The 288,358-nt window shown below is 41.7% G+C and overlaps 9 protein-coding genes, 1 non-coding gene and 1 pseudogene across 11 annotated transcripts; 6 read left to right on the top strand and 5 right to left on the bottom strand.

The window, feature by feature from the left end:
• Positions 1-27,946: 27,946 nt before the first annotated feature.
• On the top strand, positions 27,947-57,455 carry map9 (microtubule-associated protein 9). The gene is made up of 14 exons (XM_055923767.1): positions 27,947-28,225; positions 28,517-28,593; positions 39,828-39,912; positions 40,098-40,658; positions 40,863-41,092; positions 43,030-43,141; positions 44,728-44,795; positions 45,220-45,290; positions 48,549-48,711; positions 50,515-50,604; positions 50,928-51,089; positions 53,272-53,417; positions 53,773-53,908; positions 57,205-57,455. The coding sequence occupies exons 2-14, from the start codon at positions 28,519-28,521 to the stop codon at positions 57,322-57,324; spliced, it is 2,019 nt and encodes a 672-aa protein (XP_055779742.1). The 5' UTR covers positions 27,947-28,225; positions 28,517-28,518; the 3' UTR covers positions 57,325-57,455.
• Positions 57,456-71,544: 14,089 nt separating this feature from the next.
• Positions 71,545-74,335, top strand: LOC129856106 (zinc finger protein 629-like; annotated as a pseudogene).
• Positions 74,336-87,807: 13,472 nt separating this feature from the next.
• On the top strand, positions 87,808-98,832 carry LOC129855762 (NXPE family member 3-like). Its single transcript, XM_055923766.1, has 8 exons — positions 87,808-88,544; positions 94,492-94,556; positions 94,901-94,977; positions 95,063-95,178; positions 95,622-96,403; positions 96,546-96,616; positions 96,894-97,115; positions 97,235-98,832. The coding sequence occupies exons 4-8, from the start codon at positions 95,086-95,088 to the stop codon at positions 97,774-97,776; spliced, it is 1,710 nt and encodes a 569-aa protein (XP_055779741.1). The 5' UTR covers positions 87,808-88,544; positions 94,492-94,556; positions 94,901-94,977; positions 95,063-95,085; the 3' UTR covers positions 97,777-98,832.
• A 7,044-nt stretch (positions 98,833-105,876) lies between these two features.
• Positions 105,877-121,275, top strand: ufsp2 (ufm1-specific peptidase 2). The gene is made up of 12 exons (XM_055923763.1): positions 105,877-105,985; positions 111,644-111,713; positions 115,398-115,581; positions 115,893-115,956; positions 116,155-116,309; positions 116,702-116,894; positions 117,999-118,145; positions 118,226-118,390; positions 118,911-119,035; positions 119,218-119,294; positions 119,690-119,814; positions 121,090-121,275. Exons 1-12 carry the CDS (start codon positions 105,983-105,985, stop codon positions 121,174-121,176), a joined length of 1,395 nt encoding a protein of 464 aa, XP_055779738.1. The 5' UTR covers positions 105,877-105,982; the 3' UTR covers positions 121,177-121,275.
• ankrd37 (ankyrin repeat domain 37) lies at positions 121,268-126,644 on the bottom strand. The gene is made up of 4 exons (XM_055923765.1): positions 126,306-126,644; positions 125,625-125,774; positions 124,776-124,867; positions 121,268-122,879 (listed from the first exon to the last, which is right to left on the bottom strand). The coding sequence occupies exons 1-4, from the start codon at positions 126,330-126,332 to the stop codon at positions 122,636-122,638; spliced, it is 513 nt and encodes a 170-aa protein (XP_055779740.1). The 5' UTR covers positions 126,333-126,644; the 3' UTR covers positions 121,268-122,635.
• A 16,535-nt stretch (positions 126,645-143,179) lies between these two features.
• On the bottom strand, positions 143,180-148,212 carry LOC129855759 (uncharacterized). The gene is made up of 7 exons (XM_055923762.1): positions 148,096-148,212; positions 145,299-147,889; positions 144,907-145,126; positions 144,470-144,684; positions 144,069-144,213; positions 143,856-143,960; positions 143,180-143,751 (listed from the first exon to the last, which is right to left on the bottom strand). Exons 2-6 carry the CDS (start codon positions 145,431-145,433, stop codon positions 143,878-143,880), a joined length of 798 nt encoding a protein of 265 aa, XP_055779737.1. The 5' UTR covers positions 145,434-147,889; positions 148,096-148,212; the 3' UTR covers positions 143,180-143,751; positions 143,856-143,877.
• A 6,944-nt stretch (positions 148,213-155,156) lies between these two features.
• Positions 155,157-187,453, top strand: cfap97 (cilia and flagella associated protein 97). Of its 2 annotated transcripts, XM_055923760.1 has the most exons (8): positions 155,157-155,400; positions 156,290-156,643; positions 157,555-157,736; positions 159,400-159,568; positions 160,309-160,696; positions 161,113-161,414; positions 184,481-184,649; positions 186,440-187,453. In XM_055923760.1, the coding sequence occupies exons 2-8, from the start codon at positions 156,323-156,325 to the stop codon at positions 186,568-186,570; spliced, it is 1,662 nt and encodes a 553-aa protein (XP_055779735.1). In that variant the 5' UTR covers positions 155,157-155,400; positions 156,290-156,322; the 3' UTR covers positions 186,571-187,453. The 2 variants fall into 2 exon arrangements, with proteins under 2 accessions (XP_055779735.1, XP_055779736.1); XM_055923761.1 differs by lacking the exon at positions 184,481-184,649.
• trnar-ucu (transfer RNA arginine (anticodon UCU)) lies at positions 163,943-164,034 on the bottom strand. Its single transcript is given in 2 exon segments — positions 163,943-163,978; positions 163,998-164,034. It is a non-coding gene; the product is annotated as a tRNA-Arg (tRNA).
• A 1,159-nt stretch (positions 187,454-188,612) lies between the features above and the next one.
• slc25a4 (solute carrier family 25 member 4) lies at positions 188,613-191,250 on the bottom strand. The gene is made up of 4 exons (XM_055923759.1): positions 191,030-191,250; positions 189,748-190,234; positions 189,475-189,615; positions 188,613-189,242 (listed from the first exon to the last, which is right to left on the bottom strand). The coding sequence occupies exons 1-4, from the start codon at positions 191,138-191,140 to the stop codon at positions 189,085-189,087; spliced, it is 897 nt and encodes a 298-aa protein (XP_055779734.1). The 5' UTR covers positions 191,141-191,250; the 3' UTR covers positions 188,613-189,084.
• Positions 191,251-193,417: 2,167 nt separating this feature from the next.
• On the top strand, positions 193,418-274,407 carry si:ch211-197n1.2 (EF-hand calcium-binding domain-containing protein 6). The gene is made up of 18 exons (XM_055923743.1): positions 193,418-194,226; positions 195,646-195,830; positions 197,536-197,636; positions 197,934-198,011; positions 199,539-199,727; positions 204,380-204,520; positions 211,394-211,533; positions 212,707-212,849; positions 213,006-213,205; positions 217,794-217,904; positions 229,867-229,932; positions 233,930-234,040; positions 256,562-256,697; positions 260,154-260,278; positions 263,746-263,989; positions 270,787-270,959; positions 271,201-271,372; positions 271,731-274,407. The coding sequence occupies exons 1-18, from the start codon at positions 193,893-193,895 to the stop codon at positions 271,968-271,970; spliced, it is 2,889 nt and encodes a 962-aa protein (XP_055779718.1). The 5' UTR covers positions 193,418-193,892; the 3' UTR covers positions 271,971-274,407.
• Positions 274,408-284,132: 9,725 nt separating this feature from the next.
• On the bottom strand, positions 284,133-286,326 carry LOC129855755 (hairy and enhancer of split-related protein helt-like). Its single transcript, XM_055923758.1, has 4 exons — positions 286,050-286,326; positions 285,345-285,449; positions 284,994-285,090; positions 284,133-284,749 (listed from the first exon to the last, which is right to left on the bottom strand). Exons 1-4 carry the CDS (start codon positions 286,074-286,076, stop codon positions 284,265-284,267), a joined length of 714 nt encoding a protein of 237 aa, XP_055779733.1. The 5' UTR covers positions 286,077-286,326; the 3' UTR covers positions 284,133-284,264.
• Positions 286,327-288,358: the final 2,032 nt, after the last annotated feature.

The raw sequence follows: 288,358 nt of genomic DNA, 5'->3' as shown, positions 1-288,358 counted from the left end.
AAAGCAAGGAGCTGGCCGGACCCCAGCAGGTGACAGGGTGAAGATGGTCCCGAGAGAGGTTCAGACCCAAGAACCAGAGGGGATGCGGCTACCAGCCGAGTAAGAGGCCATGAGCCTGAGGGCTGTGCGGCCAAGAAGAGTGTAAGAAGGTTTCTCTGCAGTGCCATCCCACTTTGAGAACTTCAAGGGACAGGGCTACTGGGCCAATAAAATAGTTTTTTTCCACAGATAAAGAAAGCGTGGTTAGGCAGCCAGTCAGTCTCCCCTCACTCTCTGGAATCGGTAATTCCTTCTCCCATACCACAGGTAGTGAGTTCAGTATGTACCATACCCCAAGTGTTAAATGTGAATTATCCACCCTGTACAGTTGTGTTTGCCCCAACAGACAGGCAGAATAGTGTATATTAGTAGATATAAGCAAAGTTCTCCCGTTTATCACAAGTATGCACATTCACACATATTCCTTCTCTGCCTCCCAAATGCATGCAGAAGAAAATAAGAATTTGTTCTTAACTGACTTGCCTAGTTAAATAAAGGTAAAAAAAAAAAAAAAAAAAAAATGATAATGAGCCCTACACAACCCATTGTTGGGCCTGGGAGAATGGTAGAACAAATAACTCTGTCGTCTCCTTCTACTCTGGTGGGGAGAGTAGCATAGCACGTGCAGAGCACTCTGGGTGTACGGTTACAGAGGGCTACATGCTCCAATTCGCAAAAAGGCCAGCAGGGTTCAGTGGTGTCATGGTCTCCACGGTAACACAGCAGACCGCAAAGCTATTGCAACAGGAAGTAGATTCCCTAATGGCCAAGTGAGCTATTCATATGATCCCTCCCTCAAAAACGAGTGAAGAACATTACGGTCAATATTTCCTGATTCCAAAGAATGGTGGGGGTCTCAGACAGATCCTAGACCTCCGCCGTCTAAACAGATGCCTAAAAAAGCTACCCTTTCGCATGCTTACATATTACAAACAGTTAGTCCATAGTATACGTCAGGGCAATTGATGTGTGTCTACTGACCTGCAAACGCGTACTTGCACATTCCAATAGCAACGTGACACAGAACATTTTACGGTTTGTTTCAAAGACAAGGTAACATTTTCCCAAAAGCTGGTCAGCTGTCTCTCCATGGATGGCACACCTCTTTCTAGCAGTGGGGGTGCTGTTAGGTCCCATTCTGTGTCGTTGTGTGATAACAATGGACGGGGCTGGGGTGCAGTGTGCGAGGGCCGGATGGCAAGTGGCCTGTGGAGCGGTACACAGGCACATCTTCACATACATGTGCTGGAACTCAAGGCTGTTCTCTTTCAGTCAGTCAACTTCGGTTCAACATACTACGGGGAGTCGCATTCTCGTGACTTCAGTTGAAGGATTTACAATTACGCCTGACAAGGTCAATGAAATCCACACCTCGCTGGAGGTCCCACCTTCCACAGGTGATACGCGTGATGCACGGATTAATTTCCTTAAAAATATTTCGCTCTTCGCCTCTGTGTGAAGAGGAACAATTCACGCTACTAAAACAAACAATTGGAACATGAAACTTTCTTACGTTGCACCAACTAAACTGTCCCTTATTGGTAGAGCGTGCTCACCCCCTGGACGTTGTGTGCTGAAGTTTGTATGGTACTCAAGTTTCCTAATCACAGACAATTAGTTATTTTTTTAATTGCTTGGCCTGGCTAAAGCAATAAGTAAGATGGCTAACGCGACCGAAACGATAAACGCTAACAAGCCTGGTTTGGGTTCGTGACCATGTTCAAATGAATTGAAAGACATGTTGGTTGTCTTGTAAGTGTCGGTTCAGGCTGCACTCGAATCAGTACATGTGTGAGACTAGGGGACGGATTGCACTGTTCTCTTACTAGTCCACAGTGCAGGTTCTCTTGACAATCATGTAGCATTCTTTAGAGGGCTTGGTGTTTCCCGATAGTGACTTCAGCCGTACCTCGGCTGAGTCTGAGTTGCAGGACGAGGAGATGGTTTGGGTTGTTGGTATGGTCAAATGTCTCCTGGCTCCTGTGCGCTCTGTCACCGGTTACGGGAGGCTACTCGAAGAGAGAGGGTGGCCAGGTTCAGTGGATATCCCCCCCCCTGTGTCTGCCTTGGTTAAGCACAGCTTGCCTCTTCCCAGAAGTGTCTGGGTCCTACCTTGGTGTTCCGGGCCTACGTAGACTTTCAAGACCACTTGCTAACAAACACATCATAGCGTGCTAGCCAGGTTAGCTAACACGCCGAGGTGAGCTAGCTACTAGTAGCTATTCCTGCCTCCCCACAATTTAGCTTCTTGAGTAGCTCACTTATTTAGTACAGATGGCGTTAAGTCGCTTGGTTATTCTAAAACGGACAGTGCTGCAGTCAATGAGGCTAGCTAGTCTATCTTAGACTAAAGAGCCTCCTGGCTAACGCCGGCTAGCATGCATAACTTCCGGTGAATGAAGCTTACTAGCGTTCCCCCTCCACTATTCCAACCCCATTCCTATTTTAAATTCCTGTAGTTGGAGGGAGTAGAGAAAGCAAGGTTTGCGTGCTCCTCTGATGAGGAAGTAGACCCTGAGTAGCTGTGCCACTCCACAAAAATATTGTTGTGACGACAGTTCCCCTGCGTTTTGTTACGGAAAACAGGGTACTATGTCAGCCAGTGCCCATAAGGGGGCCGGGCTTCATGCAGACTATACAGTCTCACGGAAGCACAACATGTGTGTAAAGGCCATAGAACAAATTAATAAAGCCACGGTCAAGGACATCCGAGGAAAGGAAAGGCTAGGCTCAGTCTAAACTGGAGAAAGACAGCTCATTTTGGGGTTCATATAAACCACAGAGACTCTGTGTGGGATAATAGCATGGTCATGTCCAACCCTGCTTGTTCCCTCGACCTTGCTACCAACCACCAATCGCCTAAAGAGCCCATAAAATGTATCACTAGACAACCCACAGGCAGGAATCAGCAATGAATCCCAGTAATGAGCCATCTATGGCGGAGGGGTTCCCCCTTGTGGACAATGAGTGAATCGCCCAATTTATTACTCCCACCCTGGAGAGAACACCATGATACACAGGGTACCAGAAGGGCATATAACATGGACAAACTTCCAACACAACTTTACCGTATTATCCTGGAGCCATACTTACACACCCAGTCTCATTACTATGCATGAATGATATATCTGATCTGATATATATCTGATATATCTAAACAATGCGATATTCTTATACAAAATAATTGTTTAGCTTCTTTCTATTCTGTTGCTGCAAACAAAATTACAAAATGACTTCATCTTTGTGGCTACCTGATGAAACAGTAACATCCATTAGACTTACAGTAGTTAGGCAGTGAGTTGAAAATAGATTCCACGATCCGTACTTGAGCAAGTGCTCGGCTCGATGCTGTGTGGCACCTGTATGGGCGCTGAAAGCTACGCCCACCATGAGGTATAGCACCAACCCTCCAGCAAAATGGTGTAAAAAGAGTGTGTTCCATATAAGACAGTGACAGTGGAAATAACCTCATTCGCCTTTCTTTCTCTGAAACATTACAGTGCAACCGGGCTGGGTGAGGCTAAAGCGCAAATCATAGTCCACAGACACTAGGACATGATTGTCCTGCGCCACTTTATGACATAGCTACACGGATCTGAGACCACCATCTGAGGGGGATACACCTCCCCGAAATTCCTAACAAACATGTCCTTTATTTATTTGTGCTGACAGTTGGACAAATAGCTTGAGCTGTGCTGAGAATTTGAAAAGTATGAAAGCCAACAGTCCAATATTGAAGAACACTGCTGTGCGTAAGCGTACACGTTTTGGACTATGATAAAATCTTAACTGGGGTGATGTCTCACTTGAAAGATGGACCTTAAAGTAATGCTCTAGCTAGGCACAGTGTGTGAAGTCTGCTCTCTCTCTCATGCTCTCTTACCGATGCAAAAGGAGGAGGGTAAAACACCACAACCTCTATAACTCTAGCCCTATAATGGGATGTAATAATCATAGGCTGATACATCGGGTTAGGCCTCAATATTACCTTAGATTCCAAAGCAGGCATGATCGATTCATGAATAAAGCTATTAGATTCCCTATGCACATGTCCAATGCCAAAGCCAGTAACAGAGCAGTCTTGAGTGACATAACCTATGCCAGTGCATGGCTACTGGGGGATAACCCATCAATAACAACATGACTTGCCGATATGGCCGCAAGATCTACCTTTATAGTGGGTGACGATCGGCCTTTATCGAATAGCTCCAGTAAAAATAGTAATGTGACTCCGATAGGACACTTAAACGGGTCCTGACACTGAGTCCTACACCAAATAATCCCCATTTGAGAGTCTATAGCGTCCTAGTAGAAGGTGCTCTAGCACACAAATCTCTGAAAAAGGGATAGCCCACTCTGTCAGTCATTCCAGTTCAGGGGCGAGACCCTTAGCTTCAACCTGCCTGGGTCTGGGTGCCAGATTGATCACGAGGCAACAGATCTCTGTTTAACATGCGGGATATGAATCTGGGTATCCCACTTTTCTTCCCTTACCTGTTGGAATGAGTGGAAATGGGGGAAATGCATAAAGGTGAAAGGAAGGCCACCTGTGTGATAGGACGTCTACTCCTAGTCACTGAGCTCTAAATGCAGAGTTTGTCACAGAGAAGGTGAGTCTGCATGCAGTTTAAAGCAGAGATGTCCAGATAAAGGATGCCACAGGACAATAGTCATTCAGCTCTGCTGGATTGTTCTTCTTTGGAACTGGTAGGGTCTCAAATTTCAGATTCAATAACGGAACCAACCATGTGTTCTGAGAGGGAGCTGTTAAAGAGTGCAGAAGATGTCTGCAGGCTCGTCTAGATAGTCAAAATGACAGTAAAAAGTGTTGAGTTCAATGACAAACTGTTCCTCGTCCTTTATGTTTTTCCCTTGAGTTTTCTTCTTGGCTTGCCTGGTGGGGATTGCCTGCCTGAGATTCCCTGTATGGAACATGGTTTCCACTTTCTTTTTGTAATTGTCCTTAGCCTGGTCAATTTGTTGTTTTACTATACTCTGCAGGGTTTTCACTTCCTCTTGGTTGCCAGCAGAAAAGGCTGTCTGTTTCATCTGAAGTGTCTGTTTAAGCTTCACAGTAATCCAAGGCTTGTCATTTGGATAGCATTTCACCATTTTTGCCCTCACAGAAATTGATATACGCAGTCACCGCTGATACTGACTTCTCAAGGGTATGATCCATTATAAAAATGGCCCAGTTTGTACAGGAAAAACAACCTTGCAGGCTTTCTATTATATCCTCTGACTATATCCTAGACTGCCGTTTCCTTAATGTTAGCAGTAATTGGAAGTATGTTGGCAGTAATTGAATTATGCAATAGTTGCTATGTTGTCTGATCTTATGAGTACATGCGAGTTCTCCACATAAAAGTATTTTGGTGCCATAAAAAACATAACGTTATGACTATAACTACTCTTCCCTCAAAAGAGGTAAACAAGGTAAAACATATTGTGGGGAGTCACACTTTCGCGACTTCGATTGAATGATCTACAATCACGACTGACAAGGCCAGTGAAATCAGCGCCTTGCTGGAATCCCCGCCTTCCACAGGTGATAAGCTTGAGGTTTGGATCTATTCCTTCAATTTAATACCGCTCTTCAACCGCTCTTCAACCGGCTTAGGTTGCGAGATGCATCCAGGTGAGTGGCTAGTACTCAGAGCTGGAAGTGCCGCATCAACAATAGCATGTCGTCACTGTTCGCATGATCCAGGGCAACACTGCGCATGCACACCATTATTTGGAGCAGACAGCTAGCCTCCCGTGAAGTGCCATCTGAATGGGTGGGACGCCACCTTGTGGACTAGGAGAGATTGGTTCTCCTTCCATTTCCACCACTCTTGACAACTGTGTGTCTGAATGTGGAGACGGAACACTTTTCATTGAACTCACATGTGGGAGACACAACACTTTTGACACCCGTGAACACAGTGGAACTTGGGGTTGAAAAAAATGTGTTTATGTGCCAAGGTTTGCCTAAAGTCCATCCCAGTCTGGGTACAAGGGCTCCGACGATCAGTGATGTACCCTGATTTGCAGTGCCATCTGGGGGTACTGTTGTCACAACGAGCCTCACTCGGTTTAGGCGGTAAAATGTGTTCCGGTAACTGGCTGGCACCCAACATTGAACCCCACGCATTAAAATTAGAACCAGGGGAAAAAACTATGACTACCCTACCGGCTAGTCATAGGTTATGGCGACAAAGCGCCTTGTAACGTAGCTGGGAATGGGGCAGAGAGCTCTGAAAACGGACCCCTTCTGTGGTAATATAGGTAATTCGTAATCTAATATAAAGTATAAACCCACCATAGTGATGTCGGGGGAAAAAATTATGAATGAGGAGGATGTGGACGCGCATCGGACAGTCCTTGCACTTCGAAACCCACGCCTATCATGACTATAGCACCGCCCACAGGGCGAAAATTCATGAAAAGAGTGTGTCCCATCTTATATCACCCGATTAGACTACAATTACTCCATTAAAAGGAGGAAATCATTATAACAATCACACCAAATATAGGCTGGTATGAAGTAATCACTAGGGTGTAATTGACAGCGGAAGCAGCCATTCTGGTGTGGTTTACAATGACTTATAAAATGACGCACCAAGAAGGCGCATCCCGGCCTCCCGGGTGGCGCAGTGGTCTAGGGCACTGCATCGCAGTGCTAACTGCGCCACCAGAGTCTCTGGGTTCGCGCCCAGGCTCTGTCGCAGCCGGCCGCGACCGGGAGGTCCGTGGGGCGACGCACAATTGGCATAGCGTAGTCCGGGGTAGGGAGGGTTTGGCCGGTAGGGATATCCTTGTCTCATCGCGCTCCAGCGACTCCTGTGGGCGCAGTGCGCGCCAACCAAGGGGGCCGGGTACACGGTGTTTCCTCCGACACATTGGTGCGGCTGGCTTCCGGGTTGGAGGCGCGCTGTGTTAAGAAGCAGTACGGCTGGTTGGGTTGTGCTTCGGAGGACGCATGGCTTTCGACCTTCGTCTCTCCCGAGCCCGTACGGGAGTTGTAGCGATGAGACAAGGTAGTAATTACTAGCGATTGGATACCACGAAAAATTGGGGAGAAAATGGGATAAAAAAAAAAAAAATTTAAATAAAAAAAAATAAAATAAAAAGGCGCATCCCATACTAGGGTGACGTCTCATTCTCTCCTTCAGAGAGCCAGGGTAACAAGAGTAACCTAGACATTTGAATTGAAGAGGGCAGTACATAAGAGCAGACAAAGGTAATCAAGGATCTGGAAAGATTCTGTATTTAACTAGGCAAGTCAGTTAAGAACAAATTATTATTTACAATGACGGCCTACCAAAAGGCAAAACGCTTCCTGCGGGGACAGGGGCTGGGATTAAAAATAAATTAAATAAAACTATAGGACAAAACACACATCACGACAAGAGAGACAACACAATACTACATAAAGAGAGACCTAAGACAACAACATAGCATGGCAGCAACACATGACATCACAACATAACAACAACATGGTAGCAACACAACATGGCAGCAGCACAACATGGTAGCAGTACAAAACAGGGTACACACATTATTGGGCACAGATAACAGCACAAAGAGCAGGAAGGTAGAGACAACAATACATCATGCAAAGCAGCCACAATTGTCAGTAGTTTTGAAAATGGTGCTCACAAGCCAAAAAGCGTCCTCGTTTTTGGTGTACTATGTCATCCATTTCATGTGATATGTTACAAATTGTGCGATTCGTATGATATCATATGAATTTTGAAATTTGTGTGATATGTTACGAATCCAGTTCGTGCAATATGTTGCACATTTCTTGAGCTTAAGATCCCGGAGTGCATCTTTAATCAGTGCAGTTCAAAATCGGCAAACTTTTTTTTTTATAGATGAGGCTGCGGCAATGTACTCTCAAATTCAAAGAGGGAGCAATGGATCCAGGGTCTGAGTCTGAGTTCGAAATGTTAGTTTAAACATGCGTTCAAAGACTCAACCTTATATTTTGGTTTATGATGGGTAAACAGTTTTACTAAGCTCATGAGGTATTTGTATTCTTACCGTAAAGATTCAATGTGTGTATATTATTAATTCCACCACATGGGTGATCTTGGATGCTCACCAGTGTACTCAAGTTTTTTTCACCTAGAGCGAGGTGTATACTATACTTTTTCAATAGTATATCATTAATCAAAATGATAATTGAGAGTGAGATCAGACCAAAACTTGAACATACTATACTGTGAGCATATTTTAGGGTTGGAATTTCAAAATGAGCTTAAATATTACCTTTTGTACTTCCCTGGTTGACACAAAATGATCATATACAGTGGGGCAAAAAAGTATTTAGTCAGCCACCAATTGTGCAAGTTCTCCCACTTAAAAAGATGAGAGAGGCCTGTAATTTTCATCATATGTACACTTCAACTATGACAGACAAAATGAGAAAGAAAAATGGAGAAAATCACATTGTAGGATTTTTAATGAATTTATTTGCAAATTATGGTGGAAAATAAGTATTTGGTCACCTACAAACAAGCAAGATTTCTGGCTCTCACAGACCTGTAACTTCTTCTTTAAGATGCTCCTCTGTCCTCCACTCGTTACCTGTATTAATGGCACCTGTTTGAACTTGTTATCAGTATAAAAGACACCAAAGAGCTGTCAAAGGACACTAGAAACAAAATTGTAGACCTGCACCAGGCTGGGAAGACTGAATCTGCAATAGGTAAGCAGCTTGGTTTGAAGAAATCAACTGTGGGAACAATTATTAGGAAATGGAAGACATACAAGACCACTGATAATCTCCCTCGATCTGGGGCTCCACGCAAGATCTCACCCCGTGGGGTCAAAATGATCACAAGAACGGTGAGCAAAAATCCCAGAACCACACGGGGGGACCTAGTGAATGACCTGCAGAGAGCTGGGACCAAAGTAACAAAGCCTACCATCAGCAAGGGCATTGAAGATGAAACGTGGCTGGGTCTTTCAGCATGACAATCATCCCAAACACAGCGCCCGGGCAGCGAAGGAGTGGCTTCGTAAGAAGCATTTCAAGGTCCTGGAGTGGCCTAGCCAGTCTCCAGATCTCAACCCCATAGAAAATCTTTGGAGGGAGTTGAAAGTCCGTGTTGCCCAGCAACAGCCCCAAAACATCACTGCTCTAGAGGAGATCTGCATGGAGGAATGGGCCAAAATACCAGCAACAGTGTGTGAAAACCTTGTGAAGACTTACAGAAAACGTTTGACCTCTGTCATTGCCAACAAAGGGTATATAACAAAGTATTGAGATAAACTTTTGTTATTGACCAAATACTTATTTTTCACCATAATTTGCAAATAAATTCATAAAAAATCCTACAATGTGATTTGGGCTAGTGTTGGGCTAGAAACCGAAAGGTTGCTGGATCGAATCCCTGAGCTGACAAGGTAAAAATCTGTTGTTCTTCCCCTGAGCAAGGCTGTTTAACCCACTGACTAGGTATCTCCTTTTACAAATCATCTTATCACAGAAGGTGGCCTCAGGCATGGCCACCATCTTTCCTGGAAACTACATGATTTTGTACCAGACTTATTCTAACATGCGTGATTCAACTAATAAGATGCTCCCCAACAAACAACAAATGTTCCAACAACTTTAGAGAATATTCCCTTACGAGGCTCATTAATTTTCATAGGTATGTTCCAGTGATGTGCAAGGACTGTTTACAAGAGACCATTCCCTTAATGTCAAACAGAACTTACCTAAAACGTGTTATCATATTAAAGGAGAATTTTCCTATTTCTAAATGATATATACATGTATATATATTGTAACGACCCTGGGTTTATAAGCGCGGAAATCGACTCTGCCGCTCGAGCATGCTTTGGCGGCACAGTCGATAGCGCGCCGGACCTCGGGCTAGGAGGTCGAGGGTTCGAGACCTGCTCCCTGCCTGTTTCATTACAATATTTTTGATGTGAATGGTATGTTATAGAAGGGTCCAGATAAGTTTTTTATGATTTGGCTTGTTTTTAAAAACTTACCCCAGCTGGGATTTACTTCTTCATTGCTTGTTGTGCATTATAAGGGCACGCAAGGACATGAGTGAAATGTAAAAAAACCACAAAGAATCATCATTTTAGAATCTGACATGCTCTCAGTATAGTGATGTTAAGTGCCTTCAAAAAGTATACACACCCCTGGACTTTTTCCACATTTTGATGTGTTACAGCCTGAATTTAAAATGTATTAAATTGAAATTTAGTCTCACTGGCCTACAGATAATACACCATAACGTCAAAGTGGAATTAGATTTTTTTTTAGATTAATTAAAAATGGAAAGCTGACATGTCTTGAGTCAATAAGTATTCAACCCCTTTGTTATGGCAAGCTTTAAAAAGTTCAAGAGTAAACATTTGCTTAACAACTCACATAATAACTTTCATGGACCATATTGCACAATGTGTGTGGAATATAGGCCAAATCCTAATTTGAGATTTGCGTGTGCAATTAACAATGTCAATACATGGCAACCTACAAGTGCCTTCAGAAAGTATTCACACCCCTTGACTTTTTCCACATTTTGTTGTGTGACAACGTGGATATGGATTTAAATTGTCATTTTTTTGTCTATGATCTATACAAAATACTCAGTTATGTCAAAGTGGAAGAAAATTTCTAACATTTGTAAAAAATGTATATATCTTGATTACGTAAGTATTCAACCCCCTGAGTCAATAAATGTTAGAATCACCTTTGGCATCGATTACAGTGAGTCTTTCTGGGTAAGTCTTGAAGAGTTTTGCACATCTGGATTGTACATTATTCTTTTATAAATTCTTCAAGCTCTGTCAAGTTGTTTTTTGATCATTGCTAGACAGCCATTTTCAAGTCTTGCCATAGATTTTCAAGTGGATTTAAGTCAAAACTGTAATTAGGCCACTCAGGAACATTCAATATTATTATTATTATTTACCATGTAAGTTGACTGAGAACACGTTCTCATTTGCAGCAACGACCTGGGGAATAGTTACAGGGGAGAGGAGGGGGATGAATGAGCCAATTGTAAACTGGGGATTATTAGGTGACCATGATGGTTTGAGGGTCAGATTGGGAATTTAGCCAGGACACCGGGGTTAACACCCCTACTCTTACGATAAGTGCCATGGGATCTTTAATGACCTCAGAGAGTCAGGACACCCGTTTAACGTCCCATCCGAAAGACGGCACCCTACACAGGGCAGTGTCCCCAATCACTGCCCTGGGGCATTGGGATATTTTTTAGACCAGAGGAAAGAGTGCCTCCTACTGGCCCTCCAACGCCACTTCCAGCAGCATCTGGTCTCCCATCCAGGGACTGACCAGGACCAACCCTGCTTAGCTTCAGAAGCAAGCCAGCAGTGGTATGCAGGGTGGTATGCTGCTGGCTTGTGTTATCTTGGTAAGCAACTCCAGTGTATATTTGGCCTTGTGTTTAAGGTTATTGTCCTGCTGAAAGGTGAATTTGTCTCTGTTGGAAAGCAGACAGAACCAGGTTTTCCTCTAGGATTTGCCTGTGCTTATCTCTATTCCATTTATTTTTATGCTAAAAAACTCCTTAGTCCTTGTCAGTGGCAAGCACAACCATAGCATAATGCAGCCACCACCAATGCTTGAAAATATGATGAGTGGTACTCTGTGATGAGTTCTGTTCGAATTGCCCCAAACATAGCACTTTGAATTCAGGGAATAAATGTAATTTCTCTCCAATGTTTTTGCAGTTTTACTTTAGTGCCTTATTGCAGACAGGATGCATGTTTTGGAATATTTTTATTCTGTACAGCCTTCCTTCTTTTCATTTAGGTTAGTATTGTGGAGTAACTAAAATTTTGTTGATCCATCCTCAGTTTTCTCCTATCACAGCAATTCAACTGTTTTAAAGTCACCATTGGCCTCCAGGTGAAATCCCTGAGCGGTTTCCCTCTTCTCCAGCAACTGAGCTAGGAAGGACACCTGTATCTTTGTAGTGACTGGGTGTATTGATACACCATCCAAAGTGTAATTAATGACTTCACCATGCTCAAATGGATATTCAATAACTTCCCCATGCTCAAATGGATATTCAATGTCTTCCGTTCTTTGAGAGGCATTGGAAAACCTCTCTGGTCTTTGTGGTTGAGTCTGTGTTTGAAATGCACTGCTCAACTGAGGGACCTTGCAGATAATTGTATGTGTGGAGTACAGAGATGAGGTAGTCATTCAAAAATCATGTTAAACACTAATATTGCACACAGTGAGTCCATTCAACTTAGTGTGTGACTTGTCAAGCACATTTTTACTCCTGAACTTAATTCGGCAAGCCATAACAAAGGGGTTGAATACTTATTGATTCAGGCTGTAACACAACAAAATGTAGAAAAAGTCCAGGGGTGTGAACTCTTTCCAAAGGCACTTAGGGTTAGTATATAAGTAGTAGACTGTATTGCCATCTCTCTTGATATAATCTGTTTTGTGGTTTTCCTTATGTACAGTATATTATAGACATTGAGTGGCATATTATATTGACAGTTTGTTATGTCAGAACTGCGGAAAACTTTTTTTAGGCCTTTCAGAATCCTCTCATGAAGAACCCTCTACAATCGTGGCCAAAAGTTTTGAGAATGACAAAGTCTGCTGCTTCAGTTTGTATGATGGCAATTTGCATATACTCCAGAATGTTATGAAGAGTTATTAGATGAATTGCAAAAGTCACACTTTGCCATGAAAATGAACTGAATCCCCAAAAAACATTTCCACTGCATTTCAGCCCTGCCACAAAAGGACCAGCTGACATCATGTCAGTGATTCTCTCGTTAACACAGGTGTGAGTGTTGACGAGGACAAGACTGGAGATCTCTCTGTCATGCTGATTGAGTTTGAATAACAGACTGGAAGCTTCAAAAGGAGGGTGGTGCTTGGAATCATTGTTCTTCCTCTGTCAAACATGGTTACTTGCAAGGAAAGACGTGCCGGCATCATTGCTTTGCACAAAAAGGGCTTCACAGGCAAGGATATTGCTGCCAGTAAGATTGCACCTAAATCAACCATTTATCGGATCATCAAGAACTTCAAGGAGAGCGGTTCAATTGTTGTGCAGAAGGCTTCAGGGCGCCCAAGAAAGTCCAGCAAGCACCAGGACCGTCTCCTAAAGTTGATTCAGCTGCGGGATCGGGGCACCACCAGTACAGAGCTTGCTCAGGAATGGCAGCAGGCAGGTGCGATTGCATCTGCACGCACAGTGAGGCAAAGACTTTTGGAGGATGGCCTGGTGTCAAGAAGGACAGCAAAGAAGCCACTTCTCTCCAGGAAAAACATCAGGGACAGATTGATATTCTCCAAAAGGTACAGGGATTGGACTGCTGAGGACTGGGGTAAAGTCATTTTCTCTGATGAATCCCTTTTCCGATTGTTTGGGGCATCCGGAAAAAAGCTTGTCCGGAGAAGACAAGGTGAGCGCTACCATCAGTCCTGTGTCATGCCAACAGTAAAGCATCCTGAGACCATTCATGTGTGGGGTTGCTTCTCAGCCAAGGAAGTCGGTTCACTCACAATTTTGCCTAAGAACACAGCCATGAATAAGGAATGGTACCAACACATCCTCTGAGAGCAACTTCTCCCAACCATCCAGGAACAGTTTGGTGACGAACAATGCCTTTTCCAGCATGATGTCACGCCCTGACCTTAGAGATCCTTATTATTCTCTATGTTTGGTTAGGTCAGGGTGTGACTCGGGTGGGAAATTCTATGTTTTCTGTTTCTTTGTTTTTGTCCGAGTGTGGTTCCCAATCAGAGGCAGCTGTCTATCGTTGTCTCTGATTGGGGATCATACTTAGGCAGCCCTTTTTCCCACCATTAGGTTGTGGGATCTTGTTTTCTATTTAGTTACTGTTGCCTGACAGAACTGTGCGGTTTTAATTTTGTTTGAGTGTTTTTTAAAATTAGAATCATGAACACTTTCCACGCTGCGCTTTGGTCTACTCTTTCTACCACCAACGAGAGCCCTTACACATGATGGAGCACATTGCCATAAGGCAAAAGTGATAACTAAGTGGCTCAGGTAACAAAACATTGATAATTTGGGTCCATCCAGTTCAGGAAACTCATCAGACCTTAATCCCATTGAGAACTTGTGGTTAATCCTCAAGAGGCGTGTGGACAAACAAAAACCCACAAATTCTGACAAACTTCAAGCATTGATTATGCAAGATAGGGCTGCCATCAGTCAGGAAATGGCCAAGAAGTTAATTGACAGCATGCCAGGGCGGATTGCAGAGGTCTTGAAAAAGAAGGGTCAACACTGCAAATATTGACTCTTTGCATCAACTTCATGTAATTGTCAATAAAAGCCTTTGACACTTATGAAATGCTTGTAATTATAACTCAGTATTCCATAGTAACATCTGACAAAAATATCTAAAGACACTGAAGCAGCAAACTTTGTGGAAATTAATATTTGTGTCATTCTCAAAACATTTGGCCACGACTGTACAAAGGTGACAGGTTATAACCACAGATGAAGGGGGAAATCCAGATGTGTCAGATGAGGTAAAAACCTGAAGCATCCGGTGGAGGCTTCCACAGGGAAAGTCCAGTGGCAGGCAAAGGGAGAAGATGAGGCAAGATGAAACTGGGCCGACATTCTGCACATTTTCTCTTGGATGCAACATCCATCCAATCTCAGTAAAGTTTTCTGTTCCCAGAACTAAAATCAGTTGTGAATAGAGTGCAGTAAGTTATCTACACTTGACCCTTTGCTAAAGTTTCAAAAAATTGCGTTGTTCAAGTTCCTTGATGGAAATATGCAAATACATGCTAAAATATGCCAATAGGATCTCACTAACTCATGCTCATAATAGTTTGCACACCTCCTTGCTTGTTCTGCCCACTGTCTCTCAGTGGTTCCCTTTGTAAAGTTAGTTGAAAGTATATTTAGTATAACCTAGGTAGTTTATCTGGAGGTTGAGCATTTTAATCAGCTGAGCTGGCTTTCTGTAGAGTAAAGGGTAATATAAGTCTTTATTATTACTGACTCCTGTGGAGGCTGCTGAGAGGAGGACGGCTCATAATAATGGCTGGAATGGAGCGAAATATTTGATACCATTCCACTTATTCCGCTCCAGCCATTGCCATAAGCCCGTCCTCCCCAATTAAGGTGCCTCTCACCTCCTGTGACTGACTCAGCCCCCAGGTACCTAACCTATCAAATTATTTTACTTTCATTGGAGATGTCCACCAATATAACACCAGAGCCAGAGATTCTGATATTGCCTCTGTTAAATGTAAGAGTCTATCTGGTAAGAACACCTTTTTATACAGTATATCAGCGTTGTTGAGTGGAACAAACTACCATGCTGACAAGAACTTAATTTTAAAAGAATGTCTAATTATGTCTAATGATCAATTAATATAAAAAATGTATGTTTCAATGTACTCATTCAAGTGTTTTTCTTTCTTTTTTCTGTTTTCTACATTGTAGATGTCAATGATGTCCGTACTGGGAGGGGAGTCTGGTGCAGGAGAGCAGAGAGTTGTGAACAGGCGCACATCTTATTAAGGCAGGAGAAACCAACAGACGGATGCCACTGTGTCGAAAACCTCCAGCCAATATGCCAAAGTGCAAAACGTGCAAACAGTCACAATAATATGTACAAGCAAATAAACATACCTCGTGAAATAAAACACGGAATAAACGCACACAAAGACATAAGGGGGAACAGAGGAATAAATACATGTAGTGTGATTGGGGAATGAAAACCAGGTGTGCAGGGAAAAAGACAAAACAAATGGATACATGACAATGGAGCGGCGATGGCTAGAAAGCCGGTGATGTCGACTGCCGAACGCCGCACAAACAAGGAGAGGAGCCGACTTCGGTGGAAGTCGTGACAGTACCCCCCCGTTGACGCGCGGCTCCAGGGGTGCGCCGACACTGGTCTCGGGGACGACCCGGAGGGCGAGGCGCAGGGCGATCCGGCCGGCGACGGTGGAACTCCCGCAGCAGTTCAGGGACCAACACATCCGCCACCGGAACCCAGCACCTCTCCTCCAGACCGTACCCCACCCACTCCACAAGGTACTGACGGCCCCTCGCCCGACGCCTCGAATCCAGGATGGAACGGACGGAGTATGCCGGGGCCCCCTCGATGTCCAGAGGGGGCGGAGGAACCTCCCGCACCTCAGACTCCTGGAGCGGACCAGCCACCAAAAGCCCTGTCCAACACATGGAACGAGGGGTTAATCTGGTAATCGGGGGGAAGCTGTAACCTGTAAAATACCTCGTTGACTCTCCTCAGGACTTTAAACGGCCCCACAAACGATCACTGCGGTGACGGTCCGCACTGATCTTTTGGCGCAGCGCGGCCTGCTGGAGGTGACCATGGGTGGCTTCCCATGTCTCCTCCGCGCGCCTGAACCAATCGTCCACCGCAGAAGCGTCGGTCTGACTCTGATGCCACAGTGCCAGAACCTGCTGGTACCCCAATACACACTGAAAGGGGGAGAGTTTAGTGGAGGAGTGGCGGAGCGAGTTCTGCGCCATCTCTGCCCAGGGCACGAACGCCGCCCTCTCCCCCGGCCGGTCCTGGCAATAGGACCGCAGAAACCTGCCCACATCCTGGTTCACTCTTTCCACCTGCCCATTACTCTCGGGGTGGAAACCTGAGGTGAGGCTGATCGAGACCCCCAGACGTTCCATGAACGCCCTCCAGACTCTCGAAGTGAACTGGAGATCCCGATCAGACACTATATCCTCAGGCACCCCATAGTGCCGGAAGACGTGTGTAAACAGGGCCTCCGCAGTTTGTAGGGCCGTAGGGAGACCGGGCAGAGGGAGGAGACGACAGGACTTAGAGAAACGTTCCACAACAACCAGGATCGTGGTGTTTCCCTGTGAGGGAGGAAGATTCGTTAGAAAATCCACCGACAGGTGTGACCAAGGACGTTGTGGAACGGGTCAGGGATGTAGCTTACCTCTGGGCAGGTGTCTAGGAGCCTTACACTGGGCGCACACCGAGCAGGAGGAAACATAAACCCTCACGTCCCGAGCCAAGGTGGGCTACCAGTACTTCCCAGTCAGACAGCGCACCGTCCGACCGATCCCCGGATGACCAGAGGAGGGTGATGTGTGGGCTCAATAGATCAACTGGTCACGGACAGCAGACAGAACGTACTGACGCCCGACGGGACACTGGAGTGGAGCGGGCTCCGTACGCAATGCCTGCTCAATGTCCGCGTCCAGCTCCCACACGACCGGCGCTACCAGGCAAGAGGCCGGGAGAATGGGAGTCTGATCCATGGGCCGCTCCTCTGTGTCATACAGCCGGGACAGTGCATCTACCATCACATTCTGGGAACCTGGTCTGTAGGACAGGGTAAACACAAAACAGGTAAAGAACATGGTCCACCTTGCCTGACGAGGATTCAGTATCCTAGCTGCTCGGATGTACTCCAGGTTGCAGTGGTCAGTCCAGATGAGGAAAGGGTGTTTAGCCCCCTCAAGCCAATGTCTCCACGCCTTCAAAGCCTTAACCACAGCCAACAGCTCCCGGTCCCCCACATCATAGTTCCGCTCCGCCGGGCTGAGCTTCTTTGAGAAGAAAGCACAGGGGCAGAGCTTCTGTGGCGTGCCCGAGTGCTGAGAGAGCACGGCTCCTATCCCAGCCTCGGACGCGTCCACCTCCACTATGAACGCCAAAGAGGAATCCGGATGGGCCAGCACGGGAGCCGAGGTAAACAGAGCTCTTAGGTGCCCAAAAGCCCTGTCCGCCTCACCCGACCACTGCAGATATACAGGACCCCCCTTCAGCAGTGAGGTAATGGGAGCAGCCACCTGGCCAAAACCCCGGATAAATCTCCGGTAGTAATTGGCAAACCCTAAAAATCACTGCACCTCCTTTACCAGGGTGGGAGTCGGCCAATTACGCACGGCTGCAATGCGGTCACTCTCTATCTCCACCCTTTATGTGGAAATGCGATACCCTCACCGGCCTGCTGAAAGAACAGGCATTTCTCAGCCTTGACGTACAGGTCATGCTCCAACAGTTGTCCAAGTACCTTGCACACCAAGGACACATGCTCGGCGCGTGTAGCGGAGTATATCAGAATGTCATCGATATAGACCACTACACCCTGTCGATGCAGGTCCCTGAAAATCTCATCTACAAAGGATTGGAAGACTGATGGAGCATTCATCAACCCGTACGGCATTGTCGAGGTACTCATAATTCCCTGAGGTGGTACTAAACGCCGTCTTCCACTCGTCTCCCTCCCGGATACGCACCAGGCAGTACGCACTCCTGAGATCCAGTTTAGTGAAGAAGTGCATTGACTCAATTGCCGTGGCGATAAGAGGTAGCGGGTAACTGTACCTTACCGTGATTTGATTGAGACCTCGATAGTCAATGCACTGGCGCAGACCTCCATCCTTCTTCTTCACAAAAAAGAAACTCGAGGAGGCGAGTGAAGTGGAGGACCGAATGTACCCCTGACGCAGGGATTCGGAGACATATGTCTCCATAGCCACCGTCTCCGCTTGCGACAGGGGATACACGTGACTCCTGGGAAGTGCAGCGTCTACCAGGAGATTTATCGCATAATCCCCCCGTTGATGGGGTGGTAATTGAGTCGCCTTCTTTTTACAGAAGGTGAGAGCCAAATCGGCATATTCTGGGAGAATGCACACGGTGGAGACCTGGTCTGGACTTTCCACCGTGGTAGCACCAACGGAAACCCCTACACACCTCCCTGATCACTCTCGCAACTACCCCGTGAGAGCCCTCTGTTGCCAGGAAATGGTGGGGTTATGACAAGCCAACCAGGGAAGGCCTAGTACCACGGGAAACGCAGGAGAGTCAATGAGGAAGAGACTGATTCTCTCCTCGTGACCCCCCTGCGTCTCCATGGCCAGGGAGATGGTGGCTTCCCTGATTAACCCGGACCCTAATGGTCAACTATCCAGAGCGTGTACAGGGAAAGGTCTAACCACAGGAATAATGGGGATCCCTAAACTAAGGGTGAACGCTCTGTCGATAAAGTTCCCAGCTGTGCCTGAATCGACGAGCGCCTTATGCTGAGAATGCGGGGAAATCTCAGGAAAACAAACAGGTACAAACAGGTGGACAACAGAGGACTCTGGATGAGAGTGGTGCAGACTCACCTGGGGTGACGCTAGAGTGCCCTGCCTGCTGCTTCGACTCCCAGAGGGACCAACCCGGCACCGACCGGCAGTGTGCCCTCTGCGGCCACAGATGGTGCACGTGAAGGCCCCTCTTCCAGCTTCCCTACGCGCAGCCCCTCCCAGCTCCATCGGCACCGGAGCGGGGGTGCTGGAAGATGTAACCGACAGAGCCCCCTCTGGACATTCACGGATGACCAGCAGGTTATCCAACCGGATGGACAGATCCACCAGTTGGTCAAAAGTGATGGTGGCATCCTCTGCAGGCCAACTCCTGTCGGACGTCCTCGCGCAGGCTGCATCGGTAGTGGTCGATAAGGGCCCTGTCGCTACATCCTGCTCCGACGGCCAAGGTCTGGAACTCTAGTGTGAACTCATGTGCGCTCCTCGTCCCCTGCCTCAAATGGAAGAGCCGTTCCCCCACCACTCTTCCTTCGGGTGGATGGTCGAAGACGGCCCGGAAGGGCAGGTGAACTCTTCGAAGTGGTCCAACGCCCCGTCTCCTTCTCCCCATCTGGCGTTTGCCCACTCCAAAGCTTTCCCTGAGAGGCATGAGACGAGGGCGGACACTCTCTCCCTTCCCGAGGGAGCTGGGTGAACGGTAGCCAGGTATAAGTCCAGTTGTAGGAGGAACCCCTGGCACTGTGCTGTGTCCCATCATACTCCCAGGAAGGGAGAGACGCATCCCACTGGAACTGGATCTGGACGGGACGGGTAGAGGTAACCCCGGTTGCGCTGGTCAAGGTGCTGGAGAGACTTCCTGTCTCTCCCAGTGGTCCATGGTCTGGACAACGCGATCCATCATGGCACCAATTATCATAGATATATCATATATCCTAGCCATTCTGCAGTGGGCAGCTGGGGGAGGTGCTCTTATTCTCCATGGACATTACAGTGTCCGGCAATATATAGGATTTGTATGTCAATCTCTTATGGCTCAACGTGGAAGAGAGCTTGACTTCATCACTACATGTTTTTGTAAGAAGAGTTGACAGACTAAGTGTACTGAGCTGTCTATTTAATCTGCTAGCACACAGCTTGTACATCCAATCATATAGCACAAGACATGCCACCAGAGTTCTCTTCACAATCCCCATGTTCAGAACAGACTGTGGGAGGTGCACAGTACTACATAGAGCCATGACAGCATGGAACTCTATTCCACATCAGGTAATTGATGCAAGCGGGGACTGAGGTGCAGACACACGCATACACACATAGGCGCTAGCACACGCACTCTACACACACGCACATTGTAATATTGTTGTGTACTGGTATTATACATTTTGTATTGTGGATATGTAGCGGTGTGGTAATGTTATATGATGTACTGTTTTATCTTTTGTTTTATATGTAATGGTAGGGCCATGGTGTGTTTGGACCCCAGGAAGAGTGGCAACATCTAATGGTGATCCCTAATAAAAACAAATACAAATTCCCTGACTTGGAATAATCAGTAAAGTTACTTGATGAACGGTCAAGTCTTAAAATCAAGGCAGATACATGTAACAATGACAGTACGCTTGCAATATTCTGAGTATCCCAAATGGAATAATAATAACACTTCCCTGTTTATCCCAAATTATATTGATTGATTGGCAGAAAAGTGGCCACCACTTGACATTATGTAGTATTTTGTATGGATCAGTGATGTCCCACACACTTTCCCTGAAAGTACTTTTTGAAAATGATTAGAGACAATCACAAAAAGATCACAAAGAGACTATCACAACGATAACAATCTACTGTAAATTAAACCTGCAATACTAGTTTTAAGGGGACTTCGCTATTGTTGTCAATACTTCTACAATTATAATTTTTTCGTTCAATATCATGCAATTTATACTCAATCAATCAATTTTATTTTATATAGCCCTTCGTACATCAGATAATATCTCGAAGTGCTGTACAGAAACCCAGCCTAAAACCCCAAACAGCTAGAATGCAGGTGTAGAAGCACTGATTTCTCATTTATCATATAGGGCTAGGATCCAATGTTTCTATGTACAGTTCATATGTTGTGCTTTGGATACTTCGGGATTTTTTAAATGAAACTTCCCCAGAGTTGGATGAACTCGTGCATACTATTTTTACGAAGTTGCTAAATAGCGTTAGAGCAATCGCTAACTAGCAATTAACTAACTAATTAATTAATTAAGTAACCAGCACAATGACTGGAAGTCAATGGGAACAGATAGCATGCTAGCTGTTCCTGTAGACTTCTAGTCATTGGACGAATAATTCCTGTTAGCGGTGGCTCACGAAACTACCTCTAACTTCCTTTATACTGGACGCAGAGACATGCAATGGTATCCACAAGTTCATCGGACTCTGGGGTGCCAAGATGGCGGCTTGAACAGACGCTTTTTTATCGAGCTCCGCACCAAACTTCAGAAAGATTGTGAAAAAAACAAGTTTACAGTCTATTACTGTTTTTATTTGTTCAAGATATAAGAACTTTTATGTGACTGGAATAATAATTGGATAATTTATTTCGGCATGTCTATGCGAAGTCGTGACAAAAAAAGAAAGGAAGAAGCTAACCGTTCTATTGCTAATCAACAAGAGAGAAATGTGCTTATAGACAACTGCCGTAACTACGCTTGCCCTATGGATAATATTATGCATTCGAATGCTGTTGAAGATGACGAATTCCCCTCTTTACCGGTTACTCCGTGCAAACCTCCACCCTCCAAAAAAAACAACATGAACTCTGACATCGTGGCTAGCCTCTCCTTACTCATCAACTCCAGGTCTGACGCCATTGAGAAAATGGTAGGCGCGAACACCATGGTTACCGAAGGCTTGAAAAAGACTGTGGAGTTTGCATGTGGTGAAATCACGGATGTGAAAACGAGAGTGGCAAAAGTTGAAAAAAGGTGGAAAAGAATAACAATGTCTACCATAGACGTCTCACTGATCTGGAACAATACACAAGAAGATGGAACCTGAGACTCTACGGCTTGCCAGAGGTGGAGAATGAAGATGTGCGAGGAGCGGCTATCCGCATCTGCCAAGAAGTTATGCCTGCAGAGAAGAACAAAGTTGGTGATAACATCGACGTTGTGCATCGTCTCGGCAAGAAGCAACAGCAAAACGATTCAAGACCAAGGGGTATTATCATCCTCTTTACTGCCAGATTCTACAGGGATGCTGTCTGGAAAGCTGCTAGGAAGAACGCCTTCCTTCAGAGCCATGGTATGCATTTTGCCGAGCATCTCATCCCGGAGGACATAGAAAGAAGGAACAAGTTGTGGCCAACGATCAAGAAAGCACGAAATGAGGGAAAGGCTGCTTACTTCGTCGGAGGACGAGGCTTCATCAACGGTTCAGAAATCCATATTCCTAAAATATAACCAGAAGGAACATATTGATGGTTTCAGCCATGGTATTCTCATTTTCTTTGTATTGTGTAACTTTACCTAACAAGCATCAGGTGACTATTTTCTGAAATACTCAGGTACTTCAATTTATTTGTTTGTTCTTGTATGACCAGAATACCTATTTTGTTTACAAACTTACGAAGAAGACTGAAGGCTGTATTTATTTTTTATGTATACAGTAACTAAGATATTATTTTAAAGGGCATACAGGTCTGCTCTGACTTTACACGGTTATTGTTCCATTTAGTTATTAATACTTATTTCCAAGTGAAAAAGTTCTTAGGAACATGTATATGTAAAACATTTTTTATTCAAAAAAAATGTATGATCAGTTTTTATATGCTCTTAAAATATTAGGTACCCTTTATTTAAATTATTTTGTATTTTATTTATCAGAATAGTTCCTGATTACACTAAAGAGGGTTTTTAGTCTATCTTACTACAAGAACCCTTGGTTTGGTCTTGAACATAATTTTCAGTTGAGTTGAATTTCAAAAGCCGGATACGTCTAGCTCAAAGTTTATGGAATAAGATATTTTCACTTTAAATTGACTTAAATGGTGCAGATCTCGGTTCCTTATTGTTTACGTTCACTGCTCCTACGTTTTTGACTCATCCTACTACAGTTTATACTTTTACATAATCTTTGTTGTTTTGTCTTTGTCTATAGTTTCTCTTAATGCTAGGGGGTTACAAAACAATGTGAAGCGCAAGGCCTTATTTTTATTTGCTAAACAATTTTGAACAGATTTTTGATTTTTTCAAGAGTCTCACTCAATTTCGGCTGATGCCAACTTCTGGAGGTCATTGGGGCAATGATATTTGGCTTTCGCATGGATCTGAACGCTTCGCTGGTGTCACTAAAATGAAAAATACCTTTGGTAATATTCTACACTCGAAATGTGAAGCCTTTGTTCACTTTATTTGTCTTGTGGTCAGTTACAATGACATTACACTCATTACTGTAAACTTCTATGGGTTGCTTGAATCTATAGAGAAACATATACTTCATTGGTTATCTAAATTTCCCAATTCGTCATTATTGATAGGGGGGACATTAATATTACTATAGATAATTCAATTGATAGATGGCCCCCAGGTAGGCCAACCAATCAGAATTTGGGTTTAATACTGTTTATGGAAAACTTTGATCTTACTGATATATGGAGAGAGGTTTCCGGCTGACAGATCATTCACTTGGAGTAACAAAACAGGTTCCAGACAATCCAGAATAGATTTTTGGCTTATATCCAAATGCATTGATAGTGAGCGTGTTACTACAAATATTTGCACTACTCCCCTCACAGACCATAGGGCCATTTACATTGATATCAAAATATTTACCCCTGATACTAACCTTGGTAGATCATCCTACTGGAAGCTAAATAGCTCATTATTAAATAATGATATTGTAACGATGTTCGTCTGAGGAAGAAGGAGAGGACCAAGGTGCAGCATGGTACGTGTTCATGATTTTTAATAACACTGAAACAAAACATAACAAACCAAAACAGTCCTGTCTGGTACAGAGACAGAAAACAACTACCCACAAAACCAACATGGGAAATGGCAACCTAAATATGCTCCCCAATCAGAGACAACGAGAAACAGCTGTCTCTGATTGGGAACCAACTCAGGCCACCATAAACCTACAAACCCCTAGACCATACAAAATCCCCATAGATAAACAAAAACCCTAGACAAGCTAAAAACCCCTAGACAATACAAAAACTAAAACAAACCACCCTTGTCACACCTTGACCTAACCAAAAAATAAAGAAAACAAATATAACTAAAGTCAGGGCGTGACAGATATAGTTAAGTTTGAGGTTAAAGATCTGCTTTCACACTTTTGGGAAAGGGCATGTGAAGAAAAATCTTATTGCAAGAACTGGGAGCTCTTTAAATTTGAGGTGTCCAAATACCTTAGAAAAGATGGTAGTAATCTTGTTAAGACCAGAAGAGCTGAGGAGGAAAAGGTGATCATTAAGATAACTTCCCTTTCTCAGAGGTCCCCAGCCGGCCTCTCGGGGAAGGAGAAGATGGAACTAATTGAGTTACAAAATAAACTGGATAATATATATAGATTAAAAGCAGAAGGAGCCTTTATTAGATCTAGGAAAAAATGGATTGAGGAGGGAGAACAGAATTTATCCTATTTCTTTAGACTTGAGAAATTTCACTCTAAAAATAACACTATCCATAAGTTAAACATTGATGGTGTTATTACAGGTGACCAAAAATTAATCGCTAAATACTGTAGCAATCTTTACAGAAAATTGTATAGCTCTACGTACTGTCAGCAATCCACAGATATGTTTTTTGACTCACTGAATACTGTTCACTCTATCAGTGATATATAATCTAAACAGTGTGATGAACCCATCAAAGTTGAGGAGATTACATCTAAAGAACAATAAATCACCAGGTGTTGATGGAGATACATCAGATTTTTACAAATAATTTTCTGAACAAGTAGCTCTCTTCCTATTTGAAGTCTTTTTAGAGAATATTAAAAACAATGTTCTCCCTCCTACAATGAGTCAGGGGTTAATAACACTGATACCTAAGCCTAAAAAAGAAGTGCTGCTCATCGATAACTGGCATCCAATTTGTCTTCTTAATAATGACTATAAGATATTACCCTTACTACTTGCAAAAATAATTAAAGAAGTCCTGGATGCAATCATTGATGAAACACAGTTTGGCTTCATGAGTAACAGACATATTTCTAACAATGTCAGACTAGTATTAGACATACTTGACTACTCAGACATAATAACCGAGGATAGCTTCATATTATTTTTTGATTTTTATAAAGCATTTGACACAGTAGAGCATCAGTTTCTCTTCCACTCCCTTGAGAGACTTGGCTTTGGGTATTTTTTCTGTAAGGCTATTAAGAATCTCTATACAAATAGTAACAGCTCTATCAAATTGAAATATGGCACCTCACCTAGATTTGAGTTAAAGAGAGGAATTAGGCAAGGTTGTCCTATCTCTTCGTACCTGTTTTTATTAATCACCCAACTTCTTGCAAATTCTTTAAATAATAGTCCTGTACAAGGTATTTCCATAGCTGGTAAAGACATTATTATAAGCCAGCTGGCTGACAATACTACACTTTTTCTGAAAAATGCTAACCAAATTCCCATATCGATCAATGTGATACAATCCTTTTCCAAGCGTCTGGTCTATATCTCAACATTAATAAATGTGAACTCATGGTTGTCAAAGATTGTGTGACACCTTCATATTATGGTATTCCAGTAAAATAATTACTTACATATTTAGACATAACCATTAAAAAGGATCAGAAGTCTAGAGGCTTACTAAATTTTAACCCTCTTATTAAAAAATCCCCAGATGAAGCTAAATCAATGGCTACAGAGGGACTTATCTTTAAAAGGAAGAGTTCTAATAACCAAGGCTGAAGGTATCTCTAGACTAACATATGGCGCTCTATCTTTATATCTTGACAGTAAAATAAGCAAGGAGATAGACCAGATGCTTTTCAACTTTCTGTGGAGAAACCGTACCCATTACATTAGGAAAACTGTTGTAATGAACACTTGTGAGAATGGTGGGCTGAATTTTCTGGATTTTACTACCAATTGGATAAAACAATTCCTAAGAAGTTTTATTCCTCATCATGTCTTCTCTACTTTTGGTGGCCTTAACTTCATGTTTTTTTGCAATTATAATATTGACAAAGTTCCAGTGAAACTTTCTGCTTTCATCAGCAGGCTTTCTTGTCATGATCCTTAATTTATAAACATAATTTTTCTCCACATAGATATTATATATGGAATAATCGGATATATTGTATAAAAAAACGTATTTGTTTTTAGAATATTGGTTCCGAATAATATCCTATTGGTGAGCCGGTAAATGCAGAGGGTCTTTTACTCAGTTATAAGGAATTCTTATCACTTTACAAGGTCCCTTGAACACCTAAAGATTTTGCACTTGTTTTAGATGCCATTCTCTCAGGGGTTGCTTTATTATTCAGGAACGTGTCAAGACCTGACCCTCAGAGCCTACCTTCTATTGACCCTGTTGACTCATCAGTAGGAAATATTTGCTGCTCTTTTGGTCCATTCGACAACAGAGCGATACAAACCTTGTTTCAGCAGGATGTTGTATGTCATTGTCACGCCCTAACCGTAGATTGCTTTGTATGTTTCTGTTTTTAGTTTGGTCAGGGTGTGATGTGGGTGGGTATTCTATGTTGTAGGTCTAGGGTTTCTATTTCTATGTGTTTGGCCTGGTATGGTTCTCAATCAGAGGCAGCTGTCTATCGTTGTCTCTGATTGAGAGCCATACTTAGGAAGCCTGTTTTCCCACTTTTGTTTGTGGGTGGTTATTTTCTGTTTAGTGTTTTTCGTCACCTTACAGGACTGTTCTTTTGTTGTTTTGGTCAGTGTTCAGTTGTTTATTAAAATAATGAACAGTTACCACGCTGCACCTTGGTCCTCCTCTCTTTCTCCAGACGACAATCATTACAGTCATGCCTTATTGGAATGGATTTACTGATAATATCTGTTGGAAAAAAGTTTGGATGTTGCCACACACATACCTACTTGTTAACAAAATGAAGGAAGTTTCCTTTAAAATTATTCATAAATATTATCCTGCCAACCACTTTATGAAGAAGTTTAAGGAAAACATCAACTCAAATTGCTCCTTTTGTAATGACCACCCAGAAACAGTGTTGCATCTTTTTTGGCATTGTATTCTTATAAGAAAACTGTGGCAATACATTAGTAGATTTATAATTGAACACATTTATGAAGTTCTTACACTATTGTGGAAAGATGTACTGCTTGGATTCTTTACCTATGATAGGAATAAGCTGAATTTTTTTATGTAATTCATTTCTTTATTTTGGCCAAATTTCATATTCACAAATGTAAATTTACAAACAAAAAAACACATTTTAAAAACTGTATTTTAAGACAATTAAATACTCTACTAACAAAAAAAGCTGTTGGAATTATAAGTGTATGTATGTCCCTTAAGGTCCTTGTGTTATGTGATATTGTACCCCCTAGCTCAATTGTCCATTGTATATTATCCATATATACTTGTGTACCCTCATGTACTTCCTGTATTGATTTGTTGTTAATAATTTTTAATTTTTAAAATAAAAAAAATAGGATATATATTTTTTTTTAAAGTTCATCGGACTCTGGGGAAGTAAAATAGGTCAAAGGGCTTCATTAAGTGTACGTGTATTCCTTTAAATCGTTTTTTTTTTTTTATTATTAAATATTGTTGCATGAATGTGTTTTACACTTATGTATAGGGAACCTTTATTATGAAAGTCCCACCTTGAGGAAAAACGTGACACGGAAGTGATCCAGAAACAGTTCCTTAGTTACTGTGTATGACTTTGTGTTTGTGGTAACTAGTGATGACCCAACAATTGCAGAGTTCTGGTAAATACCCTGGCTAGCGTTGAACCGGCCTATGGTCCGTCACGTGACACGGGGGGGTGGGGGCAGTCTGGTTCCAAAACGAATGCTATCGTTTTTTTACCCGCTGCAAACTACGAAAACCCGGGCGCCCAGGCCAGTTTAAGAGAATCCCCTCATTCTGTGAAACATGTTGTTTTAGCAACAAACTACCTTCTTGACAAGCAAGATCAAACCAACTGAGGTATAAAGATTAAATAGCTAACGTTAGCATACAGCTAGCTAGTTGTTTTTCATGAGATAGCAGGATATTTCTTGCAGCTTTAGCTAAATCACGTTTTCCCTAGAAAGATAAAAGTGGGCTGGGTGAGCAAGCTGACGTTAGTTTATTCAAAACTAGAGATAACCAATGTAACAGTGATTTGTATGGCGAGGCTTTTTGTCTCAAATAGCTACAGTCGCTTGCAAATTAAACTAGCTAGCTAACTAAGCTATTCACATGGCTGGCATCTCAAAATAACTTTTTGATTTCCAGGAATGGCAGATAAAGACTTCAGCACAACACTGGCTTACACCAAAAGCCCGAAGGCATCGAGGAGAACAACTTTTCAGGTAGCTATAAACTGCTTGTTAAACACCTGTTTTTTACTGTCTGCTCAGCACGCATGACTAACGTAGTCGTTATATGCCTAACTCCCTATACCCACATGAAAAAATACTATCGTATACTATGATATAAGTACTATAGTATTCACTGTAGTATTTTTTCTGTATTTACTGTATACTGTAACGTTAGTATGTACTGTAGTATTTACAGTTAACTATAGTATAAATACTGTAGTAAAATAACTAGTATAGTAAATAATGTAATGTTTTTGCAGATTGTAGTATACTGTAGTATTTACTATAGGGTTTTTGTTTTATTATCTTTGACATAGAAGTGGTGGCATTCTCCTTGAGGAAACCTACTGGAGTTAAGTTTTTAAATATGAACAACTTCATAGATAAGAATACTATAACAATATGGCAGAAAAAAGAAATGTATTCTACAAGAATACGGGCTCCAGAGTGGTGCAGCAGTCTAAGGCACTGCATCTCAGTGCTAGATGCATCACTACAGACCCTGGTTCGATTCCAGGCTGTATCACAACCGACCGTGATTGGGAGTCCCATAAGGCGGCACACAATTGGCCCAGCGTCGTTAGGGTTTGGCCGGGGTAGGCCATAATTATAAAAAAACAAGCAATATCAGTTCCTAAAAACACAACCTTAAGGAACAATCCTTGGATAGCTTTTAAGATAAATTTGTCCACATGGAAAACTAAAGGCATAGAAACCCTAAATTAACAGGAAATACATGCATTTCCATGACACAATTAAAAAGTAATTATGGACTGACCAATGTCGATAGTTTCAAATACATGCAATTTAAAAGTTACATATCTTAACATTTCGATTTGAAATCTTTTGGACATCAGAACTATCTTAATAAGGGAATCTTATTTGAATCAGAAAATGATTTTTATATGATAGGGAAGATATCCAACTGACAGTCTCCTCGAAAAAAATATAATCTATTGTAACCAAGAATTGATGTTGGCACAAGAAAGTTGGAACATAACGAAATTACAGTTAACAAAAATGTATACTTAATCCAGTATAAAAGCACATTTATTATACAAAAGAGACAGTGCTTGACTTGGGATGAAAGAAGTACAGGAGCTGTCTTTTTCCATGTCGATCCATTAGAAAATGTTCACCAAAATTCACAAATTACATTATGCAATAGAAACTTCTGATTATTCACTATTAAGGATTAAGGATTTATACACATTTTCCATGACTTTTAACCAAATGTTAATGACTATTATTATAGTCTAATGAACAAGTAAGCATTATTGACACTGGAAGGCTGTTGTGCCTGATCCCATCCGATGAAGTATTTCTGTCTTAAATTATTCTGATTGGCTGGGCCTGGCTCCCTAGTGGGTGGGACTACGCCCTCCCATGTCTGTGCCCCTTCCCAGTCATGTGAAATCCATAGATTAGGGCCTAATGAATCTATTTCAATTGACTGATATACTTACATGAACTGTAACTCAGCAAAATCTTTGAAATTCTTGCGTTTATATTATTTAGGCTATCTACAGTGCCTGTGGAAAGGCGACAAAGACACCAATACTTTAGCTGTAGTTAACTTGTAGCAATTTCTTGCTGGTTATGTTTTGAATTGGCTATCTAGTTTGTCTGTTGTCTGGCATTATTTCATACCTGCTGCTGAAATGTCGCGCTCTCTCTCCTCTGGCAATGGCCCACTCACATTAGTGAACCTGTGTTATTTTGTTTGTTTTTTCGCATGAACATAATGTTGCTGTTACCGTATCTTATGTCTAAAAAGAGCTTCTGGACATCAGAACAGCGATTACTCACCTTGAACTGGACAACAAATTTTAATTTAATGAGTCGGATGAGATAGATTTACTCGAGACACCCGACAAGGCCCTCATCCCCGTCATTCGCAGGAGGAAAAGAAGGAAATATCGTGGGCGACGGTACGGGTGCTTTGTAAAGATCCGTCGCCGAGAGGGTAATCCACCTTTACCATCGGTCCTATTAGCCAACGTACAATTAATCTATTATAAAATAGACGAACTACGAGCATGTATATTCTAAGAACGGGACATTAATAACTGTAATATCTTGTGTTTCACTGAGTCGTGGCTGAATGACAACATTTTTTAACAATTTTTTTAATTTCACCTTTATTTAACCAGGTAGGCTAGTTGAGAACAAGTTTTCATTTGCAACTGCGACCTGGCCAAGATAAAGCATAGCAGTGTGAACAGACAACAACACAGAGTTACACATGGAGTAAACAATAAACAAGTCAATAACATAGTAGGGGAAAAAAAAAAAAAAGAGAATCTTTATACAATGTGTGCAAAAGGCATGAGGAGGTAGGCAATAAATAGGCCATAGGAGCAAATAATTACAATTTAGCAGATTAACACTGGGGTGATAAATCATCAGATGATCATGTGCAAATAGAGATACTGGTGTGCAAAAGAGCAGAAAAGTAAATAAATAAAAACAGTATGGGGATGAGGTAGGTAAATTGGGTGGGCTATATACCGATGGACTATGTACACCTGCAGCGATCGGTTAGCTGCTCAGATAGCAGATGTTTAAAGTTGTTGAGGGAGCTAAAAGTCTCCAACTTCTGAGATTTTTGCAGTTCGTTCCAGTCGCAGGCAGCAGAGAACTGGAAGGAAAGGCGGCCAAATGAGGTTTTGGCTTTAGGGATGATCAGTGAGATACACCTGCTGGAGCGCGTGCTACGGGTGGGTGTTGCCATCGTGACCAGTGAACTGAGATAAGGCGGCGCTTTACCTAGCATAGCCTTGTAGATGACCTGGAGCCAGTGGGTCTGAAGACGAACATGCAGCGAGGGCCAGCCGACTAGAGCATACAGGTCGCAGTGGTGGGTGGTGTAAGGTGCTTTAGTAACAAAACGGATGGCACTGTGATAAACTGCATCCAGTTTGCTGAGCAGAGTATTGGAAGCTATTTTGTAGATGACATCGCCGAAGTCGAGGATCGGTAGGATAGTCAGTTTTACTAGGGTAAGTTTGGCGGCGTGAGTGAAGGAGGCTTTGTTGCGAAATAGAAAGCCGATTCTCCATTTGATTTTGGATTGGAGATGTTTGATACGAGTCTGGTACTTATAGATGTCCACATATTCTAGGTCGACCGGCGACCGGTTGAAAAACATGCATTTGGTTTTACTAGCATTTAAGAGCAGTTGGAGGCCACGGAAGGAGTGTTGTATGGCATTGAAGCTTGTTTGGAGGTTAGATAGCACAGTGTCCAAGGAAGGGCCAGAAGTATACAGAATGGTGTCGTCTGCGTAGAGGTGGATCAGGGAATCGCCCGCAGCAAGAGCAACATCATTGATATATACAGAGAAAAGAGTCGGCCCGAGAATTGAACCCTGTGGTACCCCCATAGAGACTGCCAGAGGACCGGACAACATGCTCTCCGATTTGACACACTGAACTCTGTCTGCGAAGTAGTTGGTGAACCAGGCAAGGCCGTCATTAGAAAAATCGAGGCTACTGAGTCTGCCGATAAAAATTTGGTGATTGACAGAGTCGAAAGCCTTGGCCAGGTCGATGAAGACGGCTGCACAGTACTGTCTTTTATCGATGGCGGTTATGATATCGTTTAGTACCTTGAGCGTGGCTGAGGTGCACCCATGACCGGCTCGGAAACCGTATTGCACAGCGGAGAAGGTACGGTGGGATTCGAGATGGTCAGTGATCTGTTTGTTGACTTGGCTTTCGAAGAGCTTAGATAGGCAGGGCAGGATGGATATAGGTCTGTAACAGTTTGGGTCCAGGGTGTCTCCCCCTTTGAAGAGGGGGATGACCGCAGCAGCTTTCCAATCCTTGGGGATCTCAGATGATACGAAGGAGAGGTTGAACAGGCTGGTAATAGGGGGTGCGACAATGGCGGCGGACAGTTTTAGAAATAGAGGGTCCAGATTGTCAAGCCCAGCTGATTTGTATGGGTCCAGGTTTTGCAGCTCTTTCAGAACATCTGCTATCTGGATTTGGGTAAAGGAGAAGCTGGGGAGGCTTGGGCGAGTAGCAGCGGGGGGGTGGAGCTGTTGGCCAAGGTTGGAGTAGCCAGGAGGAAGGCATGGCCAGCCGTTGAGAAATGCTTGTTGAAGTCTTCGATTATCACGGATTTATCGGTGGTGACCGTGTTACCTAGCCTCAGTGCAGTGGGCAGCTGGGAGGAGGTGCTCTTGTTCTCCATGGACTTTACAGTGTCCCAGAACCTTTTGGAGTTAGAGCTACAGGATGCAAATTTCTGCTTGAAAAAGCTGGCCTATGCTTTCCTGACTGACTGCGTGTATTGGTTCCTGACTTCCCTGAACAGTTGCATATCGCGGGGACTGTTCGATGCTATTGCAGTTCGCCACAGGATGTTTTTGTGCTGGTCGAGGGCTGTCAGGTCTGGAGTGAACCAAGGGCTATATCTATTCTTAGTTCTGCATTTTTTGAACAGAGCATGCTTGTCTAAGATGGTGAGGAAGTTACTTTTAAAGAATGACCAGGCATCCTCAACTGACGGGATGAGGTCAATATCCTTCCAGGATACCCGGGCCAGGTCGATTAGAAAGGCCTGCTCGCAGAAGTGTTTTAGGGAGCGTTTGACAGTGATGAGGGGTGGTCATTTGACCGCGGACCCGTAGCGGATACAGGCAATGAGGCAGTGATCGCTGAGATCCTGATTGAAGACAGCAGAGGTGTATTTGGAGGGCAAGTTGGTCAGGATAATGTCTATTAGGGTGCCCATGTTTCCGAATTTAAGGTTGTACCTGGTGGGTTCCTTGATGATTTGTGTGAGATTGAGGGCATCTAGCTTAGATTGTAGGACTGCCGGGGTGTTAAGCATATCCCAGTTTAGGTCACCTAACAGAACAAACTCTGAAGCTAGATGGGGGGTGATCAATTCACAGATGGTGTCCAGGGCACAGCTGGGAGCTGAGGGGGATCGGTAGCAGGCGGCAACAGTGAGAGACTTATTTCTGGAGAGATTAATTTTTTAAATTAGAAGTTCGAACTGTTTGGGCATAGACCTGGAAAGTATGACAGAACTTTGCAGGCTATCTCTGCAGTAGATTGCAACTCCTCCCCCTTTGGCAGTTCTATCTTGACGGAAAGTGTTATAGTTGGGTATGGAAATCTCCGAATTTTTGGTGGCCTTCCTAAGCCAGGATTCAGACACGGCAAGGACATCAGGGTTGGCAGAGTGTGCTAAAGCGGTGAGTAAGACAAACTTAGGGAGGAGGCTTCTGATGTTGACATGCATGAGGCCAAGGCTTTTTCGATCACAGAAGTCAACAAATGAGGGTGCCTGGGGACATGCAGGGCCTGGGTTTACCTCCACATCACCCGAGGAACAGAGGAGTAGTAGGATGAGGGTGCGGCTAAAGGCTATCAAAACTGGTCGCCAAGAGCGTTGGGGACAAGGAATAAAAGGAGCAGATTTATGGGCGTGGTAGAATATATTCAGGGCATAATGTGCAGGCAGGGGTATGGTGGGGTGCGGGTACAGCGGAGGTAAGCCCAGGCACTGGGTGATGATAAGAGAGGTTGTATCTCTGGACATGCTGGTTATAATGGGTGAGGTCACCGCGTGTGTGGGAGGTGGGACAAAGGAGGTATCAGAGGTATTAGGAGTGGAACTACGGGCTCCATTGAAAACTGAAACAATGGTAACTAACCCGAACAACAGTATACAAGGCATATTGATATTTGAGAGAGACATATAGTAAGGCATAAAGTAATCGCAGGTCTTGATTGGGAGAGCTAGCTAAAACAACAGGTGAGACAACAGCAGCTAGTCAGCTAACACAATAACAGCAGGTAAAATGGCGATGACTAGGCAGAGAGGGTCGGATTAACTACACACAGAGCCTGAGTTCGCGGCTGGGGCTGACAGATAAACACAAATAAACAGAATGGAGTACCGTGATTAATGGACAGTCCAGCAGGCATCAGCTACGTAGCCAAGTGATCGTAGTGTCCAGGGGGGAGCAGTGGATGGAACAGGGAAGCCGTCACCACGCTAGCACGCTGCGTTTAAAGTTAGTAGCCCGGGGGTGGTCTGCTCAGACGGAGGCCGGTTGAGGGCACAGCGGATGGAGTATTCGTCGGCAGACCATACGTGGTGGTGCGGCGGGGCGCCGTGTCGACAGAGAATCCAAGCCAGATGGCGAAAGAGGTATTGTAGAATTTTGTTTGCTAACTGGTGCTAGCTTCGTGGCAGTGGCGTTAGGGGGTAGCTTCGGTACTGGGTGCCACGGAGGGTGCAAGCTAGCTGTAAGGATCAGAAGTAGTGGCTCAGGGATTACGGCAGGAATCCGGCGTTGTTGTGGAGAGACAGTCCGATGCTGGTAGATTGGCGAGTAATATCCAGGCTAAGAACAGGGCTGGTGTCTGTGCAGAAGGTAAAAGCCGCTAGCAGTGGCTAAAAATGACTAAATAGCTTGTAGCTGATTAGCTGGTTAGCTACTGGAGGTTCTTCAAAGTGTTCCAAAGTTAAAAATAATAGCGATTCCGTATCACATTGGGTGAGGCAGGTTACAGGAAGGTATAATCGAATTAAAAATCGAAAAGAGATAGATTAAAAAAAAAAATATATATATATATGTATATGTATATGTATATGTATATATATATATATATATATATATATATATATATATATATGTATATGTATATGTATATATATATATATGTATATATGTATATGTATATATATATATATATATATATATATATATATGTATATGTATATGTATATATATATATATGTATATATATATATATGTATATATATATATATGTATATATATATATATATATGTATATATATATATATATGTATATATATATATATGTATATATATATATATGTATATATATATATATATATATATATGTATATATATATATGTATATATATATATGTATATATATATATATATATATATATATATATATACGAAAAATACAAAAGTACAAGGGAGGACAAACAAAAACACACCTACACTGCTACGCCATCTTGGATCCGACATGATTAACATACAGCTGGCGGGTTTTAAGCTTTTTCGGCAGGATAGAACAGCGGCCTCTGGTAAGACAAGGGGCAGCCTATGCATATTTGTCAACAACAGTTGGTGCACTAACTCTAAGGAAGTCTCAAGGTTCTGCTCGCCTGAGGTAGAGTATCTCATGATAAGCTGTAGACCACACTATCTAACTAGAGTTTTCATCTGTATTTTTCATATCTGTCTACATACCACCATAGACCGATGCTGGCACTAAGACCGCACTCAATGAGCTGTATACGGCCATAAGCAAAGAGGAAAATGCTCATCCAGCGGTGGCGCTCCTAGTGGCTGGGGACTTTAATGCAGGGAAACTTAAATCTGTGTTACCTCATTTCTATCAGCAAGTTAAATGTGCAACCAGAGGGGGGAAAAACTCTAGACCACGTTTACTCCACACTCAGAGACGCGTACAAAGCTCTCACTCACCCCCCCTTATGGAAAATCTGACCATAATTTCATCCTCCTGATTCCAGCTTACAAGCAAAAACTAAACCAGGAAGCACTCGGTCAATAAGAAAGTGGTCAGATGAAGCAGATGCTAAGCTACAGAACTGTTTTGCTAGATTCTTCCGATGGCATTGAGGAGTACACCATATCAATCACTGGCTTCATCAATAAGTGCATCAATGACGTAGTCCCCACAGTGACACAGAAGCCATGGATTACAGGCAACATCCGCACTGAGCTAAAGGGTAGAGCTGCCGCTTTCAAGGAGTGGGACTCTAACCCGGAAGCTTATAAGAAATCCCGCTATGCCCTCCGACGAACCATCACAGGCAAAGCATCAATACATGACTAAGATCGAATCGTACTACACCGGCTCCGCCGCTCGTCGGATGTGGCAAGGCTTGCAAACTATTACAGACTACAAAGGAAAGCACAGCCACGAGCTGCCCAGTAACACAAACCTACCAGACAAGCTAGATTGCTTCTATGCTCGCTTCGAGGCAAGTAACACTGAAACATGCATATGAGAGCACCAGCTGTTCTGGTCGACTGTGTGATCACGCTCTCTGTAGCCGATGTGAGTAAGACCTTAAAACAGGTCAACATTCACAAGGCCGCAGGGCCAGACAGATTACCAAGATGTGTACTCCGAGCATGCACTGACCAACTTGCAAGTTTCTTCACTGACATTTTCAACTTGTCCCTGACTGAGTCTGTAATACCAACATGTTTCAACAGAGTACCATAGTCCCTGTGCCCAAGAACACTAAGGTAACCTGCCTAAATGACTACCGACCCGTAGCACTCACGTCTGTAGACATGAATGACTTTGAAAGGCTGGTCATGGCTCACGTCAACACCATTATACCAGAAACCCTAGACCCACTCCAATTTGCATACCGCCCCAACAGATAACCAGATGCAATCTCTATTGCACTCAACACTGCCCTTTCCCACCTGGACAAAAAGAACACCTATGTGAGAATGCTATTCATTGACTACAGCTCAACGTTCAACACCATAGTACCCTCAAAGCTCATCACTAAGCTAATGACCCTGGGACTAAACACCTCCCTCTGCCACTGGATCCTGGACTTCCTGTTGGGCCACCCCCAGGTGGGTAAGGGTAGGTAACAACACATCCGCCACGCTGATCCTCGACACGGGGGCCCCTCGGGCTCAGTCCCCTCCTGTACTCCCCGTTTTATCATGACTGCAGGCACGACTCCAACACCATCATTAAGTTTGTTGATGACACAATAGTCGTAGGCCTGATCACCGACAATGACGAGACAGCCTATAGGGAGGTCAGAGACCTGGCCGTGTGGAGCCAGCACAACAACCTCTCCCTCAAGACAAAGGAGACTGTTGTGGACTACAGGAAAAGGAGGACAGAGCACACCCACATTCTCATCAACTGGCTGTAGTGGAGCAGGTTGAGAGCTTCAAGTTCCTTGGTGTTCACATCACTGACAAACTAACATGGTCCAAGCACACCAAGACAATTGTGAAGAGGGCACGACAAAACCCATTCCCCCTCAGGAGACTGAAATGATTCTACAGCTGCACCATTGAGAGCATCCTGACGGGTTGCATCACTGCCTGGTATGGCAACTGCTCGGCCCTCGACCGCAAGGCACTACAGAGGGTAGTGCGTACGGCCCAGTACATCACTGGGGCCAAGCTTCCTGCCATGCAGGATCTCTATACCAGGCGTTATCAGAGGAAGGCCCTAAAAATTGTCAAAGACTCCAGCCACCCTAGTCATAAACTGTTCTCTCTGCTACCGCACGGCGATCGGTACCGGAGCGCCAAGTCTCGGTCCAAGATGTTTCAAAACAGCTTCTACCCCCAAGCCATAATACTCCTGAACAGCTAATCAAATGGCTACCCAGACTATTTGCATTGCCCCTTCGCCCTCTCTTTTTTTACGCTGCTGCTATTCTCTGTTATTATCTATGCATAGTCACTAACTCTACCTACGTGTACATATTACCTCAATTACCTCGACTAATCGATGCCCCTGTACATTGACTCTGTATCGGTACCCCCTGTATATAGCCTCGCTATTGTTATTTTACTACTGCTCTTTAATTATTTGTTACTTTTATTTGTTACTTTTTTTGTATTTTTCTTAACTGCATTGTTGGTAAAGATTCTTATTTTCAATGACGGCATAGGAATGGTGGGTTAACTGCCTTGTTCAGGGGCAGAACGACAGATTTTTACCTTGTCAGCTCAGGGATACAATCTTGCAACCTTACGGTTAACTAGTCCAACGAATTGTTACGCGAATGCAGTAAGAATTGGCTTCTTACTGCATTCGCAGTTGCTAGCTAGCATTAAACTTATCTTATAAAAAACAATCAGTCAATCATAATCACTAGTTATAACTACACATGGTTGATGATATTACTAGTTTATCTAGCGTGTCCTGCGTTGCATATAATCGATGCAGTGCGCATTCGCGAAAAAGGACTGTCGTTGCTCCAACGTGTACCTACCCATAAACATCAATGCCTTTCTTAAAATCAATACACAGAAGTATACATGTTTAAACCTGCGTATTTAGCTAAAAGAAATCCAGGTTAGCAGGCAATATTAACCAAATTGTGTCACTTCTCTTGCGTTCATTGCACGCAGAGTCAGAGTATATGCAACAGTTTGGGCCGTCTATCTCATTGCAAACTAATTGGCAGAATTTTACGTAATTATGACATAACATGGAAGGTTGTGCAATGTAACAGGAATATTTAGACTTATGGATGCCACCCGTTAGATAAAATACGGAAACGGTTCCGTATTTCACTGAAAGAATAAACGTTTTGTTTTCGATATGATAGTTTCTGGATTCGACCATATTAATGACCTAAGGCTCGTATTTCTGTGTGTTATTATGTTATAATTAAGTCTATGATTTGATAGAGCAGTGTGACTGAGCGATGGTAGGCAGCAGCAGGCTCGTAAGTATTCATTCTAACAGCACTTTCGTGCGTTTTGCCAGCAGCTCTTTGCAAAGCTTCAAGCATTGCGCTGTTTATGACTTCACTTTACTAGTATATATATATATATATACAAAAAGGAAAACAAAAGAGGTAGTGTGCTGTATATCTAGGCCTCTATTTTCAGCTGGTGCTAAGTAGACGCAAGTGTCAAATGCACGTTGGTTTTGCAATTTCGTCATTTTCCAGCCCCAACGCTGATGTCTAACATCAGCACTCTTGCGCTGAGGTGGGAGGGGTGGTAATATTTGAGGTGTTCTTACAAAGAAGCGCAAAAGGGACTATTTCAAGCAGCGCTAATGAGAAGTTAAGACCCACAAAAAGCAGGTCTTAACGTAGCGCAGTTGATAATGGCATGGATTTTGAGAGCGGAAGCGCAGCCTATCCAGCCATGGCACACAGTGCCCATGGAAGGAGAGATGTGCCTTTTGTGCCGGTGAATCTCGTATTTAGAAACATAACAAAACAGTTGGTTTCCACCCATTTATCTTTCATTTGATTAAAAACCAAGCATAATCTACCCTGCCTTTAATCAAGGCTGATTTAGCAGTATCGCATGGGTGCGTCTTTTTTATCCTGGCCGTTAGACAGAAGTAGCCTATGAACAAAACTGTTTTAAAACGGTCTACTGAGAGTGCTTTGAAATACACTGAGTGTACAAAACATTAAGGACACCTTCCTAATATTGACTTGCACCCCCACTTTCTTAGGATGAGCTGGAGGCAGCTGTTTCTGCTAGAGCAAGTAAAAAAAAGACTGACCAATACTCCTACTCAGATGACTTTGATGAAGATGGTAAGAAATTAGTCATACTAATGAGTGGCACATACATTGATCACTCGAAATCTGAACTTCAGTGCTCTTAAATCCCCCTATTGCACAATATCAGTTCATATTGGCCAGCTACCTTTTACATTAGGCAACACTGTTATAAGTTGACCACCAAATTACTGACGGATGTGTTTGTAATATTTTCCTAGATGTGTTGAAAGAACTTCTCAATTCAAGAAAAAAGAGAATCGATACCTTCAAGGCGGGAAAGAAGAAAGCCAAGATCAATGACTTCAACCTGTCGGATGACGAGGAGGAAAGCGAAAGGCCGACGAGAGTGTCGTTCATGAAGACGCGAAAGTCCACTTCCCCCTTACAAGATTTGGCAACACCTGACCCACTTAAAAATGAACAAACAGACGGCTTTATTGGAGGTAGCAGCGACCAGAAGGATTCGGACTCCTTACCCTCACTGCACTTTAAAAACCCTCACCAAGACTACACAGAATCCTCGGCATCACAGAACAGTCAGTTGAAATCTCCTCTTTCCCTACTCTCGCAACCAAGTCAAACAGAATCCCCATTACAATCAACTTCGGAGAACAACAGCCATTGGGATTCTCCCTTGCCCCTGCCATCTAATGGTGGTCTGTTGGAAACCCCATTGCCCTTGCCGTCTGAAAATTGTGTGAAGAGCAAAGAATCGGGGACTGGAGGAAAAGGAAAACTAGCTACTCCACTGCCACTCAACAGATGTGCATCCTTGACAGGTTTCTCCAAATCTCCTTCAATTCATAGCTTGTTCCTGTCATCAATATGCACAATGTTATGTATGATTTATTTGATATAGTCATGACACAATTTGTGTGCGACATTGATTCATTGTTATCTTATTCGTGACAGCTATCATATCTGTTTGTAGCTATAGTTTTAGGAATTATTAGGTATTATTGTCTAATCCCTTCCCCATTCAGACAGCGTTGTTGAGAATGAGCCGCCCAGACCCAAACCCAGGCAGAGGATCCTGAGGGTGAGCAGTCAAACCGAGGCGGAGCCTGTCGCCGTGGACAAGGAAACTCCTCCTAGCAGACCCCCCACTTCCTCTGTGTCCATCTCCCTTTCCTCTATTGACCAGGGTGAAATGGCCAGCACCCCCACCCCTTCATCCTCTAGCAAAACATCTGCCAGGAGTCATAGTCGACAAGTGAGTAACGTGATGTTGTCTTATTGATACTTTGACCTGGACCAGAAACGGGTAACTTGGTGCCAGGTTTGTTTGTGCCATCTTGCCAACTCCTATTGTTTTTGTCAGATGGACATTGTTGCTTGGCTTGACTATAACCATACAGTAGGAGTTGGCAAGACAGTATACCTGGGGCCAGGCTAAGACACCATAGAATTGTAAAGAGATATAGAGGTAACTGTCAAAATTAAAGAAACACTTTTATTAAATGAGGGATACAAAGTATATTGAAAGCAGGTGCTTCCACACAGGTGTGGAATTGACATCCCATCATGCTTAGGGTCATGTATGGGGCGACAGGTAGCCTAGTGTTTAGAGCGTTGGACTAGTAACCGAAAGGTTGCAAGAAAGAATCCCCGAGCTGACAAGGTAAATATCTGTCGTTCTGCCCTTGAACAAGGCAGTTAACCCACTGTTCCTAGGCCGTCATTGAAAATATGAATATGTTCTTAACTGACTTGCCTATTTGAATAAAGGTAAAATAAATAAAATGAATGTATAAAATGCTGGGCAGGCCCAGTTGTCATAATTTTTTCTACCATGGTGAGAAGGAGAGATCTCAGTGACTTTGAAAGAGGGGTGATTGTTTGGGCACGTTTGGCAGAAGCTACAGTGACAGACTGCTCAACATGTTTCATGATATGCCAAGGTCGTCTCAATCACCAGAGATCAACCCAATCGAACACTTATGCACCACCATCAACAAAACACCAAGTGATGGAATTTCTTGTGGAAGAATGGTTCCAGACACTTGTAGAATCTATGCCAAGGCGCATTGAAGCTGTTCTGGCGGCTTATGGTGGCCCAGCGACCTAATTAAGACATTTGTTTGTTTTCTTTATTTTGGCATTTACCTGTAGATTATCCAAGAGTAGGGATAATAAAGATGTAGACTATCTATACTAGTGGTCAATTTCTATGACCCTGCTGCTAGTGCCTTGGGATAGGTATAAACAATATGGATTTTGAAAGTAGCTCTACCTTTGCTGCAGATGGACAGAGTGGGATTTTCGCCATGTTGCTTATACCTGTCTGTTAGTGGAATTAAATAATTCCTCTAATGTACTCATTAATTAAATTCAATCTGTCTATTCATAAGAATTTGTAAGATAATTATTAACATAAAATAGACAGGATACAGTCTTATTAAAATTAGATAATAGGATTTATTCTCGGAGCAAGCTGCCATTTGATAATAAACACAGGTTTATATACAAGATATGACGTCATAGATTACAGAATTGAGTCTCATTGTCCTGACAAATAGAAAACAGGTTCAAAAGTTCATTCTAACCTCACAGGGCACTCACATGAAACACCATATAATCATTTATCCTGAAGGCTCACTATAATTGATTACCACTTTAGCAGACAACTCAAGATAATGGAAAACCTAAAAAGTTATCTAAACACCTCAGGGCTAAGTTGGGTGAGTTCAACCATAGTTTAACGACCCTTTCTGCTTATTTTATGACCCACAACACAAATCTCTTTTCACCAGGCATGCAGAGTTCAATTAGTTAGAGTTTTATCTAAAGCTAGAATTTGTTTTAACTATTTATTAACAAAATTCCTAACACTGTCTCAGTCCTTTCAGATTGTCAGAAGTTCTTAAGGGTCGGAGGGGCGAGGAATGGCCATTCTTTTTCAACTCCGATTTATACTATCTAACATCTGTCGCTATCGTAACACATTTGAGGAGAGGTCATAATAATCTGCGGCATATAGATCAGTTAGATAAGGCTGTAATGTTAATGTAGTAATAGTAGTCAAAAACAATGGCACCATTGATTAGCTGGCCCTTATCACAACCTTTTGGATAATGACAATACGACAAAAATTCACATTTCGGATTCACATTGGACAATAAAGTCATTTAATTTTGTATTTCAACACAGGGCCCCGTAGGAGACCACTCCATCTCATCTATACTCCGCAAATCGTCCTCTTCAACCGTAGGTCGGCAGTCAAACTCGCTGTACAAATCTACTGACGGCACCTGGAGTGGAGGTAAGAAGAGCATGGGTGACATTTTCTGCTCGCTAAACAGCACTTAAGTGTGCAAAGTAAAACAACCGATAGGCCTACATCCAGCTGCAAGTATTGTTAGCTATCTGTAATTTAAGCAGAAATAAATATTTGGGGCAGTTTCCCGGACACAGATTAAACCTAGTCCTAGACTTAAAAGCAAGTTTAGGTTGGTTTCACAGGCCCAAACCTAGTCTACTCTACTAAAAGCACGCTCAAGGGAGATTCTTTCATAAGCATGCTTTTTAGTCCAGGCATAGATTTATTCTGGGTCTGGTTGGAAACTTCCCCTTAGTGTTTACCTCAGAGCCATATATAGAGAGAGTTAGGCCAGGTTTTAGAACGGCCGCCATGCTAGCGCCCATATAACCTTGAGAATCTTCTTCTTGTAATGTTGGTGATGCAATACAAGAGCGCCTCCGACAGTTCTCTATGAAATGACCCGCTGTAAACAAGGAAAACAGCAGCGAATTTAAGATTTTTTTTATTTTTATTGATTAGCATTCAGGATACTGTGTATCCAAGTCTGTACTGTGTTGTAGTGTCAACAGTGAAAGCATATCTGCTTTCACTGGACATCTTCATAGGTTTTGAAAACTGTTAGAAATAAACAGCACAACGCAGAAGCGTTAATTATCACTTAGCAAGGGCTATGGAGGAAAAAGTGGCACTCGACACATTCAGCCACATTGGCCTAACTCTCTATTTACATGAGTGTGCAAAACATTAGGAACACTTTCCTAATATTGAGTTGCAACCCCTTTTGGTCTCAGAACAGCCTTAATTTGTCAGGGCATGGACTCTACAAGGTGTCAAAAGCATTCCATAGGGATGCTGGCCCATGTTGACTCCCAATATTTCCCACAGTTGTGTCAAGTTGGCTGGATGTCCTTTGGGTGGTGGACCATTCTTGATACACACATGATACTGTTGAGTGTGAAAAACCCAGCAACATTGCAGTTCATGACACACTAACCAGTGCACATGGCACATAGTACCATACCCCATTCAAAGGCACTTTTTTTTCTTGCCCATTCACCCTCTGAATGGCACACATACACAATCCATGTCTCAATTGTCTCAAGGCTTAAAAATCCTTCTTTAACCTGCCTCCTCCCCTTCATCTACACTGATTTGAAGTGGATTTAACAAGTGATATCAATAAGGGACCATAGCTTTCACCTGGATTCACTTGGTCAGTCTGTCAAGTTTTCTACTGTATATGACTCGTGTTTACCTGATGCACGCTGTGCATTTGTGAGCTGCAGTATTCAATTTTTTTGGTTGAAAATATGAATTTGGACTTGATTCAATAGATCCTGCATTGCGATATTCACACAGCAGTTCTTTCCCTGTAAAAACCTAACAACAGTACTACTTGGTCCAGTACTACTACCCCTCTCATAGGTAGAATCTTTCAGATAGGTAATGTGTGTGCCCAGGTAGAAGGTTATAAACAAAGACACTGCGTAAACATTGCTATAGTGGGTTTAGTTATGTAAGTTGTTTCAAGAAGGACAACATGGACAACATCCAACACATTCTAAAAACTCCATCTCTTTTTACAGATGGACATACTTCAGAAGACAGCAAGGCAAAGGATGGAAAATACTCCACATCATTTGAAGAATATCAAGTAAGTAATCTACTACATTTTTTAAATTTGCTTTGTTATTGAGATGCCATCTGATTTGACTTAGGCAATACAAAAATATCAGATTTCTTATCGTATACCTAAAGTATTAGCTTCACCGCACTTTGTAATAATTTTGGAAAATAAACCATACTCACCAGTATAAAATTACATCCAACCACAGTTGCAGGTTTCATTAAAGGCTCCATCCAGTAAAAATCATGTCATTTTTATAGACTGCATTGAGGGACATTTTAACCTAAAACTAAACTGAGCTATAACTTTCGCTTTCCTAAAACTCCTCACCACACTGTTTTAGCTAGTGGGATTTACAGAAAATTGACAGATTAGAAAACTTATTGAGAGTGCATGATTGTGATAAGGTCCAGGAGTTTTCATGTGGGTGATTCATGCTGCTTCTTCTCAGGACGATTCAGAGGATCACCCAGATCATATAAGCAGACTCAGCCATGTGACTGAGAACTCTATCGACACCAGGTAAACACCATATTTCTCTACATTTATCTAAATATTGCAGGGAAATCCTTCCTTTTCTATTTACCCATGGCCTCAAACTATATTATACTTTACAAACTATAGGATAGTAGTATGCTTCATGCAAAAAAAATCTTCCATTATTGGTAGGTTAATAACTACTATACAGTACTGCAACATGATATTCCATTCTATTTTCAAATACTATGACATTGTTTGAAACGTAACTACTGCTTTTAATCAGGGCAAGGCGACCGGAAACATGACCGAAATACAAACAGTGTAGCTATGCCCTCCACAAGGCAATCAAACAAGCTTAAGCGTCAGTATAGAGACAAAGTAGAGTCGCAATTCAACGGCTCAGACGCGAGAGGTATGTGGCAGGATCTACAGTCAATCACGGACTACAAAAAGAAAACCAGCCCCGTTGCGGACCACAATGTCTTGCTCCCAGACAAACGAAACAACTTCTTTGCTCGCTCTGAGGACAATACAGTGCCACCGACACGGCTCGCTACCAAAACCTGCGGACTCTCCTTCACCGCAGCCAACATGAGTAAAACATTTAAACCTGTTAACCCTCGCAAGACTGCCGGCCCAGACGGCATCCCTAGCCACGTCTTCAGAGCATGCGCAGACCAGCTGGCTGGTGTGTTTACGGACATATTCAATCAATCCCAGTCTATCCCAGTCTGCTGTTCCCACATGCTTCAAGAGGGCCACCATTGTTCCTGTTCCCAAGAAAGCTAAGGTAACTGAGCTAAATGACTATCAGTAGCACTCACTTCCGTCATCATGAAGTGCTTTGAGACTAGTCACATATCACCTCCACCCTACCTGACACCCTAGACCAGGGGTGTCAAACATACGGCCCGCGGGCCGGAACCGGCCCCCAAGGAGGTTCGATCAGGCCCGCAGGATAATTTGAAAGTGGAAAAAATGCATAAAAGACATGGAATTAATATTTTTAATTCGCTGCAATTCATGGATTATCCGCTAAGGGGCGCACTCTTTCCATCAGAGTAGAAGACAAGCCGCATCACTGAGACAGACTGAAAACAGCAGACGGTATCAATGCGCCATCTGCTGCTTGTTACGACGTTGTTAATACCTTGGTCTCTACCTCTCCGCTACACCCTCATTAGCCAAAATGTCGTTATCCAAACGGAGAAAAGTAGATAAGGAGTGTAGAATTATCAAAGAAAAATGGACCACGTCCTATTTATTTACAGAGATGCACGGAAAACCTTCGTGCTTGGTGTGTTTGCAACAAGTTTCGGTATTGAAGGAATATAATATTCGACGCCACTACGAGACTCATCACAGCGAAAAATATGACGGCTTGCAAGGACAACTGAGAAGAGATAAGATTAACGAATTGCTGGCGGGTCTGAGGAAACAGCAGTCAACTTTCATCCAGAGCCGAGAAGTCAGTGAAGCAGCGGTAAAAGCCAGCTACCTAATTGCTAGCGAAATAGCATTAGCATCGAAGCCGTATTCCGACGGTGACTTTGTTAAACGATGCATGATGAGGTGTTTCATGAAATGTTTTGTAAAAGGATAGTTCATTAAATTTCAATATTTTCCTAATGTTCTTGTGCTTCTTTACACCAAAACAAAGGAAAGACATGATATTTTGGTTATTTATAGCAGAGTATGGTATAATTTTAATGGTCCGGCCCACTTGACATCTCCCTAGGCCGTATGTGGCCCACGATGCGAAATGAGTTTGACACCCCTGCCCTAGACCCACTCCAATTTGCTTACCGCCCCAATAGGTCGACAGATGACGCAATCACACTGCACACTGCCCTAACCCATCTGGACAAGAGGAATACCTATGTAAGAATGCTTTTCATCAACTACAGCTCAGCATTTAACACCATAGTACCCTCCAAACTCGTCATTAAGCTCGAGACCCTGGGTCTCGACCCCGCCCTGTGCAACTGGGTCCTGGACTTTCTGACAGGCTGCCCCCAGGTGGTGAGGGTAGGAAACAACATCTCCACCCCGCTGATCCTCAACACTGGGGACCCACAAGGGTGCGTTCTCAGCCCTCTCCTGTAGTCCCTGTTCACCCATGACTGCGTGGCCATGCATGCCTCCAACTCAATCATCAAGTTTGCAGACGACACTACAGTGGTAGGCTTGATTACCAACAACGAGACGGCCTACACGGAGGAGGTGAGGGCCCTCGGAGTGCGGTGTCAGCAAAATAACCTCACACTCAATGTCAACAAAATAAAGGAGATGATCGTGGACTTCAGGAAACAGCAGAAGGAGCACCCCCCTATCCACATCGACGGGACAGTAGTGGAGAAGGTGGAAAGTTTTAAGTTTTTCGGCGTACACATCACGGACAAACTGAAATGGTCCACCCACACAGACAGCGTGGTGAAGAAGGCGCAGCAGCGCCTCTTCAACCTCAGGAGGCTGAAGAAATTTGGCTTGTCACCGAAAACACTCACAAACTTCTACAGATGCACAATCGAGAGCATCCTGTCGGGCTGTATCACCGCCTGGTACGTCAACTGCTCCACCCACAACCGCAAGGCTCTCCAGAGGGTAGTGAGGTCTGCACAACGCATCACTACGGGCAAGCTACCTGCCCTCCAAGACACCTACACCACCCGATATCACAGGAAGGCCAAAAAAATCATCAAGGACAACAACCACCCGAGCCACTGCCTGTTCACCCCGCTATCATCCAGAAGGCACAGGTGCATCAAAGCTGGGGCCGAGAGACTGAAAAACAGCTTCTATCTCAAGGCCATCAGACTGTTTAACAGCCATCACTAACATTGAGTGGCTGCTGTCAACATACTGACTCAAATCTCTAGCCACTTTAATAATTAAAAATTGGATGTAATAAATGTATCACTAGTCACTTTAAACAATGCCACTTCATATAATGTTTACATACCCTACATTACTCATCTCATATGTATATACTGTACTCTATACCATCTACTGAATCTTGCCTATGCCGTTCGGCCATCGCTCATCCATATATTTATTTATATTCGTATTCATTCCTTTACACTTGTGTGTATAGTTGTTGTGATATTGTTAGATTACTTGTTAGATATTACTGCATGGTCGGAACTAGAAGCACAAGCATTACTCTACACTCGCATTAACATCTGTTAACCATGTATATGTGACCAATAAAATTTGATTTGATAACTACAAGAAATGCATGGGGATCATTTTCATTTCTGGTTAACCTTGGTCATTCCTATTTTCTTTTTATTTCCTTAGGCCCTCAAGTTCTCTGACAAAAAGCTCCCGAAAGTCGCAGAGTGTGTGTTCGTACACAGCAGAGTCTAAATACTTGGGGTCGCTGAAAATTCTGGATCGTAAAGTGCAGCTAAAGGAAGCAGATCCCGGATCTGCAGATTCTCTCAGGGCGGCCATATACCAGGTATGGGCAGGATTTGATTGGATGACTTTGTAGATATGCATAATTGAGATAAGGGGCAGGAGTTTTCCCTGACCATGTGTCCTGAGCAGAAAACCTTTGGGCCCTATGCAGAATATATGAGAAAGATGAAATGGTATCTTTTGTGTCTCCGTTGTGATTATTAATTTACGATACAGTGCATTCGGAAACTATTCAGACCCTTGACTTTTTCCACATTTTGTTACGTTACAACCTTATTCTAAAATGGATTAAATCGTTTTCCCCCCTCATTATTCTACACACAATACCCCATAATGACAAAGCAGAAAAAAAAGTTTATACATTTTTGCAAATGTATTAAAAAAAATACAAACGGAAATATCACATTTACATAAGTATTCAGACCTTTTACTCAGTACTTTGTTGAAGCACCTTTGGCAGCGATTACAGCCTCAAGTCTTCTTGGGAATGACACTACAACCTTGGCACACCTGTATTTGGGGAGTTTCTCCCATTCTTCTCTGCAGATCCTCTCAAGCTCTGTCAGGTTGCACAGCTATTTTCAGGTCTCTCCAGAGATGTCCTTGGGAGACTTGTCCTGAAGCCACTCCTGTGTTTTCCTGTAGGAAGGTGAACCTTTGCCCCAGTCTGAGGTCCTGAGCGCTTTTGAGCAGGTTTTCATCAAGTATCTCTCAGTACTTTGCTCTGTTCGTCTTTCCCTTGATCCTGACTAGTCTCCCAGTCCCTGCCGCTGAAAAACATCCCCACAGCATGATGCTGCCACCACTATGCTTCACCGTAGGGATGGTGCCAGGTTTTTTCCAGACGTGGCGCTTGGCATTCAGACCAAAGAGTTCAATCTTGGTTTCATCAGACCAGAGAATCTTGTTTCTCATGGTCAGAGTCCTTTAGGTGCCTTTTGGCAAACTCCAAGCAAAGTGGTTTATGTCTGGCCACTCTATCATAAAGGCTTGATTGGTGGAGTGCTGCAGAGATGGTTGTCCTTCTGGAAGGTTCTCCCATCTCCACAGAGGAACTCTGAAGCTCTATCAGAGTGACCATCGGGTTCTTGGTCACCTCCCTGACAAAGGCCCTTCTCCCGTGATTGCTCAGTTTGGCCGGGCGGCCAGCTTTTAAGAAGAGTCTTGGTGGTTCCAAACTTCTTCCATTTAAGAATGATGGAGGCCACTGTGTTCTTGGGGACCTTCAATGCTGCAGACATTTTTTGGTACCCTTCCCCAGATCTGTGCCTCGACACAATCCTGTCTCAGAGCTCTACGGACAATTCCGTCGACCTCATGGCTTGGTTTTTGCTCTGACATGCATTGTCAACTGTGGGATCTTCTATAGACAGGTGTGTGCCTTTCCAAATAATGTTCAATCAATTGAATTTACCACCGGTGACTCCAAGTTGTAAAAACATCCAACTCAAGGATGATCAATGGAAACTAGATGCAGCTGAGCTCAATTTCGAGTCTCATATCAAAGGGTCTGAATACTTATGTAAATAAGGTATCTGTGTTTTATTATTTTAAATACATTTGCAAAAAAAAAAAAACCTGTGTTCGCTTTGTCTTTATGGGGTAATTGTCTATAGATTGGTGAGGAACATTCTTTATTAAATCCATTTTAGAATAAGGCTGTAACATAACATTTTTAAAAAGTAAAGTGTTTGAATACTTTCCGAATGCACTGTATCTACCTTACCTCATCACTGTGCATATATATAATTATCTAAATGTTTGTATCTACATCTAAAAACTTGTCAAATGTGACTGTCTTAGTTTGATGAGGTGTACCATAACCATTTTCTGAAAATAACAGGAATGGCTGAAAAAAAAAGGGGAGAAGTTGCAAGAGACAATGCAGACAAAGAAAGAGGAACAAACATTAAAGGAAGAGAAGAGGAGAAAGGTGAAAATGCTGGCACTACATCTTAAAAGTTTAAAGATTCTCTGTTTTAAGATTAACAATTGTGTAAATTTATTTACAGAATAATATTTCAATAATCAATTTATAGATTTTTTAAAAATTATTCAGATAGTTGAATGGACACTTGAGATAATTTATTTTAAGAATGACCTTTCCGCCCAAGGTATGCATTATAAATAACTTAAACTACAAATGCAGCCGTTTTAGGTCCTGTAGGTCTTAAGAGCACCTCATGTATTAATAGTAAACGATACAAGAAGAAAACAGCAAGTCCTCAAATAACACATGATTACCTCTGTCCACAGGATGAGCAAGCTAAGATAGATGATGCCAAGGCCTCTTATGAGGCTTGGAAAGAAAAGAAAACCGAAGTCATCAAAGCAAAAGTCAAAGAAAAGCAAGACGTGATCAAAAAGAAGCAAAGAGAAATTTATGAACAAGAAGAGAAAAAGGAATCTGCTAAAAAGGTATATACACTGAGTGTACAAAACATTAAGAACACCTGCTCTTTCCAAACATTGACTGACCAGATAAATCCAGGTGAAAGCTATTATCCCTTCTTGTATGTCACTTGTTAAATCCACTTCAATCTGTGTAGATGAAGGGAAGGAGACAGGTTAAAGAAGGATTTTTAAGCTATGAGATAATTGAGACATGGATTGTGTATGTGTGCCATGGGCAAGACAAAATATTGAAGTGCGTTTTGAACGGGGTATGCTAATAGGTGGCTGATGCACCAGTTTGTGGTCCAAGGTCCAATGCAGCCATTTTTATCTTAATATAAAATCATTTCTGGGTGACAATTAACTTCTCTGGGATATGTGGGACGGTAGTGTCCCACTTGGCCAAAAGCCAGAAGAAATGTAGCACACCAAATTCAAATATATTACTATAAAAATCAATCTTTCATGAAATCACACATGAAAGACACCAAATTTAAAGCTACACATGTTGTGAATCCAGCCAACATGTCTGATTTAAAAAAGGATTTACGGCGAAAGCACACCAAACGATTATGTTAGTTTAGTACATAGCCACAGAAAAACACAGCCATTTTCCCAGCAAAAGATAGTAGTCACAAAAAGCAGAAATAGAGATAAAATTAATCACTAACCTTTGATGATCTTCATCAGATGACACTCATAGGACATCCTGTTACACAATACATTTATGTTTTGTTCGATAATGTGCATATTTATATCCACAAATCTCGGTTTACATTGGCGCCATGTTCAGAAATGCCTCCAAAATATCCGGAGAAATTTAATTGCAGAGAGCCACGTCAAATAACAGAAATACTCATCATAAACTTTGATGAAAGATACATGTTTTACATAGAATTAAAGATACACTTGTTCTTAATGCAACCGCTGTCAGATTTCAAAAAAACTTTACGTAAAAAGCACACCATGCAATAATCTGAGACGGCGCTCAAAAATAACAAAATTTCTCCGCCATGTTGGAGTCAACAGAAATACGAAATTACATCATAAATATTCCCTTACCTTTGATCATCTTCATCAGAATGCACTCCCAGGAATCCTAGTTCCACAATAAATCGTTGTTTTGTTCGATAATGTCCATTACTTATGTCTAAGTAGCTACTTTTGCTAGCATGTTTAGTGCACATGTCCAAATGCTCGCGCAGATGCAGGCGAACTCGGACGAAAACTTCAAAAAGTTATATAACAGGTCGAATAAACTGGTCAAACTAAGTAGAGAATCAATCTTCAGGATGTTGTTATCATATATATCCAATAACGTTCCAACCGGAGCATTCCTTCATGTCTGTAGAAGTTATGGAACGCAAGGCGATATCATGAGGAAAGTGCGTGACCAGGAACTGGCATTCTGCCAGACCAATGACTGAAACACCTCCCATCCGGCCCCACATCACACTAGAGGCTTCATTCCACGTTCTACAGACTGTTGACATCTAGTGGAAGGCGTAGGAAGTCCAAACAGATCCATATCTTACAGGGAATTGAATAGGCGATGAGTTGAATATTGACCAGTCTCAGAATTCCCACTTCCTGTTTGGATTTTTTCTCAGGTTTTTGCCTGCCATATGAGTTCTGTTATACACAGACATCATTCAAACAGTTTTAGAAACTTCAGAGTGTTTTCTATCCAATAGTAATAATAATATGTATATATTAGTATCTGGGACAGAGTAGGAGGCAGTTCACTATGGGCACGCAATTCATCCAAAAGTGAAAATGCTGCCCCCTATATCAAAGAAGTTAAGTATCCAGGTCAAAAAGCTTAGCAAAGAGCAACATTCTGGGAGGGGTCTAAGTGGGGAAGTGAAAGCTGAAAACTAGGTGTTATTGGCATAGAGGTTTGGAACTCTTTCTTATTGGTCTAATAACTAATTTACCGACTGGTGATGTCAGGCCAAAACTCCATCCCACCAAAACAGGCTGAAATTTCAGGCACTCTTTTCAAACCGCTCTTACACTAAAAGGGCATTATCATAATTTTCTCAATTCCACAGTATTATTCCAACCTGGTAGTGTGGAAATTTTTATATAAAACACAGTCAAATTGCATTTTTGATGGCGCTGGGCCTTTAAGTAATGCATTATCTGCATTTATGCAAACATTATCTGCATTTATTCATATCTTTATGAATGTATGTCCCTGCAGGTTTTTGAAAAGTGGAAGCAGGGTCATGATGAACTTCTCAAAGAGAAATACAGGAAACAGAAGGAGATTGAAAATAAACAAAAACAGAAGAAAGAAGAGACGGAAGAGGAGAGAAAGAGAGATTCCATATCTGCCATTTCTAATTGGTGAGAGCATCAAATGGTGGACCTTGGTGGCCCAATTGGTTAAGGCGTGGCACTAGCAATGTCAAGGTCGTGGGTTCAATTCCTGCAGGGATCACATAAACATATTAAAATGTATGCAGACTACTGTAGACTGTCACCTTGGGTAAATGTGCCTGCTAAGTGGCATATTACTTTTCAAACATCAGTGTCAGATCTTTTTTTAAAGTAACAAGCTTTGATGAAAGCTCTTTAAAATCACAGATAGAAATGTATTGGTCAGTTACACTAGAGGACGTTACAGTATTGGCATAGATACAGGATGTGATTGAATCAAAACTATACAATTGCTTTTTTTCTTCCCCTGGAAATTGCATAGGAATGAAAGGAAGAAGGATGTTGTCCATGAAAAAGTGAAAACGGAGCGTCGGAAAGAGAAGATCAAAGAGGAGGAGGAGAGATACGAAAAAGAAGAGAAGGATAGGATGGCCTTGGAGATGTATGAAAAATGGCTGGTATGTACACTACTGTTCAAAAGTTTGGGGTTACTTAGAAATGTCTTTGTTTTTGAAAGAATAGCACATTTTTTGTCCATTAACTTCTTGAGAATACAGGGGGTGCTGTTTCGCATTAGCATAATTGCCTCTACAGATTAAACTGCCTCTTTTTCAATTATTGCTGTTACTATATGCATATAACCATATAGCATTGGATAGAAAACAAGCTATGGTTTCTAAAACCGTTCCAATTGAGTCTCTGAGTCAAACACAGGTCATTTCACAGCACTTTCCCTGAGCCAGAAGAAAATTGCAAGATGTGTATGCTCGCTTCAAAGCTCTGCCTATATATGGTCACGCGACCTATGACCCGAATCACACTTCCTTCTTCTTCCTCTGGGTGTCTGGAAGACGTCAGAGGAGAAATTTTTTGTTTATCTTGTACTGACGTGAAATAAGACCTATTTCTTTAGCGTGACCGACAACTTCCGGTTTCCTGAGATGCGCGTTTAGAGAAGCCATTGACTTTTGTTATGCTGACGTTATGGATGAAAACTATCTCCGTGTCGAAGTTTGTTTGAAACATGTGACCATATCACCGTAATGTATGTTTTTTCAATATAGTTTAATCAGATTATTAGAATTTTTTCGGGAGTTTTGCCGTGTTCCGTTCTTTGAGTTTTTTAACTTTGGACAGAGCCGTGCTAGTCGACCAGTACCCAGGCTAAATGAAGAGGGGAGGTTGCCATTGTGAATGGATTGAACGACTCATCAGGACTAAGGACACCTTGATCAACATTCTGATGAAAGACCAGCAATAGTAAGACCCAATTTACGATGTTATTTCATATATCTGTCGTGCATGTGAACTGGTCGCGCGCGTCCAGCTGGTTCTGGCTGGCCTGGTTATGCTAATTAGCGCTACATTTTGTTTTCGCTATAAAACATTTAAAAAATCTGAAATATTGTTTGGATTCACCAGATGTTGGGCTTTCAATGTCTGTACGCTGTGTATTTTTTCTGAAATGTTTTAAGACAAGTAATTAGTTATATAACGTTGGTCTCTGTAATTGTTCTAGCTGCATCAGCACTATATCAGATTGCAGCTGCAATGTAGAACTGTGATTTATACCTGAAAAATGCACATTTAAAAAAAAAAAACTATGCTATACCATAAATATGTTATCAGACTGTCATCTTAAGAATTTTTTTGTTGGTTAGTGGCTATCAATATCTTAGTTTAGCCGAATTGGTGATAGCACCTGATGGAGTAAGAAACTGTTGGAGTAAGAAAATGGTGTCATTTTGCTAACGTGTTTAGCTAATAGATTTACATATTGTGTCTTCCCTGTAAAACATTTAAAAAATCTGAAATGGTGGTTTTATTCACAAGATCTGTGTCTTTCATTGGGTGTCTTGGACTTGTGATTTAATGATATTTAGATGCTACTATTTAATTGTGACGCTATGCTAGCGATGCTAATCAGTGTGGGGGGTGTGGGGGGTGCTCCCGGATCCGGGTTAGGTACTCTGTAGAGGTTAAAATAACATCAAATTGATCAGAAATACAGTGTAGACATTGTTAATGTTGTAAATGACTATTGTAGCTGGAAACGACAGATTTATGGAATATCTACATAGGCGTACAGAGGCCCATTATCAGCAACCATCACTCCTGTGTTCCAATGGCACGTTGTGTTAGCTAATCCAAGTGTATCATTTTAAAAGGCTAATTGAAAACCCTTTTGCAAGTATGTTAGCACAGCTGAAACAGTTGTTCTGATTAAAGAAGCAATGAAACTGGCCTTCTTTAGACTAGTTGAGTATCTGGAGCATCAGCATTTGTGGGTTCGATTACAGGCTCAAAATGGCCAGAAACAAAGACCTTTCTTCTGAAACTCGTCAGTCTTTTCTTGTTCTGAGAAATGAACATTGTTCCATGCGAGAAATTGCCAAGAAACTGAAGATCTCGTACAACGCTGTGTACTACTCCCTTCACAGAACAGCGCAAACTGTCTCTAACTAGAATAGAAAGAGGATTGGGAGGCCCCGGTGCACAACTGAGCAAGAGGACAAGTACATTAAAGTGTCTAGTTTGAGAAACAGACGCCTCATAAGCCATCAACTGGCAGCTTCATTAAGGAGTACAGAGTTGCAGAGTTGCAAAGAAAAAGCCATATCTCAAACTGGCCAATAAAAAGATTAAGATGAGCAAAAGAACACAGACACTGGACAGAGGAACTCTGCCTAGAAGGCCAGCATCCCGGAGTCGCCTCTTCACTGTTGACGTTGAGACTGGTGTCAACGGGTACTGTTTAATCAATTAGCCTTTTAAAATGATACACTTGGATTAGCTAACACAACGTGCCATTGGAACACAGGAGTGATGGTTGCTGATAATGGGCCTCTGTACGCATATGTAGATATTCCATAAAAAATCTGTCATTTCCAGCTACAATAGTCATTTACAACATTAACAATGTCTACACTGTATTTCTGATCGATTTGATGTTATTTTATTGGACAAAAAAATTTGCTTTTCTTTCAAAAACAAGGACATTTCTAAGTAATCCTAAACTTTTGAACGGTAGTGTATGCACACAGACCACATTTAAGCAGCTTTATAGTCCCAGTCGGTATTCACGTAATAATAAGGAATTCCCCTCGACCACGCCCACAAATCTTTCCTATTGACCCCCTTGTAAAAGAGGCAACTTTGTCGTCAATCGTTTTGTTATACAGAAATGACAAATCAAATTTTATTGGTCACATACACATATTTAGCATGTTATTGCCGGTGTAGCAAAATGCTTGTGTTCCTAACTCCAACAGTGCAGTAGTATCTAACAATTCACACCAATAGACAAATCTAAAAGTAAAAGGATGTATGAGCAATGTTGCAGTGGCATTGACCAAAATACAGTATACAGTGCATTCGGAAAGCATTCAGAACCCCCTGACTTTTTCCACATTTTGTTACGGTACAGCCTTTTTTCTGAAATTTATATGTTTTTTTTTATATATATATTCGTTTTTTTTTTTTTAATAGTGAAGACATCAAAACTATGAAATATCACATATGGAATCATGTAGTAACCAAAAGTGTTAAACAAATCAAAATATTTTGTATATCTTCAAAGTCGCCACCCTTGATGACAGCTTGAAGTAAAAACAAATATTTTTTTACATTGACAAATTCAAGTCACTTTCTGAATTTACTGACTTCAATTCGAATTGAACCCAACCCGCCATGTTGAGAATTACATTTTCTGCCAATTTAGCTACTTACTATGTTGTCTGCAATTCTCCTACAGAGAAGGAAAGAACGCCAACAGACAAGACAGAGGAAGGAGAGACAGATACAAGCTATTCTACAAGACGATCCACCTCCCCCTTGGAGTCCACCTAGTAAAACTGTGCCTTTTGGAAAATAATCCCTGCACAGCCTATGGATTTATGTTGATACATATGGAGTTTGCATATTTAGATTGTTGTATGTTTTTATCATGACTGAAATTGTTTTATCTATGAAATTGTATAAAATTCATTAGAATGATTTTTGGAATTCTGTGTACTTTGTGGTTTTATTGGGTTTTCTGTATTGAAATGTAATCTTGCATGACACATTTCTTCATGACTTCATACATGGAGAAACTCAACACAACAGAGCCATACATACTATGTATGTACAGTACACACTTTTGTGTGATATATATATATATTGACACCCCTTCAAATGAGTGGATTTGGCTATTTCAGACACACCGTTGCTGACAGGTGTGTATGGCTCTGCATTCTCCATAGATAAACATTGGCAGTAGAATGGTCTTACTGAAGAGCTCAGTGACTTTCAACTTGGCATTATCATAAGATGCCACCTTTCCAACAAGTCAGTTTGTCAAATTTCTGCCCTGCTAAAGCTGCCCGGTCCACTGTAAGTGCTGTTAATTGTGAAGTGGAAATGTCAAGCAGCAACAACTGCTTAGCTGCAAAGTGGTAGGCCACAGAAGCTCACAGAACGGGAACCGCGAGTGCTGAAGCGCGTCTTTCCTCGGTTGCAACACTCACTATCGAGTTCCAAACTGCCCCTGGAAGCAACGTCAGCACAATGCTCTTGTGGCTTGTTACGTTCCCCAGTTTCTGTGTTCTGTTTTGTATTTTAGTGTGTGTTTCAGGAGATGGCTTCCTGAAGTACTCCCCAACCAGCTGATTGGTCAACCCCAGGCTAATTGGTGATTGGAGCTGACCCCGCCCCCTCGTCAAGAAGCAGCTGACTCTAATCACCATTGCCACCTGAAGATAAAAGCCAGTGTTCTGCCCAGGAGAGAGAGGAGAGAGATGAGATAAGGAGTAGAGATTTGGAGATTGAGAGAAAAATTAGATTGTGATATAGTGTGGGTTGAGTATCAGAAAGTGTGGTATGTACTGTTGTTGTTGGTAGCAGTTTTTCTATGTCCTGTGTTTGTGAGTGTTTGTGAAATCATTAATAATTACTCTGTTTCATTTGTTCCCAGGGGGGAAGGAGAAGGCACTTTGGGAGTGCTTAGGCAAGAGGCCCGCGGGCATACATATACCCGTAGTATATTTACTGTCTAGGCACACTAGGTAAGACCTGGGCGGACCACCCCCTGTATTTTGGTTAGGGCACCAGTTGGTGCTAAGTTAGGTAAGTTAAGTGGGTAGGCAGGTTAGATAGGAGAGGGGGAACTTTGATATTTACTTTCTTTGCTTTGGTTCCGTCCAGCCCCTTTTCCCCATATTACCGTGTAAGAAAATACATTCTAGTAAACGGTAAATTCTGCTTTTGTGTCATCCTTACTCGCACCTACAGTCCATACCTCTTGCACTTCAGAGAGTTGAGTTGTAGCAGGGAGTTGCGTTCCCTCTTCTCAGAGGCGTGCGTAACATGGCTGAATGGAAGCAAGTCCCCACAGCAATGTTCCAACATCTAGTGGAAAGCCTTCCCAGGAGAGTGGAGGCTGTTATAGCAGCAAAGGGGGGACCAACTCCATATTAATGCCCATGATTTTGTAATGAGATATTCAACAAGCAGGTGTCCACATACTTTGGTCATGTAGTGAGTGTATCTGCTTGACTCTTTGGTCCTGTTCAAATTCCTTAAAAGTGCATCCTTCATCCTCCTTTCCGCAAACAAATTATTGTCACTGATTTGGATAATCGAACACAAAAGCACCGCCACAAGACTTTCATTTGCCCAGTCATTTCTACAATTTCTAGGCCAGTAATAACTGGCCTTGTAGTAAAAATCCACCCACGTGGCGGCACTGTGACATGTTTATGGTCCTCACTGCCCACTGACTCAAGCAGCAGAAGAAGATGCGGTAGTAAAAGTGGGAGCTGTCTTGTTAATTTTGTAGTGATGGCCATTCCGGTTATTTTCAGTGAGCCGGCTTGTTCGGCTCAGCTCACAAAAAAGAGCCGGGTCCTTTGGCTCCCAAACGGCTCTTTAAAAAAATATTTTGGTATTTTTCAAGTCAAACAGTTTGCGATAGTTTGACTATGTTTGGTGTTAAAACAATTCTAATTTAAATTATTAAATGAAATCATACTCTACCTTAACCACAATGTATTTAAAAATGCATTGGTTTGTTATGAAAAAGAATGCTATTAAACATTTGCATTTAAAGTATATAAACAAAGTGCATATAAATCTAACCATTCAAAATGAATACAATCTGAACAGCATAATAGAATATTGCACCATATCAAAGAAAAATTACAATTTGCAAAACTGCAGCATCCCACAAATTGAAATAAATGTAAAAAAGAAAAACTGCAGCATCCCACTTAAAACATTAAACTGGTCCCTCTTTTATCCTTTATTGCCATGTTATAACCAGCAGCACACAGCAATGCTGACCATATTTTGCTTTTATGAGAGATTTGCATTCAGAAATGCAAGCTGCCTCACTTTCGAGGGGCTGATGCGGTTTCTTCTCTCAGTAATTATTTGTCCCGTTTTCCAGAAGACCCTCTCAGAGGGAACAGATGTGGCCACTATGCAGTCTCACTGTCATGACTTTAGTAAGCCGTGGGTAGACAGAGGCCTTGTTCTTCCACCAGCTCAGACAGAGGACCTGCAGATCTTTGGAGGAGGGGCTCCTCCAAATAGGATCGGACCTCCATTATGACATCTGCTGAGGGATTCCTTCGTGCTGCATCCCCAGTTGCTCTCTCGTCAAACAGCATCCAAACAGCAGACATTTGTGGCACTACTCCTGGTGCTTCTGCTCCATTTGATCCCTCTTCTTCCTGTTGCCCTGGTGCCTGAGCCAGCTGACTGCTGGGGCTGTCCCTCCCTGCTGCTGAGGTTATTCTTTGAAGAGCCTCATCAATCACTCTGGCATCACTGAAGGCTAACTTCTTAAACCTGAAGTCAAGTGCAGCGGTTTCTGATAGCACGTGATTATATTCCATTCTGTGGAACTTTCTGTCCTTTGATAGGGTGTCCATCAACTCTGTCACTCTGTGGTTACATTTGCTTCTCTCTGGAGTCTGGCTGTGATTCGCTGCAGACCCTTACACAGGATTATCATTTTTGAGGCTGTCACATAGCTGAAAAGAGAGAACAGTAACTTATTAGTTCAGGTTCATGTTTTGTCTACTGATACTACATTCTCATCTACTGCTCATATACATATATAATACTGGATTAAATAATGATGTAGTAATAACTGCTTACTGTACCTCTCTCTACTGATCTCCACAGTGACCTGCTCAAAGGGTTCCAGGACTCTGCACACCTCCTCCACCACCTCCTCTTGGGTCAGAGCATCAACAGGTACATTGACAATGGCCAGGGTAGAGATGATGGCATCATTTGACTCAAGAAATCGCTTCAACATATAAAATGTTGAATTCCACAGTCTTGTTTAGGCCTCAGCTCAGGCATCCCCATCTGGCGTTGTGTAGACTTTAGTTTTTCAGCATCTACTGTGCTCCTGTGGAAGTATTCCACAGCTGTTTTCACTTTGTGCACAGTGGGCTTCATCACCTTCAGAGCATCTCTTACAATCAGGTTGATTGTGTGGGCAAGACATTAATGATGGGTCCGTTTTAACATTTTCATGGCTTTGGTTATGTCAGCTGCATTGTCGCTAACACAACAGACCACTTTTCCATCTAACTTGCCATTCTCTGGCCACTCTCAACAGTTCCTAAGCCAAGTTCTCTGAGGTTTGTCTTCTTCAACGAAGTGACATGTAACCGACATGTAAGAAGTGGTTACCCTTGATGTCCAGCAGTCAGCAGTAGCTTTTTGGACTCTTTCCCGCACTGACGCCTGTGTGCTCTCGTACAGTTGTGGAACAAGTGATTTTGAAAGGGTTTTCCTGCTTGGAATTGTGTACATTGGATTTAGACTATTGCTATAATTTTTAAAACCTCTGTCCTCCATGATCGAAAATGGCTGGAAATCGGTGGCAATCATTTTAGCCAGTGCAATATCAATTTGGCCTTGTTTTGCTACAGACATAGACTTTGGCATAAACTGGTCCATAGAAGGTCCTTACAGTGAAATGCTTACTTACAGGCTCTAACCAATAGTGCAAAAAAGGTATTAGGTGAACAATAGGTAGGTAAAGAAATAAAAACAGCAGTATAAAAGACAGGCTATATACAGTAGCGAGGCTATAAAAGTAGCAAGGCTACATACAGACACCGGCTGGTCAGGCTGATTGAGGTAGTATGTACATGTAGATATGGTTAAAGTGACTATGCATATATGATGAACAGAGTAGCAGTAGCAGAAAAGAGGGGTTGGCGGGTGGGACACAATGCAGATAGCCCGGTTAGCCAATGTGCTGGAGCAGTGGTTGGTCGGCCCAAATGAGGTAGTATGTACATGAGTGTATAGTTATAGGGACTATGCATATATGATAAACAGAGAGTAGCAGCAGCGGAAAAAGAGGGGTTGCGGGACTCACAATGCAAATAGTCCGGGTAGCCATTTGATTACCTGTTCAGGAGTCTTATGGCTTGGGGGTAAAAACTGTTGAGAAGCCTTTTTGTCCTAGACTTGTCATTCTGGTACCGCTTGCCATGCGGTAGTAGAGAGAACAGTCTATGACTGGGGTGACTGGGGTCTTTGATCATTTTTAGGGCCTTCCTCTGACACCGCCTGGTGTAGAGGTCCTGGATGGCAGGCAGCTTTGCCACAGTGATGTACGCACTACCCTCTGAAGTGCCTTGCGGTCGGAGGCCGAGCAATTGCCGTACCAGGCAGTGATGCAACCCGTCAGGATGCTCTCGATGTTGCAGCTGTAGAACCTTTTGAGGATCTCAGGACCATGCCAAATCCTTTTAGTTTCCTGAGGGGGAATAGGCTTTGTCGTCGTGCCCTCTTCACGACTGTCTTGTGTGTGTGTTTGGACCATTCTAGTTTGTTGTTGATGTGGACACCAAGGAACTTGAAGCTCTCAACCTGCTCCACTACAGCCCCGTCGATGAGAATGGGGGCGTGCTCGATCCTCCTTTTCCTGTAGTCCACAATCATCTCCTTAGTCTTGGTTACGTTGAGGGATAGGTTGTTATTCTGGCACCACCCGGCCAGGTCTCTGACCTCCTCCCTATAGGCTGTCTCGTCGTTGTTGGTGATCAGGCCTACCACTGTTGTGTCGTCTGCAAACTTAATGATGGTGTTGGAGTCGTGCCTGGCCATGCAGTCGTGGGTGAACAGGAAGTACAGGAAGGGACTGAGCACACACCCCTGGGGAGCTCCAGTGTTGAGGATCAGCGTGGCAGATGTGTTGCTACCTACCCTCACCACCTGGGGGCGGCTCGTCAGGAAGTCCAGGATCCAGTTGCAGAGGGAGGTGTTTAGTCACAGGATCCTTAGCTTAGTGATGAGCTTTGAGGGTACTATGGTGTTGAACACTGCGCTGTAGTCAATGAATAGCATTTTCACATAAGTGTTCCTTTTGTACAGGTGGGAAAGGGCAGTGTGGATTGCAATAGAGATTGCATCATCAGTGGATCTGTTTGGGCGGTATGCAAATTGGAGTGGTCTAGGGTTTCTGGGATAATGGTGTTGATGTGAGCCATTACCAGCCTTTCAAAGCACGGGTCTGTAGTCATTTAGGCAGGTTGCCTTTGTGTTCTTGGGCACAGGGACTATGGTGGTCTGCTTGAAACATGTTGGTATTACAGACTCAATCAGGGACATGTTGAAAATGTCAGTGAAGACACCTGTCAGTTGGTCAGCACATGCCCGGAGCACACGTCCTGGTAATCCGTCTGGCCCCGCAGCCTTGTGTATGTTGACCTGTTTAAAGGTCTTACTCATGTCGGCTACGGAGAGCGTGATCATAGTCGTCCGGAACAGCTGATGCTCTCATGCATGCCTCAGTGTTGCTTGCCTCGAAGCGAGCATAGAAATGATTTAGCTCGTCTGGTAGGCTCGTGTCACTGGGCAGCTCGTGGCTGTGCTTCCCTTTGTAGTCTCTAATAGTTTACAAGCCCTGCCACATAAGATGAGCGTCGGAGCCGGTGTAGTATGATTCTGTTTGATGGTTCGTCGCAGGGCATAGCAGGATTTCTTGTAAGCTTCCGGGTTAGAGTCCCGCACCTTGAAAGCGGCAGCTCTACCCTTTAGCTCAGTGCGAATGTTGCATGTAATCCATCGCTTCTGGTTAGGGTATGTACGTACAGTCACTGTGGGGACGACGTCCTTGATGCACTTATTGATAAAGCCAGTGTCTGTCAGTGGTGTACGCCTCAATGCCATCGGAAGAATCCCGGAACATGTTCCTGTCTGTGATAGCAAAACAGTCCTGTAGTTTAGCATCTGCTTCATCTGACCACTTTTTTTTTTAGACCGAGTCACTGGTGAATCCTGCTTTAATTTTTGCTTCTAAGCAGGAATCAGGAGGATAGAGTTGTGGTCGGATTTACCAAATGGAGGGCGAGGGAGAGCTTTGTACACGTCTCTGTGTGTGGAGTACAGGTGATCTATAATTTTTTTCCCCTCTAGTTGCACATTTAACATGATGATGGAAATTTGGTAGAACTGATTTAAGTTTCCCTGCATTAAAGTCTCCGGCCACTAGGAGCGCCGCCTCTGGGTGAGTGGTTTCCTGTTTTCTTATTTCCTTATACAGCTGTCTGAGTGCGGTCTTAGTGCCAGCATCTGTCTGTGGTGTTAAATAAACAGCCACGAAAAGTTTAGCTGAAAACTCTAGGCAAGTAGTGTGTCCTGCAATTTATCACAATACACTCTACTTCAGGTGAGCAAAATCTAGAGACTTCCTTAGATTTCATGCACCAGCTGTTGTTTAAAAATATGCACAGACCGCTCCCCCTCATCTTGCCGGTGAAGCGTATATCCCGCTATCTGAATATCCATGTCGTCGTTCAGCCACGATTCCGTGAAACATAGGATATTACAGCTTTTGATGTCCCGTTGGTAGGATATTCGTGATCGTACCTCGTCTAGTTTATTGTCCAATGATTGCACGTTGACGAGTAGTATTGACGGTAACATCAGCTTTCCCACTCGCCTTTTCCGGGTCCTGACCAGGCATCCGGCTCTTTGTCCTCTGTACCTGCGTCGCCTCCTCTTGCAAATAACGGGGATGATGGCACTGTCGGGTGTTTGGAGAATGTCTTGTGCTTCTTGAAGAAATAATCTTAGTCTAATCCGAGGTGAGTGATCGCTGTCCTGATATCCAGAAGCTCTTTTTTGCCATAAAATACGGTTGCAGAAACATTATGTACAAAATAAGCAAAAAAACCCACATATTAGCAAAATTGGCTGGCCGCCGGTAAAACTGCTGCCATTTCTTCCGGCGCCTTTTTGTCAGACTGCGTTGCTGTGGGTCGCGGAGTAGGCCTACTTGACTGAGTGGATACATCTCCACGTGTGGAGGTGCTGGCTCCAACACTCCAACACTATCACTAGCCGGCCCGCTAGTTTCTCGAAGCTCCGCTACAGCTAGCTTCAAAGTTGGGTGCACAGTTCGCATATGCCGGTGTAGGTTGTTCGTAGAACCGGCTTTATATGAGATTTTGTTTTGGCAAATTCTACACTGTGCTCTAACATTGTCTACGTGACTAAAATGCATCCAAATGCTACTGCGCTTCCAATTCATTTTCCAGCTGTTGTTTTCACAGCTGTCCTTCCTCTCTCTCCTCCGCTGCTAAGTGTGACTGTGAGTGAGCTGGCTCAGGCCTCCCTCAACGCATCTTTGGTTCATTGGTTGACACTGCGTTTCTGATTGACAGGAACAACAGGTGAGGCTGTTAGTCTGAGCAGACAGTCAGAACGAATGTGTGCGCTTGAGCATTTAGGCCTATATTATTATTATTATTTATTTTTTCGTTCTTTGAATTAGTTAATTATATTAATTTAAATCTTTTGATTATTCATATCTTATTTTGGTTATCTTTTTATAAATAGATTTGGCTCTTCTGATATACGAGCCGGCTCCCAACGTTCACCTACAATAGCCGGCTCTTTGAGCCGACTCGTTCGTGAACGACCCATCACTATTATTTTGTGACTGCAATTCTTTCCTCGTGAACGAGACCACTGAAAGAAATGTCTAAACTACAGTTACTGCATGTATTTTTAAATTAGCATTTAAAGGCTGCTACTTTGGAGATGTTTGGTGCAGCTGAGAATGGTCGTGGAGTACCAGGACGAGAATGATCGGGTAAGGAGAAATAAAACTATGTAGAATAGGTTTGTGAATCTAGATCTACTAATAGCTAGCTATATATACACACTGACTATACTCATGTAGCTACTTAACTAGCTAGGAACATTACTAACGTTGCTGGGTTCTGTATTGTTTTTAGATTTGACTGTGTCTGATTGATTAAAACGTTGTTTGTCACAGCTTTTAGATTTGACTGTGTCTGATTGATTAAAACGTTGTTTGTCACAGCTATGCGCACGCAGGCATGTCTAAGGCTATAGATAACATCTGCCCCCCAGAATACCTGGCGATTGTCGCTTATGCAAAAAAACGCTACAACTCAACCTGTAAATTGAAGGCCCATGTCTGACTGTCACGGTGGGAAACCAAGTGCCTGTACCGTTTTTGGCAAACCTTCAAATGCAAAGGAGATTTGTCCAGATACATGAGGATTCACACAGTGGAGAAGTCATTTAGCTGTGGTGACTGCGGGGAGAGCTTCAGTCGCAAGCAGACCTTAAATTTGCATAAACTGACTCACACAGGAGAGAAATCATTTAGCTTTTGTGACTGTGGGAAAAGCTCCAGTTATAAGTGGGACCTAACGAAGCGTATACAGACTTATAAAAGAGGAAAACTATTTTGTACAGTCCAAAAATATAAACGCAAAATGTAAAGTGTTGGTGCCATGTTTCATGAGTTGAAGTAAAGGGTCACAGAAATGTTACATAAGCACAAAAAGCTTCTCTCTCAAATGTTGTTAGTGAGTATTTCTCCTTTGCCAAGATCATCCTTCCACCTGACAGGTGTGGCATATCATGAAGCTGATTAAATGTCATGATCATTACACAGGTGCACCTTGTGCTGGGGACAATAAAAGGCCACTCTAAAATGTGCAGATTTGTCACATAGATGTCTCAAGTTGGGAGCGTACAATTGGCATGCAATTGGCATGCTAACTGCAGGAATGTACACCAGAGCTGTTGCCAGATAATTGAATGTGTATTTCTGTCTGTAATAAAGCCTTTTTGTGGGTAAAACTAATTCTGATTGGCTGGGCCTTGCTCCCCAGTGGGTGGGCCAGTCACCAAAGTGGGTGGGGCAATGCCCACCCATGGCTGCGCCCCTTCTCAGTCATGTGAAATCCAGAGATTAGGGCCCAATGAAATCATTTAAATTGACTGATTTCCTTATGAACTGTAACTCAGGGAAATTGTTGCATGTTGCGGTTACATTTTTGTTCAGTATAGTTGTGGAGACTGGGAAAAAAATGTACTCTCAAGTTGTCCTTTAACAGGCATACAGTATACTGACTCACACAGGAGAGAATCCATTTAGCTGTGGTAATTGTGGTAAAATATTCATTCGGAAGTAGCTCCTAACTAAACATATACAGACTCACACAGGGGATGAATAACTGCTGCGGTAAAATATTAATTCAAAATCCTCCTACTGAGGCATGTGAATAATGTCCACGAAGGAAGACAAAATGATCAAAACAGAAGAAAAAAAGAAAATGAGGACATATCTTCTGTCCGAAGATGGTAATGAAGAGGCAGGATGGAAAGCAAAGCAACTTTTAATGTTCTATGTAAGCCTAAAAACAGTTTGATTTAAGTTAAATTATGAGGTAATGGTTAATCTGGGATTGGTACAACCATTTTTGGACTATTCAATTTATGATTATATATATACATAATATATGTATATATTAATGATATGTGTATATAGCCATTTTTATTTTATATAACTAAAAATGCTATTGTCTTACCCCATCAAATATAAGCATGTTTTACTCCATTGTGAATGCTGTAATTTAACCATACATTGTATAGTTTATCAAAACATGGCTAAAACTATAATGTTGATCTCCTGGGTGGTCAGTACTTGCATTCATAGCTCAGTATTTGAATTTGAGAGTGGTTACATTTCTTCAGCCCAGCAGCCCCATCCCATAGCTGTTTACCAACAAAAGTGGAGGGGTGGAGATTTGTTGCTCTTTCAATCTCTGATTGCCCCTTTAAATTGTAAAGTAATGATAATTACAGGTCTGCTGTTCAGTCTATTGATGTTTTCAGGTTATTAGAAACAGTTTCCTGGTAGTTTGTTTTGGAATCTCTCTCAAGGTGATGAGAGAATGTTCAGACTGATATTATTGATATTATAGTGTAACGACCCTGGGTTTATAAGCGCGGAAATCAACTCTGCCGCACGAGCATGCTTTTGCGGAACAGTCGATAGCGCGCCGGACCTCGGGCTAGAAGGTCGAGGGTTCGAGACCTGCTCCCTGCTGTTTCATTACACTGGTGTCAGAAGTGTGATCGGACCTGGCATCCACGACAGTGCGTGTGCTTGGCTGGTGAGCGCATTCCTGTAAGACGTAGAGTCGCAAGCTAGCGCGAGGACGCGCTCTTTGAAAGGAGTGTGTAGTGCAAGACCCTGGGTTTATAAACGCGGAAATCGACTGTGCCGCAAAACCATAGCGCGCCGGACCTCGGGCTAGAAGGTCGACGGTTCGAGACCTGCTCCCTGCTGTTTCATTACAATACTTTAGTCTCTATTTTATGTTCAGTTTACTGCAGCTTACAAACCATTACCAGTAGAGAATGTATGGGACAGAGACTAAATGTTCCAAACATTCTCTTTTGGTTTGTAAGCTTCGGAACGTAATGGAAAATGTGTGGGCATATTCACAGCAGTCCCAAGGCATTGCAGTGGTCAGGAGTCGCCTGTGTTACAATGTGGTCTTTCAAAATGTGTAGAATTGCAGGAAATTAACTCTAAAACATTTATTTTCTCTCCACTGTTTAGCCATATTAAAATCACAAAATTACTTTTTGAAACGCTTGTTTTAGAAATAATTGTGTTTGATCTAGTATTTGGTAGATAATTGTACCTTTTTTTTCTTCATTTACACAGTTTCCAAAAAAGGACCCTTATTCTGAAGGATAAAAATATCCCTGTCCTGTCGTCACTAGTTACCACAGCCACAAAGTCATAAGTCAAATCATGAATACTGCCTATTTCTACAATTGTTCTTCTTAAGATCAACTGAATCACACTGTTACCCTTATGCCTACCCCTAAACTTAAACGAAGACCAAAAAGCTCATGTTTGTTTTCCTGAATGTTTAGGACATAGCCTTTGTGGCTGTGGTAACCATAAATGCTTAGCAAGTTATTATTGATGCCGTCACTTTCGTGTCAAAGACACTAGAAGAAAATGACAAGAAAACACGAACGTTAGATACTTAACTTAAAATAATGTTTAAAATACCGTTTTTGAGAGTTTTTCTCAACAAGAGATTAACAGCTGCTGCTGATGAGATATTCGTTTTAGTTGAGAAAACGATAGCAGAGATTCAGGACGAAGTTTTTCGTTCGAAAGAAGAAAACCACCGTCTACAAAGGCTACTTGACATAAATCTACTCAAATGCGGATCAGGTTTGTTAACCACTACGTTTGTCTATTCAAACTTTATTATAGGAATCTCAACTTGTAAGGTAGTCTATATTTTGGGTTATGATCAGGCTTTGACGATAGGGTAAAATGGTTGAGCTTAGCTCATTAGCCATTCAATTTAAGGAGATTTTAGATAAGAATCAATCGGTACACAGTGCACTCCGTACAGTAGGCCTATTTGGACACTTATCTAATAAATCAGTTTTGATTTGAGATCAAATGATGAATACAGGTCAACAATACAGAATGGCACTTTTTATTTAAGGTTAATTTCATGCATATGTTTCACCATTTAGACATTAAAGCACCTCCCCCATTTGAAGTAATCATAAGTATTTGGACAAATTAACTAAGAGATTGAATAGAGGTTTTGTATACTTTTAAGCCAGTAGTTCTGAAAGTAGCGCCCAAGAGCCTAAAAGGGTCCCTGAACCACTGATTTGTTCTCCAACCCCAGTAGCGTGTGCATAAAGACAGTAAAAAAAACTGTGGTGTCCTTGGCCCACCCTCCAACCTCACTGGACAATACTGGGCCAACCTGATCCCACCTCCCACTTTAAACTTGCAACTTCATGGGACATCATTCCACCTGCCAATCAACATTGTCCATCATGTTCGATAGACTCAGGCTTGTTCCCGTTGTTGCAAGCATGGTCTCATCAGACTAGTATGGCAAACAATCAAGTGATTGTGATAATGTAATTTTATACAATATTTTGAGGGAGCGTGCAATTGGCATGCTGACTGCTGAAATGTCCACCAGAGCTGTTGAGACAGAATTTAATGTTAATTTCACTACAATAAGCCGCCTCCAACGTCGTTTTAGGGAATTTGGCAGTACGTCCAACCGGCCTCACAACCGCAGATCACGTGTAACTACGCCAGCCCAAGACCTCCACATCCGGCTTCTTCACCTGCGGGATCGTCTGAGACCAGCCACTCAGACAGCTGATGAAACTGAAGAATTTCTGCACAAACTGTCAGAAACCATCTCAGGGAAGCTCATCTGCGTGCTCGTCGTCCTCTCCAGGGTCTTGACCTGACTGCAGTTCGGTGTCGTAACTGACTTGTTTCAGCTGTACCGAGCAGATGGCAGACAGTGCAGACAATCCATAGATTAGGGCCTAATGAATTTCAGTTGACTGATTTCCTTATATGAACTGTAACGCAGTAAAATTGTTGAAATGTTTCATGTTGCATTTATATTTTAATGCAACAATTTCTAATATTTTACTGATTCTACAAGGTGATCCTGATAAATGATCATGCTGTTTAATCAGCTTCTTTATATGCCACACATGTCAAGTGGATTGATTATCTTTGGCGAAGGATAAATGCTCACTAACAGGGATGTTAGTGAAACACATTTGTCACATTTTAGAGAAATAAGCTTTGTGTGTATGGAACATTTCTGGGATATATTATTTCATGTTTATATTTTTGTTCAGTGTATTTTCACTGTTATCAAAATAACTAATGGTAAGTGCATGCAGCCAGGCAATCCCTGTTGCTTCATAGCGTGCGTTCACTACATGAGACAGGAATGAGTGTGCCGATCTTGTGCACTAAATGATGCCATGTTAGAATGTAAGGATTCTGTGCCTTTCTCCGCTGGGAGTGGACTACAGTTGGTTAATTATGCATGTATTATTAGGGCTCTAATGAGCAACCATTTTGGTTGCATATGCTCCTTAATATTTTGCCGTGCCACCTGAAATGTTTATTTGGGGGGACCAGTGCGCCTAGGAAAAAAATCGCCCAGATTATTATTGTTGTAATGATTAGGCTTTGCTGTACCGTTGCTTCCGAGTGCCTCAGAGAATAAACTCAGAAAATCTTTGTTAGCGTTATGGTTGCACCATTACTAGGCTACATAGAAAACGGATTGTTTCCAGCCCAAACAGTTCAAAAGATGAATGAATTTGTCCAAGTATATCATAAGACATGAACAGAATGAATCAGTGATTTGTATTTCCTGCAACTTCCTGGAGAGGCAACGCACAGGAATGCTGCTACTGTGAGTGTGCGCGGTTCGAGCGTATGTGAACTAAACTTTTTCACAAACATCAAAAGTGGTCTCCTGATATGGCATAGTTGTGGACTTTGAACATTCACTTTTGTTGTTTTTCTATGAAAAAGGTGTGATTGAGAGAATCGGAAACCTAGAAAAACAAAACTGAGAAAATGGAATTGGGCAAAAAAATAATTTATTTTATAGGGCCCTAACCATGTAGAAACCTAATATTCAAAATGTTTGCTTTTTATAATAAACATATCTTTACAGGGTAGTTAGTTTCTAGGCCACAACATGTGCTTCAGAAGTAGCTCAAGTTCATTTATGCCCAATACAGGCTATATCTCAATTTATCTAAAGAATCCTCTTTTTCTGGTGGCCCTCAATGTTATGTTGTGCTCCTAACTTTTTAAGTTGGGAGAACCAGTGCTTCCAAAGAAAACATGCCATTTATAGCCCAAATTAGATGTTTAACTTCGCTGTCCAAATACATATGGTTAGCAGTGTATATCAATAATTAAAATGACCATAAACAGATTCCTAAATCCCAGATTGTAGCTCTAACTTGTAGGCATACCCCTCATGTCAGCATTGAGGTTTTGTTTAATCCTTTCCTTCAGACCTCCAGCAGTTCACCCTCTCTGTCTGAAGTGGAGGTACCCCCTGAGCAGCAGCACTGTGAGCAGGAGAAGAGCCCCAGTCTGGGGCAGGAAGACTCAGAGCCCACACAGATAAAAGAGGAACAGGGGGAACTCGGGCCCAGTCAAGAGGAAGAGCAGAACTCACATACCATAGAGTTCATATTCACTCCTGTCCCTGTAAAAAGTGACTGTGATGAGGACCCAACTCAGCCCTCACATCTCTATCAAGCCCCAAAGGAAGGGAACCGAGAGGGTGACACTCTGCCCAATACTACAATTGAACAGATCAAAACAGAATCCGGATGGAGAAGACTACAGAGAATGCGAACCAACCAGTGATTCTCAGACCCTCTCTGGAGTAAATCCAGACTGTTCTGAGGATCAGAGTGAGAGCTCTGAAAGTGTCCGTAGTATTAAAAATGCAGCACCTCCTTTAGGTTTTAATCCAGTCAAATCAAAGAGAAAATGGATTGTAAAAATCCAACATTCCTGTATCAATACTAAGGTTAGAAAATCTATAGAGTTATCTAACGTGAAATCACCCAGTCAAAGTAATGCTGCTGTTTCTTGTTGTAAGGTGTGTGGTATATATATAAAGTATTTTCTTTATATGGGTTCATTAATGAAACATGTGCAAACTCATGTAAAAGATCAAGAACATCTTTGTGGTGCGTGTGGAATGTGTTTTCAGTCACAACAAAGTATGATAGATCACCACCAAACTCACACCGGAGCTAGGTTTTCTTGTCAGGTTTGTAGTAAATGTTTCACTACGGAATATGATATGTCTGTGCACATGAGGATCCACACAGATGAGAAACAATATCAATGCTCTGATTGTGGCAAAAGCTACACTCAGTTTGGATATCTACAAGTACACATGAGGAGCCACACAGGGGAGAAACCTCCATACCCCTGCCCTGATTGTGACAAAGGATTCCACCGGAGTGACCATCTAAAGAGACACATTAGGAGCCACACAGAAGAGAAGCTATACCAGTGCCGTGATTGTGGCAAAGGATTTAGCACTGCTAGCAATATGAAAGCCCACTTAAAGATCCACATAGGGGACAAGTCATACCATTGTCGTGAATGTGACAAACAATTAATTTCCAATGGTGAACTAAAAAGGCACATAAGGATTCACACAGGGGAGAAATCATTCCGCTGCCCTGATTGTGGAAGAGGCTTAAGTCAGAATCACCATCTGAAAAGACATATGGGAACCCACACTAGGGAGAAGGCAAAGGGTTATTCCAGAAAGCAAGATTAATGAGTTACCAAGCTTACTTTAGTCAGAGCTCAAATCAACTCAGAATTTCCCGCTCCAGAGAAGTACGTCACGAAGCAGGATAGGGGATTTAGCAAGCAAACTTTGGTAAACATTTAAATTCAACTCGGAATAACCTTTTAACCATTACTATGGCAATGCAGATTTTTGGGGGTTGTGTTGAGGACCAATTAAATCTGTTTTTATGTCTAGAAAGGAGTGTGCAATTACATCTCCTTCCTATGGATTGTTTTTGTTTGTTGTAAGGGGCAATATGGTATTGTAACATCCATTTTAGGACTTTCACATTTCTGATATATTGACTTCTTTTTTAATTGCCTCGAACTTACTTCAACTGAGCTTAGTTCAACTTTAGAACCCAAAATATAAGCCATCATAAAATAAAATAAAAAATATGTATATTGAACAAAAATATAAATGCAACATGCAACAATTTCAAAGATTTTACTGAGTTACTGTTCATAGAAGGAAATCAGTCAATTTAAATAAATAAATTGGCACTAATCTATGGATTTCACGACTGGGCAGGGGTGCAGCTATGAGTGGGCCTGGGAGGGCATAGGACACTGGGGAGCCAGGCCCAGCCAATCAGAATGAGTTTTTCAGCCACAAAAAGGCTTTTTTACAGACAAAATATCCTCAAATGATCCCACAGGTGAAGTGGTTACAAGTGGTCTGCGGTTGATAGGTCGGTTGAATCTACTGCCAAATTCTCTAAAACGATGTTGGAGGCGGCTTATGGTAGAGAAATTAACATTAAGTTCTCCGACAACAGCTCTGTTGGACATTCCTGCAGTCAGCATGGCATTGTGTTGTGTGACAAAACTGCCCATTTTAGAGTGGCCTAATATTGTCCCCAGCACAAGTTGCACCTGTGTAATGATCATGCTGTTTTTATCAGCTTCTTGATATGCCACACCTGTCAGGTGGATGGATTGATTATCTTGGCAAAGGAGAAATGCTCACTAACAGGGATGTTATTTTTTAACAAAATTTGAGAGATATAAGCTTTTTGTGCATATGAAACATTTGTGGGGTCTTTTATTTCAGCTCATGAAAAATGAGACCAATACTTTACATGTTGCATTTATATTTTTGTTCAGTATATTTGTAATCATTTTGATCTCATGGCTGGTCAGTCCTTGCATCCATAGCTCAGTCTATGAATTTGAAAGTGGAATTGCTCTAGTCCTATCCCTCAGCTGTTTACCAAAAATAATGGTCGGATGACCGCTTTGTTGTTTGTTTAAATCCCAAATTGCCACTTGGTTAAATTCAATTGTCACAATCAAAATGTTTATTTAGATTTAGTAGAATATTTAGGCCATTGATGGCTGAAATGTCATGTTTATAACTTGTAAAAATAATAAAACGTCACGCTTTTGAGCTGCACAGTTCTTGTCTATTGTCTTCAAATGTTCTTATGATTTGGGGCTGCACAGGCAGCATTTAACACATTCAGCCATGGTAATATTTCAAAATCATATTGAATCAAATAAAACCTATTTACAATAATATAACATATCAAGCAAAATTGCTTTTACCACATTCATGAGCATCACTGTCCTTGTCCTGAGTGACAGATTCACATTCACCCTAGCACAACACATTTTCGGTGGCGACATACATTTGGAACACCTGAATACACCCTGATGCCATCCAGCCGACATTTCCTAATCCCTAAAGTAAGGACAAATGGGTCATATTCATAAAGTGGGAGAGCTGATCTCGGATCAGGTTCCCCTGGTCCACGTCATTTTATCTATTTAATCTGTACAGCAAAACTGATTCTAGATCACCACTCTTATCCTAAGACACTTTATAAATATGGTCACAGGAATATTATTTCATTTGTAGCACTGAGTGGCAAGAAGTTAGAACCATCAGACTTCTCAACATGCACACACCAAGTTAGTCTGGGACTGAAGAGTCCTGTTGACATTCTTGACATACTCTTGACTTTTGCACTGTGTCATATACAGTCAGGTCCATTTTTGGCACCCTTGATATAAAAATTAGCAAAAAATACAATAACTTTTGTTATTGACCCAATACTTATTTTCCACCATAATTTGCAAATAAATTCATAAAAAATCCTACAATGTGATTTTCTGGATTTTATTTCTCATTTTGTCTGTCATAGTTGAAGTGTACCTATGATGAAAATTACAGGCCTCTCTCATCTTTTTAAGTGGGAGAACTTGCACAATTGGTGGCTGACTAAATACTTTTTTGCCCCACTGTGTATGGTTGGGTTAATTAATGTTGGATATGTTACTAAGTAAGGGAAAGGCAGACACATGGTTGCGGTCACTTGTAAGGGTGTGTCGTGTCTGTGACTATCATTAAATGTGAAGACTGTTATTTTAGCAAATCAATTCTTTGTGTAATTATTACGTGATTAAACAAATCATGTCAACTTTAATTAACTAGGAAGTCGGGGCACCACGGGAAAATGTTGAGTCTATTTGAGTCTATATGTTGAGGCTATAAACAAAATATAACTATTGTTAAATAGAGTGTGTCTGTAAAATGTGTATAAGATGTATAAACTGAAGGTAGAAGCCTAAGTGTTATTGTTTATTAATTTACTCCAATTGGGGGAAGGGTGGTAGGGTTGCAGGGAATAATAAAGGTACATTCTTAAAAAAGTATGTCTATATAGGTATGTGTATGTATATATGTGTATATGTATGCATATGTGTATGTATATGGATATATATATATTTACCCCAAAAAATATATGGGGATTGGAAATGATGCAGACAATTACATTGATGGAAGCAACAATCTTTCCGCAATACTAAGCTGATCCACCCCTTAAAAAAGAAAGAAAAAGAAAAGCGAACATTACCCAACTTTTGGCTAGCTCTCTCTTATCGGGAACGTTACATCGATTAGCAAAAGCTTGCCAAGTTCATTTACTTCTGTTGAAACGGGACAAAACAAAGTCGACAAATATTTCCATACACACAACAGCTGTTATATAGCGATATGAGGTGACTATTATATAGCACTATCTGACAGATAGCTAGAGCCGAGGCTAGAGCTGAACTGGTTGTAGTAGCTACTACTAGCTACGTTAGCTAATTAATTCACCTCAGTTGAGAGGGGATGACACATTACCTAAAGTTACATGTCAGTTACACTACTAGCTCAGCACTGGGAATAAACACAAGTTTTTTTTTTCTTCAGTTAAATCAAACAGCAAAGAGAATGAGATATACAGAGTTAGCTCAAATGTCCAAATGATTATCTTTATATTCAAGCATTAAGCATATCAAAAGTATCAAAAAACTTCACACATTCACTTAACTTGAACATAAGCTACAACAATGTAAGTAAGTATAATACAAAAGTCGAAAAAGCACTCCTCTACAAAAAAAGTTTAGATTACAATGTTCACTCACTAGTGTCCATAAAGCAAACAGCACAAAAATAAACACATCTATACACCGAGTCAATGAAATTGGACATTGGGTACATAACTGCAAGTATAATACGAAAGTCCCAAAAACATGCCTCTGTACAAAAGCTTTAACTCACAGCAAATGTTCTTTCACCCTTGTCAGCCTGTTAAGAGTCATACCATAGCTGCTTCAGAGTAAGCAGTAAGTAATTACCACTAGTAAACCAGTAGGTGGCGCAGTAACCCACTGCTCTCTGCCATCTTGTCAATGATGTCATCTTTGTCAAGTCCCATAAGAATCTCCTTCTCTGTTGCCATCAAAAGGAACCCTTCAAGGTTCTCTTGAGTGAGGGAGGTTCTTAGGTGGTTTTTCACGAATTTCAGGGTGGAAAAGGTCCTCTCACAAGCCACCTGAGTGATGGATAGGGTGAGAAGGAACTTGTAGCCCAAACCAATGATGTGATACGCATCTGTGAGCAGATTGTATTGAGACTGTAGAAGATAGCAGCATATCAGGCAGTTTTTACATGTGGAACAACTTCTGCTCACCAACTCCACACTTTCATCAGGATCCTCAAAGCCTTCCCCTGATTCATCACTGGCGGCGGCGGCCCTGCTGTTGTGCTCCTCCAATGCTGACTGTTTCAGTCTTTCCCACTGTTGTGCAAGGCTGATCAGTTCAGCCTGCAATGCCTCAAAAGTGGCATGTTCATCACATTCCAGTAAGCATTTGCTGATCTCCTTCATGGCTGGTTTTGGAAGGCCCTTTTTCTCTGTTCTCAAGAAAATGCTTCGGATTCATGCAGGAGACATCTGCACACAGCACTGCATTTGCTGCATAACGGCGGTGAATACCTTCAACAACAGTGTCCAGTACCACATTGTGAATCTTGATTTTGTAATCCATGTCAGCATTAGCAATGGGCTCGTCTTGGGCTGCAATGGGCTGCCAACTCACCTGGTTCTCTTCTTTTTTTTGTTCTCTTCCCTGGGAGAGCAGTCTGAGCTTCGGCATCACAGTCCTGCTGCTCCTCCAGAATGCCATTGGCCGACTCAACAAAGTCGTCTACACCCTCAAAGTCTTGGCACACTTTCTCAGGTTATCCTCCATTCCCGTCACCAAGAGCTGTGCTGTTACGATATCCATGCCACTTGTTTGCAAGTATTTAAAGAGAGGGGACGTCTGCTCAAAAATCCAGAGAAAAACCTCAGCTGTAAGTATGGTTTCATTCTTTAGGAGAGCATCCTTGTACCCTTGGGCCTTGCTTCGGATGGCAGGTTTTATGGTCACATCCTTTTCAATTCTTTCCATATTGATGACCACATCCGTGTAAAGTGCATGGTCAGGCTTTGCAAAGCTTCAAAATACTTTCCTCAAGGCCTCGTCTTTGGCCCACCAGCGTGTTTCACCAATTACATCAAACCGTCTGTGTCTCCTGTCCTCACTGGTTTCCTCCCATAGCTTCATGCTCTTGTAGGAATCTCGAATGAACACTGCAATGTCATTCAGTAGTGAGAAAAGGGATTCACTTGCCACAACAACCCCAGTGGTGTCAGTTAGCACAAGGTTGAGTACATGTGAGTAACACCATATGTGTATTTGGTTAGGAGACTATCCTGTGAGCAATGCAGAGAAGCCCCTGTATTGTCCCTGCATATGATCTGCTCCATCTGTTGCATTACCAACACACTGTTTGATATCTATGTCCATCTTCTCAATGGTCTGTTTCACAAGGTCTACAAAGTACTGTCCAGTCGATGACTCACAGTCAGTGACCGCAATGAGTCTCTCGTGGACAACATCAGTGACATATCACAGAACTACTGCACACTGGTCTTTGGATGTTAAATCATGTGTTGTGTCCATTTGTATTGAGAACATCCCTGCCTTTCTCACTTCAACAGCAATTGTCTGCTGAATCAACATTCTGATGACTTCAATTACTTTATTTGCTGTTGTTTTGGACATCATAGTTACCAAGGACTTCCTTTACTTCTCATCTGCTTCTTGCTCTTCTGAATGCAATCACTAACATGCTCTTGTAGGCAGACATCATATTTGCTTAGCAACAATATACACTCAAGAAACTAGATTGACGGCCATGTTTTCCAAGTTATATGCAGCTTCGTGTCTGTGTCCTCTGTGGCTAAGCCTACATTTACCAATAACTACATCAAACACACGTTCCATTCCCTGCCTCCTCTTTCTGACCTGGTCTCATTGAACTGACATTTGCTTATCACTCAGAAGGGAACGGATGTCTGCTCTGCTGGCTCTGAGGAAAAAGGCTTCTGCACTTTCTCTATGGGTCTTGCCTCTCTCATGTTCCTGTACTCTCTGATGGGCATGTTTCCAGGCCTGCATGTCTCCTTTGACAAATGCACTATCACTGGCTGAAGGTTTTGCGAATGCAAGACATACTGAGCAGAACAAGGAGTGAGTTACTTCATTGTATGTCAGCTATTTTCTGTTTGTGCCATCTTTGGAGGGGAAAACATTGGGAATGACTCTTCGAGGGGTTTGTTTTGGGTGGTCCTGAAAAAATAAGTCAAAATCCTTGGACTGAGGACGGGCAAAATAATCAAATGGATTTTCAGTGCTTTCGCTGTCCCTTTCTATTTTCCCTGTCCTGGGCTCTGAACCTCTCTCTCTGCACATCTGGTTGCTCTGCAGAATGAGATTAACATTGTAATTAACCTAAACTTAAACTTGTATTACTTGTGCAGTCATCGATTGTATGCCCCCTGATTACAGTCCTACTGATAATCTCATAAATAAAGCACATATTAATCTAAAATCATAGCCTACATGTTTAGGTTTGTGCTCTTAAGTTGTACCTGCTCTGAGTCTGACTCTGAACTGACCATCATCTCCAGTTCTGCATGAGCACCTGAAGCTCTAGTGGTACTGCTGCTTCCTTCTCCACCTTTGCAAAGAAAATATTCTATTATCATACTCACTATCATTAGTCTATCAATAGTCTACATTAATACAGCTCTGGAAAAAATTAAGAGTGGTCTCTTAATTTGGAGTGGTCTCTGAATTTTTCCCAGAGCTGTATATTATTGTAGTAACTTGTAATGCTGGTACTAATGATCTTTGTCATTGCCTGTGCTGTGTCATACAGGCTATTGTGTTACTTTCATGGATGTATTATGGTTACGGTACTGTAGCCTGTTTCGCTGTACAGTGTATGTGCACTTTCCCTAGCTTATGTGGCATGAGTCATGATTGAATGCTGGCAAGTCCATAGTCTAGGTTTACAATTTTTTTTACTAAAGGGGCGTTTTTTGTTGTTGTTGTTTACACGCCAAGAGTGTGCAAAGCTGTCAAAGGCAAAGGGTGGCTACTTTGAATATATTTTGATTTGTTTAACACTTTTCTGGTTACTACATGATTCCATGTGTTATTTGATAGTTTTGATGTCTTCACTATTATTCTACAATGTAGAAAATAGTAAAAATAAAGAAAAACCCTGGAATGAGTAGGTGTGTCCAAACCTTTGACTGGTACTGTATACAAGATGGCAGCTTCGCATCTAGTCCTTAGGAAACTGTGCAATATTTCGTTTTTGATGTGTTATTTATTTATTACATTAGCCCAGAAAACCTTTAGTGTTATTACATACAACCGGGAAGAACTATTGGATATCAGAGACACGTCAACTTACCAGCACAACCATCACTACGACCAGAAATACGACTTTCCCAAAGCAGATCCTTTGTCTGCATCTCCCAGGGCATTTGAACTGATTCCAGAGGCCAACCCAAAACAACGCCGCCGGAGCGGTCTTCTAGTGAGGCTTCAGATGCGCACACACCACCCACTGCTCCCGAATATATTACTCGCTAATGTCCAGTCCCTAGTTAACAAAGTTGACAAAATCTGGGCAAGAGTTGATTTCCAAAGAGATATCCGGGATTTTAACATACTCTGTTGCACGGACACATGGCTAGCTGGGTACATGCTCTCGGAGTCCATACAGCCAATGGGATTTTCAGTGCATCGTACAGACAGGAATAAACATCTCTCCGGTAAGAAGAAGGGCGGGTGTGTATGTTTCATGATTAACGACTCATGGTGTAATTGGAACTCTGTCCTTTTGTTCACCTGACCTAGAATTCCTCACAATCAAATGCCGACCGTATTATCTCCCAAGAGAACTCTCCTCGGTTATCGTCACCGCTATGTATATCCCCCCGCAAGCGGATACCAAGACGGCCATCAAGGAACTTAACTGCACTTTATGCAACCTGGAAACCATATATCCTGAGGCTGCATTTATTGTAGCTGAGGATTTTAACAAGCTAATTTGAGAACAAGGCTACCTAAATTCTATCAGCATTTCAATAGTTGTACACGAGCGAGTAACACGCTCGACCATTTGCTACTCTAACTTCCACGATGCATACAAAGCCCTCCCCCGTCCTCCTTTTGGCAAATCTGACCATGACTCCATCTTGTTGCTCCCATCCTATAGGCAGAAACTAAAACAGGAAGCGCCCGTGCTTAGGTCTATCCAACGCTGGTCTAACCAATCGGATTTCACGCTTCAAGATTGCTTCAATCACGTGGACTGGGATATGTTCCAGGTAGCCTCAGATAATAACATTGCCGTATACGCTGACTCAGTGAGCGGGTTTATAAGGAAGTGTATAGGAGATGTTGTACTCACTGTGACTATTAAAACCTTCCCTAACAAGAAACTGTGGATTAATGGCAGCATTCACACAAAGCTGAAAGCGCATACCACCGTATTTATCATGGCAAGGCGACTGGAAATATGACTGAATATAAACATTGTAGTTATTCCCTCTGTAAGGCAATCAAACAAGCCAAGTGTCAGTCTAAAGAAAAACTGGAGTCGCAATTCAACGGCTCAAACACGCAAGTGTCAGTCGAGAGACAAAGTGGAGTCGCAATTCAACGGCTCAAACACGAGACGTATGTGGCAGGGTGATACTGGGTACGTAGTAATCTTTACTATTATAGCTGTGTTTACTATAGTTCTGTTGCACTACTTTACAGTGCAGACAATAACCTATCATAGTTTCCACTTACTATCCTGGTTTTCCTTGGAAATGTGCTTTTCAGCTATATTACACTGCGATATTGTCCAGTGTATAGCTGGGTTTACTATAGTTATGTTACACTACTTTACAGTACAGACAGGAACTATCCTAGTTTCCCTTAGAAACTCACATAACAGCTAGATGACACTGCTGGTTCCAACAAAAAGAAACTACCATTTCCAGTATGGCATCAAGTGCAGGCTTATGCAACTGTAGGCCTAATAAAACATTAACTCACATCATCACTCTAACTCTATCATCACTATTTTGACGATTGATTAGTTACAGTTAATTTGGGATTGAAAACATCTAGGCATATAAACCAAATGTGATCATTCACATATTCTCCTGACAAACAATTGGACTATGAATACATAACGTTACCAATTAGTTTACCCTGGACAGTTGGGCAGGGTGCATAGGCTGTATGCAGCTGCTATTATTAGTAACCTACAGTTGATCAGACTGAAACATTTTCTAATTTGCATCCCATACAGCATGTCAGATCTCTTTAGGTCTAGCCTGGGCTGCTGCAACATTTATGTAAAGAGTTTTTGCTTGTGTCTGTGTGTCTAAATACGGAAGGAAAGTGGAACAAAATGCACTACGTCAACCTATCGTTTTAATCTCACTTTTAAAGGATGATGCGATGGAAGTGATCAAATCATTCTGAATTGATTTCGACATCCCAGAGAAGACAGTGGAAACGTCCATATGTTTAGCAAGTAAGCTCCTTGCAGTTGCCCTTGTTAGCTGAACTTTCCCTCTCATGGGGCCCCTAAGTAAAAGCCAACTTTTGCTGATAAGCTGCTTGTGACCCGTTTATTCTTACCTTCTCGTTGTGTTGCGCAGTTTGAATAAACTGACGTTCGTCCTTTACGTGATCGATGCAGCTTTTTCTCAGAAACTTGAATCTGATGTGAGCAATGAAAGGGGTTCTTCCAAAAAAAAATCCACTTTGTTGTTAGCATTATCTAGCCATTCTGTCTGAGAAAACTGCACTCTGGTAGGTAGCTAGCTACTTGCTACTAAAGTTAACAAGGTAAATTTGTCACGCCCCTAGCCTTAGTTATCTTTGTTTTCTTTATTATTTTAGTTAGGTCAGGGTGTGACATGGGGGATGTTTGTGTGTTTTTGTCTAGTCGAGGGTGTTTGTAGTGTCTAGACTCTAGGGGGTTTTGGTAGAGTTTATGGGGTTGTGTTCAGTGTAGGTGTCTAGGTATGTCTATGGTTGCCTGAGTGGTTCTCAATCAGAGACAGCCGACTAAGGCAGCATAGGCATTAGACAGGTTGTGGGTAATTGTCTATGTCTAAACGTTAGTAGCTTGTGTCTGCACTTTCGTTTTTGTAGCTTCACGGTCGTTTGTTGTTTTGTATAGTTTGTCAGCGTTCTTTGTTTCGTCGAGGAGGGTATGTGTTCACTTTCAGCTTCCTATGTCAACTGGAAGTGCCTTAAAATGGTGCCATAGGGTCAGGTTTGAAGGGTAATAAGGTCAGATCTTTTCAAAACTTCACTTGTGTGATTAGACAACCCTCATGAACTGTAATCAGTCATTTTTCCCAACAAATGTCAAAGAAAAGCTCTCTCACACAAACACACACACACAAAAAGGAAGGATGGACTGAAAAAGTACGGTGCTTAAAGACACACAAAGCCTGCAATGGCATTACTATTATCTCCAGGCCGTGCCGAGTTCAACGAGATGCCCCGCTTGATAGTAGCTAGCTCGGTCTGAGCGCAGCGACCGTTACAAGAAGACGGACACGAATGACCCTTTGACCTCAATATCAATTTTCTTTGCTTTTGGGAGACAGAGAGAGAACCGTTAAGGTTAGAAGCACAATTTCACCTCAGGAACACTCCTAGGGTCCTCCCGATCTGTGCAAGCCTAACCTTGACCTTGTGGCATTAACCCTTCACAGTAAAAAGAAGGTGTTTACATCAAACAGTTTACAATGACATGTCTCCCCATTGGAATGCATTGACTGCACCTCTAAATTCAACCTAAAGCCGATGTGGGTTATGAATGTCTTATGACCCTGTCTTTGATGTCAGTCCATCAAGCCACCATGAGGTCTACCTGTGTCGATTCTAAGCTTCCTGGAGCAACCGGAAGTGATTAAATTCACCCTAAAAGTGTTTTGATTTACATAGCATTCAATTGTGAAAATCACTGCATTCAACCCTATGTAGATCAGTCAATTTTTAACATATAGACTTAAAACTCAGGATTCTGTAACAGCATACTCCATTCAAGATGTGTGTTTATTTATAGCTTCCTTTGACAACCGGAAGTGCCTTAAGATGGTGTCATAGATGCAGTATCGAAGGGTTAAAAAGGTCAGAACTTTTCAAAACTTCATTTGTGTGATTAGGTAACCCTCATGAACTGTAAATCAGTCATTTCTCTAAACAGATGTCAAAGAAAAGCTCTCTCTCACACACACACACACACACAAAGCAATGATGGAGTGAAAAAGTACAGTGCTTAAAGACACACAAAGCTGACAATGGCATTACCATTGACCATTGATTATTGACTTGCGTTACAATAAGCCTATGAAAAATTAGGATAGTAAGGGAACCCCCCCCCCCCCCCCCAATTCTACAAAATAACATGGCAAGTATTGGCACCGAGCGCAGCATATACACGATGGACAAATACACTACTTCTGGCGGTGTTTCATGCAAAGTTGATGGGAAATGCCATGCAAATGAGCTGTGTATCACTCCAAAAATCCTATAGTGGGCGAGTGCGTTCTATGCTAATTTTTCATAGGCTTATTGTAACGCAAGTCAAGACCCAAGAGTAAAATTTTGAAGGTTTTGCCAAAAACGTATCACCCCCTTAAAAAAGTGCTTTCTGGACCGTTTTTCGAAATTCTTTCAATTTTTATGTCAATTACACATGTGTAAGAACTGTATGAAAATACTTTTGTCAAATTTTATTAACATAATTTTTGGGGAAATTTTATTTGTACTTAAGGAATATGTTTTGTGCATTTGGAATGGGATTTCATAGGAAGTCAAAAGTCAAAAATTTGGAAACAAATTTATCACCCCCTTTAAAAAAGTGCTTTCTTGACCGTTTTTCGAAATTCTTTCGATTTTTAGGTCAATTACACATGTATAAGAACTGTATGAAGATACTTTAGTCACATTTTATTATCATAATTTTTTTGGAAATGTTTACTTGTACTTAATAAGGAATATGTTCTGTGCATTTGCAATCTGATTTAATATGAAGTCAAAAATGTGAATAAATTAGAAAAAACTTATCAACCCCTTTAAAAAAGTGTTTTTTGGATTTCATAGTCGAAAATAACATTTTGTTTTTAAAAGGCCAAAATGAAGCATTTAAAACCGTTTTGAAAAATTACGCCTGGTAACCCAAAACATGAAACAGAATATTTTTTGACTTTTTTTTAAAAAACTCCATAAATCACTCAGGCCATTGACTCGAGAAGAAAAAACATAAAATATTTTCCAGAAAAAATATATATATTTTCTGATTTTTTTTTTCTGACTCCATCCTTGCTTTGTGTGTCTGTGTGTGTGTTTGTGTGAGCTTTTCTTTGACATCTGTTTAGAGAAATGACTGATTTGAAGGTTGCCTAATCACACACTTAAAGTTTTGGAAAGATCTGACTTTTTTAACCCTTTGAAACAGCACCTATGACCCCATTTTAAGGCACTTTCGGTTGGCACAGGAAGCTATAAGTAAATAGCTATCCTGATTGGGGTGTGCTTTTACAGAATCCTGAGTTTTAAGTCTATACGTTAAGAACTGACTGATTTACACAGGGTTGAATGCATTATATATCACAAACTGCTGGTTGGGTATGGCAAAACATTTTTAGGGTGATTTTATCACTTCCGGTTGCTCCAGGAAGCTTAGAATCAACACAGGTAGACCTCATAGTGGCTTGATGGATTGTCATTGAAGACAGGTTCATAAGACATTCATAACCCACATAGGGTTTATTTAAAGAATGCACGTTACATTTGCATATGATTCAACAGTGAAAAACATCACATCATATTGCAAACATAACACACTGTTGAATCATATTGCACACATAACACACACTGTTACGTTTGCAATATGATGTGTTGAATCATATTGCAAATGTAATGTGCATTCTTTAAATACTTTAGAAATACAAAATTGAACGTCCTGATCAGGATGGCCGGGCAGTGATAGTGGTTCCTCTCCATCGCTCCTTGCGTGAAATTTCATCATGTCGATTTTGGTGATGGTACCCCCCCCGTTGAAACATATTGCAAATGCACAAAAGTCAACTAGCAAGTCGGTGTCCATCAGTCAATTGGATATTGTCAGACACCAAACTGATACCATCTGACACCAAACTCACTTTTTCCAACTCCTTTAGAAGCCAACTATAACATATTTCAGAGCAGGCCCAAAATTCACAGCGCCTTCTATTTAAACCATAATAAAACAAATAATACGTAGTTATGTTCTAGCTGCGGGTCCAATTCTCACATTATGTTTAGCCCTATGTGAGGCGACCTCGAATCCCAAGTTTCGGCTCAATAGGTCATTCGGTGCCCGTAAAGTTTGTAAAGTTTCAGAACTCTAGGTCTGACGGTTCTTTAAAAGTTGGAACAAAAGTAACTACTACATGCACTGTCTGCCTCTAAGCCCCTCAGTGTGTCCCTCCATCATTTCTGTGTGGGTGTGTAATTGTTTTTTTTAAATCTGATGGGATGAATGACTGATTTACAGTTCAGGAGGGTTGTCTATTCACATATATGAAGTTTTGGAAAGATTTGACATTTTTAACCCTTCGAAACAGCCCATTTGACACCAAATATGGCACTTCCGGTTGGCACAGGAAGCTGAAAGTAAACACATATACACACTGGAGTATGCTGTTACAGAATCCTGAGTTTTAAGTCTATATGTTAAAAATTGACTGATTTACATAGGGCTGAATGCACTATTTCTCTCAAACTGCAGGTTGGGTATTGCAAACACTTGTAGGGTGATTTTAACCACTTCCGGTTGCTCCAGGAAGCTTAGAATTGACACAGGTAGACCTCATGGTGGCCTGATGGACTGACATCAAAGACAGGCTCATAAGACATTCATAACCCACATAGGCTTCAGGTTGAATTTAGAGGTGCAGTCAATGTATTCCAATGGAGAGAAATGTCATTGTAAACTGTTTGATGTAAACACCTTCTTTTAACTGTTAAGGGTTAATGCCACAAGGTCGAGGTTAGGCTTGCACAGATCGGGAGGACCGTAAGAACATTCCTGAGGTCAAATTGTGCTTCTAACCTTAACGGTTCTCTCTCTGTCTCCCAAAAGCAAATAAAATTGGCATTGAGGTCAAAGGGTCATTTTGCTCTGTCTTCTTGTCACTGTCGCTGCGCTCAGACCGAGTGAGCTACTGTCAAGCGGGGCATCTCGTTGAACTCGGCACGGACTGGAGATAATAGTAATGCCATTGCAGGCTTTGTTTGTCTTTAAACACCGTACTTTTTCTCTCCATCCTTCCTTTTTGTGTGTGTGTGTTTGTGTGAGAGAGCTTTTCTTTGACATCTGTTGGGAAAAATGACTGATTACAGTTCATGAGGGTTGTCTAATCACACAAGTGAAGTTTTGAAAAGATCTGACCTTATTACCCTTCAAACCTGACCCTATGGCACCATTTTAAGGTACTTCCAGTTGACATAGGAAGCTGAAAGTGAACACATACCCTCCTTGGGGTAGGCTCTTATATAATATTGAGTTTTAAGTCTTTATGTTAAGAACTGACTTATTTAAAGAGGGTTAAATGAGTGTGTGTTATTTCATAAAATCACATAAAATCACAGGATTCTCGCAGAGCTTCGAGACCCACTTTAAAAAATGTACGTCTGAACACACTGCAACTGGATCTGTGAGTAAAAAAAAAAAAAAATCCTCTTTGTGAACATCACCAAATGGTCAATGTACGATTTCTCTTAAATTACGATAGATAAACGGTTGGTTCTTTTTTTCCTGACACCGTATGCTTATGTACTTTGACGTGAAGCGGTCAAATAGCACCCTACTTTGCGTTTTTGACCTTTAATCCCAGAAAAATGGCCATAACTTATTTTCCCTCTTGTGGGAATTTGAGAATGCGGAAAAATGTCCAAAATTTGTTATTTTTATAAAACGGAAACCGAATGTCCGAGACGTTTTCTTCGATGACTTCCCGAAAGATCTCTCCCCCGCCTCCGGCCCGATGCCGTCCGCGATTTTTAGAAACGTCGCCGGACGTCAGGTAAGGGACCGTACATTTGCAATGGGACTTTCTTCACCGACCATACGGCTCCCGTCTCAGAAGTCCCTTAAGGTATGTAATTGTGATATTTACATTTATTTATTTATTGCAAAAATGTCTAAACCTGTTTTGGATTTGTCATTATGGGGTATTGTATGTAGATTGGAAAAACAATTTAAACCATTTTACAATAATGCTGTAACGTAACAACATGTGGAAAAAATTAAGGGGTCTTGAATACTTTCTGAATGCACTGTATACTCACACTATTTCTCTGCCATTTTTAGGTTAATGATTAATTCACTCAGTTGTGCATATCTTTCATGCTCAGAGTGTTGTAAACATAGGGATATGGAAAGATCCTTGTAATGGACGTGTTTATGACAGCATGAGCAGCGCCATTGGGAGCAACTGTATCTCCATTTTGTAGTACAACATTTCTTCTCAATGGCCCTGCCCATGGTAAAACTGTTTTTGTTTCAAGTGCACCCTATATCTACATGTATGGTTATTAAGGACATCTGATTGCTCTTCAAATAGACCGCTTCAAATAACAGTGGACAGGACATTAACTTCGTTAAGTATTTATTCTATACAAAGAGAAAGAGGGACCATACATAAACGGTAAGCCACAATAGCACAACTAACACAATCATTCAGAACAGGAACCACAGGAACATATTTTGCATGTTGGTACAGAGTGCATTTCATTGGTATTTTCATGCTTCCTCTTACTCCGTTCTTCAATCTCTTCCTGCTCTAAACATATAAAAGAAGTCAGGAGAGAAGTCGACCAGAGTGAATGTGGAATCAAGGATTAAGATGGTAAACATACGATTTCCAAATTTTGTCAAATGTGTCTGGTTTCTGTTTGATTTTATAATTAATAGAGTCTAATGGGATGTAGCTAGATAGTTCAGTCCTCCAGTTTGTTATTGAGGGTGGATATGAGGCTTTCCAATATGGGTCCACTTTTTTTTGCAGCAGCAGCAATTACACCTAGATTACAAAACGTTGTTATATTGATCGACAATATTTATATTTCTCAATGATAGCATATGCATTATCGCAGAATGGTATTTGTCACAGGCAGTGGTGGAACTAGAGATGTATACATGGGGTGGCCAAGGCTACTTCAGTGGGTCCATAGACCATGACAGAAAATGAGTGTGTAACCCTAACCTGGCATCTAAGGAGCATGAATGAATCCTATGATTGCTGATTAGAGGTAGAAGTGATCATTCACTTGACCCGGAGTTCTTCAATGTGGCAGATAGTGTGGTCCAAAAGGGTTACTTCACTAGAATTGTTTAACATACTATGAATAGTCAATGTCTCTACCTCGGAACTGCAGCTCAATTTCTCTCTTTCTCTCTTTCTCTCTCTCTCTCTCTCTCTCTCACTCACTCACTCACTCACACTCACACACACTGTACTCACATACTGGAGAGACTTAGGTCACTCTGTTTTCATGAATATATATTCTGGGTCTATAAGTGTTGAACATCCAAAATATTTTCAGAAAATAAGCTCAAGCACCAATGAGATAAGATAGCATGTGTGTTACATAAACTGCATAGTTTATTTACAAAAAATGTAATTGACAAAAAAACACTGCAATTTGACATACAGTTGAAGTCGGAAGTTTATGTACACCTTAACCAAATAGATTTAAACTCAGTTTTTCACAATTCCTGACATTTAATCCTAGTAAAAATTATCTGTTTTAGGTCAGTTCGGATAACCACTTTATTTTAAGAATGTGAAATGTCAGAAAAATAGTAGAGTGATTTATTTCAGCTTTTATTTCTTTCATCACATTCCCAGTGGGTCAGAAATGTACATACACTCAATTAGTATTTGGTAGCATTGCCATTAAATTGTTTAACGTTTCAGGTAGACTTCCACAAGCTTCCCACAATAGGTTGGGTGAATTTTGACCCATTCCTCCTGAGAGAGCTGGTGTAACTGAGTCATGTTTGTTGGTCTCCTTGATTGCACACACTTTTTCAGTTCTGTCCACAAATTTTCTATGGGATTGAGGTCAGGGCTTTGTGATGGCCACTCCAATACCTTTACTTTGTTGTTCTTAATCCATTTTGCCCCAACTTTGAAAGTATGCTTGGGGTCATTGTCCATTTGGAAGACCCATTTGCAACCAAGCTTTAACTTCCTGACTGATGTCTTGAGATGTTGCTTCAATATATCCACATAATTGTCCTCCCTCATGATGCCATCTATTTTGTGAAGTACACCAGTCCCTCCTGCAGCAAAGCAACCCCACAACATGATGCTGCCACCCCCGTGCTTCATGGTTGGGATGGTGTTCTTCGGCTTGCAAGCATCCCCCTTTTTCCTCCAAACATAATGATGGTCATTATGGCCAAACAGTTATATGTTTGTTTCATCAAACCAGAGGACAATTCTCCAAGAAAGTACGATCTTTGTCCCAATGTGCAGTTGCAAACCGTAGTCTGGCTTTTTTATGTCGGTTTTGGAGCAGTGGCTTCTTCCTTGCTGAGCGGCCTTTCAGGTTATGTCGATATAGGACTCGTTTTACTGTGAATATAGATACTTTTGTACCCGTTTCCTCCAGCATCTTCACAAGGTCCTTTGCTGTTGTTCTGGGATTGATTTGTACTTTTCACACCAAAGTACGTTCATCTCTAGGAGATTTGTACTTTGGTGTGAAAATTTGTACTTTTCACACCAAAGTACATTCATCTCTAGGAGACAGAACGCGTCTCCTTCCTGAGCGGTATGATGGCTGCGTGGTCCCATGGTGTTTATACTTGCGTACTATTGTTTGTACAGATGAACGATGTACCTTCAGGTGTTTGGATAATTGCTCCCAATGATGAACCAGACTTGTGGTGGTCTACAATTATTTTTCTGAGGTCTTGGCTGATTTCTTTTGACCATGATGTCAAGCAAAGAGGCATCGAGTTTGAAGGTAGGCCTTGAAATACATCCACAGGTACACCTCCAACAAATTATGATAATTAGCCTATCAGAAGCTTCCATTACATAATTTTCTGGAATTTTCCAAGCTGTTTAAAGGTACAATAAACTTAGTGTATGTAAACTTCTGACCCACTGGAATTGTGATACAGTGAATTATAAGTGAAATAATCTGTCTGTAAACAATTGTTGGAAAAATGACTTGTGTCATGCACAAAGTAAATGTCTTAAACCACTTAACAAAACTATAGTTTGTTAACAAGAAATTTGTGGAGTGGTTGAAAAATGAATTTTAATGACCCCAACCTAAGTGTATGTAAATTTCAGGCTTCAGCTGTATCAAGCAGAAATTGACATTAAAAAATAATTTGTGCCCATCAATATTACAAATTTACAGTATCATATTTATAATATATATTATAAGATATATTATGTTAACTAATAGCAAAGAAACGTTTTGGAATTGGCCTAATCAAGACCAAATTAAATCTGTGTCACATGATACCCTTTGGATTTATCATTTTAGAATGTCAGTGTACTAGTTAGTACACAGTGCAGGTTTTAATCATGACCAGAGGGACCGCCTAAGTGCCAAATTATCCTATGTAGATTTAAAACAGCATAATTCTGTGGTTCTGGTGAGAACTGGCTAAATGTTTCACAAACTCCTCCATGTTAGAGGAGCGTTCCCTCCTTGACTCAACACTGAGAATTGTGAGGTGACTTAACCTGTCATTAACCATTGTTGTCCTAAGGTGGGGTTTAATCCGTTTTAAAGCTGAGAAGCTTCTCTCGCAAGAAGCACTGCTGACTGGTTTAACAACAGAAATCTTAAAAAGTCGAAATAGCTCATGGAAGACCTCTTTTTAAGGTTCTAGAAACACAACAAAGTCAAGGAGAGTAGACCGTCTGTCCCTTCCACTTTTCTCTCTCCTATCAAGAAGCCGCTTGGTTTGATGATCCTCATGTTTGTGGTCCTCTAAATCTGGCTCAAAGGTCTGAGCAAAGGCGAACAGAGGCTCCTCATTCAAGAGTGTTGTACTCTTTGGGTTTTGCATTATCTCGCAATTCTTCTTTGAAAAACGCCTCTGCAGCTCAGCTGTAAGACTGTCAAGCACTTGATAAATAATAGCTCTTTGGAAGCTCTCACCATCACTTTGGTCACTTTTTCTGTCCTACAGTGCTCATCATCAATGAGTCATGAAATCTTTAGCTTGTTTTAGGCTGTCTTTTACAAACAAATTGAGGCGTTTCTGAGGGCTGTTCCTCATTTTTGGTATACTCAGTGTATAATTGCCAACATATTGGCAGTACAATTGAAATATGTTGAACTTTTTGCACAAAAAAAAACAAATGTTTGGAGGGAAAAAAGTTCAACATATTTAAATTATTCTGCCAAAAATTAGGAACAGCCTTTTAGAACAGCCTCAATTTGTTGGGACACTCTACAAGGTTTGAAGAGTTCCACAGGGAGGCTGGCCCATGTTGACTCCAATGCTTCCCACAGTTGTGTCAAGTTGTCTGGATGTCCTTTGGGTGGTGGACAATTCTTGATGCACATGGGACATAGTCGCGGGAAGTAGCGGTGCTGAAGTAACCCCTGATAATATATATATATATATATATTGTAGCATTCAAAAGTTTCTACACACCTACTCAATCAAGGGTTTTTCTGTATTTTTACTATTTTCTACATTGTAGAATAATAGTAAATACATCAAAACTATGAAATAACACATATGGAACCATGTAGTAACCAAAAAAAGTGTTAAACAGAAATGAAAACATATTTGAGATTCTTCAAAGTAGCCGTCCTTTGCCTTGATGACAGCTTTGCACACTCTTGGCATTCTCTCAACCAGCTTCACTTGGAATGCTTTTCCAACAGTCTTGAAAGAGTTCCAACATATGCTGAGCACTTGTTGGCTGCTTTTCCTTCACTGTGGTCCAACTCATCCCAAACCATCTCAATTGGGTTGAGGTCAGTTGATTGTGGATGCCAGGTCATCTGATGCAGCACTCCATCACTCTCCTTCTTGGTCAAATAGCCCTTACACAGCCTGGTGTATGATAGTACCACTAAGCGCAAACCAGATGAGATGGCATATCGCTGCAGAATGCTGTGGTAACCATTCTGGTTAAGTGTGCCTTGAATTCTAAATAAATCACAGACAGTCACCAGCAAAGCACACCATCACACCTCCTCCTCCATGCTTCACGGTGGGAAACACAAATGCAGAGATCATCCGTTCACCTACTCTGCGTCTCACAAAGACACGGCGGTTGGAACAAAAAATCTCAAATTTGGACTCATTAGACCAAAGGGCCGATTTCCACCAGTCTAATGTTCATTGCTCGTGTTTCTTAGCCCAAGCAAGTCTCTTATTATTGGTGTCCTTCAGTGGTGGTTTCTTTGCAGCAATTCAACCACGAAGGCCTGATTCACGCAGTCTCCTCTAAACATTTCTGTTGATGTGTCTGTGAAGCATTTATTTGGGCTGCAATTTCTGAGGTAACGGGTCTTCTTGCGACTGCACTTGAAGAAACTTTCAAAGGTCTTGAAATTTTCCGTATTGACTGACCTTCATGTCTTAAAGTAATGATGGACTATCGTTTCTCTTTGCTTATTTGAGCTGCTCTTGCCATAATATGGACTTGGTCTTTTACCAAATAGGGCTATCTTCTGTATACCACCCCTACAGTACCTTGTCACAACACAACTGATTGGCTCAAACGCATTAAAAACCTCTAGCGAACCGCTAGCGGGACACCTTTCGACAACATCCGTGGAAATTGGAGCGAGCCAAATTCAAATTACAAAATCGGAATATTAAACATTCATGACTATACAAGTGTCTTACGTCATTTAGAAGCTTAACTTCTTGTTAATCCAACTGCGTTGTCAGATTTCAAAAAGGCTTTACGGCGAAAGCACACCATGCGATTATCTGAGGACAGCGCCACACATCAAAATACTTTTTGAACCAACACAGGCTTCACAAAAGTCACAAATAGCGTTAAAATAAATCACTTACCTTTGAAGATCTTCCCCTGTTTGCAATCCCAGGGTTCCCAGCTACACAATGAATATTCGATAAAGTCCTTCTTTATATCCAAAAACGTCCGTTTAGTTGGCGCCATTGATTTCAGTAATCCACTCCTTCAACATGCATACAAAGGAATCCCAAAAGCTACAGATAAACATCATCCAAACAAGTCAAACAATGTTTCTATACAATCCTCAGGTACCCTAATATGTAAACAAATTATAATATTTCAGACAGAAAGAACGGTGTTCAATAGGAAAGGAAAATAACGAAGAGCTCGCCCTCATTCACAAGCGCCAAAAGCCTGTCTTTCCTGATGAGCACACCTTTGAAAAACTACAATTACTTGTTCATTTCTCAAGAAACAAGCCTGAAACCCTGTATAAAGACATCTAGTGGAAGCCATAGTAACTGCAATCTGGGAGCTATCTTTTATATAGCCCATAGGCTTGCATTGAAAAGGCCTGTGACCTCTAAAACAACATTTCCCGGATGGATTTTCCTCGGGTTTTCGCCTGCCATATCAGTTCTGTTCTCCTCACAGACATTATTTTAACGATTTTAGAAACTTCAGAGTGTTTTCTATCCAATGCTACCAATTATATGCATATCCTTGCTTCTGGGCCTGAGTAACAGGCAGTTTATTTTGGGCACGTCAGTCAGCTGGAAATTCAGGATACTGCCCCCTAGCCTTAAGAAGAAGGAAATAAATTCCACAAATTAACTTTTAACAAGGCACACATGTTAATTGAAATGCATTTCAGGTGACTATCTCATGAAGCTGGTTGAAAGAATGTCCGGAGTGTGCAAAGCTGTCATCAAGGAAAAGGTTGGCTACTTTGAAGAATCTCAAATATAAAATATATTTTGATTTGTTTCAATGCTTTTTTTAGTTACTATATGATTCCATGTGTGTTATTTCAACGTTTTGATATCTTCACTATTATTCCACAATGTAGAAAATAGTAAAAATAAAGAACAATCCTGGAATGAGTAGGTGTGTCCAAACTTTTGACTGGTACTCTCTCTCTCTCTGTCTGTCTGTCTCTCTGTCTGTCTGTCTGTCTGTCTGTCTGTCTGTCTGTCTGTCTGTGTGTGTGTGTGTGTGTGTGTATATATATATATATATATATATATATATATATATATGTATATATTACTACCCAACTTTAGCAGCCCAATTGTAACTGAACAGGATTTGAACCCAAAGTATCCTGTGCTCCACAAGACTGTTAGCCGCCTAAGCTGAAGTAATGCATATTTTCTAGTTCTGCTCTACTTCTGTACATATGCGAACTGGCAAACTGTTAACAGCTTTTTTTGTGTCAACATCAGGGGAATTGACAGAGGACAGCACGATGTGGAGGAGCCTGTCCAAATATGTCTGTGTCTTCTTCCTGCTGTCCCTGTCAGGCCTGTTTTTCCTGTTAAGCATCATCAACGTTCTGGAGGTAAGGGAAGCCATCTGCACTCATAACAAGTCCAACCTCCTTTATTGCCCCCGAGTGGCGCAGAAGTCTAAGGCACAGCATCTCAGTGTGTCTCAGTGCAAGAGGCGTCACTACATTCCCTGGTTCGAATCCAGGCTGTATCACATCTGGCCGTGATTGGGAGTCCCATAGGGCGATGCACAATAGGACCAGCGTCGTCCGGGTAGGCCGTCATTGTAAATAAGAACTTGTTATTAACTGACTTGCCTAGTTAAATAAAAATACAAAATTATAAAAATATTCTTCCCACATTGCTTCCATCACCATCTACCTCCTTTACCTCTCGCCGAGCCGTGCTGTTGAAGCCCAGTTTTCATTGAAATTAATGGGAGCATTGCACGCTCTGTAAAAGTTACACTTTATGCAGCATGCCTGTTAGTGACCTTTACTTTTCTCCTTAGCAGAATCTGAACTGCCAAACAGTGTCAACATTATACCAGCTCCAGAGCAGCATCCACACAGCTTTCTTTTCAGAGGCCCCTTTTCCTCTGGACCGCAACCACAGCTACTGTGGCCTCCTGGGCCAGGAGCCCTCACCCGAGGAGGCTCTGGAAGAGCGTTACCTCCTGCAGTCCATCGCCTGGCCAGAGCCTACGCACCATTCTGAGAGCGTGTCCCTGGACCACACCAGTGATCCTGCACACAGCTTTTTTGTGATCCTGCCAGCAAGGGGCAGGAGTGAGTGGTATGTGGGAGACCAGCTGGAGGCTTTTGTCCAGATGTACGATTTTCAGGGGCATCCCAAGAGCCATGGTGGAGACTTCTTGCTGGCCCGACTGCACTCCTCTGAATTGGAGGCAGGCGTTGCAGGACAGGTGCTGGACCACAGGAATGGGACCTACTCTGCCATTTTCCCATTACTATGGCAAGGGTCTGCACAGGTGGAGCTGACACTGGTCCATCCAAGTGAGGCAGTTCATGTTCTACGACGGTTACGAGAGGAACGGCCCGACCGGGTTTTCTTTAAGAGTCTCTTCCGCTCTGGAAAACTGTCCCAGACAACTTTATGTAACTTGTGTCTGCCAACAAGCCAGAAGCCGCTGTGCAATTACACAGACGCCCACACGGAGGAGCCCTGGTACTGCTACAAGCCCAAGCTTCTGAGTTGTGACACACGGATCAACCACTCAAAGGGAGGCTATGTGAAAGATCTGCTCACCAACAAAGAGAAATTGCTCTTCCAGAGGTTAGTAAGGTGTACAGTATGTGAGTGAGTGTAAAAGTGTGTTTCATTTAATCACAGACTTTGTTTCCGACGTATCGGATTTCTTGTTGCAGTGTATTTATTTAACATTAACTGCTGTGTATTTATTTAATTTTTTTCTCAGTGGTGTAAACATCAAAGTTCACATTCATCCTTCAGGGTCTGACAGTGTCCCTGTGCTGCCCGAGAAAAAAGGTAGGCGAGCAAGGAGATGCTACAGTAAAACTGTGTGTTTATCGGTTTTGTACTTCCTTGCCAGCCTACCTGCTATCCAGCTAGCTGCTATTAACTGCCACGTGGCTGTATACTTCAACCCTGGAGAGGTTCTGCGTGTGCAGGATAGTATTCCATCCCACTACTGCATCTACAGTAATGTAAGGCAGGGAAGCGCCAGCACCTTTGTTTCCATTGTGTTGAGTACCTGCAAAGTGATGATGCTAGCTGGTGCATCATGCTTGTGTTCCTCTTTCAGACAAAGCAGACGTGGAGAGAAGCAGCATGAAGATGGAACCTACCAGAATCACTCCTTCCGGGTATTACTTCCAAGGGTCATGGCAAGCGCTGACTGGTGGTGTAATACGCCAGTTTAACGACACCTCTGCCATTACTCAGTGTCTGAAGGGCAAGGTGGTGTACATGTATGGAGACTCTACTGCCAGACAGTGGTTTGAGTACCTCAACGACTTATTACCAGGTGAGTGCTGTAAGTAATGTGACATCTCTCACTCTCTGCTGCCTCAAGTGCTTTCTAACTCTATCTTCTGTCTTTCCCACTCCCAACCCTCCACTCATATCCCTCCATTGTTGTCACAGAGCTGAAGCAGTTTAACCTTCACAGTCCTAAGAATGTGGGGCCCAACATGGCGGTGGACAGCACCCACAACACCCTTCTGAGGTATCGTTGTCACGGTCCTCCAATCCGCTTCACCAATGTCATCGCCAGTGAGATGCGCTATGTAGCTAACGAACTGGATGGCCTGACAGGTGGGTCGAACACTGTGGTGTTTATTAGCATATGGTCCCATTTCAGCACCTTCCCTGTGCCGGTCTACATTCGCCGACTACGCCACATTCGGCGGGCGGTGATGCGGCTTCTGGACCGGGCTCCGGGGACCATGGTGGTGTTGCGTTCAGCCAACCTCCAGGCCCTGGACCCGGAGGTGAGCCTGTACAATAGTGACTGGTACTCATTGCAGCTAGACGGGGTGCTCAGGGCCATGTTCAGGGGTCTGGATGTCTTGCTGATAGACGCCTGGGAGATGACCCTTGCCCACCACCTCCCCCATGCCCTCCACCCTCCCCCCATCATCATCAAGAACATGATAGATATTATCCTCTCTCGTATCTGCCCATGAAGAGCTAACAGATTCTGGGCTGGATTCTGTATCGCTTAAATATCACGGAAGATCCACGTAAGAATGTTGCCTTAATTTCCGATTGATCTCACATATGCAGTGTTTATTGTCAATGCAGTCTCCGCAACCCTCGGGAACATTGCCATTAATTGTCAGTTGCGCTATAAAGCAGATCTTCAGCGCTACGGATTGAAGAGAGCGCTGAGTGAAATGATATGTCAGATTTCTCCATTAGTCAACACGTATACATATTAAAAAATGTCTAGCAATTCAAATTTTACCTACCGAACGTTCTGTTGATTTATCTTTTTCCATGTCAAGCTGAATGACCTGTTATGAATGTTACTCTCTCAAAATGTGGCTTGGAATGTAAAGAATTACCTGCACATTTGTCTGTGAAGATTTGCCTTATTCTCAACTCCGGAGCATTTAACCAAACTCAAATGTTCAAACATATAACTAAGAGGGAAATCACACAAACGAATAGGTGCGTATCCTGAAACTGAGAAACAATAGAACACAAACTTCCAGACACATAAACACAAAAGTGTACATGTGCACACACACACACACGTGTGGGCACACACACAGACACAAACCGACACAATAATAATAATAATGTAATGGGAATTTTAATGTTTGTGCTTTTCTTAAAACACATTTCGGTCTTCTATTCATGTGCTCTTCTATTAACCAATTTCTGTGTTCATGCAAGTAGCTGACTGTACAAATCCTCACTATCAGTAGCTGCAATTTGGCAGTACACTCAGACCATGTTTTGAGAACGAACAAAAGATATCTCAGTTTCAAGGTCTCAGCTTAGAGAGAAAGAAGCCTTGTGAGGTATTGGTCGGTCACATGAAAGAAACAAAACGGTAATGATTAATTAATTATGCTAAATCATGCAAATATAACTTGTCTGTATATAGCCGTATATAAGACAACTGCTGGGTTTGCCCAGGCAGAGCTCCTGATTGACATGCGTACAATGGTGCATTGAGTTGGTTGGAACCTCTCCAGTACGCTGACAATAAACAATGATTCATTTAAGATTGACTTTGAGTGTCCTTGTGTAAGAATTTCCATGACAATAATAATAATAACAACAACAATTTAATACAAATAATATTCATCATCAGTGTTTTAATCCATTTAGCACTAGTATAGAAATAATAAAGAGAGAACAGAAAAGTAAACAAACGGTTTATTTGTTTTGTTGAGTACCTCTCTCCCCTCAGACACCCCTCTGATTCACTTTGCCCTCCCTTCTTCCCTCCCCCTGACATTCAAGTATACAGTGGGGCAAAAAAGTATTTAGTCAGCCACCAATTGTGCAAGTTCTCCCACTTAAAAATATGAGAGAGGCCTGTAATTTTCATCATAGGTACACTTCAACTATGACAGGCAAAATGAGAAAAAAAATCCAGAAAATCACATTGTAGGATTTTTAATGAATTTATTTGCATCATGTGTTTAACATGATTTTTTAATAACTACCTCATCTCTGTACCCGACTCATACAATTATCTGTAAGGTCCCTCAATTGAGCAGTGAATTTCAAACACAGATTCAAACACAAAGACCAGGGAGGTTTTCCAATGCCTCACAAAGAGCACCTATTGATAGACTGGTAATAAAAAAATAGCAGACATTGAATATCCCTTTGAGCATCCTGGGTGGAAAATGCATTTGTGTCCTCTACCCGTGAGGTTTTCAACTGTTCCATATCTTTAGAATTTTTTAATAATTGCCCTGACTGTGCTCAGTGGGATAATTGCCCATGTGCTTCATGGTGTTGGATGACAAAGGGATATTGCATGTGTGTTACATCATTTTTATATCCTAGTGAAACCAGAAGTTATGTAATGGCTCAATATAGTTCCTTAAGACTTAGATACATTTAAATAAGTGGAGTTTAATTTTGGTAGATGCTATTTACACTAATCTTTAAGGTTGCCATTAATTATGAAACCTTGATTTGGAGGACATAGATTTTTTATTAAATCAATAAATTATTTTGGTGGGTTCCATTGAAACATGAATAAAGTACAATATTTCTCACATGTTGGTATTTTGAGTTTATCTCTATAATTAAATTGTTTGTTTTTAAAGCATTGTTTGTGCATTGCAAGTAAGGATTACCAGTAATTTTGGAGCCCACTGTACATATGAGATGAATAAAGCAGTATGTAACAATTATTAAAGTGACTAGTGTGCCATTATTAATGTGGCCAGTGATTCCATGTCTTTGTATATATGGCAGCAGCCTCTAAGGTGCAGGGTTGAGTAACCGGGTGGTAGCCGACTAGTGATGGCTATTTAACCGTCTGATGGCCTTAAGATAAAAGCTGTTTTTCAGTCTCTCTCTCAGCTTTGATGCAACTGTACTGACCTCGCCTTCTGGATGATAGCGAGGTGAACAGGCCATGGCTCGGGTGGTTGATGTCCTAGATTATCTTTTTGACCTTCCTGTGTCATCGGGTGCTGTAGGTGTCCAGGAGGTCAGGCAGTGTGCCCCCCGGTTATGATGGTTTGCACTTTCAGTTTTGCTCGAATGCTGCCATCTATCCACAGTTTCTAGTTTGGGTAGGTTTTAATAGTCACCGTGGGAACAATACACTTCCCTATACACTTCCTGATGAACTCAGTCACCGTGTCCGTGTTAGCGTCAATGTTATTCTCAGAGGCTACCCGGAACATATCCCAGTTCGCATGATCAACTAAAGTAAAACTGCGACAAATGTGACAAAGAAATGTACTTTGTCGTGAATTCGAGGCGTTATTTTTAAGGCATATCCAACACAACACATTACTGAGTAACACTTTATATTTTAAAGCATGGTGGTGGCTGCATCATTTTATAGGTATGTTTGACATCTGCAAAGACTAGTGAGCTAAGCACAAGGCAACAACCTGGAGGAAAACCTGGTTCAGTCTGCTTTCCAGCAGACACTGGGAGACAAATGCACCTTTCAGCAGGACAAATATACACTGGAGTTGCTTACCAACACGACATTGAATGTTCCTGTGGCCCATTTACAGTTTGGACTTAAATCGTCTTGAAAATCTATGGAAAGACTTGAAAATGGCTGTCTAGCAATGATCAACAACCAACTTGACAGAGCTTGAAGAACTTTTTAAAGAATAATGTGCAAATATTGTACAATCCAGGTGTGCAAAGCTCTTAGAGACTTACACAGAAAGAATCACAGCTGCAACCGCTGCCAAAGGTGGTTCTAACATGTATGGACTCAGTGGGTTGAATACTTATCACATCAAGATAGTGTTTTATTTTTCATAATTATTTTACAAATGTTAGAATTTTTCTTCCACTTTGACATTAGAGTAATTTTTGTGTAGATAATTGATAAACAATTACAATTAAATCCATTTTAATCCCATTTTAAGCAATAAAATGTTGAAAAATTCAACGGGTGTGATTACATTCTAATTAAGACACTTTATAATATACACTGCTCAAAAAAATAAAGGGAACACTTAAACACAATGTAACTCCAAGTGAATCACACTTCTGTGAAATCAAACTGTCCACTTAGGAAGCAACACTGATTGACAATAAATTTCACATGCTGTTGTGCAAATGGAACAGACAAAAGGTGGAAATTATAAGCAATTAGCAAGACACCCCCAAAAAAGGAGTGATTCTGCAGGTGGTGATCACAGACCACTTCTCAGTTCCTAAAAGTGACCAAAAGTGACCAAATTCAAAAGTGACCAAAACATCAGCCAGGAAGCATAGGAACTGAGAAGTGGTCTGTGATCACCACCTGCAGAATCACTCCTTTTTTGGGGGTGTCTTGCTAATTGCCTATAATTTCTACCTTTTGTCTATTCCATTTGCACAACAGCATGTGAAATTTATTGTCAATCAGTGTTGCTTCCTAAGTGGACAGTTTGATTTCACAGAAGTGTGATTGACTTGGAGTTACATTGTGTTGTTTAAGTGTTCCCTTTATTTTTTTGAGCAGTGTATATATAGCTATTGAGATTAATATAAAGTATTAATGCCTCATGAGCTTAGTTTAACTGTTTAACCCCCCATCAGAACCCAGAATATAAACCATTATCATTGCAAACAAACACTGTATAGCTTCAAAACATGGTTAAAGCTACCATTTTGATCAAATGTATGGTCAGTTCAGGCATCCATAACCCAGTTATGAGTTTGAGAGTGGTTACAGTCTCATCCCTCAGCTGTTTACCTAAAGAAAATGGTGGGGTGAGTGCTTTGATTTGAAAAAAAATCTCATATTGCCGCTGGGTTAAATTAAATTGTCAATCTAAATTCCAACTGTATAGTATTTAGTAGGACGATTAAAAGGTAACTGTACTGCCTCTTTCGGTCTTTCTTCTACCTTTACCATTTTGGAAAATGCTTAAACTGGGGGTGGTGTGTTTTGAGTGTGTCATCTCTACCAGGGCCCGGTTTCCCAAAAGCATCTTAAGGCCCAAGACTGTCCATCAGTGTACTGGTATCAGTATAGACGGGTTGATTGTTTAGAAACAAAAGCGATGTGTGTGCAACTATGGGGCAAAACAGACAGGGTTGGCTTAGACTGTTGACATGTAAATTATATTTCGAATCCAGATTTTTATTGAAAACATAAATACATTTGCACAATGAGCACTTGTTGTCTCTCAAATACAATGTTACAGTTGTTGGTTAGCTAGCTAGCAAATTTCAGCAATATTAGCATGGACATGACATCTGTCAAAACACCTAAAAACAAGACGTGGTATCAATAACAAGATACAATGAGATGAAACAAACCACCAACGATTCCCCTCATGACAGCTTCTTGTCATTGTTGCTAGCTATCTGATCATTCAGAATCACACCAATGCACGCCTGTAACGGCAGCCTTCCCTCTCTTCATGAGAAGAGGTGTAGCAGGGATCGGACCAAGACGCAGCGTAGCCAGTGCTCAACATGTTTAATTACGACAAATAAACGTAAACACTTACAAAACAAAATAACAAATGTGGCTTACCGATACAGTCCTAGCTGGTGCATAGAAAACACAAAGACAGGAAACAACCACCCACAAATCCCCAACACAAAACAAGCCACCTATATATGATTCCCAATCAGGGACAACGATTGACAGCTGCCTCTGATTGAGAACCATATTAGGCCGAACACAGAAACAGACAAACTAGACACACAACATAGAATGCCCACCCAGCTCACGTCCTGACCAACACTAAAACGAGCACAACACACAAGAACTATGGTCAGAACGTGCCAACGCCTTCTGGCCACATCGATGCAGGTGCATCATTTTCATGACGTTGTCAGCCAAGCCGTCTATCTGTAGCTGTTGTAATGATTTGATGGACAAAATTACATGTTTTTAACTTACAATAATAAAAGCTTTTGAGCGAGAGTCGAGTGGCTCGTGTCTATTCTCTTCAAATGTTCTTATGATTTTTGGCTGCACCTATTGTCAGGAAACATTTGATACATTCACGCATGGTAAACTTTCATAATCATATTTAATTAAATAAAAACAGTTGCTTCGACCACATTCATGAGCATCACTGTCCTTGTCCTGAGTGACAGATTCACATTCACTCAAGCACAACACATTTTCGGCCCCTTCTCACATATTCAGAACACTGAACACTGAACACAGAACACTGAATACACCTGGATGCCATCCAGCCGACATTTCCTAAGGCCTAAAGTAAGGACAAACGGGCCATATTCAGAAAGTAGGAGATACTATTTTGGATCAGGTCCTCCCATCCATGTAGTTATAGAAATGTTGATCCATAAACCAAAACTGATCCCATATCACCACCATTACCCTGAAACGCTTTATGAATATGGGCCCAGGACTTAATTCATTTGTGGCACTGAGAACCATCAGACTTCTCAACACGCACACACACCAAGTTAGTCTGGGACTGAATAAAGAGTCCTGTTGACATTCTTAACATACTCTTCTTGACTTTTTCATTGTATTTATCATAGACCTATTTTTGACTTTTAACTTGCACTGTACTCATGTAATGTACAGTATTTGCAAGGACCTTGCATACAGAATTGCTATGTAAGATTTTATAGCTTGTGTGGTCTATGGTTCTGTCTGTTAGTGTGATATATAATAATATACAGATGGTCATCTGTGTCAAGATGTGATCAGGAGTAGATTTTTTTGTGGGCCTTTATTTAACCAGGCAAGTCATTGAGAACACATTGTCTTTTACAAAAACACCCTGACCAAGAAGGCGCAATGAACCGTACAGTAAGCAGACTACTGACAATTTACAGACAAAGTAGCTATAGTTTAGATCCCTGTAATATGGATACAAGTGTATAGTACGATGAGCCCAGAAGAGTGTACCACCAGTACATCGAGTCACTATTAGTCGATACTTAATGCTTTCCTTGTACCTATGTTTGTCCTGTGTAACTTCATGCTTTTCTTTGGGTGGTGAAATCTGTTTTCCAACGGAGTAGGAAGTTACAACTTCAAGCGTGCACTACCACTCAATATTTTATATAAATATCCATTGTTTAAAATTGCTGTGTAGGGTGCCATGGGGTAAGACGCCCCCTAAGATCAATGTCTAATTGATGAAAAAAGAAGCTAAATTTTGAAAATAAATTGTAGGTGGATGATGGCCATGTTTAGGGTAAACAAGCTAAAAATGAAAATTGACAGATTTTTCTTTATTTAATAAAATGTTTTTTTTTTTAGGAAAGGGGCATTTTGCCCTAACTCCTATTCTGACCCTAACCTAACCCTAAACCATAAACCCTAACCCCTGTTCTGACCCTAACTGAACCCTAACCCCTATTCTAATCCTAACCCTGGCCCCTATTTGAACTCTGAAACCTAACCATAATCCTAATCATGCTGGGGGTTAGCTAGCTTTGCTAGCAGACATTAGCTTATGCTAACCATCTGGCTAGACTTTATTTCATCTCAGACTTTCTGCTTGTGAAGTTGCCAGTTAGCTAACTGGGATAGCCAGTGCCTAAATTACAGTTAATGATCAACCATAAAGGGGTGGCCCCCTCAAGGGGGTGTATCCTACCTGTGCTTGTTCTGATTGTTATAGTGTTTTCAGTTGAATTTGGAATCTATCGTTTTTTTGTTTTTTTAAAATGGCATTTTGCCCAAACTAACAAATCTGCCATGCAATGATGTGCTGCTACTTCTCCATTAACAAACAACAGCTAGATTGTCAGAGGTCACGTAAAATGATAATTTTATCAAAAACGACAGATTTCAGCACCCAAAGAAAAGCTCATAGTTACACAGGACAAACATAGGTACAAGGAAAGTGTTATTTTAAAGAATGGACATTTTTACAAGTAGGCCTACCAACTGATAGCTACTTGAGTCTTGATGTAGTCGGTGGTGGTACACTCCGTCAGCACTCATTGCTACTCAACTCCATTTGGTTGGACATTTAGTTGGAGTTAAGTTTACTAAGCTACAGACAAAGCAGACAATTAGCCTGTTTTAAAATAACTTAACACATTTAGGAAATTTACATATTTACAAAATGGATTTGGTGCAGAATGTGTGCAGGTGTGTCAGTATCTTATTGCACTGCCATCACAAACTTTTAACATTCAATGTGTGAAGTTTGCATTTGAATCAATATATCAATCCTACACACATCTAGTTCCAGTAGGCCTATTAGATTTGAGAAAATTGGCATTAGCCCATATGCATTGCATTTAGCTTTAACATTAGATATTGCAGATGCACTCCACACACATACATTTTAATGTTGTTATTTTGCTGTATTATTGACTTTGTATTGTACATATGTTATGGTAGAGTAGTGTATAATAATGTGTTGTGTTATTTATTGTTTATTGTATGTAATTCTGATTGGACCCCAGGAAGAGTAGATGCTCCCATGCCAGCAGCTAATGGGGATCCGGGAAATAAATACAAATACAAAAACACTAACCTTAAAATACGACCAATAAACACATGTTTGTTTTCATGAAATCTTATGAATTCAACAACAAGGAATCATTTTGACTTTGTGGCTGTAATAAACCACACAGCACGCAGGCGGAGTTATCTTCCTCGAAGATGTCATTGATTGGGCCAAATGATGCGCGTCACATGAAAACAAACATGTCTGACTTCCGTTTTGGAGGTTCTACATAACGAATAAATCATTACATTTTATCGTATTTTAAGCTTGTAGAATGGTAAGTGTTACATGAAAGGATTGTGCATATGTTTGCCATGTTTACATTTGCTAATGTTTTGCTTGCCACGCATCCGATCACACCAAAACATGAAAGTAGCCAGTTAGCGAGCATACGATACGTTCAGTCAGTGGTGGCTAGCTAGCTAACGCGGTAGCTACAGAGTTTAAGCTTTTTCCATAAGGAGACCGCGTATTTTCTGACAAAGTCTGGTTAAGTCCATGAGCCAGATCCCCAAATGTGGGCCAACGATGTCTCATAGTGATTTGTTGGAAAAAATGTGAACGGTGCAGCAGTGTTAGCTTTCCCATATGGATTTGACCCTATGACAAACCATGTCAGTATACAACAAGTTATTGCTCGGAAAGCTTAGATTCACAGCTAACGTTATCCATCAAACACATTTTCGGAAAGTTCAGTTCAGCATAACTTTGACCTCTAGGGTACATAAGAATTACCTGTACAAATGGCTTTAAAAAGGAAGCCCGGATGCATGTTTTACTTTGTTTAACAACTAGTTATGAAAGGTCATGAAATTACCTTTTAAATTATATATAATATAACCACATTTGAAACGAACAGCTACAACTATTCTAAAAGAAAATTGGCCATATTGTTCCATTTACATTAGAATGTTGGAAGCTTAACCATATAATTCCATGTAATGGGACAGCTGTTTTTGGATTGTAACTTTGGTAATAGAGGCACCAAATTGCACACGCAAAGCTAGAAAAATGTTTTAAAAATATGTGTAGATACAGGGTCAAAACAGAATGCATGCATTAAACCCACAGAAGCCTTTTTCCAATATGACCACCAAACAACTCAATGGGGTCTTATTGGACAATTTCACATGACCATACCTATATGAAATATAATTGTAGTATGCCCAAAAATATATAAAAATGTTTATAGTGATGTAGAATACACAACCACATGAGCCAGGTGTGCCAGATATATGAATATGTTAAATTATTCACATAATTGTGGTAAGAATGTGGCCATAAAGCTGTCTGAATTGCTGATTTCTGATCAATAATGTCAATATGTCATCTTCAAACATGTAAAATTGATATGGTACATGTGAATAGTCATGTATGTGAACTGATTAACATTATATACTATGTTATTCTATAAACTGTTTTCATAAAACAGGACTAGAAACTTTAAAATTCCATAGGATAAGTTTTCACGTGATGATGATGATGAGAGCAGCAAACCATTACATGTAGTTACTCTAAATTAAGATGTTTTCTTACTATGGGGCTATAGCAGTAATATAATTTGCTTTAACAGGCCAACACTAGATTTGACTATACTGAACAAAAATATAAACGCAACATGTAAAGTGTTGGTCCCATGTTTCATGAGCTGAAATAAAAGATCCCCGAAATGTTCCATACCCACAAAAAAATTATTTCTCTCAAATGTCATAAGTGTGAGGGTCGTGTTGAATGTGCCACCACAGATCCCAGCACTGGCATGCCAGCCAGGCGGTATGCTGTCGTAATTGTGTCCACTATCCAGTGAGAGAGCCTCTGCTTTGATAGCCCAGCCCCAGGACTCTCTCACCATAGCAGACAAAGAGCTGGTCTGTTCTTACTGACCGTGTTCACTCCACATAGGCAGCCAGTGCCCTCACAGGGCCACCACTGCCGGGGGTCGTAAGCAGACAGGATAAAAGGGATTTTTACATGCCTCTCTGACAGAACCTTCGGGAGGAATGAAGGGTTGGGGTGGAGAGATATACTCCTCCCCCCAGGGTCCACCCGGTAGCACTCAGAACTTACCGAAAGAGCATGGAGCTCATCCACCCTCTAAAACAAAGCCACCTTCATAGAGAAGTGTTTCAGGGAGGCAGACTCCAACGGTTCGAAAGGTTGCTTTGCCAAAGCTGCCAAGACCACATCCAGCTCGCCAGTGAGCGGGTCCTAGCTGGACGCAGGCGACGAACCCCCTTCATAAACCTGGAGACCAAGGGATGGCGCCCCACTGGCCTGTCTATCCACCCCACATGGCAAGCAGATGTAGCGGCCAAATACCCTCTCAATGTAGAGGCTGCCAAGCCCTCATCCAAGCAAGACTGCAGGTATTTGAGGACATACTGCACCCCACATGACTTGGGCACAACCTCAATACCAGTGCACCAAGAGCAGAACAACCGCCAGTGCAACTGGTATGCCGCGGTTGTAGCCGGCACCCTTGCACTCTGCATGGTGTTCATTACACCCTCCTGTAGTCCTAAAATGGATCATTGGTGCTGTTCAGTGGCCAAGTCCACAGACTGAGGAGATGCGGCCTCGGATGCCGCAGAGTTCCCCCCCGCCTGAGACAGCAAGTCAGGTCTCGGGGGAAGTTGCCAAGATGTCCCAGACAACAGAGACAGGAGAAGGCTGAACCAGGGTCGTCTGGGCCAGTATGTGCCACCAGAAGCAGACGATGCTCTGCCATCCTGGTCCTGTCCAGCACAGCCTGGAAAGGGGGGAATGCGTAAAGCTCCAGCCCTGTCCAATAGTGAGCCAGAGCATCCAAGCCTGGAGTCCCTGGTGGCGCCGACATGGAGTACCACAAGGGGCAGTGTGCATTGTCCAGGGAGGCAAACGGGTCCACCTGCGCCCTCCCAAACTTGTCCCACAGGTGCTGCATCACCTGGGGATGTAGGCTCCAGTCCAAAGGTGACGGACCCTTCCTCGAGAGCATATCCGCTGACACACTCAGGAGGTCAGGTACGCTAGACAGCCCTGAGCCCAAAGAAGGAGCTCCCATGCTATAAGATTGAGGCGGTGGGACCTCAGCCCACCCTGATGGTTGATGTAAGCCAACACTGTGGTGTTGTTCGTTCTCACCAGGACATGTCTTCCTTTCAGATGTGGAAGGAAAGACCGCAGGGCCAGCAGTACAGCTCAAAGCTCTACTGTATTGATGTGCCTGCCGCTCCAAGGGGGTAGCCAACAACCGCTGTCTAAACTGCCCTTGCTCACACCGACCCAGCCGATCTGGGAGGTGTCTGTGCTGACCAGCTCCCGGCGGCACATCCTCAGCATCTCCACCCAACCTGAGAGAAAGGAGTGACAGCGGCACCTCAACAATGCCCTGAGGCCCTGTGCGGTAACCTGCAGCTGGCGGTGACAGTGGCGCTTTGGGTGCAGACAGTGGGAGTTGAACCACCGTTGAAGAGGCCGGAGATGGAGCAGGGCCAGGGGAATCTGCAACGAGGCCGCTGTCAGCAAGCCCAACAGGCGTTGGCAGTGGTTGAGGCAAGATAAGATCGCCTGAACCCTTCTGGTAGGCAGGCGTGCTCTCATAAGGACTGAGTCCAGTTCCATGCCAATGAAGGCCACCCTCAGGGTGGGCGTCAGATGACTCTTCTTGTCATCTACAGTAATGCCCAGCCCACCGATGTCGGGGCACAAATCAGCCAACCGTCCAAGTAATGCAGGATCAACAATCCTCGGGACGTGAGAGGTGCCAGGACAGCGTCCATGCACTTTGTGAAAGTGCGGGTTGCCAAGGAGAGGCCGAAGGGAAGAACCAAGAACCACCGTAAGCCGTCCCTTCGAAAGTGAATCAGAGGTACTGCTAATCAGCTGGGTGAACAGGAACATGGAAGTACGCATCGCTCAGGTCCAGCTCCACAAACCACTGGTCCCTAGACACGGCCTGCAACACGCGGCTGGGGTCAGCATGTGGAACCTCAGTACCTTCAAGTACCATTGAGGTTGCGGAGGTTCAGAATCGGTCGAAACCCTCCGTCTCTTTTTGCAACCCCAAAGTAAGTGGAGTAGAACCTACCTAGTCGTTCTGATGTCTCGATCGTGCGCATGGAACCCTTGTCCAGGAGTGAGGAGATCTCCAGCCACAGGGTTTTGTCAGGGGGTTGGCCACTGTGGTGACACGAAGGCCCCTGAAAGACGGGGGCTGGCATCGGAATTGGAGTCAGTACCCCTCGAGCATTGTGGACAACACCCAGGGGGACGACACACCTTCCTTCCACTTTGCACTTTGAGACCTGGAGAAGCGCCGAGGCCAGGAAAGGGTGTGTCAGGAGTCCTGCCAGGGCCCACCTCTCTTCTTGCACCCCGAGCACCTGGGTCTCCCAGGCACGTCCCTATGGCGGTGGCGGTTGACACCATCACACCTCTCACAAAGGGAAGCCTTAAGCTCAACCAAGCCAACAAGGCCACGGAGCAGGGGTCCGACGCCCTGGGAGAGCTTATGTCATGATCCCCTTGGAGGAATAAGAACTCAGTGAGGGATAAATGACCCAGTACCTCTGCAAAAACTGGGGAAGACCAGTATGGGAAGAACAGGCTGTTGCTTCACCGCACGCTGTGTCCCTTCCCGCTGTCGTCCCTTAGCACAAGGCAATTGGATTGGGCCAGCCAGAGATGGCACCGGGAGGTAACCACCTGCACCATGGCCTTCTAGGCAGAGTTCCTCTGTCCAGTGTCTGTGTTCTTTTGCCCATCCTAATCTTTTCTTTTTATTGGCCAGTCTGAGATATGGTTCTTTCTTTGCAACTCTGCCTAGAAGGTCAGCATCCCGGAGTCGCCTCTTCACTGTTGACGTTGGAGTTTTGCGGGTACTATTTAATGAAGCTGCCAGTTGAGGACTTGTGAGGCGTCTGTTTCTCAAACTAGACACTCTACTGTACTTGTCCTCTTGCTCAGTTGTGCACCGGGGCCTCCCACTCCTCTTTCTATTCTGGTCAGAGCAAGTTTGCTCTGTTCTGTGAAGGGAGTAGTGCACAGCGTTGTACGAGATCTTTAGTTTCTTGGCAATTTCTCGCATGGAATAGCCTTCATTTCTCAGAACAAGAATCGACTGACAAGTTTCAGAAGAAAGGTCTTTGTTTCTGGCCATTTTGAGCCTGTAATCGAACCCACAACTGCTGAAGCTCCAGATACTCAACTAGTCTAAAGAAGGCCAGTTTTATTGATTCTTTAATCAGGACAACCGTTTCAGCTTTGCTAACATAATTGCAAAAGGGTTTTTCTAATGATCGCCTTTTAAAATGATAAACTTGGATTAGCTAACACAACGTGCCATTGGAAAACAGGAGTGATGGTTGCTGATAATGGGCCTCTGTACGTCTATGTAGATATTCGATAAAAAATCAGCCGTTTCCAGCTACAATAGTCATTCACCTCATGAACAATGTTTACACTGTATTTCTGATCAATTTGATGGTATTTTAATGGACAAAAAATGTGCCTTTCATTCAAAAACAAGGACATTTCTAAGTGACCCTAAACTTTTGAACGGTAGTGTACATATCCATTTTACACTTTTAAAGAGGAAATATTACAATTATTGATCATAATATGTTCATAAATCAGTGATTCCGCCAGTCTCATTTATTCTACATCACTATGAAAATGTCTGGGCATACTACAATTATATTTCATACAGATATGGTCATGTGAAATTGTCAAATAACAATAACTTAAACATAAACAATGGAGTAGGCCTAATGGCTAAATCCTGTGTGGTCATGATAACAGTAGGCAGTTATACTATCCCATTAATTGAAGTATTCATACGTCATCTCCCCCCAAAATGTTAATAGGCTATACTATTTAATGCTTACAAATGACCAATGAGCTTCTGGAAATTATACAGATTCAGCTTTAACTTTCTGACTTTATCATTATGTAGGTTGTCGGAAACATCATCTTACGGTTGAGAGGGTCTCTGGAGTTCAAGTGCCAGTTGGACAGCACAGATGGTATGTACTGTAGAGGGAATTCTGCCTGTGATTTACATTTCCTCTGTTGGTTATGCTCGTAAAGTGTGTGTGTGTGGTGTGTGAGAGCGAGAGAATCCAGAAACATTAGCCCTGAACTAATGGGTATCTCATTAAACTCAAGTGTAAAAGTCAGAAATGGTAGTTCTAACGTTCATGTTTTCCACTAGCGCATACTGTCGGCTATATAGCTGATTTATACTTTTTATTTCACCTTTATTTAACCAGGTAGGCCAGTTGAAAACAAGTTCTCATTTACAACTGCGACCTGGCCAAGATAAAGCAAAGCAGTGCAACAAAAAACAACATCACATAGTTAGACATGGGATAAACAAAAGTACAGTCAATAACAATAGAAAAATCTATATACAGTGTGTGCAAATGGAGTAAGGAGGTAAGGCAATTAATAGGCCATAGTAGCAAAGTAATTACAATTTAGCAAATTAACACTGGAGTGATAGATGTGCAGATGATGATGTGCAAGTAGAAATACTGGTGCGCAAAAAAAGTAAATAAAAACAATATGGGGATGAGGTAGGTAGTTTGATGGGCTATTTACAGATGGGCTGTGTACAGCTGCAGCGATCGTTGAGCTGCTCAGATAGCTGATGCTTAAAGTTAGTGAGGGTGGTATAAGTCTCCAGCTTCAGCGATTTTTGCAATTCGTTCCAGTCATTGGCAGCAGAGAACTGGAAGGAAAGTGGGCCGAGGGAGGTGTTGGTTTTGGGGATGACCAGTGAGATATACCTGCTGGAGCGCGTGCTAAGGGTGGGTGGTGTTATGGTGACCAGTGAGCTGAGATAAAGCGGGGCTTTACCAAGCAAAGACTTACACAGTTGAAGTCGGAAGTTTAAATACACCTTAGCCAAATACATTTCAACTCAGTTTTTCACAATTCCTGACATTTAATCCTAGTAAAAATTCCCTGTCTTAGGTCAGTTAGGATCACAACTTTATTTTAGGAATGTGAAATGTCAGAATAATAGTAGAGAATGATGTATTTCAGCTTTTATTTCATTCATCACATTCCCAGTGGGTCAGAAGTTTACATACACTCAATTAGTATTTGGTAGCACTGCCTTTAAATTGTTTTACTTGGGTCAAATGTTTCCCACAATAAGTTGGGTGAATTTTGGCCCATTCCTCCTGACAGAGCTGGTGTAACTGAGTCAGGTTTGTAGGCATCCTTGCTCTCACACACTTGTTCAGTTCTGTCCACACATTTTCCATGGGATTAAGGTCAGGGCTTTGTGGCCACTCCAATACCTTGAATTTGTTATCCTTAAGCCATTTTGCCACAACTTTTGAAGTATGCTTAGGGTCATTGTCCATTTGAAGACCCCATTTGCGACCAAGCTTTAACTTCCTGACTGATGTCTTGAGATGTTACTTCAATATATCCACCTAATTTTCCTCCCTCATGATGCCAACTATTTTGTGAAGTGCACCAGTCCCTCCTGCAGCAATGCACCCCCACAACATGATGCTGCCACCCCCGTGCTTCATGGTTGGGATGGTGTTCTTCGGCTTGCAAGCCTCCCCCTTTTTCCTCCAAACATAACGATGGTCATTATGGCCAAACAGTTATATTTTTGTTTCATCAGACCAGAGGATGTTTCTCCAAAAAAGTACGATCTTTGTCCCCATGTGCAGTTGCAAACCGTAGTCTGGCTTTTTTATGTCGGTTTTGGAGCAGTGGCTTCTTCCTTGCTGAGCGGCCTTTCAGGTTATGTCGATTTAGGACTCGTTTTTACTGTGGATATAGATACTTTTGTACCCGTTTCCTCCAGCATCTTCACAAGGTCCTTTATTGTTGTTCTAGGATTGATTTGCACTTTTTGCACCAAAGTACGTTCATCTCTAGGAGACAGAATGCGTCTCATTCCTGAGCGGTATGACGGCTGCGTGGCCCCATGGTGTTTATACTTGCGTACTATTGTTTGTACAGATGAACGTGGTACCTTCAGGCGTTTGAAAATTGCTCCTAAGGGTTGAACCAGACTTGTGGAGGTCTACAATTTTTTTCTGAGGTCTTGGCTGATTTCTTTTGATTTTCCCATGATGTCAAGCAAAGAGGCACTGAGTTTGAAGGTAGACCTTGAAATACCTCCACAGGTACACCTCCAATTGACTCAAATTATGTCAATTAGCCAATCAGAAGCTTCTAAAGCCATGACATAATTTTCTGGAATTCTCCAAGCTGTTTATAGGCACAGTGAACTTAGTGTATGTAAACTTCTGAGCCACTGAAATTGTGATACATTGAATTATAAGTCAACAATTGTTGGAAAAATTACCTGTGTCATGCACAAAGTAGATGTCATAACCGACTTGCCAAAACTATAGTTTGTTAACAAGAAATTTGTGGAGTGGTTGTAAAACGAGTTTTAATGACTCCAACCTAAGTGTATGTAAACTTCTGACATCAACTGTATATACATACATACATACATACATACATACATACATACATACATACATACATACATACATACATACATACATACATACACACCCACTACCGTTCAAAAGTTTGGGGTCACTTAGAAATGTCCTTGTTTTTGAAAGAAAAGCACACACAAAATTCCATTAAAATAACATCAAATTGATCAGAAATACAGTGTGGACATTGTTAATGTTGTAAATTACTTTTGTTGCTGGAAAAGGCTGATTTTTAATGGAATATCTACAAAGGCGTACAGAGGCCCATTATCAGCAACCATCACTCCTGTGTTCCAATGGCACGTTGTGTTAGCTAAATCCAAGTGTATCATTTTAAAAGGCTAATTGATCATTAGAAAAACCCTTTTTCAATTATGTTAGCAAAGCTGAAAACTGTTGTCCTGATTAAAGAAGCAATAAAACTGGCCTTTAGACTAGTTGAGTATCTGGAGCTTCAGCATTTGTGGGTTTGATTGCAGGCTCAAAATGGCCAGAAACAAATAACTTTCTTCTGAAACTCGTCAGTCTATTCTTGGTTTGAGAAATGAAGGCTATTCCATGTGAGAAATTGCCAAGAAACTGAAGATCTGATACAACACTGTGTACTACTCCCTTCACAGAACTGTGCAAAACTTGCTCTAACCAGAATAGAAAGAGGAGTGGGAGGCCCCTGTGCACAACTGAGCAAGCTGACAAGTACATTAGAGTGTCTAGTTTGAGAAGCAGATGCCTCACAAGTCCTCAACTGGCAGCTTCATTAAATAGTACCCGCAAAACACCAGTCTCAACGTCAACAGTGATGAGGCGACTCCGGGACGCTGTGGGAGTTCCTCTTTCCAGTGTCTGTGTTCTTTTAACCATCTTAATTTATTTTTATTGGCCATTCTGAGATATGGCTTTTTCTTTGCAGCTCTGCAAAGCTTATTTTCTATTTGGCTGGCTACTCCATGTGCTTGTGGAAAACACTGATTTGGTATCAACAAGTACGTTTGTTATTCAAATCTAAATACTACATGAAGCAGGAGGCCTCCTATAGGACACTAGCCTATAACCAGTCAGTTAGTGTTGGTATCTTTTGAAACCATTGTGTTTTAAAATATGAGTACTACTTCATGTTTTGTGAAGTATGTATGATGTCTTATCTGTATCTTTATACACATTCACCATTGATTGCAAGGAAATCTGGTATCTCTGTTAATGGTCATATTGATTGTGTCTTTACAGTACCACACGTACAAAAGGTCATCTCGAGGACTTTCGAGGCCCTCGGATCCCAGGTGAAAGCAGAATCGCTTGTTCTCAGTCTCTCTAGCAGTCCAGTTTTTCTTTGGCCTAACAAAGGAGGACATGCAACAGCTGGAGAGATATCTCCGAACAGACCATGTAAAGATCTCCAACAGTTGATCCAGTAAGTCATCATACGCCACAATTTGGACCCTCATGTTCTGGGAAAGTAGATTATAAGTCAAGTTGTTTTAGAGTCCATTATTTACCTGGTGTTGTCTTACATGGTAGTATGGTAATTAGATATTATTACTTAGTAACAGTAAGGTACCAAGTAGTTACGACTTATTTTGTGCAACTTAATGCATCAATTGCCTGCTATCTGTATGTCAGCCAACTACTGTAAGTTATTGGCCGAATTGCAGGTTTAGTGTCTCACATGATCATTGTGGAATAGAAACCAAAGTAAATGGAAAAACCCTCATCCTGTTTTAGGACAGATGACCAGGAAAGCAGTAGAAAAAAGTCTGCAAAAAAGGACTTAAAGAATCCAACAGCAGTAAGTGTGCTGCTTTTATACCTTAAAAATAGTCTACGGACATGAACTACTTCCTGTAAATCACTTCGCCACACATTTTCATGCCACTGTGCTACTTGTTTGTCATTCACAAGATCATTTTTTGGTGAGGTTTTTAGTTTTCCAGTTCCTCATATATATTTTGTTGTCTGTCTGGCTATCTTGCTTTCTTGCTTGCAGGGTATCATAAACCTGACCCTGATGACTGAGGTGACAGAGCCAGGCGTCCACTCGGCACCCACCCTCCTGAGAGGAAGTAAGAAGCACCACCTCCTGCAAATGACTCTGCCCATGGACTGCGTGGTCAGTGTCCTTTCCAGCGAGAGCATCTCTGTGTATGTCATCCTCAATCACTCTAAAGGAAACAACATCATTTGGTTACACGCAATTTCAATGAAATTAGACACAGGCTTTAGGAGAATAGAGTACATATTTTTATTATGTCAAACTATATCAAATGTCCAATACCAGAACGCTAAGGTAAACTGATAGATAAGTCAATCAATAACCACCAGAGATGTAGCTAGTTCACAAGACAATACAACCACAAACAGGGTGAAACAAAAGAAACTCAGCCTGATATGATCTCAATTCAAAATTGCTTATTCGCAAGGGACAATTTGGTTGTTTAGTTAACCCAAAAATATTTTTAAGTTTAAACCTGGAAACCAGCTCATAATGTTCAACTGAATCAGGCTCTAAATCTTTTTGTCTGTTGTACATGCAGTGTCTGTGGGACCCTAGTGGGGGCGCTGTGCAGTCAGCTGGGTGACATGGAAAAGGTGGCTCTGCGGCACATGAAAGGGACGGCCCTGCTTATTCCCCAGCCATTTCACTTCCTCCTTCCTGCCCCTGTGGGCCTGGTGACAGTGGTCTACCCAGCGGGTGTGCCCGACAGCCAGCTGGAAACGCGACGCAAGGCAAGGGAAGAATTCCAAACGGACGCCTAGCCCCTACTATGCTACTCCTAGTACTCTACACTTGTGTATATGTGAAATGCTATGATAGTTATTAAGCAATATGGTAGCAGTGGTGTAAAGTACTTAAGTAAAATACTTTAAATATTTTGGGGGGGTTATCTGTACTTTACTATTTATATTTTTGACAACTTTTACTTCACTACATTCCTAAAGAAAATAGTGCACTTTATACTCCACACATTTTCCCTGACACCCAAAAGTACTCATTACATTTTGAATGCTTGGCAAAACAGAAAATGGTCCAATTCACACACTTATCAAGAGAGCACCTCTGGTCATCCCTACTGCCTCTGATCTGGCGGACTCACTAAACACAAATGCTTCCTTTGTAAATGATGTCTGAGTGTTGGTGTGCCCTTGGCTATCCATATATTTAAAAATACAAGAAAATTGTGCCTACTGGTTTGCTTAATATAAGGAATGACTTTAATTTTGATACTTAAGTATATTTTAGCAATTACATTGACACTTAAATATATTTAAAACCAAATACTTTTAGACTTTTACTCAAGTAGCATTTCACTGGGTGACTTTTACTTGAGTCATTTTCTATTAAAGTATCTTTACTTTTACTCAAGTATGACAATTGGTTACTTTTTCCTCCACTGTATAGTAAGTAATATTGAATGTCCACTTATCTCATCTCTACAAAGAGGCAAAATGGACACCTAGCCCGTACCCCTAGACCAGGGTTCTCCAACCCCAGTCCTATTGAGCTTTTGCAGGCTTTCCCTCCAGCCCTGAAGTAACACCTGATTCAGCCTATCATCTGGCCCAGACTGAAGACCATGATTTATTGATTAAGTGTGTTATTGATGGGCTGGAAGAAAATCATGCACATCCAGTTGTTCTCCCAGAGCTGGAGAACCTACGCTACCTACAGTATAGATCTGAAAGGATATGAGGTGTTCGCAAAATGTAAAATAACTATGTGAAATATTATATATTTCTTATTTTGAAATGCTCTGAGTGACTGTCTAGTATTAGAGAAATAAAGTTGTGTACAGTACATGTATTTGATATTGCCGTTTTATGTGTGTGTAGGAGCTGCACAGTCTGTTTGAGCTGCCAGACAACCGGCCATATCTGAGAAGAGCCAACGCTCTACATTTTCCTGATGAGCCCTACAAAGATGGCTACCTCCGAAATCCTCATGTCCACCTGAATCACCCCGCCCTGGAGAACGGCAAGGTTGGTCAGCGCAAACACACACACTGTCACACACAGTGTCACACACAATGACATGCTTATCTGTTTCTCCCTTGTGCCAGCCTTACTTGGTCCAGGGGGTCTATAGCTACCACCACTATATGCAGGACCGCGTGGACGACAACGGCTGGGGTTGTGCCTACCGCTCCCTCCAGACCATCTGCTCCTGGTTCCAGCAGCAGGGCTACGTGGAGCGGGCTGTGCCCTCCCACAAGGAGATCCAACAGGTAGGACTATAGCCTTGACTCTTGCTCAACCCCAAATTGACCCTTAGCCTCGAACCCCATATGCATTCATGGAGACCTTTGAGTGTTGGATAGGTGGTGTAAGGTCTACAATGTGATTTGGGCAAACTATCCCTTATTATACAGAACTCTCTCTCTCTTTGGTAAAGCTGTGGCTCTAAACTTGTCTATTGAACATATTCCAATAATGTGAGACTGTGAATTCGAGCCAGCAGGTAGAGCCTGAGTCCATAGTAAATAAGAATTGATAGGTGATTACAATGGGAGTCTCCTTCTCCTTTCCCACAAGTTGGCCTATAACTCATTGACTGGTAGATAGGGCTATTATAAAATGCATTGTTTTTAATCACATTTTTACTACTGTCAATAGGATTCTATAATTCATAGCCATGTCAGCTAATAGTACCATTATTTTTTTGAGTGTATATGAAAAGCACTTTACAATTAAATGATTAAAATACAAGTTAATTATTGTTATTTTCTCCCCATCGCTGTCCTACAGGCCCTGGTGGAAGTTGGAGACAAGCAAGTGTCTTTTTTGGGCTCTCGCCAGTGGATCGGCTCCATCGAAGTCGCGGCTGTGCTGGATCAGTTGCTGGGGGTCACCTCCAAGATCATGTTTGTGAGGTGAGATGAGATGAGGTGTGTGCGTATATGCCTGCATGGATGCATGTGTGTGCTTGTGCGTGTATGCGTCCATGTAAATTCACCAGTCAGGGCAATGCAGAATGTTTCAGGTAGTTGTGTTCCATGTTACATACTTTTTTGCTTAGTTTGCACATCTAGTTGTGCGTTTATGTGTCCTAAAGCCAAGGGTCTGAGCTGGCCTCCAAAGGCAGAGAACTGGCCAACCATTTCCTTTCTGAGGGAACTCCTATTATGATTGGTGAGTGAAAACTGAAACTATGACAATGTAGAGACAATGATGAAAGACTAATATTATGCACAAATTCCTTGTAGTGATTGTACTGCAGATCTGTTCAAATGATAAGGTCTGGGCCCTGTCCGATGAGTACTTGCTACAGTACCACAGTCATACATAGTTTCATATAAACAGCATCTATATTTCTGTGGTCAAATAAATAGCTGAATGCTTTTGGTAAACATTTTGGTTGACTCCCCTCACACGTAAATACTTCCAGTTTTTTAGGTTGTGTGTGCATTGCACAGGCAGTCACATTGTCTAGCTTAAACAAAGTTACTACAAACATTGCTTGAAATTGAATCTGTTAATTGAATCTATGCAGATTTGTAATTTCCTTCTATTTTGCTCCACACCAGGAGGGGGTGTCCTAGCACACACTATCCTCGGTGTGGCGTGGAGCGAGACCACGGGCCAGATCCGCTACCTCATCCTGGACCCACATTACACCGGGGCCGAGGACCTGCAAGTCATCACGGACAAGGTACCGGATGGTGTCATGGAATCCTGGGGCAATATGTATAAACTGTTTCAGAATGGGAGTGCTGATCTAGGATCAGATCCCCTCTGACCATGTAATCAAATTAATTGTGATCTAAAAGGCAAAACTGATCCTGAATCAGCACTCCTATGTTGAGGCGCTTGAGACATCCAGGTCCTGGTCCCAGGGCGAGTTAATTAAAATGAAAGTTCAAGCCAAAATGAAAGTTTGTCTGATGTTTTCAGACCTCATCTTTTGTGTAGATCCAGCTGGATACTTCAATCCTGAGTGTGCCTATCTTTCTCATCAACATCTGATACACTACCACTTAAATGTACACTACATGACCAAAAGTATGTGGACATCTGCTCGTCGAACATCTCATATCAACATCATGGGCATTAATATGGAGTTGGTCCAATTCATCCCAAAGGTGTTTGATGGGGTTGAGATCAGGGCTCTGTGCAGGCCAGTTAAGTTCTTCCACACTGATCTCGACAAACCATTACTGTATGGATCTCGCTTTGTGCACAGGGGCATTGTCATGCTGAAACAGGAAAGGGCCTTCCCCAAACTGTTGCCACAAATGTGGAAGCACAGAAGTATCTAGAATGTCATTGTATGCTGTTATGCGTTATGATTGCCCTTCACTGGAACTAAGGGGCCTAGTCTGAACCATGAAAAACAGCCCGACCATTATTTCTCGTCCACCAAACTTTACAGTTGGCACTATGCATTCGGGCAGGTAGCGTTGCCTTGCTCCTAGGTGTTTCCACTTCAAAATCACAGCACTTAGGGCAGCTCTAGCAGGGCAGAAATGTGATGAACTGACTTGTTTGAAAGCTGTCATCCTGAAAGTCTGAGCTCTTCAGTAAGGCCATTCTACTGCCAATGTTTGTCTATGGAGATTGCATAGCTGTGTGCTCAATTGTATACCTGTCAGCAACGGTTGTGGCTGAAATAGCCAAATCCACTAATTTGAAGGGGGTGCCCATATACTTTTAGTGTATGTCCACAAGCAGTTGTATATGTTTGGTGATGGGACAAATGAACACCCATAGGAAAAGTTGTATTGAACAAAATGCAGGAAGTGGAAGAAAATTATGTAAATCAAACTGAGGAAATGTACTTATTTAGTCATAAACTTCAGTATCTAGAAGCGCTGTATAATTGTTGCAGTATATATTCCCAAAAACTGCAATCTATTTGCCCTTCTCTACATATGTTATGACATTTTGTGAGAGAACCCAAAATGGAGGTGTTGTCTTCTTTCCCCAGGGCTGGTGCGGATGGAAGGGCCCAGAGTTTTGGGACCAGAACGCCTACTACAACCTCTGTTTGCCTCAGAGACCAAAGACCATATGAGTGTGTGTAGGTTTCAATGTGTGTTGTGTACAGGCACCTGTCCAACAGTATTACAACAAATATCTGAAAATAAATGTTAAAACATCTGAGGTGAAGAAATTAATGACTTTTTATTTTTATTTCAGCTTTCATCTGTGACTGTAATGACAGTCTGTATTCTGTTTTTACATAAACATGCCACCATTGTGTCTCATTCATGAAGAAGTGTCTGCTTTTTATTTCATTTAGTCAAACCTATACACACTCCCCTACATAATCTCAGCATTTTGGATTTGAGATAGTACAGAATGTCACTTTTTATTTGAGGGTATTTTCATACATATCTATTTTACTGTTTAGAAATTAAAGCACTTCATGTATTTAATTCCCCCATTTGAAGGTGTCATAAGTATTTGGCCAAATTCACTTATAGTGTATTATAGTAGTCAAAAGTTTAGATTTTGGTCCCATATTCCTAACACACAATGACTACATCAAGCATGTGACTACAGACTTGTTGGATGCATTTGCAGTATATTGTGCACAATATAAATTAACGGTAGATAATGCATTGTCATTGGAGTCACTATTGTAAAAAAAAAAAAAATTAATTGACACCTTCAAAATGGGGGGGACTAGATGCTTAAATTGCAACAGTATGAAAATACGCTCAAATATAAGGTGACATTCTATACGGTCAAAAACATGATCTCGCATCCAAAATGCTGGAGTATAGAGCCAAATTAAAAGATATAGCTTCACTGTCAATAAATACATAGGGGAGTGTACCTCAAAAGATTTACACTGTAAACAAAGGACTGTGTAAAGTTGATATGTACATCTGAAACTGGTGTCCACAGAATCAGAAGGTCCCATATTGCATCTGAGCATGAAATGCACACAGTGGTTGTTACTTGTGATGGCTAGGCCCGGAGCCTATGCTGAGCACGTGCACACCTCAAGACAGTGGAAAGATTTCAATTGCATACACCTCGCATCATCGTCTCATTCTCAAAACCCATTGGATGAGAGAGCCGGAAGTCCCTCCCCTCTGACCTTCTCCAATGGGTATTGAAAAAGCGGGGAGTAAGCAATTGAGATTCTCCCAGTGTTTAGCCCTCTGAACCAAAGTCTAGGCAATAGCAGCGGGAGCTAACAAGAGTCCTAAGTTCTCAAAGCAAGGTTACTCATCACATGAGCGTAGTTTTCCGAACCATCTCCGCAACACACGTCTGCTTCTGTCACTGCAGGAGAAGGATGCATTCTGCTCCTATCCAAGTTAACCACTGACATTATACTTGCCAATCATTGGCACACAAATACATAGGAGACTCATAGACACACCCCAGTAAGTGGTTAGGAACAGAGACAGGTTTGGTGTCAGACACATTTGTGGGGACTTCGTCATGCATGTCCTGTATTGGACTTGGCTGAGAAAGCGTTGTCCTCCTTTTCGAATTCTAGAGGTGCATTGTTAAAATCACCAGTCTCGAGCCCTCTTTCTGTCTTGGGCCCCGGTGGCAATGAGTGCCCTCTTCTGTCCTGCTACCTTACTGCTCTGGGCGCCAGTCAGCGGGCATGCTACGGGCCCGGCAGGTATCAGAGGAGTGCTGCTGCTCGTCAGGAGTCGCGTCATTCGGAGTGTGTTCAGGAATCGTCCGCACTCCTCGAATCCGTACGAACATGCCAAATCTTCAGCGGTTCTGCCCTCGTTGTTACAAAGTCTGCTCAGGAAAAAACATTGGAAAGGTCACAGATTGTAAAATCAACTGGCTGCATGGAAACAGTTGCCAAAATATAATGGTTTAAACTCATTTGAACCAACTTCATCTCAGGTAATGCCATACGTGTGTAGAATTTTATTTAGAAAATTAGCATCAGTCTGAAAATAGGTATTTCGCAGCTTAATTGGTAGAGCATGGCGCTTATAACATCAGGGTTGTGGGTTCAATTCCGAGGACCACCCATACGTAAAATGTATGCACGCATGACTAAGTTGGCTTTGGATAAAAGCATCTGGTAAATATTATACACTGCTCAAAAAAATAAAGGGAACACTTAAACAACACAATGTAACTCCAAGTCAATCACACTTCTGTGAAATCAAACTGTCCACTTAGGAAGCAACACTGATTGACAATAAATTTCACATGCTGTTGTGCAAATGGAATAGACAACAGGTGGAAATTATAGGCAATTAGCAAGACACCCCCAATAAAGGAGTGGTTCTGCAGGTGGTGACCACAGACCACTTCTCAGTTCCTATGCTTCCTGGCTGATGTTTTGGTCACTTTTGAATGCTGGCGGTGCTTTCACTCTAGTGGTAGCATGAGACAGAGTCTACAACCCACACAAGTGGCTCAGGTAGTGCAGCTCATCCAGGATGGCACATCAATGCGAGCTGTGGCAAGAAGGTTTGCTGTGTCTGTCAGCGTAGTGTCCAGAGCATGGAGGCGCTACCAGGAGACAAGCCAGTACATCAGGAGATGTGGAGGAGGCCGTAGGAGGGCAACAACCCAGCAGCAGGACCGCTACCTCCGCCTTTGTGCAAGGAGGAGCACTGCCAGAGCCCTGCAAAATGACCTCCAGCAGGCCACAAATGTGCAAATGACTCCATGAGGGTGGTATGAGGGCCCGACGTCCACAGGTGGGGGTTGAGCTTACAGCCCAACACCGTGCAGGACGTTTGGCATTTGCCAGAGAACACCAAGATTGGCAAATTCGCCACTGGCGCCCTGTGCTCTTCACAGATGAAAGCAGGTTCACACTGAGCACATTTGACAGATGTGACAGTCTGAAAACGACGTGGAGAACGTTCTGCTGCCTGCAACATCCTCCAGCATGACCGGTTTGGCGGTGGGTCAGTCATCGTGTGGGGTGGCAATTCTTTGGGGGGCCGCACAGCCCTCCATGGGCTCGCCAGAGGTAGCCTGACTGCCATTAGGTACCGAGATGAGATCCTCAGACCCCTTGTGAGACCATATGCTGGTGCGGTTGGCCCTGGGTTCCCCCTAATGCAAGACAATGCTCGACCTCATGTGGCTGGAGTGTGTCAGCAGTTCCTGCAAGAGGAAGGCATTGATGCTATGGACCGCCCGTTCCCCAGACCTGAATCCAATTGAGCACATCTGGGACATCATGTCTCGCTCCATCCACCAACGCCACGTTGCACCACAGACTGTCCAGGAGTTGGCGGATGCTTTAGTCCAGGTCTGGGAGGAGATCCCTCAGGAGACCATCCGCCACCTCATCAGGAGCATGCCCAGGCGTTGTAGGGAGGTCATACAGGCACGTGGAGGCCACACACACTACTGAGCCTCATTTTGACTTGTTTTAAGGACATTACATCAAAGTTGGATCAGCCTGTAGTGTGGTTTTCCACTTTAATTTTGAGTGTGACTCCAAATCCAGACCTCCATGGGTTGATAAATTTGATTTCCATTGATAATTTTTGTGTGATTTTGTTGTCAGCACATTCAACTATGTAAAGAAAAAAGTATTTAATAAGAATATTTCATTCAGATCTAGGATGTGTTATTTTAGTGTTCCCTTTATTTTTTTTGAGCAGTGTATATTAACATCTATGCAACTGTTTAGCGTGTGTGAAAGTTGACACTCACCCAAGTTGGGCATCACTGGCAACGAGTACGCTGATGCATTCCAAACTGCCGGCCTTGGCGGCTTTGTGCATGGGCGTCTCCCCATTGTTGTCCTTCAGCAAATATGAAATAATTTGGGGTAAAGAGAAACAAGTAAATTAAGACTGGTGTTTAGGATCAGTTGAAATGAGAACCTGTAAAATGAGCTTTGCCTCTGTAATTTTCTGGATCTTGAGCAATGGATCTGGTCAATGTGTTTGCGATCCCTTATTGAAGTTACACTGCAGTTACTGTGTCCAAAATATTAGCCTACACTTTACTGCAGTGTCACGTAACATCTTGCAACTATTTTGGGATGAAGAATGATATATCAATTGAAAGCTCACATTTGATGTGTCATGTTGGCCTTTTATTTAGAGAAATATATGCAAAAGCATTGGGCAATTTTATTGTATTGTTGGCCTGTGGACCAATCCCCCTCCCACTCAGTCAGGGTCTCAACTTACTTTTGAGAGTTAGAATTGTAGAATACACAAAGTGCCATTTTGAAATGTGGTTGTGCATCAGCAGTCTAGCCAGCTATTTAAACTTGTAGTAATCATGGTTGAATTGCCAACCAGGGGCCCCCCATTTCACTCTCACTCAAATATCATATTAAAAACTACAAACATCTCTCCACCCTATGGCAAAATTAGTAGAATTGCATAAAATGATTTGCAACATGGCAAATAATTTATCTTAGAGCCACAAAAGGCTTGGGTGAATGTGTGTGTATGTTTGAGAGTATACTGACCCGCGAGCCACTGCGGCCCCCATCCCCATCAAAGTTGCCCATCCCTGCTATAGACAGACAAGTGAAAGTGAATCTACCTGCTGATTGGCATCAGCTCCCGTTTGCAGTAGCCATAGCAAACAAAAGGCTTGTCCGCTGCATGCCGCCAAGTGTGCAGGGGACTGTCCCAACACATTGCTTGAGTTGACAGCATCTCCGCCTTCGAATAAGTTACTAATACAGTCCAGCTGCATAATACAGGAAACAAAGAATAACAGATTAACGCTAGCTACTAGTATATTACATCTGCGCCTACTCTGTTATTCTGAAACGTGTGCGTAAAAAATTATTTCCTTTTCATATGGACAGTTGGTGTCACATGAACGTGAATTGCGTGATAAATTGTGTTGTAAATAAACATATAACCTAGATATGACTATGCATATAATGTCAGAGTGATTTGTGAAGCAAAAATATGGCCACCTTCTAAACATAGCCTAATTAGAGTTAGCCTTGTCTACAGATAATTCAGCAAATGACAAACCATGTCGAAAACTTGGAAATACCATTTTTATATAATTATGGCCTACCTTTCCTTACTCTAACTAAACAAAAATAACGCAGAAACACAGTAATGCAATATTAAATACATTGTATAAACCTGCAATGCCAAAGTTATAGGCTAAATAGTCTATAATGTCAATGTTATAAAACACATATACAGGGCGGGTTGGGTTAAATGCGGAAGACAACAGCCTAGGTATCCCCCTTTCCCTTACCTGTGAGTCGGAATCGAGCAGAAACATTATCAGATCTAAGTATCCCCACAAGAGGTTTTTAACTTGTGCGCACACAGCCGTTCCTTCGATGTAAATAAACCTATACAGTTGGTTGAAAGAACACAAACACCAAAGCAGGCTGCAGCCTATACTCAACTGACACGTGACATTGATAATTTGTTCATATCCTAGTCGGAACTAGGAAACTCGGAAATGTAAGACTTTTAAACTGGTTGTAGTTATACACGTGCTGTGTTCGGATAGAAAGTCGGAAATGTCCCGAGTTTTCTTGTTCCGACTAGCACTCGAACGCGACATTACCATGCGCGATGAGCATGGATGCAGCCCGGCGCATGTATCCTACCAAAGAGGATGAGGTTGTGCGAAACAACACGTACGCACAGGCGGTTGTAAGGGCGGGCTTGCTGGCTCATGTCAATCTGCTGATCTGGGCTCGAGAGCTTTCTGTTTACTCTATATTAATCGGCAAGTCATTTTCAGAAACACTTTTGGGAATTTGACCATTTTATTTTTTGGGAAAATGTAATATTGTTGAATGTTTTGAAAGCAATGTCTATATTATTTAGAAAACGCAAAGGATCAAGGAGTGTGTGTCAAATGTGGAATGAGTGTGTTCCTTTCTCCATTTCTGATGTATTTTAATTTCCCCAATTTGGCATAGGCCATTTCATTAAATTAGTTTACAAAACATATATGCCCAAGGAATTTGACAATTATTTTTCACTATTTTCCCTGAATGCATTATATCGACTGATAATTCATGTGCTTGCTTCAGTAAGAACAACTGTTTTCCCCAAGACACCTAACCGGCCTGTGCCCAAGTCACAGCTGTATAGGAAATATGTATACAGTCTTATTTCATTGTAACCATTGACAGGCAAGGTATATTTTACAGGTATTATTTTGATAACCTTTATGGTATACTGTTATGGTCCACATACTTATGTGCATTTCTCCACTTGTTCTGTGTAAACCTATACAAATGGTGCCAGATAGTCTTCTATAAAATTGTGCTGGAGGGGATTGCTGGATCCTAACCAAATGTGCTATTTTGTGTTTTTTTGCGTTGTTTGTAACATATTTTGTACATAATGTTTCTGCCACTGTCTCTTATGACCGAAAAGAGCTTCTGGATATCAGAACAGCGATTACTCACCTTGAACTGGACAAAGATTTCTTCTTAAACGAGTCTGACGCGAAGGATATACTGCTGCTCCCGGACCAGGCTCAAATCCCCGTCATTCGCATGAAGATGAGACGCCGCAGATCTGGGTGCCTTGTGAGAATTAGTCAGGGTGTGGGTAACCCGCCTCTACCATCCGTACTATTGGCCAACGTGCAATCGTTGGAGAATTAACTGGATGACCTCCATTCGAGACTATCCTACCACCGGGATATTAAACACTGTAATATCTTATGTTTCACAGAGTCGTGGCTGAACAACGACATGGATAATATACAGTTGGCTGGGTTTTCCATGCATCGGCAAGACAGAACAGCTACCTCCGGTAAGACGAGGGTGGTGATCTGTGTCTATTTGTCAATAACAGCTGGTGTGCGATCTCTAATATTAAAGATGTCTCAAGGTTTTGCCTGCATGAGGTAGAGTACCTCATGATAAGCTGTAGACCATACATTTACAGAGAGTTTTCATCTATATTTTTCGTAGCTGTATATTTACCACCATAAACCGATGCTGGCACTAAGACCGCACTCAACGAGCTGTATAAGGCCATAAGCAAACAAGAAAATGCTCATCCAGAGGCGTCGCTCCTAGTGGGACTTTAATGCAGGAAACTTAAATCCTTTTTTACTTAATTTCTACCAGCAATCTTTATTGCACTCCACACTGCCCTTTCCCACCTGGACAAAAGGACCACCTATGTGAGAATGTTGTTCATTGACTACAGTTCAACAACATAGTGCCCTCTAAGCTCGTCACTAAACTAAGGACCCTGGGACTAAACACATCCCTCTGCAACTGGATCCTGGACTTCCTGATGGGCCACCCCCAGGTGGTAAGGGTAGGCAACAACACATCTGCCACACTGATCCTCAACACAAGGCCCCTCAGGGGTGCGTGCTTAGCCTATTGGGAGGAGGTCAGAGACCTGGCAGTGTGGTGCCAGGACAACAACCTCTCCCTCAACGTGATCAAGACAAAGGAGCTGATCATGGACTACAGTCAAAGGAGGGTCGGGCACGCCCCGATTCACATCAACAGTGCTGTAGTGGAGTGGGTCGAGAGCTTCAAGTTCCTTGGTGTCCATATCACCAACAAACTATCATGGCCCAAACACACCAAGACAGTCATGAAGAGGGCACGACAACACCTATTCCCCCTCAGGAGACTGAAAAGATTTGGCATGGATTCTCAAAAAGTTATACAGTTATACAGCTGCACCATCGAGAGCATCCTGACTGGTTGCATCACCGCCTGGTATGGCAATTGCTCGGCATCCGACCGCAAGGCGCTACAGAGGGTAGTGCGTACGTCCCAGGACATCACCGGGGCCAAGCTTCCTGCCATCCAGGACCTCTTTACCGGGCGGTGTCAGAGGAAGGCCCTAAAAATTGTCAATGACTCCAGACACCCTAGTCACAGACTGTTCTCTGCTACCACACAGCAATAGGTACCAGAGCGGCAAGACTATGTTCCAAAAGGCTCCTTAACAGCTTCTACCCCAAGCCATAAGAATGCTGAACAGTTAATCAAATGGCTACCCAGACTATTTGCATTGACCCCCATCCTTTTTTTACGCTGCTGGTACCCCTTGTATATAGCCTTACTTCTGTCGATTTAGTAAATATTTTCTTGACTCTTATTTTTTTAACTGCATTGTTGGTCAAGGGCTGGTAAGTAAGCATTTCATGGTATGGTCTACACCTGTTGTATTCGGCGCATGTGACAAATACAATTTGATTTGAGCTTGTTTTGTTAACACCGCCTCCTTCGTCATCCTTTAAGTTGACGTCATGTCTCTATCAAAGACAGTACAGTTTTAATATAGGCAGAAACTGTTTATCCAACAGAAATCCCTGATCACATTTGTAGGTGATGTCATGGCGACGCTGACTAGCTAAGCTCATACGCAGAAACATTGGACTGGTCGTCTTGCGCTGGACTGCGCATATGCAGACGGCCAAATCAACGGCACTCCTTTAATATCAAGTTGTTTTTGACGAAAATGAAAACGTGTCCGTTTGATATGTTTCAAAGCCATTTGGCCTGTGTGTCCATAGCTCTGCGCTGCCACCTAGTGGCGCTTATATTCCATTTTTTTTCTGTTTTTTCCTACTGGTGCATTTTTTACATTTATTTATTTATTTTATTTAACTAGGCAAGTCAGTTAAGTAAGAACATTTTTTTTTACAATGACGGCCTACCCAGGCCAAACACTAACCCGGACAAGCCATACTGGCTGGCAACGTTCTTATTACTTGCTTGCTAGCTAGCAAACTACGCCTAACTGAGAGTCAAGTCAAAATGTGCAGCCAGAATAACAGCAAAGTAGCCGCATTTGCATTTGTTTAAGCGCCCTAGTGGTGCAGTGGTCTAAGGCACTGTATCTCAGTGCTAGAGGCTTGATTCCAGGCTGTATCACAACCGGCTGTGATTGGGAGTCCCATAGGGCGGCGCACAATTGGCCCAGCGTTGTCCGGGTTAGTGTTTGGCCGGACTCTGCCCGGAATCAAAATGAATGACTGCCCAGAATCGGCCCAATGTATTTTCCGTCTACCGGAATTCAGAGGACTTTGCCGTCTTCAAAACAGAATCCCCCCAGAAGCAGCCCGATGCTAATTTAAATAAATGTATACAAAATGACCCGATTTACTCATTTTAATTGTATTTTTTGATCACAGAAACGATGAGAAAATATGGAAAAATAAATAATGAAATGATAATTATATAAAGCAGCCCGTGTAATCATCTGCCAGAGAGTTGCTCCAATCGCCCCGAGCTCCAAGTAATACATTTGAGCCAGAACTCACTACAGAATTGGCCCGAGCTCAATCCCCGCATCCTAGCCATAAGTAATACTGCCGAAGGCGGCCCAGACTCGGGCCACATGACGTCGGCCGAGTCTGACTCTCAGCCAGAATCGGCCCAGATCAACTGTGCTAGCTGGGGTAGGCCGTCATTGTAAATAACAATGTGTTCTTAACTGACTTGCCTAGTTAAATAAAGGTTGAATTTAAAAATAAATAAAAAGCTGTTTTCTAGTGACATATATTTGGATACATTCATAACAATGAGCTAATGGCATAGAAAATGTGTTTACTCGTCAGGACACTGTTGTTCAGAGGAGCTAGCCAACAACACAGCTACAGTAACACAATCACTTCAAACTGAAGCTGGAAAGACTGCAAATTAGCTGTGTTTCGTTTTTACCTTTTTGAAACACTTTTTTTGTATATATCCATAAAAATAATGGCGGCTGATTCATGATTTAGATTGGCTGAGAAACCCTGCTTGCCTGTCTCGTCCCAACTCCCGACATGTTCATTACTATGGGACAGCAGGAGATCGGATTTCAATATTGAAACAATGTTGCAAATGTAGGAGACAGACAAGGTTTATACAAATCTCCGCTGTTGAAAACAAAATGTTAGTTTAGAAGAAATGTGAGAATGTCTGGATGCTTTTTATATTTGAGATCAAGTTTATAAATTGCCTGGATGGGCAGATGAGACGGTGGATTACGCAGTCAGATGGAACAGAGTAAATTGGCATTTTAACATCATAGATTTATTTGTGGAATAGACACCGGCTGGAATCTGGTTTTAACCAATCAGCATTCAGGATTAGACCCACCTGTTGTATAATAGTGTAATAACCTAGTTTTCTTGCATTCTGTTTTATTTGTTGTGATAGGCTCATGTTTTACCAGTATGGCGTACCCCCACTATTTATTTTGCCATTACTTTTCCCCCACCAGCTTAATTTCACTATTGGTGTTTAATTTTGCCCTATTCAGTTGTCCTCAATAGGCCTGAGCTCTGATGCCTGTTCATGGTTTCATGATTATTTTAGTGACAGAACTCAGGCCATCGTGATGGATGGGGTTAAGTCAGAATGTATTTAAGTACATAGAGGTGTACCACAGGGGTTGATTTTGGGAACTGTTCTCGTCACTATTTATACGAACACCATTGGTCAATCTGCTAAAAATGTGTAAACTTCATCCAAATGCGGATGACAATATTATGTATGCTATTGCCCTGACTGTTGATCTTGCTGTGTCAAAATTACAGTCAGATTGTATAGCTATGCAAGAATCCCTTGCTGATTTAAAATTTGTGCTTAATAGGGGCAAAACGAAATACATGTTGTTTTTAAAGTCACCATTGGCCTCATGAGACTACACATTGTAAGGTTCTGTATTTATTTTCTTAGTCAACCTCGTGTTCTGTTTCTGTGTTCTTGAACATAGCCCTGTCTTTCATTTTTGTTCATTGATTTCACCTGTGTTAGTTACTCACCTGGTCTCATCAGCTCCTTATTTAGTTCAGTTCATTCTGTTTGTGCCTTTGTGAGGTATTGTTCGTTTTGACTCTACTAAGCCTTTTCCTAGCTCGTTTGTGAGAACCAGTTATAGCCTTCAGTCCTAGTTTTGATTCACCTGCCAGTTTGACTACCTGCGTATGACCATTGCCTGCCTGTGACCACGATTCCTGCCTTCTGTGAAGGTGAAATGAACACCTGCCGCACCCTGCGCGTGAATCTACACCTTTTCCTCCCTGAGTTTTCATTACATATGTAAAATGCAGTGGCGGTTCTAGCTTGTATGGCTCCCTGGGTGCTCAGGCACGTACTTCTGAGTGGGAGACCTTCCCAGGCAGTAGCCTGCCAAGCTCACAAACTAGAATCAGGGCGCCCACTCCGACAAGGTTAATTGACCCACAGTCCGACACCGTGACATGATATCATTGACGTGACGTGCAAATGAGCGATAGAAAACCGATCGCACAAATGTCCCCATTCCCAAATAAATTGTACAGGCGCCCCCCGCAAGATGCCGCCTAGACCAAAATCCGCCACTGAATTCATGCAAGCATGATTAAGTCACTTTGGGTAAAAGTGTCTGCTAAATGGCATATTCAATTTGACAAATCAACATTGAGATGTCGCACACTTCTGAATAATATTCTGGGATCGGGTGATTATCCTGGAGGCTGGAAGGTTCGCAAAAAGTACTTTTCATCTAAAGGGTGTCAGGCTGGGGTGTCCTTCAGCCTGGAACAAGGGGGAAGAAATTAACCTCACTGCTCAAATTTTAGTGCTGGTTCAAGTTGCTGAAGCCACAACTATTTCTATTAACCGTTTTGCATATTTTTAGGCTTTGTCAAGTTGTTTACGGTAAGAGTAGAATGACTTAGCTGCTAATATTAACCAACCCCAAAGGTGCAACACAATAGGGGAAGGAAAAGTGTCAAGAGAAAGTTAGAGAACGTTAACTAGACACTCCATGCAGCTAGCTAGCATAACAGAATTAACAGAATGCACAAATAACATGGCTGACTAGATTGAACAGTAATGTTACACAGCTGCATTTCCTACGTTTTTCATCAGATGTGTTTTACCTCCAAACGAGTCGGGCAGGACTGTTTTCTCCTGCCAAGCCAATTCAATGAAGTGAAACGCAATCTGGTGCCCACTTTAGTCACTGAAAACAAATTGGGAAACAATTTGTTACATGTCTTTAGCTGACTTGCAAGTTCACCAATTCATGATTTAAAAACTGTCCGGTTCTTCACAATTGAACATTGCTGAATCTACGATTAGTTAGTTTTGCTGTTCATCCCTAAACTGCCAATAAGCAGGATGAGTTAAGTTATTCCTTATTCTTCTGGAAAATGTTATCCCAAGCGGGGACACCTGTCCGCCATTAATACAGAAATGTTTTGCATTTTTGCTGTGCTGCAAGCTGTTATGGGATAGCCTCCCCGGCGAAGGATACATGTGATTGGGATCGCAGGAAGTCCTGTCTAGAAATTCTGCCTCAAAAGGCAGCAAGCATCCTTATTATCGCCAGCTGATGTCCATAAACCATAAATACGCACTCATTTCAATAGCACAGTTTATCGCAACCAGTATTGGTCACCTCATTACTGTTCCCAAAAATATGATGTCGGTGTCCTGCTTGCAACCAACGTCTTTCAAGATGTGTTCGCCCTCTGGTTGGTATTGTCTTTGCAACAACTTAGTCCTTTTTGAAACTGAAATGTCACATCTACATAAGTATTCAGTAATCATGTAATGGTTGTTGTTGTATCGATTGGGAAATGGGGATACATTTTCATAATGGGAAATTAATTCATCAATATATATGGAGAAACAGAAGACCTGGCAAAAAAATCTGTTTGGTTTAAATTCCCATGCTGCAACTGCATGGTATTTGCAACTATAACGAGTCTGGACTGTAATCAATTAAGACATATCAATGCAGTTAAACAGGTTAATGTCAAATAATGAATTATGTTGGCTTACACTTCTGGCACTTCCAAGGCTGTTTATTACTGTCATGTCAATCAGGTCATATACTTAGGCTATTGTAACAAGGCATATGCCAGCATTGTAGGCCGACTGCCTCTGCCCAGAGGCACACTAGGCTTTCATGGCAACGGCCGTTAGAGTTCACTTTGCCACGAATGAGTCCTGGTTAGAGTCCCTGTTGCAGCTGTCACTTTCATCCGCTATATTGGTGGCAGCATTAGGATCACGTCATGCTCTCGTCTACTTATGTGATCTAGTGGTGGGAAGCATTCTGTATTTCAACATTGCGTAATTATATTGATATATCTAGTGAACTGTCACACCCTGATCTGATTCACCTGTCATGTGCTTGTCTCCACCCCCTCCAGGTGTCTCCCATTTTCCCCATTATCCCCTGTGCATTTATACCTGCGTTTTCTGTTTGTCTGTTGCCAGTTCGTCTTGTCCGCCAAGTCCTACCAGCATGTTCCTGTGTTTCCTGTGATCTAGTTTTTGTTTTTCTTGGTCTTCCCAGTTCAGACCTTTCTGCCTGGCTTGACCCTGATCCTGCCTGTCGTCCTGTACCTGCCTGACTCTGATTTGGATTACGACCCTTTGCTTGCCTTGACTTACCTTTTTGTTTGCCCCTTGTACTATAATAAACTCTGAAACTCGAACTATCCGCCTCCTATGTCTGCATCTGGGTCTTAGCCTGAGTCCTGATATGAACAATGGATGAGCAACAATGGACATGACGGATAGAAGTAGTCACTACAGGTGTGATCAAGCCTTACATCAAAGTTGCCTGAAGTTGAAGGGAAAGTGCTATGCCCTGACCAGTTACTGTCTAATTTACATAAGTTAACTTACCAGTGTTGACCCTAAACAAACACATTCTACACATTTACAAACTACCTGTTTTAAAGTGTTCTTACAACCATGGTGTTATTTTGTTACTGAAGCTTATATGTAAAATAACCTGACAATGATCCACATCATATTGGTAGACAAATGTGTGTTATGCAGGTAAACACAACTATCCTTTTGTTAGGATGCAAATCAGTAATATGAATCATTGTTGATCCATCCTGTTCTGATCTAATGGATGTAGGATTTTCTACGGCCTAGAATCGAGGCCATTCCCCCCCATTTCATTAAGAATTTAGCTAGGCCCCTCTTGGTTCTCATTGGCAAAGACTGAACTAACTTTAGGGGTTATATGTTAGACTCTCCTATACCACAAAGAACAAATCCATATTATGGCAAGAACAGCTCAAATAAGCAAAGAGAAATGGCAGTCCCTCATTACTTTAAGACATGAAGGTCAGTAAATACAGAAAATGTCAAGAACTTTGAAAGTTTCTTCAAGTGAAATCTCAAAAACCATCAAGCACTATGATGAAACTGGCTTTCATGAGGACCGCCACAGGTAAGGAAGACACAGAGTTCCCTCGGCTGCAGAGGACAAGTTCATTAGAGCTACTAAACCCAAAATTTAATCCCAAATAAATGCTTCACAGAGTTCAAGTAACAGACATCTCAACATCAACTCTTCAGAGGAGACTGCATGAATCGGGCCTTCATGGTCAAATTGCTGCAAAGAATCCACTACTACAGGACACAAATAATAAGAGACTTTGTTGTGGAAATTCTAATCCAAAGGAAGAGAGACTGCAGATTCTTCAAAACAACAACTTTTTATTATAAGATTTGCAAATCTGTAGCTTGTTAACAATCCCTTCAACAGTGCAGTGTTACGAGCCCCAACGAACAAGAGTTGGGTCTCAGCTTTTAGAACCTTTTTCTACAGGGCAGTTTATCAGGTGTGTGAGAGCATGGTGGAAACATAGCTCACAATTACAAACTGATAATGTCCGTTTTTGTTACTCCTTTCTGCTGATAGAATTGTCGCTGCTGCTCAAGCTAGCCTCTGTTATCTTCATATCTCCACATAGCTGTGCCCTTGAAAGATACGAAAAGAACAGGATGGACCAAAAACTGTGGTCACTGAACAGAGGCAGAGTGGAATTTTTTTTGTTTCAACCGCCGTGTATTTGTGAGAAGCAGAGTAGATGAACGGATGATCTCCGCATGTTTGGTTCCCATCATGAAGCATGGAGGAGGAGGTGGGATGGTGGGGGGTGCTTTGCTGGTAACATTGTCTGTGATTTATTTAGAATTCAAGGCACACTTAACCAGTATGGCTACCACAGCATTCTGCAGCGATACACCATCCCATCTGGTTTGCGCTTAGTGGGACTATCATTTGTTTTTCAACAGGACAATGACTCAAAACACACCTCCAGGCTGTGTAAGGGCTATTTGAACCAAGAAGGAGAGTGATGGAGTGCTGCATCAGATGACCTGGCTTCCATAATCACCAGACCTCAACCCAATTGAGATGGTTTTGGATGAGTTGGACCGCAGAGTGAAGAAAAAGCAGCCAACAAGTGCTCAGTATATGTGCAGACTCCTTCAAGACTGTTGGAAAAGCATTCCTCGTGAAGCTGGTTGAGAGACTACCAAGAGTGTGCAAAGCTGTCATCAAGGCAAAGGGTGGCCACTGAAGAATCTCAAATTAAAAAATATATTTTTTATTTGTTTAACACTTTTTTGGTAACTACATGATTCCATATGTGTTATTTCATAGTTTATTCTACAATGTAGAAAATAGTAAAAAAATAAAAATAAAACTTGAATGAGTAGGTCTGTCCAAAGTTTTGACTGGTACTGTATATAGGCACAGCAAGCATCTAAAGGCACAGAAGTAGAGTCTGGTGGAACAGAGCAGCTCACTATCCTAAATCAAAGGCAATAATTTTACATACAATTCTTTGTTGTCCTATAGACGGTGTAGCGTAGCCATAGAAACAATCCCCCCAACCCCCACTCTGTGCCTCCCTGTTATTGTCATGCAAATGGAATGACAGTGACGAGACACCGGTTGATATGGTTTATTCCAATACATTTTTTTCCCTATGTAGGGTCGGGGCCCTTTTGTTTAAGCATGTTATTCCTGCGTCTAACCAGGTTATTAAAACCCTGTGTGACGAATGGCGATTTCAGACATCGAGACTCAAGCTACACTACGAGGAGAACAGTAGCTTTGAGATGCAGCAAGGCATCATGCTTATCCCAAGATGATTATTGCTTACTGGACAGTCTCATTGTTACTGCCTTTGCAGTTGAGCACTCTCATTTTTCTGTTAGATGGATGAGGATTGTGATTCCTGTTGAATGAACTCTACTTATAAAATGTGTAGCCTTATTCATATTATTAAATGCCTCAGAGTTATAAAAGCCCAATTTACCCTGAGTATGAAACACTAGACTAAATTGACCCAATCACGTATATAGTGTTGAGTCATCCGCATACATAGACACACATTTTTTCACACTTTTTTGTAAGATTGAAGAGATGGCAAATAGGAGTGGAAATATCATTCCCTATCATCCTCAGTAATTTTACATTCAAGTTGTCAGACCCAGGTGGCTTCTCATTGTTGGTAGACCATAATCATTTTTTCACCTCTTCCACACTCACTTTACGGAATAAAAAATGACAATGCTTGTCTTTCATAATTTGGTCAGTTATACTTGGAAGTGTAGGTTCAACGTTTGTTGCTGGCCTTTCATGCCTAAGTTTACTAATCTTGCGAATGAAAAAATAATTAAAGTAGTTGGCAATATCAGTGAGTTTTGTGATAAATGAGCCATCTGATTCAATGATTTTTTATTTTTTTTCAATTGTATTTAACCAGGTAGGCTAGTTGAGAACAAGTTCTCATTTGCAATTGCCAGGTCGCAGAGATAAAGATAAAGATAAAGCAAAGCAGTTCAACACAGAGTTACACATGGAATAAACAAACATACAGTCAATAATACAGTAGAAAAAGTCTATATACAGCATGTGCAAATGAGGTAGGATAAGGGAGGTAAAGGCAATAAATAGGCCATGGTGGCGAAGTAATAACAGTATAGCTGTCACGATCGTTGGAATAAATGGACCAAGGCGCAGCGTGCGTAGAGTTCCACATGTTTTAATAAATGAAACTCACCAAAACAAATACAGAATCAAACGAAACGTGAAGTAATGGAGTGCTCACAGGCACTACACAAAAACAAGATCCCACAAACAACAGGTGGGAAAAGGCTGCCTAAATATGATCCCCAATCAGAGACAACGATAGACAGCTGCCTCTGATTGGGAACCATACCAGGCCAACATAGAAATACAAAAACTAGAGTACCCACCCTAGTCACACCCTGACCTAACCAAAATAGAGAATAACAAGGCTCTCTAAGGTCAGGGCGTGACAATAGCAATTAAACACTGGAATGGTAGATGTGCAGAAGATGAATGTGCAAGTAGAGATACTGGGATGCAATGGAGCAAGATAAATAAATAAATACAGTATGGGGATGAGGTAGTTGGATGGGCTATTTACAGATGGGCTATGTACAGGTGCAGTGATCTGTGAGCTGCTCTGACAACTGGTGCTTAAAGCTAGCGCGGGAGATATGAGTCTCCAGCCTCAGTGTTTTTGTAGTTTGTTCCAGTCATTGGCAGCAGAGAACTGGAAGGAAAGGCGGCCAAAGGAAGAATTGGCTTTGGAGGTGACCAGTGAGATATACCTGCTGGAGCGCGTGCTACGGGTGGGTGCTGCTATCGTGACCAGTGAGCTGAGATAAGGCGGGGCTTTACCTAGCAGGGACTTGTAGATGACCTGGAGCCAGTGGGTTTGGCGACGAGTATGAAGCGAGGGCCAGCCAATGAGAGCGTACAGGTCGCAGTGGTGGGTAGTATATGGGGCTTTGGTGACAAAACGGATGGCACTGTGATAGACTGCATCCAATTTCTTGAGTAGAGTGTTGGAGGCTATTTTGTACATGACATCGTCGAGGATCGGTAGGATGGTCAGTTTTACGAGGGTATGTTTGGCAGCATGAATGAAGGATGCTTTGTTACGAAATAGGAAGCCGATTCTAGATTTAATTTTGGATTGGAGATGCTTAATGTGAGTCTGGAAGGAGAGATTATAGTCTAACCAGACACCTAGGTTTTTGTAGTTGTCCACATATTCTAAATCAGAACCGTCCAGAGTAGTGATGCTGGACGGGCGGGCAGGTGCGGGCAGCGATTGGTTGAAGAGCATGCATTTAGTTTTACTTGCATTTAAGAGCAGTTGGAGGTCACGGTAGGAGAGTTGTATGGCATTGAAGCTTGTCTGGAGGTTAGTTAACACAGTGTCCAAAGAAGGGCCAGAGGTATACAGAATGGTGTCGTCTGCGTAGAGGTGGATCAGAGAATCACCAGCAGCAAGAGCGACATCATTGATGTATACAGAGTCGACCCGAGAATTGAACCCTGTGGCACCCACACAGAGACTGCCAGATGTTCGGACAACAGGCCCTCCGATTTGACACACTGAACTCTATCAGAGAAGTAGTTGGTGAACCAGGCAAGGCAATCATTTGAGAAACCAAGGCTGTTGAGTCTGCCGATAAGAATGTGGTGATTGACAGAGTCGAAAGCCTTATCGATGGTGGTTAGGATATCGTTTAGGACCTTGAGCGTGGCTGAGGTGCACCCATGACCAGCTCTGAAACCAGATTGCATAGCGGAGAAGGTACGGTGGGATTCGAAATGGTCGGTAATCTGTTTGTTAACTTGGCTTTTGAAGACCTTAGAAAGGCAGGGTAGGATAGATATAGGTCTGTAGCAGTTTGGGTCTAGAGTGTCTCCCCCTTTGAAGAGGGGGATGACCACGGCAGCTTTCCAATCTATGGGAATCTCAGACGATACAAAAGAGAGGTTGACCAGGCTAGTAATAGGGGTTGCAACAATTTTGGCAGATCATTTTAGAAAGAGTGTCCAGATTGTCTAGCCCGGCTGATTTGTAGGGGTCCAGATTTTGCAGCTCTTTCAGAACATCAACTATCTGGATTTGGGTGAAGGAGAAATGGGGGAGGCGAACCGCTCTGGAGCAACGAACCGCCCTTGCTGTCTCTGCCTGGCCGGTTTCCCTCTCTCCACTGGGATTCTCTGCCTCTAACCCTATTACAGGGGCTGAGTCACTGGCTTACTGCTGCTCTTTCATGCCGTCCCTAGGAGGGGTGGGTCACTCGAGTGGGTTGAGTTACTGACGTGATCTTCCTGTCTGGGTTGGCGCCCCCCCTTGGTTTGTGCTGTGGTGGAGATCTTTTTGGGCTATACTCGGCCTTGTCTCAGGATTGTAAGTTGGTGGTTGAAGATATCCCCCTAGTGGTGCGGGGGCTGTGCTTTGGCAAAGTGGGTGGGGTTATATCCTTCCTGTTTGGCCCTGTCCGGGGGTATCATCAGATGGGGCCACAGTGTCTCCTGACCCCTCCTGTCTCAGCCTCCAGTATTTATGCTGCAGTAGTTTATGTGTCGGGGGGCTAGGGTCAGTTGGTTATATCTGGAGTACTTCTCCTGTCTTATCCGGTGTCCTGTGTGAATTTAAGTATGCTCTCTCTAATTCTCTCCTTCTCTCTTTCTTTCTCTCTCTCGGAGGACCTGAGCCCTAGGACCATGCGTCAGGACTACCGGGCATGATGACTCCTTGCTGTCCCCAGTCCACCTGGCCTTGCTGCTGTTCCAGTTTCAACTGTTCTGCCTGCGGCTATGGAACCCTGACCTGTCCACCGGACGTGCTACCTGTCCCAGACCTGCTGTTTTCAACTCTCTAGAGACCGCAGGAGCGGTAGAGATACTCTTGATGATCGGCTATGAAAAGCCAACTGACATTTACTCCTGAGGTGCTGACTTGCTACACCCTCGATAACTACTGTGATTATTATTATTTGACCATGCTGGTCATTTATGAACATTTGAACATCTTGGCCATGTTCTGTTATAATCTCCACCCGGCACAGCCAGAAGAGGACTGGCCACCCCTCATAGCCTGGTTCCTCTCTAGGTTTCTTCCTAGGTTTTGGCCTTTCTAGGGAGTTTTTCCTAGCCACCGTGCTTCTACACCTGCATTGCTTGCTGTTTGGGGTTTTAGGCTGGGTTTCTGTACAGCACTTCGGGATATTAGCTGATGTACGAAGGGCTATATAAAATAAACTTGATTTGATTTGCTTGGGCGAGTTGCTGTGGGGGGTGGAGGGCTGTTGATCGGGGTAGGGGTAGCCAGGTGGAACGCATGGCCAGCCATAGAAAAATGCTTATTGATATTCTCAATTATAGTGGATTTATCGGTGGTGACAGTGTTTCCTAGCCTCAGTGCAGTGGGCAGCTGGGAGGAGGTGCTCTTGGAGCTGTCATGCCCTGATCTGTATCAGCTGTCCTTGTGCTTGTCTCCACCCCCTCCAGGTGTCGTCCATCTTCCCCACTTATCCTCTGGGTATTTATACTTGTGTTTTCTGTCTGTCTGTGCCAGTTTGTCTTGTTTGTTAAGCTTACCACTGTTTGTCCTGTCAGCTCCTGTCTTTTCCCAGCATCTCTTTTTCTCGTCCTCCTGGTTTTTGACCCTGAACCTGCCCACTCTGCCTGTCCCTGAGCCTACCTGCCATCCTGTACCTTTGCTCCACCTCTAGATTACTGAACTCTGCCTGTCCCTGAGCCTGCCTGCCGTCCTGTACGTTTGCTTCTACTCTGGATTATCGACCCCTGCCTGCCTTGACCTGTCGTTTGTCTGCCCCTGTTACAATTAACATTGTTTTTTGTCTGCATTTGCATCTTACCTTGATACCTGATAGGAGCTGAGTTTTCCTTTTTGCCTAAAATTTCATTTAAGGTGCTCCAAAGCTTTTTACTGTAATTCTTTCATATAGTTTCTTCTTTTTGTTCTGTTTAGCCACATTTTTTCTCAATTTGCAGTAGGTTTTCCAATTGGTTATGTAGCCAGACTTATTTTCCATTCCTTTTCCCTCATCCCTCTCAACCATAAAAATGTGAAATTCCTCATCAATCCACAGGGATTTAACAATTTTTTTCAGTCATTTTCAGTCATGTGTTTTAGTAACTGGAGTAAACAATTTCATAAATGTGTCAAGTGCAGAGATTGTTTGCTCTTGACTACACACCACAGACCATCAAATGTTCTTCACGTGGATGTAGATTTCGTTCCTATGCTGTTTGTAAATACCCTGGTAGCTCGACTGATAACCTGAACTAGGTTGCAGGCACCGTTAAGTTTGAAGCTTTTTGAGTGGGCAGCTTGATAAAAGCCAGTCAATATTTAGGTTCCCCAGAAAATATTCTTCTCAGTTGATATCACATACATTATCAAGCACTTCACACATTATCCAGGTACTAAATGTTAGCACTTGGTGGTCTATAACAGCTTCCCACCAGAATGGGCTATAGGTGAGGTAGATGAACCTGTAGCCATTTTCCTTCCAACAGTATTTGGCATGAGATCCTCTCTAAGCTTTACTGGAATGTTTCTCTGAATATAGACTGCAACACCGACCCCGTTAGCATTGCTGTAGATGTTATAACCATGTATTGCTGCCGCTATGTCATCAAAGGTATTATTGAAGTCAGTTTCAGAGATAGTCAGTATATGAATGTCATCGGTTATTAACGATTTCATGAACCTTGTTTCTTAGGCAACACATGTTAATGTGGGCAATTTATTTGCACTTTTCTGGGATGCTTGATTGTTTTGATTGTTTTACTGAGCGGCTTATCAGAAGTAGACATCAATCAAATGTATTTACAAAGCCCTTCTTGCATCAGCTGATGTCACAAAGTGCTGTACTGAAACCCAGCCTAAAACCCCAAACAGCAAGCAATGCAGGTGTAGGAGCACGGTGGCTAGGAAAAACTCCCTAGAAAGGCCAAAACCTAGGAAGAAACCTAGAGGAACCAGGCTATGAGGGGTGGCCAGTCCTCTTCAGGCTATGCCCGGGTGGAGACCATAACAGAACATGGCCAAGATGTTCAAATGTTCATAGATGACCAGCAGGTTCAAATAATACACTGCAAAAAGTCAGCTCTCAAAAACAAGAAAAAAAAGCAATAAAATGAGGGAAACATTACTTAAAATAAGCAAAATTATCTGCCAACAGAACAGGAAAGGTTTACTTGCCAAAATGTTTTAAACAAGTAAAATTATCTAGTCTCAAAGAACGCAGATATCTTAAACCTAGTGCGTTCAGACTAAAAACAAGTAATTTGTCTGGATACAAAGAAAATATTTAAGAATTATTTTCTCAATATGTAGGAAAATGTGCTTAAATTTAGAATCCAACGCTATTGCAATCGTCTTGAAATAAGGCAATATGCCCAGGAATTTACAGAAAAATAGCATATTGTGCTTAAAATAAGTAATCCTGACTAAGACAAATGTACTTGTACTACTTCTAGAAATGAGATTGGCTTGCTCTAATTTCTTTTCACTTCTTTATTGAGGACTCAGTATATCCAGAGGCTGATATGGGCAGAACAAAGGATGCAAAAACAACAACAAAGGCCATTGGTGGTCAAGGTGAAAATGTAAGACCAATGGGAAGATAACAAACATAACAGTGCTTTAAACCTTCTTATAATAAACAACAAACGCCCTGCCTATTTATTAAAGGTTATCGGATCGGTTCTCAGATGGGCCAATACACACAGTTCTGTTATCGGGACTGGAAATTAAAAAATTGTATTGTGCAACCCTAGTCAGTAATTAACTTTTTCCACTCGACCATAGCCTTTTTCTATGAAGAAGTCATGTCCCGGTCATGGATTGCGTCCGAGAGGACTTCTGTCTGCAGCACAGAGAGGAGTGTCACAATGCACTTTGGATATGTGAGGTGAAAGGCGTAATAACACGCCATGAGATACGTCACACTGGCATAGATGTCCTCTTTTGGGAAGATCACCACAGGCATGGTTTCAATGGCCAGTACGCAGTTGGTTTCGCAGACATTCACGACAGGGCTGAAGAGTGGTCTCGCCTGAAGAAAGGTGTTGGGCTCTTCTGCAGACTGACACAAACACAAAGAGAAAAACAAATATGACCACAAAGACAATTCACTCTTTGTATGTTATGGTTAAGTAATAAATTCTAATACATGCACACATTTCTTACCTCAAGGATGTGAAGCATAGCCTCACTTGCATGTCCTAACTTCTTCGGTGGAGCCACAGGTGATGGGAACATATCTGGTAAATCCTTCATCATGGCGATTGAGTGCTTCACCGTTAAAAACAAAAATGGTTTCATTTGATTTACTGCAGCGTTATTTAAACAAAAATTAATCCGTTCATGGAATTCTCCGTTGTCAACAGAGCCAGTAATTACCTTTGTCCAGCAGCGGTGGCTTCATGACCTTTTTGAACACTCCATAAAACTGTGCCTTGTTGTAAAAGGTCCCCCAGCGGGTCTTCAGTTCAGGTATGAAGCGGGAGTTCCCTTGATCGAGGATCCGCCGGAGTTCATCCATAACCTGACACAGACAGACAGACAGTGTAAGACTCTGTCTGTCTATCTAGCTGGAGGCATAGGAAGCATTAGCCTGGTTACTACCAGACCGAATTCTAGCGAGCTCACTGTTTTACATTTGCACGAAGTAGTTTATCCCCGTCCCTGCTTATGGCTTCTCACGCTGCTCAGTTCCCACACCGCATCTCATTTGAGATTCGGTCTAGTGTTAACCAGGCTAAAGAGGCATAGGCCTACTTAAAATTAATACATTTGCATACATGATCCAGTTCTCTGAAGCAGGGATACGCTTGAAGTATCTTGGTAGGCCTGTCCTGCTCCTTAGTAGCATCAGAGTCGATGAAGGCCCGTCTTGCTTGGAATTCAAGGTCCAGGAGCTGGGAAACATCCTTCTGGTTGGGTCTGGCCTTGGTTTTGTACATCCCCTGTAGAGTTTTATAATGTCTCGTCTGGTTCTGTAGGCTCCCAGTAGTTTCTGATGCCAGAAAACATAACAAACCCGACCAATTAACATTTAAAAATGTAGACTGAAATTAAGACCAGTGATTCTGCTGGTACTACCCCCCCCCCAACCTCTCATTCCACAGGAAACACTGACGACTAAACAGTCACTTTGTTTCTAGTCCCTCATTTAGAGTAGTAGTAGAAGTTGCATTTATACAGAAACACTATCCACTATTTCAATTTGTGTACTTACCACCCAACTGTTCAACCTCTGGGGTGCTGCATCTAGATTGTGGGGATCTCTCCAAGATCAGGGTTGAGGAGGTGGATTCATCAGTCTCATCAGTGGACATCTCCTGGCTGCTCTGAAATCTAAGGCTTCGTGGCCTCTTTCTTGAAGGAGTCGCTCCCTGCTTCTTTTTGGGGGTTGTCACATTCTGAATCCTTTTCAAAAGCTGCTTCTTCACAGATTCCTAACAAACATCGAATCCAGAAATGAAACAATACAAGCAGACACATGTTGCCCTGATTGATCTGGATGAAGCACATCCCTCCTATTTTCAGTATCAGATGTTTGCACTTTGGCTCCCAGGTTCCAACCATGCTGCGTATGGAAACGTGTTGAATACCTAAGTAGTGACTTACCCACTCAGCTCCACTGGTTGTAGATCTGTCCCGCAGCATTGGGTAGTACTCTATGAGACGCTTCGCCATTACAGTGAGTTCACGGCTGCATGGATACTGGAAGTCATCCCCTGCTGCTCTCTTATTGGAAATCATGCTTGTTACTAGAGGTCGACCGATTAATCGGAATGGCAGATTAATTAGGGACGATTTCAACTTTTCATAACAATCGGAAATTGGTATTTTTGGACACCGATTTGGCGTTTTTTTTATTATTTATTTTTTTACACTTTTATTTAACGAGGAAAGTCAGTTAAGAACACATTCTTATTTTCAATGACGGCCTAGGAACGATGGGTTAACTGCCTTGTTCAGGGGCAGAACGACAGATTTTTACCTTGTCAGCTCGGGGGATTCAATATTGCAACCTTATAGTTAACTAGTCCAACGCTCTAACCACCTGTAACGACCCTCTTTCGGTGAGTGAGTTGACCAAGGCGCAGCGGGTTGTGAATACATAATGAACTTTATTTAACAAGACGAAACTAAACACACGGAGAACACTTGAATAATTTTACAAAACAACAAAACGAACTAGACAAACCTAAACTATGAACTTACATGAAACGAGGAACACATAAACAGGAACGACCGAGACAGTACCGTGTGGTGCAACAAACACAGACACAGTGACAATCACCCACAAACAAACAGTGAGAACCTCCTACCTTAATATGACTCTCAATTAGAGGAAAACGCAAAACACCTGCCTCTAATTAAGAGCCATACCAGGCAACCCAAAACCAACATAGAAACGGAAAACATAGACTGCCCACCCAAAACTCACGCCCTGACCATCACACACATACAAAACAACAGAAAACAGGTCAGGAACGTGACACCACCTGATTACATTGCACTCCACGAGGAGACGGCCTGTTACGCGAATGCAGTAAGAAGCCAAGGTAAGTTGCTAGCTAGCATTAAACTTATCTTATACAAATTAATCAATCATAATCACTAGTTAACTACACATGGTTGATGATATTACTAGTTTATTTAGCTTGTCCTGCGTTGCATATAATCGATGCGGTGCGCATCGTTGCTCCAATGTGTACCTAACCATAAACATCAATGCCTTTCTTAAAATCAATACACAGAAGTATATATTTTTTAAACCTGCATATTTAGCTAAAAGAAATCCAGGTTAGCAGGCAATATTAACCAGGTGAAATTGTGTCACTTCTCTTGCGTTCATTGCACGCAGAGTCAGTGTATATGCAACAGTTTGGGCCACCTAATTTGCCATAATTTTACGTAATTATGACATATCATTGAAGGTTGTGCAATGTAACAGGAATATTTAGACTTATGGATGCCACCCGTTAGATAAAATACGGAACATTCCGTATTTCACTGAAAGAATAAACGTCTTGTTTTCAAGATGATAGTTTACGGATTCTACCATATTAATGACCTAAGGCTCATATTTCTGTGTGTTATTATGTTGTAACTAAGTCTATGATTTGATAGAGCAGTCTGACTGAGCAGTGGTAGGCAGCAGCACGCTTGTAAGCATTCATTCAAATAGCACTTTCCTGCGTTTTGCCAGAAGCTCTTCGCTGTTCTTCAAGCCTATCAACTCCTGAGATTAGGCTGGTGTAACCGATGTGAAATGGCTAGCTAGTTAGCGGGGTGCGCGCTAATAGCGTTTCAAACGTCACTCGCTCTGAGACTTGGAGTAGTTATTCCCCTTGCTCTGCATGGGTAATGGTGCTTCGAGGGTGGCTGTTGTCGTTGTTCCTGGTTCGAGCCCAGGTAGGAGCGAGGAGAGGGATGGAAGCTATACTGTTACACTGGCAATACTAAAGTGCCTATAAGAACATCCAATAGTCAAAGGTTAATGAAATACAAATGGTATAGAGAGAAATAGTACTATAATAACTACAACCTAAAACTTCTTACCTGGGAATATTGAAGACTCATGTTAAAAGGAACCACCAGCTTTCATATGTTCTGAGCAAGGAACTTAAACGTTAGCTTTCTTACATGGCACATATTGCACTTTTACTTTCTTCTCCAACACTTTGTTTTTGCATTATTTAAACCAAATTGAACATGTTTCATTATTTATTTGAGGCTAAATTGATTTTATTGATGTATTATATTAAGTTAAAATAAGTGTTCATTCAGTATTGTTGTAATTGTCATTATTACAAATAAATGTAAAAAATTGGCTGATTAATTGGTATCGGCTTTTTTTTGGTCCTCCAATAATTGGTATCGGCGTTGAAAAATCATAATCGGTCAACCTCTACTTGTTACTGTATTCCTGATTAATCGACAGCGAAGATCTTTGGAAAGGATAGTCTCCTTGTCCATCACGCTGTTTTTCAAAAAAGGTGCTTCTTGATTGCTCCAACTCTGTGTCTGTGTATAAGACATACTGTGGACTGACAAGCTGTATGGTTCTGGTGGCACCATGTTGGTCTCTTGGGTTTGGAGAGGGGTGGGGGGATGGAGGGGACAGGAAGGTGGAAGAAGGGGGTGGGAGTGGGGCTGAAATCACAGGTCCCAGAGGTGCCTGGTCTACACAGGTCTGATTCTTGACCCTGTACAAGACATACATTTATTCAACGGTAATTATAAATAAAAAAGAACACCACACTGTAACAACAACCTAACAGCAAACACCAAAACAACTACACCTTTAGATACATGTATTGTAATGATGGCCAGGAAATTCTACTTTGATAAGAGGAAACACTGTCTGCATGGTTAGATGAAATGTCTCCCAAATGTCAAAATCTAACATTACCTCATTTTCACCATGAGTAAATCTCCAAATGCTTCTCCTTCTGAAGAAGTGCTCTGGCCCGAGAAAGATCAAGTAAATCTTCCTTAGAGAGGCTGGGCAGCATGTCTGTGCTTAGATTAGCAGCTGAAAAACACATTTAACCACATGGTAAATAGTTAAATAATTAGCAACTTAATCATAGTTTATGGGCGCAAAGTGTCAGGTTGATATAGGTTATGAGACATTAGCATACTGTCTTCCCTTTCCAGTTAATGCAGGAATGATTTACCAAGCTAGCTAATGTTAGCTAACAAAATTAGACTACCAGTATATCATTAATGTTGACGTCAATTACTTTAATCCAAAAGATAGTGCAAGCTAATGAAACTAACGTTAACGCTAAATTGTCTCCCATATTGAAAATCTTAGGTAGTTAATCTTTGCCTGCCTAGCTAAGATGTAGACAATGACTGACACCATCGATAATTTAGCTCGCCGTCTTTGGCGCCCTTTCTATTTATTTTCTATTGTCAATAGAAAGAGCGCCAAAGACGGCAAAGCTAAATAATCGAAGGTGTCAATCATTAGGGCACATTTACACCTCATTAACACTATTTCTGGCAATTAAGCACTCTCAATCTAACCAAAGTTCAAGTTTTTTAAACTAATGGCCGTTCGTGCAATTATTAACTGCTAACAGTCAAAGATACCTAGTTAAAATTAGAATGCTAACTTGGTTTGCCAACTTTCCAATTCAAATGAACGTAAGCTAATGTTAGCTTGCTAAGGAGAAAGGTAGACGGGTATAAACAAATTAACATTACCTTTTAATACTGCGGTTGATATATGATCCATGCCTGGATATGTGTCATCCATTCCATCTTCATTCATGGTGTTGTTAGATGACTCAAATATTTGGACCGTCTTTAACTTTTTAGTTATAGGCTTCCCTTACTTAGCTAGATAATGTGATGAACGTACGTCCATTAAGCAATATCACACGAGAGGGAGTGCTGAAAATCAGCACGGCTGTGATTCGGTCGTAGGTATGAGGCCGCAGATAATAATATTCAGTATAACAGCACGACCTTGAGTGTGATATTGCTTTTATACAACAGTTCTACAAGCGCAATTTATTAGTTAACAGTAATAAGCGACAACAGATTATGATGTGTTTATTTATTTAAGAATTTATTTGGCTCGGCCAACACACATAGTTCCACAACTGGACTGGGACACATAGTTCCACAACTGGTCTGGGACTGGACTGTTGTCAAGCACCACATATACATTTTCCTACACACTAGCTTGCTACTGCTACTTTGTGTAGGTCTACACGTTACAGTCCTCTCCTGACGACCATTCATAATTTAACTAAAATGTTATTTGGGGAAATATGTTCATCTTTGCGGTGCGACGTTTGTTTTCAATTTAAGATAGATAACGATCGTTAATGTAATTAACGGTTATTAGAACGCCTGTAAATCGGAGTGATACATGTATAGTTAAAAGTCCCAGTGCTGTTGTACTCTACTCCAATCAAATTACTGGTCGTATTATAAATACTTGTGAACATCATTTTCAGTTCTTTCCGCCCTTTTCATCGAAAGCAGTGGGAATGTTTTACTTTCGTTTGCTGTTAGTAATGTGCTGCCATCCTGTTAGAAGGTAACAGATTATTTTATTACAATGGTTAAAATGGATTGTCATTGTGTTCCATGGTGTTATTCGCCCCCTAGTGGAGCTTTCTGGTACTTAAAGACTGTACGCAAACACGAAGTAGAGAATTCGTTCTGCACGCATAGAATCAGCTAAAAACAACGCTAGGTCTTTCAGTGTAGTTATTTCTTGTCACGCTTCAACCTCGGAAAATATTTATTTGTAAGTTCGATTCAAGCATTTAGGTAGTGATGATAATCTAGTTATTGATAGAGTTGCTTACATATCAATGTTGGTTGGTTGCATTTACTCACACAAATTGCAATGCCTTTCATGTATGCCGTCAGCTGTATTACTTTGCTCGTGCGTCATGCAAACGAATTGTAAAATATACAATACTGTAGTTGTTACTGTTTCTGATTGATCAAAGACTTACAAATATTTGTAAAATTGAGCTTGGAAGCCCATTGTTTAAAGAAAATGTTTACTTATACTTATTTTCCACCATAATTTGCAAATAAATTCATTAAAAATCCTACAATGTGATTTTCTGGATTTCTTTTTCTCATTTTGTCTGTCATGGTTGAAGTGTACCTATGATGAAAATTACAGGCCTCTCTCATCTTTTTAAGTGGGAGAACTTGCACAATTGGTGGCTGACTAAATACTTTTTTGCCCCACTGTATATAAGAGGGTGCAAAATCCGTCGCACACCAGAACATAACTAGCACCAATACATACAACAAACAATCACCGACAAGGACATGAGGGGAAACAGAGGGTTATATACACAACATGTAATTTATGGGATTGGAACCAGGTGTGATGGAAGACGAGACAAAACCAATGGAAAATGGATCAGTGATTGCTAGAAGGTCGGTGCCGTCGACCGCCAAGGAGAGGGACCGACTTCGGCGGAAGTCGTGACAATGATCTTTGCCAAAGTACTGAATGGTAATATGCCAGAATTTGGACTGGTCAAAAACATATTTCTTGTCGATTCTAGGCTTTATTGTTTGGAATATCAACCATTTTGTAACGGTTTTGAGGAGGAGCAGGGATTGAACCAAAATGCAGCGGAGTTTGAAGACATTATTTATTAAAGAAAACACGAACTCGACTATACACTAACAAAACAACAAACGACGTAGACGCACCTGAACATAAGAATTTACATATAACGAAGAACGCATGAAACAGGAACAGACTACATAAACCGAAAAAACAAACCGAAAACAGTCCCGTGTGGCGCAACGACATACACAGACACAGGAGACAACCACCCACAACGAACACTGAAAACACCTACCTAAATATGACTCTTAATTAGAGGAACGCCAAACACCTGCCTCTAATTAAGAGCCATACCAGGCAACCCATAAACCAACATAGAAACAGAAAACATAGAATGCCCACCCAAACTCACGTCCTGACAAACTAACACATACAACAAACTAACAGAAATAGGTCAGGAACGTGACACATTTAAAACTATACGCTTTGATAGAAACGTCATGGCTTGGCATGGTCCCACACCTTGCACAGGCCACGGAGTTAGTGGTTGTTGAAAAGCTGGTTGATTTGACCTCTTATTACACAATTAGCAACAAGAGCCAAACTTATGTACAAGTCAAATACCATCTTGGGGATGTAATAGAATTGTACAACAGTTCAAATGACTCATAGTGTGTTCCCCAGATTTGAAAGTGTACTGTCTTTGTTCTGTACTGTATTTTGTCTACATGATTGCTGTGCTGTGTGTAAGATTGACAATAAAACAGTGAATTCCATTTGGTCATTATCTGTTTTTAACATGTGAAGAGATGAAAAGGATAAGATACTTGAAATAAGAAATTCTGACTTTGACAAAGCAGTTTTGTACTTGTCAGTGTTGATCAAACAGCTTTATAATTCTGGTAATTCTAGTTTCGAGCATTAAGTTACTCAGAACCAGTAATACAATCTCAGTAACAAGTTATATTATCTTATTAAGATAATTAAGGACAAAAAAGCTTGAAACAAGCTAAATGCTCCAACATAAAAGCTGGCTGATAAGAAGAAATATCTTGTCAGACAAAAAACAAGCATATATTGCCTTGATTTAAGATATTTAATCTTACTTAGATTTACATTTTTGCAGTGTAATAATTACAGTGGTTGTAGAAGGTGCAACAGGTCAGCACCTCAGGAGTAAATGTCAGTTGGCTTTCATAGCCGATCATTCAGAGTATCTCTACTGCTCCTGCTGTCTCTAGAGAGTTGAAAACAGCAGGTCTGGGACAGGTAGCATGTCCAGTGAACAGGTCAGGGTTCCATAGCCGCAGGCAGAACAGTTGAAACTGGAGCAGCAGCATGACCAGGTGGACTGGGAACAGCAAGGAGTCATCAGGCCAGGTAGTCCTGAGGCATGGTCTTCAAAGAGAAAGAAAGAAAGAGAGAAAAATAGAGAGAGAATTAGAGAGAGCATACTTAAATTCACACAGGACACCGGATAAGACAGGAGAAATACTTCAGATATAACAGACTGTCCCTAGCCCCTCGACACATAAACTATTGCAGCATAAATACTGGAGGCTGAGACAGGAGGGGTCGGGAGAAACTGCGGCCCCGTCTGACGATACCCCCGCACAGGGTCAAACAGGCAGGATATAACCCCACCCACTTTGCCAAAGCACAGCCCCCACACCACTAGAGGGATATCTCCAACCACCAATTTACCATCCTGAGACAAGGCCGAGTATAGCGCATGAAGATCTCCCCCACGGCACAACTCAAGGGGGGGCGCCAACCAGGACAGGAAGATCATGTCAGTGACACACCCCTCCTAGGGATGGCATGGAAGAGCACCAGTAAACCAGTGACTCAGCCCCTGTAATAGGGTTTGAGGCAGATAATCCCAGTGGAGAGAGGGGACATGACAGTGATATTTATGTTTGAGCTGATAGTGGAGGGTGAGCTGCACACAGCCAACTTCCTACTAGGGCACACCACCTCAGTGCTAACAGTATAACTCTGGTTCATAGACACATGCTTACTGCATGCAATTGCTATAGGATCAATAGAGGCATTCAAGGGACTTCCAATGCTCTTGGGATTATGTACATTTTCTGCAGAACTACGACAACTCAGCGACACAAAAGTAGGAATTATCTGAGCAGGGCTTGCTTAATTGATAAGTCATTGTCTCAACGCAGCCTTGAAATGTGTGGAAAGAGTCCAGGAGCCAAGATGATTTGGATGGACTTTGTCATGCCTGTAGAGCATCTTCTGTTTCCAGAAGGTGTCAAAGTTATCTATAAAAGGTATGCCAACAGAATGGCAGTAGTCTTTAATCCAGATATGAAGTGCTAAGGGCCTCCTGAACCTGTCATATCCGCGACCCAGCGACGGCACGGGACCAGAGATAATTGGATGCTTTTCAGAGCCTTGGAATGGCAAGCCAGATAAAATGAAACAGGCCTATTTATCTAATTAATATGAATTCGGAGGGCAGAAATATTAAATAGTTCTTTAATAAATATATTTTTATTAAATATTAAAGCATTAGACCTCTCATTAAAGGCTTACATCATACAAAGCTATACTCAAATCCAAACTGTTTCTCTAGCAGATTAGTAAGAATGTCCCCCTGTGTTGCAAAGGGCCTTTTTCCCTTTATTCAGATTACAACCTCTCACTTTCGGTATTTGAAAATGAAATGATCTCCAAAATATAGCTATTTTTAAAACAAGCGGATGGGGGATTTCTGCTTAATCCTCCAAAGACAGAACAAATATTACAACAATTTACATTGTCTAATTCTCTGTCTGTTAATAATAATTCATTTTATATTGTAAAGTGGTTTCTTGCATCATACAACACAATACAATGCAATTTACAGTCGCCTATTTGGTACATCATGTTACAGACCAAGTAAAAAAGTATTAATATCAAGCCCTTCATAATGTAAAAACGTTTTTAAAAGTCTCATGCAATGTAGGCCTGCGTTGAACACCACATATTTTTTTTATTTATTTATTTTAACCTTTATTTAACTAGGCAAGTCAGTTAAGAACAAATTCTTATTTTCAATGATGGCCTAGGAACAGTGGGTTAACTGCCTGTTCAGGGGCAGAACGACAGATTTGTACCTTGTCAGCTCGGGGATTTGAACTTGCAACCTTCCGGTTACTAGTCCAACGCTCTAACCACTAGGCTACCCTGCCGCCCCTATAGGCTACTGTAGGCTATATCATAGAAACCAAAAGCTATTTCCATGTGAAAATGTTATGGGATTTGCTCCATTGGTTTTGTTGGTAGGCCTACATTATGCTCAGATAGCCACAATAGCCTATTGGCTACTGTCTAAAACTGTAAGGGTACAGCCTAAGTGTTCATTTTAAATTCTCACAATGTTCAAGTTTCTGCTCACAAGACCTAAAATTTGCTCAGTGCCCCCCAAAATTGTAGGGAGCATTGGTCACAGCTCTATCGCAATTGTCAGCTGTTGTTAGAATGCATTAGATTGACAGTAACAGTCAGTCAGATTAGGCTCCAGATAAAACACTGGTTGATGTTGTCAAGCATATTCAGTTCATATCCATATTGTTAATATTTTTTGTGTGATTTAAATTAAGACCCCATCCCCAAAAGCGTATTCCAGCAGGCTATTGGACAATACTGTACAAGCAATGTTTACCTCTAAATAACCTCACTATTCATGTTGAATAAATTAGAATGTCAATTTCAACTAAGCAAATTGCTAAATCGTTCAGTTTACATCTTGCCTAGACTATCTGAAATTAGATGTAGGCCTATCAGGGGCTATAGGCTACCTGCATTTAGCTAAGCAAACCAATGGCAAAGTTGAATTGCAATCATAAACCAAGATTTGAGTCAGGAGCCTATGCCTATAGAAATGACAAGCCAATCTAGCAAATAGGCCATTTATAACGGGTTGTATGTAGTCTTAACATCTGGCACTTATTAAGGCACAATTTCCCGAAAAATTGCATAACATTCGTTTTTTAAATTCTTCCAAGTGTTTCTTGGGTAGAGATTTCGATATCCTCTGTCTAACTTTCATCACTCTAACTCTCCTGTCAAATGTATGCCAAAAATAGACAGAGTTAAATCGACATCCATTGATAGAAATGATCTGGCCTGAATTATCTTTTCTCTTGCAACATATTCAAATTCCTTTATTACTTTAACTAACTCGCAATACTTTTTATTTTGATGGAAACCCGATCATAACGTCATTACAAGTTACTTAGAAGATATTCCTTCTTAATTTGCTCGATTAATTTATGGAAAAACAGTTTATTGGGTTTAATGTGTCAAGTACTCTCTTGTTGCGCAAAAACAATTGGGATAGTTTTCAGGCCTTAGGTGTAATTTTAGGGTCATTGGGCTAGAAATTTAGATAACCTGGCAACCCTGCCCACAGCGTCTAGTCTTCCGGAAAGCCACACTAAAAAGAAGACGTTGCTTAGTTACAGTAGCTATTCAACCCACACATATTTAGTCTAGCTTCGTTTCATGTAACGTTAGCAAACTCCTTTCAATATGCCATTTAAAGTAACGTTACATGGAGACTGCTTGGTTATAACGGCATAGACTAAAAAACAAAGCTAGCTAATTAACCAACTGATTTGTCTTGAGTCATACATTTAGCGTGCATGCCAGGTAAGGTCGTAAAAAAAAATATGGCTAGTGTGCTTTATTGTAACTAGCTAGCTAACGTTAGCTAGCTAGGTTAGGTGGCTGACGTTAGCAGAGCTTTCTTGATAGGATCAGCCGATGTGATTCGGTCTTTTGTAGGATACTGACTTGATAACGTTACAGTAAAGTTAACTGTCTGTCTTTATGCTAGCTAGCTAACTTCCATTTGAGATGTGGATGTTTTACTTGAGCTAGCTAACGTTACTAGCTTTCCCGTCAATCAAGGCTACACTGAAGCGTTATATGCAGTGTCCTGTAGTCAAATAAATTACTGAATGCAGAATTTCTTGGGTAACGTCACTTTGGGTACTGACTGTAAAAGTGTCAGTCTTTCTACTAGCTAGGTAACGTTAACTACTAGCTAGCTTAACAGTAACGTTAACTAGCTAACGTTAACGTCAGTGATATCAAGGAACTTCCACACCTTGCTAACGTACACCTATTAACTGTTTTACTAGAGTTAGCTAGCTCTTCAATTAGAAATGTGGATGTTTTACGTTGATCAATAAAACTTGCAATTAAGTGCTAGATGCATTGTCCTGTGGTCAAATAAAATAGCTAAATGCCTTTGGCATTGGGTACTGTAAAAGTGCTTTTTAGACTTCCTTCACAGTTAGCTAGCTAGCTACTGTAGCTGACATTATGTAGGTAGCTAGATTGTGTGTACGAAGCCGTTTGTCAACAAATACAATGCATATAGCCTAAACATTACTAATGCTGGTTTGATTAAATATGTCAATCATTGATGATTGGAGGGTCACCTACAGGCTACCGTTTCGAATTTAAATGAAGTATTAACCAGCTGAGAGTATCGAATATATATATTTTTAAATGTCCCCTTATCTCTCTCCAGTTCTCGACCAGAGTGCTGAAGGAGACAACTGTTATGTACAGCCCCAAAGAACTGGAGGGCGAGGTGGATCACTCGTTTTTCGACAGCGACGCTGATTGTGACAGCATCGGCAAAGAGCAAGGGAAGAGTGAAAGAAAGAGGGAAATAAGCTCTGAGGCTAGAAAGGAGCCAGACATCCAGCCGGAGGCTACACAGACAGAGCGGCGTAGTGGTACAGAGAGGTCCGGTGGTGGTACTAGGGACCCTAGTCCTGCAGGAGTAATATTTCAACCGAGGACAGAGGTGAAGGGTCATGGCTTTGAGGCCGAAGACAGGAGGAGCAGGTCTTCTAGCATATCGTCCAATAAATCAGAGGTAGGCATGCTAATGGTGACGCTATTTGGTGAATGTTCTGTAAGAAAGGCATGAACAAGGATAGTCTGATGAAAATAACCACTGTCATCTTTTACCATTTCCCTTGTGACTTTTCCCAATAACTTTAGCCAGGGTAAAGGTGAAGTCACAAGGAGAGGGCAACAAGTACTTTATTATAAAATCAGAATGCACCCTATCTGTAACTGATTTACAGTGCACATGCAGACATAACAGCATGCAGGAGTAATAACTTGTAGTAGGAAAGTTGCAGGGCTCCCGAGGGGCGCAGCGGTCTAAGGCACTGCATCTCAGTGCTACAAGCGTTACTACAGACCCTGGTTCGATTCCAGGCTGTATCATAACCAGCCGTGATTGGGAGTCCCATAGGGCTGTGCACAATTGGCCCAGCGTCATCCTGTTTAGGGTTTGGCCGAGAGAGGCCGTTATTGTAAATAAGAATTTGTTCCTAACTGACTTGCCTAGTTAAATAAAGGTTAAATAAAAACATTTTAAAAGTCTGTGGCTTCCTCATTCTACTTTACGCCACAAGGTGGCATTATGTCACTCAATGCAACTGCCCAGGCGTGGGGTACATTGGAATTGAGGCCTAATCAAAATCAATGTCAAGGAAGCATAATTATTTGAAAAAAATACATGATTTAATCCTAAAAATGTCCATTAGAATTCCAATTGTTTTTATACAATACAGTACAGATTTTAAAAGAAACAGTAGTCAAATCAAATGCAATCCTCAATCATTCATGTTCTTAGTGATAATCATTTCAATAACACATCCATCAAAAGCTTGAGAACTGCTCCATGACCAGGGAGCTGAGTAAAACAAATATGTCAAACCATGGTCCGTTGTAATATCTGTAGTAGTTGTAAACTATATTCACTTACCTGTCTAGTCGGAGGTGAAGGACGGCAGCGGTGCAGAGGAGGTATCTAGCATCCACTCCAAGAGCTCCAGCGACATCCGCACGGCGTCATCGGCAGAGGAGCAGGAAGAAGGTGCCGATGATGATGAAGATGGCTATCATCAGAGCCAAGATGAAAGCGAGGAAGATTCAGGGAGGCCACTGGGTCAAAGGTTCAAAGATTTTATGATTTATTTTCCTTATTATTTAGGAATCCCATATTTCCTTCTCAACATTTAAATCAGGCATACAATTTATTATTTTCATGTATTTATTATTTTATGTATTTATTATTTATAAGTGACTATTGAGATTATAAATGTCTTTCCCAAAAGAGGCCTGGCCAAGATGGCAGCAAACAAGCATGTAACATTATGCAGGAGGGTCAAACTCATTTCGTGGAGGGCAATGTCTGCTAGTTTTTGTGATTTCCTTTCAATTTGTGTCCATTTAAGACCTAAACAACCACGTGAGTGGAGTTCCTAACTAATCAGTGACCTTAACTCAATGAGTCCCACCGTAATGCTGTTTCATTTTGGACTTATAAGCACTTTTAAACATTTTTGTTTGAGCTAAAGACTTCTGAGTTTGACCGTTGGATGTGTTTATTTCGTCTGCATCCGTAGATACCAATACTGAATCAGAGAGGTGCGGGTGGCTGCCTTAGTTGACATCCACATCATCGGCGCCCGGGGAGCAGTTGTTGTTGGGGGTTAACTGCCTTGCTCATTAGTCTGTGATCAACGGAGGCTGAGCTAGAGCAGTGTTTGTGAGACAAGGATGGATCCTCAAGGAGCCCGGGTCGGGTCTTACAAAAACGTCTGTAGAGTCCTAATGGTTTGAGCTACAAACTATTAAAAGATATCTACTGTGAGACTCTCACGAACATGCACATGTAACATGTTTTGCTTTATGATGTTCACAAGTTACATGAGTTGTTAGGTAAGGGGTTCTTCTACATAGAAGATCATAGGAAATCCCAGGACATAGTGTCTATAATACTGTAATAAGGTCACATAGTTGCTGTCACAAACTCCATACAGTTGTCACTGACTAGTTGGATATTCATTTGCTTCTGAGACTTGTTTTTTTTATTGACATTTTCAATAAATAAAACTTGTAAATGCAACTGTTTATTTCAAATTGTTTTGTGTTCTACTTGTAGCCCTGGTTGTCCTACAATGGTAAAAGACTTCATTATGAGGCTAATTATAGGGGCTGGACATGCCGATATATGAAAGTTGGATAAATGGAATGGAAATGGAAATGGAGCCAATTTTAGATGGGGCCTCAGGACTGATGGGGTTAATTGATCAATCAAGTACAAGGGAGGAGTGAAAACCTGCAGACACTTGCCATCCGTGGAATGATTTTGACACCTGTGCATTACAGACATCAAATCAACAGTATAGTGTTCCAATATGCAGGCAAAGCATTTGCATCCTCTGTTTACCAGGTTGTGTGAAAACTATACCCTCCCGGGTGGCGCAGTGGTCTAGGGCACTGCATCGCAGTGCTAGCTGCGCCACCAGAGTCTCTGGGTTCGCGCCCAGGCTCTGTCGCAGCCGGCCGCAACCGGGAGGTCCGTGGGGCGACGCACAATTGGCATAGCGTCGTCTGGGTTAGGGAGGGTTTGGCCGGTAGGGATATCCTTGTCTCAGTATGTAAAATGTAATAAAAATGTATGCACTCTACTGTAAGTCGCTCTGGATAAGAGCGTCTGCTAAATGACTAAAATGTAAATGTAAAAAAATGTGTTCTTATCTAGACTGTGCCATGTCATTCAGTTGGATGGGTAAGCCTTTGTTTCGTGACTCTATATTTTGTTAACCCAAGGTTGATACCCGGACCTATTGGGACACAACACGGCATTCCCAAGAAGCCTGTCAGGAAGCTCCGCCACAGGAGCTTGTCCCCATCTTCCACTTCATCCGAGTCGGAGACGGATGAGAGCTACAGCAGTGGGGAGAGCTGCTCCTCCGAGCCCTCTCACTCTGTGGACATGGTAGGATTATAACTTGTTCTTGTCTAACTGGCTTAGGCTAGTCATTCTCAATCCTGCTCCTGGAGAGAGCTGCCGTACTGCCCAGCTTTGGACGCATACCCAATGGTTACTTCAAGGAAGGGACGAAAGCAGGATGCATTTTAAGAGTATTCGCACAGGGTCCAGCTATTTGTCCCAGCTCAGCAGTGAAACACCTGGGTTGAATTCACTACGAACCAAACGGGCTGAAATGGGGAGGGACCTAATAAGAAACACGTTTTTGTAGCAAAATGTTTCACTACGGTTTGCACTAATGAAGATGAGGAAGGTAAGGGGGTCTTCTGTATAGAATATCATAGAAGTCCCAGGACATAGTGTGTATAATAAGCTCACATAGTTGCTGTCACAAACTCCACACAGTTGTAACTGACTAGTTGGACATTAATTTGCCACTGAGCCTTATTTTTCTTCATAATCTGTTGATAAGTTGAATCAGGTGTGATGGCGCTAAGCTGGGACAAAAACCTGCAGTACTCAACTGGCACAGGAGTACTGAGAATCGCTGCTAACTGTATGTCAATCTGCATAACAGTCTGGAAAAGAGCTTCAAAGGCATCTGCTAAATGACTCAAATGTAAATGTAGGCACTGTTATGGTCGCAGTAAGTTGTTCAGCAGGAGTTAAGACACTCTTAAAATCCAGAATTTATCTCGTTTTAACATTTAAAACAACTCCCTGAATGCATCTTATTCTTCCTTCAGGTGCATACCGGATGCCCAGAGCCCTCTCCCAAGCCCGGTCTCCCAACCCACCAGACTTCCATGCCCTCCTCCCCCAGATGGAGGCCCCCCAGGCTTGGCTCGGCAGCGCCCAGAGAGATGCCTCACACCACCACCACCCTTGAAGAAGAGGAGGACACCGTGACTGATGTGACCCCACTGTCCACCCCCGACGTCAGCCCGGCCCAGTCCCTGGACCTGGGAGTGGGGAGGGTCGTGGTGGAGGAGGAGGGTGTGGGGCCTGGGGGTGTGGGTGTCAGGCAGCAGCAGCAGCATAGAGGGACAGAGGGGAGCGCTCCCACTGGTAACCTCAGCAGCATACCCCAGGAGGAGGAGGAAGGGGGCTCCTGGAACCCAGATGTAGAAGAAGGTGAGGTGGGGAGAAGCAGGGGCTGAGGTGTGTGTGCGGGCGGGGGGGTCAGTCCAGGAGGACAGGAGCTATCTGAAAAAGTGGCGGTTTACATATGTTTTTATAAATATTTTCATTGTGTGTAACAGTGATAACACCAAGTAAAACTGAAATGATAACTTAAAACACAAAATATAAATACCCATTAACAAACTTCTTATAGTTTAGACTAATTTCCACTTCCTGAACACATACTACTTAAATAAAAAACATAGCCTTTTCTTAGTAAACACAAAAGTAAAAATGAAATAAATACAGTAGTCTTTCCACCATATAGTCAGACACATGCTCCATTTGTAACAAATCAGACAGCTAACTAACAAAATGTTTATCTGCTGCTTCCTCCTCTGTCATCTCTCCCTCCTCTCTCTCTGAAGCCTTCCTCAGTCGCCTGGGGAGTGGCCTTGCCATTGACTGTCCCAGTGGAGGCAGGAACAGGAAGAATTACTCCTTTAGCAACGACGAGGTGCGGCAGATTGACCGGGAGAACCAGAGGCTGCTGCGCCAGCTGTCGCGCCCCTCGCCCCACTCGAGACCGGGTAGTACGGGGGGCACCAGCACCACCAGTAGCTCCCGGAGGAGGTCCAACGGAGGAGGAGGGGGTCCGCCCCCTGTCCGCCTCTACCACAGCGCCCTCAACAGGCAGCGCGAGCAGCAGCGCATCGAGAAGGAGAACCTGGTGAGTGTTCTTCTCTTTTTGTGTGTGTAACTTATCTTTTGTCATTGGGTGTTTGGCTTTATTGTTTCAAAGTTACATTGTGTTTATTGGGATTTTTGTTTATTTCAAGCTCAAGTGAGTCAAATGAAATCAAATTAGTATTCAAATGAGTACTCAAATGAGTATTTGCCCCCTTTCTGATTTTTCTATATTTTTTAAGCTAAAGGTGGCACAACCAATTTTTGAGTGTAAGGGGGCAATTACTTTTTCACACAGGGGATTTAGGTGTTGCATAACTTTGTTTATGAAAATAGGTATGTAATTGTTGTGTTATTTGTTTCCTCGGGTTCCCTTTATCTAATATTAGGATTTGGTTGAAGATCTGATAATGTTAGCATCAAACGTATACAACAGTAGAGAAAATTAGAAAGTGGGCATATACTTTTTCACAGCACTGTAGCTGCGCCATCAGGGGCATATTATTGTGTATTGTGGTTAGAAGATCGCTATGAACTTGACGCTTGGCTTCATCCTGTGATGTACGTTGCTGCAGCAAAAGCATTTTGAAAAACTAACTCTTTACTGCCCAGAACTGTTCCATGTTATGTACAGACTAAAAGTTCTACGTCCTTAAATGAGGCCTTGCTGGCTAAACCCAAAGTCCCAAACAATCCTTCAAAGGACAATATTTCTGTGAATTTTCCAGAAAACATATGTAATGGACATTTTGGTTCCATTTGCACACAAACTCCTGTCTGCGTGCACACACTTTTAGTTTGAAAACTATAATCCTCTACTTGTGAGGCAGTGGAGGCTCCTCAGAGGATGAAGGGAGGACCATCCTCCTCAGTGAATTTCATAAAAATATTAATGGTAAAACATTAAAAAAGTTATCCTTTTTAGATTAAACTATACTAAATATAATCACGTCACAAAATAATTGATTAAAACATACTATTTTCCAAAGAAGGTCTACATTAGCCTCAACAGCACTCTGTAGGGTTGCAACATGATGTAGCTGGAGAACAGCTGACATGTTGTCAACCCGATGAGAGAATTAATCTAGTACTGAAAGCATAAGCTACAGCTAGCTAGCACTGCAGTGTATAACATGTGATGAGTAATTGACTCAGAGAAAGACAATAGTTTAACAGTTTTGAACAAATACATTTCTTCCAAACTGAAGGAGAAGCAAGAGAGAAATATACAGTGCATTTGGAAAGTATTCAGACCCCTTCACCTTTTCCACATTTGGTTACGTTACAGCATTATTCTAACATTGATTAAATTATTGTTTTCCCTCAATCTACACACAATCCTACATAATGACAAAGCGAAGGCAGGTTTTTAGAAATTTTTACAAATGTATTACAAAAAATACTGAAATACATTATTTACAGTATTCAGAACCTTTGCTATGAGACTCGAAATTGAGCTCAGGTGCATCCTGTTTCCATTTATCATCCTTGAGATGTTTTGACAACTTGATTAGAGTCCACCTGAGGTAAATTCAATTGATTGAACATGATTTGGAAAGGCACACAACTGTCTATATAATGTTCCACTGTTCACAGTGCATGTCAGAGCAAAAACCAAGCCATGAGTTCGAAGGAATTGTCTGTAGAGGTCCGAGACAGGATTGTGTCGAGGCACAGATCTCGGGGAAGGGTACCAAAAAATGTCTGCAGCATTGAAGGTCCCCAAGAACACAGTGGCCTCCATCACTATCTTAATGGAAGAAGTTTTTGGAACCCCCAAGACTCTTCCTATAGCTGGCCGCCCTGCCAAACTGAGCAACCGGGGGAGAAGGGCCTTGGTCAGGGAGGTCACCAAGAACCCGAAGTCACTGTGACAGAGCTCTAGTGTTCCTCTGTGGTGAGGACTCCACCAATCAGGCCTTTATGGTAGAGTGGCCAGACGGAAGCCACTCAGAAAAAGGCACATGACAGCCTGCTTGGAGTTCGCCAAAAGGCACCTAAAGGACTCTCAAACAAGGTTCTCTGGTCTGATAAAACCAATATTGAACTCTTTGGCTGGAATGCCAAGCGTCACGTCTGGAGGAAACCTGGCACCATCCCTACGGTGAAGCATGGTGGTGGCAGCATCATGCTGTGGGGATGTTTTTCAGCGGCATGTACTGGGAGGATCTAGGCAAAGATTTCAAAGGTGCTTCAACAAAGTACTGAGTAAAGGGTCTGAATACTTTTTATTTTTAATACATTTGCAAAAAGTTTTGCCTGTTTTGTCTTGTCATTATGTGGTATTGTGTGTAGATTGATGAGGGGGAAAAAACTATTTAATCAATTTTAGAATAAGGCTGTAACAATGTTTAAAAAAGTCACTATGTTAAATTTAGCCCACAAAAATACGTGTTTTAGTAGATCGTTGAGAAATATATAGTATTTAGCCAAAGATACATATCAGAATTTTGCCTTACTCAAGTCTCTTTCGAAATGATAAACTACTTTTCACAACAAAAATTTGCTAAAAGAGTTACTAAGATAATTTTGTCTTTGTCATATTTTCCTGTATCCATTTAAAAAAAAGTGCGACTCCGGTGGGACTCGAACCCACAACCTTTGAATCACCTCACATTCACAAGCCTAGAAGTCCAATGCGCTATCCATTGCGCCACGGAGCCACCTGTTGCACGTGTGTGAAACTGAATCTTTTGAAGTGTGTGTGTGTGTGTGTGTGTGTGTGTGTGTGTGTGTGTGTGTGTGTGTGTGTGTGTGTGTGTGTGTGTGTGTGTGTGTGTGTGTGTGTGTGTGTGTGTGTGTGTGTGTGTGTGTGTGTGTGTGTGTGTGTGTAGGGAGAGAGAGCCTAATCAGGGAGAATTGCCAGGGTTGTGTATGCTGTCTGAGAGCACAGGCCGGTCAGTGAAAGCAGACACAGTACGGCCATAGAGAGACGGTAGCAGGTGGCAGTGGACACAACAGTGGTGGCAGCACAGATTGACATTATATAGAGTTCAAGGCCAACCCCAACCTCTACTCCAACAGCCCTGCACTAAGAGAGATTTGTATTAGTATTTATTATAGATCCCCATTAGCTGCTGCCATTGCAGCAGCTACTCTTCCTGGGGTCCCGCAAAATTAAGGCAGTTTATACAATGAGAATTGTTTTAAACACTGTAAATGTTTAATTTAAAGGTTTTATGGCACAGATTACTCTATTTAAAATAGGAGAGTCATGCCTATTCCTTCCTAGCGCTCATACAATTTTTGAGTTGGATCTTGTCTTAAACTGGTTTAGCACTTAATCTACTGCTCTCCATACTTTATTTGAAGTATGGAAATATTAAACACAATCATGCACTGAGACATAAAAAAGGCATTCCATTAAAATAATCATTGCTTAGGTGGTCACTGGTCACTAATGGAAAGTACAATCTAGTAAACCTCACATAAGGTGACGTGTCGATGCAGAAAGGGGCATCTTCACAATTGCACTGTTCAATAATATGGATTTGGTGTAATTGAGGGATTTAAGTATTGGGAGCAGCATAGTCTCTCTTGACTCTAGCACCGCTTTTAAAGGGATAGTTAAACTAATTTACATATTTAGATACAATGCCTTCAGATAGTATTAATAGTCCTTGACTTATTCCATATTTTGTTGTTAGTTTGAATTCAAAATGTATTAAATAGCTTTTTTTTCTCACCCATCTACACACAATACCCCGTAATGAAAAAGTGAAAACATGGTAATTTATTTTTTGCTAATTTATTGAAAATGAAATACAGAAATATCTCATTTACATAAGTATTCACACCCCTGAGTTAATACATGTTAGAATCCCCTTTGGTAGTGATTACAGCTGTGAGTCTTTCTGGGTAAGTATCTAAGACCTTTGCACACCTGGATTGTACAATATTTGCCTATTTATTCTTTTCAAAATTCTTTAAACTCAAATTGGTTGTTGATCATTGCTAGACAACCATTTTCAAGTGTTGCCATAGATTTTCAAGCAGATTTAAGTCAGAAATGTAATTCCCCAACTCAGAAACATAGTTAGGTCCATAAATATTTGGACATTGACCAAGTTATTATTTTTTTAGCTGTCTATCACAGCACATTGGAGTTGAAATTAAATAATGAATATGAGCTGAAAGTGCAGACTTTCAGCTTTAATTTGAGGGTATACACATCCAAATCGGGTGAACGGTGTAGGAATTACAGTACTTTTATATGTGGACCAAAAGTAATTGGACAATTGGCTGCTCATCTGTTCCATTGCTAGGTGTGTTGTTATTCCCTCATTAGTTCATTTACAAGTTAGCAGGTAAAAAGTCTAGAGATTTTAAGTTTGACATTTGCCTTTGGAATCTGTTGCTGTTAACCCTGAGTAAAAGGTCCAAAGAGATGTCACTGCCAGTGAAGAAAGCCATCATAAGGCTGAAAAATCTTAACAAACCCATCAGAGAGATACCAAAAACATTAGGTGTGGCAAATCAACTATTTGGTACATTCTTAAAAAGAAAGAACGCACTGGTGAGCTCAGGAACACCAAGAGGCCCGGAAGACCTTTCCCTGATGAAGAAAATACCCTTCACAACAGTTGGCCAGATCAAGAACACCCTTGGGTAGGCGTATCTGTGTCAAAGGCAACAATCAAGAGAAGACTTCACCAGAGTAAATACAGATGGTTTACCACAAGATGTAAACCTCAAAACAGCAAGACCAGACTAGAGTTTGCCAAAAAACATCTTTAAAAGCCTGTACAGTTCTGGAACAACATCCTATGGACAGATGAGACAAAGATCAACTTGTACCAGAATGATGGGAAGAGAAGAGTATGGAGAAGGGAAGTAACTGCTCATGATCCGAAGCATTCCACCTCGTGAATCAAGGTGGAGGTAGTGTTATGGTGTGGGCATGTAGACAGGAAACCCATGGAGCGGCGCACAATTGGGCTGGGCGCAATGCACGCTGACACGGTCGCCAGGTGTACGGTGTTTGCTTCGACACATTGGTGCGGCTGACTTCCGGGTTAAGCAGGCATTGTGTCAAGAAGAAGTGCAGCTTGGCTGGGTTGTGTTTCGTAGGACGCACGGCTCTCGACCTTCCCCTCTCCCGAGTCCGTACGGAAGTTGCAGCGATGGGACAAGACTGTAACTACCAATTGGATACCATGAAAAAGGGGTAAAAGTAATAAAAAATATATTTTAAAAATCTATCAAATAAAGGAAAAACGCTGCAATAACAAGCAGGAACTGAAGACCGCTGCAGTAAAGGCCTGGCAGAGCATCACAAGGGAAGACACCCAGCATCTGGGTATGTCTATGGGTTCCAGGCTTCAGGGAGTCATTGACTGCAAAGGATTTGCAGTATTAAAACATCCCAATTTAATTTATGATTATGTTAGTTTATCCAATTACTTTTGTGCCCCTAAAATTGGGGGGCTATGTATAAAAATGGTTGTAATTCGTACACGGTTCATCCAAAACCCTTAAATTAAAGATGAAAGTCTACACTTAAAGCACATTGTGATTGTTACCTTTCAAATCCATTGTGGTGGCATACAGAGCCAAAATTATGGAAGTTGTGTCACTGTCCAAATACTTATGGACCTGACTGTACACTGACTTCTTGGTAAGCAACTCCAGTGTGGATTTGACCTTCTGTTTTAGGTTATTGTCCTGCTGAAAGTTGAATTAGTCTCACAGTGTCTGGAGGAAAGCAGACTGATCCAGGTTTTCCTTTAGGATTTAGCCTGTGCTTCGCTCTATTCCGTAGATTATTTTTATGCTGAAAAACTCCCCAGTCCTCCTTACTAGCATACCCATAACATGATGCAGCCACCACTATGCTTAAAAATATGGGGAGTGGTACTCAGTAATGTGTTGTATTGGATTTGCCCCAAACATAGCACTTTGTATTCAGGACATAAAAGTGAAATCACTTTGCCACATTTTTTGCAGTATTACTTTAGTGCCTTGTTGCAAACATGTTTTGGGGTATTTTTTATTCTGTACAGGCTTCTTTCTTTTCCCTCTGTCAGTTAGGTTAGTATTTTTGGAGTAACTACAATGTTGTTGATCCATCCGCAGTTTTCTCCTGTCACAGCCATTAAACTCTTAACTGGCCTGGGTTCCTTCCTCTCGGCAACAGAGTTAGGAAGGACGCCTGTATCTTTGTAGTGACTGGGTTTATTGATACACAATCCAAAGTGTAAATAATAACTTCACCATGCTCAAAAGTATATTAAAATCAAAATTAAATTATATTTGTCACATTGAATGTAATTTATTTTGGGAAACAGACATATACAACAAAATGGACAATGTGGACCCAGAGGATATCACTTGAAAGTATTAATTAAAACACTTGTTTCCAAAGTGGTTCTCAATGGTAAAAACGAAAACGTATATAATGATTTAAAAGGCAAGACAAAATTACAAACAACCATAAATACATTCATTTATATTGACATCCTGAAAAGTGGCACTATTCACTGCACTTCTCCCTAACCTTAAAAATCAACCATATTCATTTCACACTAAAACAATCTATTCATTGCAAATCATACCGATCCTTCAAATAAATACATCTGACCAGCAGTAGGGGGCACAAGAGGCAGTGTAGTGTTTTTTTCTTACTTAGACAATGTCCAAATGAAAACCTTTGCCTGCTTTTTAAAGCTATTTTTACTTTTTCTTTGCATGATCTCCAAGGGAAGGCTATTCCATAGACAAATGACTCGCAGTACTGTTTACTCTTGGGATTTTACAAGACATAAGACTAGATCTGGTATTGTGACTGTGTTGGTTATAGAGTAGACCATATCAATGTGGTTTTTCATGTAACCTGGGGCACATTTAATAAGATGTCAAACATATGATTTAAGTTTAAGTTGGTCCACTCTGGACTCGAAAGGCAACAAGCCCACTTCCCGGAACTCCTGTACCCCCATGTGGGTCCTAGGGGGGACATTCAGCATATACCTGATAACATTATTTTGCATAACCTGCATTCTCTTTTTCAGCTTTTTGATAGCCCACTATACCAAGCAGAGCAGACATAATCAAAATGACACTGAATCAAGGTTGAGGCAAGCAGTTTCTTAACTTTAGTGTTAAAATAACTAGTGTTACGATATAAACATTTCAATTTGTTCACCATTTTAGAAAGGATTTTAGCAGCAATTAGGTCTCTAGAAAGGGATTGATCTAGGGACACACCGATAAGATACTTGTTTTAGATTCCATCTCCTTGCCTGCACAGTTTACCGTTATCTTGTCAACCCTAAGCAATCTACGTTTTGTTACAAACAAAATCGATTAAGTTTTTCCCAAATGTAATGACAATTTGTTGTCAGACCACCAATCTCTAACAAAATGCAATTCTTTACTCAGGGTCTCCTCAATGTAAACTGTAAACTGTATCCTTTCCTGATACCAGTATGGCTGAATCATCAGCATACAGTAACGTGCAAACTCTTGCTTTATCTGGCATATCATTAACGTATATAAAAAAAAATAGAGAGGCCCTAAAATTGATCCCTGCGGTACTCCACAGGATATTTCTTTGGCCTCTGACAGAACATCACCAACATTACATACTTATGTTCTGTTGGTCAGATAAGACTGAAACCAATTCACTGCTACATAATTTAGACCCGTGCATTTCAGTTTCATCAGGAGAATATCATGGTCCACAGTGTCAAAAGCTTTCTACAAGTCTAACATGACCATACCTGCATAGGTCCCCTTCTCACTTTCCTGCTTAATGTGGTCAAAAAGGTGGATAAGTATCAGTGGAATGAGCTGTTCTAAAACCAGATTGTAGTTCATAAAGAAGTTTGTGCTCAAGAAGGTATCCCTCAAGTTGATTAAACACTTATCTCTCAACAACTTTGTATAAGGTTTTGAGGTTTGACACAGGCCTGTAAGTTATTACATTTGTTTTACTGCTCTTCTTGTGGAGTGTAACCACCCGGGCTGTTTTGAGATCCTTGGGAAATGTACCACTACTAATAGAAAGGTTTACAAAATGCGTTATCATTTTAGCGGTGACACAAGCACTATCCTTTATGAATCTTGCACGGAGGTTATCCAGCCCAGTTGCGTTGTTTGTGCTCATTAAGCATAGTAGATTGGAAACTTTGTCCTCTGTTTCCATGCACAGCTCAAACAAATAATTTGTGATACCTCTGCTATGGTAGAATTTGTTAATGAAAGACTAGCCATAGTGTCCAGAGCAGGTGGGTAACTTCTTAACCAGAGATGAGGCTATAGTGGTAAAAAAAATGGTCTGGTCATGACATAAAATATCATCAATATCCAGGCCAATACTACAGGATTTTACCTTATGGGGAGGTTTTGAGCCAATATCCTTTAAAATTTTCCACAGTTTACAAGGCTGATGTAAGTTGTCATTAACGACGTCTATATAATGTTGGGATTTGGCCTTATCCATTTTTTTATCTTGCCTGGACTCTGCAGTTAATATAACCATCATAATCTTGTTCTAGAGTTGTCCTTCTGCATCTGAATCTGGACCCTTTTCTTTATGAGGTCTAAGATCTCAGAAGTGATCCATTTCCCTGACTACTGTTTGATTTGAATTTTTTTAATCGGAGCCAGAGAGTCTAGTGCAGACAGAAACAGATCTTTAAAAAGATGCCAAGCTTGATCAACATCATCACAGTTTAGTACATGAGACGTTCTCTTGATCTGATACAATAATCAAATCCAAAGTTGATTTACTGTCAGTACAACCCTGGGTTGGCTCAACAATCAGTTGTTTTAGTCCAAATAACTGATTAGTTATACAGGGCATTTACTAGTGTACTTCTCTCGGGTGATAACTAGAGGTCGACCGATTATGATTTTTCAATACTGATACCTATTATTGGAGGACCAAAAAAGCAGATTTTTATTTTATTTATTTGTAATTACAACAATACTGAATGAACACTTATTTTAACTTGATATAATACATCAATAAAATCAATTTAGCCTCAAATAAATAATGAAACATGTTCAATTTGGTTTAAATAATGCAAAAACAAAGTGTTGGAGAAGAAAGTAAAAGTGCAATATGTGCCATATAAGAAAGCTAACGTTTAAGTTAAGTCTAAATATTCCTGTTACATTGCACAACCTTCAATGTTATGTCATAATTACGTAAAATTCTGGCAAATTAGTTCGCAATGAGCCAGGCGGCCCAAACTGTTGCATATACCCTGACTCTGTGTGCAATGAAAGCAAGAGAAGTGACACAATTTCACCTGGTTAATATTGCCTGCTAACCTGGATTTCTTTTAGCTAAATATGCAGGTTTAAAAATATATACTTCTGTGTATTGATTTTAAGAAAGGCATTGATGTTTATGGTTAGGTACACGTTGGAGTAACGACAGTCCTTTTTCGCGAATGCTCACTGCATCGATTATATGCAATGCAGGACACGCTAGATAAACTAGAAATATCATCAACCATTTGTAGTTATAACTAGTGATTATGATTGATTGATTGTTTTTTATTAGATAAGTTTAATGCTAGCTAGCAACTTACCATGGCTTCTTACTGCATTCGCGTAACAGGCAGGCTCCTCGTGAGGCAGGTGGTTAGAGCGTTGGACTAGTTAACCGTAAGGTTGCAAGATTGAATCCCTGAGCTGACAAGGTAAAAATCTGTCGTTCTGCCCCTGAACAAGGCAGTTAACCCACCGTTCCTATGCCGTCATTGAAAATAAGAATGTGTTCTTAACCTGTTTGGGCTGCAGGGGGCGTATTGAGTAGCCAGATAAAATGTGCCCATTTCAAACGGCCTTGTACTCAATTCTTGCTCGTACAATATGCATATTATTATTATTATTGGATAGAAAACACTCTCTAGTTTCTAAAACCGTTTGAATTATTTCTCTGAGTGAAACAGAAGTCATTCTGCAGCACACTTCCTGACCAGGAAGTGGAATGTCTGAAACTGAGGCTCTCTTCTACTCCCTGCCTATACATGGGCATGATACGTAAGAGTCTACGTGCACTTCATACACCTTCCCCTGTGTGTCAAGAGGCGGTGAGAGAAGAAATTTCGTGTTTATCTTGGTCTGAGGTGGAATAACAGCTCTTTGTATGACGTGACCGTCCATTTTCTGTTTTCTGGAGCGCGCGAAAGGGACATGGATTTGCCTTCTGTTTAGCTGTCGTTATGGACGACTAATATCTCCGGCTATGATTTTATTTGATACATGTGACCATATCATCGTAAAGTATGTTTTTTCAATATAGTTTCATCAGATTATTGAACATTTTTTGGGAGTTTTGCCGTGTTCCGTTCTCTTCCGTTTGTTGACTTGGAGAGCTTTGTGCCACTTGGCAAGTGTGCGTGCTAAATCGAGAGGGAAAATGAACGTTCTGAATCCAAACAACGACTGTTCTTGACAAAGGACACTTTGTCCAACATTCTGACGGAAGATCACCAAAAGTAAGAAACAGTTTATGATGCTAATTCATATATCTGTCGTGCATGTGAATTAGTCGTGGGCGCCCAACTTTGGGGTACTCAGCTATACCGAAGCTGGATGGCGTAATGAAGTTATTTTTTAGAATTCTAACACTGCGATTTCATTAAGAACTAATCGATCTATCATTTCCTATACAACATGTATTTTTTACTTATGTTTATGAATAGCTATTTGGTCAGAATATGTGTGTCAGAAAACGTGTCAGAAAAATATCGTTGCTGTTTAGACGTTGTGGGAAAAAGATGCTACTTTAGCACAATGTGTAACCACTGATTTCAGCTCTAAATATGCACATTTTCGAACAAAACATAAGTGTATGTATAACCTGATGTTATAGGACTGTCATCTGATGAAGAAAATCAAGGTTAGTCAAAAATTATATATCTTTTGCTTGTTTGTTACGATCGCTAACTTTTGCTAATGGGAAATTGCTTGTGTTTTTGGCTATTGTGGTACGCTAATATAACGCTCTATTGTGTTTTCGCTGTAAAACACTTGATAAATCGGAAATATTGTCTGGAATCACAAGATGCCTGTCTTTCAATTGCTGTACACTATGTATTTTTCAGAAATGTTTTATGATGAGTAATTAGGTATTTGACGTTGGTGTCTGTAAATATTATGGCTGCTTTCGGTGCAATTTCTGATTGTAGCTGCAATGTAAACTATGATTTATACCTGAAATATGCAAATTTTTCTAACAAAATATATGCTATACAATAAATATGTTATCAGACTGTCATCTGATGAAGTTGTTTCTTGGTTAGTGGCTATTTATATCTTTATTTGGTCGAATTTGTGATAGCTACTGATGGAGTAAAAAACTGTTGGAGTAAAAAAAGTGGTGTCTTTTGCTAACGTGGTTAGCTAATAGATTTACATATTGTGTCTTCCCTGTAAAACATTTTAAAAATCGGACACGTTGGCTGGATTCACAAGATGTGTACCGTTCATATGCTGTATTGGACTTGTTAATGTGTGAAAGTTAAATATTTAAAAAAATATATCTTTTGAATTTCGCGCCCTGCACTTTGAGCTGGCTGTTGTCATAAGTGTACCGACGTCGGGCTGCAGCCATAAGAAGTTTTAACTGACTTGCCTCGTTAAATAAAGGTGTCATTTTTTATTTATTTTTTAAATCGGCGTCCAAAATTACCGATTTCCGATTGTTATGAAAACTTGAAATCGGCCCTAATTAATCGGCCATTCCGATTAATCAGTCGACCTCTAGTGATAACTGCACATTTGTATTAAAATCACCAAGCAGAATACATTCTCTATCAGCAAATACAGTGTGATCACAGCAATTCGATTCAAGTAAATCATATAAATGATTCTGCTTAGGAGGCCGATAGCACACACCAACAAGTATAGGACGACATTTAGGAAGAAGTATATCTACCTATGCAACCTCAAACCCATCCATTTTCAGATCTGAACGAGGGTTAAAAGGCACATCATTCCTAGTAAAAAACACAGTTTCGGTTTCCGTCAATTCTATGAATGCTATAACCTGGTAACTCAACCTCATCGTCCTCAATTGACCCACCGAGCCATGTCTGTCACAGCGACTACTGCAGCCTGTGTGTTAGAAGCAAGGAGTTTTAGTTCCTCTAATTTCGGCAGAAGGCTCCGTGCGTTCACGTGGATAAAAAGTCCTCTCCGATTGAAACAGTCAAACATGTCATTTTCTGTGCCCACTGCTGATACATTGACTATCTCATCTAGATTGCACTCATCATCCCTGCTTGTGTCCAGCATCCCAATGTTTGGCACCACATTTAAACAGCATACAATTGCACACAAGCGAAATGTTACTTTGAGACTTTACAGCTTCATCATATGACAAGGGGTTGATAGCGCCACACTTTATGTGAACAAACAAATTACAAATATCACAAGCCACCGCTTTTGAATTCTTCTTTACGGTCTTACCATAGTTTTGGCATAGTTGTTTAGCTTGCTTTGTGGTGTTTGGTCGTACATCGTCACAGAGTAGCAGGCTGAAGGTAACAACCAGCTTGTTGGAGTTAACACCGGTCTGTGGCGCTGCAGTGTTTCCTGTGTACCTTCCCCCAAGCGGCCCAGCTGTTCCCGTTGGGAAGGTGATATCAGGTGTCGGTAAAGTTGTTCATGGCCGAAGTTCACAATATGAAAGGGGAGATTTCCATCCACGTCTTTTGGTGTAGGTGGAACGGGAGTTTGGGATAATCTCCATGTTTGAATTGTAGAATAAATCATAAATGCCAAAGCAAAACTTCTGGCTAGAGCCATAATAGTGTTGCTGTGATAAGATATTGTGTAAAATATTTAATTTGAAGAATTTATATGCACTGTATGTTTGTTAGCTAGCTAGTCAACCAGTTTTAGAGGAATTATTCCATAATTTGAAACGACTAACTGCCAATGTGGCAACATTTCATTTAAACAATGCATGCAATCCACAGCCATTGCAATCCATGGCTAAAATCAGTTGATGAAAAGACCTAGACAAGTTGAATACAACAGGTAGACCTTGCCGTTAAATGCTTACTAGCCGTTAACCAACAATGCAGTTCAAGAAATAGAGTTAAGAAAATGTTTACTAAATAAACTAAAGTAAAAAATAAAATAAATTAGCACAATAAAATAACAATACCGAGGCTATATACAGGAGGTACCGGACCGAGTCAATGTGCAGGGGTACAGGTTAGTCGAGGTAATTTGTACATGTAGCTAGGGGTTAAGTGACTATGCATAGATAATAAACAGCGAGAAGCAGAAGTTTAAAACAGGGGGGGGTCAATGTAAATAGTCCTTGTGGCCATTTGAATAATTGTTCAGTAGTATTATGGCTTGAGGGTAGAAGCTGTTAAGGAGCCTTTTGGACCTAGACTTGGTGCTCAGGTACCGCTTGCCGTTCGGGAGCAGAGAGAACACTCTATGACTTGGGTGACTGGAGTCTTTGAAAATGTTTTGGATCCTGGACTTCCAGACGGGCTGCCCCCTGGTGGTGAGGGTAGGTAGTAAAACATCCGCCATGCTGATCCTCAACACAGTGGCCCCTCAGGGGTGCATGCTCAGTCCCCTCCTGTACTCCCTGTTCACTCATGACTGCACGGCCAGGCACGACTCCAACACCATCATTAAGCTTGCCGATGACACAACAGTGTCACCAACAACAACGAGACAACCTATAAAGAGGAGGTCAGAGACCTGGCCATGTGGGGCCAGCACAACAACTTCTCCCTCAACGTGATCAAGACAAAGGAGATGATTGTGGACTACAGGAAAAAGAGGTCAGAGCATGCCCCCATTCTCATCGATTGGGCTGGAGTGGAGCAGGTTGAGAGCTTCAGGTTCCTTGGTGTCCACATCACCAACGAACTAACATGGTCCAAGCACACCAAGACAGTCATGAAGAGGGCACGACAAAGCCTTTTCCCCCTCAGGAAACTGAAAAGATTTGGCATGGGTCCTCAGATCCTCAAAAGGTTTTACAGCTACAGCTGCACCATCGAGAGCATCCTGACTTGACCACGCAGTTGTGAGTGAACAGTGAGTACAGGAGGGGACTGAGCACGCTGATGATCAGCGTGGCAGATGTGTTGTTGCCTACCCTTACCACCTGGGAGGCGGCCCGACAGGAAGTCCAGGGTCCAGATGCAGAGGGAGGTTTTTAGTCCCAGGGTCCTTAGCTTAGTGATGAGCTTTGTGGGCACTGTGATGTTGAACGCTGAGCTGTAGTCAATGAACAGCATTCTCACATAGGTGTTCCTTTTGTCCATGCGGGAAAGGGCAGTGTGGAGTGCGATTGAAATTGTGTCATCTATGGCTCTGTTGGGGCGGTATGCGAATTGGAGTGGGTCTAGTGTTTCCGTAATGATGGTGTTGATGTGAGCCATGACCAGCCTTTCAAAGCACTTCATGGCTACCAACGTGAGTGCTACAGGGCGGGAGTAATTTTAGGCAGGTTACCTTTGCTTTCTTGGGCATAGGGACTATGATGGTCTGCTTGAAACATGTTGGGATTACAGACTTGGTCAGGGAGAGTTTGAAAATGTCAGTGAAGACACTTGCCAGTTGGTCCAGGCATGCTCTGAGTACACGTCCAGGTAATCAGTGGCCCCATGGCCTTGTGAATGTTGACCTGTTTAAAGGTCTTGCTCACATCGGCTACAGAGAGCATGATCATACAGTCTTCCAGAACAGCTGGTGCTCTCATGCATGCTTCAGTGTTGCTTGTTTGCTAGTTTGCAAGCCCTGCCACATTATATATTTTTACCCGTCTACCAATAGGTGCTGTTCTTAGCGATGCATTGGAAAACCTCCCTGGTCTTTGTGGTCGACTTAAAATTCACTGCTCAACTGAGGGACTTTACAGATAATTGCATGTGTGGGGTACAGAGATGACGTAGTCATTAAAAAACCACGTCAAACACTATTATTGCACACACAGTGAGACCATGCAACGTATTATGTGACTCCTGAACTTATTTAGGCTTGCCATAACAAAGGGTCTGAATACTTAATGACTGAAGACATTTCAGCTTAAATTCTTTTATTCATTTGTAAAAAATATTCTGGAATTTATCCCAAAATGCTCATTGTTTGCAGTGATTAGATAAAGTTTGTCATCCTATATGTCAGAAAGTCATCCTTTTATCTCCAACTCGCACTGTTATTGTGCAATGAGCAGTGCTGGCTGGGACAGGCTGTACAGTACTGTAGATGTCTTGCAGTGCTCCCTTTAGCTCTTTCTTGCTCTCTCTCTCTTAACTCATCAAGAGGGGGAGGAGAGTTTCTCTCCCTCACACTCTCCCTCCCTCTATTCTTAGTGTTGTAATTGAATATACCGTGTGATGTATATACACCTCTCACATAAACTCGCTCACTCTCTCACACACACACACACCCACACACACCCACACATACTCTGTCTCTCCATTGACAGATGGAACATTTGTCCAGCATTGGAGTTGTTCAGGGTAGTTGACTGTCCTTCTCACTCATTGTACACAATATAGTTTGAGAGAAGGTATCACTTTATGTGTAGAATCCCAAGTAGATGGTTTGTAGATGTTCAATTACCATCAACAACAATCCACTAACAATAGCAGTAACCCTGACCTTAACCTAACCCTTATTCTAACCCTAGCTTTAGCAAGCAGTTGCATATCAACAGATAGTTTGACCATCTGTAGATCATAACTTGGGACTATCCAAAGTGTGACCTGAGAGAAATATGAATACCTTGTTCTTACCTGGCTCTATGCATATTTTATGATATTGTTATACACACTGTCTGAGAGATTGTATTGGTTTACACACAACATTTTATATATATTTTCTAGCAAGGGGTTTAGATATAGTACAGGTCAGTTCTGCGTCCGATGAAATATGGGGGACCATTCTTAACCTTTCCCCTATTTCCATTCCTAGTTCTTCCTGACGGTCTCACTTACTGAGATTTCCTCTCCATAGGGTTTGTTGGTGGGAGTGTGACTGCATGTGACATTTTGAGCTGCTGGCTGAGCACTGGTTATTTTTACTCTCAATGGGCCACGTTTTTACCTCTGCTTTTCAGGGCTCACTATCCTCTCCCAGTTTCATTAAGGTCTCTGGTGGTAATGGCCTTGGAAACATTTCTGTTTCTACATGAACTGTCTACTCACAGTGTATGAGAAGTCATATTAGATAGTTGAAATGTATATAAAAATGCCATATGATCTTGCCATGATGACCCATTTTTTTTTGTTTTGGTAATGTGTTTGGCTAATACTTTAGTTTAATTTCCACTTATTTATCCAGTTTCTCATTGAAATAAAATATTTTTGCACTCATTGAAATAAAATCTATTTGCAAGAGATCTAGCTATTGAACATGATCAGAGGGGTCAAGTAGTTTTAATTAGTGTGGGACTGTGTCTAAGGAAGAGTTCATGTGAACTCATGCCATGTACTTCCAATAAGGTCAAGGTCATGGCTAAGGGCCAACCAACCGGTTAAATTAGGGAGAGGGGCCCAAAGCCTCATAAGTCAGCAAAGCGTTTCTCTTGTGTAATGTCACAAGGAATGGTAAAGGGGTTTGGGGGTTGGTTGGGGGAGGGGGTTATGACATCGTAGAACCTCATCTGCATGCTCATCTTATTGACCGGATTTAACCAAATCCATCTCTGAATGAACTACTGCGCAGCATGAGTTGAATAGTGTACTCTCTCTTTCTCTTACTCACTCACTCTCTTACTTACTCACTCACTTAGCGCGTTGAAGCGCGAGGATCAACTTCGCCGCTGTTTTGGTGCCCTGGCTCATCTCAATATCTGCAGTGCTGCTCGTGGCAACATCATTTTGCTGAGTCTGCCTTTAAAGGGGCAATCAACAGTTGCTATATCCATTTTTTGACTTATAGTGCATTTGGAAAGTATTCAGACACCTTGACTATTTCCAAATTTTCTTACGTTACAGCCTTATTTTAAAATCCTCATCAATCTACACATAATACCCCAAAATGACAAAGGTAATACAGGTTTTTAGAAATTTTTGCAAATGTATAAAAAAATAAAGAAATATCACACCTGTATTTGGGGAGTTTCTCCCAATTTTATCTGCAGATCCTCTCAAACTCTGTCAGCTATTTTCAGGTCTCTCCAGAGATGTTGGATCGGGTTCAAGTCCGGGCTCTGGCTGGGCCAAACAAGGACATTCAGAGACTTGTCCCAAAGCCACTCCTGCGCTGTCTTGGCTGTTTGCTTAGGGTCGTTGTCCTATTGGAAGATGAAGCTTCGTCCTAGTCTGAGGTCCTGAGTGCTCTGGAGCAGGTTTTCATCAAGGATCTCTCTGTACTTTGCTCCTTTCATCTTTCCCTCCATCTTGACAGTCCCGGGTGCTGAAAAACCACCACCATGCTTCACTGTAGGGATGGTGCCAGGTTTCTTCCAGACGTGATGCTTGGCATTCAGGCCAAAGAGTTTAATCTTGGTTTCATCAGACCAGAGAATCTTGTTTCTCATGGTCGGAGTGTCCTTTAGGTGCCTTTTGAAAAACTCCAAGCGGGCTGTCATGTGCCTTTTACTGAAAAGTGGCTTCTGTCTGGCCACTCTACCATAAAGGCCTGATTGGTATAGTGCTGCAGAGATGGTTGTCCTTCTGGAAGGTTCTCCCATCTGCACAGAGGAACTCTGGAGCTCTGTCAGAGTGACCATCGGGTTCTTGGTCATCTCCCTGACCACGGCCCTTCTGCCCCAATTGCTCAGTTTGGTCAGGCGGTCAGCTTTAGGAAGTGTCTTGCTCGTTCCAAACTTCTTCCATTTAAGAATGATGGTGGATACTGTGTTCTTGGGGACCTTCAATGCTGCATTGACATTTTTTGATACCTTTCCCCAGATCTGTGCATCAACAGAATCCTGTCTCGGAGCTCTATGGACAATTCCGTTTTTGCTGTGACATGCACTGTCAACTGTTGGACCTTATATAGACAGATGTGTGCCTTTTACAAATAATGTCTAATCAGTTGAATTTACCACCGTTGGATTCCAAGTTGTAGAAACATCTCAAGGATGATCAATGGAAACAGGATGCACCTGAGCTCAATTTCGAGTCTCATAGCAAAGGGTCTGAATACTTAAATAAGGTATTTCTGCTTTTAGTTTTTTTTATACATTTGCAACAGAAAATCTGAACCTGTTTTCACTTTTTCATTGTGGGGTATTGTGTGTAGATTGAGGGGAAACAATAATTTAATACATTTTAGAATAAGGCTGTAACATAACAAATTGTGGAAAAAGTCAAGGGGTCTGAATACTTACCGAAGGCACTGTATATACCCATTAATTATTGAAGAATATTACTTATATTTGCCTCATGAGCTTAGTTCAACTTTCATACCCCATCAGAACCCTAAATATGGGCCTCCCGAGTAGTGCAGTGTTCTAAGGCCACTAGAGATTGGTTCGAGTCCAGGCTCGATCACAGCCGGCCGCGACCTGGAGACCCATGGGGCGGCGCGCAATTGGCCTAGCGTCGACCGGGTTAGGGGAAGGTTTGGCCGGCAGGGATGTTCTTGTCCCATAGCACACTAGCAACTCCTGTGGCGGGCCGGGTGCAATGCATGTTGACACGGTCGCCAGGTGTACGGTGTTTCCTCCGACACATTGGTGCGGCTGGCTTCCGGGTTAAGCGGGCGTTATGTCATTATGTTATGTGTTTCGGAGGACGCACAGCTCTCGACCTTCGCCTCTCCCGAGTCCGTACGGGACTTGCAGCGATGGGACAAGACTGTAACTACCAATTGGGGAGAAAAAGGGGTACAAAAACTTTCATAAACGAACCCAAAATATAAGCTTGTTTTACTCCAGTGTTTGTAAACAAAGTAAATGTTAACAAACACTGTTTTGCATTTTTTTTTAAACATGTTTAAAACTATACGTTTTGTATCATGGATGGTCAGTCCTTGCATCCGTAACTCTGTCTTTGAATTTGAGAGTGGTTATATTTCTACAGCCAATTCATGAACATGCACCTGTGGAACGGTCGTTAAGACACGAACAGCTTACAGATGGTAGGCAATTAAGGTCACAGTTATGAAAACTTAGGACACTAAAAAGGCCTTTCTACTGACTCTGAAAAACACCAAAAGAAAGATGGCCAGGGTCCCTGCTCATCTGCGTGAACGTGCCTTAGGCATGCTGCAAGGAGGCATGAGGACTGCAGATGTGGCCAGGGCAATAAATTGCAATGTCTGTACTGTGAGACGCCTAAGACAGCGCTACAGGGAGACAGGACAGACAGATGATCATCCTCGCAGTGGCAGACCACATGTAACAGCACCTGCACAGGATCGGTACATCCGAACATCACACCTGTGGGTCAGGTACAGGATGGCAACAACAACTACCCGAGTTACACCAGTAACGGACAATCCCACCATCAGTGCTGACTGTCCACAATAGGCTGAGAGAGGCTGGGCTGAGGGCTTGTAGGCCTGTTGTAAGGCATGTCCTCACCAGACATCACCGGCAACAACGTTGCCTATGGGCACAAACCCACCATCGCTGGACCAGACAGGGCTGGCAAAAAGTGCTCTTCACTGACGAGTTGCGGTTTTGTCTCACCAGGGGTGATGGTCAGATTCGCGTTTATCGTCGAAGGAATGAGCGTTACATCAAGGCCTGTATTCTGGAGCGGGATTGATTTGGAGGCCCGTCATGGTCTGGGGCAGTGTGTCACAGCATCATTGGACTGAGCTTGTTGTCATTGCAGGCAATCTCAACGCTGTGCGTTATAGGGGAGACATCCTCCTCCCTCATGTGGTACCCTTCCTGCAGGCTCATCCTGACATGACCCTCCAGCATGACAATGCCACCAGCCATACTGCTCGTTCTGTGTGTGATTTCCTGCATGACAGGAATGTCAGTGTTCTGCCATGGCCAGCGAAGAGCCCGGATCTCAATCCCAAAGAGCATGTCTGGACCTGTTGGATCGGAGGTTGAGGGCTAGGGCCATGCCTTCCAGAAATGTCTGGGAACTTGCTGGTGCCTTGGTGGAAGAGTGGGGTAACATCTCACAGCAAGAACTGGCAAATATGGTGCAGTCCATGAGGAGGAGATGCACTGGAGTACTTAATGCAGCTGGTGGCCACACCAGATACTGACTGTTACTTTTGATTTTCACCCCCCCTTTGTTCAGGGAAACTTTATTCCATTTCTGTTAGTCACATGTCTGTGGAACTTTTTTAGTTTATATCTCAGTTGTTGAATCTTGTTATGTTCATACAAATATTTACACATGTTAAGTGTGCTGAAAATAAACACAGTTGACAGCGAGAGGACGTTTCTTTTTTTGCTGAGTTTATAATAGTAATGGCTCATGTCCAGTGGATTTGTAAGGCTTGTTCCCTTTGACACTGTTGACAGATCCATTTTGTTTAACTGAAGTGTGCTAATGATATTACGGGTGTGCAGCATGCCTGCAGCTGCCTACTCTATCAATGACACTGGGCTGGCATAATCAAAATAGACAAAGTGGTCTGTATGTCATTTTTAGTGCACAATTTCACAATGTTTACTTTTTTGAAACACTATTAGCTTATACTGTACAGTCGTGGCCAAAAGTTTTGAGAATGACACAAATATAAATTTTCACAAAGTCTGCTGCCTCAGTTTGTATGATGGCAATTTGCATATACTCCAGAATGTTATGAAGAGTGATCAGATGAATTGCAATTAATTGCAAAGTCCCTCTTTGCCATGCAAATGAACTGAATCCACAAAAAAACATTTCCACTGCATTTCAGCCCTGCCACAAAAGTACCAGCTGACATCATGTTAGTGATTCGCTCGTTAACACAGGTGTGAGTGTTGACGAGGACAAGGCTGGAGATCACTCTGTCATGCTGATTAAGTTCGAATAACAGACTGGAAGCTTCAAAAGGAGAGTGGTGCTTGGAATCATTGTTCTTCCTCTGTCAACCATGGTTACCTGCGAGGAAACACGTGCCGTCATCATTGCTTTGCACAAAAACGGCTTCACAGGCAAGGTCATTGCTGCCGGTAAGATTGCACCTAAATCAACCATTTATCGGATCAGCAAGAACTTCAAGGAGAGCGGTTCAATTGTTGTGAAGAAGGCTTCAGGGCGCCCAAGAAAGTCCAGCAAGCGCCAGGACCGTCTCCTAAAGTTGATTCAGCTGCGGGATCGGGGCACCACCAGTACAGAGCTTGCTCAGGAATGGCAGCAGGCAGGTATGAGTGCATCTGCACGCACAGTGAGGCGAAGACTTTTGGAGGATGGCCTGGTGTCAAGAAGGGTAGCAAAGAAGCCACTTCTCTCCAGGAAAAATATCAAGGACAGACTGATATTCTGCAAAAGGTACAGGGATTGGACTGCTAAGGACTGGGGTAAAGTCATTTTCTCTGATTGTTTGGGGCATCCGGAAAAAGCTTGTCCGGAGAAGACAAGGTGAGCGCTACCATCAGTCCTGTGTCATGCCAACAGTAAAGCATCCTGAGAACATTCTGGAGTGGGGTTGCTTCTCAGCCAAGGGAGTGGGCTCACTCACAATTTTGCCTTAGAACACAGCCATGAATAAAGAAGGGTACCAACACATCCTCCGAGAGCAACTTCTCCCAACCATCCAGGAACAGTTTGGTGACGAACAATGTATTTTCCAGCATGATGGAGCACCTTGCCATAAGGCAAAAGTGATAACTAAGTGCCTTGGGGAACAAAACATTGATATTTTGGATCCATGGCCAGGAAACTCCCCAGACCTTAATCCCATTGAGAACTTGTGGTCAATCCTCAAGAGGTGTATGGACAAACAAAAACCCACAAATTCTGACAAACTCCAAGCATTGATTATGCAAGAATGGGCTGCCATCGGTCAGGATGTGGCCCAGAAATTAATTGACAGCATTCCAGGGCGGATTGCAGAAGTCTTGAAAAAGAAGGGTATTGACTCGGCATCAACTTCATGTAATTGTCAATAAAAGTCTTTGACACTTATGAAATGCTTGTAAATATACTTCAGTGTTCCATAGTAACATCTGACAAAAATATCTAAAGACTCTGAAGCAGCAAACTTTGTGGAAATTAATATTTGTGTCATTCTCAAAACTTTTGGCCACGACTGTATACCATTCGGTACCAGATAGTTACCAATGGTGTTGAATTCTTTGCAGTACCTAAAGGTATCCATTGCTAGAGACACAATTATATTATGATTTTCAGGTCAAATCTGGAAAAAGTATGTAAAATAGTGTTTTATGCTCTGCCAGTGTTTGAAAATGTTGATTGGCACCTACATAATGGCTTCATAACCCTCACCGTATTAATAGAGCAGTTAATAGGCATTTCATAGTTGCATACGTCACCTTATGACAACGACCGCAAGTTTCAAATCAAATCAAATTTTATTTGTCACATACACATGGTTAGCAGATGTTAATGCTAGTGTAGCGAAATGCTTGTGTTTCTAGTTCCGACAATGCAGTAATAACCAACAAGTAATCTAACCTAACAATTCCACAACTACTACCTTATACACACAAGTGTAAAGGGATTAAGAATATGTACATAAAGATATATGAATGAGTGATGGTACAGAACGGCATAGGCAAGATGCAGTAGATGGTATAGAGTACAGTATATACATATGAGATGAGTAATGTAGGGTATGTAAACATAAAGTGGCATAGTTTAAAGTGGCTAGTGATACATGTATTACATAAAGATGGCAAGATGCAGTAGATGATATAGAGTACAGTATATACATATGCATATGAGATGAGTAATGTACGGTATGTAAACATTATATTAAGTGGCGTTGTTTAAAGTGGCTAGTGGTACATTTTTACATAATTTCCATCAATTCCCATTATTAAAGTGGCTGGAGTTGAGTCAGTATGTTGGCAGCGGCCGCTAAATGTTAGTGGTGGCTGTTTAACAGTCTGATGGCCTTGAGATAGAAGCTGTTTTTCAGTCTCTCGGTCCCTGCTTTGATGCACCTGTTAATATTAATATTGTAGTTATGTCTTGCAATTGGTGTATGCACTGCGATATGTATAGGTTATGAATGTCTTAGGATGACATTATACAGGTACCTTTCATGGAAATTGTTACCACCATTTCTCACCAGGCTTTCCTGCGGAGGCTAGAGTCAGTGAGGCCCACCCGGGGCATGAAGAGGGCAGAGCAGCTGGCAGACTACCAGCGCCAGGCCGGATACCTGGGCATTGCCACCTCGCTCTCAGCAATGGACAGATCGCCCTCCAAGATGGAGCGGTTCTCCAGCAGAACGTCACCAGGTCACCTCTGAAGAACTGATGCTCAATAGCTCTCAATAGCCCAAAGACAGTACTTATTTCTGTCATTCATTAAGCGAGACTGAATTGGCATATTTTATTTTTGTTCTTTTAAAGGATCACTTTACTCAAAACATATTTTGGTATTTTTTCCATTAGTCCACTGTTAATATACTCCCTTTTTTTTTTAGCATGTAATGTTTTCGAGATCATAAGCAATGAGCACTTCTACTGTAGCCAGGGCAAACTAATTTTCATGATTTCAAAAATAAACCATAGCATTCAGTAGTTTTTACATGATGAAGTAGAATCATGATGAGAAATAATATTAAAATGTATACAGTATTCCTAAAACATTAGTTGGAAATGATACTGTTGCTGCTTCCTGTATTTTTTATATATACTATATACTGTAGCCGAGTGTCACCGGTTTTAAATGTCCAAATTCATAATCAATATGCTGAAATAAGTTGCGATATGTTGATGACCAAAACATACATATTACTCCCTACTGTATGCACACATGTCACACTTGTGTTCAGATTACTTGTATTTTGCTAAATTAGTAACTGCTCACGCATAGGGCTGTGGTGTCACAAAATTGTCAGCCGGTGATTGTCAAGCAAATAACTGCCGGTCTCACGGTAATTGACCATTAATTAACATAAACACATGTAGCATCTTCTGGCTTAAACACATAAGCCTGCAAGTCACTGATGCAGACCTTTGGAGCATCTACATTTTATAGAGTCTAATAAATCCATGTAATATAGCCTACACCATCACAATAAATCCATTATTTATTTTAGACGGGTCTAAAGAAACATGATATGAAGAAAATGTAGTCTATTTCAGAAGAACAGAATAGCGTACTCTGAGTTGTCCTTGTGTTTGGTACTGATCTGGCTATGCCATATGTCTGTGGGCTACACTAGTTCATTTAGCAGACAAGTTTTGCTTAGAATTCCATGGAATTATTTTATAGTATTTTATGGTATTAAGAATGCAATTGAATAAAATAAAATAAATATTTTCTCCAAACGATTTGAGTGAATGCGCACATGTGGCAATTCTGTGGTGAGCGGTTAACAAAGAAACACGTACTCCTGCTTAATTTAAAGTTTTATTTATGTAACTTTAGTTGTGATACAAGCGTTGGGCTATATGTTTTGATTTTTAATACTTTCTAAGGCTACATGATGCGACTCTAATGATGATTTGAAATAAGTTGCATGAAAGGCATGAGCTCTGCTTAGTTTTTTGTGCAGGCTGTACACACTTTATCAGTCTCTCATTCACAATTTGACACGCACTTGATAATGCCTCAAATTTCCCGGCGGCATCCCCTTTGTGTGGCCGTACTGTCCTGAAAGTGGCTGCTGATATGCACACTTTTTTTTTAATGAACAAATATTAAAATATAGTTTTTGAGTGATCTATCTGTGTTTAAAATGCTCAAAATTATAACAAATGCTCACAGCTGTTTTTTTGTTTCCCTTTTTCCCACCCCACAAATGTCAAATGTGATGTACTGTTGTACTCGAATGTACATAGCCCATATATTTTTACATTGAGGGAGTTAAATTTGGGAGAAGGTAGTACATCATATGTGCAGTATAGTAATACTAGTATGTAATTAATGTAGTAGCAATAGTATGTAAATCAGTAGTACTATTGATGCATGTTGTCTTGTTGTTTCATCATATGTGTAGTATAGTAATACTAGCATATAATTAATGTAGTATGTAAATCAGTAGTAGTATTGACCCCTGTTGTCTTATTTTTTTCTTCAGGAAAGGGCCCCAGGCCTGGCAGTACGAACCACAACCACCATAGTGCCAGGGCATCATCTGCCATCGCTACCACCTCCACACCCCTACCCAGGCACGCCAGTACGGCAGCGTCCCGAGCATCATGGTCCTGAGAGCTGTGCTAAGGGAGGAGCCCCATTCCCCAACTCCCCCACCCCTTCCAAGTCCTTACCTATAAGTCAATAGTTGCCCCTAAACACTGATCCAAGGTCAGTTTGACATTCTTCCACCAGATGGTTAAGTTGAGGTTGTTAGGAGTGTCCCACACAATGAAGGATCTGTGTCAGAGATGTGTGAAGCCAGAAATTGGTCACACTTTGTCCAAACTAAATCTCCATTGTGCTCTGATCATGCACTTGTCCAGTGATTCTGTTTTAGCCCTCAATACTAATAAATAAAGGGATCTGACACTGATTGTCTGTTTCCCAGATTTAGACTAAGCCTAAAATAACTTTCAATTGAGTTTTTCCTTGGAGCATACTTTTTAGTCCAGGAGTAGTAGGCTTCATTTAGGTCCGGAAAACCAGTCTTAAATGATGTAAGAATGATATTGTGTTGCCGTTATACAACCATTCTCATAAAACTGCTTCACTATTGTTTCCCAGGACCAAGGTTAGCTGCTATAAAGTATTGTGAACTGTGCTTCTGTTGTAATGGAAGATATAGCCTGGATATAGGTAATATGGTTCAGCTATAAAAATAAAACATTCCTTTGTCAGCTTGCAGGTGGTGCTTATCAATATGCTTAGTGAATAGAGTAAGCACAAAGTATTCCATGCTGTATTTGCACTCTTGTGAAATATGTTCAAGTGGAACTTTTCTGCAATTTTTCTGTAATTGTTCTTACATTATGATGAATAATGAGAGATTTATCTTTGTGGTCTAGTAAAGCTTTTTTAGAATATTATGGGAGAATTAGTCATATATATTTTTTATTGTGATCCTGTGCAAATTTCTTGACGTTTTCCAATAAAGCTGCTTGTTGCGCGCACCACTCATGTCTGTCCGTGGTCAAATGAGCTCAAACAATGTCCACAGGACTTTTCCACTTGTGGCAGCTGTCTTTTGTAGGCCAGTTAGCTGCATACCATCCACGTGGCAACAAAGACTGCCAATGCAGACACACTTAACAGGCAGCAAATCTGGCATGTTGTGGACATGAATAATTATCACCCACAATGACATAATGTCACACACGCACACACGATGGCTACAACAGCGGCAGGGGAAATAGGCCAGTGATTGGCTGTGTCATGGTCAGAAGTCCAACACGTGAGTGACATGTTAGCTGCCAGGGATGACTGACCCAGCACTATAAGTCATCAACAGAGAAAAGAACAAGGAAAATATTAACTTGTAGTTAATTAGTACTATAAGCTTACTCAAATAAATTGGTTTATGAGGGTTGGCACAGGAAAAGTTATACATTTTTATGTTGGTAGTGGTATTGCAAACATCAAGTTTGTTGGCCTATGTCCTTTATAGTAATGTGTATGTATAGCCTAGTAAAACCTGATGTTTGAGAAAATGGGAGTAATATTACATTTGTATTGTATCTGTTATGTACATAACAAATACTATGAAGCATGGCAGCTGATGAGACACTGATATGATTCCCATCTAGGCTGGCTCCCAATAGAAGGATCTCTATAGCAGCCCAAGAAAATGGGATGGATGATATTTCTAACCCTATAATAGACCAAGTCAGAGCCTGAAACTAGTAACCCTTGCCTAAATGTTTTGATGTATTATGTTATACTGTATATTATGTTATGTTATGTTTATGTTATGTTATATTATCTTTCGGATGGGACGTTAAACGGGTGTCCTGACTCTCTGAGGTCATTAAAGATCCCATGGCACTTATCGTAAGAGTAGGGGGTTAACCCCGGTGTCCTGGCTAAATTCCCAATCTGGCCCTCAAACCATCATGGTCACCTAATAATCCCCAGTTTACAATTGGCTCATTCATCCCCCTCCTCTCCCCTGTAACTATTCCCCAGGTCGTTGCTGCAAATGAGAACGTGTTCTCAGTCAACTTACCTGGTAAAATAACGGTAAAATAAAATAAAATAAAAAATAAATATATTGTATACATTACAATATTTCAATAAAACAAATATGAATGACAAAGGAATGCACCAAAGCAGAGGGCTTAGTAGGTATTTTCATCTTTATTCTTATTAAAATAATGTTTATTGTGGGACATGAGATATGACACAACACAGGAACGTAAGGCCCTTGGAAGACAGCAGCTGCTGTGAAGAGTACATTCATTTGACTTACTATGAGAGAAAGAAATAACTGAGGAGAGTGGATGAATCTTTGTTTGCAGTAGGCATGTAATTAAATGGAAAAATCCCTTTTCTGGACCAGTTTGACAGTCAACTGGCAGGCCTGGATGTGCGTTTTTCTGTACATCTTGGGTAAGATATATACAGGTTTCAGAGTCGGTGCGTTGCTCACATGAACAAATACACTGTGGCGAGAAGGATAACTAGCAACCAACTCCTGGGCTGGCTCAATAGAATACACATCTACCCCGATAATTCACCCAAGCTGTTATCATTAATTATATGATCCAATTAAGACATGTGGTGAAGGGTTTCCTAGGGAGTTGTGAATGTTTATGTGTACTTCTTGATCTCGTCGTAGAGCACCAAGACGAAGGCGCCGCCCATGCCTCGGATCACGTTGGACCAGGCCCCCTTGAAGAAGGCTTTGCCTCCCTCGTTCTTGGCGATCTTCTTCCAGCAGTCGATTGTGCCAGTGTACATGATGTCCGCTATTGAAATCGACACATTGATCATTAAAATGCGAAATATAGGCCTACTGTAGGCAACTCAATGACAATTGCCATGCGTAATGTGCGCGTGCATAAAACCAATGGAATATTTCTATGGATCAGTTTTTTTTTACCTTTATTCAACTAGGCAAGTCAGTTAAGAACATATTCTTATTTACAATACCGGTCATTCATTGATATGATTCAACGAGTAGGCCTACAACTAGCTCACCTGATTTGCGTCCTGACTGCATCATCATACGACGTCTGACGGTGTCAAATGGGTATGAAATAATACCGGCGACTGCGGTGACGCTCTGGGCAATCATCCAGCTGACGAAGATGTGCGTGTTCTTGGGGTCGGGCAGCATACCTAGACGATGACATAGAGCAACATAATTGGGATTCTGCGCCTATTTTTTGTAAAATACAATTTCTTTAAACAACGTCCCAATTGCAAACAGCTACTTAGATTTATGATTTGACTTTAGCTCATGCTCCTCACCCTTGGCTGTGTCATAGACTCCAAAGTAAGCAGCTCTGTAGATGATGATGCCCTGGACAGACACGTTGAATCCCTGGTACAGGCCCTTGATACCGTCGGCTTTGTAGATTTTGCTGAGACAGCTGCCAAGACCGCTGAACTCTCTCTCAGCTCCGCTTTTTCCGATGTCGGCCGCGAGCCTGGTTCTGGCGAAGTCAAGTGGGTAAACGAAGCAAAGAGAGGTGGCACCGGCCGCGCCACCGGATGCCAGGTTACCGGCGAACCAACGCCAGAACTGTGTCTTCTGGTCCACTCCTCCAAGGAAGATCTTCTTGTACTTGTCCTTGAAAGCGAAGTTGAGGGCTTGGGTGGGGAAGTAACGAATCACATTGGCCAGGTTGCCTCTCCAGAAGGAGATAAAGCCTTGCTCTTTGGGAATCCTCCTGACGCAGTCCATGATCCCTTTGTACTGCATTTCCTTTGTGATTTGTTGGCTGGCATGTTGGACCTGGAGAGCAGAACAACAGAAGACAATACATTTTTCAATTTAGCCTCAATTCAGTAAGCCCCCCAAAAAAGCATGTCAATCGGATTTTATCATTGTACTTTAGGCCTACTTTGTGTTACGCAACTGAAGTTTGTCTTATAGCAAGAGCGTAACAATATTGAGTTTGTTGTTGGGACAAATTCCTAATTCACTTTAGTTCAATGATACTCACGGGTTTGTAGGAATGCATGTGTGCAATTTCTGTTATAATGAGCTATTCTCAGCGCTGTTGTATACTGGCCATTGCTTCATGTCACTTGAGCACAGTCTGTGTGTATTGGGTTGCATGCGTCTGGATAAATTTAGCTGTAGCCTAAACCAAATATCGCCGCTCTTATATTCAAACGAGTATCGACATTTTGGCCTAATTAATTATCATCCTATTAATCGAAACATAGCATTACGTGTACTTGAAATCAACATTGAAATATAAGAACGCATCAAATAAATTAACTTTATGTTATTCAAAATTCATTTTTCTTTTATGACCTGAAATTCATATGATTCGGTTTCTGTTCTGAACGAAAGGCCAAATCCTGAGTCCTATCGAATCCAATTAGAAAGCGCAATACCACCTTGGACAGCGACAAGTCATGTGCGTAAGAAACGTCTCCAAAGCGCTTTTCGCATGTCTTTCTTCATGAACACCATTCGCCAAATGAATCTAATTGTATTACAATCTTACTCAATGGATAACCAATAATATATTAACTTTATGACAGAGACTGGAAAACAATCATTCTCACTCAGTCTTACCTGGAGCAACAACTTTACTCTCTCAATTGGAGCAACAGCTGTCTTGGAGATGGCAGCAGCAATGCCACCAGCCAAAAAGTCCTTAATGAAGCTAACCACCGCGTCCGACATGTTTTCAAGTTCCTCCTCGTGGAGTAGAGGTCAGACTCTAAATGTTCCAGACAGTCCTCACCAAGACACCCTCAAAGAAACCCAACGCCCCTCCAAGTGGACGAAGCGCCCCCATCCCGCCTAATATATCTGGGCTATATATCGCGAGAATTTGGGGGTGATGGATATGCAGACGGTCGAACAGATTGGCGAGGCTAAATAAATATCCTAGGTTAAGGTTCGAATCTTAGCCATGTCTATTAAACAAAGTGTAATAGAACACTTCGGGACTTTTAAAGGGCAAATTCAGGTCATTTTCCAATTACACAGTGGTGTTAGATAATGATTCGTATTCTGCTATTTAATAACATCACAACATCACAGCTATTTATCATTATTTATGCACTATTTATTCTTCAGGCCAAAGTTTTATCGCAGTTTAGGGTGGGCACCATGTTACAGTGTGCAATTAACACATGGGTAGGCTAGCTTAGCTTTTTTATGTATCTTCATAATTCAATATAGGTCTTATTGTTCTGATAAAATGTGATTTAAGAGGTTAGGCCTGGCAATTAGGCCATCAAAATGCACACATTAACAGCGAGGGCGAGAGGGTGACATTGTTGCTGGTATGCATGCGACTTTAAATACTTTAACTTAGCTTGCCAACTTTTTAACATTGTGATGTTATTAATGATGTGGTGAGGATTTGCTTCATAGCCTGACCTGTAGCCTATGATGCGTTTTGAAAAGCCGGAAGCGCGCGCGTCTCCATTTAACAGAATGTCAATGTGACCTACAGCGCAGAAGTAGGTTATATGTGCTGATTATGGCCTTCTTTGTAATTATCATTAATTGTCAATGGAATTGTATTTTTCATATCTTTAGGCCTGTTCCTGCTAACAACGTTGGCTATTTAGGACAAGCTTTCACCCCTGGAACGAATGTATTCCTCCGTTTTGTATGCATTAGGCCAAAACCTTCAGCAAAACATGTTACAGTAGGTTCGTCGTTTTGACCATTTCTAACCTGTTGTTCCAGCTTTGAAAACAGACTCATGTTCTTGCATTTCTCACACACAGGAAAGCATGTTTGATCGTTGCTTGGATACAGCCGAATATAGTCTCTTGCAGAACATTCTGTAGCTTGTGACTTAACCAACACAATAGTAGCCTATGAAAACAAAACATAAGCCCTGTAATTAAATGTACAAAAGGACCTGGAGTTGCTGCCAAAGACCCGCGTTGCGCCCACACCATTCACTCTCCACTTGGTTGCTGAGACAGTAACAGTCGAATTCAATCAAACTCTATTTTATTGGTATTTCTGGATGTCAAAACACAATCATTCTGTTTGAACAACAATAATGCATCAATAATGTACCTAAAATACTAATGTTTTGAACCAAAGAGATGTTAACGTATACACCTATAGCCTACTTGCTGTCTATAGTCTGTACTGTGTGGGAAGAATATATCCTACTATTTTACTATAGGGTTTTCCTATACTTACAACCCTGATTACCGGGTTAATTATAAAATATCTGCACCAAGACCATTGCTTTGCCCTTTCACCTGTGACAAATACTAATGTAGGTGAATTCCAGCCGGATCCCATTGATAACTAATAAGCTAATGAGTCTGTGTGGTTATAGAAGCCCACCTTGTTTCAAATTCCAGGCACAACGTTAATAGCCTATACATGCTCCTCGTGTCAGCCTTTCCATGAGACCTATGGCTGCAGCGCGGAGATCAATAGATCCTGCACGAATAGGTCATGTGTGCGCGCAGGGGGCGTTAATTAGCCTACAAATGCGTCGCTCCGTTCTCGACGTACATAGGAGCTTGACTTGTGCCCTGTTGGAATGGGACCAAATCCTACGCGCACGTGCCAGCACATTGCAATAGGCTAATTGCACAAATTACGCAAATGGGTGGTGGGATTTTTTTATCACTATATGACTACAGTTATGCAACGAGTAATGCGAGTAATGTTCTCACATTTCCCTGGTTTTGCTGCACATTGATTTTAGCAGTTGTTTGCAGGCTGCATAGCAACTGCGATCAGTGCATTGCATTTTGACAGGCAGCAATACATATAATAGGCTGTTGAAACCCACTCAAATAACTTTAAATGGGGCGAATGCTATAGGCCTACTTTAAAGCAAGTATAATTAAGGTTGCATATAGGTTACATTTCCCACCGTTCGGAAAATGTGTCTTAAAAAAATGAAATACCCTTACATTGATGAGTTTTTGGAAATCCAACCAGTTTTCCACGTTGATTCAACTTCATCACATTGCATTTTTTTTTATTTTTTAGAAATTACATGTAAACAACGTTGATTCAACCAGCTTTTGCGCAGTGGGGTATTTCAGCTGTGAGAATATCAATTTGTCAAGTTGCACACATAAAAATACCACATAAAACCAAGAACAACACCATTGTTCTTTGAGTTGACAACTCCACCCCACCGTTTACCACCGCATCAAATAAACTTTGGTGGAGAGGGCTGGAGTGCTTTCTGTTGTCTGTAGCAACCTGTAGCAACCTATAGCATATTCTGCAAAACCAACTCGAGTTGGAGACGAGGCACAAAAAGTTAACCTTTGCCGTCGTACGCAGTGAAGGAACTTCAGCATAGAGTAGCATAAGCTATCGGAGGAAGCATTAATAACGAATAGGCTGACGAAATAATAACGAATATAATTAAATAGGATTATTTTATGCTATCATCACCATGTGACATTTGCGACCGTTTTTATCCTGGAGTATGACAGATACAATGTCTAGATTGTCCTCGGTTGCTTCTCTTCGACTACCAGCCATTCAGCACCCGTTATCAAGACTCAGAGACCCAGAAACCCTCTCTCTCAGAGGCTACTCCAGAGATTACGCTAGGAGTGACGAAGTTGTACCGCCGCTGTTGCGGGATGGGGGCTTCGACTTTGTTTTCCGAGGTCAACACACAAGAAGGACCACAGGTTATCCGTATGACAATTCTCCGCCGAAGCAGAGCCGTTTCAGCCTGGTCTCGCAGCCAATCCCCGAAGGAGTCGAAGTCTCAGTAGCCCTTGATCCGGTTAAACCACGGCTGCCCATCTTTGGTGAGTAGTCTATTGCAATGTGATCTCTAGCTAAACGAATAATACGATGAGAAATACTGCGCAACAAAGTTGAATAGTCTCTCTCTCACACACACACACACACACACACACACACACACACACACACACACACACACACACACACACACACACACACACACACACACACACACACACACACACACACACACAACGTGCGTGAATTCCTTTCAGTACCATAAACAGCACCAGAACAGTTTATCTGGTCCAAATCTCCACGTGGTGGCGCCCTTCTACAAAAAAATATGCGATGTTTGGCCAGGTGCTTCTGCTATTGGAGTTGGTAATTGTTGATTATCTTGGGAGGATTTTTTTTTTTTAAAGTGTATATGATCAGTGGTGGAAAAAGTACTCAGTTTTCATACTTGAGTAAAAGTAAAGATACCTTAATAGAAAATAACTCAAGTAAAAGTGAAAGTCACCCAGTAAAGTACAACTTGAGTAAAAGTCTAAAAGTATTTGTTTTTAAATATACTTAAGTATCAAAAGTAAATGGATTTGCTGAAATGTACTTTAGCATCAAAAGTACAAGTAAAATTATTAACCATTTCAAATTCCTTATATTAAGCAAACCAGATGCCACAATTATATATATATTTACTGATAGCCAGGGACACACCCAACACTAAGACATCATTTACAAACAAAGCATTTGTGTTTAGTGAGTCTGCCAGATCAGAAGCAGTAGGGATGACCAGAGATGTTCTCTTGATAAGTTTGGGAATTGGACCATTTTCCTGTCAAAATGTAACGAGTACTTTTGGGTGTCAGGGAAAATGTTTGGAGTAAAAAGTACATTATTTTCTTTAGGAATGTAGGGAAGTAAAAGTAAAAGTTGGCAAAAATCTAAATAGCTAAGTAAAGTACAGATACCCCAAAAAACAACTTAAGTAGTGCTTTAAAATATTTTTACTTAAGTACTTTTTACACCACTAGATATGATAGACTACTAGGTCTAGTCTCTTCGAATATGGCAAATGTAAAGTAAAACTCAATGTCTAGTGTTATTACAAATTCCATGAACTGCTGGATTGCAGGATTGGGATAAAGTTCCAATTCAATAATAGGAAAAAAAGGCAACTATTTTCAATAAACTGAAAGGAATAGTAGAATATATTCATAAATTCAAATTACTTCCTGAACTGACTTCAAAATGGTAGATTTTTTACACCTATCCCATCAGATCGACTAGCCTAAATGCAATCCACAATGACTTTGTGACTGTGTGCACTAAACTGGAGAATGCCGATACCCAGAAATAATTATAATTAATGTGTTTCAATTAGGACTGGTGAACTGCAATGCAATTAAACAGAGTTTGCACTTATCAGGAGTGGTCATGATCCTGGTATGCTGTGAATGTGGTTGTGCTTTGGATAGGTCAGCGGGTGGCACCAGAGAGCAGGGGGAGCCGAGTCACCAGCCTAACCAGTAACAGCAAAACCAGCATCACCAGTCAAACCAGTACCGTCAGCCAAACCAATACCAGCAGAACCAGTATCCTTACCAGAACTACTACCGCAGCCTCCTGCCTCGAGGCCCAGCTCAGGATCCAAGTGGACCAGGTACTGTCCATCCCTCTTTCCGCCTCTCTCCTTTCATCTGTCTTTTGGTCTCTTTTTCCCCTCTTTTCACTACATTTCACTCCATCTGACATCTCCTATTCAACTTCTCTCCATTTTTCAAGGGTGCTTATTCCTGTTCAACACTCAACGGAATGCTTGATTTAGGTCTAAGTCTGACCATTTGATCCGTATTATATATTCCAAGACCACAGACAGCTTCTTAGCTATGTGTAACGGTTCTCCTCCTCCTCTTCATCCGAAGAGGAGGAGCATGGATTGAACCAAGACGCAGCGTTGTAACTTGACATATTATTTATTTAAACAAGACACAAAACGAACTATACTTGATTAACTACAAAACAAATAAACGATGTAGACAGACCTGGACACGAACTTACATATAACGTGAAGAACGCATGAACAGGAAAACTGACTACATAAAAGAACGAACGTACAAACAAACCGAGAACAGTCCCGTGTGGCGTAACATACAAACACTGACACAGGAGACAACCACCCACAACGAACACTGTGAAACAACCTACCTAAATATGACTCTCAATTAGAGGAAACGCCAAACACCTGCCTCTAATTGAGAGCCATACCAGGCAACCCTTAAACCAACATAGAAACAGAAAACATAGAATGCCCACCCAAACTCACGTCCTGACCAACTAACACATACAACAAACTAACAGAAATAGGTCAGGAACGTGACACTATGAGCTCGACAACAGCAGGATTGTGCAGGAAGTCAGACAGTGTTGCTCTCCTTCCACATCAAAGTCAGTCTCGTTCTTAGTTTAAATAACAGACACAGATATGATGTGGAGTTGGGGTCCGGAGTAACGAAAGGGGGTTCAGTGGGGTCCTTGGACCATGCTGAGGGAAAACCCATAGGTACCCAGAGAACCTCATCCCCATTGGTCAAGAATGGTTAACACAGCATACCCAGGGAGGAGAGGCGGGAGAGGTAGAGATTAGCATTTTGAGTGTGAGTGTGTTATGGCTGAGATCTGCAGATGTCAGACAGGCATAGCTGACCAGGTTTAGCGCTGTCTGGAACCAAGTGTTTTTCTTTATTTTTACTATTTCCTACATTGTAGAATAATAGTGAAGACAAAGCACAAATGCGCCCACGCAGGCATGCAAGTGCGCACACACACACATACAGTTCAGTCGTATATAATATGCTGTATGCACAATGCAGTGTTCAGAGTACACCTACTGTGTGCACACATAGAGACACACACACCAAGGCAAACATAAAAATGCACAGACAGTCAGGGATACTGCCTGTCAAAAGGGATCCACAACAGTTATCTTAATACCCAAACCCCCTCCCTTGCTCTTCCTTAGATCAGAAGAAGTCCCTTGATAATAGAGACGATGAACGTCAGTCAAAGTCCTAACCTACCAGCAGGAAGGGCTAACCTGCCTATGACATCAGCATAGTTCCTAGTGGATGTCGCTTAGCTTCCTCTGTTTTGTTGGATGTGAGATGTTGAGTCATTATTGTTTTGACATGGTCAAAGCTGTCAAAATGAATTTTTACGAAACGTTTCATGTTCTGATGGTTGATTGGTGTATTGAATGAACTAACAAAGGGAATGAACAACTGACCAAATGAATTAACAAATTAATGCACTGAATAGACTGAGGGAGCTATAGCCACTGCATTGATATCTTTGTGTTCTACCTCCAGCTTGAGCACGAGCTAAGGCAGAACATTCAATTGTTAGGACACTTGAACTTTCAACGAATGTTCAAGAACAACCATCCGGATGGAAAAGCACTGGCCAACAGGTTAAGCTTTAACTAACACGCACGCGTACACACACACACACACACACACACACACACACACACACACACACACACACACACACACACACACACACACACACACACACACACACACACACACACACACACACACAGACACACACACACACACACACACACACACACACGTAAAACAATTATATTACCTACACAAAATCTTCCCCCTATACATTAACACCTACCGACGCACAGCTACAGGATGTCCTTTATCCTGTATGGTTTCTTGATCCCTCCCCTCTCTCTTGTCTATGCTCACAGAGATGTGTTGCTGATGATCCTCACCAAGTTTCTGGGCAGATTCATCACACTGCAGCAGTACAGCCAGTTGCTGCTCCGGTTAGTACATCAACCAAACTTAATAAATATCACATTTTAATAATATAGTGCATTCAAATGCATTTTTTGCAAAGTGCTGGGTAAAAGGGTCAGCGAGGTTGACAGTATAAAGAACAAACATAATAGAAGTCTTGACTCTATAGGGCGGCAGGTAGCCTAGCGGGTAGAGCGTTGGGGCAGTAACCGAAAGTTCGCTGGTTCGAATACCCGAGCTGACACGGTGGAAAATGTCTCGATGTGCCCTTGAGAAAGGCAGTTAACTCTAATTTTCTCCCTTACAGAAAGAAAGAATAAACTCCTACTATGGCTGACTGTTTGAAACGACACATTTCACTGTCCCTATCTGGTAGTACCAGTCAAAAGTTTGGACACACCTACTCATTCAAGTGTTTTTCTTTATTTTTACTATTTTCTACATTGTAGAACAATAGTGAAGACATCATAACTATGAAATAACACATATGGAAACATGTAGTAACCAAAGAAGTGTTAAACAAATCAAAACATATATACAATTAGCTGTTCTTGCCATAATATGGATTTGGTCTTTTACCAAATAGGGCATTTATTTTAAATTGCATTTATTTGAGCTGCAATTTCTGAAGCTGGTAACTCTAATGAACGTATCCTCTGCAGCAGAAGTAAGAAGTAGTGTTTTTTGCGACTGCACTTGAAGAAACTTTCAAAGTTCTTGAAATGTTCCGGATTGACTGACCTTCATGTCTCAAAGTAATGATGGACTGTCGTTTCTCTTTGCTTATTTGAACTGTTCTTGACATAATATGGACTTGGTCTTTTACCAAATAGGTCTATCTTCTGTATACCACCCCTACCTTGTCAAAACACAACTGATTGGCTCAAATGCATTAAGAAGGGAAGAAATTCCATATATTAACTGTTAACAAGGCACACCTGTTAATTGAAATGCATTCCAGGTGACTATCTCATGAAGCTGGTTGACAGAATGCCAAGAGTGTGCAGGGCTGTCATCAAGGCAAAGGGTGGCTACTTTGAAGAATCTCAAATATAAAATATATTTTGATTTGTTTAACACTTTTTTGGGGTTACTACATGATTCAATATGTGTTATTTCATAGTTTTGATGTCTTTACTATTATTCTATGTAGAAAATAGTAAAAATTAAAAATTAAAAAACTTGAATGAGTAGGTGTGTCCAAACTTTTGACTGGTACTGTATATATATATATATATTTGTTTTGTCTAGCACACTCCTTTTCTAAAATCTGACCATGTGTGATGATGTTTGGTTTGATTCACTGAAACAAAACATGAACTAGCCTACAATGAACTTGCCATGTGTAATAGAGTCATCTTAAAACAAAACCAATGAACCTGGGTTGTGGTCAATTCAATTTCAACTAAATTCATAACTCAAAACTCCTCATGGACAACCATGAATAATTCTTAAATTTGATCAAATCTAAAATAATCTCAATTCATCCCTGCAGTTAACTCCATCACTGGACTGAACCATACAGTAAAACATAACCTTTTTGAATCCTCCAGACTGCATTTGTCGAAGAAGGCAGCCATTAGCTTTGAGGAGCTGTGGGAGGCCATAAGAGAGTCTGGAGCAGGTGGACCAGCCGCTTGGTTTAACCCCACCCAGGACCCCAGCACAGCCCCTCCCCTTGCTCCAGCTAAAGTCACAGCCTCCCAGACCCTATCCCTATTGCGGGGACAGGCCCAGAACAGGTAAGTCTGGATTGAGGACACCCATCCCCTAAGTATTGTGAAACGATGCCGGATTCAAAACTTTGAATTTTCCAATTTAAATGATTATCCAAAATTCTTGCAACCAATATAATGTTATATATGGGGGATACAACCATCCCAGCTCTGAATTTTTTGCTGTGAAGAGACAGAATCATTCGAATATTTGTTTTGGTACTGTCCATATGTAGCTTGTTTTTGTTTGCAGGTTCAGGAATGGCTGAAGAATTGCAACATTTACCTGACGCTAACTCTGCAAATAGCAATGCTGGGGGATTTGAAAAGGCATAGTCAATTGATCAACAATATAATAATACTTTTAGAAAAAACATTTTATCTTTCATTTACAATCTGTAGAAGCTATGAGAATAGAAAGGTAAAATGTATATAGTATGTAAAAGATGGAAGTAGAAGCCTAACTGTTGTTGTCCATTAGTTTACTCCATTAGGGAAGGGGTGGTAGGGTTAGGAGAACATAATAAAGGAAAATGTATAAATACATTTTATATTCTAAAATTGATGAAATTATGTTTTTTTTCCCTCACCAATCTAAACACAATGCCCCATAATAACATAACAAAAACAGGTTTTTAGAAATAAAAAAACGGAAATACCTTATTTACATAAGTATTCAGACCCTTTGCCACGAGACTCGAAATTGAGCTCAAGTGCATCCTGTTTCCATTGATCATCCTTGAGATGTTTCCACAACTTGATTGGAGTCCACCTGAGGTAAATTCATTAGATTGGACATGATTTGGAAAGGCACACACCTGTCTATATAAGGTCCCACAGTTGACAGGGCATGTCAGAGCAGAAACCAAGCCATGAGTTCGAAGGAATTGTCCGTAGAGCTCCGAGACAGGATTGTGTCGAGGCACATTTCTGGGGAAAGGTACCAAAAAAATGTCTGCAGCATTGAAGGTCACCATGAACACAGCGGCCTCCATCATTCTTAAATGGAAGAAGTTTGGAACCACCAAGACTTCCTAGAGCTGGCCGTCCGGCCAAACTGAGCAATTGGGGACAAGGGCCGTGGTCAGGGAGGTGACCAAGAACCCGATGGTCACTATGACAGAGCTCCAGAGTTCCTCTGTGGAGGAGGGACAACCTTCCAGAAGGACCATCTCTGCAGCACTCCACCAATCAGGCAGGGACTGGTGTGACGCTGGTGTGACGCTCCCCATCCAACCTGACAGATCTTGAGATGATCTGCAAAGAAGAATGAGAGAAATTCCCCAAATACAGGTGTGCCAAGCCTGTAGCGTCGTACCCATGAAGACTTGAGGCGTAAAGGGTGCGTGCTGGTGGCAGGGAAGTCAGGCGCAGGAGAGTGAATTTGGTATAAACGGAGCAGTTTAATAAAAATTCAAAAACTCTGGAAACCAACATATAAAAAATAAAATAAGAGGGTGCAAAACCCGTCGTACACCAGAACATAACTAGCACCAATACATACAGCAAACAATCACCGACAAGGACATGAGGGGAAACAGAGGGTTAAATACACAACGTGTCATTTATGGGATTGGAACCAGGTGTGATGGAAGACAAGACAAAACCAATGGAAAATGAAAAATGGATCAGTGATGGCTAGAAGGTCGGTGACGTCGACCGTCGAACACCGCCCGAACAAGGAGAGGGACTGACTTCGGCGGAAGTCGTGACATGAGGCTGTAATCGCTGCCAAAGGTATTTCCACAAACTACTGTGTAAACAGTCTGAATACTTATGTAAATGTCATATTTCCGTTTTTTATTTTTAATACATTTGCAAACATTTTAAAAATCTTGTTACTTTGTCATTATGGGGTACTCTGTGTAGATTGATGAGGGGAAAAAACAATTTAATCAATTTTAGAATAAGGTTGTAACTTAACAAAATGTGGAAAAGGTCAAGGGTTCTAAATACTTTCCAAATGCACTCATATATATATATATATAAGAGGTAAATACCTAATACTGATACTGATATATATATATTTACAAAAAAATGATATTTTTACAAAAAAGGAAATTAATTGGAAATTATGCAGACAATTACATTGATGGAGCTACAATCTAAATGAAATGTTAAAGGTGATCTATCCGCCGATTTTTGGGTTTGTTTTATAAGTGGGGTTGTACTTCAGACTTTAAGGAAAGTGTGAGTGTGTTATGGCTGAGATCCGCAAGTGTCAGACAGGTAGAGCGGATGGTTAAGTTAGCATCTCTATTGCCTTCTGTGAGCTGAAGTACTGTCGCCCCCCAGCCTAGAAATGCCTTGGCAATGCAGTGTCTAAATTCCAACATAGTGAAATCGTGATATTGGTTGTGACAGATACTGTACCACAACCCCAAAAACTACATTACTAGACCATCAGTTCTGAAATCTCTGGGTCAAAGAAGGCTGGGGATTGACTAACCCTGGAAAGATAACTCTAGACAAAAGGCAGGCTTAGGGTGAGTTAGCTACAAAGCTTTCGGGAAACTCACCCCCTGGATAGTTACATTCAAACAATGCAAAGCCAAAACGGCCCTTTCTGTTTTAAGTTAATGCTGACGCAATTCTCTCGCTTTAGAGCAATCTCAGTTCAAACTTGGTAGGATGCTTTAAACACTGGGCACATTCATACTCCCTTTCTATCGACAGAGGAGCCCAAAACCACAGGACTCAGGGGAAAGGAGATTATTTAAGTATTTACCTCTTCTCTTTGGTGCCATTGTCGGGGTGTCAAATGGTGTGTGTGTGTATATGTGTGAGTGTGTGTGGGTGGGTGTGGGCGCATACGCAAGAGACAGTTTGTCCTCAGCAGCTCTCGACCGGGGAGGTATGTGTCTCCCCTGTCAGGGCAAACTGGCAAACCAGCTGTGGTGGACAGACAGACAAACACACAGACACACACATAAACACATTCCAGCGGAGGCTGAGAAGGCCTGAGAGCCACCAGTTCAGAAATCCCCGTGACCAATTAGGAAGACCTGGAAACTCCTAGTCAGTTGGAGCAAAGAGAAGGGGAGAGGGGGAGTGAGAGACAGGGGGTGGGTGGGAGAGGGAGAGAAAGAGGGAAGAGTGAGGGAAAGAGCAGGAGGGGATTGAAAGTGAGGGAATACAAGAGAAAGAGTGACCAAAAAAAACTAAGTACTACTTAAGTCGTTTTTGGGAATAAGTGTACTCTACTTTACTATTTATATTTTTGGCAACTTTTACTTTTACTCCAACAAATTAGAAAAAAATATATGGAATTTTGCTTCCATACATTTTCCCTGACACCCGAAAGTACCAGTTACATATCAAATGGTCAGGCAGGACAGCAATATGGTCCAATTTAAAAACCTATCAATATAACACGTTGTCATCCCTACTGACTCTGATCTGGCAGACTCACTAAGCAGAAATAAGGTGCTTGTAAATGATGTCTGAGTGTTGGAGTGTGCCCCTGGCTATCCTTACATTTAAAAAACAAGAAAAATGTGCAGTCTGGTTTGCTTAATAAAAGGAATTTGATTTACTTTCACCTTTTACTTTTACTCAAGTATGACAATTGAATACTTTTTCCACCACTGTACTTAAGTACATTTAAAACCAGATACGTTTAGACTTTTACACAAGTAGTATTTTACTGTGACTTTCACACAATTCTACTTGAGTCATCTTTACTTGAGGTATCTTTACTTATATTCAAGAATGACAATTGAGTACGTTTTCCACCACTGAAAGGAGGAGAGAGAAAGTAAGAGGGTGGAGAGAAATGGAACTCAGGAATAGAGAGGAGTTAGAGGGACAGATAAAACGGTGAGAGCAAGAGAAAAGGGTGAGGGAGAGAAAGAAAGAAAAACTCAGGAAAAGAGAGGAGTGAGAAGCACAGAAAGGACGAGAGAGAGAGAGAAAAGAAAGAGAGAGGGAGGGAGAGTCAAATGGTTGTGAACTCTTTAATCCCATTACCCCTTACTGATGTGTCTGATTGACAGGACTTTTTGCTCGCTTTCCATAAGGCGTTCACCCGCAGGCGTCCTAGTATTGTTATCTTTTGAAAACGTCTGTTAGTCAGTCACACTAGCAACCACCCTGTGGACACTAGGCTACATTTATAAAGTAAGTAAAAGTAACTAGCCTTGCACAAGCCTAGGCATTTGTGCGAGCCAGAATGGCTCATTGGAAATGGAAACTATCTGTTTATGTAGCGTGAGGCAGCTTGATGTACAAGTACACCCCCTGGACAGGACACTAGTCTATCGCAGGGCCTTACCCCCAATATATCTCCTTAACATTTACAAAGTATTAGTGTCAAATTTCCCAAAAATCGACTTTTTGGTCACCACATATGAAGTCTATGCAAGTCTAAAAATGATTGAATATTTGGATATGACTACTTAATTGCAGTGACATTTGGAAAACAAAGAAGCAGTCTTTGTTAATAGAGATCGTACTGTATATCTGCAATATGAATGCAACCAAGAATCTGCAATGTTTGGTGCCTAAATAGTCATCATGAATCCAAACACATACACAAACACACACAGTATGTATATGTATCTGAATGTCACAGAAACATTTTCACTTTCCTTAGCTGAAATCTAGACCAAAGATAGCTAGACAAGACCATCTGCTTACAGCTGACTAAAATGTAAATGATGTGGTTCTCCCCACCACAGGTTCCTGGAGGTCATAGAGTCACGTCCCACAGAGCTAGACCTACAGAGGACCAGTTTGATTGTAGCTCCAGAGCTGAAGAGATGTCTTGCACAGTTGGGCCTCAACTTAGAGGACCGGGAGTTTGAGAAGCTTTGGAAGAAGTGTGTTTTCCCCCTCAAAATCTCTCTCTATATATGTATAAGTAATTTATGAATAATACGATGTGGTACATAAGTAAAGTATGATGATTTTTGAAACGTTAAACATTATATACTGCATTTTCTGCATTTAAGTATGTGCATCAGAGTTGGAGTCAAATCAAATTGAAGTCAAATCAAATTTCCCTAAAAAAGCTGAAAAGGTGAAGTAATTTATTGAAAATGTAAAAAAATAAATATATACAGTTGAAGTTTGGAGTTTACATATACCTTAGCTAAATAGATTTAAACTCAGTTTTTCACAATTCCTGACATTTAATCCTCGTAACAATTGCCTGTCTTTGGTCAGTTACGATCACCACTTTATTTTAAGAAAGTGAAATGTCAGAATAATAGTAGAGAGAATGATTTATTTCAGCTTTCATTTCTTTCATCACATTCCCAGTGGGTCAGAAGTTTGCATACACTCAATTAGTATTTGGTAGCATTTCTTTTAAATTGTTTAACTTGGTTTAACAAAAAAATTGTTTAACAAACATTTTGGGTAGCCTTCTACAAGCTTCCCACAATAAGTTGGGTGAATTTTGGCCCATTCCTCCTGACAGAGCTGGTGTAACTGAGTCAGGTTTGTAGGCTTCCTTGCTCGCACATGCTTTTCCAGTTCTGCCCACACATCTTCTATGGGATTGAGATCAGGGCTTTGTGATGGCCACTCCAATATCTTGACTTTTTTGTCCTTAAGCCATTTTGCCATAACTTTGGAAGTATACTTGGGGTCATTGTCCATTTGGAAGACCCATTTGCGACCAAGCTTTAACTTCCCGACTGATGTCTTGAGATGTTGCTTCAATATATCCACATACTTTTCCTACCTCATGATGCCATCTATTTTGTGAAGTGCACCAGTCCCTCCTACAGCAAAGCAACCCCACAACATGATGTTGCCTCCCCCGTGCTTCACGGTTGGGATGGTGTTCTTCGGCTTGCAAGACTCCCCCTTTTTCCTCCAAACATAACGATGGTCATTATGGCCAAACAATTATATTCTTGTTTCATCAGACCAGAGGACATTTCTCAAAAATGTACAATCTTTGTCCCCATGTGCAGTTGCAAACCGTAGTCTGGCTTTTTTACGATGGTTTTGGAGCAGTGGCTTCTTCCTTACTGAGCGGCCTTTCAGATTATGTAGATATAGGACTCGTTTTACTGTGGATATAGATACTTTTGTACCCGTTTCCTCCAGCATCTTCACAAGGACCTTTGCTGTTGTTCTGCGATTGATTTGCACTTTTTGCACCAAAGTACATTAATCTCTAGGAGACAGAACGCGTCTCCTTCCTGAGCAGTATGACGGCTGTGTGGTTCCATGGTGTTTATACTTGCGTACTATTGTTTGTACAGATGAACGTGGTACCTTCAGGCGTTCGGAAATTGCTCCCAAGGATCAACCAGACTTGTCGATTTCTACAATTTTTTTCTGAGGTCTTGGCTGATTTCTTTTGATTTTCCCATGATGTCAAGCAAATAGGCACTGAGTTTGAAGGTAGGCCTGGAAATAAATCCACAGGTACACTTCCAATTGACTCAAATTATGTCAATTAGCCCATCAGAAGCTTCTAAAGTCATGACATTATTTTCTGGAATTTTCCAAGCTGTTTAAATTTACAGTCTACTTAGTGTATGTAAACTTCTGACCCACTGGAATTGTGATACTGTGAATTATAAGTGAAATAATCTGTCTGTAAACAATTTTTGGAAAAATTACTTGTTTCATGCACAAAGTAGATGTCCTAACCGACTTGCCAAAACTATAGTTTGTTAAGACATTTGTGGAGTGGTTGAAAAAGGAGTTTTAATGTCTCCAACATAAGTGTATGTAAACTTCCGACTTTAACTGTATATACAGTACCAGTAAAAAGTTTGGTCCCACCTACTTATTCTAGTTTTTTTATCGTGTACTTTTTCTACAGTGTAGAATATATATTTGAGATTCTTCAACGTAGCCACCCTTTGCCTTGATGACAGCTTTGCACACTCCTGGCATTCTCTCAACCAGCTTAATGAGGTGGAATGCATTTCAATTAACAGGTGTGCCATGTTAAAAGTTAATTTGTGGAATTTCTTTCCTTCTTAATGCGTTTGAGTCAATCAGTTGTGTTGTGACAAGGTACTGTAGGGGTGGTATACAGAAGATAGCCCTATTTGGTAAAAGACCAAGTCCATATTATGGCAAGAACAGCTCAAATAAGCAAAGAGGAACATAAGTCCATCATTACTTTAAGACATGAAGGTCAGTCAATCCGGAACATTTCAAGAACTTTGAAAGTTTCTTCAAGTGCAGTGGCAAAAACCATAAAGTGCTATTATGAAACTGGCTCACATGAGGACCGTCACAGGAAAGGAAGACCTAGAGTTACCTCTGCTGCAGAGGATAAGTTCATTAGAGTTTCCAGCTTCAGAAATTGCAGCCCAAATAAATGCTTCATGGAGTTCAAGTAACAGACACCTCAACATCAACTGTTTAGAGGAGACTGCGTGAATTAGGTCTTCATGGTCGAATTGCTGCAAAGAAACCACTATTAAAAGACACCAATAATAAGAAGAGACTTGATTGGGCCAAGAAACACCAGCAATGGACATTAGACAGGTGGAAATCTGTCCTTTATTTTGATGAGTCCAAATTTGAGATTTTTGGTTCCAACCGCTGTGTCTTTGTGAGACGCAGAGTAGGTGAATGGATGATCGCCGCATGTGTGGTTCCCACCGTGAAGCATGGAGGAGGAGGTGGGATGGTGGGGGGTGCTTTGCTGGTGACACTGTCTGTGATTTATTTACAATTCAAGGCACACTTAATCAGCATGGCTACCACAGCATTCTGCAGCAATACGCCATCCCATCTGGTTTGCACTTAGTGGGACTATCATTTGTTTTTCAACAGGACAATGACCCAACACACTTCATGCTGTATAAGAGCTATTTGACCAAGAAGGAGAGTGATAGAGCGCTGCATCAGATGACCTGGCCTCCATAATCACCCGACCTCAACCCATTTGAGAGGGTTTGGGATGAGTTGAACCGCAGAGTGAAGGAAAAGCAGCCAACAAGTGCTCAGAATATGTGCGAACTCCTTCAAGAGTGTTGGAAAAGCTTTCCAGGTGAAGATAGTTTAGATAATGCCAAGAGTGTGCAAAGCTGTCATCAAGGCAAAGGGTGGCTATCTAACGTACGTCTAATGCCTACTCCTCGGACGAGGAGGAGGAGTAAGGGTCGGACCAAAATGCAGCGTAGGTTGAATCCATAATGATTTATTATAACAAGACGAAACACGATGAACACTTGAATAAATTCAAAACAACAAAACAACGTAGACAGACCTGAACATGTGAACTTACATAAACACGAAGAACGCACGAACAGGAACAGACTACATACACGAACGAAAACGAAACAGTCCCGTGTGGTGCGACATACACAGACACGGAAGACAATCACCCACAAACAAACAGTGAGAACAGCCTACCTTAATATGGTTCTCAATCAGAGGAAACGTCAAACACCTGCCTCTAATTGAGAACCATATCAGGCAACACATTACACCCAACATAGAAGCACATAACATAGAATGCCCACCCCAACTCACGCCCTGACCAACTAAACACACACAAAAACAACAGAAAACAGGGCAGGAACGTGACAGAACCCCCCCCCCCCTCAAGGTGCGAACTCCGGACGCACCCCTAAAACTCACGGGGAGGGTCTGGGTGGGCATCTGTCCGCGGTGGCGGCTCCGGCGCAGGACGAGGACACCACTCCACCATTGTCTTTGTCCCCCTCCTTAGCGTCCCTTGAGTGGCGACCCTCGCCCCCGACCATGGTCCAGGAACCTTCACCAAGGCCCCTCCTAAATATAGACAACTCAGGATAGAGAGGTAACCCAGGACAGATAGGTAGCTCAGGACAGAGGGGTAGCTCAGGACAGAGGGGTAGCTCAGGACAGAGGGGCAGCTCAGGACAGAGGGGCAACTCAGGACTGAAAGGCAGCTCCGGACTGGAGGGCAGCTCATGACTGGAGGGCAGCTCATGACTGGAGGGCAGCTCATGACTGGAGGGCAGCCCATGACTGGAGGGCAGCTCATGACTGGAGGGCAGCTCATGACTGGAATGGCGGATCCTGGCTGGCTGGCTCTGGCGGATCCTGGCTGGCTGTTTCTGGCTGCTCATGGCTGGCTGGCGGCTCTTGCTGCTCATGGTTGGCTGGCGGCTCTTGCTGCTCATGGCTGGCTGGCGGCTCTTGCTGCTCATGGCTGGCTGGCGGCTCTGGCTGCTCATGGCTGGCTGGCGGCTCTGGCTGCTCATGGCTGGCTGGCGGCTCTGGCTGCTCATGGCTGGCTGGCGGCTCTGGCTGCTCATGGCTGGCTGGCGGCTCTGGCTGCTCATGGCTGGCTGGAGGCTCTGGCTGCTCATGGCTGGCTGGTGGAAGGCTCTGGCTGCTCCTGTCTGGCGGAAGGCTCTGGCTGCTCCTGTCTGGCGGAAGGCTCTGGCTGCTCTTGTCTGGCGGACGGCTCTAGCGGCTCCTGTCTGGCGGAAGGCTCTGGCTGCTCATGGCTGGCTGGTGGAAGGCTCTGGCTGCTCCTGTCTGGCGGAAGGCTCTGGCTGCTCCTGTCTGGCGGAAGGCTCTGGCTGCTCTTGTCTGGCGGACGGCTCTAGCGGCTCCTGTCTGGCGGAAGGCTCTGGCTGCTCCTGTCTGGCGGAAGGCTCTGGCTGCTCTTGTCTGGCGGACGGCTCTAGCGGCTCCTGTCTGGCGGACGGCTCTAGCGACTCCTGTCTGGTAGACGGCTCTGAAGGCTCATGACAGACGGGCAGTTCATGCGGCGCTTGGCAGACGGACAGTTCAGACGGTGTTGGGCAGACGGGCAGTTCAGTCGCCGTTGGGCAGACGGGCAGTTCAGGCGCCGTTGGGCAGACGGGCGGTTCAGGCGCCGCTGGGCAGACGGGCAGTTCAGGCGCCGCTGGGCAGACGGCAGACTCTGGCCGGCTGAGGCGCACTGTAGGCCTGGTGCGTGGTGCCGGAACTGGAGGTACCGGGCTAAGGACACGCACCTTCAGGCTAGTGCGGGGAGCAGCAACAGGACGCACAGGACTCTGGAGGCGCACAGGAGGCTTGGTGCGTGGTGTAGGCATTGGTGGTAATGGGCTGGAGACACGCACCATAGGGCTAGTGCGTGGAGGAGGAACAGGGCTCTGGAGACGCACAGGAAGCCTGGTGCGTGGTGTAGGCACTGGTGGTACTGGGCTGGGGCGGGGAGGTGGCGCCAGATATACCGGACCATGCAGGTGTACTGGCTCCCTTGAGCACTGAGCCTGCCCAACCTTACCTGGTTGTATGCTCCCTGTAGCCCGACCAGTGCGGGGAGGTGGAATAACCCGCACTGGGCTGTGTATGCGAACCGGGGACACCATGCGTAAGGCTGGTGCCATGTATGCCGGCCCGAGGAGACACACTGGTGGCCAGATGCGTTGGGCCGGCTTCATGACATCTGGCTCAATACTCAATCTAGCCCTGCCAGTGCGGGGAGGTGGAATAACCCGCACCGGGCTATGCACACGTACAGGAGACACCGTGCGCTTTACCGCATAACACGGCGCCTGCCCGTACTCTCGCTCTCCACGGTAAGATCGGGAAGTTGGTGCAGGTCTCCTACCTGACTTCGCCACACTACCCTTTAGGCCCCCCCCCCCCCAAGAAATTTTTGGGCTTGACTAACAGGCTTCCTACCGCGTCGTCGTGCTGCCTCCATTCGCCGGTATCCCTCCTCACACTGTGCCAGAGAATCCCAGGCGGGCTCCGGCACTCTCCTTGGGTCGATCGCCCACCTGTCGATCTCCTCCCACGTAGTGTAGCCCAGATCCTTCTCCTGCTTCCGTGCTGCCTCCTCATACCGCCGCCTCTCGGCTTTAGCTGCCTCCAGCTCTTCACGAGGGCGGCGATATTCTCCAGGTTGAGCCCATGGACCTTTACCGTCCAGTATTTCCTCCCATGTCCAGAAAGCGTGCGATCGCTGTTGCTTTCTGTTACGCCGCATGGTCCTTGGTTGGTGGGTGATTCTCCTCGGACGAGGAGGAGGAGTAAGGGTCGGACCAAAATGCAGCGTAGGTTGAATCCATAATGATTTATTATATCAAGACGAAACACGATGAACACTTGAATAAACTCAAAACAACAAAACGACGTAGACAGACCTGAACATGTGAACTTACATAAACACGAAGAACGCACGAACAGGAACAGACTACATACACGAACGAAAACGAAACAGTCCCGTGTGGTGCGACATACACAGACACGGAAGACAATCACCCACAAACAAACAGTGAGAACAGCCTACCTTAATATGGTTCTCAATCAGAGGAAACGTCAAACACCTGCCTCTAATTGAGAACCATATCAGGCAACACATTACACCCAACATAGAAACACATAACATAGAATGCCCACCCCAACTCACGCCCTGACCAACTAAAGAATTTAAAATCTAAACTATTTTTTTATTTGTTTAACACTTTTTTGGTTACTACATGATTCAATATGAGTTATTTCATAGTTTTGATGTCTTCACTATTATTCTACAATGTAGAAAATAGTAAAAATAAAGAAAAACCCTTGAATGAGTAGGTGTGTCCCAACTTTTGACTGGTACTGTATATATTCAAACGACTTCATATACTGAGTGACTTCAATTCCAATGTTCACCATATACATGTATGCATGTTCAGTATTTCCTTAATGTATTAATGTACTGTCTGTGTGCATTGTATGAGGAAAACTGTAGTGGTACACCTCATTGTATGATTTTAGAAAAATATGTTGATGAACAGATTTGACAGCGAAGGACTTGGAGCCGTGAAAGTGAGAGGTTTGCTAAGGAAACTTGGACTGAGCCAGAGAAAGACCTCAGACACCAACGATAATAATGATCATCAAGTTTCATCTTCTATCAATGGTGAAGACACCAAAGGTAAGAACAAAGGAAAGACATTCTGCATCTCTTCATATTTCATCAGAAACAGTATGAGTCAAAAGATGTGATGTTGTTCACCACATTTGGTAATGTCTCTTACTTTGTTGTTACTTAAACTTCAGTATTTACTAAAGTTTTGACTCAAGTATTACGTTTTTGCATATCCTTAAAGATGCAGTCTGGGATCTTAAGCACAACAAATTCGTAACATATTTTACTAATTGAATTCATGACATATCATATGAATTGCACACACACATTTTTTTTTTTGTAGGACGTAAATATCAGACGAAATGGATTACATTGTACACAATTGGATGACGTAGTACACAAAAAACGGGAACCCGTTGTGGCTCGTGAGCACCACTTTCAAAACTGCTGTCTGTAATTATACAAAAGTTCTGGAGCATCACTTTAAGTATTATGTTTTTAATTAAGTATTAACTATTGCATGTACAAACATCTGTCAACGTTTCAGTGGGTTGAAGCATGGCTCTTGCAACACCAGGGTTGTGCCTTTGAATCCCGTAGTGTAACACACTTAATGTAGGTGTCCCTTTCGTATGTTGCATGGATAGAAGCATCTGCTAAATGACCATGTTATCAGTACTATTATCAAACATTACATTGAGAGACAAAAACAGTTAGTGATTGCTGTGACCAAGAGTTACCTATAGAGGGCACTGTAGTATTAGTATACCAGTCAAAGGCACATCACCCTTATAAAATACTGCACAGTTCTACATCTTTAATCCATTCAAAGTCCCCTAAATTAATATGTATCATTTTAAGTGATTGATGTTGGATATTCTTCTAATCTGAGTACCTCATAACCCCTATGATATTGAAGCTGTTATTCTCCAAGGTATGACTGGGTTAATATGCAATCGACAGTTGGGAAATAAGGGGCAATTTCCCCTGAAATTAAAGGTGCAATCTGTAGGTTTTCCACATGCAAACAAGCCTTATTGTCTTTAATAATTATTCATTAATAATTTATTTAATTAATTTATTAGTTAAGTTTAGGTACATGTAAATTCTTCAAATTTCGAGGGCCATGTGTCCGTAGCTGAAATTATCATTTATGCGTGCCAGTGGGGCATTTTACAGTTTGCTCATTGATACTAAACCACTCTTTTTCCTTTACCCATCATGGCCTTATGCTTTCAGCCAGACCCAGGGCCCTGTCGAAGTCGGAGGAGGAGCGTGGGGTATCCATCGCCATGGAGAAGTGGCTGAAGGACAAGTTTAGGGAGGGCGTCCAGAGAATGAAATCCCAGTTTGACCAACTGGATCCAGACCAGACCTGCAAGGTGAGTCTGTTGACAGCTAGGGATTGGAGACAGGTGAAGATTCAATATTGTTTCACTTTTAGTCAAACTATTGGCCTGGTATTGAACTGAAGAAAGAAATAAAGAAATTCAAACTATTTAAACTAGGTCTGTGTGTTTGCCGGGACATTTGTCTAGGTGGGCCTGGAGGAGTTTCTGCAGGTGCTGAAGACCTTTGGCCTGAATCTAAAAAAGGAGCATGTGGGCTTGTTTTTGGCTCGCTGTGGCCTGGGACTCAACAAGACAGGTGTGATCCATTACCCAGAGTTCCTCCGCATGTTTCAGGACCGCAGCGAGGAAGGGGTCACACACAGGATCCTATCCAACCCTCAACACAGGTCAGAGGTCACAGCCAGACAGTTACAATCCAATGGGCAAAACTGGTTGTATCCTTGAAGTTTTTTTGTGACATTGTTGTCCAGTTGTAAACTGTTTTTTATTTATTTAACTAGGCAAGTCAGTTAAGAACAAATTCTTATTTACAATGACGGCCTACACCGGCCAAACCCGGACGACTGGGCCAGTTGTGCACCGCCCTATGGGTCTCCCAATCACAGCCGGTTGTCATACAGCCTGGATTCAAACCAGGGGGTCTGTAGTGACACCTCTAGCACTGAGATGCAGTGCCGTAGACCACTGCGCCACTCGGGAGCCCCAATACTTCACGTACAGTCGTGGCCAAAACTTTTGAGAATGACACAAATATTAATTTTCACAAAGTCTGCTGCCTCAGTTTGTATGATGGCAATTTGCATATACTCCAGAATGTTATGAGGAGTGATCAGATGAATTGCAATTAATTACAAAGTCCCTCTTTGCCATGCAAATGAACTAAATCCCAAAAATCATTTCCACTGCATTTCAGCCCTGCCACAATAGGACCAGCTGACATCATGTCAGTGATTATCTCGTTAACACAGGTGTGAGTGTTGACGAGGACAAGGCTGGAGATCACTCTGTCATGCTGATTGAGTTCGAACAACAGACTGGAAGCTTCAAAAGGAGGGTGGTGCTTGGAATCATTGTTCTTCCTCTGTCAACCATGGTTACCTACAAGGAAACACGTGCCGTCATCATTGCTTTGCACAAAAGGCTTCAAATCAACCATTTACCGGATCATCAAGAACTTCAAGGAGAGCGGTTCAATTGTTGTGAAGAAGGCTTCAGGGCGCCCATGAAAGTCCAGCAAGCGCCAGGACTGTCTCCTAAAGTTGATTCAGCTGCGGGATCGGGGCACCACCAGTACAGAGCTTGCTCAGGAATGGCAGCAGGCAGGTGTGAGTGCATCTGTACGCACAGTGAGGCAAAGGCTTTTGGAGGATGGCCTGGTGTCAAGAAGGGCAGCAAAGAAGCCACTTCTCTCCAGGAAAAACATCAGGGACAGACTGATATTCTGTAAAAGGTACAGGGATTGGACTGCTGAGGACTGGGGTAAAGTCATTTTCTCTGATGAATCCCCTTTCAGATTGTTTGGGGCATCCGGAAAAAAACTTGTCCGGAGAAGACAAGGTGAGCGCTACCATCAGTCCTGTGTCATGCCAACAGTAAAGCATCCTGAGACCATTCATCTGTGGGGTTGCTTCTCAGCCAAGGGAGTGGGCTCACTCACAATTTTGCCTAAGAACACAGCCATGAATAAATAATGGTACCAACACATCCTCCGAGAGCAACTTCTCCCAACCATCCAGGAACAGTTTGGTGACGAACAATGCCTTTTCCAGCATGATGGAGCACCTTGCCTTAAGGCAAAAGTGATAACTAAGTGGCTCGGGGAACAAAACATCAATATTTTGGGTCCATGGCCAGGAAATTCCAAAGACCTTAATCCCATTGAGAACTTGTGGTCAATCCTCAAGAGGTGGGTGGACAAACAAAACCCCACAAATTCTGACAAACTCCAAGCATTGATTATGCAAGAATGGGCTGCCATCAGTCATGTGGCCCAGAAGTTAATTGACAGCATGCCAGGGCGGATTGCAGAGGTCTTGAAAAAGAGGGGTCAAAATATGTTGGGTGCAAATATTGCAAATATTGACTCGGCATCAACTTCATGTAATTGTCAATAAAAGCCTTTAACACTTATGAAATGCTTGTAATTATACTTCAGTGTTCCATAGTAACATCTGACAAAAATATCTAAAGACACTGAAACAGCAAACTTTGTGGAAATTAATATTTCTGTCATTCTCAAAACTTTTGGCCACGACTATTATTAGCGACCACAGAATGTATTTACCTGGTTGCAATCTGTTTATGTGACATCTCATTATCCAGAAAACCAGTTTACACCCTTCAGTGATGTCATTATTAGGCTACGCACTCACGCACTGACTGGTTCAATGGAACTGGTTTGTTCTTGTTTGTGGATCTGTGATTTGATTTTGTATTTCGTCCTCATGCCCTGAGGGGACTTAATCAAAGTTACAGATTGTATCTTTTACATGTAGTTTAGAGTTCGAGTTACGAAGGCTTCTGGAAGTGCACCCTTGAGCTGCGACTCTTAACATGTTACAGTAACACGTGCCCAGAGTACTCCCGCTCACATCTAGCCTTCCTCTGTGCCACACTTATCAATTTATGCTTAAATGTTTAAAAGGCAGCAGAGGTTTACAACTATGCTAGCTAGTAGGGTATTCAGAGGCTAATGTATTACTTTCCTGATTAAGGACCCTAAATTGGATAAAGTGGGACCAGCAAACATTAGCACAGATTAACTTAGTTTAGTTTACAGTCCCTTTCCCGGGGATGAGTTACCACGACAATAGCATACAGAAGTCAGCCGTCCTATGTCGGAGGTTATCTCTACCCAGATTAAGCGAAGTGTGTGTGTGCGTGCGTGTGTATGTGTGTGTTTGGGGGGCTGCTTGACATAAGACTTGCGAACAGGACTTGATGGGTGGGTTTTACATATCATTGTGTACTTTGGGCTTTGGGGTATTTACGTTGGGTTGTTGAACCCTGTAAACTGGAGTTAGGGATCTATGGTCACAACACAAATACACTGAATAGAAACATAAACGCAACATGCAACAATTTCAAAAATGTTACTGAGCTACAGTTCATATAAGGAAATCTATCTTGTGTGACCACCATTTGCCTCATGCAGTGTGACACACCTCCTTCGCATAGAGTTGATCAGGCTGTTGATAGGGGCCTGTGATAGTGGCCCGGACATTTTCAGCTTCCAGGAAATGTGTACAGATCCTTGCATTATCATGCTGAAACATGAGGTGATGGCGGCATATAAATAGCACGACAATGGGCCTCAGGATCTCGTCATGGTATTGCTGTCCAATCAAATTGCCATCGATAAAAGGCAATTGTGTTTGTTGTCCGTAACTTATTTACATTTTAGTCATTTAGCAGATGCTCTTACCCAGAGCAACTTACAGGCGCAATTAGGGTTAAGTGCCTTGCTCAAGAGAACATCGACAGATTTTTCACCTAGTCGCAACGTTGACATCAGCAAACCACTCGCCCATACGACGCCATCTACAGTTGACACCGGGATTTAAACCCGTGAAGAGCACACTTCGATGCCAGTGGCCATCGAAGGTGATCGTTTGCCCACTGACGTCGGTTACAATGCCAAACTGCAATCAGGCCAAGACCCTGGTGAGGACAACGAGAACGCAGATGAGTTTCCATGAGAAGGTTTCTAACAGTTTGTACAGAAATTCTTTGATTGTGCAAACCCACAATTTCATCAGCTGTCTTGGTTGCTGGTGTCAGACGATGTGGAGGTCCCGGGCTGGCGTGGTTACACGTGGTCTGCGGTTGTCGGTCCGGTTGGACATAGTGGCAAATTCTCTAAAATTACGTTGGAGAAGGCTTATGGTAGATAAATTAATATTCAATTATCTGGCAACAGCTCTGATGGACATTCCTGCAGTCAGCATGCCAATTGCATGCTCCCTCAACTTGAGACATCTATGGCATTGTGTTGTGTGACAAAACTGCACATTTCATAGTGGCCTTTTATTGTCCCCAGCACAAGGTGTACCTGTGTAATGATCAGCTTCTTGATATGCCACACCTTTCAGGTGGATGGATTATCTTGGCAAAGGATACATGTTCACTAACAGGGATGTAAACAAATTTGTGGACACCATTTGAGAGACATAAGCTTTTTGTGCATATGGAACATTTCTGGGATATTTTATTTCAGCTCATGAAACATGGGACCAACACTTTACATGTTGCCTTTATATTTTTGTTCAGTATAGTTTGTCATCATGTTTCATTGGCACATTAACCCTGCAGGTGTGCCTTTATGCTGCATTTGAGTACAGCCATCAGGCTACTGAACAGTGGGAACTAGTGACAATACATAGAGAACAACTCTGTATATGACGAGATGTATTGAAGTTATGTGTGTTAAGATGTGTTGTATGCCATGAACATGTGTCAAATTATGTTGTGTTTGTCTTAGTCCTGTAACTAGTTTGCCCACTATCTTGTGTTGAATATTGCATCGTGTATCGCATCATATCGGAGATCATATTGTATATCCCATACCATAAACTGGGTAGTTTGGGTCCTGGTTGCTGATTGGATGAAAGAGCATTTTTTTCAGCTGTGTGTATATCAGACAATATACCACGGTTATGATGCAAAAGTACTTCTATACTGTTCTTTTTATTTCAGTAACCAGTTTATAAAAGCAATAAGGCACCTTGGAGGTTTGTGGTAGTATGTGGCAAAGAGGAGTGCCTGGATACTACTGTATCCAGGCACTCCATTTGTTCATTTTGGTACAGTGCGTCACCTTCTCTGATTATCAGCTGTTTTCAAACACAAAGCATACCGGTATTACATTTTTGAAATGTCATAAACTATAAAACATATTTTTGCAGAACCAAAATGCCGTACTGTTTATGCAAGAACGGGTATTCAGACAAGGCCAATGTCTTCTTCTTAACACAGGTTTCATCATATCCAGGGGAGCATCAGCCACGCGTCCACAGTCACCATGGTGGAGGCTAAACTCGCTCGACTCTTCCAGTCAGAGTACCTCGCTCTGTTAGAAATGTTTCAGTAAGTATAGAGTCACATGGTGACTCAACAAATAGCAAATATGAGCATATTGTAGCAGCTAGATACACTACATGACTAAAACTATGTGGACACTTGCTCGTTGAACATCTCATTCCAAAATCATGGACATTAGTATGGAGTTTGCTGTTATAACAGCCTCCAGTCTTCTGGGAAGACCTTCCAATAGATGTTGGAACATTGCCGCGGGGACCATTCTGTCACAAGAGCATTAGTGCGTTCAGACACTGATGTTGGCAGATTAGGCCTGGCTTGCAGTTATTCATCCCAAAGGCGTTCGTTGGGGTTTAGGTCAGGGCTCAATCAGTCAAGACAGTCAAGTTATTCCACACCGATCTTAACAAACCATTTCGGTATGGATCTCGCTTTGTGCACAGGGGCATTATCATGCTGAAACAGGAAAAGGCCTTCCCCAAACTATTGCCACAAAGTTGGAAGCATAGAATTGTCTAGAATGTCATGTAAGCTTTCCCTTCACTGGAACTACGGGGCCTAGCCCGACCCATGAAAAACAGCCCCAGGTAGGGTTGTGGCTGTCACAAATGTTCGTCAGCTGGTGATTTTCAAGAAAATACCTGTTGGTCTCACGGTAATTGACAGTTAATTAATATAAACACATTTAGCATCTGGATGCTTCCACACATAGCCTACAAGCCACTGATGCAGACCTTTGGAACATCTACATTTGAAAAAGTCTAATAAATCCATGCTATATAGCCTACACCTTCACAATAAATCCATGATTTATTTTAGACAGGTCTAAAGAAGCATGATATGAAGAAAATGTATTCTATTTCAGAAGTACAGAATAGCATACTCTGAGCTGTCCTTATGTTAGGTCCTGGGGCCGGATACACAAAACCTTAAGAAGAAATTTCTTCTTACATGACATTTTTTCCTTAACTATAGTCTAACTTCTTTGGACTGCAGGGGCAGTATTGAGTAGCCTGGATAAAAGGTGCCCATTTCAAACGGCCTCGTACTCAATTCTTGCTCGTACAATATGGATGGAAAACACTCTCTAGTTTCTAAAACCGTTTGAATTATATCTGTGAGTAAAACAGAACTCATTTTGCAGCAAACTTCCTGACAGGAAGTGGAAAATCTGAAATCGATGCTCTGTTCTAGGGCCTGCCTATAAATGTGCTTGATATGTATTAGTATACATGCACTTCATACGCCTTCCACTAGATGTCAACAGGCAGTGAGAGAAGAAATGGAGTGTATAACATGATCTGAGGTCGAATAAAAGCTCTTGGCATGACGTGACCCCAATTTCCTGTTTTCTGGAACGCGCGAGAAGGGACCTGGTATTGCCTTCTGTAAAGCTGTCGTTATAGACGACTAATATCTCCGGCTTTGATTTTATTTGATAAATGTGACAATATCATCGTAAAGTATGTTTTTTCAATATAGTTTTATTAGATTATTTAATTTTTTTCGGGACGTTAGGCGTGTTGCTTTGTCTGCGTTTGTTCACGAAGGAGAGCTTTGCGCCACTTTGCTAGCTTTCCGTGCTAATTGACTGGAGAAGAGGACATTCTAAAACCAAACAACGATTGTTCCCGACAAAGGACCCCTTGTACAACATTCTGATGGAAGATCATCAAAAGTAGGACCCATTTTATGATGCTATTTCATATATCTGTCGAACATGTGTACTAGTAGTTTGCGCCCAGATTTTGGGCACTCTCTCGCTATAACTAAGCTGGATGTCGTAATGAAGTTATTTTTAGAATTCTAACACGGCGATTGCATAAAGAACTAGTGTATCTATCATTTCCTATACAACATGTATTTTTTAGTAACGTTTATGAATAGTTATTTGGTCAGAATAGTTGAGTGTCATAAAAATATCCGCACATTCTGGGAAAAAGATGCTACGTTAGCACAATGTATAACCACTGATTTCAGCTCTAAATATGCACATTTTCGAACAAAACATAAGTGTATGTATAACCTGATGTTATAGGACTGTCATCGGATGAAGCTTATCAAGGTTAGTCAAAAATTATATATCTTTTGCTGGTTTGTTACGATCGCTAACTTTTGCTGCTGGTAAATGGCTTGTGTTTCTGGCTATTGTGGTAAGCTAATATAATGCTATATTGTGTTTTCGCTGTAAAACACTTAAGAAATCGGAAATATTGGCTGGATTCACAAGATGCTTGTCTTTCATTTGCTGTACACCATGTATTTTTCAGAAATGTTTTATGATGAGTATTTAGGTATTTCACGTTGGTGTCTGTAATTACTCTGGCTGCTTCGGTGCTATTTGTGACGGTAGCTGTGATGGTAGCTGCAATGTAAAACTGATTTATACCTCAAATATGCACATTTTTCGAACAATACATAGATTTATTGTATAACATGTTATAAGACTGTCTTCTGATGAAGTTGTTTCTTGGTTAGTTTGGTTGGTTCTTGGTTAGTTAGGTTGGTTTTGTGCATGCTACCTGTGCTGTGAAAAATGTCTGTCCTTTTTTGTATTTGGTGGTGAGCTAACATAAATATACGTGGTGTTTTCGCTGTAAAACATTTTAAAAATCGGATATGTTGGCTGGATTCACAAGATGTTTATCTTTCATTTGCTGTATTGGACTTGTTAATGTGTGAAAGTTAAATATTTCTAAAAAATATCTTTTGAATTTCGCACCCTGCACTTGAGCTGGCTGTTGTCATAAGTGTACCGACACCGGGCTTGCAGCCATAAGAAGTTTTAAGAAGAAAGTTAAGAAACATTGCTATTCCTCAATAAAATTATTGGAAATGTTCTTAAGTTTCTTCCTAAGAAATAAGTAAAGAAGGAATGGGATTCACGAAAATATTGCTTTAGAATTTCTTCTTGGAAATGTACTTAACTTTAGGACAGCTAAACCCTTGTCTTGAGACGAATGGATACTTTTGTAACCATAAACGTTTTCTTGCGCCACAGACAGAGTTGGCTACCGGATATTTATATACAGCAAGAATACAAATTAAACACGCATTATCTAGCTAGGTAGTAATTTACAATATATTACCATATTCTTGAAGTGTTAAAAAGCTAGCGCTATGTTGTCAATTTGCAAAGAACAACTTGGCTAGCTTAGCTAACATTTACATTGTTAGCTATGTTGGCTATAATGTCTTTACACTTTAGCTAGCTAACGTAGCTAATTAACTTACCGGTCGCACAGTCCCTCTACCACCATCTCTATGATGGACTACACCTTCTCCTCCAGCAGGTCCACATGAATGGTCTCTCAGCTCCCTTCTTCTTAGCAGTCGACTTGATGTCGGACCACTTCTTTTTTACGGCGTCACTGTCTCTTGCCATACCCCCAACGGCAGAGACAGACTTGCCACTCTCGCCCATCCTTTCTTTTTGGTCTCTGCAGTGACCCCGCAGTTATCAAGTCTCCCCAACAGCAACCTTTTCCTGGGTGCTAAACTCAGCAAAAAATAAACGTTCTCTCGCTGTCAACTGCATTTATTTTCAGCAAACAGCAAGTGTAATATTTGTATGAACATGACAAGATTCAACAACTGAGACATAAATTTAACAAGTTCCACAGACATGTGACTAACAGATATTGAATAATGTGTCCCTGAACAAAGGGGAGTCAAAATCAAAAGTAACAGTCAGTATCTGGTGTGGCCACCAGATGCATTAAGTACTGCAGTGCATCTCCTCCTCATGGACTGCACCAGATTTGCCAGTTCTTGCTGTGAGATGTTACCCCACTCTTCCACCAAGGCACCAGAAAGTTCCCAGACATTTCTGGAAGGCATGGCCCTAGCCCTCACCCTCCGATCCAACAGGTCCAGACGTGCTCTTTGGGATTGAGATCCGGGCTCTCCCCTGTCCATGGCAGAACACTGACATTCTTGTCTTGCAGGAAATCATGCACAGAACGAGCAGTATGGCTTGTGGCATTGTCAGGCTGGAGGGTCATGTCAGGATGAGCCTGCAGGAAGGGTACCACATGAGAGAGGAGGATGTCTTCCCTGTAACACACAGCGTTGAGATTGCCTGCAATGACAACAAGCTCAGTCCGATGATGCTGTGACACACCGCCCCAGACTATGACGGACCCTCCACCTCCAAATCGATCCCGCTCCAGAGTACATGCCTCGATGTAACGCTCATTACTTCGACGATAAACACAAATCTGACTATCACCCCTGGTGAGACAAAACCGCGACTCGTCAGTGAAGAGCCCTTTTTGCCAGTCCTGCCTGGTCCAGCGACGGTGTGTTTGTGCCCATAGGCAACGTTGTTGCCGGTGATGTCTGGTGAGGACCTGCCTTACAACAGGCCTACAAGCCCTCAGTCCAGCCTTTCTCAGCCTCTTCCGGACAGTCTGAGCACTGATGGAGGGATTGTGCATTCCTGGTGTAACTCGGGCAGTTGTTGTTGCCATCCTGTACCTGTGTGATGTTTGGATGTACCGATCCTGTGCAGGTGTTGTTTCACGTGGTCTGCCACTGCGAGGATGATCAGCTGTCCGTCCTGTCTCCCTGTAGCGCTGTCTTAGGCATCTCACAGTACGGACATTGCAATTTATTGCCCTAGCCACATCTGCAGTCCTCATGCCTCTTTGCAGCATGCCTAAGGCACTTTCCCGCAGATGAGCAGGGACCCTGGCCATCTTTCTTTTGGTGTTTTTCAGAGTCAGTAGAAAGGCCTCTTTAGTGTCCTAAGTTTTCATAACTGTGACGTTAATTGTCCACCGTCTGTAACCTGTAAACGACCGTTCCACAGGTGCACGTTCATTAATTGTTTATGGTTCATTGAACAAGCATGGGAAACAATGTTTAAACCCTTTACCATGAAGATCTGTGAAGTTATTTGGATTTTTACGAATTATATTTTAATAATTATCCTGTTAGGCGGGCTGTCCCGATATCGGTACACTTATGACAACATCCAGCTCTATTGCAGGGCGCGAAATTCAAAATCTATTTTTTTTAAATATTTAACTTTCACACATTAACAAGTCCAATACAGCATTTGAAAGATAAACATCTTGTCAATCCAGCCAACATGTCCGATTTTTTAAATGTTTTACAGAGAAAACACCAGATATATTTATGTTAGCTCACCACCAAATAAAAAAGTGGACAGACATGTAGCAGCAGCACAAGTATGATTCAAGTAGCATGCACAAGCCAACCTAACTAACCTAGAACCAACCTAAACAACCTAGAAAAAACTACCTCAGATGACAGTCCTATAACATGTTACACAATAAATCTATGTTTTGTTCATAAAATGTGCATATTTTAGCTATAAATCAGTTTTACATTACTGCTCCCATCATAGCTACATCATAGCTACAGTCTGAAATCGCACGGGAGTAGCCAGAGAAAATACAGACACCAACGTCAACTACTAATTACACCTCATAAAACATTTCAGAAAAACATATGGTGGATAGCTAATGAAAGACAAAGATCGTGTGAATAGAGCCAATATTTCCGATTTTTGAAGTGTTTTACAGTGAAAACACAATATATCGTTATATTAGCTTACAACATTAGCTAGCATACGGCAGCATTGATTCTAGTCAAACGCTAGCATAGCACAGTTCGACAGATATATGAAAAAGCATCCCAAATTGGGTCCTTATCTTTGTTGATATTCCATCAGAATGTTGTAAAGGGGTCCATTGTCCAGTACAGTCTTTAGTTGGGTTCCAGAACGAACTATTTCCCTCTTGGGTTAGCAAGCACAATGGCCGTGCGGCGCTAATCTCTCTTTCTTCAAAAAATTCTTCCAAAGCATCACGTCTAAAGTCCAGAATAAATTGCAATATAATAATTAAAGTATATTGAAAAAACATACTTTAGGATGAATTTGTGACATGTATCAAATAATATCGTAGCCAGAGGTCATATTCACCTTTAACGAGCGTATTCCAGGAGCCGAGTCCAGGTTCTACTTCGCGCCCAGAAAAAAAAATAAAGTGCGCAAGTCTCACTACAAGATGTTGTGTTCAGCCCCTGGAAGAGATATTCAACTGCTTTTTCCTCTCACTTCCGCATTACACCCAGATGAAGGCGTATGACGTGTTTCTACGGTCCTAAGTGACATGACCTTTTATAGACAAGGTCTTAAAGAGAGACATCGCATTTGGAAATCTCAATTCTGGATTGGAAATGGGCTGTAAAAATAGTTCTGTTCAACTTAGAGAAATAATTCAAACGTTTTTAGAAACTATAGACTGTTTTCTATCCAATAGTAGTAAATATATGCATATTGTAAGATCAAATATTTCTTAAGAGGCCGTTTGAAAATGTGCGCATATTTTCCAGTTTTTTCAATATTCACCCTGCAGCCAGAAGAGGTTTTAAAGACAGGGTCCTGAGAGAGGGACGTTTCTTTTTTTGCTGGGCTTATTTCATCCACCATCACTTCAATCTCTTTTCCTGGTCATCCATTTTAGATTTTGATATAGCTAGTCTGATGTCTATAATGTGTGAAAAATAACAAAATAACCAAATCCGATCATCCCTGTCACGTAGGCTTATTTATTGGTTTCAAGCACGTCGCTAATGTCAATGCAACATAAGAAGATATTTACGTAGTTCTTAAGAAATATATTTACGAAGTTCCTAAGAAAACTACAAATTCCTAAGAACATTTTGAAAAATTGCATTTACGAACTATCTTATAAATTTATGAACTTCCTATTTTTTTCCTTAACTTCTTTGGGGTAGGGGGCAGTATTTTCACGTCCGGATGAAAAGCGTGCCCAGAGTAAACTGCCTGCCACTCAGGCCCAGATCCTAGGATATGCATATAATTAGTAGATTTGGATAGAAAGCACTCTGAAGTTTCTAAAACTGTTTGAATGATGTCTGTGAGTATAACAGAACTCATATGGCAGGCAAAAACCTGAGACAAAATCCAAACAGGAAGTGGGAAATCTGAGGTTTGTAGGTTTTCAACTCTTTGCTTATCCAAGATACAGTGGAAATGGGGTCATGTTGCACTTCCTAAGGCTTCCACTAGATGTCAACAGTCTTTAGAACCTTGTTTGATGCTTCTACTGTGAAGTGGGGGCGAATGAGAGGAGATTGAGTAAGGTCTCTCCCAGAGTGCCACAAGCTGACCATGCGCTGACCATGCCGTTCATGTGAGAGTTAGCTGCGTTCCATCACATTTCTGAAGACAAAGGAATTTTCCGGTTGGAACATTATTGAAGATTTATGTTAAAAACAACCTAAATATTGATTCTATACATCGTTTGACATGTTTCTACGGACTGTAACTGAACTTTTTGGACTTTTCGTCCGTATTTTCCTGTGGACTTGCACGCGCGTCGTGAGTTTAGATTGTGTACTGAACGCGCGAACAACAAGGAGGAATTTGGACATAAAGTATGGACATTATCGAACAAAGTAAATATTTATTGTGGAACTATGATTCCTGGGAATGCATTCTGATGAAGATTATAAAAGGTAAGTGAATATTTATAATGCTATTTCTGACTTATTTTGACTCCAACATGGCGGATATCTCTTTGGGTTGATTTGTCGTCTGAGTGTCGTACTCAGATTATTGCATGGTTTGCTTTTTCTGTGAAGTTTTTTTTAAATCTGACACAGCGGTTGCATTAAGGAGAAGTTTATCTAAAGTTCCATGTAAAACACTTGTATCTTTTATCAATGTTTATTATGAGTATTTCTGTAAATTGATGTGGCTCTCTGCAAAATCACCGGATGTTTTGGAACTACTGAACATAATGCGCCAATGTAAACTGAGAGTTTGGGATATAAATATAAACTTTACCACACAAAACATATATGTATTGTGTAACATGAAGTACTATGAGTGTCATCTGATGAAGGTCATCAAAGGTTAGTGATTAATTGTATCTATATTTCTGCTTTTTGTGACTCCTCTCTTTGGCTGGAAAAATGGCTGTGTTTTTCTGTGAATAGGCACTCACCTAACATAATCCTTTGCTTTGCTTTCGTCGTAAAGCCTATTTGAAATCGGACACTGTGCTGGATTTACAACAAGTGTATCTTTAAAATGGTGTAAAAATACTTGTATGTTTGAGGAATTTTAATTATGGGATTTTTGTTGTTTTGAATTTGGTGCCCTGCAGTTTCACTGGCTGTTGACGAGGTGAGACGCTACCGTCCCACATACCCTAGAGAGGTTAAGAAACTTCTTAGGTTTTTTCGTAAGTAATATTTTGTGAATCCAGACCCTGATCTGGCTATGCCAAATGACTATGGGCTACACTAGTTCATTTAGCAGACAAAATTTGCTTAAAATTCATTGGCATTCATTTATAGTATGAAGAATACAATTATACAAATCTGAATAAAATATAAATATTTTCTCCAAATGATTTGAGGGAGTGCGCACATGCGGCTATTTTGTGTTGAGCAGTTAACAAAGAAATAGGCACTTTCAATATTGTTAATTTGGAGTTATTAATTTAACTTGAGTGGTTCTACAATCGTTGGGCTATATGTTTTGATTTTCAATACATTGTAAGGCTGCATGATGCAACTCTAATGATGATTTTTTTTTAAAGTCGCTTGAAAGAGATGAGCTCTGCTTTGTTTTTTGCGCAGGCTGTACACACTTCATTAGTCTCTCATTCACAATTTGACAAGCATTTGATAATGCCTCGAATTTCACGGCGGCATCCCCTTTGTGGCCATAATGCACCCCAAAATAATCCATGCCTTTTGCAGCCAGTGGCAGTTTTTCCCTTGCTGTGTTGTGCCCTTCTCCTTGAGTGCTGCACGCTTTTAAGCACCTCTCATTCACATGGATCTCCATCAAGTGATCTGGTCTTTCTCACAGGCTACAAGTGAAGACAGACACATCGGGGATGCCTGTGTTGCAGCTAGTGTTAGGAGAAGACGGTGTTGTCAGTGGAGAAGGCACTGTGACCAAACTGCGTGCGTCTTTACCCAATTCCGAGGTGCATATTGAAGATATTGGAAGAACTGTCCATAGTACAAAAGTCAACCAATTCTATTCTGTGCAAGAAATAAATATTCTGAACATATTAATACAAATTAATACAACCACTAGCATCAAAAACATTTTTACGCAATGTGGCTGACGTAACAGATCAGAACGTTTAGCTTAAAATGTTGATAAACTATTAGGCTATTTCTTCACATTATTATAAGCGCAGCAATGCGCACATGGCAGTAGGCTATAAGGGCAAACGTTCCATTAGCGGGAAAACACCATTATCAAAAGTGACTGCAAATGTGATTATGCATGTAATGCTTTTATTATAAAGGTGCATTTTTATGGGGAAAATGATCTTCCCCAAACTTGAAACTCACGCTGTTTATGTCTGCCAGTTAGGCTCTAAACCCCTTGTAAAGAGAATTAATGTTATTTGGCCACTTTAGTTGTGATTACAAACCATCTCAAAACATATATGCATATGGGCTAGGCTACATGACGTGTGCAACTATGATTCAAAAAATTAACACAAAAAAAGGCAGTTTCTTATGCTAGGCATCATTCAGTGAAAGGCTAATATTGTCACCCATCAGACTATTCTTGACTTAATATTGTCATTACATATACCAAATAATATATGTGTGAAATTTTGTTTTGATTTAGAATGGACCATTATCATGCACCTGTCTCGAAACAGGGGCAGTGGAAAAAATAGATTTCATCTATGCACTTTAAAAGCGAATGGAGAACACTTTTCCTGTGGTTAATTTTCATGCCAGCCAGGTAGGCTATACTCCTGTTGTAAAGATAAACAATGTGCTTAATATTAGGAAAGTTGAGAAATAAATATAGTAGGACTAGCCTATAGAAAGCCGATGGGACCCTCCTATTTTTAGTAGAGGCCATCAATTGTATAGCCTATAGGAATGTTGCGCAACATGAGCTCATGGGCTCTCATGAAGTGTTTGATTTTCGAACATATCTTCATTGATGTCAGAGCGATTAGACTAGAGGGACAATAGAGTGCTGAGTACCAGGCAGTTAGCAAGTTTGGTAGGCTACTAATGACCATCAGCAGCATCATAGTTTGGAGAAGCCTAATTGCAGTGACAAAACGGTCACGTGGAATATGACTGCCTTTATGACTCTTGACCGCTGGTGTGGCCTTAATACGATCACCGCAACAGTCCTAGCCCCAGACCATTATTCCCCCTCCACCAAACTTTATAGTTGGCACTATAAATTCAGGGCAGATAGCGTTCTCCTGGCATCCGCCAAACCCAGATTCGTCCGTCGGACTGCCAGATGGTGAAGCGTAATTCATCACTCCAGAGAACGCACTTCCACTGCTCCAGAGTCCAATGGCGGTGAGCTTTACATCACTTCAGCCAACACTTGGCATTGCACTTGGTGGTCTTAGGCTTATGTGTGCGGCAGCTCGGCCAAGGTAACCCATTTCATGAAGCTCCCTACGAACAGTTCTTGTGCTGGCATTGCTTCCAGAGGCAGTTTGGAACTCACTAGTGAGTTAGACCCGAGGACAGGCGATTTTTTTTTTACGAGCTTCAGTACCAGATAGGCCCATTGTGACCCACCACTTCACAGTTGAGCCATTGCTGCTCCTAGACATTTCCACTTCACAATATCAGCACTTACAATTGGCCGGGGTAACTCTAGCAGGGCGGAAATATGACAAACTGACTTGTTGGAAAGGTGGCATCCTATGACGATGCCATGTTTAATACACCTGTCAGCAACGGGTGTGGCTGAAATAGCCGAATCCACTAATTCGAAGGGGTTCACATACTTTTGTGTAGATAGTGTATGGTCATCTCAGTTGGTTCCTGTCTTTCTTTCTTTATTTCTCTCTCTGTCTCTCTCTTTCAATGTGCTTTCCAACAGTTCATTCAACAGAACATAATGGGGAAAGCGATACATTTTATAGTTTCAGATATACACTGAGTATACAAAACATTAAGAACACCTGCTCTTTCCATGACATAGACTAACCAGGTGAATCCAGGTGAAATATATGATCCCTTATTGATGTCACTTGTTAAATCAACTTCAATCAGTGTAGATGAAGGGGAGAAGACAGGTTAATAAAGAAGGATTTCTAAACCTTGAGACAATTGAGACATGGATTGTGTATGTGTGCCATTCAGAGGGAGAATGGGGAAGACAAAAGATTTAAGTGCTTTGAACAGGGTATGGTAGTAGGTGCCAGGAGCACCGGTTCGTGTCAAGAACTGCAACGCTGCTGGGTTTTGCACACTCAACAGTTTCCAGTGTGTATCAAGAATGGCCCACCACTCAAAGGACATCCAGCCAACTTGATACAACTGTGGGAAGCATTGGAATCAACATGGGCCATTATACCCGTGAAACGGCTTTTGACACGTTCTAGAGTCCATTCCCGGACGAATTGAGGCTGTTCTGAGGGCAAGGGGATGCAACTCAATATTAGTAAGGTGTTCTTAATATTTGGTATACTCAGTGTAGAATAGTTTTGAGAATGAGGCTTTGATTCTAGCCCTTCTGTGCAGCAGTGAATATAGATATACCATCTCTGCTCTTTCTCTCAGTGTTGTGTTTTAGTGAACCAAGCCTCCTCTTTACCCCTTTTCACTACCTTTCTCTACATTTTGTGTCTCAATATGATTGGGATCACACGCATTTCACCATAGTCATACCTCATTAAGAGCAAGCCCTTAAAGTATATAGTACCTCTTCACTTTAGGAAATGAACCAGCCTATGTCCGCTGTTCCTTGCTGCTTTTCAATAGAAAACAACCTCTCCAAACTCAAAGCCCAAGCTGTCCTAATGTTAAAAAACCCCGTAACAGACCCAGTCCCAAACGTTTGTGATTATCTTGAACTGTGAACTGTGAATATATACGTACTTGACACAAATGTTGAGTGGAGTTCAACATGGAGGTCAGTGAAATAATACATCTGTCTCATTAACATTTGTCCTGGTCTTATTGCGGTGTTTTGTCTCTCCTACAGGAGCATTGATAAATGCCACAGGAGGGTGGTGAGCCAGGAGGAGTTTCGAGCAGCGATTGAGAGCAGGTATTTTGTCCCTCTCCTGTTCCTATCGTATGTTTTGGCTTTGTTGTATTGAGGTGCCCTTTTTAGAACATCCTTGGATTGTCCAGCTAATTTAATTTGAAGTGCATTGTTGTTTCACATACAGTACCAGTCAAAAGTTTGGACACACCTACTCATTCCAGGATTTTTCTTTATTTTTACTATTTTCTTGGCCAATTGTGCGTCTCCTCATGGGTCTCCCGGTCGCGGCCAGCTGCGACACAGTCCGGGATCGAGCCTGGATCTGTAGTGACGCCTCAAACACTGGAGTGCCTTGGACCGCTGTGCCACTCGCTGTGCCACTGTGCCACTTTTTTATAAAAAAAGTATATTTCACTGTGTAAATTCACTGTAGTATTAGGCCTAATATTTAGCTAATGAATGGGTTGCATACTGTCTTCATGGTTCTCTTTGAAATTAGCACCCTGCCTCTCAACTGCCTCTCAGCTACAGCTATTCATCTTAGCTCTTGAAGTCCCAGGAAAAGCTAGATTACAATAGCTTGTTGTAGGCTACACTTCATTTTATTTACTACTGCTAGCATATTGAGGAGAGATTCCAGCTTGATCTTGCTTGCTAAATGTACACGATATGAGTAGCCTGCTAATGTACCTTTCTGGACCTTGTAAACTGTCGAGAATAGACCCATAACTGATCCAAATGGTTACATAACCAGGCCTAGGCTGTTATTTCCGCATGAAGCATTCAAAACAGGACGTTTGAGCGGGAAAATTCAAATTAGCCTACATCACTGCAGTTTACAGCCCTAGACAATATTTGTGTACTCACTTGATAACAAAACATTCCTCATTGCATTATGTTGTTGTATCCTAGGTAGAATAATTGTCTTGTCTAAAAACGTAGGCCTAATCAATAGTGGAGTTTTGCGTATCTGGGACTCCAGAGCGCAGCCTGGAAGAACGCACAGATCTGCCATTTAATATTTTTGTTACTTTTTTTTCTTACACTTTGACGCATCAATATTTATAGCCCTACTATTTATCTAATGAATGGCTTAATATGTAGCTGATATTTAGCTTCTTACTTCGAATACACATCTGTAGCCTCTCTCTTCTAGCTGTTCCTGTGCGCACTATAGGCAACGCAAGCCTCTCCGCTATTCCTCTTCACGTGAAATCGCAGGAAAATCTATAGGCTACAAAAGCTATAGGACATATCTTTTTAGCCTTTTTTTATAGTAGGCCTTTTCGTGGCGAGAAGCAGGCTTGCTCTTGCAAATTGCTGAATGTGAAATAGGCCTAGGCCAAACGAACTGTCGGGGAAAGTTAAGGAGCGTTGGTGTGATCACTGGCAAGTGATGAGAACATTGTAGCATTAATGCAGGGACAGCCAGAGAGAAAGCACCTCGAAAAATAAGAACCAAACGAATTGACAATCATTAGAAAAATGGAAATCATGATGACATAATGTCAAAGATGGCTTAACAGCGTTTGTTGTTGATTTGCTACATTTATTGAGTTAAGAAAAAAAGTCATTACATGTACATTGAATAATTATTTGCAGTTGTCACTATGACAGTGAACATAACCTGAAGCACTGAATGGTCTGTGTTACCACCGATTTACAAGTTTTCTTTCTGAAAAATGTAGTTAATTTAATCTGATTGCCATGACTTTGTCCACACAGGGCATCCGAACACACAAAATACATTTTAATGACTTTCATTACATTTTGGGTGTTTTACACCTGTGGTATTCCTGTCAAAATGACCGGTCATTAGATATGAACGGGTGAGACTACAATTAGTGAATAAAATTGAGTTCAGGCACTTGCCCATTCATCAGATGGACACACTTCCTCTCCCAGACCTCCACATGCATGTGTGTGGAAAACACACACACACACACACACACACACACACACACACACACACACACACACACACACACACACACACACACACACACACACACACACACACACACACACACACACACACACACACACACACACACACACACACCTCACTCCCCTTCTTGGCTTCCATGGCAACCCCCACGGGAACCTTCCACAATATAATCTTTCCCCCACGGTAAACACACCTGTTGGCATTCTCTCAAACAATCGCAACATTGTTTCAATGATATATAGAACTTTTCTCGCAGCTCTGGTATACAAGGCTTTTTTGAAGTCTTGCTCACAATTCATTCTGTGGCAGCACAATGACCAAACGATAACTGTGTGTGAGGCTCTTGATCATATCTTTGATCATGACACTGGTGAGGAGGAGAGAGTCATTGTTAAACTTTGACACAAAGTAGTCTGTGATAAATAGCACAATATTTTATTGTCAAAATATATATTTGTTATTGTCAAAATAATCCATACATTATGTTTCTTTTTTTTTTTTTACTTTAAAACGAGTTGTATGAGCTCAGGTTAATGAGGCCTACAGGCCATAAATAGCAAATAGAAGTTCAAACTTGTAATGTTCACAAGAACATAAGTTGATAAAAAATATCTAACACAACATTAGGTGATAATATATGTATTATTATGGATTTATAATCAGCTATAACGGGGCGGTCATTTTGTACCGGGAACACAGATTTGATGAACATGAAACGAACACAACAGCAGAGCAACAGCGGGTTAATATGCCTACAGCGCACAGTAGGATGCGTGAATCAGTTGACTGACAGGTATAGGACTACTGCAGAATGATAAATGGCAAAGGTCCGCTGGTGTGGATGCTCGCCAACGTTTATAGTTATGGATAATTTGTCGTTATAGTTATCGTTATAGTTATCATCCTTGGTGTGGATGGCCCTTTAGGCTATACCTTTTAAACTTTAAGCGTTTACAGGCATTGGTTTTACTAGAAGATATCTCAAAGATATAGGCTTAACTATCTCACTATGTAAACTTCTTCCGCTATCATTAATACTAATTATTTCAGCCAGATGAGCAAGCACACGACGCTTCTACTGAAACTTCCATTTCTAGTTGAATTTGATTAATTTGATTACATTACACCTATGTTGTAATTATATCTGAACCATACATTTATTTTTTGCTTAAATGATTGTGAAAGATGTCATCAATGATCACACCTTTGATGGGATAAAAATGATGGAAATGTGAAATCAGTGTAACGTACTGTAATTTACAGTACTGTAGCATGTTACATTCAAATGGCAATTTTGAAACATGTTTCTTTAATTTTCTTGCTATTGAATTAACCCGTGTTGTTGAAATAACTAAATTGAGAAGATATCATTATTTTGTGTTTAGGTGATAAAATCGAGGATCTCATGGTATTCCACAGTAAACTTATATTTTGGATCAATGGTTGTGATGTCTCCCAGCAAAAATTAATGCACAATAAGGTTTTGAACATACAACTTGCTGCGTTACAAGTGTTACCAGTTTGGAGTTTTGTAAATAGTTTAGAAAATTCACAACATACTTGTGAAAATAGCACCAAAGCGATTGAAAAAGACAGTATATGTCCTCATGTAGACTAGATGAAGGTGTCTTCGTCTATATAACCCTCAACCATCCAGATATGTTGTTTAGAAAATGCCAAACTAATCTGTGCTAAGTTAGTTTGCCTCTATGTGTATTTCTCCGGTTGACTAGTTTGAGGTGTACTGCATGTGTGTGTGTGTGTATATATGTGTGTGTCTGCCTGCGTGTGAGTGTATGAGCATATCTTTGTGTGTGACATCGTTGTGCACCATTAATCCTCTGATTGAGAGAGGATGTGTCCATCTCAATGTGATGGCTGGAGAGAGAGCTGATTGACCCTTGACCCGGCTGTGTGGGGCGCGGAGGGGGCCTTGTCAGAGGGCTGATGACCAGCGGCTGCTCAGGGGCATTGTGGGCCATGGCTAAGTGACTGGGCCGGATGACCACCCTCTGTTCTGACCCAATGCCTCTCTTTTGTCCCCCCTCCAACCCTTTTCTTGCACCGTTAACCCCTCTGGACACAAACATACACACACACCCTCTCTAGATTCGGCCTGGAGGTCGCGGAACCTGAGTTTGAACAGCTGCTGGACAGGCTGCCCCTGGACAAGGACGGAAATGTCCAGTACCCTGTCTTCATGGCCGCTTTCGACACAAGGTAATCCCCCCCGACTCACCCCCACCCCTTCTCTCCTTGACCACTCCACCATCCCTTCACTGGCGTTACCTTGCCTCCCCCTTTCTCTCTCTCTCTCTCTTTCTCACTCTTTTACTCTCTCTCTCTCTTTTATTTTCTCATTCTCTCTCTTCAGTGAAATCTCTTCACTCTGCTCCCTGAATGCAGCTTTAAAATGTAGTACGTCTTCACCCATTTCTTTTTATTTGTTGTTAATTAGCTCTGTCTCCATTTTCGGCACATGTTGTAAACCTCCCCTAAACCAGCGATTCTCAACTGGTGGACCCACATTTTGGATGTGGGAGGTTTTGAATGGGTTGCGAGTGTCTGAGTAAAAATAGGACAAATACTACAGTCGGAACTTAAATGACTAGGTATAAAATGTGTATAAATGATACTGAACCTATATTTTAAAATAATTTATTCTCTCAACTATTTTGTGGTCTCAAAGCAGTGAGCTTAACATTCTTCATCGAGAATATGGGAAAAATGTAATTATTGACAATGGAAAAGGTGGGACTATTATTCCCTTGTAATATAATTTGTACATTTACTATCAATATAGGATTAACCAAAGTTTCCAGATTGCATTTTTGCAACAACAAAAAAATCATGCTGCGAATATTGGATTGTGACTGAGACAACCTGGTTCAATTTGGGTCCTGAGGCAAAACCAGTTGAGAACTACTGCCCTAAACCACTCTTATATACAAATGGTGAAGTAAAGGGTTAAGGCTCTACAATTAACTAACATAGATCCTCTTTTAGTTATTGGTCTTGCACACTCATTTAGAAATCCTAAGTCTTGAATCAATCCTAGGAAAATCATAGAAGATCATAAAGTAATGTCAAATTAAGTACAATAGTAGCCAGTAAAGTTTTATGGAGAGGTTTATGGTCCAGTACTGTTCATTTATATTTATATATAATCATCCTCCATAACCTTTCAAACCTCAAAATAAACTAATATTGCTCTTCTTGCTTGGTTCTTTTTTTGGGGTTCATAATGGAATACTGAATATAACCTTTTTTGTATTTTACATTCCTGTGAAACATTTTAATTCAAAGGATAATCATAGAGAATAAAAAAATATATATGTTTAAACATATTTTGTACAAATTCAAAAAAGTTTTCAGGAACTTGGAAAAAAACATTGGAGTCGTATGTATTCCCACCGCTGTAGCTTATTGTTTTTGTTTGCATCCTGAAACATTGCTGACATTGACAACTTTCAGAATAATATTCCACACTCAATTATTTGTTTTGATTTTCACATTTTTTAATATTCCTTTTAGACTGCAGAAGGCCAGTCAAAACATTTATTTTATTTCACCAAGTAATGTCTTGAATGTGGATTTGGATTCATAGTATTCAGCGTTTTTATATTGCCCTGTGTTTTAGGCACTAAGAATCACAAACTACTTGGTAGTGTGTTTTCCTGGAAGAAGAACATGATTTATGAAAAATGTTATCTACGGTATAATAATCTTTATCTGTTTTATGACAAGAAGTCATTAAGATCCTTTTTATATTCTATATGATCATATTTCACAGGGTTGGGAAGTTGTCAGTCCTTTGTACAGATGTAGGATCTTAATTTGACCTATATTGTCACAGAAAAATAATCCTGCAGATTTGAACGTTTAGTCCATAATGTTCCTCGATTGGTGTCTAGGCTATTCGCTGGCCGAAATAGGCTACATGAATGTGCACTACTGTTTATATAGCTATGTGTTAGTATTCAGTGAATTTGTGTCAATCACAAAATATACTCAGCAAAAAAGGAGTGAACAAATTAAGATCCCACATCTATAGATATCAATTGAATTCAGAGCAATTTTACTATAGATTAAATCCTGATATTACACAAATAGTTAAGTATGTTATTATTTTCAAATATATAATTTTTCATCATTTATTCACTTATTCTCAAGTTGTTCCTATTCACTTGACACAAAGTTAGGATTGAAGATATATAGGTCAACAAGGTTAAACGTGATGGGCGAGTGAGAGAACAGCATCTTATGCACGTGAACCCCCAAGTTGCCTCGCACCATCCAATGAATGGCCAACAAAAACCATCCCAGTGTAAACGTTTCTTAAATTGAACAGGGTAATGAATTTTAAACTGCTATAGTAACTTCTCCCAGACATGTGGTTTTAGTGTGTGAGCGTGGGTGGGTGTGTGTGGTTCGGATTTGTGGATGTGTCTGTGTCTCTGTGTGTGTGTGTGTATGAATGTGAGGATGTGTGAATATGTGTGTGTGTGTGTGTGTGTGTGTGTGTGTGTGTGTGTGTGTGTGTGTGTGTGTGTGTGTGTGTGTGTGTGTGTGTGTGTGTGTGTGTGTGTGTGTGTGTGTGTGTGTGTGTGTGTGTGTGTGTGTGTGTGTGTGTGTGTGTATGCACATGTGTGTGCGTGTGTGTGTGTGTGTATGGGATAAAGACCTAGAAAACCAGCCTGGCTTAGTTGACAGGTGACAAGGGTTATTTTGAATGGGGATTTTGTAATACCAACAGTGTGGAAAGGCCTGGGTACCAAGGGAGCCCTGAAAAGAGAGAAAGAAAACTTTTATGCTAGCAAAGGAGGAGAGAAAAGCCACCCGAGACTCCGGGGGACTTAGGATCTCCCTAATCAAACTGCTCCACTGTCTAGCGCGCTCATTTTTATTCAAACCGGAGAAAAAGCTAAATCATTTCAATCGGATTGATCCCCTGTGTCAGTGCCTGTGTGGTATTTTCACTCCCTTTTCTTCCTGTTTGTCCTCAACTTTGACATATCAGTCAGGCAGGGCCCTGGGCTGTCCATACAGAGGCCTGCTCCAGAGGCGGCTGAATGTTTGAAACGTTGGATAAATGGTTTTGGAATTAACGTCAGCTAATAACAGACCATACCCTTTTGGTTTGTGACACAAAACACAGTGAGAATAGTTAACAAACTTAACTTATGTTCAGACAACTACTCCAAACAACTCATGTTCTCATTTCCCTATGGTATCGAGTACAAACCTAATCAATCTCAAACAACAACTGAGACAACAACAACAATGCAGTTCAATATACGCCAGCCAATCAGTGTGCCTGTTGTGTTTCTTCTTTGGTATTACATACACTCGCAAAGGCCAGCCTTTTCAGTCCTGAGTGACATGTTTTGGATGGAAAGCAGATAACATATCAACCAGCATGAGACAAGATTCCCCTAGGTGCAGATAAAGGATCAGCCTCCCTCCCCTAATCCTAACCTTAACCAATAGTGTTGATTCACTAATATAATCGGATCATAATTGTATTATTATTTAAAGGTTGATTTATTGATTGATTTTATTTGACAGTAAAAAAAAATACATACACACACACACAGTACATACATTTTAAAAACATGGAATAACACAAAGTAAATTACTTATTTCCATTGTGGCCCTTTAAAGTGCATGGTGAAACACATTACATAGATACAGGAATTGATACATTATAGATACAGACATGAACATGGCTTCAGTCATCAGCCAGCTTTTGACATATGTATATCTTTTTTTATCTGGTTGGTATGGCTTTAAGTTGTTGTAGTAGTTTGTTCCACTCAACAGCAGCACTATATAGAAAAGTGTTCTTACCGGATAGTCTTACATTTGAAACAGTCAATGTCAGAGTCTCTGGTGAACATCTCATAATAAAAGTAAAATCATTGGATAGGTAAGCTACCTGGGAGCTGTGTCGGTAATAAGTATGTGGACCAGACCAAGTTAAATTAATGCAACCCTTTACTCTACAGATTTCCAGCCTAGCAGATTCAATTGCTCAACCTCGAAATTAGTACATAGAGTGAGTTTAAAGGTAGCAAAATGACGTAACACTTCACTCTCACACAGTCACTGCGCATGTGCACAGGCTAACTTCACACTGTGTACAGCGCGGTAGCCACGGGACCAAAACAGCAGAAGAGTTCAGCCTCGCACTTCAACGCTCATAGTTTTTGCAGAAATGTACCCACTATGCTGTTTACTTTCTTACTTTATATCTACCTCATTTTGCTGAAACAAAACAAGCTTGTTTTGACTGGTCTGTAGTTTATTCTTTAGATGTTCGGGGATGCTGGTGAACCATGACGTGCACACATAGTCAAAGTGACACTGAACTAGCGCACCTGCCAGAGTCTTTAGGATGTCGCCATCAAGACATTTTGAAAGCAGGATTTTGGCATGAATTTGGCATGAAGCATGAATTTGGCCTGCAAGGTACAACTTTGGGTAACACTTTTTGACAAAAGGTTGCTATCTGTCGTATTTACTGAAAAATGAATGCTTTAGAATTTTCCACACTTAGATCAGTTTCAACAGTGATTGGGTTAATGAGAGGCCGTAAGAGGGTGTGAAGGAGTAATTGGGATTTAAAGGACTTTAAACACCGCTGATGTGACATAGGCCCGTTGAACGGGTGGAGGCATTTACTCAGGTATACAGAGGCCACTCTCTGACTCCTGGAATCCCCCCAAGAAAGATGCAGCCAACAAAAAAAAAAGATGTCATCCTTATCCTCTGTCTCTGAGGTGGCGGCCATTACTGCTTAAACAGGCTCCGATTAAATCATCCAGTGTTTGTGTGGTCTTCCTGGTAAGGAGGAGAGGAGGGGAGAGGGAGGGAACGGGAAAACGTTCGGCTCCAGCTCAGATCCATGTGTGGGAACCACAGGGGGAGAAATCCACGCCAGGACACTTTGTCCCCCCACCGCCTCCCCCCCGCCTTCCCCCATCCCTTTTTCTCTCTGTCCATTTTTGGGGTTTTCATTTTTTATTCATAGGGTGATAGGGGTGGAGGGAAGGGTGTTGTGGAGAGCAAGGAGGCAGAGGTGTGCGTGCGAGTGTGTGTGTAGGACTGAGTGTGCGAGCGACCGTGTGCGTGTGCATATACGGATGTGTGTGTGTGTGTGCATGCAAACATATATTGATGGTTGGGGCAATAGCAGTACAACTTGGTTTTAGGCCTCGGACCAGGGCCTATGGTAACAATAACAATGGCCACAGTGTTGTTGAGGGAGTTGCGTCCAGGACTTTCGGACATTCTTCCCATGTGAGTATAATCACTACTGGGAGGTAGCTCCATTAAGGATTACCATCTCATTAATAGTATCCATGACTTTTGTTCAAAGGCTACTTGTTGTAATGTTGCCTTGTGGATGACGCCTAATCCTCTGAGCCTGCAGCTGTAGGGAAGGAGAGGGGTATATCCAATCTCTCTCTCTCTCTCTCTCTCTCTCTCTCTCTCTCTCTCTCTCTCTCTCTCTCTCTCTCTCTCTCTCTCTCTCTCTCTCTCACGCACACACTCTCTCTCACACTCTCTCACACACTCTCACACACTCTCTCACACGCACAGGGCATCTCCCAGTACGTCCCGGACGGCCTGGCGGGGATCAGGCCCCCTGAAAGACAGATACAAACAACAGTCAAATACAAAGTTCCCCCCTTTTCGGAGAAAAAGAAACATCCATTCTGAACTTCCACCCACCCTGATCCCCTCCGTAAAGCCAAAGCCTAGCCACCCTCCCCGTCCTCCCCCCAGTTACTCCCCTTCGCCCCCCAGTCCCCTGTCCCAGCGCTCCTGGCTCTCGTCCTCCCATTCAGGCCTCCCTTCTCCGACATGCACGGCACTCCTCTCAGATGGTGGGCCAGATTAGGAGTCGAACAATACAGTTTTCAATGTAAAATGTGCATCTAGTTAGGCTCTTTTTTATCCCTCCATCTCTACTCTTTTACCCTGAGATGGGATAGAGAAAGGGAATAAGAGGACTATTCACCAAGTTATCTCTGGGTGTCTTGTCTCGGCAAACGATAGAGATTTCTCTTTATCTCTCTCTCACTCTGTTTTTCAATTCGACGTTATTTACCACAGTGCAGAGGGAGCAGCAAGAATTTCAGTATCTCAGTTATGACCTGTTTTGAAGTAATTTCTCTCAGCTTTGTATACGTACTGTATATGTATCTGTATTTACAGTGCATTCGGAAAGTGTTCACTTTTTCAAAATATGTCCACATTGTTGCATTACAGCTTTATTTTAAAATTGATTAAATAGATTTTCCCTCATCAATCTACACACAATACCCCATAATGACAAAGCAAAACAGTTTTTTTTCAAATGTTTGTAAATTTAGTATTCAGACCCTTTACCCAGTACTCTTTGCTTTATCTTGGCCAGGTCGCAATTGTAAATGAGAACGTGTTCTCAATTTGCCTACCTGGTTAAATAAAGGTGAAATAAAATAAATAAAAAAACTTTGTTGAAGCATCTTTGGCAGCGATTACAGCCTTGAGTCTTCTTGGATATGATGCTACAAGCTCGGCACACCTGTATTCGGGGAGTTTCTCCCATTCTTCTCTGCAGATTCTCTCAAGCTCTGTCAGGTCAGATGGGGAGAGTCGCTGCAAAGCTATTTTCAGGTCTCTCCAGAGATGTTCGATTGGGTTCAAGTCCGGGCTCTGGCTAGGCTACTCAAGGACATTCAGAGACTTGTCCCGAAGCCACTCCTGCGTTGTCTTGGCTGTGTGCTTAGGGTCGTTGTCCCGTTGGAAGGTGAACCTTCTCCCCAGTCTGAGGTCCTGAGCGCTCTGGAACAGGTTTTCATCAAGGATCTCTCTGTACTTTGCTCCATTCATCTTTCCCTCGATCCTGACTAGTCTCCCAGTCCCTGCCACTGAAAAACATCCCCACAGCATGATGCTACCACCACCATGCCTCACCTTAGGGATGGTGCCAGGTTTCCTCCAGACGTGACGCTTGGCATTCAGGCCAAAGAGTTTCTATCTTGGTTTCATCAGACCATAAGATTGTCATGCTTATACACACACAAACATTACATTTACATTTAAGTCATTTAGCAGACGCTCTTATCCAGAGCGACTTACAAATTGGTGCATTCACCTTATGACATCATACCTATAACTCACAAATGATGTATGCAAGTCAATTTTGATCAAGCCTGTTTGCCCCTAAAGGACTCTCAGACCTTATTTCTCATGGTCTGAGAGTCCTTTAGGGGCCTTCTGGCAAACTCCAAGAGGGCTGTCATGTGCTTTTTACTGAGGAGTGGCTTATGTCTGGCCACTCTACCATAAAGGCCTGATTGGTGGAGTGCTGCAGAGATGGTTGTCCTTTTGGAAGGTTCTCCCATCTCCACAGAGGAACTCTGGAGCTCTGTCAGAGTGACCATCGTGTCCTTGGTCCCTTCCATGGCCAAGGCCCTTCTCCCCTGATTGCTTAGTTTGGCAAGGTGGCCAGCTCTAGGAAGAGTCTTGGTGGTTCCAAACTTCTTCAATTTAAGAATGATGGAGGCCACTGTGTTCTTGGGGACCTTCAATGCTTCATAAATTGTTGGTACCCTACCCCAGATCTGTGCCTCGACACAATCCTGTCTCGGAGCTCTACGGACAATTCCTTTGATATCATGGCTTGTTTTTGCTCTGACAAGCACTGCCAACTGTGGGACCCTATATAGACAGGTGTGTGCCTTTCCAAATCACGTCCAATCAATTGAATTCACCACAGGTGGACTCCAATCAAGTTGTAGAAACATTTCAATGATGATCAATGGAAACAGGATGCACCTGAACTAAATTTTGAGTCTCATAGCAAAGGGTCTGAATACTTATATAAATAAGGTATTTCTGTTTGGTATTATTAATACATTTGCAAAAATGTCTAAACCTGTTTTTCACTTTTTTATTTTTTTTATTCATTTTAGAAAAAGGCTGTAACGTAACAAAATGTGGAAAAAGTCAAAGGGTCTGAATACTTTCCGAATGCACTGTATACTAGTACATACAGTACATGGAGCCAGGATTCCTAGTAGCACTCACAATGCAGCCTTTTTACTAGCAGTAAAAAGCAGCTTCCTAAATCTTCTATCTTCCATTGTTCAAAAAGTGAAAAGTATAATATTTTTTACCTCGCTGATTGTTGGACCCAGTTGTACTCCAATAGAAGGCCATCAAATGTATTTACTTAAATGAGTGAGTATTTATTTGGCCTTCATTAAACTTTATATGGTTATATAGATGTCCTGTGTAAATTGAAGTGAGTTGCTATACAGTATTGTATATACATCTTTTTTTTTAGTTTTCTTGTTTTTTAACATATTGTTATTGGTCGTACTTGTGGTATTATTGTTGGCTGGGCTCTCTTGAGTGTTTCAGTTGTAGTCGTAGTGATTTTTTCCCCCCTGCTACTTGTGACGCCATCTCCTCTGACCCCCTGACCCCAATAATACCCCAGGGCCCAGCCTCTGACATCACAATGACCTCTGGCCATGGAAATGGTCACCCCATGCTGGGCTGGGTTGTACAACAGTAGCTGTGTCCCAAAAAGCACACTCCCTTGATAAGTGCTTCTGAAGACTACTTAGATACTAACAATAATATATGGCATTTTGCAGATGCTTTTATCCAAAGCAACTTACAGTCGTGCGTGCATACATTTGACGTATGGGTGGTCCCAGGAATCATACCCACTACCTTGGCGTTACCAGCGCCATGCTCTGCCAACTGAGTTAGAAAGGACCAAGTAACTTGGCAGAGGGCACTGCCAACCCAGCACTGCCCTCTCAGATGCCCTCCAATAATGGCCTCTCAAGTCCTTGTTTGTTTTGCCCCCCCAAAATATACACTTTTTGTTACATAGACAGAAAGCAGACTTGTTTTGTGGACTGGGTGTCCTAATTTATGAAAAGCCTTGTTAGATACCCTAGGAAAAGCAAAGACAGACAGACAGACAGACAGACAGACAGACAGACAGACAGACAGACAGACAGACAGATCCTTTGCATATTGATCAGATCAACCAGAGAGTGTAGTTTAAGGGTGCAAAAGATGTAGGAAAAATGTGCAAATGGCTAAATAGATTGTTTTGCGTTTGCGTACATCTACTTGCGAGTGTTTTTGTAAAAGAGATGCTTCAGAAACACGCTTGATGAGTAACCTGACACCTTAAGACTTGTGTTGGCTTACCAAGATAATGTCTAGGCTTTAGTTCTGTGGGCTATCACAGTATTGTGACGGCAGGAGACCCGGGTGTGTGCGTTCCTGCATGCGTGTCTGTGCTGACTTGTGTTCTTGCCTGATCCTGCTGTGCTGTTGTTGGTGCCCTGGTGTCTGACCTGGATGCCCCACTGTGATGGCCACTGTGGGGTTATAAGGTTACCTAACCCCCTCAGCCTTTTCCGTTCACACTCTCCACACCTCTTCCTCAGTCCCTCATCCCTCTCTATCCTGGGCCGCACACAACACATCACTCTTACAACTACACTAGAGAATGCTCTTTAATTGGCTCTTTTTTTTAAAGAAAAGAAACAAGATGTTTTTTTTATCTAATATTAATACTTGCATGGATTACTTGATGCTGAATAGAGTTCCATGTAGTCATGGCTCTATGTAGTATTGTGCGCCTCCCATGGTCTGTTCTGGACTTAGGGATTGTGAAGATACCTCTGGTGGCATCTCTTGTGGGGTATGCATGGGTGTCCGAGTTGTATGCCAGTAGTTCAAACAGACAGCTTGGTGCATTTAACATGTCAATACCTCTCACATATACAAGTAGTGATGAGATTGACATGCACATTATTAATGTTAGCTCTCTGTGTGCATCCAAAGGCCAGCTGTGCTGCCCTGTTCTGAGCAAATTGCAATTTTCCGAAGTCCCTCTTTGTGTCACCTGACCACACGACTGAACAGTAGTCCAGCTGCGACAAAACTAGGGCCTGTAGGACCTACCTTGTTAATAGTGCTGTTGAGAATGCAGAGCAGTGCTTTATTATGGACAGACTTCACCCCATCCAAGCTACTGTTGTATCAATATGTTTTGACCATGATAGTTTACAATCCAGGGTTACACCAAGCAGTTTAGTCTCCTCAACTTTCTCAATTTCCACATTATTGAGGTTTAGGGTTTCGTGAACAATTTGTCTCAAATACATAACTTTTAGTTTTTGAAATATTTATCACTAACTTATTCCTTGCCACCCTTTCTGAAACTAACTGCAGCTCTTTGTTAAGTGTTGCAGTCATTTCAGTCGATGTAGTAGCTGACGTGTATAGTGTCATCCGCATACATAGACACACTGGCTTTATTCAAAGGGAGAGGCTGGGAGAGGCTTCCATTAAAGAACACCTTCTGTGTTCTGTTAGACAGGTAACTCTTTATCCACATTATAGCAGGGGGTGTAAAGCCATAACACATACGTTTTTTCCAGCAACAGATTAATAATCGATAATGTCAAAAGCCGCACTGAAGTCTAAAAAAACAGCCCCCACAATCTTTTTATCATCCATTTCTCTCAGCCAATCATCAGTAATGTGTGTAAGTGCTGTGCTTGTTGAATGTCCTTCCCTGTAAGCGTGCTGAAAGTCTTGTCAATTTGTTTACTGTAAAATAGCATTGTATCTGGTCAAACACAATTTGTTTGAAAGTTTACTAAGGATTGGTAACATGCTAAATGGTCGGCTATGAGCAAGTAAAGGGGGCTTTACTCTTCTTAGGTAGGCAAATAACTTCTGCTTCCCTCCAGGCCAGAGGGCACACACTTTCTAGTAGGCCTAAATTTAAGATATGGCAAGCAGCAGTGGCAATATCGTCCACTATTATCCTCAGTAATTTTCCATCCAAATTTTCCATCCATCCAGACCCCAGTGGCTTGTCATTGTTGATAGACAACAACAATTTTTTCACCTCTTCCACACTTCCTTTACAGAATTCTAAATAATAATGCTTGTAGCACGACCCAGATACAGACACGGGAGGCGGATAGTACAGTTCTCAGATGATTTATTAGAAACACGAGGCAGGCAAAGGGCAGGCAGAGGTTCGTGATCAGGTCAGAGTCAGGCAGTTACAGGACGGCAGGCAGGCTTGGGGTCAAGGGTGGAGACAAGCACAAAGACAGGTGAAACAGATCAGGGTGTGACAGCTTGTCTTTCATAATTTGGTCAGATATACTTGGATGTGCAGTGTCAGCGTTTGTTGGTGGCATGTCATGCCTAAGTTTGCTAATTATGTCAATGAAAAATTCATTAAAGTAGTTGACAATATTAGTGGGTGTTGTGATGAATGATCCATCTGATTCAATGAATGATGGAGCGGAGTTTGCCTTTTTGCCCAAAATTTCATTTATGGTGCTGTCTGCTTTTTTACTATTATTTATGTAATTTATCTTTGTTTCATAGTGTAGTTTCTTCTTGTTTTTATTCAGTTTAGTCACATGATATCTCAATTTGCAGTACGTTTGCAAGTCGGTTGTACAGCCAGACCTATGTGCATGCTTATTAGTAACTGGGATAAGCAATTTCATAAATGTGTCAAGTGCAACGTTTGGTTGTTCGTCATTACACACAACGGACCAACAAATATTCTTCACATCAACAACATAAGACTCACTACAAAACGTATTGTATGACTTCTTATTCACTATATTAGGCCCAGCCTTTGGAGCTTTGGTTTTCCTAGATATGGCTACTATTGTGATCACTACATGCAATGTGTGCCCTCTGGATACTGCTTTCAAACTAATTTCTGCAGCATTAGTAAAGATGTGATCAATACATGTTGATGATTTCATTCATGTGTTGTTTGTAACGACCCTGGTAGGTTGCAGGCACTAGTTACATTTTGAAGCTTTCTCTTGAGTGGGCAGCCTGATGAAAGCCAGTCAATATTTAAATCACCCAGAAAATATACCTATCTATTGATATCACATGCATTATCAAACATTTCACACATGTTATCCAGATGCTGACTGTTAGCACTTGGTGGTCTATAGTAGCTTCCCACCAAAATGAGCTTTAACTGAGGAAGATTAACATGTAGCCATATTACCTCAACAGTATTTAACATGAGCTACTCTAAGATTTACAGGAATGTGGTTTCTGTCTTTTCTGTAGATCTTATAACCATGTATCTGTAATGCCATTACATCGCATTTATAAGATGGCGGCAGGGCAGTTTCGCTGAGCGTGTTGTGTTACACTGTTTGTTTGTTTATATTACTTAGCAAAACCATTATATGCTGCGAGATTTGTCATTAAACAAAATCTAAAATCCTACAGGATCAAAGTAATCAAAGCGTTAAAATCGGTAGTAAACCAAGCAGTGACAAACCAACCAAGCAGCTGGTTTCTACACGATGAGATCGTGCTGGTGTGGTGCCCTCCCTGAAAGCCAAGAGAGGATACATCTGTGCTGTGAGAGACTGTCTAGACACGTTGGGACGAATATCCTGCCTTGCTTTGCTGTGCGGTGGAAGTTGGGGGTCGCTATCTGCGCTGCGACATAACGTCTAGATGCGCTGGGCTTCCTAGCCCAGTATATCCCCCACCCGCTGGACTCGCCACCGGTGATTGGCGGATCTACTGGGCCCGCTGCTGCCTCACTGTGAGGTAGCCTACTACAAGGTGACTGGGCGCATTGTCCAGATCCACACACTGGGCGAAATCCCTGTCAACACATTCCTGCTGTGGCTGTTCAACGCGATGGCGTTCTAACTGCGCGCGTGCGCCATCGTGCATACATTTATTTTGTCCCCCTACACCAAACGCGATCACAACACGCAGGTTAAAATATCAAAACAAACTCTGAACCAATGACATTCATTTGGGGACAGGTCGAAAAGCATTAAACATTTATGGCAATTTAGTTAGCTTTGTCCTATTTAGCTAGCATGCTGTTGCTAGCTAATTTGTCCTGGGATATAAACATTAGGTTGTTATTTTACCTGAAATGCACAAGGTCCTCTACTCCGACAATTAATCCACAGATAAAACGTAAACCGAATTCCTTTCTCATCATCTCTCCTCCTTCCTCAGGCTTCTTTTTTTACGTTGGACTGTATATGGCGGTTGGCAACCAACTTTATTGTGCATTTCTACAACCGACTGAAGTGTGGACGTCAGTTCATCTTTCAATCACCCACATGGGTATATGCTCCTAAACACCATTGAGGAGATGGCACGTGGTTATATGCACCTAAAAACCAATGAGGAGATTGGAGAGGCCGGACTTGCAGCACATAGAACCTATTTCTATTTTAGCGCCTGGCCACGCAGATGCTCGCTGAGGCACACGAGGAGTGTGGGTGCAATGATTGAATAACATGTATGTGTACATTTATTTTGCAGCGCGAGCGGTGCGGTCAGCATGTAAGACAACAACGCTCAGGCACACACTCGGTTTCTAACTCTACTAGACCTGTAGGCTACAGCTGAACATTTTTATTTGTTTTCTTTTTGTTTTAGTGAGTTGTTGGATTAGTGGTTAAAATTTATATTTTTGTACAAATGGTTTTAATTGCTGCCTACATGGGTTGTGGCTCATTGCATAGTCTCAGCTATCAAAACCAATCTCATCTCTTTACCGCAGAGATACCGTTAAACCCTACTTTGACTGATGGTATATCAGCTTTTATCTTTCAGAGGGATCTCATTGTGTTACCATTTGACTCTTACTGTGACATGCTCATAAAACTTTCTCATCTACAAGGTTTGGTCTGGCTAAAAAAAATATGTTCGTTGTTTCAGATGACTGTAGCTTGGATTATTTTAAATAATCTAAGTGCAGCGAGATTTTAGGAAGCAACAAATCAAGGTGTTTCATTATTCTTCTGCTTTTGGTGTCAGGAAACATTCATCCAAAACCAATAAATTATTTTAAGAACTAGATCAGGGTTGGGACTGATGCATATTAATGTGAAGGAAGCTGATGCTGAAAATGGACATTAAAGTCTGGGTTCACACTGCTGACCCAGATGTCTTAGTTCTGTCTGACACCTGGCTTCAGAAATCTAAATCAGTCTATCGGCTTGGATGGTTATAATGTTTATCCATGTGACCGATGAAGTAAGGGGGTAGGTATAGCCATCGATATTAAAATTAGATATGTGGTTAGTGAACTAAGGTCTTTATCTAGTTTTTAGCATTGAACATGCAGTTATCGAAAGCTGTGAACTTGGAATTAATAGGATGTTATGGACCTCCATCTGCAAAAGTAGAATCCCTGGATTCTCTGGCTGAACTAATGCATGGTTGGGGGGGAAATTAAATGGTCCTCATGGGTGATTTAAAGAGAACTGTGCAATAAGAGAACTGTGCAATACATTGAATTTTACTCAAATTATAAATGCAGTCATATGACTCAATTCAAAAGACATCTCTGTCAACACGATGTTATTCTAACTAACAATCCACATAAATTCTCGGCCGATGGTATTTTCCCTAATGATTTAAGTGATCATTGTGCAGTTGCTTGCAGTAGAGACAACAAAATCCAACATTTTACACAGTTCTGTGAGCTGACATTCCTGCATGAACTTTATGCATGCAACTTGGATAGGGTTACGCTTATTCCAGACATCGAAGAGGCATTCTCCTATTTTCATTCCATGTTTTCTACTATCTGTGATAAACACGCCCCTCTCAAAAAGTACCGGTTAAGAGGTAGAGACAATCCCTGGTTTACAGGGGAATTATCTGATTTGATCCATGAACAAAATACACAATGGGCCAAAGCCAGAAAGGGTAATTTCCGGGTTGAATGTCAGTTATTCAGGGCACTGAGAAATAAGTGCACTTTTTTATTTACGGAAATGCAAATCTAGCTTCGATTAGGAATCTACCAAGTCAAACCTCAATAACCTGATGAAATTATGGAAAACCATTAAATCCATGAATGCTAACACACCCTCCTCTGGTCTTCTGCTGAAATTGACCTCAAATTCAATGGAAGTGACAGACAAGAATAAACTTTGACATGTTTAATGAGCTTTTTATTAAAGCTGAGCATTTATTTGATAATGAAGTCCTTCCTAATATCTCGAATGAGGCGGTGAATCAAATAAAATCGTATTTGTCACATGCGCCGAATACAACAGGTGTAGACCTTACTTACAAGCCCTTAACCAACAATGCAGTTTTAAGAAACAAATTATGGTTAAGAAACTATTTACTAAATAAACTGAAGTAAACAATACATTTAAAAAAATAAAAGAAGGAAATAGAAAAATAACAACAATAAATAAAAAAAATAACGAGGCTAGAGAAAGGGTCAATGTGCAGGGGCACAGGTTAGTCGAGGTAATTGAGGTAATATGTGCATGTAGGTAGAGGTAAAGTGACTATGCATAGAAAATAAACAGAGAGTAGCAGCAGCGTAAAAACATTACATCGCATTTATAAGATGGCGTCAGGGCAGTTTTGCTGAGCGTGTTGTGTTACACTGTTTGTTTGTTTAAAGTTTTTATTACTTAGCAAAGCCATTATAGGTTGCGAGAGTTGTCATTAAACAACAGGTAAATGGGGGTTAGCTGTAGCCATTTGGTTAGCTGTTCAGGAGTCTTATGGCTTAGAGGTAGAAGCTGTTATAAAGTATTTTGGACCTAGACTTGGTGCTCCAGTACTGCTTGCCGTGTGGTAGCAGAGAGAACAGTCTATGACTAGGTTGGCGGAAGTCTTTGGCAATTTTTAGGGCCTTCCTCTGACACCGTCTGGTATAGAGGTCCTGGATGGCAGGAAGCTTGGCCCCAGTGATGTACTGGGCCATACGCACTACCCTCTGTAGGGATTTGTGGTCGGAGGCCGAGCATTTGCTATACCAGGCGGTGATGCATCCAGTCAGGATGCTCTCGATGGTGCAGCTGAAGAACTTTTTGAGGATCTGAGGACCAATACCAAATGTCTCCGGAGGGGGAATAGGCATTGTCGTGCCCTCTTCACAACTGTCTTGGTGTGTTTTGACCATGAAAGTTCATTGGTGATGTGGACATCAAGGAAGTTGAAGCTCTCAACCTGCTCCACTACTGCACCGTCGATGAGAATGGGGGCGTGCTCGGCCCTCCTTTTTCTGTAGTCCACGATCATCTCCTTTGTCTTGATCATGTTGAGGGAGAGGTTGTTGTCCTGGTACCACACTGCCAGGTCTTTGACCTCCTCCCTATTTTATTTTTACATGTTTTATTTCACCTTTATTTAACCAGGTAACCTAGTTGAGAACAAGTTCTCCTTTGCAACTGCGACCTGGTCAAGATAAAGCAAAGCAGTTCGACACATACAACAACACAGAGTTACACATCAAATAAACAAATATACAGTCAATAATACAGTAGAAAAAGTCTATATACAATATGTGCAAATGAGGTAGGATAAGTGAGGTAAAGGATATAAATAGGCCATGGTGGCGAGGTAATTACAATATAGCAATTAAACACTGGAATGGTAGATGTGCAGAAGATGAATGTGCAAGTAGAGATACTGGGGTGCAAAGGAGCAAGATAAATAAATAAATACAGTATGGGGATGAGGTAGTTGGATGGGCTATTTACAAATGGGCTATGTACACGTGCAGTGATCTGTGAGCTGCTCTGACAACTGGTGCTTAAAGCTTGTGAGGGAGATAAGAGTCTCCAACTTTCGTGATTTTTGCAGTTCGTTCCAGTCATTGGCAGCAGAGAACTGGAAGGAGAGGCGGCCAAAGGAAGAATTGGCTTTGGGGGTGACCAGTGAGATATACCTGCTGGAGTGCGTGCTACGGATGGGTGCTGCTATGGTGACCAGTGTGCTGAGATAAGGCGGGGCTTTACCTAGCAGAGACTTGTAGATGACCTGGAGCCAGTGGGTTTGGCGACGAGTATGAAGCGAGGGCCAGCCAATGAGAGTGTACAGGTCGCAGTGGTGGGTAGTATATGGGGCTTTGGTGACAAAACGGATGGCACTGTGATAGACTGCATCCAATTTCTTGAGTAGAGTGTTGGAGGCTATTTTGTAAATAACATCGCCGAAGTCGAGGATCGGTAGGATGGTCAGTTTTACGAGGGTATGTTTGGCAGCACGAGTGAAGGATGCTTTGTTGCAAAATAGGAAGCCGATTCTAGATTTTATTTTGGATTAGAGATGCTTGATGTGAGTCTGGAAGGAGAGTTTACAGTCTAACCAGACACCTAGGTATTTGTAGTTGTCCACATAATTCTAAATCAGAACCGTCCAGAGTAGTGATGCTGGACGGGCGGGCAAGTGCGGGCAGCGATCAGTTGAAGAGCATGCATTTAGTTTTACTTGCATTTAAGAGCAGTTGGAGGCCACGGAAGGAGAGTTGTATGGCATTGAAGCTCGTCTGGAGGTTAGTTAACACAGTGTCCAAAGAAGGGTCAGAGGTATACAGAATGGTGTTGTCTGCAATAAGGTGGATCAAAGAATCACCAGCAGCAAGAGCCACATCATTGATGTATACAGAGAAGAGAGTCGGCCCGGGAATTGAACCCTGTGGCACCCCCATAGAGACTGCCAGAGGTCCGGACTACAGGCCCTCCGATTTGACACACTGAACTCTATCAGAGAAGTAGTTGGTGAACCAGGCAAGGCAATCATTTGAGAAACAAAGGCTGTTGAGTCTGCCAATAAGAATGTTGTGATTGACAGAGTCGAAAGTCTTGGCCAGGTCAATGAATATGGCTGCACAGTATTGTCTCTTACCGATGGCGGTTATGATATCGTTTAGGACCTTGAGCGTGGCTGAGGTGCACCCATGACCAGCTCTGAAACCAGATTGCATAGCGGAGAAGGTACGGTGGGATTCGAAATGGTCGGTAATCTGTTAATTAACTTGGCTTTCGAAGACCTTAGAAAGGCAGGGTAGGATAGATATAGGTCTGTAGCGGTTTGGGTCTAGAGTGTCTCCCACTTTGAAGAGGGGGATGACCACGGCAGCTTTCCAATCTATGGGAATCTCAGACGATACAAAAGAGAGGTTGAACAGGTTAGTAATAGGGGTTGCAACAATTTAGGCAGATCATTTTAGAAAGAGAGTGTCCAGATTGTCCTGCCCGGCGGATTTGTAGGGGTCCAGATTTTGCAGCTCTTTCAGAACATCAGCTATCTGGATTTGTGCGAGGGAGAAATGGGGGAGGCTTGGGCGAGTTGCTGTGGGGGTTGCAGGGCTGTTGATCAGGGTAGAGTTAGCCAGGTGGAACGCATGGCCAGCCGTAGAAAAATGCTTATTGAAATTCTCAGTTATAGTGAATTTATCGGTGGTGACAGTGTTTCCTAGCTTCAGTGCAGTGGGCAGCTGGGAGGAGGTGCTCTTATTCTCCATGGACTTTACAGTGTCCCAGAACGTTTTTGAGTTTGTGCTACACGATGCAAATTTCTGCTTGAAAAAGCTGGCCTTAGTTTTCCTAACTGCCTGTGTGTATTTGTTCCTAACTTCCCTGAAAAGTTGCATATCACAGGGGCTATTCAATGCTAATGCAGAACGCCACAGGATGTTTTTGTGCTGGTCAAGGGCAGTCAGGTCTGGAGAGAACCAAGGGCTATATCTGGTCCTGGTTCTACATTTTTTGAATGGGGCATGCTTATTTAAGATGGTGAGGAAGGCACTTTTAAAGAACCCGGCATCCTCTACTGACGGGATGAGGTTAATATCCTTCCGGGATACCCGGGCCAGGTCAATTAGAAAGGCCTGCTCGCTGAAGTGTTTTAGGGAGCGTTTGACAGTGATGAGGGGTGGTCGTTTGACCGCAGACCCATTCCGGGAGCAGGCAATGAGGCAGTGATCGCTGAGATCTTGGTTGAAAACAGCAAAGGTGTATTTAGAGGGCAAGTTGGTTCAGATGATATCTATGAGGGTGCCCGTGTTTACAGCTTTTGGATTGTACCTGGTAGGTTCATTGATCATTTGTGTGAAATTGAGGGCATCAAGCTTAGATTGTAGGATGGCCGGGGTGTTAAGCATGTCCCAGTTTAGGTCACCTAGCAGCACGAGCTCTGAAGATAGATGGGGGGCAATCAGTTCACATATGGTGTACAGAGCACAGCTGGGGGCAGAGGGTGGTCTATAGCAAGCTGCAACAGTGAGAGACTTGTTTCTGGAAAGGTGGATAGTAAACTCTGCAGGCTATCTCTGCAGTAGATTGCAACCCCGTCCCTTTGGCAGTTCTATCTTGTCGGAAAATGTTATAGTTAGTGATGGAAATTTCAGGGTTATTGGTGGTCTTCCTAAGCCAGGATTCAGACACGGCTAGGACATCCGGGTTGGCAGAGTGTGCTAAGACAGAATAATCCGGCCTCTGTCGTGTCTCGAAGTAGATTGCGAGGTCAGATCCACAGAACTCACCTGAGAAGAGGGCAGCTGAGACACCGGCTGCATGCAGGCCACAACAGGCAAAGGGACAGAGGTCTGATCCAGAGAGCAAGGCCCAGTGGAGGGGGGCCGCTGTGGTCCAGGATGTGCCCAGGCAGTTGATTGACTAGGACAGGGAGCGGTAGCTGGAGGGGCATCCACAGCCATGGAGGGAACACCCAAGTCCCCGGCAGAAGACAGCTGGTACAGGGGCTCCAAGCAATTTGAAGGTCTTAAGTCCGGACGCAGGGGAAGAAGGCAGACACGCCGAGAACGAATCTTCTCCTTCTTTCTGGTTCCGACACGCATCCATTTACTCTCACCTGGAGTCGAAAAATGAGCAGCCATTCTCTGGTTCAAGCTAGTAGAGGGGTGCAGTGGTGGAAATTGATCATAGTCCAGGAAGGTTCCATTATGATCCTCTTGGATGTTTTGATTCCTATAGTCTCATAGATTCTGCACATCCCCACATTTGAATTTTCATAACATTTAGTGTAAGAGAAAGATCCCAGTTAGCACATTTGGCTTTTGGAAGTTGTTAGATCGTATGTTTTTGGTTTGACATTGGTTATGGGAATGAAGCCATACATTTCCTGGCCGGTAAAATGTATTTAAAACGTTCTGAGAAGAGAGGTGAACATTTAGCCTGTTCTGGGAAAATCTATTTTTAGGTTGCAGGGGGGTTCTGCAAACATTTTACTCTGGTTCCTTGAACGTTTTCCAGGGATGTTTTATTAAAGCTCTGAGAACGAAGATTATAGGTTATTTGGAGGTTTCTTAATAACTTCCTTAAAACTGAATGAATGTTTCAATAATACTTTTAATAACACTGCTAGCTTATTTTGTGTTAACTTTTTTGATCTCCAAGCACAGATAGGATATGTGGAAATTCATTTCCTTAGACATTAATCATGCAAACACATACATTTTTTATTTTGAAACGATATCAGTGGGATTCAAATCTATAATCTTCTGTTCCCTATCCATGGAATTAGTCCACTGCACCACCAGGATGGAGCCAGCATGCTATGTTTTTTTACACATATAAAGCTGTTCATTTTAGACTATTCAGACAGACCTTATTTTAAAGGAAACAAACACTAATTAAGATCAGGTGTTTCCAATTAGTGGGTGCAGACAACACACCTGAACACACTTAACAAGATAGAGGATAGAGAGAGTTTTGTTGATGCTAAGAACGGAAGGTATGTAAATGTTTTTAACCCCGAGTCTAAGCCCTGTCTAAGCTGGGGGAGGGTTATACTAAGCTAAAAGGAATTGTTTTAAGAAGAATCCTTTAGCTATTAGATTTTTTAGTTTAAGACCCCTTGAAGTATAAAATAAAATATCTAAACAAATTATTTGCTAAAAACATATTTGGGGCCTTACTGCTATTAACCCATACAAACACATTGAATAACATATTCACAACTTGAAACAAAAACATCAGAAGAAAGTTGTTCTGAAGTTTAAGAAAGATCAGGAAACGTTTAAAAAATGTATTTAATCCCTTATTTTTGGGACTAAACAGTGTCCATATATACAGTTTATTCATTCATTTTTTTCAACTGGTACCAGGGGACCTTCAGACAAGTCTTGTGAGGCCTGTGGACATCCTAGAACAAAACATGTATGAGTTTGTGAGAGTCTCACCTTACCACAGAGGGATAATATTAGTGTGTAGCCCAAACTGACGCTACAGAGAGAATTTGGAATATTGGCTGTACTGACTTCAGATGAGTCCTAAGATGCTTGTGGGGGTCGAAGAGCAAAACAGAGACACCAATAGTAGGCAAAACCGGGGTAATAGTAGGCAAAACCGTTTGGACTCTACAGACGATTTCCGGGATGTCTCATGGTTTGACAAACACGGTTCTAGCTCTGTCACATTTTACCGCAAATGCGAAAGTGTTACATGCAATGCAAAAAAACATATCTCTAGCTTAAACTGACAGATTTTTATGGGTATTTTTGTATTATGCTATTGTATTCACCCTTAGGTTAAATAGCATTCATAGAATGTTCTCTGAACGTTACAGAAGTTTTCTTGTGGTTTTTATGGAAAGTTTTCTTAACGTTCTGGAAAAATTTGAGAACATGACTAAGTAGAACCATTAGGAAACCTGTAGGAAACGCTATGCTGAAGTATCAAAATGTCTTAATGTTCTGTGAATTCTCACCAAGCTCGAAGAAATATATGGTTCTCAGAATGTTATGTGCTAGCTTGGATATGTCTGTAGTTGTGTGGAGCCATAGTGTGAGTGGAATGCAGATCTGAGTTGAAATAGTCTAGCAAACACTTTAGGTGCGTTTGATTTGGCCTACCCGGCGCACTGGGTTTGCACTTTCGGGACCTTTCTATTGATAAAGTTAAATCAAGCGTGCCTAAATTATTTTAAAGAAAACCAATTCATTTCAACCCTGATCTGGTAGAATGAAATAGTGGATTGGCTTTTGTAAATTTCCAGCCTCTGCTTCAGACCTGTAGTTTAGTGGGAGTGTCACCTACGGCCCCATGTTGGTGTAAAGAATGTCCCCCCTCACCACACTTTACACAATAAACACACACACACACACACACACACACACACACACACACACACACACACACACACACACACACACACACACACACACACACACACACACACACACAGGTTATTGATTCAATCATTCAGTTACTTGTGATAAAGTCCTCAACCCAACTAGCCTGTCAGCTCATATTTTAGCTTTGTTTTTTACGCCTGATTGGTTTTGTCCCGATTGGTCTCCTGATTGTGACCTCTGGCGCGTGACCTTTAAAACCTACAGTCGTCCCCAACACTGGCTCTGACACTGGCCCCGGCCCACAGCCAAAGGAGCCAAAGGCAGAGGAGTGGCTGGGCCATTTCTCCAGACAAAAGCTGGGCGGCAGGGGTGGCTGGGAGGACACACCAGCCCAGCCCCTCATGAGTCCAGCCAAGCGGACAGGGAGCAAATTAGGACCAGTGGTTTTTGTCTGCCCTTTCTTTTGGCTCCCTTACAGGGTTGACTGGCATGTCAAGTTTGTCAGGTGCCCTCAAACTGTTTGACCACATCACACGTCCTTTCAGGCTGCCTCAAAGCGTTTCATGTCTTCGTCCCTGATTCGTGTTGTCGCTTTGCGTATGTGCCTTGTTGGGCCACTGAAGCATATGTGTAGAAAAGGTGCAGGCTTGGGGGCCCCGACACAAAGCAACCCCTGCTTTTATTAAGAGACTCACTGCACTGCTACATTCTCCTGCCCTTTAAGACATTCTTCAAGCGACCTTTTCAAGTGAGAAAAATCTCCCAGAGCACAAAACAGTGCAATTGAGACTGAAATAATCTCTCTGTTAATTGAATTCCAGGAGAGGAGTTCCCAGCCTTTTCGAGGCAAGTCCTGCTGGATATTTGGGGCGTACAAACGAAGAACAGGAGGGGCTAAACGTGCAACTCGTGAATGAGGAGAGTGGGATTCTGGGACGGGGACGGAGTGTGGCACAGGTATATTGACTTTTCCTCATATCTTATTATGTTTTGCATATTAAAGAGGCAATACTTTATGTAGAAATAATGCCGCCATTATCTAGTTCCTAAAGTTCTATCATCTTCGCCTAATTTCAGTTTGTGACAAAACAATGTACAGGTAACTACCAAGATAAAGGAAACACCAACATAAAGCGTCTTAATAGGGTGTTGAGCGACCAGAACAGATTCAAAACACTTTGGGATAGATTCTGGAACTCTATTGGAGGGACACAACACCATTCTTCCACAAGAAATTCCATAATTTCGATGTTTTGTTGATGGTGGTGGAAAACGCCGTCTTAGGCACTGCTCCAGAATCTCCCATAATGGTTCAATTGCATTGAGATCTGGGCCCAGATTCACAAAACCTTCTTAAGAAGATATTTCTTCTTAACTGCCATTTTTTCCTTAACTGTAGACTTTTAAAAAAAGTTAAGCAAAGTTGCTATTCCTCAAAAAAGTTATTGGAAATGTTCTTGCGCTATTTTTTATGTTCTCCTTAGATTCTTGAAAATAATGTTTTTAGATTTGGTCTTAATTCCAATATAGCTAAACCCTTTTCTTAAACTCAATGAGTGAAGTGAAAAATACTTCCCTAGTTATTTTGCTCAAAATCTAAAGGTCCAACCTAGATTCAAGCCAATCTCTTAGGTAGTTGAACATGTTATTACTCCAACCTCGTGAAAGTGACAAACTGATACATTTTTGACAAAAACAACTTTATATCGAGGGAGTGCCATTGATTTTGACGACCTGGGCCCAGATTCACGAAACACTTCTTATGCAGAAACTTAAGAATGTTCTTTAGATAAAAATAAGAAGTCCATAACATAGTTCGCTAGTGCAATTCCTCAACAATATCTTAAGATTTAATGATTTTCTTCCGAGCTTCTCAAATATCTTCTTACAGATCTTCTTAAGATGTTTTTTGCTAGGCAACCGTTTTTGCTATCTAGCTAGCAATGGCAATCATGTTAGCATATTTCTTTCTGAGATTATCGTTCTAAAACATGTTCTTGGGTTTAAAGTAATTTTCAGATGGGGTTTGTGAGTGAATTAAACATGTTCAATTGCTTTCATGTGCTTTTTCTCTCACTGCCCTGAGTTTAAGACAAGGGTTTAGCTATCTTGGAATTAACAACATTATACACCTTTATTTTCAAGAATCAAATTTCTTCTTAACTTTGTGCTTAAGGATAAACATAAGAAATAGTGCAAGAAAATGTCCAATAACCTTTTTGAGGAATAGCAACTTTGCTTAACTTTCCTCTTAAGTCTATAGTTAAGGAAAAAAATGCCAGTTTTTCCCTCTTTTTCACAATATAAAAGTGAAATGATCAAACGGTGAAATATGGTCATGTGATGATGGCTGTCTATCTCGAACCTTCCTTTTGGAAGCCTTGAATGCAGAGCAAAGTTTATACTGTGAGATTTCTAAACTTTTTACCTGAGAGATACTCAAAGAATACAGCTGCTGTTTTTTTATTTTTTTTATTATTATTTTTATTTAACCCCCTTTTCTCCCCAATTTTTCATGGTATCCAATCGCTAGTAATTACTATCTTGTCTCATCGCTACAACTCCCGTAGGGACTCGGGAGAAACGAAGGTCGAAAGCCATGCGTCCTCCGAAGCACAACCCAACCAAGCCGCACTGCTTCTTAACATAGCGCGCCTCCAACCCGGAAGCCAGCCACACCAATGTGTCGGAGGAAACACCGTGCACCTGGCCCCCTTGGTTAGCGCGCACTGCGCCCGGCCCGCCGCAGGAGTCGCTGGAGCGCGATGAGACTAGGATATCCCTACCGGCCAAACCCTCCCTAACCCGGACGATGCTAGGCCAATTGTGCGTCGCCCCACGGACCTCCCGGTCGCGGCCGGCTGCGACAGAGCCTGGGCGCGAACCCATAGACTCTGGTGGCGCAGCTAGCGCTGTGCTGCAGTGCCCTAGACGACTGCGCCACCCGGGAGGCCCTACAGCTGCTGTTTTATGAGTAATTTCATGTTTAGGTAGTTATTTAGCACTGGCAAAACTTTGTTCAACACTTTTGTAATCCATAAAATGCGCATTCTCCCTTCTTCCACTCACGCTACAACCAGCACTGCAGCTGCAATGAAGGAGTATAACAAAGTGTTCCGATAAGCTTGCATTGTTACTATTAGCGGCTTGTGTCTTTTTTAATATCAAGGAATATTTCACTTTCTTTGGTCATAGGAATAACAACATGAATTGGTGCATGAGGCAGAAATAATGCAGTGCGACTTGAGTTTGCCATCAGCTGGAAGACCGTGTCCCCTTTTCTCAGAGGAGGGAGGGAGAGTGGATGGACTGTGAGTCGGGTCACTTGGGTGAGAGGCAGCCTCACCGCTACTCACTCCCTCCCCTCAGACTGACCATCAGATGCATGCCATCAGTCCAGCACAAAAAAAGAAGCAAATTCTAAGAAGAACAACATTGGCAGTGCAATTCAAGCATAGCTAATATGTAGTGATAATGTATTGGGCCTATGGCCTACTTCACAAACATAACTGTTTTTAATTGGTTAATGTTGCATAGCTTACATTTTTTTAAAGTCATGCTAAAGAAAAATCTGAGCGAAAGATCTCGGCTTGCATTTTCACTCAGAAAGTAAAAAGACGCAAAACCGGAACAGGAAGCATAGAAATAATGTTCTTCAGACTTGCCTGCAATGACAGATCTGTAACACACATTTCAATATGAATTTGGTCAGTTCACCCACAAAGCTACACTCTGGACTTTTAAAGGAAAGATTCACCCATTTTGAATGTTGTGTCATATTTGTGCAACTCTGAGCGATGTACTATCGATTCCCGGGTTCTTTTCATGTGTATCTGATCGATTCGTCATGAATGATTTTCCCTCATATGATGCATAACATGCCATTCCGGCTGTATTTCTGCCTGCTTGAGCAGCTTTCCTACTTGCAGAGTCAAAATAAGAGCTTATGTTATGTATTATTATTATTATTATTATCAGCAGTAAAGGTAGTAGTAGTAGTAGCTGTACTACAATCTAAGAAAAAAAGGGTCTATCTCGAACCTAAATCGGTTCTTTGGCTGTCCCCGTAGGAGAAGCCTTTAAAGAACCCTTTTTGGTTCCAGGTAGAACCCTGATGGGTTCCATGTCGGACCCTTTCCACAGAGGGTTCTACATGGAACCCAAAAGGGTTCTCCTATGGGGACAGCCGAAGAACCCTTTTGGAACTGTTTTTTTCTAAGCGTTTTGTTGTTGTATTATTATTAATAGTAGTAATAATAAAATGAGTTGTTGTTAATGAATGTGATACTGTAGATGTCATATGCTTTGCCAGATTCATAAGTTGACACTATTGACATCCATAGAATTCCATTGTGAATTTTAAGAGTGTATGGTGTAAATGCCAGATGTGGCACATTTGTCTCTTTCCAATAGCTGTTCCAGATCATCAAGGCCCTGGTGAAGAACCACTACCAGGCAGCAGAGCGAGTCTTTGAGAAGCTGGATGAGAAGAACACCAAACGTCTCAGTCAAGAGACCTTCTACCAGCTTCTAAAGAGGTACATTCTGCCGGTTTCGCAAATGGCACCCTATTCTCTACAAACTGCACTATATTTGACCAAAGTAGTAGACTATGTAAGAAATAGGATGCTATTTGTGACGCATCCCTTGTCTTTCTCATAAATCATGTTAATTATCACAAAAACAATATGATCATTATATCAACGTACAGTATATACTGTATGTGAATATACATGAACATATATTCACACACAGTGGTGTAAAGTACTTAAGTAAAAATACTTTAAAGTACTACTTAAGTTGTTTTTTAGGGTATCTGTACTTTACTTTACTATTTATATTTTTGACAACTTTTACTTTTACTCCACTCCATTCCTAAAGAAATAATGTACTTTTTACTCCTTACATTGTCCCTGACACCCAAAAGTACTAGTTACATTTTGAATTCTTAGCAGGACAGGAAAATTGTCTAATTCACACACTTATGAAGAGACAATCTCTGGTCATCCCTACTGCCTCTGATCTGGCAGACTCACTAAACACTAATGCTTCGTTTGTAAATTATGTCTGAGTGTTGACGGAATTTGAAATGATTTATACTTTTACTTTTGATACTTAAGTATATTTTAGCGATTACATTTACTTTTGATACTTAAGTACATTTAAACCAAATACTTTTAGGCTTTTACTCAAGTAGTATTTTACTGGGTGACTTTTACTTGAGTCATTTTCTTTTAAGTTATCTTTACTTTTACTCAAGTATGACAATTGGGTACTTTTCCCAACACTGTTCACACACAGTTTCAATTCACTGGTAAAGGGATGATGCCCTAAATATGACGGTAAAGACCCATGAATCACAACAAACACAGATCATTCCTAAAATGTGAAATGTTTCTCTGAATCGCTTATATTGTTTTGCTTCACTGTAAAATAAACTAAAATGTAACTGTTTAAATGTCTAAGTTTGCTGGACTAAAACATGTTGAGCTGACATGGAATACTTTACTAACCGAGGCAGTTTGTTCACTTTAAGCTGGATTTAAAAAATGATGTTGTGTGAACTTACTGTAGGTATTGAAGTTTGACTTTGCAACTACAGTAGCTGAGTCAACCGCACAATGTGTTTAGTTTGCAGAACTAATTTAGACCCTCAACTTCGCTGCAACTGAAAATATTGTGTTTTGTTATCTAAAGTAATCATTTGCCATTTGACAGACATGATTTTCATCTTTATTTCCACAGAACTGAGTAATAGTAATAGTAATTCTAAATTTGTTTTAATTAATAATTTTTTACCTTAGCTCTTTTGATGGAAAAAATAACTCAAAATATGAATAATTGATTGGTGTTGTCACGTTCCTGACCTATTTATGTTAGTTTGTTATGTGTGTTAGTTGGTCAGGACGTGAGGTTGGGTGGGCATTCTATGTTTTCTGTTTCTGTGTTGGTTTTGGGTTGCCTGGTATGGCTCTTAATTAGAGGCAGGTGTTTGGCGTTCCTCTAATTAAGAGTCATATTTAGGTAGGCGTTGTCACAGTGTTCGTTGTGGGTGGTTGTCTTCCGTGTCTGTGTAATTGTTTGCACCATACGGGACTGTTACGGTTTGTTCGGTATGTGTAGTCTAATTGTCCTATTAGTGCGTTCTTCTTGTTTTATGTGAGTTCGTCGTCTAGGTCTGTCTACACCGTTTGTTATTTTTGTTAGTTTATTCAAGTTCGTGTCTTTGTTAAATAAATATGTGTTCAAACTTCGCTGCGCCTTGGTTCCCTCAATACTCCTCCTCTTCCGAAGATGAAGAGGAGGAGGAATGCTGTTACAGGTGTTTAGATATAATGATATTATAGTCTATAACAAAAAGGCTTTTAATCTGAACGTTTTCCCCGACAGAATAATACTATTCTTCAGGCAATGTCTTGGGAAATTACTCAAAATGCATTATATGCCCCCAGTTCCTGTGAGTATTTCTCAATGGTGTCACAGAGTTATGGAATGCATACTGCCTCTTTGTCTTACCACCGTGTCAAATCAACTGATTCATCTTTAGTACTTCTCAGATGTCACACAACCCTGTCTCTCCTCGTGACACAAGTGCCCCTTGTTGTGGCGCCACATGATAACCAAAGCCACCCTCGCGATACTCACACAGTCATACGCACTGATCTGAGGGTCGCTTTGGAGACCTTTTGTCCACAAAAACAATGGCCATCAGAAGCAGCACTTTCTCCTGGCAAATGATGCCTTAATTGTGGGAGTTAACAAGTCTGCTCTTTTTTTCCCATGAATAACAAAGCGTTTACTGTGATTTTGTTTTTCTTGAGAGCACAGGCAGACCATTTTCTATGGCGTATTGCACGCTTGTTTTGGTGTTCCCATGTCATGCTCTGTTCTGCATTGGGCTCCATGTCTATCAGAATCCCACTACCAAAGAAAAGTGACAAAGACTGAGAGACTGGGGATACCTTTTCAAAGTTTGGCGAACATTTTGAAAAAATGTATTGTTCATTTATCTGAGTCTTCTTTTGACCCTTTCCCACTTGTTTTCTCCTTTATATCGTTTCCCTCCTTTATCTGTCTATTCATTTTTTGGCTGGAATATCCCAGTGGCTGCCCTAAATAGAGGTAGTGTTGAATAGAACATCTCCATGGATTTGCATAATCTTGGGCATTGGGGTTCTCAGTGCGGGTGAGCACATTGAGGGTCGTGCCAACTGCGAAAAGGTAAATCCTTCATCCCTTGGCAGGGGGGACACTCACCCTACCCTTCCAGAGTCTTAGTACAACAACTTAGTAGTCAGAATCCAGCAGGTCCACAGCTAATATACCACATCTAGCCAGTTAAAACTTTCCTTTCCGAGATATTCCCGCTATCTGTAATATTTTCCACTCAATCCAGTTTTGTTTTTTAAATGTTATATATATATTTTAGGCTTTGTCATTTGAAAACATTTTATATCTCACATATATCCATCTACATGGGTTATATAAAAATCGAATAACAAAAATAGTTAAATTATCAGGGTCAAATCTGTTTCTCTTCAAAGGACTTCTTTACTCATCAATAACATATTCTCAGGGAGCTGAGAGGCAGGCAGTATAACGGTGTAGACGTTTTTTTATATTTTTTTTTTACATTTCTTACAGACCCATTCATGTCTGCTCTCTTACAGTGCTTCCCATTCTTTGGCCTCCGGTCGATGCCAACAAGGCCTAAGATAGCTGCTTGCTCTCTGATGGGAAACTGTTGCTTATGTGCTGGGTTGGCTGCCAAGTTTTGGCATTGTTATTGGTGAAGTGGGGAGTGGGGGGATGGGTGGGTGGGTGGGGGGGGATTGGGCAAGCAAAAAGGGGGCCCTTAAACCCTGTGAGATAGTAGTTATTCATCTATATGTAGTGGGAATTGTCCCCCTCTTCTTTCGCCATCCCTTTCTCCCCCTTTTCTCACTCTCTTGTTCTTTCTCTCCCTCTCGCTCTGTCTCTCTCTTTTCATCTTTTCACCCTGCAGATTTGACATCCACCCCGAAGTGAGCCGGGGGGAGATCCGACATCTTTGGGTCACTTTGATTACCAACCAGGACAGGACGCTGGATTTCTTGCAGCTTGCGCGCCACTTTGGCTACTCTCCCAAGTCCTCGTGCTTTCCCAACGCCAAGCGCAGCCCCCCGAAGAAAGGGGATGAGAATCTCCGGCAGTGCTCCAGAAAGCTCCACTGTGTGTCTGACATACTTGCAGATGGAGTGCGTGCCAAGGTAGGGATAAGGGGGCAGGGGTGGGAAGATAAGAGCGGGGGTAGAGGGGACTTACAAAGCGAACAAGGGTAAGCCCCTATCGCCTTCAACACACACACACACAACACTGTGCTACCCGCGTCTGTCTAATGGGACCTCAATTGTGAGCTTGTTTAAGGTTACAGCATCGTGTGTGTGTGTGTGTGTGTGTGTGTGTGTGTGTGTGTGTGTGTGTGTGTGTGTGTGTGTGTGTGTGTGTGTGTGTGTGTGTGTGTGTGTGTGTGTGTGTGTGTGTGTGTGTGTGTTAGGGGGACTGTTGGCTGTTGGGTGGGTATGAGAACAGGGGGCCATGGAAGTTCACTAGGGGGACTTGCTGCTCACACTCACCCAGCAGAGAGAGTATTGTCCTTCACGTGGGAGAACCAGAGGACCTCCACTGCTGTCTCCCTACCACCATATCCCCACTCATGTGAGCTTGGAGGGGGAGGACACTCAGCTTTGGTGCAACTCTCAGAGAACCTCCCAACTGTCCCTTCCCTTCTACCTTCCCTGTGATCATGATAATAATAATCATCCCACTTTAAACAAAGCACAACTTTTAAGGATTAACGAAGCCTTTATAAGCCCTTTTTTAAAGGATTGTGGAATTCCACTTACATATTTTCCAGATTTGAAATGACAGAGGGGGATACAGATTGAAGGGTTTGAGCTGGGTTTGAACCTCGATCTCTGGTGGAGAGAGTGATATAGCCGACATATGTGTCTTGAGCCAGGAGATTTACAACTAGACCACCGGCTCTTTACACCATAAACCATTTATAAGACCTGCTGTATATAGATGCTTCCAAAATCTTTGGAAGCAAATATCATTTTGTATAGTCTCAGTTGGTACTAGATAGAACGTGGCCACCGCCCCAGTCTGTGGGGAAAACAACCTGTGGTTACCTATGTTACCCCATTGGCTCAGGAAAAAAATATATTGTTGTCTGCTTGTTTTACTCAATTACAAAACTACATTTAAGTAAAATACAGCATGTCTAAAGATTACTTTCCAACATTGCCTGCTCCCAGGCTTTATCACTACTTAGAAAAACATAATGCCCCTTTTAATTTTTACTTGAGTCATTTTCTATTTAGGTATCTTTACTTTTACTCAAGTATGACATTTGGGTACTTTTTCCACCACTGCAAAGACGACTTGGCTCTGTTATGGAGAACACTCTCCATTGAGCTAGTAATTCCTTTCTTTACTTTCTGAATCTTAGGGAAAAGGCAGAGAGCTATCTGGTACTCTCGAGTCCACAAAGCTTTTGACTTTTCCTCGTCCCATTTTTTACTGTGATTAGCCACTGCCTGCGCTGCCTCCCCATCTTATGGGAGCGAGCAGGTGAGGAGCTTTCTTCGCTCTTGACAACCCTCCTCCATGGAGCAGGGCCAAGACATACAGTACCAGTTACGTAGCTGTCCTACTGCCCAGGATTGTATACAGTATATACAGTACCAGTCAAAAGTTTGGACACACCTACTCATTCAAGGGATTTTCTTTATTTTTCCTATTTTCTACATTGTAGAATAATAGTGAAGACATCAAAACTATGAAATAACACATATGGAATCATGTAGTAACCAAAGAAGTGTTAAACAAATCCAAATATGTTTTATATTTGAGATTCTTCAAATCCGCCACCCTTTGCCTTGATGATAGCTTAATACAGTCTTGGCATTCTCTCAACTCGCTTCACCTGGAATGCTTTCCCAACAGTCTTGAAGGAGTTCCCACATATGCTGAGCACTTTTTGATTGCTTTTCCTTTACTCTGCATTCCAACTCATCCCAAACCATCTCAATTGGACATTTCTAAGTAACCCCAAACTTTTGAACGGTAGTGTACAATATATATTGCCTGACATCTTAGGTCATGGCGCTAGATGCTGTGTCCTGAGAAAGCCCACTTTCAGCATCTATCCAGACTGACTTGCTGCAGCCTGGTATAAGCGATGGCCCTCTGAGAGCCCTGGGAGACCACATCCCAAAAGACCGTGCCCATGCCGTTTGGGGTGGAAGAGCTGACACACCCAGAAGAAAATGGGTGATGCTGTATGCATTCTCTCTTCCACCCCATTCTTTAGAAACTGAATCCACTAAACTGGATTATTTACTAAGTGACAGAAGCCAATCCATTTATCTAAAAAATTGCATTTCAAATGACTGACTTGCGTCATTAACTGCTCTCAACATGTGCAAGAGGTGGCTCAGGGATTAGCCACTACATACATAGAATTTCCCCATCAGCTGGTGTGCGGTTAAAATGGGGGACAGACTAATTGAGCCTTTCCTCTGATTTAAATTCACACCAGACTTGGCTGAGTTTAGACATGCAGCCCAATTCTAGTCTTTTTTCACAAATTGGTCTTTAGACTAATCAGATCTGAAAAAGATCTGATGTGATTGGTCAAAAGACCAATTAGTGGAAAAAATATCCGAATTGGCTGCATAATACATGACCATTGACCCTTGACCCAACAGTTTACAAAACAAGTTCAAACATCCCTAGACATACAACATATACCCAACACATTAAATGACATAGCAAGGTAAGCCAAAACGGTTCCTACAAGGTAGGCTATAAGATATATGAGGTATATACAGTAGAGTGTAGTACTGGTATAAATAGATGACAGCTTTGCAGTTTATGGTGATCATATCGAAAACAAAAGTTTATTTGAATTGTCACTTCAGCAAACTGTCCTGATTAAAAGACAGCAAAGGTATGTATAAGGAACTACTATGACATACAATATATATACAAAAGTATGTGGACACATTTTTAAATTAGTGGTTTCGGGTATTTCAGCCACATCCGTTGCTGACACGTGTATAAAATTGAGCACACAGCCATGCAATCTCCATAGACAAACGTTGGCAGTAGAATGTCCTTACTGAATGCCACCTTTGCAACGAGGCAGGCATTACATTTCTGCCCTGCTAGAGCTGCCCCAGTCAACTGTAAGTGCTGTTATTGTGAAGTGTAAACATCTAGGAGCAACAGTTCAGCCGCGAAATTGCATGTGTGCAGCTGGCTGAGCAGCTGCACACATGCCTAAGATCACAATTCGCAATGCCAAGCGTCGACTGGAGTGGTGTAAAGTGCGCCGCCATTGGACTCTGGAGCAGTGGAAACGCGTTCTCTGGAGTGATGAATCACGCTTCACCCTCTGGCATCTGGCTTCACCATCGGATGAATTTGGGTTTGGCGTATGCCAGGAGAAAGCTACTTGCCACAATGCATAGTTGCAAACTATAACGTCTGGTGGACGATGAATAATGGTCTGGGGCTGTTTTTCATGGGTCGGGCTAGGCCTCATACTTCTAGTGAAGGGAAATCTTAACGCCACAGTATACAATGACATTCTAGACGATTCTGTGCTTCCAACTTTGGGGCAATAGTTTGGGGAAGGTCCTTTCCTGTTTCAGCATGACAATGCCCCTGTGCACAAAGCGAGGTCCATAAAGAAATGGTTTGTCAAGATTGATGTGGAAGAACTTGACTGGCCTGCACAGAGCCCTGACCTCAACATCAGTGCCCGACCTCACCAATGCACTTGTGGCTGAATGGAAGTAAGTCCCCTCAGCAATGTCCCAACTTCTAGTGGAATGCCTTCCCAGAAGAATGGAGGTTGTTGTAGCAGCAAAGGGGGGACCAACTCCATATTAATGCCCATGATTTTGGAATGAGATGTTCGACGAGCAGGTATCAGCATGCTATTGGTCATTTATTGTATCATTAATGATAAATAAAACAAACAAGTTTAAAAAGATTTCATCAAGTCATTTCAACACCAACTAAAATGTATTTTATATCTTGTCATTCTGATATATTCAAATCATAAAGCCAATATTTTCATTTCACAGGCTAGAGTATACTGTGCACATACAGTTGAAGTCGGAAGTTTACATACACTTAGGTCGGAGTCATTAAAACTTGTTTTTTCAACCACTCCACAAATTTCTTGTTAACAAACTATAGTTTTGGCAAGTCGGTTAGGACATCTACTTTGTGCATGACACAGGTAATATTTCCAACAATTGTTTACAGACAGATTATTTCCCTTATAATTCACTGTATCACAATTCCAATGGGTCAGAAGTTTACATACACTAAGTTGACTGTGCCTTTAAACAGCTTGGAAAATTTCAGAAAATTATGTCATGGTTTTAGAAGCTTCTGATAGGCTAATTGACATAATTAGAGTCAATGGGAGGTGTACCTGTGCATGTATTTCAAGGCCTCCCTTCAAACTCATGGGAAAATCAAAAGAAATCAGCCAAGACCTCAGGAAAAAAATTGTAGACCTCCACAAGTCTGGTTGATCCTTGGGAGCAATTTCCAAACGCCTGACGGTACCACGTTCATCTGTACAAACAATAGTATGCAAGTATAAACACCATGGGACCACGCAGCTGTCATACCGCTCACGAAGGAGACGTGTTCTGTCTCCTAGAGATGAACATACTTTGGTACGAAAAGTGCAAATCAATCCCAGAACAACAGCAAAGGACCTTGTGAAGATGTTGGAGGAAACCGGTACAAAAGTATCTATATCCACAGTAAAACGAGTACTATATCGACATAACCTGAAAGGCCACTCAGCAAGGAAGAAGCCACTGCTCCAAAACCTCCATTAAAAAAAGCCAGACTACGGTTTGCAAGTGCACATGGGGACAAAGATCGTACTTTTTTGAGAAATGTCCTCTGGTCTGATGAAACAAAAATAGAACTGTCTTGCCAAAATGACCATCGTTATGTTTGGACCATCGTTTTTAGTCAGGAAGTTAAAGCTTGGTCGCAAATGGGTCTTCCAAATGGACAATGACCCCAAGCATACTTCCAAAGTTGTGGCAAAATGGCTTAAGGACAACAAAGTCAAGGTATTAGAGTGGCCATCACAAAGCCCTGATCTCAATCCCATAGAAAATTTGTGGGCCGAACTTAAAAAGTGTCTGCGAGCAAGGAGGCCTACAAACCTGACTCAGTTACACCAGGTCTGTCAGGAAGAATGGGCCAAAAGTCACTCAACTTATGTGGGAAGCTTGTGGAAGGTTACTCAAAACGTTTGACCCAAGTTAAACAATTTAAAGGCAATGCTACCAAATAATAATTGAGTGTATGTACACTTCTGACCCACTGGGAATGTGATGAAAGAAATAAAAGCTGAGATAAATCATTCTCTCTACTATTATTCTGAAATTTCCCATTCTCAAAATAAAGTTGTGATCCTAACTGACCTAAGACAGGACATTTTTTGCTAGGATTAAATGTCAGGAATTGTGAAAAACTGAGTTTAAATGTATTTGGCTAAGGTGTACTGTATGTAAACGTCCGACTTCAACTGTATAATCTTGGCATTTCAAATCACATTACCAGCTTCAATTAAGCCATTTCATACCAATTCGAATTTCTTGAGGAAAGTGCATGGATGGGTGTAGCTCTTATCAGAGATCAACTACAACGGGGTATGATTGCATTTCAGAAATGCAAGTGCAGTGACCCTTCTATGACCTAAACGAGCGCAGTGGGGTCTCATGATGAACCACCCTCTACTAAAATTTCTCTCGACCGGTACTGAGGAGACAGGGATTGATAAGACCTTCATTGCCCATGTGTATAGATTTGGGAATTTTTCTTTGCTTTTAGCCCAGAAGATGAGTGCAGCATCTGTGTCAATGTCTTGGATGACATCAAAGTATTTGCTTATCTGAGTAGAGATGTTTGCATCCTGGGCTGAGTAGCACTGGTTCCTGTGAGTTTGATAACGAGTTAGGAGCCAAGGAAATTTGATTGGGGGAGAATCCTTGGATCGATCGGTGCCAGCTACTAAATCCAGTGACGTTTCCCCATCCACCATGGTCTCGGCTTCAGTGATCAAGGTGTCTGGAAAAAATAAAGGAACAAAACAAACATCATTGATTAGGCTATCACAGATCTTTCCCTAATCTCACTTCGCTTGTAAGATTTTATGCACATTGATAGCTTGCTAGCAAACATCCTCGCCTATTGATTTATTATAGTAGCAGGCTAACAGGATGCAGCAGCAATCTAAATGATCAGACCGAAACATGCTGTGAGAAGTGATCGGGTAAATTTTGAAGTGAGTGAACTGAGACAGCTTGCATGAAATATGAAGCGAGTGAACGGTGACAGCTTTGCTTTATCCAATCAGAGCAGCAGGACCAACGTACAGCCCACCTGGGTACCAACGCCCAGCATCGCATTTGTCTTGGCCCCTTAAATTAGGTGGGAAAACAGGTAAACAGGCTCTCAATACTTTGCTGTTTGTGATTTTAAAACTCTGACAACTGGGCAATTAGGAAAAGTCAGGGAAGGAGGAGGACTTTGCTTTAAAAAAGGCAGATTTGTTTTAATTACAAAATCAAACCGCAGGGCCTATGGCGGTTCTAGTGTAAGGTCCTTTAATGGCCCAGAAAGTGATCAAGTTTAAGCAGAACTGTTGTGTCGTCTCTAAGTGGAACACGTCGCTTACGTCCAATCTCTAAGCCTTTAGTTCCTCCTGAGACGTGTCTATTGTGCTTAAGATCCTTTCACAGCAGCTACTAGCCGCTGAAAAATGTGGAGATGTAATATTCCTCCATCTTTAGCTTTTCTACTGCCCTTGGCGTCCCTAAGCGTATGTGTGGACTGTGCTTGCCGCTGTTCACATCTGCAGTCTGCCCAGGGTTAATCTACCTAACCCCATCTTTGGCCCAGGTCAACTTTTTCTAATTGTCGCCATTATTTCCCTCCCTCTACACTGGCCTAGGTGGAGCTGTCATTGGATGAGTTGCGGGAGGAGTTTGAGGAGTTGGATCCTTATAGGACGGGGTTTGTGAGCCAGAAGGAGTTCCAGGAAGTGCTGAAAGGTCTGTGTGCGCACCTCGATGACTACGAGTGGGAGATGCTGGCTCGAAAGTTTGACATCAACAGGGATGGAAGGTGGGTGAATTGCCAGGAATTCTGACTAGTTGACATACAGGATGGCCTATCCCTGTTTAAGTTTTTTACGCAAACCTAACATTTTTGCACAAACCTAAAATTGCTTCTAGAATCAGAGGGTGGATCTGGAACCATCAGACTGATGTTCCATCTGATTGTGCCTCAGCTACATTCCTCAAGTGGCTATGGCCAATGGTTTTGATCCTTATAACGTGAATAAGCAGCAACACTCCATCCTCAGGGTTTCCTTCGTTGAGTTCCTGAGGCCCTTTGGGAGACGGAAACAGCCGTGGAGGCATGGATCCAACATGGCCGGCATACTGCAGTTCCATAACGAAACAGAGGATCTGTCTGCAGAGAAAGGCTCTTCCTTGTGTGAACAAGTACCACTGAGCTCAAGACTAAGGATGAAGGTACACTGACTAACTTTTAACCAGTGTTCTACCATAGATTTAGGATATTTCAATCCACTTCCATATCCTCATAGACTACAAGGTCTAGTTAAACCCCATTCTGCATGATGAAAACCTTACACTGATTCAATTTCATAATGAGCTTTATCGAATAATTGCTGCTAAAAGAAAATTATAACACTCCTTTGGAAAAAGTTAGTTATGCGAGATTTCTTGAATGAGAACCATTATTAGTATTGGTTCTTTTTTCTGAACAATTGTTTTTATTGAGTCACATAAGCAGAACGATTAATAAGAATTACACTACAGTTTGTTGTTGTTTTGAGTTGAAAACCTCCCCATGACACCCTCCACCCAGCTTCAGCGGCAGGGCAAGATTCTGCGTCGGGCCTTCCGCAGGCTGGACAGCTCCGCCAGCGGCTACCTCTCCCCAGGCGAGTTCCGAGCGGCTCTGCTGCTGTGTGACGTACCCTTGGACCCGGAGGAGTACTACCATGTCTTGGCCGGGCTGGACCGAGACCTGGCAGGCCGGGTGGCCTATCGCCGGCTGATCCAGAACATACGCAAGAAAATAACCTCTGGGACTAGAGTAAAGTAAAGAGTCATCATCATCCCTCGCCCAGCAAGCAAAGTTTGGCATGGGACGTCATAATGATGTCATTTCCGGGTTGAAATTGTTTTTTCTGGTTGATGTGACGTCAGATTATACTACCAATTTAAGACGTATTTTCCTGGTCACTAAAAAGATGTCTAAATAACGTCCTTTTACAATCGCCTTACAACCTGACCGTGATGTTACAAAATATGCCAGTTTGTCATTGCAACCAGATTTGCCTGCTGGGCAAATCAGCAGGGGCAATTTGCTTTGCATTAGGTTGTCAAAATGACATACAAACAACATTTAGACATCAAATGTATTGGTCACATACACATGTTTAGCAGATGTTATTGCGGGTGTAGCGAAATGCTGTACATGACTGTATTTATTTAAGTGTCACTCCACAATAATACAACCCAGCTAGCACATAATATTTTGAGAACTACGTTTCTTAGAGCTTGGTGAAAGTGTGGTTGTCCTATGGTTATTTTGCATACAACCTTCCCACAACATTCTGGGAATGGTGCAGGATACCCAGCTAGCACATAACATTCTGAGAATTATGTTATGAATTAAAAACAATGTTCTTCTGTGAGAATTTCAGTACTTCAGCATAACGTTTTCTATAGGTTTCCTCATTGTTCTATTTAAAGTAATGTTCTCAGAACATTCAGAGAATGTTAAGAAACAATGTTGTTGCTAGGACTTTCTGGCAGTGGTCTGAGTGGAAGGGGAAAACTGAAAACTAGCTGTTATTGACAGAGAGGTTTGGAACTCTCGTTCTTATTAGTCCATTAACTAATTTACCGCCTAGTGATGTCACTAGGCACTCCAGAAATTCATCACACAAAAACAGGCTGAAATTTCAAGCAATCTTTTCAAACACCTCTAAAACTAAAAGGGCATTATCATAATTTTCATGATTTCAAAATATTATTACAATGTCATAGTGTGGAAATATATACAGTGCCTTCTGAAAGTATTTACACCCCTTGACTTTTTCCACATTTTGTTGTGTTACAGTCTGAATAAAAAATTGAATACATTTAGATTTTGTTTCACTAGTCTACACACAATACCCCATAATGTCAAAGTGGGATTTTGTTTGTAGATTTTTTAAATTTTTATAAAACATTTAAAGCTGAAATGTCATGAGGCAATCAATAAGTATTCAACCCCTTTGTTATGGCAAGCCTAAATAAGTTTAGGAGTAAAAATGTGCTTAACAAATCGCAAAATACGTTGCATGGACTCATTCTGTGTTCAATAATAGTGGTTAACATGATTTTTTAATAACTACCCCATCGTTGTACCCTACACATACAATTATCTGTAAATGTCCCTCAATCGAGTAGTATATTTCAAGCACAGATTCAACCGCAAAGACCAGGGATATTTTTCAACACCTCGCAAAGGACACCGATTGGTAGTGCAAAAATAAAAAAGCAGATGCTAAATATCCCTTTGGCTCTGACAGGAGAAAATTGAGGATGGATCAACAACATTGTAGTTACTCCAAAATGCTAACCTAAATGACAGAGTGAAAAGAAGGAAGCCTGTACAGAAAAAAATATTCCAAAACAAGCATTCTGTTTGCAATAAGGCACTAAAGTAAAACTGCAAAACGTGGCAAAGAAATACATTTTTTGTCCTGAATAGAAAGCGGTATGTTTGGAGCAAATCCGAAACAACACATCACTAAGTACCACTCTTCATATTTTCAAGCATAGTGGTGGCTGCATCATGTTATGGGTATGCTTGTCATCGGCAAGGAATATTACTTTTTTTTGGGATAAAAATAAATGGAATTAAGCTAAGCACAGGCAAAATCCTAGAGGAAAACCTGGTTCAGTCTGCTTTCCAACAGACACTGGCAGACAAATTCATCTTTCAGCAGGACAATAACCTAAAACACAAGGCCAAATATACATTTGAATTGCTTACCAAGACGACATTGAAGAGTGTTGAGTGGCCTAGTTACAGTTTTGACTTTAATCGGCTTGAAAATCTATGGCAAGACTTGGAAATGGCTGTCTAGCAATCATCAACAACCAACTTGACAGAGCTTGAATCATTTTTGTGCAAATGAGCAAATATTGTACAATCCATGTGTGCAAAGCACTTAGAGACTTACCTAGAAAGCCACACAGCTGTAATCACTACCAAATGTGATTCTAACATGTATTGACTTAGGGGTGTGAATAATTATGTAAATTAGATATTTCTGTATTACATTTTCAATACATTTCCAAACATTTCTAAAACATGTTTTTAGACATGTAAGTTGCTCATCTTTATCAATGGATGCTATTCAGTTGTTGCCATGCACCTGCGGCAAGGATAGCTCAGATGTGCAAATGCCTTTTTACATTTTAAAGATGAATAAAAATAAAAACACTGATGTACCTTGATTAGATAAGTATTCACCCCCCCCCCCCCCCCCCCCTGAGTAAATACATGTTAGAAACACGTTTGGCAGTGATTAGAGGTGTGAGTCTTCATGGATAAGTCTCTAACAGCTTTGTACACCTGGATTGTCCATTATTAAAATAAAAATATTCAAGCTCTGGCAAGGAGTTGGGGATCATGGCTAGACATTCATTTTAAAGTCTTGACATATATTTTCAAGCAGATTTAAGTTAAAACTGTAACTTGGCCGCTCAGGAACATTCATTGTCTTCTTGGTAAGCAGCTATAGTGTAGATTTCACCTTGTGTTGTAGGTTATTGTCCTGCTGAAATGTGAATCCCTCTCCCAGTGTCTGGTGTAAAGCAGACTGAAAAAGGTTTCCTCTAGAATTTTGCCTGTGCTTAGCTCTATCCCATTTATTTTTATCCTGAAAAACTCCCCAGACTTTGCAGTTGTCAAGCATAACCATATCATGATGCAGCCACCACCATGCTTGAAAATAAGGAGGCAGTTCCTCAGTGATGTGTTGTGTTGGATTTTCCCAAACATAAGGCTTTGCATTTAGGCCAAAACGTGTATTTCTTAGCCATTTTTTTTGCAGTATTTTGCAGTATTGAACATGCAGGATGCATGTTTTGGAATATTTTTATTCTGTATATTTGTATTATTTTTTTCACTCTGTCATTGAGGTCATTATTGTGGAGTCACTACAATGTTGTTGATCTGTCCACAGTTTTCTCCCGTCACAGCCATTGAACTCTGTAGCTGTTTTAAAATCAACTCAGGGATGTCACCATGAGGGCAACGTTTCCTTCCTGTCCTGCAGCTCAGTTCAGAAGGACAAATGTATCTCATGTGTCTGTGTGGTTTAATACATCCTCCACAGCATAACTATTATCTTGACCATTCTTAAAGAGATATTCAACGTCTGATTTGTTATTTTTACCCATCTACCAATCACTGCCCTTCTTTATGAGGCTTTCCCCTGGTCTTTGTAGTTGAATCTGTGCTTCAAGTTCAATATTTGACTGAGGGACCTTACAGATAGATGTGGTATGTATGGGTGACAGAGGAAGCGGTAGTCCTTCAAAAATTATTTCAACCTCAATTAGTTCACACAGAGTGTGTAGATCAATGACCCCCCAAAAAAATCACAATTCAATCTATATCAATCCCACTTTGTAACGCAACAAAATGTGAAAAAAGACTTACAATACCCATTGTATCTGTTTCACTGTTTAGAAATGAAAGCACTATGTATCTACTCCCCCCAGTCAGAAGTATTTGGACAAATTCACTTAAAGTCTATTAAAGTAGTCAAAAACATAGTATTTGGTCCCATATTCATAATTTGTTCATGATTATCCAGAAGTGTTCAGAAACATCTTATATTCTTATTTACAATAAAAGTGACGCCAAAATGATACAATACATTATTCACCATTCAGTTCCTATTGGGCAAAACATTATCCAAAACACAATTAAAACAAACTTCAAATGCATCCAACAAGTTTGTAGAGTCAAACGGTTGATGTAGTCATTGCGTGCTAGGAATATGGGACCAAATACTTAACTTTTGACTGCTTTAATACACTATTAGTGAATTTTTCCAAATAAAAATAATTCTTTAAATGAGGGCATACATAGTGTTTTCATTTTCAGAGGTTAAACAGATATGTATGAAAATACCCTCATATGAAACATTTGATCTCAAATTCAAAATGCTTGAGGATAGAGCCAAATGTAAAAAAAAAAAAAATTGCTTCACTCTTCAAATAAATGAGGAGGGGAGCGTGTATATTTCAGCCGGATCACCCGTGATTACAAGTCAGTATTTGACATCCATCCATGTCTGAGGACGTTGGGAGATGACGCGGAAACCGGCCACAAGGGGCAACAGTGTTATCTTCAAGTAGGTTTCGATTTTGTTATGGCGTTGTGTCTGCCTCTGATTCCAAAGGTTGCAAGTTTGAATCCAGTAATAGAAAGTTGTTTTTCATGTTTTTTGTTTTAAGCCTATCGCAACCCTTAACCCTTACCTTAACCATTCAGAGTTAATGCATAACCTTAAGAATTTGGAGTTAATGCCTGAACTTAACACTAACCTTAACATTTCAGAGTTAATGCCTTAACTCACAGGTGTCAAACTCATTCCACGGGGGGCCGAGTGTCTGCGGGTTTTCGCTCCTCCCTTGTACTTGATTGATGAATTAACATCACTAATTAGTTAGGAACTCCCCACCCCTGGTTGTCTAGGGCTTTATTGAAAGGAAAAACCAAAAACCTGCAGACACTAGGCCCTCCGTGGAATGAGTTTGACACCCCTGCCTTAACTTATTCTTATACACTTCGAAATTTGACGTTTGGAACAAATTTGAAATTTGACGTTTGAGAATGATGAATGAACTTCTAATTCTGATGTGAGACTGTGAGAGCTAGAAGCTACGTATATGAGTGAGAAAGTTAGACACTAAAATATCATACCCCAACCAAAAAAAGGCCAACCTCCCATGTAAGAATCTGCCTCTGATTCCGAAGGTTGCTAGTTTGAATCCAGCGATAGAAAGTCGTTTTTTATATTTTTGTTTAAGCCTATCCAAAACCTAAACTCTTACTTGTCTCCCGAGTGGTGCAGCAGTCTAAGGAACTGCATAGGCCGTCATTGTAAATAAGAATTTGTTCCTAACTGACTTGCCTAGTAAAATAAAGGTTAAATAAAAATACTTTTAATGATTGAGACTGTGAGATCTGGTAGATATACAGTACCAGTCAAAAGTTTGGACACACCTACTCATTCAAGGGTTTTGTCAGGATTTGGCCAGGATTGTTCAGGTTTTGGTCACTAGATGCCCCCATTGCGCCTTTTTGAACCTTTTGTTTTTCCCTTGCTCTAGTTATTATTTGCACCTGTGCCTCATTTCCTTGTAGGTATTTTAAACCCTTAGTGTTCCTCAGTTCTTTGCTCTGTGTTTGTATGTTAGCACCCAGCCCCAGCCATGCTGTGACCATTTATTTCTCTAGTTGGATTTTCCTGAGGTACTCTGGTTTTGTTCTTGTTTATTTTTGATTATTCTTTTGAGGTTTGTTTTTCCCTGCTATTCTTACCACTTTGTGGATTTTCATTGTATCTTGGAGGATATTCGTTTTTTCTCTTGGCATTACTTTTGACGTTGTGGATTTATATTTTTTTGCCTGAAGATCTTTTTCCTTTATTAAACCACCGTCTCTAGTACTGCTGTGTCTGCCTTATCTTCTGGGTTCTGCCGACTATTAGTGACTGTTTCTCACACCGGGTCCTGACAGGTTTTTCTTTATTTTTACTATTTTCTACATTGTAGAATAATAGTGAAGACATCAAAACTATGACATTTTTTAAATGTTATTTAAAATGACACATGGAATCATGTAGTAACCAAAAAAGTATTAAACAAATCCAAATATATTTTATATTTGACATTCTTCAAAGTAGCCACCCTTTGCCTTGATGATAGCTTTGCACACTCTTGGCATTCTCTCAATCAGCTTCATGAGGTAGTCACCTGGAATGCATTTCAATTAACAGGTGTGCCTTGTTAATTTGTGGAATTTCTTTCCTTCTTAATGCATTTGAGCCAGTCAGTTGTGTTGTGACAAGGTAGGGGTGATATACAGAAAATAGCCCTGAACAGATGATCTCCGCTTGTCTCCGCACCGTGAAGCATGGAGGAGGTGTGATGGTGTGGGGTGCTCTGCTGGTGACACTGTCATTGATTTATTTAGATTTAAATTTAACCAGCATGGCCACCACAGCATTCTGCAGCGATACACCATCCCATCTGGTTTGCACTTAGTAGGACTATCCTTTGTTTTTCAACAAGACAATGACCCAACACACCTCCAGGCTGTGTAAGGGCTATTTGACCAAGAAGGAGAGTGATTGAGTGCTGCATCAGATGATCTAGCTGCCACAATCACCTGACCTCAACCCATTTGAAATGGTTTGGGATGAGTTGGACTGCAGAGTGAAGGAAAAGCAGCCAACAAGTGCTCAGCATATGTGGGAACTCCTTCGGGACTGTTGGGAAAGCATTCCAGGTGAAGCTGGTTGAGAGGATGCCAAGAGTGTGCAAAGCTGTCATCAAGGCAAAGGGTGGCTACTTTGAAGAATCTAAAATATATCTGGATTTGTTTAAAACTTTTTTGGTTATTATATAATTCCGTATCTGTTATTTCATAGTTTTGATGTCTTTACTATTATTCTACAATGTAGAAAATAGTAAAAAATAAAGAAAGACACTTGACTGAGTAGGCGTGTCCAAACTTTGACTGGTGCTGTACATGTGAGTGAGAAAGATATCAAATATCCCCCCACCCCCCCAACAATGCTAATCTTCCCTGTTATTGTAATGGTGAGAGGTTAGCATGTCTTGGGGGTATGATATTTCTGCATCTGTAGCTTTCTCACTCATCATTATTCACGATTCATTCAGGACTATCCGTAATCATGGTGTAGAAGTGTTTAGAAACATATTCCATTCTTGTTCACGATAAAAGTGACTCCAAAATGACATAATACATTATTTACTATTCATTAGTATTAATCTGAAACACAAACAAAAAATACAGCAATTGTTTGTGGTACCAAATATGAAACATTTGACTACTTTAATACACATGGAAATGAATTTGTCCCAATACTTTTGGTTCCCTAAAATGGGGGGACTATTTACAAAATATGCTCTAATTTCTAAACGGTTAACCTGATATGGATGAAGAAAATACTCTCAAATTAAAGCTGACTGTCTTTGTATCGTTTCAAATCCAAAGTGCTGGAGTCCAGAGCCAAAACAACAAATAATATGTCACTGTCCCAATGCTTTTGGTGCTCATATGTAACAAACTCTCATGTGCTTTACACTTGTATATTCCTTTACGCTAAAATCCGTTCAAAGTAGTATTTTGTTCAGTTTCAACATTCCTGTAAAGAGGGAACTCTGAGAGAGTGGATTGTGAAATTTCAATGTGTGATATTAATACAAAAGATAAACATTCTCTAACCAGTGAGACACTCAAAGCTCACTCATTGAGAATCAGTTTACATAACAATAAATGTTTTTTGGGGGGATCCTTTGTTTCTGTGTTCAATTTATTATTATTCATGGTGAGTGCTGTTGCTAAATCTTACTCATCTGGCTGAAAAGGGAGTCTTTTTTTCTCCGCTAAACTCTGTTTTTAGAGCACGGATTTAAACCAATATTGGGACTGTTGGGACCAAAGTATTCTTTCAAAAGCCCTCCTCTTTTATCTTATTATCACTTTTCCATCTGCGTGGGCACTTTGTCTTTCTTCCACTTTTGGTCAGTAGCTGGCGAGGCGATGAACGTTGTCCATTTATCCATCCTCTAGTCCACACAAGGACACCTGCAGACCCCTCACTCTCTTTGCTTTAACTTGCACCCATGGGACACTCTGGCTAATTAGTGTGTGTGTGTGTGTGTGTGTGTGTGTGTGTGTGTGTGTGTGTGTGTGTGTGTGTGTGTGTGTGTGTGTGTGTGTGTGTGTGTGTGTGTGTGTGTGTGTGTGTGTGTGTGTGTGTGTGTGTGTGTGTGTGTGTGTGTGTGTGTGTGTGTGTGTGTGTGTGAGAGAGAAAGTGTACTTGTTGGTGGAAGCAGGAAAGGATAATGGTAGCAGGGCTCCCTGACCTGGGCAGAAGAGGGGAGAGGGCCTGGGGGAGAGGGGCCTGGGGTGCCCAGCAAGCAGCTTTAGTCCTTCCCTTCTACAGAGAACACTTTGATTTCATGGGGGTGATTATTTTTCTTCCGAATCACTCAAGGATGAAGCCCAAGGAACCAGAGATTGTCCTCCCATTCAGGCCCACCACAATGGGGCAACCCTAGCAAAAACCACTATGAGTTTCTCACTTTCTTTTTTACCTCTCTTTTCTCACCGCTCTTTTGGAAAGCAATGCCATACAACTTACTTAAAGAAAGAGTGAAGGGACAGGGGTTGGGGAGGAGATTAGTTGAGTTATTGAGAGACAAGGGAAGAGCATTTAAGGCACAAGCTGGACAAAATCAGCTCCCTACTGGTCCGAAGACATTTTATTTTCTATGTGAGGGAAAGTCAGAGGCCCTGCCACAATTGAGTTCTCAGAGTCTAGCTAAAAGTTTTTCCAAATTGAAATGGGTCCAAATATTTTTAAAGGAGGGAAAGAAGGCTGAAATGGTCTAAATTTAAATTGAAGGTTCGAAGATTTTTTTAAAGAATGGCAATAGGGCTGAAAATTGACAACATTTTCATGGAAGGGTTGAACTATATATATTTTTTAATGATGGCATAAGACATGGACCATGGTCGAAGCAAGAGCACTTTTTTAGTTGGCTTGCAAATCCCTAGGTTGATTTTATCTCTCTGCGGATAAAATGGTTGGGCAAGAGCACTGTCCTCCTCCAATGTTGGATCAACAATGCTCACTGACAATTGATAAAATTGTATGCAAATGAAGGGCAACTTTTAAACCAAGGTGGCCCTCATCTTGTTCTCGGAACTGCAAACCTTAATCCGACCCACAATGATGAATAGTCTACCCTAATTTGCCTAAATATATGGAAATTATGCAACTTGCCTATGCCCGAAAGTGTGTGAGAACTCTCATATTTCATCTGTAATCCTTGAAAATCCCATCATGAAGAATCCCCAAATCATAATCTTAAAAAACATTTGCATTACTGGTGTTGTGGAACATTTTCACTTCATTGTCAGAATACATCAAGTTACCTCTTTATTTCTTACTGGCATGAAGAACTGATCTTTTCCCTACTAACAATATTTCACCCATTATAACCATGAATAACAGTGTTATAACAGTGTAGATACAGACATGGATTGATATTTGTGACAAAAGACTGTTGTTGGTAATTGAAAGCTCATTGATAAACTTTAGCTTGGCTGAGGGAGCGAGGGGTGAATGGGAGCTAACATGCAAGCTTGTTTAAGTTAGGGGCTTAAAGCATGGAGTTGCCCCCCTTCCCAGAAACCCCTGTTTCTCATGATGTTAACAGACAGAGATGAACCCTTCCCTAGAAGAACCTCCTCTTTGAGAGAGAATGTCGACAAATCGTGTTTGTCATTTGAATTATATTTAAATATAGCTGGAAGTGCCCCCAGAAACCATTGCTTCTCTCTATGTTGAAACAAGGAGATTAATCCTTTCCTTTAGCCCTCAACCCTCTCTGTGTGTGAGAGAGAGTGTCGCAAAATTGTATTTGTTATTTGCAATCTATTTAAATATAGGTGGAGAAAACTAGGGAGAGCGCAACCTTGCATGATGGTAAAGGGCCAAGGGCCTCAGCATATCATACAATGCCATGCAAATTGGCCACTTGGTGGAGCTATAACAATTTATTTAAAATGGAAACTTTGAAAGGTCAGTCACCTCACCCCATCCGTGTGACATAGTCCTGAAATTTGGTACTCATTTCCCTCTCCTCACAGGCAACACATTTGCCTCAAGGACCCATAAAGTCCATCATGATGGATATCTAGATGAAACTTTGTATATAGCATCTATGGACCAAGCTCTCTCAAGGCAATATTATATAGCACACATGCTAAGGGACATGAGTCTAGCTAATTTGTCAATTAAAGTATGGCTCAGCTTGGCCGCATGGTGACATTATTGGACAGGGGAAATTATTCATGCAGATTCATTGGCTTATTGCTGCCATATTGTTTGAGCAAGAGTGTTGGAAAATGTTGTGTTTGAAGATGTGCATCCATAGATAGCAGCAGTGCCTTCAGAAAGTATTCACACCCCTTGACTTTTTACACATTTTGTTGTGTTACAGCCTGAATTTCAAATATATTTTTTTATGCCACTGATCTACACACAATACCACATAATATCGAAGTGGAATTATGTTTTTAGTCAAATTAAAAACTGAAATGTCTTGAATCAACAATTATTCACTACAAGAGTCAATACAAGAGTCCTTCCTAACTCAGTTGACGGAGAGGAAGGAAACCACTCAGGGATTTCACCATGAGGCCAATGGTGATCGTTGACAAAAAAAATACAATTAAATTCATTTTAATCCCACTTTGTAACACAACCAAATGTGGAAAAAAATAAAGGGGTGTGAATACTTTCTGAAGGCACTGTACATACCAAATGTGGTGCTGACTGGTGTAGTGGTTCTGGGAGAAGAAGACTTTTAAAGTAGTCAACATCATTAAAAATAGTCCAAAATATGCATATTGCATGATCTGTTTAATTTGGAGTTCTGATATTTGGCAAGCATGATAAGGAGCACAGATTTAGCTCATTTTAGGGTGAGGTGTGTCTAATTTGTCCTGATGGTGGCACATTGGGCCCACAGCTTGAAACCCGGCATTGCTGCTTGCAGCTATATTTTGTTATTTGCATTTGATTTAAATATAGGTGGAGAAAACTAGGGATGGATGGGTGGTGCACTGTGAATGTGCACCATTATTAATGGATCACCCAGTGAAAGAAGCTTAATGTCAATCATGGTGTTGGAGTTCAACACACCATTGCATAAAATGACACTTATTCCAATCGCCTTTTCTGATCGATAATATGATCAGCTTGTTAATTTGTGTTTAACCAAGAAGAAGTGCACAATAACTTATTGACTCCATCTTAAAAATGTGTAACCCGGGGGCCTCCCGGGTGACGCAGTCTGAAATTTAAAAGTGAAAATGACAAACTTCAGAAGTGTCTTTAAATCTCAAATACACTACAAGTGTTTGTAATCCTGCAACAGGGTGGTCAGTTTTAGGTCGTACTTCACCCAGAAGGGTGCCAAAACGTTCGTTCAGCAATGAGTTATAATGAATAATATGTATTTGGGTGTGTGTGACTTTCTTAATTTTTTCACTTTTCAATAGCCATAAAAAATCTTCAATTCATAGAAAAGCAACCTCCAGCATGTTTATGCTGGTACATATGCTTTAATAAGTAAGAGGAGTAACTGATGAGGAAGAGGAAAGAAACTGTCTGATGAGGAAGAGGAGAGTAGCCTAACTGTCAACCTCAACATATAATTCATAATTTGAGTTTACAAGAGTTCATCCTTCACAGAAGAAGTCCCAGTTTTGTGAGTTAGTTCAGTGTTTATTTAATTGTAAGTGTTCTAAGGTCCTATCGACACATGATACTACTAGCCTATAGAGGTTAAAGATAAGTGGACCACGGTTGCTTGTCAACTACCATCTTACTGGCAATTAAATAGGCCACAATCCGTGTCCACTAACATTGCTATACGCTCCAAAAATGCTAGGATATTCTGGAACTTTAACCAGTTAAAGGACGTTATATATATTTCTTAATTCCATTATTTTACTTTTAGATTTCTATGTATTGTTGTGAATTATTATATGCTACTGCACTGTTGCAGATTGTAACAAAAGCATTTCGCTACACCCGCCATAAACATCTTCTAAATGTGTGCATGTGACCTATAAAATGTGATTTCATTTGATTAAAAACGGTTTGAATAAAAGGACCACACCCTTGGTTAGTTGAAAATAAGCTGTGAAAAAAAGTTAACTAGCCTATCCCTTTTTAAGAAATAAAAAAATATATTTTTGTAGAAATTGGCAGAGCTCTTCTGTAATAAATGATTTCGAAGAATGAACAATTAGGCCTATTCATAATCAATAGACCAACGCTATTATACCATCAGGTTTTTAGGTAGGTTTTCACCAATTGATGAACAATGTGCGTTAAAACACCACAAGAAAACAACAAACTATGGGAAATACACATTTACTTTTCTATAAAAAAAAGATGTATTGTACAGTATACAATATCCACAATCTTTAAGTATTTATTATGAACACATATATAAATAAAGACAACACAAAATGTTAACCGGATTCTATTTACAACGCGTGTTGCGTACTGTGCAAACTGAACGCATTCGCGTGCGGGTGGCCGTTGAAAAAGTTGAAGTAGTGATGGTCAAGTCCTTGCACTGGTGACAGGTAGCCACCATGGTGCTGTTGCGTCGGCGCGGAAAGCGGCACCGTTGGGTACGAGAGGGTCGGGCTGCGCGCCGTGCTGTGCCAAGAGAAGTGTCCGGGTGGGCTCTGCTGAAACACGGAGTCGTTGGGGCTGTGGCTCTGGAGTGACTCCGGGGAGGAGTGCAACTGGCACAGATAATCTGCCTGGTCTGGCAACGCGCCCATGGAGCCGAACACCGGCTCGGTGCTGACCCGGGACTTGGACTGAAGAAAGGCCAGGATCCTTGCGTACTTGATGTCTTTGGTCTCAACCCTCTCCTCCGTGGTCAGGTAGTGCACCAGGTTCTTCATGCACTCGTGGTAGCCGTAGTGGAAGTAGTTGGCGAACTCCCCCAGTAGCTCACCTAAAAGGAAACCGAAGAAGTGGACGATTAGAAAACACACAGAAACTTCAATATCTTTAGGCTATTACATTCAAATGTGAGGATATATTTACGATATAGACTACAGTGATGATGATTGATATTACGACGATAAATATGTCAACGAGACAGCCGGAATGGAGTCAAGGAAGGTGGAACAGGATACGGATGCGCTCTGGGTGAGAACACCGGGTCTGTGCGCTTTGGAGCGGACAGGAAAACGCACCCTTTTCTCTGCCCCGGGGGAAGTCTGCAGAGTGCAGCGCTCGTAGATACTGAACTGTCATCTCCAGAATCTCGGCCTTCTCCAGCTTTCCAGAGTTCTATCATCAGAAAAAAGAAGGAAAAAAAAGATATTAGAAAAATAATATTACGTCGTTTAAATACACAAAATCAAACAGATGGCAGACATTATGTAGGCTACGCTATTTGTCACGCATAGCAAGGATTTAATGCAATGAGTAGGCTGAATAAGACATATATTTAGCCAATATAAAACGTCGAATAAGATCATTTAGGCAATTGTTTATGAATTGTGAATACGATTATTTAATTGTAAAACTGTACTGTATGCTACCTGTTTCGCGCGCGCCATTGGCACGGTTTTCCCCAGTTCGTTTAGGCAGCGGTTGATGCGATCTCGTCTTCTTTTTTCTATCACTTTATGGGAGATGGGAGTTCTCTGTCGAAAAATAACAACGCAAATGATTAGACAAACAAACATAATCAACAGTAGGCCATGTCTAAAGTGTATAGCTCTGGAAACCTAGAACAAAAAGCTGATTGAAACTAGAATGAAGACGAAACTACTTGGAAACCAAACGGCAAAGAGACGTATAGCCTTGCCTAGCCACCTTGGTGCGCTTTGGTGCACTAGAGCGCAACAGCGCTAGCGAGCATCACATGGACCAAGGCAGGTGCCAAGGCTCAAATACAACCATGGAGTATGGCACACTTGTGCTTCGAACCGTCAATTATACTATTGCAGCGACAACTTCAGCCACTTTTCTTCTTTAAATTAATTATTTACATTTTTGTCGTTTTTGCTAACTCAAATGTGTACTATATTGGTTACGTTTTCGCTAAAGTGCGCAAAAGCACAGTAGGCTATCCCATCAATTTGCATGGACCCACATTTCGCCTTTGACTACACATAGACATAATGATGGTACATTATGAGTACCAAAGTAAATTATTGTAATACATTTTAAAATAACGACTAGAAAAGGCCACGGTTTTCGAGTAGGTTTCCAACCCAGAGCGCAGAAGGTTGAGCGCCTACCTTGCGATCCTTCATCTTGGATGCCATCCTTTAGCAAAGTGCCGATAATTCTAATTCAAAATAGTAATGCCGTGAGGCAGTTTGGATGTGTTCCTTAGCTTGTAGACTAGGTAGACTGAGAGGTGAGCTGAGAAGCTGCCCCTTATAAAGCGATCATCCGAGGGACTCCAGCATTCATGGTCTAAATTATTCCGTAGGATTAAAGAGCAAGCTTCTAGTAAATGTGTGCATTTAGGATCAGTTAAAGAACAAGTAAAAAGTCTGAAGCCATCGGCTAGCAGGGGGGCAGACTTGCTTTGTTCATCCACGTGGCTGTTCAAAAGACATGCACGTGATTACTTTTAGAATATTATTTGCATAGTAACAACCCAGGCGGGAAATGTGAATTGAGCGTTGGGTTCGCCTGATCCGACCAGGCGCAGTGCGCGCACTGAAAACAAAGCCGCCGAAAAAAGACCCCTCTTTCTTCCAACTCGCGTTTCTCACACGATCGCCTGTTTACAAATCCCAGCAAGCGAACTTAACTTCCATCCAAGCCCTGTCTGAGTTTTAAGGCCTGTCCAGTGCCATTAGAGTAATTAAGTAAGCCTTTAATAGGCTGTTCCGCCAAGTTCAAGGGAGATCTTTTGGAGACGGAGTCCCCCGTTTGTTCTCCTCGTTTCTCACACGACTTGGTGACACGTCCATCTTTTATGAGAGATGGCAAGCTTTTTGTTTACATTCTTTATTTCGTGGGAGTCCTAGGCAGGTGTGTGATGGGCCTGGCACACGAGCGTCGCCTGCGTACCGGCCGCGTCTCCAGCAGTCTTTGGCACACGAGGGTTACCCACCACCGAGGGCTCTTTGGAGAGGCTCAATTTGTATCCTATTATCCTATAAGAAAATGTCTATTGAGTCGAGTGAATAGTTTCATTGGCCTAAATTTTAATAATGCTGGGAAAGAAAAGGGAGAAATAAAGAAGAATGCAGCTGGTGTGAACGTGCATTATCCCCATCACCTGCGTCAGGGGTAGCCTGGAGACCCCTATTCATTTGCCTAATTTCGGTCAACTTAACAAACTTTGGGAGAAATTATTCTGGTATTGTTGTGAAGGGTGAAGCTTTCTGATCGAATTAAGAGCATGTTTTGATCCGGTAAACGTCATTAGAAAGAAAGAAACAATCGCGTTTAAAGGGGCCTGGGTAATGCGCCAAGTGGAGACGCCAAAGCGCAAACTTCACAAAGGAGCCTAGTAAATACCACAGGGTACTTTTGTACCCTCACATTGCTCAAGTTTTCCCCAACAAAGGGCATTATTTTATACTTGAATACATTTCGTACAACAATTGTCTATTTTCTTCAAACATATTTTCGCAGCAAGTTTAACAACAGGTTTATTGTGTACGCTCCGTCTCACAGATTCAGCCTTGGGTCTCATGCGCCAAAACCGTTTGCTCGTCTGCTTTTTTTCATCAGTACGTTTTAATCTTGAAAGTTTCGCCGTGTTTCATATAATTGATCCGGTGTGCAACTTTGGAGAGAAAAAAAGAAATAAAAGAAATGGAGATTAAATAAAATATAAAGGATCCCAGGACTTCTAAAGTGTTGGAGACTTTTATAGTACCACTAGAGAAAGGCGCCGTTGAACAGGACTGGGGCATTAAATCCCATTACTTATATTGTGGATTTTTTAACACGTCTTTATACATGTGGTCTTTGAAATAAGAACAACAACGTTTTTATGACTTTTTATGAAGTTTTATAGTGTGATTATTTTCTGTCGAAAGTCTAAAACGAGACTTTAGGAACTATAAACGTTGGTTAAAGACGATGCGTCATAGAGTTTTCTTACCGATCATTGACACGTTTTATAACTATATTTTATTTTTTCAAACGTTAAATTACATGTTTTCTAATCACTGTGGTAAAAATCGAGTTATGAGTTTGCTAAATGATTTGTTATTGTCATTTGTACGATTTACATAGATGTAAAACAGTCATGGTGCACTGGTGGATGTTTGGGCACTAGGACTACTGCGTCTCCATGCTGTATACTCCATATACCATAATGCTCCATACAATACACATTTTAAATGTTCAGATCAAGTGGGATGTTTAAAATAATGATAAATATGTTTTCATATGGCGTTATTTTTTCAGTATTCTAACCACAATAAAACAACAATTATCATATTCAGTCATCTGATGTATGAAGCCTAATTATTTATTAATACCATAAAATACAATAATTTAAGGGGAGGTCAGATTATATATTAGGTTCTGCAATAAACAAAAATAATAAGTGCATAAGAGCAGATCAAGTCCATGA

The sequence above is a fragment of the Salvelinus fontinalis genome, chromosome 5 (genome assembly GCF_029448725.1).
Source record: "Salvelinus fontinalis isolate EN_2023a chromosome 5, ASM2944872v1, whole genome shotgun sequence".
NCBI lineage: Eukaryota > Metazoa > Chordata > Actinopteri > Salmoniformes > Salmonidae > Salvelinus > Salvelinus fontinalis.
Note: the sequence above shows the minus strand (reverse complement) of the source record. Positions and strands in the feature narration are given on the sequence as shown.

Bases quoted from the DNA above. Each gene is read 5' to 3' on its own strand.
- map9 (XM_055923767.1), top strand. From the start codon at position 28,519: ATGGCAGATAAAGACTTCAGCACAACACTGGCTTACACCAAAAGCCCG. The intron at 44,796-45,219 runs GTAAGTAATCTA...GCTTCTTCTCAG, and splicing joins CATCATTTGAAGAATATCAA to GACGATTCAGAGGATCACCC. The intron at 50,605-50,927 runs GTGAAAATGCTG...CTCTGTCCACAG, and splicing joins AGGAAGAGAAGAGGAGAAAG to GATGAGCAAGCTAAGATAGA.
- LOC129855762 (XM_055923766.1), top strand. From the start codon at position 95,086: ATGTGGAGGAGCCTGTCCAAATATGTCTGTGTCTTCTTCCTGCTGTCC. The intron at 96,404-96,545 runs GTTAGTAAGGTG...TTTTTTTCTCAG, and splicing joins GAGAAATTGCTCTTCCAGAG to TGGTGTAAACATCAAAGTTC. The intron at 96,617-96,893 runs GTAGGCGAGCAA...TTCCTCTTTCAG, and splicing joins TGTGCTGCCCGAGAAAAAAG to ACAAAGCAGACGTGGAGAGA.
- ufsp2 (XM_055923763.1), top strand. The intron at 115,582-115,892 runs GTAAGTCATCAT...ATCCTGTTTTAG, and splicing joins GATCTCCAACAGTTGATCCA to GACAGATGACCAGGAAAGCA. The intron at 116,895-117,998 runs GCAAGGGAAGAA...ATGTGTGTGTAG, and splicing joins AGCTGGAAACGCGACGCAAG to GAGCTGCACAGTCTGTTTGA.
- ankrd37 (XM_055923765.1), bottom strand. From the start codon at position 126,332: ATGTTTCTGCTCGATTCCGACTCACAG. The intron at 125,775-126,305 runs GTAAGGGAAAGG...TGTATTATGCAG, and splicing joins TGCTCGATTCCGACTCACAG to CTGGACTGTATTAGTAACTT. The intron at 124,868-125,624 runs GTAGATTCACTT...TATTTGCTGAAG, and splicing joins GAGCTGATGCCAATCAGCAG to GACAACAATGGGGAGACGCC.
- LOC129855759 (XM_055923762.1), bottom strand. From the start codon at position 145,433: ATGATTTCCAATAAGAGAGCAGCAGGGGATGACTTCCAGTATCCATGC. The intron at 145,127-145,298 runs GTAAGTCACTAC...GATGTTTGTTAG, and splicing joins CAACCAGTGGAGCTGAGTGG to GAATCTGTGAAGAAGCAGCT. The intron at 143,961-144,068 runs GTAATTACTGGC...TTAACGGTGAAG, and splicing joins GCCACCGCTGCTGGACAAAG to CACTCAATCGCCATGATGAA.
- cfap97 (XM_055923760.1), top strand. From the start codon at position 156,323: ATGTACAGCCCCAAAGAACTGGAGGGCGAGGTGGATCACTCGTTTTTC. The intron at 156,644-157,554 runs GTAGGCATGCTA...TTACCTGTCTAG, and splicing joins TATCGTCCAATAAATCAGAG to TCGGAGGTGAAGGACGGCAG. The intron at 184,650-186,439 runs GTCACCTCTGAA...TTTTTTCTTCAG, and splicing joins CTCCAGCAGAACGTCACCAG to GAAAGGGCCCCAGGCCTGGC.
- slc25a4 (XM_055923759.1), bottom strand. From the start codon at position 191,140: ATGTCGGACGCGGTGGTTAGCTTCATTAAGGACTTTTTGGCTGGTGGC. The intron at 189,616-189,747 runs GTGAGGAGCATG...GTCATCGTCTAG, and splicing joins AGTCTATGACACAGCCAAGG to GTATGCTGCCCGACCCCAAG. The intron at 189,243-189,474 runs GTGAGCTAGTTG...CGATTTCAATAG, and splicing joins GCAGTCAGGACGCAAATCAG to CGGACATCATGTACACTGGC.
- si:ch211-197n1.2 (XM_055923743.1), top strand. From the start codon at position 193,893: ATGACAGATACAATGTCTAGATTGTCCTCGGTTGCTTCTCTTCGACTA. The intron at 198,012-199,538 runs GTTAGTACATCA...TGAATCCTCCAG, and splicing joins TACAGCCAGTTGCTGCTCCG to ACTGCATTTGTCGAAGAAGG. The intron at 260,279-263,745 runs GTACATTCTGCC...TTCACCCTGCAG, and splicing joins TTCTACCAGCTTCTAAAGAG to ATTTGACATCCACCCCGAAG.
- LOC129855755 (XM_055923758.1), bottom strand. From the start codon at position 286,076: ATGGCATCCAAGATGAAGGATCGCAAG. The intron at 285,450-286,049 runs GTAGGCGCTCAA...ATTTTTCGACAG, and splicing joins CCAAGATGAAGGATCGCAAG to AGAACTCCCATCTCCCATAA. The intron at 284,750-284,993 runs GTGCGTTTTCCT...GTTTCCTTTTAG, and splicing joins CCCCCGGGGCAGAGAAAAGG to GTGAGCTACTGGGGGAGTTC.